The following is a 286,846-nucleotide window of genomic DNA, read 5'->3' as shown; positions in this document are numbered from 1 at the left end:
TGGTGAAGAAAAGCCTAATGTTGCCACAATGGATTGGATTTGAGAATATCTTCAGAAGAAAGGAGCAGAACAACTTTATTCCCACCAGTATCAGTACTGGTGCATACGTTTTTAGCGATTATTCTTGACCATTTTCAGTCATATATTACCATATCAACACAAAGCTTTACATCCAGTAAGAATGAATAAATGAATGAAGCTGTAAACACATTATGTTGTTGTCTGTAATGAACAATGTGTAGGAAGTATGAAACTCAATAAGCAACTCATTTTGTTACGTGTTCTCACATGCTGCACTCACCTCCTTTTCATCAACCCCAAAGGATCCCATTTGATCGATTTCCAAGCTGTAAATATAGCTGAGGGCCATACTTTGAGATGCTCTGAATTCAAATGGATCTTTTAAGCGAACAACCACCCATGGATTCACTTAAAAACCTGACTCACAATAAGCTAGTTAGCATGCAGAGGAAAGAGGCTGGCCCCCATTTCAACGTCTTGAATTGGCTGAGTTTTATTAAAAGGTTTCAACCCACTGAGGGGGTCCTTTTTTAACAACAGGAAAATGATTTAATAAGCCTATTATCAGGTAATAAGTCTTGATTTACCACCACATACACAGTCTACTGAGTTATGTGAATTTTATATGTGTTTTGTATGAATAATACAATACTATCAGGGGATTGTTACTGAAAATGTCAAAAGTAAAATTATGAATGGCACAATTTCTCTGTGGGGATCATTAGACTTCCATTAATATTCTCTTTGAATGCTGCTACATCGTAAGCAAAGATCTGTAGTTTATTAATAACCTCAATAGTAATCCTCTGTGACATTTACAACCCGCGTTATCATTTACAGATAGGGGTGAAGAAAAAAAAATATTGGTTTCTGAGTTGATTCTGCTTTTTCATATTCTTCTTAATAGTTAGAATAGTGCTGTGTTTCTATCTAATACTGTGGTTCATGCTTATTTGTGTACTGAAAGAGCAAGTCATTCCAACTGGGAAAGTTAAAATTGGGAAAAGAAGTGTATTTGTATTTGCTTGATACAACCTGAAAGCGGGGACTGCCTCAGCTTGCAATAATAGTATCATTACCAAGTTAACATCTCTCAAACAGCCTCTTGGCTGTGGGAACATCTTGATGGATGTTGGAAAATGTATGAGAAACACAGAGGTACAAGCAGAGTATTTTCTTAATCTCTTTCTCTTGTATCTAAAAAGAAAATAAAGACTCTCGAGATTCAAAATCTCTTTTACATGAGTGTCCTGGCCAAAATTGGCAGCAGCTCAGGTCAGCAGCACTAAACACTACAATACACACAGTAAACATAAAACAGAACACATAATATGATACACATAGTTATATCATAAAAGGGAACTATAAAACATCAGTTAAAACGACAAAAGCTTAAGATATCAGACAGTTTTATCACCACATTCATCACAGACCAAACACATCTGCTTCTAATATGTTTAAAATTAGCTTTAATTTCTTTAATGAAATCAGCTCCCTCAGATTCAGGTGATTTTCTAATTCACACCGAGCAGAGGGAGCATCATACTTAAGTGCTTTCTTCCCAAATTCAGCACCGCAGAAGTAGTTTGCTGGAACAACTACATTAAGATCCTGTACTTTTTTTGAAGGATAAAGGTCTGTAGATGAGTTGGGAGGAGAGTAAGAATAGTTTTATGAATAAGGAGACGTCAATGTTTGAGTCTGTGAGAGGACAAACAGGTCATTCAACTTTACAGTTTCTGATGCTTGCTTATGGCAAGTTCTTTTGGTTTTGTTAGTTTTTGTCTTGGTTTTCCTTTGCTTGACTTCTTGCAGTGTCTTCTTTTAAGCTCCTGTTTCTTGCTCATTTCTTGTATACTTTTGAAATCCTTACTCTCTTGTGCATTGTACTTATCCCACTTCACTGTCCCCTTGCACACTTGGCACACTTGGCACACTTGGCACACTTGGCATTTGCCATCACCCCCCTCAGTGTATTTATATTCACTGGTTGTTATTGCAGGGCTGCACAGTGGTGTGGTGGTTAGCACTGTCGCCTCACAGCAAGAGGGTTTCTGGTTCTATCCCAACTGGGGCCTTTCTGTTTGCATGTTCTCCCCATGGAGGCATGTGTTCTCTCCGGGTATTCCAGTTTCCTCCCACCACCCAAAAATATGCATGCCAGGTTAATTGGACCCTAGTTGTGAGTGTGTAGCGTGGATGGCTGTTTGTCTCTGTGTGGCCCTGTGATGGACTGGCGACCGGTCCAGAATGCATCTTGCCCAATGACAGCTGAAATAGCATTTGCAACAAAGTACTTGCCATTTACTTTCTTTAGACCCTCATCTTAGCAAAACATTGCCATAAGATACGTTTTCTAGTATAATGGCTCCCTCTTGGATATCAGTCAACTGATCTGCAGAAACATGAAATGCTGTTTAATCGCAAATTTACAATGACAAAACAGCTATAATGAAACCAAAAAAAGGGAGATAATGATCAAACCAGTGCATAGATAAGAGAAATCCGTCAAATTAGTTTGATATGAGCACATCTTCAATGAAAACCATCTGCTGTTGGCAGAATAACATCACTTCACTGCCAAAATTAGCAACAAGTACATTGCATTCTTGCAAGTATGACTGTGTTTGTTAAATCAGCTTTAGATAGATTTTACCCTAACATGTCAACACATGACTTGACACCCTTTTTATGTGAAAATATGAAAATGAAGTAATTCATTATGAACACCAGTGAATATCTTCCTGTGTTTGACAGATAGAAGCATCCAGAGCATAGATGGTATACCTGAAATCCAGTAGTCAGTGTTTGTCCACATGGCAAGGTACTGTGTTACAGTGACAGTCCTCAAAACAATGAGCTGACATTCACCTCCCTTCTGAACCACTAATTGGCTATTAGGCCTAACTGAGTTTGAAGGGCCACAAACACTTTCCTCATATATCACGTCTGACCTCTGATAGGTCGGCTCACCTCCACACTGTCTTGCTGCTTCAGGAATAAGGAGAGTCACTCATACTGGTGAATAATTGGAACCAAAGTGTGGAAAACCTGTCAAATCTTGGGTGTGTTTACCTTTCTCTGTTTTTTTCTGCGGCTGTACTGTATGTTTGATTCATTAGCTGGTTGACAGAAAAAGTACGGGCTGCAGCTTCTTAGATTTGAGGATCGACTGCATTTCCACTGCATTTCAAATCATTTTTAACCACGTGTCTTTAGGTGTCATACAGTTTTTCCCTCCATCCAACGTATTAAACAGTATTCTTATATTCTGACATTAAAATGTTGTTCACTGGCAATGTCAGTTGAAAAGACTTTGCCAGTCTTGACATCTCTAAAACTAAAAGCATGCAGGTCTGTGATGATTTTTGGGTTAGTTGTAGTTGCTGTCAAGTCAGATCTATTTCTAAAGTACTTTAAACAAGCAAGTGCTTCACAGAACGCAAAGGTCACTGATATAGATCAAAGCAAGAGAAAATCAAGTACATGATAGGTGTTGATGGAAGCAGAGTACAGTAGTGTTTTCATGGTTGGATTCATCGAAAGCCTTCATATAAAATGAGAGATCCTGTGCACATGAGCACACAGCGCAGGGTGAGCAGTAGCTAAATCCACAGGTCAGGACATCAGACAGCTCTTTCAAGTCTGTCAGTGCTGGGAAACAGAGTTCGGTCCACACAAGGGACATTACCGAGGCCTGGATGTCACTGCTTCTTAGAAAAAGCAGCTGTATTAATCTGGGGCTCACTCTGCACAACATAAAGCTGCCATTAGTTCTGCTACTATTTCTGCTTCCCTCTGAAGACACCAAAAACCTTTGCAGCCAGGTTTAATTACAAGCTTATTATCTGAGTGGTCCTTTGAGGAGGAAAATAGTGGGCTGGGGACAAACAGATGTTCCATCTAATGACTTACATCACAAATCACTTCACATATCGTAAAATACACTTTCACACAGATAGTTTGATTCCTAAAATTGCTTGACTCTGCCTTAAACTTTGATGATGCCGTTGTGAGAACCCTTTCCTAAAATAATTACCTTACCTGCAGATCAACTTTTTGCCAGTGATGGCAACAGAAGCAAGACAAGGTTAAGCTTTATTTCTGCAAATCTGATTTCATCTCCAACGTTTTAAAAGGATTTGCATGATCAATATTTTACATGTAATTGCTAATGGGTGAGGTGGAGCTGAGACTGCCTCTGAGACCTAATTCTCATTAGGCACCAATTTTATACTTCAAAAACTTCTCACACAGATGGTCAATAATTCATCATTAACAGGAGGGGGTGTTGAGACCTCTGGATTTCATACATTTGTCAAATGCATATCATTTTACAAAAGTGATGACTCGTTCAGTAGTTGAAAGTAAGGCTGAATAAAAGGTCAGAGGTGTGCAGCACAGTTGTGCAGGGAGCTGAGAGAAAATTTTACAGAAATAAAACTGGAAATAAGTGTTTATGCTCTGCTGAGCATCTTACACTGTCTCCTTGTAGTTTAACCAGCCAATACACAGAGCACCACCATGTGCATACGTGACGCTCTGGTGTTATTGGACTTATTGGTTATTGGTTCATGTTTATATGCTGAGACCAATTCCTTCAAAACCCTTTTTGCTCAGTAGAAAAAAATGAATGCTTATGGACATGTGGACCTACTGTATAATTAGATGAGGAAGACATCTCAAGCTTTGCTTTGCAGGAAGCATCAACTACTCTTGTGTACAGTGGTGTGCTGGGGAGGCAGCAGCTTGGCGGGGGTGGCAGGCAGGACCAACAACAAGCACTGGACAGCCTGGAGGCATCAACAGAAGTGAGGATGAGGAGTACACTGAGCTACTTCTTAAGCAACGTGTCCCACCTCCTCTGTGGTGGGTTGAGAACCTCTGACCATCTCCAGACTTCGCTGCAGCGTCACAAGTTGCTGGACCATGTGCTCAAGCTGAAGTTATGTTCAGTGTAAAAAGCTATATTCAATCATATCCAAAAAATGTGTATATTTTAAAAGAAAAGCATTTTTCCAGTAACTGACAAGTGAGCAACACATTTTCAATGTGTGTTTCAGCATTTTGTCCAAAGATAGTTCAGATGGGGAAGTTGGGATCAATCAGCTACTCATCAACTGCAGGGCGACCACAATACCTCCTGAGTTACAGTTGTACTCCTGCATAGAAATTTTATTTTCTACATTTCAAGCCAAACTGTATTGAAAACACCTTCCTTCTTTTAATATTATATAATGTGGCCATAATGCTTGATATGAAAAAGCTACATGAACACTGCCATTACAGCCTCTATCAGAAATCCAGTGGATCCCTGGCTTTTCACATGAAACATCTCTCTACCTGGAAGCAGGCTCTTTTTTGCACTAATTAGCTACACCTGTGGCATCAGCTCCTCGCAGTTTAATCCTGACTGCAGACACACGATTTGGAGTTAAACTTTTAAAGTTTCTATATTTGAGATGCACCGGGAAAAAAACAACTGCTGTAAATTTTAAAAGGCTGAACGAACTCTCCAAACTTATATTGTTGCCGTCAATGGAGACGACTGGACGGTAAGCAAGTTAAAGAGCCTAAGTCGACAGACAACCACAGCGAGTTGAGACGCTCAGTAACAAACCGAAATCTGTCTCGAGCATGTGCAATAAAAACCGGTTTGTGTGTCAGTCACACTTGCTGCTAAAGCTGCAGTTTCTTCAGAGTGTTCAAGTATAACCGAACTATTAACAAACAGAAAAAAACCCTGTGACATCTGGACAGGTTGTGAGAGTTTATGGAATATGGACGTTCGTCAACAGCTTCCTGCACGGTTGTCTGCACTTCTGACTAGAACCTCCCTCCAGAGACACCCCCCGCTTCTCGTCCACTGGTAAGTCCTGCATTTCCCCCCCTCTAAGTTCTGACTTTCTTTCTTTCTTTGTGTTTTTCCCATCCTGCGGAGGCTGCTGGCTGTTTGTTTTTTGCTTGGGTGTCATTTTGGTCTCCCAGCGTTTTGACGCTGCTGCTTATATTTGGTTTGAATCTTGGATGATCCATCAGTGTTGACGCATGTTGCTCACTGATAGTGGCCAGGTGCTTTATAATGTTTATAGATTGTTTAGGTTATGGACACAACTGCCCATCCACGTTTCTTCTAGGTTTTGACTTTTGTTTCGATGGTCCTGGTTTCATTGCAATCTTAGATCTCTGATTAATGCTAATGTTGTGCTTTATTTAGGCATTTAGGATGTTTTCCCCTTATACATTTCCTACTTTTCCACTTATACACGCACACACAGATAGCTGGATTGTCCTGCATATCATAACTTAATCTAAAAAAGAAAGCTGCTGCTGTTTTCTTCGCAGCTGCTACTTAAACCCACACAGATTTCCATATTGGTATGGCCATATGTTTGCTATGTTGCCATTCAGGTCATAAATATTTTGCATGTATATTTTGATACTTTTAAAATCCATGATTATATGCTGCACAGCTCAGGTGTCTATTTCTCCTGCTTGTCAGGGGAACTGCTGGATTTAGATTAGTTCAGTCCAAATAATTTATATTGAGCAATGTGATGATCCTCAGTTGGAGAATCACCACACAGCAGCTGGTGTAGCTGTTATTATCTGCTGTAAGCACCGCAGTTTATATTGGTCTTTTAACTTTTGATAATTTCTAAACTATTTATACAAATGACTATAAAAAAAAAAAAAATTAGTCTGGTCTTGCATATAAGGCCAGAAAACAAAAGTGAAATGATTAATAAATAAGCTGCACCCAAATAAGTGGAAAATGTCCCCAAAAGTCTGTATGCAAGTCCAAAAATGACCCAAAGTTACAATCCCATTTTCCATTCTTCGCTTGACAAGAAATGTCCTGCCTTTGTTGTCATTTGCCTCTTTAAATCTGTGGAGTTTTTGGAGTGTGTTAGAGATCTGTGTATAATGTTCTGCTGTTGGATTTCTCTGCTTTAGTAATTTTACAATGGCTGACTCGGTACTAACAGATGGTTTTGTCAGTCTTCAAAACTATAAAACTCTGTGGCTTTTGATGTGGCATATTCAGGTAGTCCAAAATAGATTCTGTTATTTTCCTGAATCCGGATGTTATGCAGTTTTTATCATTTGTAGATATTTACGAAAACATCTTATTTTGATTTTGCCATTAAGATGAGAAGCCAACTCCTCGTAAGAAATGTACCATCTGTATTCAAATCTCCTGTTCTGTGTTCGCTATCATGCCTACTGGAATACCACTGCCTCAATGTAGTTTATTGACATTTATTCCACACAAAAAGCAGAATTGTACCAAAGTGTAATTGGTAGACCTATTCCGTACATAATGAAGCAGTTCATGCACTTCATGTTCCGTGCTCCCTTCCAGCCTTTATTGAATATTAATTGGTGAGCAGAATGTCATCTCAGTTTACTATTTCCTATCAGTTTCATTTGATTTGTCAGTTCAACCATTTTGAATAATTAAAACCGTACAATGTTGAGGCCATTAAATGTAGACACCCCCCTCCTCTTATTTTCCTAATTTCATCCTTTCACGCTTTCTTCCTCTCCCTAAAAATATTAATAATAGAACAATCAACCTTGAGTGTATAAACTTGGCTGAATAATGTTATCAGAATGTGGCGATATACAGCGTCAGGGCAGGGCAGCGTCAGGTTGGTCTCATATAAGAGGAGAAATGAAGTCTTAAGGAATTTGATTTAAAAAGATACTTCAGATGTATATTAAAAGTTTACATATGTAAATCTTTCATGTTTTCACACTGTGCTGCTGGTGCCCGTCTGGTCTAAACTCAGATGTAGCATAATGCTAAAATCTCTTGCCATGAATACTAAATAAGCATAATAAATGTATTGCTGTACTTAATTCAGAAGGCCAGATATATTTCTGTGAATAATCTGCAGTGCACAGTTTGTACTGTATTTTAAGTAGGTTTCACTACTTTTAAAAGTACTTTAGCCCTTTAAGGAGTTTTTTTTTTCTATTTTCTGTTCATCTTGAGGACACACTTATCTGCTTATTTTACTGTGGGAGTACATGGACTGAAGGCTGAGCACAGTACACTTAATTTCCCATCTGCCCTGCACTTCTTCTGTTTTCTTTGCATTTTCTGTCATGTTTACTGCTTGAAAGGTGCAGAGGAAAGAAGTGAGGTAGTGTCTAATGAACACACCATAATCCCAACTGTTCAGGATAGTAAAGGATCAGCTGCAGAAGAATGTCAAATTTTGACAGGCCTTTGTCTGTGAAAGGCATAAGTGTTTGGCATTTTCTTTATGAGACTTGAACAGAGCTGTGATTGGAGCTTAAGAGTAGTAATTATAGTCACGGTTACTGGAAGAGTAACCATGCACTTGTGTTTGCAAACATCCCCCACATGCCTCAATCATCAGTCATCTTCTTTTGTGGGTAATCAGAGGAGTTTTCACAATGAGATGTCATGTGACCACTCACACAGCAGGAGGAAGTGGATGCCAGATGTCTTCAGTGCAATCCATCCCTTTCCCCTCCAGCATCTCTGCAAATACGCCACCAGCTCCCTGATATTAGTAGCCATGTATTCTACCTGGTTATTTTCACTAGCTGCCCACCAAATATCTGAGTCGGCATCTGCATGTTAATGATGTCCACTTGAGTTATCTTAAACCATTAGCATCCAGACAGCTGCTTTACACAACATTAAATTCTGAATGTTTATGGCATGATCATCAGTTTGCCCGATGTAAAATTCAGAACTTTTAAAAATGATCTCAACCTCTAGCAGAAGGGACATTATACAATCATGTAATCTTGAACTCTACATCATTGAAGAAAATAGGGTGTTGGGAAGGTAGAAAGGGGGGGAAAAATAAATAAATGCACAGTATATCCTCAAGCAAGTACAGTATGTGCATACCCACAGTTTCCATTTATCTCGATATCAGATTATAATAAAAGCCCAAGGTAGCTTTGAATATGAAAAAGGCATCTGAGCAAAAAAATTCTGCATAAGCTGTGTGACTCATATCAGTAAAATTAATCAGCATAAGTCAGTGATTTCCTTCTTTCCCCTGGACCTGCAGGAACTCATTTAGTGATTCAAATTTTGAGCTTCAGCAAAGATAAAAACATCAGCAACATCCAAGGGATGAAGTGGATGAAGAAGGTGGTTATTTCTTCTTTTTTGAGAGCATCCTCTTGGCAAATTGCAAACTTGCGCATCACACAGTTTTATGCTGTTATAAACATAATAATGTGATATTCCAGTGGGACATTTTAATGATTCTTCCTGCCGAGATTTTCAAATTTATAAGAAGTGGGAGTTAAAATTTCATTATGTTAGCTTTTACAGCAATGAATATCCTGCAGCTAAACATATTTAAGAAAGCATTGGCAACAGTTGTTTATGGAGCTGCTAACTCATATTAATAAATCACATATATGAATAGAATTACAATGGATATTTAACATTAGTTATCTTTATATGAATTATTGTCAGTTGAGGGGTGAGACAAACATGTTTTACACAGTTGTTTTTTTTTCTTTTTTGTTTCCTTTTTTCTGAAAGGACAACAAACAAGAGTGAACAAGAATAACACATTAAGATGTGGCTTCAACTTATGGTGAAAGGGGGGGGGGGGTAATGATTTATAATAGATATTTTTATTAGTCATTGTACCCCTGCTTCAACTGAAAACTGTATACAAGCCACTGTTTAGGTTATTCTATAGTGCTTAGTTGCAATATTATTGCACCCAGTCAAATGTTGGGTACCTGTCACACTCATCTTTCAAGAAGCTAATTATGTTTTTCTGAAGGTCAGTATTTTTAGTTTCCTTAGTTCATGTTATTTCAGTCCAGACTCACTAATTAACTAATCTTTGCAGCAATAAACAGCCCAGAGTTTGGATGGGATACTTACTGCATGTGGAAAAGCTTTGTGCTAGATTTTGCTCTAATTTGTTGACGCTGGACTCTATTATTGAATTATCTGACTCCAGCATGACTGCGCAAACAGTTGCAGCTCATTAGTAGAGAAGGAGGCTTGCTGTTGCTGCTGAATAAATCCTTGTAAGTCATTTTAGTGATTTTTTTTTTTTTTTTTTTTTTTTTTTTTGTGTACGTTTCTCTTCCAAATGAGGGGTGGCACATATGAGTTCAGAAAAGATATAACCTCCAGCTGTACTGACCTTAGATTATAAACCAGCTGAATAAGCTACAACTGTTTGAAGACCAAGCTAATTACAGGGCTGACATTTTGCAGGCGCAGCCCTTGTTAGGTAAGATGGCACAAACAGGCTGCTCATTTTTAATGGGTATAGACATCAGGTATTTAATGTATATACTACTGAAAGAGAAGCAAATGATGACTGGACTTGAAATGATCAAATTCACCACTTTATTGCATCAATACATCTATTGAAGCTGGGAGCACGTTTTCCAGCCTTATTCATTACTTGTGAGAAAGAAGCAGCTGCTCAAACAGGAAGTACTGACAGAAGTGATGTGACATAAATTTATTTTACAAATAATGGAAAGGATCCAAAAAACAATGCACAGACGACCTTAATGGAACATTTCTCAGTCTGCTTTGAAATAATCAACAGGAGGTTGACTGGATTCGAAACGGGTTCTTTTTCAAACTGATGTCTTTAAATTGAATAACATTTGGCCTCTGTAGCTGTTGCTTTTTTTACCACTCGACGTCAATCTATAAAAGTATAATGAAGGAATTTATTTAGTCTTAATGGTCAGAAGCTTCTGAGAGAGCAGATCCATTTTTCATAATCAAAGATTCAGTCTTAATTCCTGACATGAACATCATTCTGTGCTGCTAATTAAAGTCTAAATTACCAGTGCCTTTGTCTGTTACCTCAAAGCCATTAGTCAGAAACAACACACCACCCTAATGGAGCTCTCAAGTGTCCAAAATTTTCCTGAAATAGATCTCCATCCACAGGGCACCTTTCTCTGATGCAATCTGTCATAGTAATTCAACCAACTCTTCGAAGAATTAGAATGGATTGAAATTTCAAAGTGACTCGACGGCAGAATTCATAAGATTATTCAAGTGAACATTTGACATTTCTCATTCATTTAGTGAGATTTTTGTTTCCATCATATTTTGCTAAAATGAGAGTATCAACTGGTTACCATCTTTTATTCTTCATGGGTTGTACTTTTCAAGCTCATAAAACAGGTCAACCACACCATTGAGCACTTCCATTGTGGAGCTCCAGCATACTCTGGCTGTAGAATGGTTATTTTAAGAACTAAGTAACACTGTATCAGTGAAATACTCACTTATTTATTATTTTATTAACACTTCTGCATAGTTTACCATTAACATAACAAGGTAACATGTTATGAAACATTAGAACTAGACTGAAGTTTGTAATTAATGCTTTTCATCATTTTTGATAGAGACCTAGTGAGCAACTCCACTGAAACACACCATTTACATGAAAACATACTACATTGTTTATATTATATACAGGTCTTTAAAAATGACCTCTCCCTTTTCGGTTCATTATGTTCACCGTTGTTTAAATGTGCTGGCATAAAATCTCCATTGACTTTTTTTGCTCTTTGCAATTTCTTAACAGATAGTTGGAGGCTACATAGTATAATCTACTTAACACCTCTCAGAAAGTCTGCGTTTTTTTTTTTTTTACAATTGTTGGACATAAATGTCTGAATTCAGCTATCTACTGATTCACATTAACCTGAGTTAATAAACCAAGATTTAGTTTTACATTTTGAAAATAAGTGTTACCCCAGTGTGATGGGGTCACAATAGTGGCATATTTATATTGATAATTCTCATCAGTCCTGGAACACTGAATCTACTTAAAGCTTAGCAAGCACATCCTTGAATTCTGATGTCTTCCAGGTTTGAAAATATAGATAATGATTGATGTTCTAAGGATGTGTCAACATCTGCAACCAGCTGTGTTGTTATTTCTTTATTACTCTGATTCTCTGAAGAACTTTGATAAACTAAGAAACTGGATTTTTTTTTTTTTTTCTCTGAAAGCAAAATTTATCCATTTAGGTGAGATTAAGCAACCAGTGGGAAAGGACATGGCTCAACACAGGAGAGCGAGCGCCTCAGGTCAAGACTCAGCAGTTCACCTGCATCCAAAGAATAAGAAGACAGTAATATACAAACTGTTGACAAAAAAGGCGAGTTGTTTGGGAGACGAATGAAGGAAGTAATCTACATTAAACAGGGACGGTGGTCCACTGAACCACCTGCATAATGTGATTTATTTTCATGTTCCAAAAAGTGTAACGCATTGGGATTCAGTGGTAACGGCAGGGGAGCGAGAGAGTGTATAAACCTGCATGTAATCCCACCACCATCGTGGGAATAACAGACAATCCTAAATAAGATTTGGTGCCTTTCCAGCATGATTTGGATTCTGTCATGCCGCTACTGAGCCTAAAAGTGTAGGAAAAACAGCACCCTGCTACTGTGGGCTCAGGCATGTGAAAAAGGCCTTTCTAATCCTTACTGCAGATTTCAGCTGTGACCATTATAAGGATGGCAAATTACACAGAAAGGGAGTGTGTAAAAGAGCCCATTAGTTCTTATTAAGTGTTTTCTCTGCATTTAACTCAGTCTGACCAACTGACAGCTCGCTGTGGCTACAGCTTGAATGTTTACCCCCATTTGTTTTGTTTTTTTTCTTCGAGAAGGATAATACTTGTGCTTCATTAGTAGAATGCAGAGAAAACTCCTCTGGCAGGTTCATCAATTGAATATTTTATAAGTCAATCTAAGTAATGCCATTCCAATTAAAGACGGACAGAAAGGTGAAAGAATATAAATAATTTGCTCCTTGAGCTGAAAAAATGGCACAACACTACACTACAAACACATTGCACAGAATTCAAGCAAAATGACTTATTAGCATTCATTTTAAGCTCCAAACTGCAAAGATTGAAAGACAGTTGAGGTTAAATTTGTTTTGGGCAATTATCACTGGAACAACAAGTTTATTAAAGTAGGATTAAGTTTAAATATGCTGCATAGAAGTGAGTTTTGCATGTAAATTAAACCATTTTGCTAACCATCTTTTCCAGTGTTAAACCATCTTGTTCCAGTGTTCAATCTAAACCTCTGAACATGTAAAATAGTCTTTTTAAAAACTATTTTAAAGGATGTAAACACCCTCAAATCAAAGCTGAAAGTGTTTACTTAGGCCCTTACTTAGAAAGTAAAAAGTGGTTGTGTCCAAGTGCTTCTTTGTGTACTTTTGCACTCCACAATAGTTGTGGTTTTATGGATTCTGCCACAGACCCTTGTTCGCTAAAAAAGTTAGCTTGATTAGCTTTCTAATTACAATTAAAAACTTTGTTGCTTTGAAATTTTACACCTACATTTATCCTAGAGTGAACTCATTTTTATTTTTTATTGACACTCACCACATCGATTTGAAATTGAGGCTCTCGGGTGGTCTGTTCATTTTTACAATGAAGCTGCCTCATGATAACACTATATAAGGCCAAGGTATTGATTTTTCTCTGTGTACATACTTATTGATGTGATAGTTTCAAATTGTGAACTGATCTGAATGAATGAAAGCCAACAAAATTCGCTCTGATGCAGCACATTTAACTTCATGCCTTTAAACAGAATTTATAAATTTAATTCCCTTTTTTATATGTTTACATAGAGCAGTTGGCATTTTGTTTCAAACATTTTTGTAGGAAAATCACATATATACTTTATAAGTTACTGACACAATCTAATTCTCAGCAACTGATCTTTTTAAACAGATTTTCTCAGTTTTCCATGCTACTATTAAATAAACGTATTCATTATTTTGTAATCCATGTAGTCCATGATGATGTCTGTAAAACCTTTCATGGATCTAAAGTCCAACATTTAAAGGGAGGCATTTTACACCATCTGGACCTGTACCCTTGCTCTGGGTCAGTCTCCAGCTGCTCCTTCACCTGACTGCTGGAGACAGACAGGCTGGAGGAAGAAGGGGTCTCGGTGTGTCTCGATGTTAGTGAGGCTGTGTAAAGATCCATGACTGGGGTGCAGGGTGACATTTTGGAGGTGTGACGGAGACGCTGTAGGTGCAGAAAGGGTGTGAAGTCCTAGTTGGAGACAGATGAGGAGCATGCTGAGTGTTCTGAATTAAACATAAAAACATGATTAGCTCATTGGCTCTGTCCAGTACAATGCCCCTTCACCTGAAAGCCTATGATTTAAAAAAAAAAAAAATTAAGTTATTTTTTTATCCCTGACCATACAAATTTAATGTTGTAGCCTGTTTTTGCATACCTCCTTACCCTCTCATCATCTTTTAAGTGTATATGTACACTCCTCATTAACTCCCTATCTCCCTCCCTGAAGGCTTTCTTTTTTGTGTTCAGCAGCTTTTTCAGGTCATTGGTGAGCCAGGGTTTGTTATTAGGGAAGCACCTCACTGTCCTTTTTTGGAATTATACTCTTCACACATAGGTTAATGTAGTCTGTCACACACTCAGTCATGGTACTGATGTCGTCTTCATGAGGCTCAAACAGGGCATTCCAGTCTGTGGTCTCAAAGCATCTCTTCAGAGTGTCCTGAGACTGATTTCCAGAAATGTTTTTGATCACTGGTTGCTGCTGAACAATGAGTATGTAGTTGGAGTTGAGGAAGGGCAGAGGAGCTGTATACATTTCTCACATTTGCATAAAAGAAATAAAATTTTTGCATTTGTCTCCAGTTTAGCATTTGACAAACTGTTGAAAAGTTCGAAGTGCAACAGGGAGAGAGAGGATTAAAATCTCCAGAGATCGTAATGAATGTTTTAGGGAGTTGTTTTTTTTAACTTGGTAGCAAGTGAGCTGCTGATGTCACAGGCAGTGCTGGAGGGTAAGATATACACCACTACCACTATAACACAGGTGAACGCTCTCAGTAGATTATATTTAAACTCACAGCCAGCAGTGCAATGTCCTGGGCACAAATTCTCCTCTTGAGAGTTGTGTCCAGGATTACACCATCATCTCTTAACAAAAACTATTATTTCTCTACCTTTGCTTTCTGTGCTCTAATCTCTAAAAAAAAAAAATCATGTTTTTCAGGGCAAAAAAAATCAGTGGAAAATCTCATCACGTACAAATACACATGGTCTACTATGGTGTGGTCAATTGTAGAACCACATATAATATCACAAAAATTGTATCAGTGTTATACTAACCTTAATTTGAGATAAGAAATTCAAGTGGGTTTTTGGCCATGTGATATAAATGAGTGCATTTTCAGTGAGACAAGACAAATGATCTTGTCAGCATCAGCAGTGACCACCTGGAAGTCAAGGTAGTCATGTGCTTCAATTCACAAGATGGCCGCCCAGAGCATGTTGGTTTGTTTTGCAGGATGGCAGTCGGGGGTCCACCCGATTTGGAGGGTGGGTAATTAGCTACAGGGGCAGCAGCTGAAAGTCACGGTCTCCCTCAGAGCTGTCATCTGTTGCATGCTGATAACAGTGACATCGGCTCTTCACATGTCATATTCTGCTGCATGCCAGAGGTGGGGTTGGTGTGAGGACATGCAGAGGAAAGGAAACCCAGTGGAAAGACTGGATGTTGAGGGAGACGGTGATGATGAAGAAAAGGGATGAACTTTTTCTTTATTAGTCAAGTGGCCTTCCGTAATCGATGATTGAGTGTTGCTATTGAGGCTATGACACTTGAACATGGCCTGCGATACAATGTGATGAAGGCAATTTTGAGGGAACTGTATTAGATAAACTTTTCTTCTGTTGCCTTTTTCACGTATTCGTGTCTTGCACTGGTTTATGTAAAGGATTAAGAATGCAGCTTCAAAGGCATTTAGTACAGATTCTTTGAAATTCTTGTGTTCCAGTTACTGCTCCCAGAAGTCCTATAACTGAACACGCAGTCAGTCTAACATCTAGTGGACTGTATAATCTTGTGGTTAAATGGGTTATGAACCCAAGTATCAATATTCATCTCATGTTCATCGTTATATTTAATTATACTGCAATCACAAACTTGCCAGAAGCCTTCGTATTTTGGAGCTGTGATACATCCTAACAACACAACACCATATATCTTACAAAATGCTACCCAAGTTATGCAAAAAAGTGCGCTGCCACTTGAGTGCTGTATTGTCTCTATTGCAGACATTTTAGAATTCTGATGCTTGTCCAATCTCACTGCTTAGCTTGATGGCACACTGGATTGATTCCTCCTTTTATCATTGTTGTATACTGAGCATTTTGTAGATCTTATACAGCAAACGCATGAGAAATGGAAAAGTGGTTCTGTCAATCTGTGTGATGATGCCAGAAATGTGAAAAGTAAAAAATGTTTGCATAAAATTGAGGACAGTGGAAAAAAAAAAAAAGCTAATTATAAGATGAGTCTACGTGGGCCCCGACATATAGACTGATGAAGGGGAGTATCGCACCTCTGAATAACATATGACTGCTCAACCTCCTGAACTACGGCTGCTCTCAACTTTAAACAACTTCACTATAAGCAAACAAAAGTTGTTTTCTTTATGGCATCACAGAGATGATGAGGTGTCAAACAAACATGGCTTAGAGTTTAATAACTAAGGTGCTGATGTTCTATAGTTTGCAACTGGTTATTGTAGGAAATGCGGGCTTTGAATTCAAACTTGGTCTTGGTTGGTACCACTGTTTTAAGTGAAGCTTATTCATAATCCTTCAGCATTAAGACCGTAAAGCTCACAGATCTCTTCAGCTTTGAAAAATGCATCTGTGCTTAATATCCAAAGTACTGCTCTTTTCACCCAGTTTATCACCTTTTAATTGCTAGTGTTTGTAATCTTTTCCAAAAATGACAAATTGTTCAATTCGGTGTCTCTTTCATTAGGTACACTCAGGTAGGTTCTTATTTGAAATCCTTTTGAGGCAGACTAGTGATGAATAGCTGAATGAATAAACTGACTTGAGTTTGAATGGCATTTGAGAGGTTAGAGAGCTTCAAGCCTTCATTTCAGTATTACTACTTCTCAGCTCATTCGTCCTCCGTCGCAACAGATGGGCATCTCATAACATCAGCTTGGGATTCGGCTGGTAAGGTGAAGAGGGGCAATATTTCTGCAGGCAACCACAGTAGAGGAGGTCGATCAGATTGGTAAGGTGATATTATAAACAGCTGGCTGGTGGGCTTGGAGTTGGTGATTTCAGTGATGCTGCATGAGGCAGTAATAAGATGGGAATTAGATGCACTTTTAAATTGCCCAGGAGGATGCCCTCAAGGGATGTTCTCATATGATGCTACCCATGGTGCAGAAAATACCAGGTCTGCCACTGACTAAAGCACTCTCCAAGCAAAAACATTACAGCTGACACTTGAATCTGTGTAATGAGCAACTGATCAATTCGGTCAGACTATCACACATTTTGCCCTGGCCTCTCTGGGCTGTGATGTGTGGAATATCAAGTAACCTTTTCTACAGAAAATAGTCTGAGGTTTAAAAAGCTTGATTGAATGGATACATTGGAACATTTCCTGCAACCTATTAGACTTTTTTTAAACTCTAAAGTATCTTATTTGCCTTTGGAGGATGTTGTTATTTCAACTAAGAAAGATGGGGTGGCAGATAAGTTAACAACATTTAACAAATTTCTAAGTCTATAGTAGGCAGGCAGGAATGGCCAAAGGCCAGTTATACTTGCAGGACAGCTTGGAGTTTCTGGATAAGGACAGCTCTGACTGGAGCAGAGCAGCTAGGGATGCCAGCTGTTATTCACCACCTGGCCTCTTCCACAAAGGACTACAGTGTACCACATGCCCCTTTTAGCCTCTCTGTGCCTTAACAAATGTAAGCTAATAATCCAATTATAGCTCTAATTTGTAGATGTTAATTGTTAATGTGAGGAAACATTCAACTTTGCAGGATAAATATAAATTGGCATAGCATGAAATTGACCTACGGCAGGGCAAAGATATAAGAGAGACCACCAGCTAAGAACTTGCATCTCATCTATAGGTTCTCAGGTTTTTATTTTTATTTTTTAAATCATTGCCTGTCAAATTTAACACAGTCCAATTTGTGCAACATAAATTGTTGGCAGATGTTTACCTATGCAGATGTAAATAAACCATCCACAGGCCAAAGACCAATAGAACGTTGTTTATCATGTAATTTTGGTTGCCAGTAAAATAATTCTTGTTCTATGCTACTTCTTTTTTGGTCACATTTCACATTCTGAGCTTTCGATGCTATGGTGTTGGTCTCATCTAATGCATAGACAATACCCACCATTTGTTAGATACCAGATACACATTATGCTTGCTTTTTTTGTTTTATATTATTTGCCGCAGTGGCAGATTATCTTTAACCTCACAACTGACACGTCTGTTTCCATTTGTTTCATAATGCGCTGTAAATCCAGTTCTAAGATAATCAAATTTGTCTCACAAGTCATCTCTGTGTTGCTGGTGTGAACAAACATAGAATTATTGTCATTCAACCATACTACCACCATCTGATCTCTGGCCCACTGAGTCTAAATTCCTACCTCCTCCTTCACCTAGTGTACCGCTTTCAACCAATTTCCTATTATTAAATCACCCTTTTCTGCAAAATATAACAGGGAAGACAGCTGGCACGATTACTCACTGGACATAGTGGCTGCTTGTCAAAATTTAAACAGCCAAATTTGGGTATTTTGGTTTTTGAGAATATTTGGCTTGCGCTCATCTACTCTGCTATGGGATTGCTAGATTAATCTGTTGCTGCAAGTTCTGGCTAGTCTCTCCTCAGTAAGCCTATGAATATTAGAAATGCTATTTTGGGTACAGTGAAGAGTAGAATAAAGTTTAGATGGTTTTTTTTTTCTTGTAAGGAAAAATAGTAACTTGTAAAACCTAAAAGAAAACTTTTTTTCAGCACAGCTCATATGGTTTGATTGGAAGGAGAATGAGGGGTTCACATACTTTCCACTGTGGGATTTATTTCCATATGGTTAACTCTGATAAAGGCAGAAACCATTTGCATTCAGATATGGTGGAATAAAATTTTGCTGTTATACATTTTGATTTATTTTATACTCTTTCAAACTTAATTTTTTGAAAATGTTTGTGGTCTCATGTTGAATTTAGAAACAAAAAGAAAATTCGCATTCTGTAATAATTCTGCATTCATTAAAGTATTAGCTCACTGACTGTGGAAATTAAAAATTTAGCCAAATCCAGTCCTGCAGTGTGTTATATGATGTAACAAATCTTCAGTGTCTTTACAATAATTGTACATTAATTATGATGTGAATTATTATGAGATGCATCATTCACACAGGTTAGCATTCAGTTGGTGACGAATAAAAGTGCATAATTTTGAATTTCAAAGATTTGTACTACTCACAGTGCATACATTTACACAAATTACCATATTGAAAATCATTATTTTCTTTTTTAGTAATGAAACTCGGCCCATTATGCTGGTACCTGTTGAGACTCAACGTGATGTACCTGTGTGGGGAAAGTGGAAGATGGGTTCAAACATGACTCTTAGCAAGGTTGGAGTTGAACCTGTTCTCTGTGGGAGGATTTGTCAACTTGGCTTTGGGTCAAACAATCGCATATATGACAAGTTCATATTCCCTTGAAGAGATATCTTAGCATTCAGGAAAATGAGCAGTGCCAGTTTGAATAGTTGACTTGGAAAGAATTTGAATGGAGCTTGAAAATACTGTTATAGTTAAACAGTCAGTGGGTCTACATGAGATTAACTCGATTATAGCTATAGTTGGGTTATTCACCTTATCTGAGCAAGGGTAATTATCCTTGGATATATGGCAGTGAATGAATCGAATCACTGGCACAAAGCATGTCATATCCTAGTACGATAGGTGGCGCTGTACCCATTTTCACTGTCGCTAATAGAGCCACTTCCGGTTGACGTCTTCACCACCAACAACAACAAAACTAAGGCATTCAAGAAAGATGGCGAATGAAGAGCAGGATGAAGCTACGTCCCTCTACATTTGTGATGAGCTGGTTATGGCACAAACACGATGCACAATGGCGCATTCTCCATCGCGTTGTTTATTTCGTTCCGGCGGTGGTGACAACGACAGTAATATCGTCTCCTCAGACTTCCAGGTGACGATTCAGGTGACGATTCAGTGGGCATTTGGATCAAGTTATCTTGGGTCTTACTTCGATCGCAAGTAACCCGATCCGATTAGATTTCTTGTCAGATTAAGGTGTCTACATGAACTGAATAACTCAATCTTATTGTAATTTAGTCAATCTAATCCGATGGCCCGCATGTATCCGCACTGACTGATTCAGTTAGATAGTGGGATTGTTGCTTCAATAGTTTAATCATGATTCAGTGTGTTCCTGTCTCTTGTGCTGTCATTTCAAGTCTTAGGTTTTCTCCATGGCTCTGACACTTCCACCTCTCTCACAGAGTTTTTTCTCTTAGACTTTAACTTCCTTCCAGGCACAGATCTACCAACACACTATTCAGCACAAATTAGTATTGCTTTTTGTTTTACAATTCTAAATGTGAAAGGGCTCCAAATTTTATAACGCTGATAAAAGACAAACAAACTCACCTGACACTCTGAGCCTTTTTATGATGGTCCCCGTCTGTCTGAGCCCAACTGTGTTTTCTCTGTTGCTTTCTCCTGGTGGCATCATTCTGGAATATTTTCAGTAAAAGTTTACTCCTTTCTTGTGAAGACTTCGCCAGACTGCCTTTGATGTCACAGGGGACAATTTACTTATATTGGGGTTTGGTGTGGTGAAAAATGACCAGATGTTTCCCTTTTGTTTTCTCTTGGTCAGCTGACCTGGCTGCCTGACAGACACATACATCATATAGGGTTTAACAGATTTAGTTTTGCTGATACCACAGAACAGCAGATCTCTTATTTTTTGTTATTTATGATTTTTTTTTCTTGTGGTTGTCCTTCAAGGAAGTCTCTATTTTACAGTTAATAAACACACACACACACACACACAAAAGCAGCCTTATATGCAATATGAGAAGAGACTGCTTAAAACCTGACCGTTTGAGTTAAGTTCATACAAATATTAAAACAGCGGATTATTATTATCATGGTCTTCAAAGACAAAGTTTTGGGTACATGTTGGCACACGGGACATGCTTAATTAAACCAAACTTGTGACATAAGAGCTTGGTTTTGTGTCTGGTCTTTTAAACAAAGCAAACTGTTTGAAAATTGATTAGAATTTGGTTGAAAACTGAGGGAGCTTTGATGATCTCAGTTGAGTGTTCCTAAATGCCCCCATGGAGACAAATCTTTTAAAACTCCATGTTTTTGTGAGGGTAATTTGCTTGGATACTTTGGATGCATTTTATACATTAATGCAAATAAGTTATTTTTATATTTTAAGCGGCGATTCAGTTTTTCACTGCAATTTCCTCCTCCACTGGCTGGTTGTGGGTAGCTGCAAGCTTTAGATCACCCATCAGGAAAGCTTCTGACGCACCAAACTCAGAGCATTCCAACTGCTGTCTGCTGCAGTTAAGACACTAACTCCAAATAAGTAATTCACAGGAGTTATTTTAGGGGAAAAAAAAGCATAAAAGTTTGAACAGAATCCTTTCCTGCACATTGAAAATGTTCAAGTCCCCTTCATTTTGAAATTCAGGAAAAAAATTTTTATGATAATACCAGCATGAAAAGCTTTAAAACACATCTCTTAACCATTCCTTCCTAGCTTTGAGTGATTGATAAATAAAATTTTTCGCTGCTAAACACGGATTTACTGTTCCATTTTCATTAGATGCGTGTACCCTGTCAAATAAAGTAATACAAAAATCAAACCGTTTTTCTAGACGTGAGCATATAGAATTAGTAGTTCATCACACGTTTGATGGCATCTAGGTGCTTGCTTTTTGATGTTACTTTTCAGACTCAGTGGATTCACTGTATACACTGAGGAATATGATGGGCTCACACGTTTATTCAAAGTGTTTACTTTGACATTCTAATAGCTGCTTCTCTTTGTTTCTCAACAGCACATTGTGTAAATACTGCATATCTTAATGTTTTGTTTAGGAGACAGATTAGATTACCTTCAGAGCTTTAATTGGATAAAGAATGTATAACAAAATAAAGTAAATGGAACAAAAATTTTCTGATTTGCACCACTCATTTGTGAAATATTGGAATGTTGTATTTCTGTGTTGTCTGCATTGAATTAATTTTGAATACAAGAGATTTAAAATACACGTATATACATTATATATTTTTTTTTTGTTATAAAAAAAAATTATGGTGCATTCAGAGACAAAGCAAAACCACAATTCACTTTACTCATGCAAACTGAGCTATCAACAATGAGCTGCCTGGTGCCTATCACATAATATAGATGGATATCTCAAAACTTTAAATATGTGTTTAACAAGATTTGGCTAATCTGGCTAACCCCACCAGCAGCGGAGCTAAAAAAAAAAAAAAAAGCCTGACCAGGCGTCTGGGTGACAGCACTCAGTAATTGTTTATCCTACAGAGAACATCCTTACCTCAGAAAGTCATTATAATCCCACATTTCCCATCTATCATTTTCCACACGTTCTGTGTTTTTAATGGTAAAACAGGAAGCTTTTCTATATTTCTTAAAGAAATTATTAAGGTCAGCAATAAATTACTAATATTTTCACTTGAACTTTTTATGTGCTTTTGAATAATTAGTTTGTGTTAAGTTCCTACTTTAAAATTGATCATGCTTGTTGTCCTGGATATTATTGGCATTAAAAGATGTAAAGTGCTATGACGTTTACCTTTGTCCAACCACCTACAGCTAAACTAATAAGCCTGCTAGTTGACTGTGACGGTTAACGCTAGTGCCAAGTGGGCTCTGTTGAATACAGCGACAGCTGTATCCATTCCTGTATCCACATTTTCATAACTTGCCCAGTAGTCTTGCAGTTTTGCTTCCTTTTCTCTGTGCCTGCTCTTTTTCAGTTCTGTATAGAGAGATAACAGATGTTATCATTGAGCTTCAGCATCGCACAGATTGCTACATTAAGTTTGTTCTCCGTTATTTGTTAGATTGCCATCTATCATTCATAAAAAAGTCTATTGATTCTCACCCCAGGTAAAAAAGATAGTTGCGTTCCACTACTATAGGCACTCGGAGCACTCCGGCCTCTAAAAGAGCAGCTCCAACAATTGCGTTAATGCTGAACAGTTTACACATTAGTTGACCCCAGACAAAGAGAGTGCTGCTCACTCTCTTTGTTCAGGTTCAAATTTCATCTATTTAAGTCAATCTCTTCTATTTGCATTTGTATATTCTAATATTCATGTTCTTTTCTTTTCATATGTAACTTAACCGCCCACATAGTTCACTTTACATTTGGCCTGAACACACCATTAGAGTATTAAGATTGGAATTGGCAAGTAATATATTTCCAAAAATTGGACATTTGAAACCGTCTATAAAATACAATCTGTGCGTTTCTACTGCTGTTATCAAAACCAACCACAACACCAAACATGAATTAGCCCACAGCTGCAAAATGGCCCTGAGCAGATGGAATCTGTTGTGACTGAAATTTACTTAAAACTACAGAAACCCTAACTGTTTTGCCTGTTTACAGTTACTTATCTCAGATTTACTCAAGCACAAGCTGGACAGACTGGGTGACTGACAAATGCAGCAGATTTAGGTTATTCACTCAGGTAAAAATTCAACTTGTGTGTGTGTGTGGAATGAAGCGTTGAGTGTTTGAATGTGTGAGTCAGTAGACTGTGAGGCAAGAGGCATCTGTCCTGATGTGAAGTTTCTTTTGTTAGTGAATTTATGGTGTTTTGTGGTGTTTACTATGACTCAGAAAATTCATCTGCAGAACTTGCCTTGCTTTGTTTTAGGTCAAACACATTGCTGAAGGGCATCTTGTTCAGTTACAGCAAGGAAAAAAATAAACCTTTCTATGGAGGAAAGATTAAGCACAAGCAAGATTATGACTGTTATTGTGCAGCACCTTAAAAACATTTCTAAAAATGTCGTCAATAATTAAGATAGTTGATATGATCACATTTTTAAGATGTTGTAACCCTTCACCATTGTTGTTTTTGAATACTCCGTTTGCATACAGTGTTATATTGTGGTCCATTACATGTAATAATTGGCTGATTCCCTGGCTGGTTAGGGATAATCGTTTTTTTATTTTGACCATATTCTGGGGTGAAGTAGTGTGGGGCTTATTATTGTGCTATAATGAAATGCTTTGAAAAAGGATGTGGATAAAAGAAACCACTGGTTGGTATTACTGTTTTTGGTTGGAATTACTCTTAACTTGGACAGTGATATATGCTTTTGATGAGTCAGATTTGAAAATGAAAACAATCAACTCTGACTGAAATTCTAAAGAATTTGTAAATCCAAACTTGTTCTTGAAAGGGTAACCTGCTGATGAAGGACCTATTGTCCTTTTATTTTTATCTTATTTGTTGGATTCAGTTCTTTTTCCACCTTTTGGACTTACTTTACAATATAAGTTCCATATTTTTATTTATTTTTTGTACCAGAAACAACTACACAATTCACAAACTTGCAAGCTTCACAGAATATAGCTTTTATTGGGGTCACCCCTATCCTGTGTGGCAGTCTTAACAAACACCAGATATTGAGATTTAATGAATTCAGGGGGCTGCCAGCTGCTCAGCCCTCCTTAGATAATAAGATTCTGGACCTACCACCCTGCTGTTTAAATAGCCAAGGGCTAGAACGTTGTGGGCAAAGTATATGTGAGGGCCTGGGAATGTTGGTGCGTGTATGATGAAGGATTTGAGGTGGCTTTCATCAAAAAGAGACGGTGTGGTTATTCTCACTGTCGCCTCTGGTCAGTGGAAGCTGTAATTCATTCCACTGTCTAAGTGAAGCAATCACGGCCTGGAGACTTTTCAAGGCTGCTGGGCACCACTTAACATAGAAACAATCCTCACAGGAGGTGCCTGCTGTACTATCTGCTCTACTGCTAGAGTGCACGTGTTGAAAGGTGTCCAAAAGGGCTTTGTCTCAAATAAGGCCACTGAAGGTAACATATTAAGGTTATTTTTTCCCCCGTCCTATTTTTTTTGTTTTAGCCTTTTTTATTGTTTATTGTCAGAAGAGATGATGCTAAGATGTCTGCTCTGATGCACTCATTGTCCATTATGAGTTCGCTTTTCTTTGCCTGACTGTATCTAAGCAACATCAAATGTCATATGAGTGTATCTTCTGCATATTCTGCTGATAGAACTAGTACACGATGACATTATTACAATAGAGGAGGGAAAGGGAAAAATACAGCATACATAATCTCTCTTTGAACAAGTAGTGGAAAGCTTTCATTTGATCATACCTTTATGTCTTGGTGTTAGGATTTCTTTCAGAATTAATCTAGTTATTCATTTAGTGTAGTGTTCGTAAACCACTGGCTGTTTAATTTTGGCTAATGCTGAAGCTTGGACCAGTCGTACTTGCTGAATGTCACAAGTTTATATTAAAAATAAGTGGCAGTAAGTCAGTTCAGTTCCTGTCTTCGGCAGTCCACATGTGGAAGTGTGAGATGAGAAGCAGCCAGCGGAGGATTAACTTTAGCTTATAACATGACCTCCACTCCATCTGCAGATTCTGTCAGTCCTGAAGTTTCTTCACAAAATCCTTTTTTTTTTTTTTTTGAAAGCTCATCCCAGTCAAAGAATTTACTTCAAGTCTTGAAAAAACTTTGAGTGGGTTGTTACAGCAGTAAATCTGCAAACAACAACCATTTTTTTCCCCCCCCAAATCCTATATTCGGACTTTATGTTACTTCAATCTTCCCAGAGCGACACCTTCTAATCTCACACATATTTGGACTGCTGTCTCTCTGCAACGGCCTACCTCCCACAAGATTTGAGAGCAGGATTTCAACTTGAATAGGGCTTTAATAGAGATCCTTTCCTCATTGCTGTCAGACATTTGTAAATACATCTGAGCCTGTCTGTTGACCTCGCTGTGCATGACTCCCTCTGGACCAACACTGGAAATGCTTTGACCAGTAACTACTCAAAAATGGTGACATTGGGCAAGTATTTGCAGAAATATACAATGAAAAATGGTGGTGGTGGTACAGCTGCTGCTGTCAGTGTTGGTGTTTTTTTGGGTCTATTCAGACTGATTTTTCATTTCCTGGAGTCCCAAGGGGGTGATAGCTTACATTTGACAATCAGAATATATTAAAATTAAAAAAGACATTTAAAGATTATATCTAAGTTCTTTATTTTGGGTGCACTGTCAGTCTTCCTGAATGAAGGAAGTAAGTTTATCTTTGTTTTCAGAGTTGTTGGGGTAATATAATCAATATAGCTTCAAGGCTTCCTGAACTGCTTTCCTACATAACTTGTGAGATCATACTAATGGGTTTGTCTGCATTTTAAGTACCTTTTGCTTTTTCTAATAGCTGCATTTAACAGCTCAAGCATGTATTAAAGGATTTACAAAAATGAAATCAGACTCCCAGATAATTAAGGGAAGGTTTTAACCATGCAAATTCTTTCCTCTTCTAAAGGGTTATCTTGACATAACATTTTATGGTTTCCATTGCTTGTGTTTGATTAGATTGTTTTGCCAACCTTCTGAAGATAAAATATTAAACTGATGACAATCAAACAAAAACAAGCAGTGTTTTTTTCGTAGGTCCCAGAAAAGTCTGTTTTGTACTCCAAAGGTTATTGTTGAAAAAACCTTGAGTGCTACAGCAATGATCCTTTTCCATAACTTAAACAACCCAAGGCAGCTTTAAAGGGGAAATCTGGTATTTTTAAACTTAGACCTTATTTCTGGCATGAAATACGTTTGTCTACTCACCGAGAACAGTGTGGCGAAAGTCGGCGTCCTTCGGAAGATATTTAGATAACTCGCGATCGACGTGTATCCATATAACGTAGTGAATAGGGCAAAGACGATGCAATCTCTAAATAAGGCATTATTTGTCTTTATTTCACTAATACTGTAAGACAAATGAATGAATGAACGCGTACTATAGCTCTGTTAGCACATAGCTACTGTTATGTGGCTACTTGCTGCTATAGGAGAGCTAACAGAGGGAATTCTACACACACCTCTACTGAGACTACGTATATGACAATATATTGTACTGTTAGAAGTAGTGTGCCTTGATCTTACAACAGAACCTCTGTTATCGAGTTGACCTAATGCATACCCAATAACAGTCCCACTCATTTTAGATTTGTCTCAACTCAATACCAGTATTTTATTACAGCAGATGGTTACAAGCTACACACTGTGAGTACATAAGAAAGAAAATATTATAGCAAAGGTCACTTTCCGTGCTTGAGTATGCGAGTTTCTAAAGTCACTATCGACTCAAAAACTCACAACCATGTCATTTTGTTTTGAGTTCCCACCATGTAAAGCATGATGGAAGAAATGCTTTGGTTTGCGATTGTTTTGCAACCCTTAAGACTGGCCAGTTTACTCACTGAATTGGGAATTCATCATATTGAAGAATGCTTAAATGCTACACACACTACATGCCACATTCACCCATTCGCACACACTCATACAGCGATGGATGCATCGGTAGGCAATGTGGGGTCAGTGTTTTACCCAAGGACGTGTGGCCCGGAGAAGCCAGAGTCGAACCACGAGGGGGCTGCTCTTCCTCCTGAGCTACAGCTGCCCCAGTACAATGGCAATATTCTGTCGCATATAAAAACCTAAATGTAAGGCTCTTTATTTAGAAACAGTTTTCAGTATTTCATAAAAATCCTGACATACATTGTCTTTCATGACAGCTGCGCTACTTACATTTGTGAAAAAGAGGACTTAGCCAATGACAATCCTCTGATCAAAATCTCATACTTGTTTTAGTCTCATTTTTATTTTTGCTCTGTGGACAAATCGGGTTGACATGTCTCCAAGACATATGTCAATTAAACTTGTATACCTTACTGTCAAATGCTGTGTGAAATGAATCCCAAATCATTTTAACGCTGTAAATCAACATTTCTACTTTGCAAAAATGTATGTATGAATTTAAATTGAGGTATTTTTCTTGAGGTAAAACGCAAGTGGCACAGAAGTTACCCTGAGATGAATATGAATGTGCAATACAGACTTTGTAAGACAGTCATTTACATTTACAGCATGCGCCCTCAGCTCTAAATGCCACAATGCTGTACAGCAGCATTTCTGCAGCTCCCTGTGTGTTTACACAGGATGCATTCAGACACAGTGTTGAGCTGTGGTTAGCACACATTTTAGCTACACCCAGAGCCAAAACACAATCACAGTGGCTAGGTCTGGACAAATAGAAGCCCAAAAACTGTATCGGGTCCATTCAGGGCTATACTGTCTGAATAAACTGGGACATGTTTGTTTAGAAACAGCTTTAGATCATAACGGGAGCAGTGTCCCCCCCCCCAACCATTATTTATAAAGGTTACGTCTACAGTTATTCTCACAAGAGTTGTCGAACGAGCAACCCTGCAGTATTATATTGGCAAAACCAGCATGTTAATCTCTTTGGGTATTAGATGCAATCATTACTGTATTAATGGACTCTATTCTGTTGGATAACTCATTCTCTCAGCTTTTCATTTTGTTTTTAGGATTAACCTCTTTATAAGCCCCTGGAGCTACATGGCTTTTAAACTACCTTATCTGTGGTTGAGCCTGAATAAATTAATTATTGTTCAGAATTTAAATGGTTCCCTTACATTTTATCCTCTTACAGTTAAGACTAGAAGCTATAAGTTTGCAAGGAGCAGTCGTGTATTAATCTACCAGCATTTTAAGGGCAATTTCTTTAAAAGGATGTTGCAGATGTCACTTGGGTAATATTGAGCTGAGATGTGTCATGCTGCAACTTTGGTTGCATACTGTGTGAATTTGTTGGTCAAGGTTGACCAAAACCAACCTTAAATCTTCACATTTATCACAATATAAGGTGGCAAGTTTAGTCAAAAAATGAAAAGCAGAGATGGATAAACCTAATTTAAGGCCTCCCATGCATTTAAAGAAATTAAACATATTCTTTTACTTAATGCTACCAAAAATTATCTTATTAATACAATCTCTTCCTCTGAAGCAACTTCCAAAATGATTGATTATTTAAATCCTAAGTTTCATTAACACACTCAACATTTAGTTGTACTACCATGATACCAAACTTTGATGATTTACAGTTATACTTGTTACCCAAATTGTAACTCAGTCTATCTTCAAATTTACAGTGTTACTTAATTCTCATTGCTCGTCCATATCTGTGATGAGATAAGCACTCACTAATTGGCTGTTTCTGCTTGCCTGGACAAATGCCACAGATCAGCAGCCACTGCTGGCTTTACTGAAAATAATGAGCCAATAAAGATAAGCATCATGGGAAAATTGCAGATTGGAGTCCACTCATATTCCCTGTGACACGCGCTGTGCTCTATTGTGAAGTAGCCAGAGACAATCAATTTTTTCAATGCAGGTTGTCTAAAATGAAAGATATAGCCAGTATTACGAACCTTGTGGTTTATAATGTGTGTGGAGACCTTGACTGCCAAGACCTTGAATGCTGTATGAAAACTCATTGTTGAAAGTGGTCTTTATTCTCTCGACTCTGCGTCAATTCATTTTCAAGGCTGAAAGCCCTCACAGCTAACAGCATGATTACAGATTCTTCGTCACTGCTTTTTCTTATTTTATGTGTGTTAAAACTTCTGTATCTTGCACAAACTTTTACCGTGCAGGCTAATTAGACCAATTAGATGTCTGTTATATTGTAGACATAAATACCAATTAAAAACAGGCCTCGTGCAGTCACATTAATTCTGTCATATGGTGTTGCTTTTGTTTTTTATTGCACTGACATGATTTAACTGAGATTTACTGTATGTAACTCAATATGATGCAGTATCAAACTAGAGAACCTGTCAAGTGTCAACACCATCTGAGGAAAAACAAAACATTTTGTCTAGTGTGTTTGAAATTGAAAAATGCATTTTATCTGAAACCTTAACATTTTAGAGATTATGAAATGTCAAAGCATTGTTTTAAATCACATTTTAGATTATAGATGCCTCGTTACAAGTCGCATCAGCTCATTACCATAATAACAAAGTTCACAGACTCAAACAGATCACTTATTGCGTCGATTCCAAATCATAGTTACTGGAATTGACTGCAATCATTTTGCATTACAATATCCCTTCACTTGGAAAAAAAAAAGCATAATTATTTCGATCAAGCTAAAAAATAGTTAGTAATAGTCATGTCATTTTTTTATGTTTAATGGCACCATTTCTAGGCGCTTAGACTGACGTAATTTCAATAAGGATTTGTTGTCACATTGCCATTAATTTAACTGCCAAACTACACAGCTTGTCTGGAGGAACAATTTAGTAAGATGCTAAATGAAAAAGGAAAGGCAGATGGTCTGCACTCATACCACTTTTTAAATATTATGGTTCAATAAAACAACTCATTCAAAGTGTGTGTCTCGTTTGCCCAGTCCGAAAAACACTGACAATGATGAACAATGTTCATTTATCAATGTGAACTTTGCAAATGAGGAACTCACTCTGAAACACATTTTATCAGTTGCATGTAAGTTTCTATATCAGTGTATGCTGATATCAAGCATTTATTAGATTATCTTGTTGATGCCACCACCTGTGCCTGTCTTGTCTTGCAGTTTACTGCTTGCATACTGAAAGCTGCTAAGTTAAATTCCTTGTCTGGAACAACAAACCTGAGCTGCAATTCTTGCAATTTTCTTGTTTTTTTTTTTTTTTTTACAATTTCATGTTGGATTTGTTGCAAAAAGGTGGCAGTCACAAAAGCTTTAATACCATTAATACAAAAGTGGCATAAAATGGAGATGGGAAAATAAATCCTTAATTATGATTATTTATCACAAATAATTAAGCTACACTTTCATTATCGTGACAGACCTACTTCTGAGTTTCTATTTCTCTGAAGTGCAGTGCAGCGTTCTCTGATATATGAGTAAAACTGTAATGGATTACCCCAAAGAGGCTCCCTGTGTATATCATATATCATAATATCACTACAAAACATGGCATTCTTAAATGATCTGCTATGAATCATTCCCACTTTACTCAGTTAAAGTTTTTTCTTGGCTTTATTTTTGGTGAAATCTGGATTTAACAGACGTTCTGATTTGGGGTCAATTGAAGTGTTCTACAAACCTTCAGATTTTTCAAGTAATGCATTTGCACCCTGTGGTGCACACAGCATGAATGCTATTCTTGTCTTTCAACATTTTCCCTGTGATCATACAGAGTATTACCATTCATAACCTGCCTGAATGCAAAGTGAGTCGAAAGATCTGTTATACAAACCGGTGAGTGCTCGATTTTCAGGCTGCTGCAATTGAGAGCAGATGAAGAAATAGCAGTAACCTCTTTTGTAGAGCAATGCTGTACGTGAGTGAAATTGCCTCCTTTTGAACAAGAGTAGCTCAAGAAGCACAGGAAGAATTGCATATTTGGGTAAAAGTCTAGACTGAGCTCATCAGTACCATACAGAAGTGACCTGAATAATCCCCGTCTGCTACCTTTCAGCCAGGTCTGGGCTCTGTTATACTTCTCTGTTATGCTTCCTTCTTCAATGATACTTTTTAACTTTGGTGCATGTATTTTTACAGTAACTATAGACCTCGATCTTTAACTCTACTGATCTTGATGGTATTGGTTTCAGTGGATATAGAAAGTTCTTCTGTTGAGGCAGAAAACAAGATGACAACATTAAAGCTGAAACACTTCAAAATTTATGCTTCATATATCTGAGTGAATATCACTGATAATATACAGTATCAATAAACTCTGAACTAAGATATTAAATGATAAAGATAACTGTTGAGCTGTGTCTATCATTTCCATAATCAATTAATAACTGCTTAATCCAGAGAATTTCAGAGAAGATGAAAAGACTTAAAAGGGTTCTCATCATAGAACTATTTATTTTCAAATATAATGCAGCAGTTCATACAGTTCACAACTGTGTCGTAACAAGACACCATGTATTCAGTAGGCGTTTGAATATCCTGTCAAGCTGTGCTGCCGAATATGGTGACACCAGTTGCATTGGCAGCTCTTCTTTATGTAAAAGTGAGTCTTATCGAGAATCTTTCATATATACCAACAGTGCAAACATTAATTTAACACAGCACTGTACAGAGAAGCAAGATTATGAATTTAAACAGATATTCAAACAAAAACGATATATAACTTTTTAGTATTTATCTGTGAGAGTCTCCCTCTGTTCTTTGTATGCACATGGATAAAGAAATTGAGGGTTTCAACCGCAAAGTGCTTTTATATTGTTTCTGTAGAGGTTTATAATGACTTTAGTCTTTTATTTAGCATGTTAAATGCATGTATTGACAATATTACACTCAGCTTTAACATTAGGATTACTTATTTTATGATATTGTGATTCTAAAAAGTAGGATGCGTGTATAAGCATTTTGGTATTTTATTTGTTAAAAAAAAAAGTTTGTACAATCTTTTTATGTGTGATTTACTTAGTTGATACTGGCAATACAGAGTGAATAAGAACATGTTCATATCATTAGAACTTAGAAGCCAAACAATAAACTATCTGTATTATAGTTATTTTGTCGCAAGATGATTTGGCACCTGACATTTCTTGGTAAAATGTTGTTATTCTGTTCAGATTTTTTCTAACATATGGTGATATTGGTCATACACTTCTTTTTTTAAAACAATAAGTTACCTGTTTACTGAAGTGTCTTTGGCAATAGCAGATTTGGTATGTCAGCAATTTGGAAAACTTTTCCACAAATTTTAGCCAATTTTTACTCGGTGGGCTGTGCCACTGTGGAGTTCGATTGCTTGAGAGGTTCAAGCGGATTGGGACATCCATACAGAGACGCTTAGATTACACTTAGTTGACTTTTTTCATGTTATCTTCCTCACCTCTTTACAATCCATTCAAACTCTACCTCCATTCATCAACTCCTCTGCTTCTCTTGTTCCTTTCCAGTCTGTTAATGCAGTTCTTATTGAGTAGTCCGGCATTTTTCAGAATGAGAAACAGTTTTATTGCGAAATAGGTTTCCACATACGGGGAATTTGTTGTGGTGCTTTGTTTTCCAGATAATTAAATAAGAATCGTAAGTAAAAATGGAACAATGGAACAAGTATGTACAAGTATTGTGTAGACAGTCCATGGAGGGAGATAGTACACATTAATATAATGTGTAGAGGTTTGTGGGAGGTCAGTGTCAGTGAGGGTGTCTGGAGAGCTGCAAAGGGGAAGAAACTGTTCTTGTGACATGGTTTTCGTCTTGATGGACCGCAGCTCCTGCTAGAAGGAAATGGGTCAAAGAGTCAGCTGCAATCTTGCCTACACTGGTTTGTTTGTTTAAAAAACAAGAAAACAACGAGGTTAAGAAGTTGAAGAAAAAGCTAAAAATTGCAATCAAACTTTTAGTCCAGAGATAAGTCTAGATGGGTGAAATAGATGGATGGATAAAATTATTAGAAAGTATATAACCAGTCCAGTTTTCTGCCACTATATAAAAAGTAAACTGAATCAAACTTATTGGAAATTATGATGGACACTTGCTGCAATTTATTACATTTCAAGCAGCAGATTAATAAAGAAATATATTGCGGATTTCAAACAGAATATGGCTCTCGCTTATGGCTGAATCTTTTAGAAGTATCTCTGTAAACTTCATCCATCCAGTCATTTTCTATACCTGCTTAATCTAATTTAGGGCCGCGGGAGGCCTGGATCCTATCCCAGCTGTCATTGGGCAAGAGGCAGGGTACACCCTGACCAGTTTGCTATTGTACTTTTGTGGTCTGTTTTGCTGCCGTCTAAATTACTACATGTTAGCTCTTCTGTCTTCATGGCCCAATCTGAAGAGCTTAAACTGCTCTAACTACAAAAATGGCATGCTTGGATAAGAGTCCTGCACTAACCCTTCTCCTGCCTCCTACCCTACATGAATATAGAAAAGTTTGATGCATCTTTGGCTACTGCTGTACAATGCATCTGAATTTCTAACATGAACATTGGTTGATGTTAATGGTTGACACACTGCCAGACAGACACTGTTCAGTTTTCTCTTGTTTATTTTCTGACACTGAAAAACAGGGGCTGCAACTAATTAGGTAGGGGAAGCCATGGAATGTTTGGGCAGCGCTATTATATATTAATTTAATGGCGCAATCTGTCGAATTCCTCTGAACATCTGATTGTATGTCAAATTAACCCACTATTACTGTGCAGAGCGAGTATTTTAATGTTGCCTTAGCTGTTCAGATGCACCAAGCTTAAAGTGTTGCATTAATGGTACGAGGTTGAACCTCATTTAATTGCTATTTCAATGTCTTCCAAAAAAACAACTTGGAGCTTGTTTAAACTTGACATCAATGCTTTCAGCTCCCATAAGATTATTGGAAAGCAGTGATTGTCTGAAAGGTGCTGAAGTTGGTAACACTGAAGAAATGTGCTGCTCACTGGGTTCAGCTGACAGTGAAATTATAGAGATACATTTCTTTGCAAAAAATGCACAAACAATGACATTGTGGAACAAAGCATTTCTAAATTCCTATCATCTACCTATTCAGTTTGTCTTATTTGCTTGAGATGTACATCAAACAACAAAAAAGAAGAGTCCATTAATGCATTGTCATGCAAAGTTTATTAGATTGTTTATAAAAATGAAGTGTCAGTATGTCCTGAAGTTGCATTTCAGAAGAACTCATGACATTATTTACAGATGTGAAGTAAAAAGAGAAGCTTTCTGTCCTGCAAAGACTAAACCAAATTAAGAACCAAAGCCACAATGTGTCCTCCGTTGCAATTCTGTCCTTTATAGCTTCCTTTGCCCCCTCTAAACTTGCCACATTTCAAAGCAGATGGGTTATAACCACGTATTGGTCTACTGCTTTTCATTCTTTTCTCTTTTTTTTTAAGCACTTCTTTCCACTCTGGTTGTTTCTACATAGGGGTAATTACCATTCAGCACTCTCCTGAAGGCTCCAGCTGTAAAATTCAATCAGCAACCAAGCTAGATTTAACTCCCAAACTCCCATATGTTGCAGCAGTAAAGCCTTGTCCATTGATTTAGAAGTAACGTCCTTTTTCTTTTTTGGCTGTATTGGAACTGCTCTGGCACTGGCTTTGGAAATAGATGGGCTTTGTAAATGGAGGATTTTGTGTGGCAGATTGTCCTGGCAGATGTATAAGGCTCTGAAACCATATCTTATTGCAGATAGTATTGCAGCTGATTAAATTAATTCGTTATGACGTTAGAATATTTAGTCTTCAGATATTAACAGCTCCACATAACACGAAATACTGATTTTAATGGAGTAATTTTTCTTTGTCGAACATGCATAAAAGGGGTTCATAGTTGAGCATTATAATCATTTCAGACAGTGTTTGAATGGATGTAGGATGCGCTGGTGTAGCAGAATAATGGCAGGATTTGTTTTACCAGCATCACATACAGGAGCTTTAGAACAGTTATAAAGACAATCATCTCATTCTGTAGATGCAAGGCAGAAGAAGAAAATAACTTTAACTTTAAAGGTGCTTTGGAAAAAATTCAGATGATGCAAGTAAATACCAAGACAAGGAAACGATCCATTATTCATCAAAAAACTGGAAAATTGGTCATCGTGCACAACTTTGGACTTTGATCTTCAATGTCCAGACCAGATCTGGTCTGGACATTATATTGGACGTTATATTTTCATACAGTTAAATATAACGAAAGTCTCAGATATAAAGGCAGACTTCTACACATGAAAAATGTTTTTTGAGTTTTTGAAAAAAATATTCCTTTAACGCAGTGTAGTTGAGAGCTATTTGCTTATATAAATGTCTAGAAATACAACTGTTTTGTCACAAGAAATGTCCCAATATATATATATATATATATATATATATATATATATATCCTTGAGATGGACTCCTGACATGGATAGAGCAGCCCTTCCCTTTCTGACTGGCTTTAATGAGGATAACTCCCAGAAGTCATCTGTACTTACAAAGTAAACCTGTACATCACCTCTCCTAATGGCTGTCAAAATATGGACCCTTGTGGAAAAAATCTTTATGGATATTGTGTGCAAAAACACAGTGTCAGAATTCATTACGGTAAACATGATATAATTGCTTCTATTCTTTGACAGGTAAATAGATTGTTTAAACATAGCAGTTTTTTTTCTTTCATTTAGCTTTGAGTCAATTAAAACAGGAAAATAATTAAACCAGGTATACTTTTAGATTTTTAATGATCTCGTACACAAGCTAGTCCTTTTATGACCTGTACAGCTGTATACACATCAGTTAGGAGTAACAAGAGGGACTGTACAGATAATCAAAGCATGTATATGTCAAAGTCATGAGTGAACTTCTTTCAGATGAGTTAATAATTAGTCACAGAACCTGTAAGTGGATATCAACCACCACTGTTAATTGTTGTCAGATCCTAAAGTCTGCTTGTAGATGCCAAGTATTGGTCACTAATTGGTCAAAAGTGTTGTGTTGGCTGCATATGGATAGCTGGAGTCAAGATCCAAGATAGATTCTCTTGTGATTGTGATCTAGTGAATAGATGAGAATCCAGCTGCTTCACAATGAATGGGAAACAGTATCAACTTTGTGACTTCACCAGTAAGTTAACAAAATGTAATGCTGGGAAGAAAATCTATTTTCCCTTACCCTGTGATATCGCCTGTGACTGTACTTCACCTTTGTGCTAACAAAAGGAAATTCCTGTGTATGTATTGTTGATTTGGCAAGAGTGCATATCGGCTCTTTCTTGAGCCTCTCTTATCTTTGCTTCCTGCGAATGTCGATACAGATGAAGAGATTGGTCCACCTCATCTCCACTCATTTTTTTGTAAGCCTCACCATAATATATGTGTCCTGAAAAATTGTGTCAGGAGCTTGCTAAGATTTCTGTTGTGTGTAAATATCTAAAAGTGATTAGCAAGAGCGCTTATGTCCTCAATTCAAGCATATATTATGGCAATAGTGACAGTGCTTCATTCAATACTACTAATTTGATTAGATATCTACAGTTAAAACCCTTGGGAGGGTTACATTAAATTCACTGTACTAACTTGGGCTGAGGTTCCATCAAAGCAGGCTGCTGAACTTTGTTTCCAGTTCATGTCAGAAAAAGACTATTTCTTTCCCCTTTAACTGACAAATCAGAAGCCAATTTCATCATCCTTGTCAACACACACTGGAGGAGAACTTCAGAAAGATTTATGAAGGAATGACTGTGCTTGAATAAAAAACAGAGGACAAACTAACATAGCTGTTTGTGGTATCGTAGGACTCTGTGATTACATCAGTCATCTCCCAGGGTAGAACTCAAATAGAGCAGGCATGGATAAAAGGGAGCAAAGATGCGGGGCTATCAGGCAAGCTCTGAAAATGTGTATCTGGTTATGGATTTCATCTGTCGGTTGTATTTAACATGGACTAACTTTGCACCAATGTCAGTTGTCTCAATTAGGTAGAGGTCTTATTGGTTTGGTTATGGGTTGACAAATGTAGCCACATTAAATGTGTAGATACATGACTGCACTTGGGTCTTTGTCAACTTTCTGATGATATGTGGAATCTAGATCGATTTCACTTCATTTTCACATTGAATCTGTTCCAGCAAAAAACTAAACAAAAAAATAGGCCTATAACAGAAAATTAAGTATTATGTGTATATATACATGCAGTTTGTAAAATGCAGTTAGCAACTCACACTGTACAACACTTTTGCACACATAGCCTGGCTTTGAAGCTGATTGCTGTATAATTCTCCACTCCCAAATCCAAATTAGCCCATGTGCATTAGCATGTAATTTTGGGTTCAGCGGGATGTAGCCTTCACTGAAGACCTCGTAAAAGTCTGAAAGCAATAGCAGTGAGATATTAGTCACCTGCTGGCTGCAACAGGCCTCAAATATTCCTGGACAAAAATCTCACTGTGGTCAAATCTTCAAAGGTGAAGACACGTGCTGTTCATGATCATTTCTTCCGACCCGGTTGTCTAGCAGATTTATGTCTCGCTCAGGGAGCAGAGTGAAACCTCATATTTGTTGTGGAAAGTCAACAAATAAACTGTAACTCTATCTTCTTTGTTCAAGGCCAATGCTGTTTGATAGTCCACCTGAAAAATAACATTCAACCAGGTGTCTTCAAGAAGAGACATTTTTATGATGCATCAGCATAGTCCTGAAAAAGGTTCAGATTATTTATTAGTATTTTGTATGTTTGAAGATTACAGTGAGACTTCAGATCCAAGGCATGCTGCCTAAGGTTGTAAGATAGAATTATACATAAAGTTAATGGAGCATGGTGGGGAGGTAAACAGGAAGTAAATAAGCTTTTTTTTTTTTAATGGCTCAAAAGAAAAACTATGCCCTGTTGTTAGGCAGTTAAATGTTCGGGTTAAATAATGTTGAAGCCAGCAGCAGATATCTTTTGTGCGTAGTCTCTGAAGAGTTATTCAGTGAACAGCTGTGAAAAAGATGACTGTACAAGCTTCTTTTACTGTCTCAAAGGGCAACTAAATATCTAAGATTTCTGCTGGATCTGAATGAGGAGATAATTAACACCAGCCTCTGGTCCTATTCAGGCTCTTATCGTTGGCTTATTTGCTTCCGCTGCAACTTTTTCTGTTTTTCAGACACAATCTAAAGGTTATCCTGTGTCTATTATCCGCCCTGGCTGTATTAAGATGAAGCAGCCTGGACCAATTATTGGCCTGTAATTGGGGATGTTTTTCACAACACATACATGTGTGCATATAAACACACGTAAATATGCTAGTGACAGTCATTCACCCTCATCAGACTGTTATTTATTTGTTTGTTGCTAGAATGTTCTTTAAGCATGTATTGCTACTAATATTATTCAAAATGTGTGATGAATGTTCATACTGGTCACAAACTGTTTGATAAATTAGTTATTTAATGAAAAGATTAACCTAAATTATATTGTCCAAAGACGCATCCTGCTTCATAATACAAGGCCCTCGCAGCCTAAGTTTTCAGAACCAGGATCAGATGTTTACATATGCAACACAAAACCAAGATACTCCAAAATACAATCACAACTAGAATATTGATGAACATGTAAATGCAGCCAATGATCTTTCAAAAACATTTGTTATAGTAGTCTTTAGTTTGGAAGCTACATTCTAATAATATAATCATTACAGCTAATGTCTTTGGAAACCATCAGCAAACAACATTGTTCTGTCTTAATCAGTACCAGATATGTACGGCATTGATTGGCAAGTGACTTTCTTGCACTTTGTTGTTTACCTTGTAGGATTTTTCAAGACATCAAACTCACACCTCTCAGATCACTCAGTGAGACGTTAATGTTCTCTTTTAATCACACTTAGAATCAGGCTGTTAATTTTAACAGGAGTTTGCAACACAATTAAATTACATCATTATGACAACAGTCTATTTGATACAATGACATAAAACTGAGTCATGGGGCATGATGAATGTTTTGCCAGTTATGAGGCATACTTAATGTTTTAAGTCAAACGTGTTCAATAACATAGGAAGAAAGAAGTTCAGCCCTGTCCATACCAGCTACTGTGTACAGTTTGATATTCAGGATTTTGTGAAAAAAAGACACGCAGTTACCACCTTACCATAATCATAAAGTTATTTTGTAGAGACCCTCGGTCTCATCCCTGTCCACTGCCATCTGTACAGCGAGCCATTGTGATTGTCCTTCCATTCATTAAAATATGAAGGCAGGAAACTGTGTGTGGAAATGGACATTTGACAGATTTAATGAGACTGGCTGTGAACTTGGCACTGTTGGGGTCTATGGCTTGATGATTCACTCTTGCTCACTTTAATGGGAAATTACATTCAGCTGGTAGACAAAGGTGCTATTGAGTTTATCACTCCAAGAATCCTTCATAGGAGAATTACATTAAGAGAAAAACTGAATTTACTGTCTTCAGATTGAGGCACAACAAGTTGTTATCACGGTACAGTCGGATTTTTTTTTTTAGAAGGAACGGCAGAAAGTGAGGTTGATATAACTGTATTCCATGAAAGGAAAGGCCTCACAGATTATCCTTGCTTCATTAAACATTAATCAATGTTATTTCATATCGAGTTGTTTTAGTTCATCATCTGAAAACATAGTTGACCAGATGACTAATGTAAAATGGAGCCATGTTAACATAATTTACTGAGCCAGTCTGCAGTATTGCATCTTAATGAAATCTCAATGAAAATATGCTTAATTTAAATATTAGGCTGGCAGTCAATTATTAATTAATTAGTTAGTTCATATTTTGACTGTCCACCTGTATGTGCACATCATTAGTTTGGGGGTAAATTCTGTCCATAGTCACAGCAATTTCCTAAAATATTTGTGATCACTCCTGTGATGGTTTGATCTATTTCTACCTATATTCCAAAATGTCTGGCACAGGAGTAGAGGACAAGTTTCTTGTCATCTTCAAATGCTTTGGTGTTGCTGCTTATGGCAATAATATTAACTACTGTCTTAGCTTTGCTTGGGATTTACATTGAGTTCTGAGGGAAATTTATGGCTCTCAGGATGCAAAATACTTTGCTGTGTTCATCCAGTTTTCTGCTCTGTTATTTTACGTCCCAAAATAAACTCAAACCCCCCTGAACTAAAAGCCTGTCACAAACTCATTCAGTGCAGTAACTCTTCCATACCCTTAACTTCTAAATCGCTTTGGATAAGAAGTCTGCTGAATCAGTACCATATAAATAAACACGCACACAGAAAAGTTTTGTTTTGAAATTAAGTAGTTTTTTCTAATTTTATGCTATTCAAACAGTTCTAACCCAGAGAGAATGAGAGGGAAATGCAGAATATTTCCATTCAAGAATTAGTTGCCTGGTAACAAAATAGCAAATGCAATCGCTTCCATATATGTATCAGTCGGGTGAAATGCTGTTTACAAGATACCAAATAGTTAAATGTAGATTAACACATAGCTTGTCAGAGAAAATTAATTCTTGCTTCAGCTTATTAGAATAATTTGACTGAACAGTAACACTCTTCAGCAATAAACTAAAACAATGAGCTGAAAGACACAGAAACCATCTGCTAAGTGTTGGTGACCTGCCATTAGGTGATAAAAATCATATTTTTATGAGAACTGCTTATTTATAAGCAGTAATCAACACCATTAAGCCACTGTCAGACTGCTGGCTGCAGGATATCTAGATTGTATCCAGGTTGAATTTTGGAAAGTCTGATCTGCACAAAATGACATTAAATCAGGTTTTTGTGAAACGACTCCACATCTGAAAGTGGTTTGTAGATTAGTTATTATATTTTTACAGATGTCTCCATGTGAAATCTTTAGTTCCTCAAACTGTATCTCAAAATGTATTGTGCATTACTTATGACAACAAAATATCAGAACCAGGGTGATGGCAGTGCTCAGAAATAAGACAGCAAGAAGAAGAGTGGCATTGAGAAACGACCAAACCTGTAATGGTCAATCTGCTAAATTTTGCAAATTGAAATGAGGGTCCTGTTGGATAGATTTTAGCACTAAAACTAATTGAATAGGTTTAGATTGGATTGTGATTTTAGTTTTAAATGCACAACTCATAGTGTGAATTACAGGAGATACACCTTTTTACAATATGTACCTATTGTGTTGAAATCTGATTTAGCTTAAGGCCTGACTGAAGGCAGCTACTGCTGTTCCACCTGCAGAACTGTGTAGTTACTCAGGCCAATGTAGTGCACATAGCGACCCATTCAGATAAGATGGTGACATCTGGATATTGATCTGATTTTAACTCTTATGATCAAAGATGTGAACTCTAAGTCTGTCTTAAAGATGATATTTTAAGAAACACAACAGATTTCCTGCATTCTGAAAATAGCTTTGTATTATAGGAAATATTAATAACGATTGTTTATAAAAACGTGTGGTGCTGGATAACAAGTGGAACTGATTTGGGTTCTCAGTTCATTAACAAACAACCCAGATTAACCCTGTGCTTTCAATACTTGAACAGCAGGCAGCACTACAGTGCTTACTCCGAGTTGTCAAGGACAGGACTTGAGTTGACAAACACAAGGAGTCCATACAGATGGCAGGTTTGGGGGTGGAGGAAGATGGAGATGGATTTCAGAGGTAATTAGAGACGACGTTCTCCCAAGACTGCAGTCAGCCTCAAAGTCCCACTCTCCAGGCGAGCTGCGAGTTTCCTAGGAAAAGGTTAAGAGAGGCCCCTGAAACTTGATGCTCTAGATTTTTTTTCTTTTTTTTTTTTGCTTCTGACTGATGGAGATTTGCATAGTTAGAAACTTGCAAATAGAAAAATGAGCTGAGATAAATGGAAAAGTTGATCTTCAGTTTCTGCTGTTCTTTTTCTTATCTGGGAAATTAAAGGATTGTGAATATTTTAATTGGCTTTTAAGAGAACAAGTCTCACTTTGTCTGTCGCACATGTCAATTAGTATCTTTAGCTGTTTGCTTCTTTTTGTTTTTATACATATTATATATTTTTATTTTAAATATATATATATATATATATATATATATATATATATATATATATATATATATATATATATATATATATATATATATATATATATATATATATATATATATATATATAGCTTGCATACTCTACATCAGTGCACAGTAAATGCAAAAGATTTAATAAGGCCCTGCCAATTATCTTTCCTTGTCTACTGAGCCATTTTTGCTCACTGAGGAGAAAAGGCAAGAAAAAGTGTTTGGATGTCTTGTCCATATTAATAACAAGACCCGAGCATGAAGGGATCATCCATGGTCCACGTTAAATGATTAATAAATCCACATATGAAAGAGTAATGAATGCAGAGAGCAGGAAAAAAAAACATTCTCTGCAAGTAATCATTGAGCTTATCAGTGTTTCTGCAACTAACGCCTATTTATTGTAGTTCTGAGATACACAGGCCATGACTAACATATGTACGCTGCTTTGTAAGAGAACATTTGAGTTAAAGCTGGGTTGAATTGGAAATATGTCCTGCATTCTGCCACACAAAATGAGGCTGGTTATGTTGTAATCTTTTGTTATTGCCAACAAAGTCTATGAGTCTGAAACCAACAATTAATCTATAATTATTACATTACATCTTTCAGCGTTGCAAGACTTCCCTTCAAGTTTAAAGATTAGTTTACAACATGATCAATATAATGATGATAGTAATGGTGGTATGTTGAAAATTAAGATAAGACATTGATTTTATGCTGGAAAATGTATAAACTGCAAAAGTAATGAGTAAAAAAGTGTTCATGTCCAAGAAAGAAGGCGGCATGTTAATGATAGTTAGCTGTTAGTTCAGCAGTCTGGTCAGAGTCATGTTTTGTATGTTGGCAGTTAAGTCCTATAATTTTGGGAGTTGCAGTGAAATTTACAGTTCAAGTTAGTGTTCAACCTTTAGGTCATCCCTCTGGCAATATTTCAATATAATTTGAAAAAGAGGATGTCTTTAGGACTGAAACTGCCATACATATGTAAAAAAAACAAAAAAAAAAAACATAAATAGCTCAATAAAGATAACACTAAAATAACACACAAATATTTATGCAATACTTTAGAGCATATAATGTGAGATAAATGTAAGATAATTTGCCATTGTGTTAATTCAACTTTTTGGTTAATACTCCATTTATTTACTTTTCCCTTTCATTTTCTTTTTAAATTATTGATTTAATAATATATTATGTATTCATTCTTTCATCCCTGCATTATTTCTCAATTATTTTTTCTTTGCATTTTTCTCTCTATTCCCTTCCCTAAACTTATTGGGTATTCTTTGTCATTTTACAATTAGATTTTAAACCCTTGTACATTTTCTAAAGGACATATATATGACCCATTTCTTCATTGCATTTCCCCACATATATTGATTTTCATGTTCTCACATTCCTGTTCACATTCTGTTTTTACATAAACTTTTCTGCCTCATCATGTAGATGAAGGGGGCTGCTGTTCAGTGTGTTATTGGCTCAGTTTTTCACCTGATCATCAGGCTGCAAATATCCTATTTATTAATAAAACACCAAAACCCCCAAGTGGCAAATACTCTACTAGCTGTGTGGCAAAGATGGTTTAATTGAACGGACCATGGAAGGATGTGTTGAGTCAGTAAATGATCTGCTTAATGTATAGTTTTTGATTGATTGATTTTTTTTTTTTTTTTTTTTTTTTTTTTTTTTTAATTTTATATATAGAACAAAAAGCCACATTGCATGACTAACTGGATTTAGGGTATTGTTCTGACTGTAAGATGAGCTGACTGATAGCACCAATAGCCTGGTCTCTGTGGCTGTGTTGTGAAAACGAGTCACCCATGACACACTCTAAAACTCCAGCCCCCTCATTTGCATAATGAAGCAGAAATGCATGCAGGAATGTAAAATCTGACGTAAGGAAATATTCAAAAGAAAACATGGAACTTTTATAAGACTTCAAGATTATTTATGAATAATGTAAAGTTCTTTTATTTAAATATCTAGTTATCTAAAGATAACTGCTGCTCTGACAAAAGTAGTTCTCTTAATAAGCCGAAGATTGTTAATTTCCAGCTGTGTTGTCGACATGTTGCTTCTGTTGTTTTGCTATTGTTATAATATAGTCCATTAAAAATTCAGTTAACCATTTTTTTTGGACACACAGAGCTATTTTCTGCCCGTCTGTGGAGTGTTATGCTGTTCTATTTCCCATCGCAGTACGTGTCTTATTACTGTAGCTTAAAATAAAGAAAAATATTAATACAAATTCACCTCAAGCAGTAGCTTTACAGATCAGCAAGCATCTTTGTTTAAAAACTGTTAATCTTGTTTGCAAGAGTGGATTTGAGAATTGATGGTGATTTTCATGTTGTGAAGATCTTTGAGGTTAAATTGTGATTTCTGACATTTGGCCAGATGAATTAAACTGACTTGAGTTGTTTGAGGTATATACTGTATTTTCATGAGTTATCAATAACAGTAAAAATATAAGCTTAATATAATTTTACAAAATACAGAAATGTGCATGTATGTATTGGAACTTAAAGACTTTTTGATACACAGTTGGTTGTCTGGGTATGTACTTTTCTATGTAATAGAACTCAGGAGGGGGCTTTTTAATTGAGGTGCACATTTGCTGCCCAGTGTTTACATCAGCTGTGAGCTGCTGGAGGCCCCTTGTCAGTATTTCTCACATGCATGTATCCGGCATGTTGCAAAAGGTGATGATGATTAGGAAACTGTGGGATGATCTCAATTCTAGGAAACGAGTATCAACTTTATGAGGGATCAAAGTCTTTTTCTCCCTCTTTCATCTCTAAAAAAGAACTTTTCTTCTTTTTTTTTTAAACTCGCTTGTTTGAGGTGGGATATATGCTGAAGCTTAAACTACTACATCATGTTGCCTTCTAACTTTTGAGAATATACATGACTATAGTTAGAAAAATTCAAAACAAATGTGTGGTACCAGTGATGTTTAATGTTGAACACTATATGTCTTGCAAAAACTGTATTAGAATGACATGCTCCATTAAATTACTGAACTACAGAAACAGAAAAGAAGAAAGAATCTCTGGGATAGAAAATTTGCTTTATATATCAATGCAGCTCTACAAATATTTACCATGGCAGACTGAATAATGATGATTCAACAGTATCAGGAGACCACTGCATCCCCGTATTAAATGATACAAAGGCGATAAACCCATTTAGTTCTCAGTCTTTTCTACCAAGTACGGAAAATGATTACATTTAGTCATCTTTGTTTTCAAGTCGAGAAAAGAAATGCCTCTCTGTGTCAGGAGTCACTTTGTTTCCTCTTCTGCTGAATATATTGCCTCATCAATACATATTTTAATCGATTTTTTTTATTTTTTTTGAGAACTGCTGACGGGAAACAACACACAAGCTGCAGACTGGTTGTGCAGATCTCTGTAGTTTCAGCTCACCAACTCGATTTGTTTCTCAGCAGAGCAACATTAATATAAATTGTGCCTCACAGTAGTCCCTCTTTTGTTTTGTGAGGTTTTTTCTTGGGCAGCTTGATGCTCATATTAAATCACTCTTTGGGGTATAGTACAGCCACACAGTCCCCTACCACTAACAGGCAGGTGAAGCTAAGCTCCTGACACCTGCCTTTCAGGCAGGACCCCTTAGATCTGCCACCGGAATTCCAAACAGAACCAGAGGGGCTTTCATGTGCAGACGTTTCAGTTGTCCATTTTCATTTTCCGTAAGAACATTTTGCATTTTCTTGTTCCTTACATTCCTCCCTAAGAGCTTCATGGTCCACCAGTCTGCTCCCTCTCTGCACTGGTTCTGAATTAAGTAGGGACTCTGACACAGCTGTGGAGTTTTGGAGTGGATCAGAGGATTGTGAAAATGACTGCTTAAAGTGACTGCACCAGCCACACAGTGTGGTAATGTGTTTGAAATCAGCATTTTTAGTGTGAAGATACTCAGATGTTATTAGATTTATTTGCGTCTTTGTGCAGAATGTTTGTCAAGTTTTTTGAGATATTTGTATAAAACCCCGCTTTAGATACTTTCCTCTATTCTCATAGGTGGCTTTTTTTTTAGATAGGTCAGTTTTCATTATCACTAGCAATTAATACTAAATGTAAAAGCCTAGAAAATGGGAACAGGGCATATAATTTGTGCACACATGCAAAGATCATGTCAAGATGTTTTTTCATGTTTTAGGTTTTAACTGTAAACTTGTTCTACAAGACTAGAAAGCTTCTATATATGCAATTCTGAGCAAACTGCAAACAAGTGACTATGTAAAGATAAAGTAATGGTGTACTAAACAGAAAATTAAGGCATGTAGTGACTAGACCCTCTTGTTTTAGTATCTGGCTCAGATTCAGATCTGCTTCATGCATATTGGTGTCCCTAATGTTAAAATAGTTTGCCCTCTTCATACTCATGCAAATACCAAGACCATGACCTTCACCGTGAGTTTCCTCCTCCTTCTTAACCACTCTAATTTGGTTAAAAATGCCTCTTACTAAAACAGAGACAAGACTGTAGCTAACATTGGTCTCTTAGAGATGGGAGCCCTACATTATGCAGTAGAGCTAGAACTTGACCTTAGCTTTCGTATCAGTTTTGACTGCTTGTTCTGCTCTGAGATGCTGCTACTCCAGTGACATCCAGTATGTATTCTTGTTGTATCTGCAGTTCATAGTTTATGCATAAAGAATTAGACTCTGAATCACCCCCTCCCAAAAAAAAGTGAATTAAATGAAAGCAGCAGACATATACAGGACATGGAGATATTTCACAAAGCACTGCAGAGCATAGAGTAACATTTGATTCAGCACTATGAGCCCTTACTGCCTTTTTGTTCTCAAACATTAATGATGCTTATGTAGGTGACAATAATTAAAGTCTAATAAGGTGTAAGAGATTGATATTGAATCCCCTACTGCGTCAATGCAAAGTTCCACATCTGGTGGAGAGAGAGAAAGGGAACATGCTAGATGTTTCACACTGAGTGAGCAGTCATGGTGTCAAACACTGTTAAAATGAGGTCTTACATTAGGTTAATTTCAGATGTAAAACTGCTGTGTTGTCTGTCAGATCTGAAGTTTCTTTTTTGTCTTGTATGAATTTCCATCCATCTTCTAATTTGTAAAACACTTGAAGTTGCTCAAAATCTTATCAAACAATGAGTATGGGCTCGCTCCCAAAATATCAGATGCTGCTGCTTTGTTAGCACCTTTTTCTGTCACACTTCAACTTGATAGATATCCCCATGGCATTTTTTCTTTTAATCACGCAGGGCCAAACTGTGATATTTCTTTTAAGTGTTTTTGTGGTATCTAAACCTAATGGAAATGGCATATACGTTTTAAACTGGGAAATAATAATTCATGTAAGTGTAACCCTGATTATATTTATAGCACTCAGAAATATCGGGTTTCTTGAATGCATCGTAGCATCGTCTGATCATTAAAATTTCGGGCTTGTCATGAACATATCACTTGCAGCTCTCGTGAGAGCAAAGGTGTGGGACAGAGAAAAGACCGGGAGAAAAAGAAGGCAGGAGAAACTCCATGCTGCCGTGAAGCACGCTGCTTTCTAATTAGCAGAGGAAAAGAGTTTTCCGTAGGCATTTGGAAAGAGCTGCTGTTAGTGGTGAACCATAAGCCAGTACCTACCTCGAAGGAGTCGGAGTGGGCTGTAAGAGAGCCTTCGTCGGAGTGTCTCTCCAAACTTTTCGAACTATTCTGGTAAGTTAGCTTAGCTCAATTAGCACTATAGTTGCGCTTCAATGCGTTGGAAAAGAAACAACCAGTCAGAATAGTAGATGAATGTTGTTCAATGATGCTTGAGACATGTTTGTATTGAGTATTGTGATGATGTGATGAATGTTTAGCACTTTTCTTCCTTTCCGGCCTGCTGATTCAGTCCGCGGCAAAGTGGCTTTGCACAGTGCATAAACTGCGAGTGATGCAGAGTAATGCCATTCAATGTATGTGTTACAAAATGCTGTGTATTTTTCATGTTGAAGCTTATAATTCATGTTTAAAGCTAGATATGCACATGATAATTCAATTCATTACATGTTTCATTCCATCTGTGAAGAAAAATGGGGATTATTTAATTAATGTATGGCTTAACTAGTTAAAATGCTATTTTATTTGTTTTAAAACAAGGACATAAGAGAAAAAGACATTTAAGAAGTGTGGAAGTCTAACGGTTCTGCATACTTGTGTGCAGACTGGTCTTTTTTTTTTTTAAGGGACAATTCTGTCTGTGCCAATTGAGGAACAGCCCCATCATGGTCCAGGACGCCATTGCTGTTGTGGATGTTTGCCGTATCAGGAGGGCGGTAGGAACAAAAAAACCAAAGGAAGTTCACCTGAGAGCCACCCTTTTAATTATTTTGCTACTTTTCTCCACCTGAGACTCGGGTTGTTTTTTGTTCTTTGGCCCAAGATACACAAGATAAACTGACTAAAATTGACGTCATAAGGAACTGAAGGTTGTCAACCAGTAAATAGTGAAGGGGTACCACAATTTCTTTTCCTTTTCTTAATTTCTTTTTGGGGTATTGAAATATTTCATTGTTTGTTTTACATCCATTTTGGTTGTTTAAATTATTTTTGTGGTATGTTTGAGTTCTCTATTTTACTTTGAAGGTATTCCTACTGAACTGAACAAGATGTTTATATAAAGCTAAATTTCTGTTTCATAAATCTGTGGTCCTGTGTGTTGTGTGGATTGGAGGGGTCATTCATTCTTACAAAGCCTGCTATTGCTAATCTCCTTCCCAAACCTAGTAGATCGGTGAGAGAGAATCTGAGTAACCTTGTGCTGAATCTGAGCTGGAAGATCGTAAGTCTAAGATTTTTGATACAAGCCTAGACTTAAATGAACTGTGTAACTGCTGATGAGAATTTGCTGTTAACAGCAAAGCACAGAAGCAAAACTTCCACTTCATAGGTACAAAAAGCTCAAAGCTTGTCAAGTTGTGGATGGAGATAAAGATGGGTGGACTAGATAATGTTATTGAGGTTCAGTTCTGATGTCTGATCAGACCGCAAATCTAAAAGGATCACTGAATTTAACATTTGGGTTTCTGAAGTGATTTCCAACTCTGACATAATGCAAAGCTATCGCTTATAGCACAAAAAGTGATATTTTTTTCCTAATAAATGGTTTTGCTGGATCACTTGCCTAGTTTAAATTTTTCTTCCTGTGTACTTGTAACGACAGGTATAATCCGATTAGGCACACCAAATTACTCTTCTCTGCCGGAATTTTTATAATGTTAGATTATGTTTTCAGAGAAGAATGGCGAATGGAAATGTTGCGCTATGATCATCCGTCGGTAATTAACTTTTATGTCTTCCAGTAGAGTGGAAATGGCCACAGTTTGAAAACGAAACATAAATTTATTTTTTGGCTATGAACATGATTTACTGCTTATATATTTCACAACAAAGAATACATTTGTCATCTAGTAAAACCAACTGAAGAATGCCACAAAATTCTATGAAAACATTGTATTTTGAACAAAAGCAGAATTGAACAATTTAACAATTTTCTGCGGTTTTCTTTTTCGACATAAATGGTATCCTTAAACATCACTCAGACTACACCGAAGACCAGGAGAGTACAGGACCTCAATAAAGACATCCGTTAAGTGCTGTAGCAGAAAATCAAGCATCCTACTCTGTTTGGGCCAGCTTAAGGAAGCCAAAAACTCTGAATATTTAGATGACACAAATTTCTTAGGTTTGTACCGTGCCACAATACATGCTGTTAGGTTATTCCAAACTGCAAACATAAATATAATTTTCAATTTTATTTATGTTGCACCTTTCACAACACAAGTGTAACCGGAAATGCTTTACAGAACAAAAGCAAAATTTAGAAAAAACGGCCAAAGCAACAATATGAGAATAAAAGTCTAAAGACTATCCATAAAAGCAGGAGAAAAAAAGATTGTTTACAAAAATATGTTTAGGAATTTGCTCCCTTTTTAGATACTTATTTTCAGAGGCTAAAATGTAATTGGATAAATAAACTAAAAAGTTTTGATAGTTAAAATCAGGCGACTAACTCTACCGATCCTGAACAGTCAGTTTTTTAACTTTAACAATTTCCATGGTTTCTTTACGGTAAGTTTTGGGTGTTTGTCCATCTGAGCTGTGAAGAGCCATCCTATAAACATCTCTGCGTTTGGCTGAATCTGAGCAGACAGTATGTTCCTGTACACTGCAGAGTTCATTCAGATGTTTTCGTCTACTGTCACATCATTAACAAACACTCATGCCCTAGTGTCATTCCATCATGCAGCCTCCATCTTATGTACAAATAATGGTGTAGACCTCAGATCAGGAGCCATTCTAAACCTTCTTTAATGTTTTGTTTTTACTTTCTTTCAGTCTTGGCCAGGTTGCATTTACTCTAATCTTTTAAAATTATTCTTTTCCATGACCGTTCTGGCTTCTTAAAATGTGTTTTGGTAAAGTCTAATCTGATCTTTCTATTTCAGTTTCAAGTTATTCCATGGTTTCAAAATGTTATCCCACCCAGTAGTACCAGCTGGATGTCGGAACTCAAAAAGTGCAGGGATCTCAGGTTGTGTGCTGCATATAGTGACCCTCCAAATGTTGGAATGAATGTATGCAACCAGCTGCAAGTGTTGACATGTCTGCCATTGGTGGAATGAATAGCCTTCTTTAAGGTACTTAAGTGTAATTAAACATTTAACTCAAACGGCGTTGTGGTGGTTTGCACCGTCGCCTCACAGCAAGTGATGGTGCTCCGGCTTCCTCCCAACGCCCAAAAACATGCATGTTAGGTTAAGTGCTGACTCTAAATTGTCCCTAGGAGTGAGTGTGAGTGTGGATGGTTGTTGGTCTCGTTTGTCTCTATGTGGCCCTGTGATGGACTGTCGACCTGTCTCATGACTGTCGGCTGTTCACGTATTTGCACCACAATCTGTAACAGATGTACTGACTCTGGGTGTAATAGGGGGGACTGCAAAGCTCTGATAGTCTTTTGTACTCATCCCCAGTGATTTTTAACTGACAGTACAGAAAGTCTTAAACTAGATGCTGATCAGCTGAAAGAGTAAGAGTAAAAAACTCATTTCTGCCACATTATAAACATGCTGATAACATCTGCGTCTAATGTTCAGTTTTTACTTTTCTCAGAAGTAACTTCAGGCTTCTTCATTTCCTTTCTGCCCTTTAAGCGGGTTAGTAACCTTGAGCATTACAGCATCATTATCACCAAACTGCACTCTCATCTCATCAGAATGCAGAAATCTCATTTGCTTGGCACATCTCTGGGAGAAGAATTCAACGGTGCAATATTGTATTGCGGGACTAAATGGATTTCCGAGTGCCTTCACACACTTTACCAGATCTTTGTGTTTTATGTAGACAGCAATGTGCCTACTGTGTATAGGTCTTTGTTATCTATATGTACTTCAATCAGTTTACTGGTAATGAAGTCACCAGTGGTTGAGTAATTTATTGGTATGCTTTTCACTACGTTAATGGTGTTTTGCCTCATTAAGTAACATAGCAGGCAGGTATTTTGTCTTAAAGTTTAGCTGCACAGGTTTCGCTTTGTCTGCAGGTAATAATTTGATCTTTCTTCCTGTACACTTGACATATCAGCTGTCTTTACATATGGTTATGGAGCTCATAATTTGTTTTACAATTCATGTTCATTCTATCTGCACACCAGCTATAACTTACCACAACAATATGCAAGTCCATCGCGCTTCATAATTGTCATTGCTGCAGCATTCATACATTGGAATTTTATTGTAGAGAGTTGATGGGGTAAAAATTCATTACCCTGACACTCTTTTTCTTCATCTGTAAACAGTGCCCTTAACCGGGTTCTCTGTGAGGAGTGCATGTCATTAAATCACGAAGCAGCTCTGCAGAGGTGATTACTTTTATGGGTATGTTGATGAATGATGGTGTCAGGGCAGGTTGATGAGGTCAGGCAAGGATGTGAATGTTAAAATAACCCCAAGTCTTTGAGAAACAACTTATCCTAAACCTTATGTAATTTTACCAGCAAATTTTTAAAAGTATTTTCATTAACAAAAAAATAAATAAAAGTGAAGTTGCCTTTGTCTTGCACACTGAAGACTAAATCTGCAGAAGCCAAATAATGCACTAAAAGTTTTTCTTATGAAAATGAGGAGCAGCACAGGCTTTAGGCTCTGCAGTGGCTTCACCCTTTCTGGACAAATCAATGTTGTGCTTTTAGATAGAAAGCCCCAGTGTCCAATCATCTGCAGTTATTACAGTTTGCTTAGCTGCCTTGGAGATTATAAATGTTACTGTGACTGGAGTTGATTGTGACATCCCCACAGCCTCATTAATCCGATTGCCCCACGACAGCTGTCGTTATCATCTCATGGTATGAGTTTTTAAATCTCCCTTGCTGGTATTACCCAAGGTTACCATTTAAATTTATATCCAGTAAGTCTGAGTTTATGTCACCCTATAGTTGGATTGGTGTAAATTCAAACTTTTAATGAAAAATATTATATAGTGTTTTCTGATCATTTATTACATTTACTTACCTCTCACTACTATATATTTTTATAGTTTTTGCTTTCATTTGATTTTTAGCCACTAATTCAGTTGAGGTAGAGCTCAACTGCAAATGGTACTACTTAAAGGTGATCTTTGTAGGGAAAAAAATGTTTGACTAAACTACAGATGCAAACAGAATTGGAAAAAGTAATACCTATGATGTTTTATTAGAAAACACCTGTGTACTATGCAGCTAAGATATGCAATTCAGATTCTTGGAGGACGGGCAGCATTTCACTGTAAATTGTACTGCAGAAGCAGAGGGAGGCATTTCTGCTGAGGGGCAGGTACTTCACTCCGGCAGGGAAGAAAATGGCCTTGGTGGCGACACTGCTTCTTGTTTTTTTTACAATGCAGTATCATAAGTTGTGATATACTTTAGGATAGGAGTGAGTTTAACTGTACTGCAGAGTTCACTTTAGAGGCACTCAGAATAAAAGAGCAAGTCCCTAGCCTTGGTCATTTTAGCTGATATTCAATCGGTGTGTGCTTAAGGCAGTGAAGGCCAGCAGGAATGTGACTCATGCGCACACATTTGCAGATCTTTCATCTGGAAGCAGATGCATATAAAGACACACATTAAAGTTTAACAAGTGTTTCTCTTTATTTATTTCAGCATAGAATGGTGTGATTAAGTTTTCACTACTTGTTTCACTGTCCAGCATATAAGCAATCCAGTTGTCAATTAGAGGTTGTGAATGGGAAATTAAATGTAAGAATGAGAACCATGGCTAAAGTAACAATATTCCATAGTGGGTGGTTCAAAAGAAAATCTTATAAATTACAGTTTTATTTCAAATGAGTTAATACTCCATGGCGCCATCACGCAGCCGTTAGCACCTATTTTAGGACCCATTTTAAACCAGGTGGTTGACCAGGGCAAAATAAGCAAAAGCCAGGGATCATTATTCATAACTGTTGCATGCATACAAAATGTTTCCTGAAAGTGTTGCGTCCCACCCAGAAGTTGATATTTATAAATACAACCTTAAAAAGTTAACTGTTAAAACTTTTCAGATGCTGAAAATGGAAAGTGAAGCATTTATCAAATCAAGCGCCGCTCAATATTTCATGAGTGCTGTTTTCTAAGACTGGCACCTCAACCTTAGCTGATCAGTGTGTTGTCAGTAAATCTGGACACTGCTTACGTATATGCTTTTGGTCTGTGTGATATCACTGCAGTACAAAGATAGCTAAGTCTGTGCATAAAGACACACTCCCCAAACACACACACTCTGCCTTCCCAAGTCACCAGATCAAGCATATCTTAAGCATGAATGGATTCTGTAAATTAGGAAATCCAGCAACGTCTCCCACACAATCATCACGCTCATATAGTCATTATGAGACTGAATCATATTGCAAGCTTTTTTAACCAAATTTGATTAACTAAATTGATTTCACCCATCCAATCCAAATTTTGAATGGAAGGATAACATTGTCAATTCTACCTGACTGTTTAAATATTTTGGACAAGGTGGGAGTCTTATTTTTGTAAACATAGATAGTGATGGTAACACTCATGTACCATGTTGCTAGATGAATGCTCTGACCCTGCTTGTGAACAACAGAATAGTTGAGTTAACGTAAAGAGTGTTCAGGGACCAAAAAAAAAAAGTTTTTTTTAAGCACTTCATGTCAGTGTCAGAGCAGTTAACTGTGTTCCTCTTTGCTGTTGCCATGATTCACCATAGACGCACAGATCTGGAGGCACATCTCTGTGCTTGATGATGTATCTTGTGGGCATGCAATGGGGGCACATTTTACATGGGCATTTATTTATAGAGGGAACATTTCATGAAGATGTATATAATTTATTTTTTTTTCAGTTCCCACATACTGTACACTTTTAGATGGATCCTATGCACTGAATGTGTGCATAACTAAGGCTCAAGGGGAGTTTGCCTTCTTTCTCTTTATTCTTTTCAAAGATTAAATCTCTAGATATGATACTATAATCAGGGCCAAATAATTATTTTGGGTTACAAAATGGGACTGGACTCTGCACTGTATAGAGCAGTGAATGTTGTCATAATTTGTAATAAGTGGTTCTATCAGAATCACATATAAAATTGTTCAGCTCTATGTAATTCAAATCAGGACAATATGCAGGACAGGTTGTTATAAAATTAAACACTCTTCATTATATCTCTGCACCTGAGTGATCGTGTCACATTGATGATCACAAGACATGTGAAACCTACAGATTTCTCACAGTTTATTTGTGCGTCTGTTGTGACTCAGAAAGGTTCGCTGGTTCTGTTTGGTCTAGAAATGTAATCTGGGAGATGAATATACAGAATAGACACACTGACACAGAATGCTTTCCTCTGTACCTTGTCGAACGTGAGATCAGGTCCTGCGACATGAACATCTTCAGTGTGATATTTGGCTCATGTGTTTAAACAAACTATATTTGGAGTGTGTTATTGTCTTATTATTATGGACTTCCTGAGGCATTGCTATTAAACCGGTGGGTAGAAAATTACAAGATTACATAACCACCTCAACTCAGGGCAGCATATTTCTTTTTTATATGTTGGGTTTTCAGGGTCATGCGCATTTGTCAACCTTAACATCTGCTGCTCAAGGTTGGGTCATAATCATACTGTAAAACGGGCAAAATTAGCTGTATTTCATTTTGAGGTCACATGTCTCTGTCAGTCTTTGACCAATGACACAAATAGTTTATGTTTATAAATATTAATGTTTCAGGAAGTCAAACCACACATTCTGCATACAGATCAGATATAGCTTATTTTATCACAGTTTCGATATTTTTTTTGCTGATTATCTCTGTTTTGTGCATTTGTGAATAGTTTCTTTTTGATTAGTGGTCTGTTAATCAAAACATTTAAAGTTGTATGGATAGCCTCACCCCACAAGTATTCAGGATTGGTTAGGAACTGGTTAACCACTTTCAGTGGTGCTTTGCAGATTCACAACAGAAATGCTTAGCCACATAACAAATTGATTATTTTTATCGTGATATGACTTGTAACACGTAAAAAAATAATCATTATGCTAAATCATGTTGAAATTTTCAAAACTTGATTTATAGCAGAGGGCGACTTAGTGATCACAGGTCAACCACAGGGAATGCCTGGTAACCATCAACACTGCACAGTTATCTTTTCTTCATTGGTCAGTTTTCTACTTGCATGTAATGAATATTTTTAAAAAAAAAAAAAAAAAAAAGCTTTACAAAAACAACATTATTCTGATATAATCCATCCGGTTAGTGGGCAGCAGCATGTGGCTTTCCCTGGGTGCATCTGTTCGGGGTATAGCAAGGTACACTGCTGTCAGACACCACCTGGAGACTGAGACTGATTGACACATTTAATGCTCCATGTTGATTTAATTTGTTCATTGACAGAGAGTAGTACACAATAGTCAGTGGGAACAAAATGCCATGCCCTGAATTGGATTTTCTTTATTTATTCATTTACCCACTAAAGGCAGATTTCCTGGCATCTGATAATTTGAGATTTAAGAGTCTGCAATAACAAGACTGTTTGTAATGTTATTTAGAGGAAATTACTTCCTAGAAAATAGTTTTCACTACCAACAGAAACAATCTACTTGGTCAAATTTAGAGTGTGGAGGTAACAGGCTTATGCCATATAAGCTTTTTCTCGTATACTTAATCACAATGTGAATGGCTCCTCTTAAATAGTTTAATCCAAATTAGACTTGAACCAGAGTTTAGTTGATTGCTAGTGTGCTATGTGCATGCAAAATGTAGCAAACAAGAGCACATTTTAATAGTATAAATGCATTCCCTGCTGATGGGATTTGACCAATGACTTTCTAATTACAGCACAGTATCTTTAAACCACAAGGGCACCTGTTCCTCCAGGGAAATCAAACTATGCTAGATATTTTTGCTCTGATGTAAAGGACAGGATAGCTTCACATCATATTTTACGTTTTTGTCCTTGTCCTATTGTTTGTCCCTTCTCTTTCAGCTTCAGCTCATCCTGCTTACTGAGATCCTTCAATTCCTCTTTGGGTATCCCATGTACTCTGGAACTCAGTGGGCAGAGTGTTGCACTAATACTGCCAGGATTAAGGGTTTTATTACATGTGTGGCTCAATAGATAGAGCATCGATCTGGCATTGCCAAGGTTAGGAGTCTGCTGCTCGATGTGACATCCTGTCGCGATCATCATGCTCGGTAGATGTTTGGATTAAAGTAGCAGCACAAGAAAACATGATTTTAGACACACACTATATAAGTAGTATATATATAAAAGTTTTACTAGGTTGTTATGACAAAAAAAAAAAACTTGGTTTATAGTGGTTGCCTTACATCAGACAATTGTAAACTTGTTATAGTTTGTTTACAGCTACAGTCTGACATTGCCTCCTCTCTAACTGATATGTTAGAAGTTAAGAGTTCACGTTTACCCTTGGCTAACAATTATTGATTTACTTATTTAAAAAACAGCATTGTTTCATGTCAAGATGCCAGACATATCAGTCAACTCAGTGGGGTGGACAGATTCAAAAGTCTGAACTAGGGCAAGCACCGTGGCGAGAGCTCAAGAGTATAAAAGATGGAAGAGAAAGTGCTGAGTTTCATAAGAAAAATAACTTAATCTTATCTTTGGTTATATTTTCCCCTCCATTGCAGTGGCCTATCCAAACCCCTGGGTGGTGATTGAGGATCTAATAACTGGCACAGCTAAAGCTGCAACCAACTACTTTACTAATTAATGCATAGGTTTTGCCAGAAATAAATAACATTTCAGAAAATTTCTCATTGCCAGGCAGTAAATATTTGATTTATAACTAAAATTAGTTTTTGATCATTCAAACAAATACAGAATGCAGATTTGCGTTAAATCACTAATTTTCATCCCAAAGTGACAGACGGAACATATTTCTCTGCAGTCGTCATACTTATTGTATCATTATCATATAACACTCTCAGTAACTGAGGAAACAATTATTAAATCCATTAGAGCGCTCCTTGAGGGTTGTGACATATAGCCATGTGCAAAAAAAACAAAACATCTGGAGCTTTCAAGTGATATTTTAGTGACTGATTTATCTTATGAATATTATCTATTTCTCTCTCTTTTTACAAATCTTATAAACCCACTCGTGATTTAATAATTCAAATAACCTTCTGAAGGATAACAGTAATTTCTTGTAAACAAATATAGCAGATGAACAGGCTTTTAAAATAGATCGTGTAAAAAGATGTAATTAAAAGGATGTAAACTGTATTAGTCAGTAAACTTTTTTTAGACGAGGTCAAATTAGTGTAGAAAAGTGACCTTCCTGTTAGTTTCACCCTGCTGTTTTCAAACCTATGAATGAAAGCAAGAAGCAATTGTTTCAAGCTATTGCATTCGTATAATTGTCAATCATGACAAGTCAATGAAATCTAATACAACTGTTGACATATTTGGAGAGACAAACATTTGGTAAACTGTCAGATGCCTAAAAATTAAATTGATGAATCTGGACAATGCTTTGGACTGCACTAAACATGTTTACTATTAGTGTCCAAGTAGTTTTATGTCGGATTTGTCTGTACAAAGCACGTTATTCCAAAAGTCCTCGGATCAGATGCATAAAACTGTAGTTTCATGTCTGAAACTGTGTGCGCACAAAAGCATTGTTTCCATTGATTTATGAAAGTGTTGCCTATGTATGTATTTATTTATTTTTTTTCATAAATATCAGTCATCTTGAAATTGTGTGCATATTGACCAGACAAACAATGAATGGATGTGGACTCTAGTCATTGGGAAATGCTTTCGTCACAACTAAGATTGACATGAGAATGAAAGCAACAGCAAAATAGAGCGCATTTTCATTGTATATGAAATGGAGCCTGTCATCAGTGTAGTAGATTTAAAGAAATTTGATTTATTTGGTGGTCTCAGTTCTGGATTCATGAGCATTGAACAGCTGCTGAATAGGAAACAAAAGCAATAAAAGCCATTGAGCTCTGTGAGTTCAGAGCAGGAGACCCTGCAGAGGTGAAAAAGAAAGGGACAGAAGTGGTGCATTTCTACTTCACCATTTGTTCTTTATGAAAAATAATTTGTCTGCTGGGGTGAACAATTGTTTCTTACATGCAAGCATCATTTTAGCATCTAGTGTCACGTCTGCAAACTGTGGTTTTGTTTTTTGAAAGGTGTACAACCACTGTACAGGTCAAATTTGTGCAACTTCTTTCTATTTGTTGTCTAACGCACAGACCTGGTCAGTATCTGTCTAATGTGAGGAAGGGAAAGGGAGATGGACATTTTCATTTACTGGTGCTTTACTCTAGACTTCCACTTTCAGTCTCACTTTTAGCAGTAATATTTATTGAATCTTGTTTTGCAGTTAATTTAAAAGAAACAAGTACAGCACTGTTGCTAAACTGCAATTCATTTAGAGAAACTTGTCTCTGGGACTCACAAAATGGCAGTGATAGTTGTAAAACTGCCTGTTAACATGTCAAAAACAATGTGATGGGAGAATGATAGTCATACCGACAGCTGACGCTACATTGATGAAATGAGCATAAACTCCAAATATTGTTTTTCTCGAGTGGAATATGTGAATATTTTATTGTACAGTGAATAGATAAGTTGATACGTAAACAATATTCTCCAATCTGAAACTGTGAGGTAATACAAAGATGTTGGCAACTTATCATTTTCTCAACCTTACGTTGGTATTGAACAATCACGCAGCAAAGGAGACACCCAGAAAAATTCATTTGGAACCGTTAGAAACACAAAGGTAAGGTAATAATAAGAGTCAAATTAGACAGTCCATCAAATTGCTAACACAGGCTCACTCTTAATTTTTCATGAGTCATTTATTTTTTATACATTTTGTTAAAATTGCTATGTTATGTTTGAGTTACAGTAGATTAATCTCAACATACCATATTCTCTTCTTTTTTCTTCTCTTAAAAATAGAGTAGATAATAGTATGTATGTCTGTAAATGATCCAGTTGACAATCTAGTTTGAAAAGTATTTCCTTAAAGATTGGGTACAGCTGTATTTCAGAAATGACTGTTCATACATCTGGAAAATACAGATTAGTCTTTCTAAAAATCTCTTTGTAGATGTACCTTTTCCACCCCAGACAATTGTCTTGTTGCTTTTTTCCCCACACAAATTTCTCTGTCAGTAAAACTATTGATTGAGATTACTCGATTCTTGTGGCTTTTATTGTTCCTTGCACCGCTGTGTCCTTCAGGACATTTTCACTTCACCCTACACAACCACCTCCTAATCAGCTCCACTGTGCTAGAAGATTATCTTCCAGCAGGTTTCACTTGTCATCCTATCATATGCACAATTCACTTCTTGGTTGAAGCTACTAGTGGAACATGGCCCAAAAAATATAACTTGAGGTTTTTTTGTGCTTCACTTTGTATAAAATGTACCATCAGTCTTGGCAAACTGTAATTATAACATTAAATACAAAGGGATTTCCCAAAGAGATTGTTCATGGCAAAAGTCATTAAGTTAAAAGACATCTTAATTAGAATCACTGACATGGTGCAAATTAAAAAGCAGCCAAGGAAAAGTCTTTAAATTAAGATAGACAGATAAATTTATCATCTGAAAGCACTGACCACAAAATTGTTTTCTAAAGTTGTCAATTAATTATCCACATCCATATGCAAAATAAGTTATTTTTCACATTTGGATAAGAAAAATTAAATGAAAGCAATTAGGAATTCAAATATGTTAATTAAGTTAACCAATCAAATTTTTAAAAGTGGTTCAAACACAACTTGAATAGCTCTTAACCCAAATTCCATCCTAATTTAAATATTGTTGTGAGTGAACGTGAAACTTGTTTGGGAATCCTCTCAGCTGCTTTGATTTTAATTCAGGTACTTCTTTTTTCATGTCTATAATTAAATATTTCAGGTGAATTTGACTTTGTAGGCTTTGGGACAGGAAGCTTATTGTTCTTATTCTCTTATTGACTTTTGTCTATTGTATTGACTAATCACGTTTTAGTGGGCTTGTTTGGATACAGGTGGAGAGCATGTGAAGAGCAAAAAAGTGGTGGAAGATATAGGTTCAAGTATAATTCTGGAAAAAAAAAAAAGGCTATCATCTGAATTGTTTTTGTATTTTTTTTTTCTAATTCTATCCACACTTAAAGAATGACCTGTACACAGAACAGGATGTCTTTGTCCAGATATTAGTTACCTGGATATCCTTGAGAAACACTGGGAGCCTACATCATTGGCCGTTGCTCCCACAGGCTACATCATCAGACTATAGCTGATGCGTTCCAAAATTGAGGTTTGGTTGGAGAGCTTTGTTTACAACAAATTCCACCCCTTGCAGTCTGTCAGATAATGTGCTCACACGTCTTCCTCTGCCAAAAAGATCCCACTGGTTCCCTGTGTATAGGAAATGTGGTGTTTTTATGCTTTTTTTTCTGCATCCAGAAAGTGCCACATGTTGCCTGAGGAGCCCTATACCTCATTGATACAATAGCTGTTGGACATTTTGTCTGCTGCCTGTGTTTATTTTCTTGAGTCTAAGTGGTATGAACAGCCTGCTATAAGCTCCCTCATCTAATCCATTGCTGGAGTTATTTATACTGCTGTGTAGTCACTGTGGATCCAATCTCACCAGGAGACTGAGCACCAAAAATAGTTGTCATTGTCAGTCCGACTCTACATGCTGTGTATCAGTACATTTTTCCCCAGCAGGAATGCTTTATTTTTCTCTTTCACATATACTTAGGATTATGAAAAATATCTCATCTTTAACACCATCATAGAGACATATTGGACATAGATTTGACCTCTTAACCCCATCCCATGCTAGAAAGTAATGCAAAGCAAAAACTAAAGAGCCGGTTGGAGCTGGGCAGTGCTGCAGTATAACCAGGTGAGTTTAGACTCGGATTGTGCATCTGGGGGATACAAGTCTCTGTTTGTTTCATTATTCTCCTCCCATGGCACATCCTATTTCCTCAGGGAATTAGCCTGTCGATAAGAACACATCAAACCCGCTGCAGAGGATAGAATCCATTTAACCAGCCTTTTGTTTCCGACATTTTTCAACCACCATCTGGGAAATGTCATGGCAACCTTATCACAAAAGTCACAAGCTGTAGTCTCAACAGATAGAAGATTGTTGAGAGTAATGTGACATGTCAGTTCATATGTGGTCCAATCAAGCTCTTGCCATTTTGCTGATTTTACTCTAACAAGCTACGAGTACTAATGCGGTCAGCAGGGCAGGGATGATGGTTTGTGTTGGCACATTTAGTACCATCATATGCACGCCCTTTTTGTGTTAAACAAATGCAATTTTGCTGGTAGTGGTAGTGATTATGTATAATTAAATTGATTAGTAGTTGTTAATGGTGGTGGTGAAGGTGGTGAGTTGGTAGCTGTAAATTGAGTGATTTAAGGTAATGGTAATTGTTGTATTTCTGGGATAATATGAGCACTGTTTCAGTGTGTGTACTTGTATTGAACTGATAAGCATCAATGTTGATTCCTGTCTTTGGGGAACACGAAATTACTTCTGAGTGCTTGTTTAAAGGAGCCCATGGTGATAATTTAAAGGGGAAAAAAGTTCTGCAGTAAGGATGCATTTAAAAAAAAGGTAGATGTTGTTTGGAGAAAAAGTGTTTGAAGAACTAAAAGTTGTGTAAATGTATTGATGGTGTGTGGCCACCTGAAGCTGAAGCTTTACAGACCGCTGTGTTAGAAAAGATTCATTTCTTGGGGCTTGTAATGCTCAGTTGGGTCACCTGCTGATTTACTTTCTTTTGATAAATGCAGCAATTTTGATGAAAGGAGTCATGTCTGACCTCCCCTGAAGTTGAACTCTGAATAGATATTTTAAGCTACAGTGCACCAGTGCTTAAAAGTTATCTTTCATTTCATGTAACTATTCAAGACCCTGAATTTGCGCCACTTACTGTTCTTTTCTTAAGCTACAAATGACAAAGTCTTTCCTTATGAGTTAATACCAATTTAAAAAATGTTGCTACATAGGCAAATAGCTTGTCCCAACTTGCTCCATCAACACCAACAAACACACAACATGCTGCATTTCTGTATAAGGATAAGTGACCAGCATTAAAAGTTCTGTTGCCTGTTTCTTGTTTTATTTCAGCTTGTTTTATAATTATTTTATTTTTGCATTTTATTTGCACATATTTCAGTCGAGCTAATTTTTCCAGTATTGGAAAATGCCAATTGGTGTAGAAAAACTTGGTTTGAGGAAAGAAAATCAGCGATGCAAATTCATGTGCATCTTCAAACAAGCCAGTCGTGAGGCTTCAGTTGTTATTGATCACATGAATTTAGGGGAACGATGCAAATTTCAAGTTTCACTCTTAAATACACTCTTCTGAGCTTAGGTTCATACGTCCCATCATGAATTAGTAGTGCATTTCTTTTTAGCATGTGTTGCCTTAATGGTATGTGCATTTGTAAAACTGGCACACATTTAACCATCAGAGATTGTTACCAATAATGTGTAGTAGAACAAATGGTCATACTATCCCAATAACGGAAGTGGTGGCTGTAGAGTAAGCAGTAGCACTGGAGGCAGAAAGAATTAAAGTATCCGTATAGCAGTAATAATAAAGGTGCAGTTTATTTTAAAAGGGGGGTAGCAGAGGTATTTGCAGGTACAATGATAGTATGAGTACCAGAGCAGTATTGGAAAGCCATTACAATGCCCACTGGCTAGTGTGGGAACAATTTATATTTTTTCCCATTTAAAGTTTCTGCAGAGCTCCTAAAGCAGTATTAGTTGCAGTGGTGATGGCAGGAGTATTTGTTGTTGGCATTTTGTGCAGTCTGGGATATGTTCAAATGTTTTCTAAATGTTGGGAGATACTGTGCTGTATGCTCGCTTGGCATTTTCCAGGTATGTCAGCGAGTACAAAGCACCACATAGCCATGAGGTGTCTTTATTTGGGATATAGGTATTTCAAACAAGCAGGAACTGAAGCCTCCTAATTTTTAAAGTGACTCCTCCATTCAGGATTTGCACTATACCATGATGCCGCAGACAAGCAATTAGTCCACAAAGGCCAGGCAATTATGGAGATTGAAGCAAGACTTCAAAGAATACATGGCATAAATCCTTAAGGGCACAGTAAGCATCCCTTCACACATCTTCTCTGTCTGGCAGGTTTTTTTTTTTTTTGTCTACATAGAGTGCAGAGAACCCACAGGAATGTTTCAGTCTTAGTCTGTGTTAAGGCCTCTGTCAGATAAAGCTGCAGAATCATGCTACGAGCGCAGAGAGAGACCTGTCAGGGATTTTTGGTGAAAGTCTGCCTCATCTGTGCAGTTGGCATTTGCTTTTCTGCTGTGGTGCTGCTATGAATGCTCAGCCTGTGCCAGGTCTGACCTCCACTGAAGTGGTACTCTGAAAATACATTTGCATCTGAATCAACTAAGTCTGAGCATTTTGTTCAGTGGAAATTAATTCTGCAAAGTTGGCTGGATGACTAAATGATACAGTCGTTGACTGGAAGGTCAAAGACCCGATTATACAGCTACTAACATGCCTGTAACCAAACAAGTTCCATTGTTGTGTAAATGTCAGTAGACAAAAATGTGGTAAGTGAAGGCAACAGGGAGAATCATGGATTTTAGATTACTTGTGACTGTTGCAAAAACATTCAGGAACATCTTGCTTGAGAACAGCAAAGTGCTCAGTGTCTGTTGTGTACTTCAAGCTACATTTTTGTGATCCAGAAGTGCTGCTGGTGATGAGAAGCTGCTGTGCTCAGCGGCTTGCCAATTGCTTGATTACATTGTTGTTGATTGGAGGAAAAACACCATCATTACATCAAATTACATTAATTTGTCAAAACTATAGTTTGATATACTTTAAAGTATGTAAGGTGAATTGTGTAGCATGCTTAAACTTTATATTCGAACAAAACATTTCATCTGAACAACTCCTTTTTGTCAGACCTTTTTTTTTCATGTCAAATGTCTATAAATCAACACATCAGCATTTACAGTCAACATTTATTCAAATGTAGAGATTTAACAGCATGTTAAGACATGTTGGGACAGATGAGGACAGATATATATTTAAAGAAATAAGGAAGGGATTAAAATCGAGAGATCATTTTTGGCCTCAACTGAATGTTTTTGTTCTTTTTTTGTTTCTTTTTCCAGTCTGCACTTACATGAGAGAGAACACCTAGGACCGATGACTAATAATGAGTAGAAAATAATAGAATATTGCACACAATGAATAGATACAATAATGGGTAATCTAAATAAAAAGTCACAAGAAGTAAGAGAACAAAAGAACTGGTTTAAGCAGTGCGGTTTTGTGCTGCCTCTCCTCTCTTCAGTTAGGAGCAGCAATGCTGCGAAGTGGGAAAGTAAATCTGGAAATTTTTATTAAAAACATGTATGCCTCTTACTTGTCATGAATAGTGTAGTATTTTTCTTGGTTTTGGTCTTGAGTTTGAAATTCTAGTACCTTGAGAATCTTGGTACACAGCACCGGTCTATGAAGACTTGGACGGGATGGGTGTAAACCATGTGAGGTGTTGACCTTGCAGTGCTACAGTACCCTAACCCTATAATTGATTTCGTAGATGCAGCCTTAGTTCCAACTGACTCCTATTCACAAAAAATCTCTAATAAAATACTAAGTCAGGGATTTTTTTCCCCACAAGTCTGTGTGGTCGTGTTAGTCTTATTGTTAGCATGATTCTGATTATTGTATTGGTGGATCCTTTGAAAATAATCCATAATTCAAATATTGTGTATCCTCAAAGATGCTTCTGCCCAGTCAGCTTTAAATTATCACTTAAGCTCCATCTTCTTGTCCAAATATGGCCACTTCTGGCTTTGAAATCACCAAGATGGCAACAACTAAATGCCAAACTCAAAACAGAAGTTCATAAATCACTGGTGACATTTCAAGAATTCTGTTTACATGAACCACCTTTGGTCAGATTACCAGTCCAGTCAGAATACAAATGCCTCATGTAAACGCCTCAATCAGATGATCCAATCGATCTCAAGCATGATGAATTTTCAATCCAATTGAGAGGGCTGTTGTAAACCTTTTGATAATCCGACCAAATACACTTAATCTGATAGTTTCCATCTGACCAGAATTAATTTGTTTACATGTTTAGACACTTTTTGTAGGAGGCTCTAGAGGAGTAAAGGATTGTTGAACATCTTGTCTTATACTGTGCTGCTGTGCTTCTTTCCTGAACAATAAATTCAGTCAAGAGAACTCTGTTTCATCCACTGAGTTTCAACTGTGTGAACTGAGCTGTCCATTTGCATTCTCTGCTTGTTTAAAGACAGGAAGAGAAGGCAGTATGTGTATGTTTATTTGGGAATAGAGCTGGGAAAGAAAAAAAAAATCTTGCTCTTGTTATATTTTCTGAAGATGAGCTACCAGGCCAACTTTTGACATGTCAAAACTTTCATCCAGGTTAAAAGTTTGCAGCATGGAAACACTTTCTTTCCAAATCTTTCAGTGTTGATGTAAATGCTGAAGTTTGAATATAATTCAAAGTACTTAAATCATTTGTCCATGTAATCCTGTAATCCTGACTGAACACCACAGTACAACTGAAATTCATGGATGCATTGAAGTTTCAATGAGTTCTTCCATGTCTACATGTCTTTTTTTTTTTTTTTTTTTTTAAATAATCCATGATCTGGTCAATGATTGAGAAACTCGTGGAAAAGGCTCGTCTGGAGATATTGTGACTTTGGCCTTGAGTATCAGGGGCATACTATGTCCACTATGCTCGGTATTTGGTTTGATTATAATATGTATGTATGTATGTATGTGATGAGTTATACATAATACCATACAACATATATACATTATTATGTTTACTGTACATAAAACTTAATATGGCACTAACTAATGTTCTGTAATAAAAAACTGTGGTTGCCGAGGTTACTGTGTTCAGAGGTAACAGTTAAACAGTAACCAATAAAAAGAGACATTTAAGCTAGTGGGGGCAGTGATATTGTGCTATTATTAAATAAAATATGTGAGAAACAAGATTGCTTCTCATTAAGTTGTTGGAAATAACCTGTATGTAAAATCTAAAGGCCACATTTCTAAGTGAATTGAAGATACCTTCAAATTAAATGAAATGTGGTCTTTAGATTAGATTAGATTTAGATAGACTTGAGACTCTCTGACAAAGAAGTTTTTTTTACTTTGACCTTCTTGCTGAAATGTTCACATTCTTAGAACTTTTGAGCCATCTTTACTTAGAATTTCAAGGAAAAGTAATCCACAACTTCCAGCCCACTCTCTTGCTTTTGTTAGTCTCTGTGTGATTATCATCATATGATTGTGAAGTGCTGCTTCCCAGAATGAGAGTATGCAGCCCAAAGTGTTGTATTAGAAATTACTACATTAATTCATATCCCTGAGGGCATATAACTTGTTGTAGAAATGGAGCCAGAATAGAAATCCCATCTGTTACTGTTGGGTTACTTAATGTTGACATTTTGGTGGTCCCATTATTTTGACCTTAGCTTGTGTGTAATTTATCATAAAAAACAAAACACTTGCTGATCAGATAAGCTGTCTGTTTTAACTCTGAACCAGATATATCAAAGTGCTTTTCTAAAATCACCGGAGCACAAAATTACCTGACAGACTCCTATCAAGTTTGTGATTAGGTTTCCAACCTGAATGTGAACCAATATCCAGTCACGATTGTTCCCTCGGCCACCAGAAGGCTTGGTTAATGATTGGTCTCTTTGAAATACAGATGAGTTATGTATGCCACTAATCATCTGCAAAGTTTGCATCAGACTCTCAGCTGATTCAAGGCATATGGAAGCCGATATCATGCTTTGAACTTTAAAAAAAGATCTTTTCATCTTCTGCAGCTACAGAAATAATCTGTAATACTCTGCATGTGTTGACACATTTTAGAGGTAGTTATTTCTCCACATGCCTTCCAAATACACAATGCATTGTTGTCACAGGCTGATATCCTTTTATATTACCCTCGTGCTCATATTAAGTTGACATCTCATCCCAAATTGCCCAGAGAGCCAGAAAAGGAGAGACTTTTCTTCTTCCTCCTTAAACGAATTGGCTTACATCAACCATGGTGTTCTGCTGGACTGGATTTGTCTGCCACCTTGCCTTTGTCAGGACCCAACAGAAACCAGTTGACAGAATGAAAGAAATATGAAAGGAAAGACCCAGAAAGCTCAACTCTGGGTTAGGGTGTTCAGTGACCACAGAAAAGACAGTGAAGACAGAGAAGACGGAGCCAGAGGGCTCAGGATAACAAGCTCTTTACTCCTTTCTCTTCACCTCATCTCTCTTCACTATCCTGCTTACCTGCATGGCAGGCATGTCGTCAGAAGCTTTAAAGCTGGGGCATGAACTCTCTGCGTCTCTCAGATCCCCAGGCTCCCTTGAGAACAGCTAAATGAGCAAAATCCCAAAAACAGAGAAATTACCAAGGCAACCAATCTTCTACTAAAACAAGGCATCACAATTTGTAGGTGGTGATTTTAATTTGTAATTAAACACTGATTACCACATGGGCAACCTTTTAACAAAGCAGGATTTAATTTATTTCGTTGGGAATCCATGTATATTAATTTAGCTGAAAGCTGTAGCATTGTGCGCTGTGTGGAGTGGTAAAGAAGGCTGCATTAATTAGCTTTTCCTTTTGCTTTTTTTATGCCTTCACAGAAAATTAGAGGAAAAACAATAAATGACACCAACTCAAACTGGTTAATTTGAACACTGTAGAGTTGGATGATCAACTCTAGCTTCGTCGTCTGACCGACAGACCTCCCTTATACTTGTTGAAATCTGAATTTAGGTATTCAGTGAGCCTCTTAAGAGGGATGACTTTGGAAGGCAGGAAAGATAATTAAAGCAGAAAAGAGAATGGGATAATGAGGGAAAAGTAGAGAAGTAACCGGAGTGGAGAGGAAAGGGTGCTCTGATCTGGTTCACTGAAGTATAAGAAACATGTCACTATTCTCCAGAGCTCACTTACATTATCAGATATGTCTTTTGCCAAAACTCAGTGATGATGTGTACAGTGATCCAGCAAAATATAGCAACATGCTGGATTATGGATGGCTACAAATTGAAAATATTAACTGTTATATTTCAATCGACTGACTGAAAGCAAACACTTTTCTCTTTAGTGACTAGTCGGCCCGTTAACACTAATACAGGCTGACCTGTACTCAAAATTGAGCACACGTGGGCTCTAACAGTCCATATAGGACGTGTCGGCTTATAAATAGAGACATTTTAACTTAGAGAGTGCCTTAGCATTGAGATTTATTATTTATTATACTCTTTCCCTTGATAATAAAAAGTAACCAACCAGAGGACTTTAAAGCAGGACTTTACAATTCAAACTTGACTCTTGGGTCATAGTGTTTGTCAGAAAGACAAACACTGTTTTTTTTTTTCTTGTTGTTGTTCCACTTTGTGCTACATACTTTGAGACTTCTCTAATATTTTATTCTTCTATTGATATGCGTTCATGACAGAAAGTAAATTTGAGGATGAATGTTGTTTATCTGCCCTGTTTGCCTCGTACTTGTAACTAATATCTGTTATATACATGTGATTTATGAAGCCAATGACACCTGTGTTGTTTTCTAATTCTGGCTGCATGCTAGTATGATCGTATGCTAATAACAGACTTACTTTAATTACTCCTTTACCACTGCTGTATTTTGTTGCTATAAGTAGCATTGCATTTGTTAGGTGATTCACCCTGGTTGATTCATTGTTTTTTTGGGATTCTGTGGGTCTCACGCAAGTCTCATTAGAGCAGGTGGTAATGATCAGCAATCCTGTAAGAAGAGGCAGGATTAAGAAAACAGTACCACGCAGGGCTCTACAACTATTCCAAAATTAAAATAAACGTTGATCATCTTTTTTAAAGAGTGCAAATTTTATTTTTTATTTTTTTAAGTAAATCAGGTTCATCAGTTCAACCAGTCTGTACGATGGCATACACATTTTACATAAACATTTTACGGAATATGTTACGACAACTGTTGTAGCTTCTGATTGGACAGAACACACTTCTGTTTCTACAGATCTGGTGTTAATTTCACTAGCTCTCCTAAACTAATACTTCCAGCTTCCCTTGTGCCACTGCTCACTACTTACTACGCCACAGAGCTCAAGTTGTGTTTTTCACTTCAGGCCCACTATCAATCTCCGTTCTCAAGCTTTACATTTAGTCAGTTGTCATATTTTTCAAAACATCAGTCCCTTGTACCTCAAAATAAGGCCAAATCAATGTATCACAAAAACTAATTGGACTCTGTGTTAGCAGATTGTCTCAGTCGTTATCAAAAGAAAAAGTTTGACATATGCTTTCCTGAAGACTATAAAATAAAGGAGGTGGGATGAGCTGTAATAAAAGAGTAGAAAGTGAACATGAGGTGGGAGTAAAGGACAGTAGCTGTGAGAGGAGGAACTACAGTGAAGACTCAGAGAATTTGGATATCTGCCCTGTAATTGTAATGCTGCCAAATCCCCTCTTTGACCATGGAGCTGCTCAAGCAGATGAGACAAGTGTGGGAGGTTCTGTGATGTTAAGCAGAAGGCAAGGAAGCATCTAGAACTCTGATGAAGAAGCAGGTTATTGTTTTCAGCTGGGTATCATCAGAAATGTTGTTCTGCACAAGATACCTGTCTATTATATTAAGATTATTAAGAAGTATGAAACAGAAATAATGTAAGAACATTCAATTAAAAGTTAAGCCTGCCCATATAATTCTCTAAACAAATGTCTTTTACTAATGAATTGATGTCCACAATACAAGTTCCCGTCTCTCAACTTGTGAAGCCTGATTTGCTCTCTGCATATTCTCAGAAGCCCTGAAGGCTCTCCCGCCAGTAGATCCACTGTCAAAGTGTGTCATGGATGCAAAATTGGTAAATGCCACTGATGGCAGGATGAGCCAACATTTTTGGGTGTTTTCCAGCACAGGACAAACTCTAAAATGTCAGTATCATACAGAATCAATATCATACATAGAAAATACTTTCAAACATTGAATGTTTCCAACAGAGAAATTAAACTAAAATCTTCAGACTGGAGCACTGTGTGCCAGCGGAGCTTTCTGTTGTCCCCTGACAATGACACCAAGTTGTGGCAGATTGTCCATTGTAGCTGGTGCTAAAATCGAGGTACAGTACAATGCCAAAGTCTTGAGACTTCCCTCATTTCTTCATATTTTGATTCCAAAGAGCCAGAGTTTCTCACAATCTTTTAAAACTAATTAATCAAGGCATGCAAAAATGTTGAGCCTATGTTGTGCCTATACGTAACAAATCATTTGGCAAATAACCTATTCTTAATCATATGTTTAGGCTCTTTCTTACTATAAACCTTTTACAAAAACGCATAATTTGTTCTGATGTGATTTTTAATTTTTTTTGTAAAATGAAAATAAAATTAAATTAAAAAATAAAGCAAACATCCAAAGAAGAGCCTTTCAGTTTCCTTCAAGAAGCCTGGAGAACAATTCGTGATGACAACTTGAAGAAATTACAATAAAGTTTTTCTAAGAAGGTTCATGCTGCCTTGATAAGTAAAGGTGGCCATACCAAATCTTGACTTTTAAGCTTATTAGAATTGAACAAACTTTTGTTTGCTTTTGTATACTCTATGTCCATCAATGTTTGCATGTCTGAATTAATCACTGCACCCATTTCCTTTTTCTCTGGCAACATATAAAGAAATGTGGACTGACTGTTGCACAGAACTGGAGCTTGTTAACTTAATCAACTTGCAAGCTAAATTGCCATCTAACTTTTAAGAAGCATTTACTATACAGTCTTTTTTATTACAGTCATTGCTAAGAGCAGCTATAGTGTCACAATCAACATTTCTTTTCGTATGTCCCCAAAATATAATTTACCAAATGCAAATAATCATATTCTCACTTTAGACTCTTCTTTGTGACAGCTCCTTTAAAGTCATAAATGTATCCTCACTGAGTAAAATGCACAATTTACGACCTTTGTAAATCACAGCTTAGTTAATCTTGGTCTTAACCCTCTTCTTCTACTTGTTTGAGGCTTTTTACCTGAAGAATGCAGTTTTCTGTGGAGTCAAATTTGGAAGGTTGCGTGTTGCAGACTGCATGACGGGACAACATGGAAGAGCTGACATTACAAGATTCAGAGTTTGACTGTGCTGTCTTCCAGGAAGATTGTTAAATCTTCATATGGCTAATTGTTGTTTACTTCCCTCTGTTCCAAATGTAATACATTTGATCTTTAAATGATCTACATGGACTTAGTTGATGGTTACCAGCCATCAGATCACTGCTATTCCATTTACCTTTGACCCAGTGCACATTTTTGACACAAACAGCTGCTCTACTGTTCACATGATAACAATTAGCACTTTCACTTTATCTAAAATCTATACAAACTTGATTTTTGTGCTTTAAATGCATTCAAATGTCACCCATCCTCATACACACACACACACACACACACCTACACACGGTGCTCTAAACTCACACAGTCATTCCATGGTGACAGCTACAGCAGAAGTTGTTAAATTCATCCACTGTGCTGCAGATGCTTTCTGTAACATGAACAGCTGTGAGTCTTCCTCTCAGTTTCTCACTACACAGGATGAAATTGTCAAGTATATCGTAGCTCCAGTTTCATCATAAGCATCATAAGTTCCTGAAACTCCCCTCCCAAAACAACTGGTAGGCTGCAGATCTTTGCATATACATCTTTCTGTCATGCTGGTGATGGCATTTCTACAAGTCTCTCTAACAAAGGGACCTGCTGGCTGGCTGTGTCTGACATTCACTCGCTGATATGTGAAGCCTCTGCTGACTCACATGGATGGGTAACAAGCCAGCAGTTGAATCCACAGACAAGTCAACAAATGGCCTTACCTCTGTTTGTTATAAGATCATTTACTGTGTAAAAACCAAAACCTTTCCAAACACCATTTCTCACATTTGTAGGTGTTGTGATGTTCCTCTTAGAACTGCTTTGCTGGCTTCACTACCAGAAAAGACATGAAGGCCAGAACCCGATGACACTGAACACCAGATATCAAAACAGACACTCCTATAATTTTTTATTATAAGCCCTCTTACTGGCAGGGACGGTGCGCTGATATGATGCAGATCTGCTGAGATATTGACTATCACAGTGTTAAAATGTTAACTTAACTGGAACTGGGTCCATCAAGCTTCAATAATTCTTCTTTTAACAAAGTTGTCACCATTTCTATTAACTTCCGTGTAGAGCATTGTGAAGAATGACTCTAAAAGGCTACAGTCCTATAAGACATGGAAAAATATATACACCACCTAAAGTGCCGTCAGTCTTTGCTCACAGACACTGTTTCATGAATGTCACAGTATCATTGCATATTAAAGTATGTCAGACAAATACATTTTTAATTGAATTTGCTTACACAAAATATGGCCTGAGCAGAAGTTTATCAGTCATGTCTCTTCCACTCCATTTAATGACCTTTGTTTTTTTGAGAGGATTTATCACAGATGTGCAGGCATCAGATTGACACTCTTCAGCCACTCCATCTGCCCAAAAAGTGTGATCAGATGTGTAACACACATGTAATTTAACTTTAGATAAGCACATGGTCCCTAAAAGTTAGCTGCAGACAGGCTTTTCATTAGCTGCAGAAACATAAAAGTTTGTTGAAGGAGAATCCAAAAATTGCCTTGAGTAAAAGGACATCCTATATTTTAGTTTCTGGTGTTAATGATGGATGTACTTAAGAGATGGATTATTTTGCTTTCTGCTCATTCATGTTGGGTTGATGATGAAGTGGAACAAAATATTCCTGCTTGTTGCTGAGTTTTGTACAAATTTAATTAAAGTGTACATATTGGAAATCGTTTAAATCTGATTTGTACATTTTATTGGTTTGAAATATTCCTTCATTTAAGGCATTCTTTTGACTTACTTAAATCAATGTGGATTTAAAATTATGACAAGAGTAAAGCAATCTGGAGCTAAATGGCTAATTGATTTGATGGTATAATGAGGAAAAGATGACGTTCTTGTTGCATAGTTAAAAATGAAACTTTTCATTATTTCTCAGATACGTTTGAGGAAAATAAACAAATTTTTAAAAAAAGACTCATTTTCAGGTTGTTTACTCGGCAAAGAATGAAGCTGTTACAGTTGATTAGGTCTCTGAAGAGTTTTGCTCAGTCACTCAGCAGGTCTCTGTCTGAAAGTTTTGTTTGAAGATTAATTTGATAAGTAGCGTTAAAAGTTTACTCATGAACCTTTTGCTTCTCTTTATTACTGGAACTTTTTGCATTAGTCTTACATATTCCACTAAATATTCTATCATTTTTGATTATTTACTCAACCTGATTACATTTATAGTTGGTTTATTGATTCAGTTCAGTCTGGCTCAACTCAGAAAGACACAAACAAGTAAACATATCGTTTGTAGGGATTTTCAATTTCCAAAGACAATATATTGGAGACTGTCAATAATTGCTCAAATTAATGCCAGAAATTAGATAAGCTATTTATCCTGTCCATTTCCTAACATTCCCAGTTAGGACACAAAATAATGTTAAAACAAATTATACAGTGTTGATTTTAAAAAAAAAATGAAAGAAAATGTATAGATAAACATTTCCATCACCAGACTTTTTGAGTTAATTGTCATTTAAATTATGAGTTGAAATTCATCTCCATCTGCCTCTGCACCATTCAAACACCATATGCTGCTATGACTGCCACTACTATTTCAGCTAGAACATAATGCAGCTGCTTTTCAGGGGAGCTGTCACAAATGACATTTTTGTTGAATAAATAATTGCAATTAATGATTTGATTGTCCTGCCCTGTCCATTTATATGCCATTATGATAATAAACTGTGAGCCTCTTAATAATTTAACAACATCGATACACCTTACAACATAACGGTAATGAAAAATAGAATAATAATTTAATTGAATTTAGACTTAGTTATCTAAACTATGCATATAGCAGATAATGTCAAATAATATGTTTATATGAAGGCTTTTTACAGGCTTTGTTTACATTCCGGGCACTTTGACTTTGACTGCATCTCCAATAAAAGTTCAGGGTGCTGCCAAGAAAATTGCCTCTTCATTGTTTTCTTCTTTTTTCATTAGGCTTCAAAACAAAATGGGCCCTTTCTGACGCTATGGCTTTTGGCTTTGGAACTAAATCTGTTTCATGTCAGTAGATGGTAACAACAATGGAACCAAAGTGCTTGAAAAGAAAACAACTTTTTTTTTTTTTTTTAAGCCAATTCGCCTCTCATCTTAAAGGTTTCCTCAGTTCTGTATGGTGGGAGTTTTGGGACATTCAAAATTTGAGAGATGTTAAGGTCATTGTTTGTCCCTGACCCACTCACCCATTCTGTGGGTTGGAAAAGTCATTACCACCTCTGAGCTTTTACCTGCCTGACCAACATATTGACTGTTAAGAGGAGTATTGCACATGTTTCGGACCAGCAAGACAAATAGTTTAAATAAGAAGTAAAAGTAGACATCTATGTAAAACTGGAAAGAAACCCTTACAATGCAGCCTCAACTCTCTTTGCCATGTTGTTTTACAACCATTGACACCATGAATCTTTTGCCCAATTCGAGTTGGTCAGACAGTTAAACAACTTACAGGAGACGATGACCTGAGCAGTGAAAATAGTCTGCAGAGGAGAGAACTGTCAGTGTAACTGCAAAGATGAAGGTCAGAGCCAAGGTGCATGAAGCAGAGCAGATAATGAAGCAGAGGGAACTGATGACAAAAGCTATATTATCCAACAAAAGATCAACAGGTAATACAGTTACATATATATTTTGTTTTACTTTAGAAATGACTTTTATGCTTTAGTGAGGTCACCTCACCTTCTTACTTCTGTTTGATATTTAAAAAGTTTTGTTTGATTCATTCACACAGATCTGACTCCATAATTCAGTCAGTCAAGTATGAGGATTAAAGTGTCCAGGGTACGCCGCTTGTAATTCTTTGCATGTGTGACATTGGACTAATAGTGAATGAAAACTATTGTTACAACCATGTAGAAATTATTGCGATCATCTCAATCGCAATCATAGAATTATGTTATAATTGTCAGGCCTATATTTAAGAATATTAATTAATCACCACATCCCTGATTTATATGGAACCATTGCCAGCCCTTTGCACATTGTGCTGCTGCAAAATAGCAGTAGTGCAAAAACTGGTGGATACACGATGCTTTTCTCCCATCTTTGCCGCCCAATGCAGACACATGACCACAGCAAGTCACTGTGGTTTTTAAAAAGATAGAAAACGCTATATTGCTTTTTTTTTCCCACTAAGTGTTTGAACAATTGACTGATTCTGCCTTTTCTGCATTACAAATATATAAATGCATTGTTCTGTGAATATATCGTCTATTTGCCTGATTTAATAGATTTTTAAAATAAAGAGACAACCATGATTTGTCTAGTTTAAAAGAAAAATGGTTACCGCAGGCACTTGACAGTGTGTGCATCCATTCAGTCTGGTATACAGGGGTTTTATCTAATTCTTAGCACAGGGCAAATGCCTTTTGAGCCTCAGGACACAATGACAAAACTCTGTCATCCTATGAAAATAATCTGGAGTCTTTCTTAATACTAGAAATCAGTGTTTGCATGGATGCAAAGTGTGGATGACAGTTTGAAATATCTGTGTGTATTCGTAGTAGCGTCTCTGCATCTCCCCCCTTATATGCATTTACATACAGTCCAGTACATCAGCTCATGTTTATCAGAGTTTGTGCAGTTATCTGTTAATGAATGAGGTCCCCTATCCTCCTCCATGCTCCATTTTATCTGCAGTCAGATCCAGTTGCAGTAATACATGAGCAGCGAGACATGATCAGCCACTGAGCTCAGAAATGAGCAAGTTAAAGGAAAAGAAGAGAACAAATTTCACGGCCAAGTTGTCATGTAAATTGACGATTGTAATTTACATGGCTCCTCTTTAATTCATAAACCAGAAATTAAATCAGTTCTGCAAGTATCATTCAGTAAGTGCAATTAATGCCATCTCAAACTCATGGATTCAGGTGCAATTATTATCTGTTCTGTTTTCTGAGATGCGAGAAACACGATTATCATCTTTTTGTTAGGGACAGCACACCAGTGGTGGTTGTAGCTTCTTTGTAACTCATTTTGAACTCTTAAATCATGCATATTTCTCATGTCTTATTCATATCTCTGGCATTCTTACTAGCCAGTCTCGCATATGAATAGGTTCTGTATAAAGCAGAGCTATTAATGTCTCTCTGAGTAAAGGCCAGGCTGAATAGCAAGGTGTTATTAATTGAATTTATTGTATCTGAAAGACTAATTTCAAGTGTTTTCTGAGCCCTAAACACAAAGAGAGGTAAAACCTCTAACGATTGAAGTCATCTTTGTGGATTTAATTTTAAAGAGCAGTAGATTGATGTCTAAAATATGCACCGACCTTCCTGATTTGTGTTTATTTATTAGAGCTTTAAATGTACTCAGCTGAATGAATAGTTAATCATTTTCTGGAATATTTGACATCATTCCATGACCAGCACATCTAACAAATCAATAAAACACAATCAGGAATACAGTTTCTATTATGATTTTTACAAACATTGTCATTTCCATTGTGTAACATTTTTAACAGAACACTTCTTTGTCATTACGCAAAAATTACAGTAATTATGTTGCTTTATTTCCACAAATATTATAAGAATTATTTGGGATTTTTCCCAAGTTATGAAGCAACAGTAGTCTTAGTTAGAAATATGTAATGATCCAGGCTTTTGGTGACACAGGGTTACACTAACAGAATAGAGTAAACTGATTCAAAATAAGTAAAGCAGAAACCAAAAGTTAAACCAAAGGGGCAGCCTTTTAAAAAGCTCTGTCTTGGATAACACTGGTCAATTTGGAATGAGATTTGATTCCTTTTTTTGTGGGACTCGTAAACTGAAGAGGGTGAGTTATTAATTGGGGGTAGAAGCTAAAACTTTGCTTGTCCTAAAAGAAACATGTTTGCATGTACAAAAACTCCTCTCTGCTCGTGTGCCGCCTGTTTGGCAAGTGTAAGCAAAGCAGGAAACACAAGCAGTGGCACACTGAAGTAAGAACTGTGATATATCACTATGTATTCACAGAACTGTTGCATGTTTGCAGCTGTATAAGGTATATTGGAACTTTAATGAGAATAAGAGCTCTAAGTATAATCCTGCTCCTTTATTTGCATGACTTTGTACTTGCATTCAGTTTCAACCCTGCTCTTTTAGTATGATATAATGAATTTAGCACTGAGATTAATGTTTGTAAAGGGGACATATTATGAAAAACAGATCACTTCCTTTGTTCTTACACACACCTCTGAAGTCATTGCCTCCTGAAAAACCCTTTAACAACAAACCTGGCACTTTGTTTCAGGCTTGTAGGTCTTAAAGTATCTCATTCAGTGACCTGTGGCATGTTTTTAACAAAGATGTAGGTCTCCAAGTAAGATTATTTAATTACATTAATATATGAAAAATATTTTAGACACAGTAATAAATTGTACACATGCATTTTTACAAGTTATGCAGTGCACATCTCCTGCTTGGCCCATTATTATTGATGAGTAAGCATTGCTTAACGACACCTATGGCTAACTTAGACCACAAGAATGCTAATCAAGTTCTCTCACGGGATCAATAAAATAACTATATCTACACATAGAGAGAGAGCTTGAGTATTATTGGTGTGAGTGGAGGAAAACCTTTATTTCGTATTTGTGTTTAATGAATTAAACTCCATACCAGAAGCCCAGGTTTTGATAAGAGATAACGTACTGAAACAAACCACATAATATAAATGTGAATCACTTGCAGTCGGTTATACACAGCAGCTAGCATGACAGTGTATTCATAGCTAACAAACTGTTCACCAACATCCTGTCGAAACCTTCATGTTGACCTTGATGTTGCTCCTAAAGTCCTTGATTATAGGAGTTCCTTCTTGTTCAGGGTCTGATGTCAGTTTAAAGTGTTATAGCTGTTCTGTACTGTTAAAGAAAGTTGCATTCTGTTCAGTAAACTTTCTTTCTCCTTTGCTCCCCACTCCTAAATCTGGCTGGTTGTAGGGGGGGAGACTGAGTGTCATTTTAATAGGGGTGAGAAGACAGCTGTTGTGCTGTAGCCAAGAGATATTTTGACCCAAGCATGTCCCATACATTTTAATTAGACCTGAGGGAATTGTGCCAAATTGTTAAAAAAAAAAAAGAAGAGGCATGAGATGTCTCATTTAAAAGAAGTCAAAGAAACTCTGAAAGGTCAATCAGAGATGGTAGTTTTCACTAAAAGTAGAGTTATACTACTCGATGTCTGTTTGTGCAGTGTATTTTGGCTCATTCAAAGACACAGAATGTGGGAATTTGGCTAGTGCTGAGACATGCGTGGGGGCAGTCCTCCAATTCTGATAAGGTTTACTGATTGGTTTAAACAATTACTTCTTCCGGAAAAGGAACAAATTCAACAGAGTTCACAATAGGAAAACGAACAATGCTTGCATGCATAAGCCCTTCTTTTGACACAACAGGCTTACCAGTAAGAATGCTTCCTGACTTCAATCCATTATTTTTAACTCTCACTTTCACTCAACTACATTGAAGTTTCTTTCTTCAGTCTGGCTTTTCTATTTTCACCACTACAAACGCAAACCATATAAGCAGTGTCAGATATGTCTGACATGTCCGTCGGCAGTAAGTTACAACAACTAAATGTGCATGTGCAAGCAGTGCTGCTGTAGTTTATAGCTGTAAACTTCAGTAGTACTGCTTGAAAATGTCTCTAGAGCCTTAGACTATTTAAGCTCTTGAGACTGAATAGACAGCTTTCTTTAATTTATGGAATATTACCAAAATCTGGAACATTCTTTCAAATTGATGCTGAAAAAATGTTCATGCATTTATCTCATCAGCATTACTGCAATACCATTTTAGCTGGTTATCCAAAAACATCCCTTTAATCTTTCAACTGATTCAGAACACTGCAGCCAGAGTTCTGACTGGTGCTGACAAGACAGATCACTGTTCAACATAAACAGTTTACCTCCACTGCTCTCCCTGTAAAATTTAGAATACAATTCAAACTACTTCTTATAAAGCCCTTAGTAATGTAACCCTATTGTATAAAGATAATGTAAATTGTTCCTTATCAACCAAAACAAAGTCTTGGTTCATAAAGGGCTGGCCTCCTTGTGGTTCCTAAAATTGTAGGACTGAAATGGGAGGTACAGACACTCTGTCTTAAGACAAAGTCTAAAAAAAATACCTTTTTGAAAAAGCTTTAATTTAGTGTTTTTTGTGCTTCTACTTTTACATCTAGTTATATAATTAATTATTGTTGTTTGCTTATTGATTTTACTATTGGTAACTTTCAGTGTTCTACATTGCTTCTGCTTCTGGTTGTGTCCCCCCCCCTTTTTTTTTCTTTTTCCGGAAAGCACTTTGGGTTCCATGTATGTGTTTGATAAATTGCTATATATATAAAGATGCGTCAAGTTAATTTGCTTTGATGGTTAACAGTGAGCGATGAGAAGCATAGTTATCTACCTCTGTAAGAAACAAAGAGACATTGTTAAATAAATGAAAATGCTATTCCTGTCACTCATTCTTGCACAGCAAACTTTATACATCATCTGCTGTGCAGGAATGGCCATCTGAGTTTTTAGCAACAGGAAGAGCTCACAGGCTGTTTACATAGAAATCCATAGAATAGAAGTCAAGGTAGCAACAGAATCTCATGCCTCAGTACTTTGTAAAGTGTCAAGAGATTCAGTTGGCGCTGCTTCTGTTTACGTTCAAGGCTTAGCAGAATCACTTCATCCAAAGGTTATAAACCTCATATTAATTCAGTGAAGTGATCAGGTTCAGATAAATGCTAGAAAAAAGCAAAAATAACTGCCAACAACATTTTTTCTTAGTCACAACATGCTGGAAGGTTTGCTGACCTGTGATATTGATTCAGCTGGAATAAAACAAGACTTCACTTAAATGATGTACATGATTACTCTGTGAACTAAGTGTAAATATGCTTGAAAGGATTTCATTGCTCTGTTGTAGCAGGTGTACCCATGTGTAGATTCTACTTTAGATGTAAAAGGTTACTGCAATGGTATCAGTAATGAAAAGATTGATACATGGCTATCTTATTAGAGTTACCTTGTTTTATTTGTTCTCATTTGCAGAAGTATTAATAAAATAAAATAACCTTTATTATCCCATGAGTGAGAACATTGCACGTTAAAGAGCTCTGTGATGAAGGAATATACACAAAATATATAAGCAAATGCAAGAAGTTATGTACAAAATGTAAAATGTAAAGTACTGTACTTTATCCAAAGTTCAAGGTTTGTCCTGTCATCTGGTACACTTTTTTTTTAGAATGAAAGGTGTAGTATACGGAAAGATTAGAGAATCTGCTGCAGTGTCAGATAAATTGCATTTCCCTTTCAGTGTGAATTTATTTGTCCAAATACCTGTAATTCATGCAGTAACATGAAGCACTTTATTTTGTAGAAGTCATTCACAGGCAGCCACTTTTTATAATCACATAAATGTATTTTCAGTTATAAAAAGGATTTGATGTGTTGTTAATTGTAGTTTTTAGAGAGAAAATTGGAATCGGCAGGTTAGACATTTTGTAAATAAAACCAGAAATCAGAATCTTTCAAGATTTTTGTGATCACAGCATCTTTGATTTAAACAAGCTGTTGTCGAGAAAGTGACCCATTCTGCACAGGTCAGTTATTCCAAAAAAGATTTGAGAACAGTCCACAATTCATCAAAAGATGATCTACTTTGCATCTCTGTATTCATGCAGTTGCTTGAAGCCCTCCTGACAGCTGGAAGCTACTTTAGTTAAACTTTTGTGAAACGGTTCCAAGTGAAACATTATGGTAATGAAATGATCTTGTGCACAATTCTGAGAATCAGGGCGAAAAGCACGAGTGAATTCAGTCCTAGAGCTACACATCTCAGCCTCTCCAACTGGTATGTAAATTGAAAAAAGGCTTTTAGCTGCAATTGTAGCTTTGTAACTATGAGAAAAATATTTTGAATTACTGAGTGTAAGACAGAAAATGTTTTAAAATCATATAATTAAACTGCTGCAGAGAAAGATTAAAATAAAGTCAATAGTAATAGCTTTATAAACATTGAAGCCAAAAGTTACTGCATATACTGCATAGTTGAAATGTTAGAAACAATATTGTATAAAAGAAACCCTAAAACCTCGAAAGGAAGTTTAACAAAACTCTGAAAACATGTGAAACCCAAACGAAACATTGAGATATTTATACACAACATACTATAAGAAAAGTTAGCAAAATGCAAATGATTAAAAACAGCATTTTGCAAAAAAGCAATCTATTAAAGGTGTTCAATATAAAAACAGTTTAAAACAACTCTGGTTCTATCTTGCATACCCCTCCTCTATTTGTTCTTTCTGTCAAAGCAATAAAGCTATTTGTACAGTGCTGTGTCGTCTGTTCAGCAGCAGCAGTAATAAAATCAGAGAACGATGCATCCATTATTACACTTCCACACATTTCCTCACTAGCTTTCCATATTTTGACACTGTATCTCAATATAACTGTTTGCACAAATGAGGCTTGGCTTTATGTTACAGTTTGTGAACTGAATCTTTTGTGAGTGATGCAGGATTGGTTATTGAAACAGGTTTTTAACAAAAACTCAGCTGATCAAATGTGTCATGTACCTAAAGCAAGGAGAGAGGAAGGCATGTTTAGTCTTAGTGTTGCTGTCATGTTGAAGATATTCATTTGATTACACCAAAACCTACGTTGAATACAGCTGAACAAGTTGTTTCAGCGTACAGATTGTAATTTCTTTTATGTTACTGTCATGGTTAGTTGACTATTGTGTAACCGCTGATTGTAAAATGATACATGGTGCTGTAGAGTTTTCAAGAAATGGTGACTGAGATATGTTTTAATTTTAGCAGATGCTCTCTTTGGTCCACGTTTTTCTCTACAATGAGCAATTAAAGATTCTAGTGCTGAAGGAAAACTGTTAACTGTGAACCTTTATCCCTCTTTAAGGAGACCATATGGAGGAAAACAAAGTGGTGTTGTGCAGGAGTTGCCTTCCTTTTTATATAGTTTGACTGTGTAATGGGGGGTCTTTGCTTGCATTTGGCCTCCCTCTCATTATCTCAGTAAATGGGCTCTCTGTGTGCTAATCAAACGCAGTTCTGCAGTGGGAAAAATGCAAATGAACGACACAAACAGGACCACAAGTTCTCTTAGTTCCCCATGGATACACCAAGCCAGGAAGCATTTCAGTGGCAACAACGGAAGAAGTTCTCATTTTGATTGTAGAGGAGCATTTAATTTTTTAGCTGGTGGAACTTAAGGAGTTACTTCACTTTGCTTTGTAAATTAGAAGCCTGGAACATCCCTGCACATGTTACAAACAAAAGCATGCAATGTTATTCTATTGACAATTTGACTGTCAATGTGAATCTGAGTGTTTGATGTCAAGAATACTTTACTTTTTTACAGTAACTCAAATATTACTCTGTTCAGCATAAAATGTTTTGCATACTGGGAACAGTAATGTAGGTAAATGCTGCACCAAATTACTTCTTATATTTATTAAGTAATCAAGGTGAAAGTAATGGAACAAACATGCGGGGGCCGCACAGTGTGCATATGAAGAGTGGCAATCCATCACAGTAAATATCTTCAGCTTCACACAAGCATCTTGGGGGGTTACACAGACAAAATCCTCTCGGATAGCTCAGCATGTGCGGTTTTACATAGACAGATTTTGACAGATGATGCTCATCAAGCAAACGCATTAGTTAAAGCACAGAAAATATGAGACGGTTGATTGTTAACAATCCATGTAGGTTTTTCTGTGAAAAAAGTTTGCCAAGTCTGGCTTGCATTTTTCATTTGCTCAGAGGCGGAATGATAAAAGAATCATGTTCACTTTGATTCATTTTCTTGCTTATTTCCCCAGTAACAATGGGTCAGAAGACAACGGCCTTATGAAAGGGGTTGCTCTTGGAAACAAACCCACAGATCACTTCCTCTGAGCCTTACTGAGCCTTTTAGCATATTTTCTTACAGGCTTTGCTTTTTCAATTCAGTCTCGCTGCCCTAGCAACAACACCTTTTCTGGATGCAGCAGCAGCCAACTGTGCATCTACACATGATGTGAATAAGCCACTTTTTCTAAAGACTGAAACAGAAACAGTTGTGTTTGTTGTGATTACAGCCTGTCCACCAAAGTGCTACCACCAAAACTAAAAAAATACAGGTTTAAACCTGCTATAATATTCTGATCTTATTATTTAAATGCACTTTTTTTTTAATGCAAGCATATAGTTAAGAATGCTTGTTGTATGTAACCATTTTGAGATGTGTGTGTAATGACGGAAGACATGGCCTTAAGTGACATATACTGTACTGTAACATAAGTAATCATTATGTTATTGGAGTATCATTATCTCTAATGAAAGTAGTTTAAAAAATAAAGTATGAACTGAATCTGATAGTCTTTCTCCATTTAGTCACACAAGTGTTACTTTGATTGGGATGTGTGAAAGAAGAAATGTTTTTATATTTCAAAGCATCCGACAGATAGGTCTGAAAATTTGAACACGAAGCTAACAGGAACCTTTTGCCCCCCAGTCTCACCGTATTCCAGAAATGCAAGGTATCATTTTCTTAGAGAAATGTCTGAGGTAAACGGGGTTGCCGCCACTGCTGGATAACATTCACAAGTTTAAGTATCAAGATCAGACCAATCAATACCCAAGGACAGACTTTTCAAAGGTTATAGGCAGGTGAAATGAGAGCGATTCTGACATTGTGCTGGATCACGCATGAGCACAGAGTACCATGTCTAGTCTGTTACTTGGATCTTTTCAGGCTAAAGATGTTTTGAAATTCTAGTCCCAAACCTCCTGCCAGTTTCTGCAAGGTTTTGTCTTAAACCATTCATACTGTAGATTTAAACAATTATCTTTATGCAGGACATGCCAGCAAAGGCCTTGGAGATGGTTGAATGATAACCTGGCCCTCTCCCTTACCTGGTGAGAATTTGTAGGCTCCACTCAAAAATAAATTACTCCAGACCCCAGACTGCCACCATTTACATGCACTTGGCAACCATTTTGTGAGACAGTGCCACAGATTTTTTTTTTCATCTAGGTGCAACAATTACATCTCTTGTTTGTTCTTGTCTTTTAATAACATTATAATTAAATACACCGAGACAGCAGGTGAGGACGAAGCAAAAAGACACGACATGGAAACACCAGTACTACAAGTTAAGTATCAAGTTATTCTGGCGCTCTGTGATGAAAGCTTATACCCCTCTTTGAACAGCATTTCTGTGGCTTTGGCATTTATTGAAAAGAAAGGTGCCAAACAGCCAGTGTATAAAGTTATCTTACTTTTGAGATATACACATCACAATTGGATTCAGTCACAATTCAGAGGGTTGATGATTATAAATGATTAAAATTATCATCATTGCATCTTTGTACAGTGCTTTTTTTCCCACTTTGGGAGTAATTGATACTTTCAGAACAAGATATTTGCAACAATCTATAATTAATTTACTCACAATATCCTTAATTAACAGACAACAAATAAACAAAGAAATGAATGCTGCAAGCCAACTACATTTGCCAGCATATTTCCCAGAATTGAAAAAGAACCAACAGGAAAGGAAAAGTGTACATGTGGCATCACACTTGTTGTGAATTGATACAAACATCAGAATATTTTGAGTCGCCAAAAAAAAGCTTTTATTTTTCGCTGCTCCTCTTTGGATCACACAAGAAGCTACCTACCAATCATCTGTGATAAAGTGACATGATTCTGAGGCAATGAGGCACGTCTATCCAACATACTTTTCTTTTTTTCAAATGATTTCATGACTTATTATTTAGTTACATTGGAGAGTACAAGGAATGCTGCTACAGGACAATATCTTCAAGATTGCAAATTTCCTGCTCCTCAGACTGAACATGGACAGAAATTATTGGCATTAAAAGTTGGGATCGCTTGCTTGATGGTCCGCTGGTTGTCAGTAACTACAAATGAGTGATTTTTATCCGTTCTTCCATGCTATGTTGTTTCTCAAGATTGTCATGTTTCCAGAATATTATAGTTAATTTTCATGGAAGCCAAAGTGCTTCCAGATGTTAGGGCTTAATTCAGGCAGTGCTGGTTGGATTTTCATTTCTCAGCCATTTTGTGCACACTACAGACTGTGAGGGCACTTCAATTATGCTTTTTCAAATGATCCTTTTTGTGCTCCATCAATATGATCTAATTTGTTAACATATAGAAAATGGATGAATGAAATTTATTAATTGAATTCTTCTTGAATTTTATTCTTCTGGATCTGGATGAATCTAAGATTTGTATATTTGTTGTAGTGTCCACGTATCAGTATTTATATGTACACTGCCTGGTCAAAAAAAGGTCACACACTCTAATATTTCGTTGTTCCACCTTGAACTTTGAATTACGGCACTCATTCGGTGTGGCATTGTTTTGATAAGCTTCTGCAATGTCACAAGATTTATTTCTGTCCAGTGTTGCATTAATTTTTCACCAAGATCTTGTATTGATGATGGGAGAGTCAGACCACTGCGCAAAGACTTCTCCGGCACACTTTTTTTCCGATTAGCCTCAATGATTAGTGGTTTTCTTAGGTCTACACAGCTGTTCAGTCCCAATTCCCTGAGTTCTCTTTGCATTGTGCGTGTTAGGATTTTTTTCCAACCACTCGAAGATGATAGTTCCCCACTATCCTTCCAGTTTTTAATAATGTGTTTGACAGTTCTTAACTCAATTTTACTAGTTTCTGCAATCTCCTTAGATGTTTGCTCTGCTTGATGCATGCCAATAATTTGACCCTTCTGAAACAGACTAACATCTTTTCCACGGCCACGGGATGCGTCTTTCGACATGATTGTTTAAGACTGTGCTTCTCAATCCTGGTCCTCAAGGCACCCCGCCCTGCATGTTTTCCATGTTTCCCTGCTCCAGCACACCTGATTCAAATGAATGGGTTGTCCTAAGCCTTCTTCCGAGCTTAAAGACCTTAACACTGGTTTAAGAAATGAGAAGCTACTCATTGCATCAGTTGGGTTTAAATAACTTGTTGCCAACTGAAAGATAATCGCCCATGCAGTAATAGTCCAATATGAGGGTCTTACCTATTTGCTTTGTAAAATCCAGGTGGTGACTTTTTTTTTGGCCAGGCAGTGTATCTTTATCGTTAATTCCCATGTATGTAGAATATTAATCTGATTAAGCAATTCAGTTAATTCTTTTTTCCCCCGATGTTTCACAAAGAAAAAGTCAGTAGACAGCTATAACTCATAAATCTAATTCTTGTTTTTATTTCTATTTGGTCCTAATATAACTGTGCTCTCTTATTCACCCCAGCCTTTCAATTCAGCTGCATATAATTACAGAGACTTTAAGAGCAGCACCAGATACTTCTCCTCAGTTCTGAGCAGGATTTAAGGACCCTGCAAGAATATATAATGAATACACAGCCTTCTGAATGAATACACCGGTGTCCAATATATTCCCCAAGAAAAACTCTAAAATCCCAAGTGATGGAACCGTAGTTGGTCGCAGGCAATAGAGAAATGCTGCCAGTATCGGCTGGCTCTATATTATTTTGAGATATATAAACCTGCTTGCTCCATTGCATTTGAATTGCCTCCAGCTCACCTGTGCATAGCGTTCTCCTGGAGGGAATAACTGTTTACTTGTGCCATATGTGGTGTGGTTTTTGTTTTATTTCCCTCCACTAGTAGGGGAAAAAACAAAACAAATTTATACTGAGCACCATATGAAGTCGCCTTGTTCTCTTTCTAGTTTAAGGACTAACACTTTTGTTGAGGCATATGTAAAATGCCATGTCACCATGAGCACAATACGTAGCTGGGGGGGCGTGTGCCGCAAAAAACTCAGGTCAGGGTACGCATCCGGCTGTATGTGCCAAAGATTATTGTGGTCAAGTCTAACTCTTCCAGACATAAAAAGCTGACATGCTTCCATAAATAAGCGAGAGCAGAGGTACAACTATCTGTGCAGGTGCATACCAGTGGAGGATTTATAATGCTATATATTACAATATAATACAATCATAAGTAGATTCTAATTCATCCAACAGATGGCAGACCGACAAAACTTTATTTGGATCACTCTTGTATACTCTTGTAAATACAATTGTTATAATAGGTTCCAACTTGTCTTCTGTTGGAGTTGATCATACTGACACTAAACATGAGCTGGTGACGCAGAGCGAATGTCTGCAGCCAGTTCTGACCTGCGGATAAAACACGTCTCTCAAACCCCAGCCTTAAGAGAAGCTTTAAAATAGTGTTTTCTTGAACTTGAATTGGAAGTTTTATGACATTATGTACTCCACCCTGCCTAAAAGGTGTGTTCCATAAAAAATGAAAAAGAAAGGTAATGGTAATAATGAAGTGAAGCAAACAATTCAAGTGCTTGCCCCATTTTGCATAAAGAAATTGCTGACTTGAACTCCTCCTACAGACCTCACTCATAGACATAGTCAGTCGTAGTTATGATTAAAATGCGTACTTGAATTTCTTATTTGTACAGTCTTTGGATGAGCTGTAAAACAATGAGCATGTGAGTTTCTTTGAAGGATTCATAGCGCACCTGTTTTGAATTTTCACTTATGCATAGGTGAAAGATTAACAAATCCATGATGGTAAAACTCAAACTGCAAAAAATCAATGTTCTTTTTTACAAGATACAGTGTGTGGGTGTTCTTTCTGATGTCCTTAAATATCTTAATAAACTCCTAATTTCCAGAAGCTGATCTTTTGTCCAGCACAAAAATATATTGTCTTAATCCAAAATATGTTGTTTGGTTTTGTGAAACTGACACATGATGAATCTAAATGAGCTTAGATATAAGCTGGTATGACACATAAATATTTTATTTTGCTTGAATGTTGTTACATAGTTGATGAAATTTGTTCTTTCTTTTTGTGCCCTGAACTGACATCCACCATGCTGAAGGACACTTTTGCAGTGATTGGTTAAAAAAGTGTAACAGCACTGATCATTTAGTGCCTAAAGACTTTTTTTTTTTCTTGTGGTCTCTAAGCTGCAGTTTGAAACTACTCCTGTCTTTAAGTTGTATCAGATAATCCATCAAGTGTTTCAATTCAACTGCCTGATTTTTATTTATTTATTTTTTAAAACTTATTTTTGAACATTGTTCATAATCAAATATTTTTAATCTTGGTGTAACAGCAGCTGTGAACACGAGATAACAGTCAAGACTGAGGAGAGAAGAATTCTGAGAAAGAAAAATGAGTCATCACGCTGAGGTCCAGGTTATTAGAGATGTTCATAGCTGTCAGCATGATAATAAATCTGACTTTATCAGTTATAGAGTGATATAAATATTCTTTGTCCATCTTTCCAAATATCCAATCTTTCCAATATTAAGTTCAATATTGCCTTTAACAGTAATGGGTGATATAATGTTCATTCTCATTTCATGTATCATGTACAATATTACTTTCAATATCATGTATATTTATTATCCTTAAACCATGTGCAATACTACTTTCAACATCATGGGCTAAATTATCATCATATGCAATATTAATCTCAGTGCCGTGGGCTATTTTAAGTTCTTTGCTCAATGTGCAATACTATTTTCACTATTATTATTATTATTGCTATCTTATACAGTTACATTTAATATGTTTTATCTTTACATTCATTATCCAGTACAATACAGCCTCTCAATACCTCTCAATAGCTGGGCCGATAATACTCTCCATGTAAATTGCCATTATTTTGCTTTACTTTGTACTTAACATATCTTATTTCTACTGGTATTCTTTTAAGCACTATTTATTTGCTACTAATTAGGTACTTATTTTCTTATGTTTTTTTTTTTCCAAATTTAAGCGTAGATAATATCATTTATATTCATTAGGTTGTAATTTGGAAAAACATGGCCACTCGAATCAAAAAGGAAATCTAAATTGGTAGTTTGTGTTCAGTTTCTGTTGCATCTTTAATTCTTAGACCTGCACATCAACATACTGCTCGATAGTCTCAGCATCGGCGGTTCTGTAGTATTATACTGTATTTCATCACGTTTGCATTATTTTTCTGATTAGTTTTCCCAGTTCATATTGAATTATAAATGTTCAAATTTAAATTTTCATTGATACTTTGGGGAACTGAGAAAATAATTTCACCACAGCATGTTTTTGGTGGATGTTAAGTTGCATATTTCTCAGCTGCAGTGTGGTCATGGTGAAGAAAAAATGGCCAGATTTTTCCTTCTTCGGGTAAAGAAGCAAATTTGAACCACAGGATGGTCCTGTGGTTTCTGTGGTTTCTGGTTCAGTGATTCTCCAGAATATCTACAGAAACAGCCACAAACAGCGTTGAATATGTGGCACCTGATCATTCATTTGTCTTTTTAAAGAGCGAGTTGTTGTTAACCGTATCAGCTCAGTCGGTTGATGTTCTGTACAGATAAAGAGGCTAACATCTTGAGTGTTTTTATTTAGACATTTTTATTTTTCTGTTAATTTCAAAAGGTGGTAAAAGATTCAAAGCAATGTTCACATTCTGTAGAACAACCTTTACCTGTGAAATGAAGAACAAGATAGGGAAGTTTGACCAAAGCAGAAATGCTGTCACTACAGCATGGAAATAAGAAGATATAATTAGAAATGAGCAATTACTGCACATATCACAGTCTCCTCCATGTATGACAGTAGACAGTAGACGTAGCAAAGATAGATGGGTATCTTCCACAGTCTGATGTAGGCTTTCAACATTTTTTATTGAATAAACTCTTTTTATTCTTTTAAATTAGTCAATGATTTATTTTAAAGATTAAAGTTTTTTTGCTTAATCTAACAATTATTTTCTCCTTTAGTTTATTAAAACTTAGATTGATTTATCAATAAATAACAACCAAAACTTCCATTAATCTTTCAGTCTCTTTCTCAAGCATTTTCCCAGAAATTTCAAATCCCAACAAAGAGATTGATAAGACTTTCGCATCATTCAATTTTAAGATGTAAATCTTGTCCAACATTAATAGTATAAAGAAGGATTTCATCATTCACTTTGTGTTGGACTTATCACAGAAGACAAAACTCAAGCATTTTTGTGAGATGGAGCACAGCACAATTTGCATTTTATGTTGGTTATCTTGTTTTTATTATCAATAAAGGCAATAATGGTAAATTCAATTCAAATTATTTGCCAACCTTTACACATGTACGAACCAACTGCTTACAACTTACAAAGATGATTGAAAGTGGTAGCATCAACAAAAAAGATGATTTTTGTTTGATATTCGAAATGTTTTGTTTGATTTTGTTGGCAAACTTATTGCTTGAAGGAGCTGAAATAGAGCTGAGTGAGATCAGAAGACATAACTGAGTCACCTGTAACAAGAACTAAATAAAAAAAAAAAGAAGTATTTCAATACACAATGACTGTTATGGACAGTTATTTATCATATCCCCACCAAAAAGGTCAGTGCCGTAGTTGTGCATATGAGTTGGCAAGATGGATTCAGTTAAAACCTTTTGTGACAACCAACAGCACATTCAGCTGCAGGCAGACCCCCAGAGGGAAGATGCAGTCTAGAGCTGCATGTACAAACTCGATGCCAAATTATGACAACGTCAGCATTTTCTTATGTAATTATTATTAGTGTGACATCCATAATCTGGATTTATTTCATCAGTTGTCACTGGCAGAAAGACTGTGAATAGCAGCTGGCAGAGGGAGTTTGTGGGTGGTTCTATAAATCTCTGAATTAAAATGGAGATTATAATTGTTATTCAGTTTTTTAATGCAATCAGTTTTATTGGTCTCGTGGTAATTGAAAATAAGCAGGTAACATGCACTAATGAGATACCCAGCAAAGCATTTGTTGTTTAAGGTAAATGCTAATTGATTTTCCCTTCATTTGGGCCTTAAAATATGTGTAACTTAAGAAAGAACAACATGAAAAACAATGTCCAATAGGGTTTCAGTCCAATTTTTGCATTGGTTCACGTAATTTCTTCACAGTGCCTTTGAGACAACAATGAGACGTTTCCAGGGTTACCATTTTGTCTCCTCCGTGGTACTCTGTGGTAGATTTATAAATTATTGCAAACAGGAATAAAGGTGCAGTTTAATATTTGTTATTATTTGAATCACAGCAAAAAAACTTCTAAAAGTGCCAGTGTTTGAGGTAAATTATTAAGATTTGTATGCTGCTCGTACAAACTTACAAATACAATGAGAGGCTAATGTTAAACCTACTCCTATTCAAGAGGATGATTTGTGACTTTAAATTAGTAAAAAGCATCTACACCTGCTGTAGCATCTCTCAGTAACATATGTATAGACAGGTTTGATCAAAATTAATTTAAAGCCACGGTTAGGCCTATAGAATCAGAGCTGCAGTCTCATAGCATCACTCCATAACCGAGCACAACATGCTGATCATTGTCGTTGATCGTTAGCATCGAGAGGTACCTCAACTGTGCAGTGCATGTGAAGGCGAAAAGGTGGAAGTGAGGCGAGATGAAGTGAAGTAGGACCTGTGTCCTGCAGGCGTAGCAAAAGATGAGAGCTGCCGCTTAATCTACTAGTTCTGGCTGATGAAGAACAGGGATCTTACAGCTATAGTCACTTAGCTCACAGTACTTGTGAAAATCATATTAATAAAAATGAATTAATCAAAAGTCAAATTAGGTCATTTTGTGTTCCAGCAGAATTTTTAAATCTTATCAACAAATAATAAACAACAAAAAAACTGTGAGTCAACATGTGACATTTAAAAATTTAAATGTTACAGCAGCTTAATTTACAAAGTATATAAACAGAGCAAAGGTCATCATAAACAAGAGGATGTAAAAAGCACACCTGTAGGTCAGATTGAATTGTTAAAGTCTGATATTGTACATGTAAAATAATCTGATACATATCTTGTTCTTATGATAAAATCACAACATCTAAAAATGACGGCAAATTTAATAAGATTTCTGTGCTTCTGATTGCATCCTTGTTATGAACGGGACTGGAGAGAGGGATGGGGAGACCATGAAAACAGAGCAGATGAGATGAGGAAGGGTAATGGATGAGAGAAAAGAGGTGTCAGATAAATATGACATAAGAGTTAAGTTCGTCATTGTGTCAACATCCAGTAGCGTTTGACCTCATCAGTGAGAATGTTAGGAGTCAGCTTATGTCAAGACTTAATTCTATAAACTAATTATCTTACCATTTATCTTGGTGTCGATCACTGCGAGATGTACAATCAGAAATGTTGATTTAAGAAATAAGTTGTGAGTCACCTACAGGCCTTGACGACCTGGTTTTGGAGTATTCGACTGTGTGGCTCTGTGTTTAAGTGGAGATGTTGGTTTGCTTTTGTTGTACTGGTTTCACATGCTGCAGTTCTGCTTTTCAATACTTAGTTTGACACTGCTGTCAACAAAATGGATGCCCTGTGAGCTGTTGTATTGGATTAGATCCATCATCATCAACAAGACTATGCACATCAGTTGAAATAAGATACTGTGAAAATGGTGAAACTTCATGGTAATTATGCGCCTACACTGTTCTCAGTTTTCCTTAGCATGCTGTGGCTATGCAAACAACCAATAAACTAAAGTAAACATGAATATTATGAATATTACAGCCCTTAAACATGCAGAATATGGCCCGATATAGTGTGTAAAGCTAAACAAATTAAATCCATCTGACAGAGCAGAAATCATGACTTATTAAAGCATTCTCAGATGGTTTTTCACACTACATGACTGATCTGTGAAAAAGGGTCTCACACCACAAGATTTTAATCTGCATGAAGGCTGGAGCTGCCTGACAGAGATCAGAGAAGTTTCTCTGTGTCACTAACATTAAACTGTACCCAATCCAAGTAGCTCCTAGTGGTTCAAACCGTTTTACTCACCAGCTTTTTGAAGACAATGTTGCAGTGTCTCTCCACAGCTTCTCTTTCAACATAAAAGAGGAGTGGATGTTCTGGCCAATGTTGAATGAAAGTCTGTTCAGTTTCCATAGAAAACTGTAGTTTTTTTCACTCTGTGTCATGATGCTTCCCTGAACTCGTCTCTTGCGCTCTCATCCGCTGCATCTTCTCACCGATGGCTTACTCACACCTTCCACCGTGTCGACTGCTCTAGAGTATCAAACATGGAAGATATTTAGTCTGACTCTGAGACGACTCCACGAGCCTCTTATATCACATCCTTGAAACATTCGCACAAAAAGAATGATGACCGCTGATCGAACAGTCGATTTGCTTTAAATCTGGACATTTTGTCTGCGACATGAAAATCTGTCTTGAAATCTTCTAGGGTGAATGTGGCTTAAGAGAGGGAAGGGAGAGTAAATGCTTCTTTTGAGAAACAACTTTTCAGAGGATAATGAATAACTAAAGACACATGGTGTCTTATCACACCTTGTGTCATTCAGCCGCAGAACCTGTTGTTATCCATAGTTAAAAATCAGTATTTTTTTTATTTCTAACTTGGTGCCACCAGTGACATTGCTGTAGTGGAGTGATTTGCAAGGAGGAGTCTGCATAGAATCAACCATATTCACTGTTATTTCCTTATCTGACTTACTGAGCTCACCTGCTCTGTGCAGCTTAACAATAAATGTAGTTTTTATGCATCACCTAGGTGTACTTTATTCTATATTTAACCGTTTCCATTTCGATGCTTAGATCTGTTTAATTTCTGCATCATAATACCAAACTACTAACAAGTTTGCAAGCTCCTGACTTTTTCTGACTGTTTAAATTCTCAACCAAACCAGAAAGACAGTGCTGGAAAAATAGTTATACCCTGGTAATGATCTGAGAGATAAGTTTATTTTCTTTTAATTTAAGTGGATAAAGTGTTATATTTAACAAAGATATAAACATTTTAATTTAAACTATAACTTGGGACATAATCTATTAATAGTGCTTTTGTCAGGGAATATTTTTTGCTGCAGAAAATTACACATCTTGAGTTCTCAAGGACAGCGCTTTGTAATATCAATGGACTGTATATATATATACATAATGGTGAAGTTCCCTGTGCAATCACATATACGCACATTTTCTTTACTATGTCAACAAATCGGCTGTCAACAGTTATTATGTTGTTGTCCTCAAAGAAATTGGTTTTATTTTTGTGCCTTCATAGAATAAATTTGTAAATAACATAAAAGCTGAAATGAATGTACTATGAACAAAACCTGGGCAAAAATATGCCATCATAAGTGTGCTCAAGAGGGTTTTAGACAACACTTCTGCCTACAGTTCACAAATTGTATGCTTAACTCTGAACAAACATCCAGAAAAACCTACATACCCCAAATGTTTCATTTTTCTTCAGCATTCTGCCTTCATACTGCAGTTATTTATAGTTTTGACTTTTATGATTTATCAAACTTGTACATGCTAAAACCCACTGAATTATTTTTTAGAAAATTGGTTGTCAGTGAAAAATATGAGTTCTTTTCTTCATTAAATTCCTGAAATACAGCCCTTCTGTTACAGCATGCTCTTTGCCAAGTAGCAGTGATATATTCTTGTTGGCTCCCTGCCCAGAATATGAAGATGTTTACATCTATTTCTGCCATTTCATAATAAAGCCACGTTCTTTGTGGCCCTTGATAGCTAGTTTTATAAGAATACATTAATAAGGTTCGGCTTTTTTCTCAACAGGCAACAAGTTTGTGTTGTACCTTAGTGAAAAGAACTGACTTCACCTATTTGCAGGCTTTTATAAAAGCAGAAGGTGATATGTGTTTGTGAAAATAACAATATTGCTTCACCACCTTTTTTCCCCTCAGATTTAATTGCAAAATCTTTGCATGTATACAGTTTAGTGCTGACTTTAGATTATTTTTATACTCAAGGCTCACATTAAGTCACCTCAACTTCAGCAGCAGCAAGCTATTATTTAGGTAATCTAGTGTTCTATCGATAACTCCATGAATTCATTAAGTAATTGGATAAATACTCCTTGATTTATTAAAAAAACAGCAACTATTACAAAGAGAAAAGACAGATAATTTTCTATTTCAGAAAAAGCAACAAATTATCGAACTGCATGTCAAATGAACAAAACCAATTGGTGCATTTAAGATCTATGCTGTCAAATAAAATCTACATTAATTACTAGCCTTTATATACAGCATCATTAAGCAGTAGGAGGAGTTAACATCTGTTTGATTCTCTCCTGATGTCTCTGCTTTCATACACCGTACTTTGATGCAACTGAACTCCTTTTTTCTGTTAATCAGACAGTGAATCAGAAATAGAAGACTGAAATAGATCATTTTAACAAAGCAACGTCATCTTATAAAATCATCTTTAATTTTGCTTGTACTTTCATGCAAAATGACATATCAACATAATAGCGAAAAGGCTGAAGTTGCTCCAGCGAGCAAAGGGAGATGAGGAAAATTCTACACTGCTTGCACTATTGAGGCAGTTCTGCCGATTTAAACATTTTAGCAAGCTGCTTTTTAAAAGATAAAAAAAAACTTGCAGAACATAAAAACTTCACTATACTGCCCAGCCCAAGCCTCATCTAATGTCTGTTCTTTACTTGCATCCATCCTAACAGGCATCCTGGTTTACATTGAAATGCTAACGTGAAATGTTACCTTGTTTGTTCCCTGTAGACTGGATATGTGCCATGCTGTTTCATTAACATTGTGCAATTCTGGTGAGCTAATTCGATGAACATCGTACAGTATATTTGCTTTTCTTTTGTTTGAAATGAGCCCAAACTTTAGACATTTTTTGTTGTTTTCTCTGTCGCGCCATCAAATTAAGCCTGCTGTGCTGCAAACGTAAAGCAATCCTGTGTAGAAGTAATAATTATCTGTTTTGAAACATTGAGACCACTAAGCAGAAAAATATCATGGGGGATTAAATGAAGCATAAAGATTTTTTGGAATGAAGTTGTTCAAGTTACTGGAGGAATTGTTTCTACCTGTCTTATACATTTTATGCATTCAAAAGCATTCAGAACATAAAAATGTATTTCTCTTGGGGAACACGAAGCCTAACACAGGCTGTGTTAATGCAAAAGTAGAGAGAGTAAAGCATCGTACCAGCAATGCAGTACACCTGTCATCACTTCTCCTTCTTTTATGAGAACATGCTAAAAATATACCAATATCAGTTAATTAAGGTGTTTCTGTTAATTACTTGCGAACAGAGTAAATTTGACTGTAATCTTCAGCACCAGTTAAAGTTCTCAAGTTCCTGGATTCATACTGACTTTCTGTCTAAACAGATGACATAAAACAGAATCCTCATTTGTGTTGAAGCCCAATTTTGAGATGTATATACAAGAGAAAAAGTAGGTTAAACACTTGTAATCTGGTGAACCAATTCTTAATTAATTGGAAAAATTCAACTTGAAAGATTGTGCTGAACTAAATAACAAATGATACATTTGTTTGGCGATACATCTCTAGAGATGAGGTGCAGACAGAGGGTGCACTGTAGTAGCTATTAAGATACAGTAGATGTAGCAAAGCCTGAAACTGTGTTCTTTTTCACTTCTGTGGTCTTGCTGTACATAATTGAGGAGTCCCTCTTGGCCTGAAAACCACACGACTACTCCTTCTCTGTGCTCTAAGGCTTCCTCTCTTAACAGCTGGCTCTTTGGCAAAAAGCCGTCAAGCTGGAGAGAAATGTGTGATGTTTCCTCCTGGCAGTGATAAAGCTGCTCTCTAGAATGGTTTACCCCCGGTGCAGGATGCAGCTCACTGTGTTTTGCAACCCAGGAGACGGTCATCACATCTGGTTCAGCACTCGGCAGCGACTGGCGGTGAGAAGTAAATTCCACTAATGACGACCGGCTGGCCCACGGCCTGTTCCACCAGAGTCTGGGGGTAAAGCTGGCATCCTGCTCTAATAGAGGGAGAAATCCAAAGATGGGGAACCTTCATAATTTACAACAGTGAGCACATTTCTGAAAGTGTTCATTCGGAAGGGAATGAGGAAGGCTTGAAATGGAGAATGTTGCTTTACGTTTCACTCTGCTTGCTGTTTTCTCTGAGTTCACGCGCTGTGGCCTGAAAGCCATCGTGTCGAGATGGACAGCCAGTGGTGTAGATGAAGGGTGAAAAATGACCACATTGTATTTAATTAATTAAATTAAAACAACAGGGATTTCAACGGGCCAGTTCATGCTTTATGTTGGGGCTGCTGTTTTGAAGTTAAACCTTAGAGGTTAATGGATTGTTACAGCTTGCAATGGCTAAGAAGGTATTCAGATAATTAATTAAATGTATTTTCTTATGCAAACTGTGACTGATTAAACTTCCATTTGGAACAGAGGGTTGTCAGATTCGCTCGGTACCCATCAGGTTCTGAGAGAAATCTTTAAAGACTTGAAACTATGAAACCCAATCTCATACTCTTGTGATTGGAATGGAATGTATTGGGACTAGCAGAAAAAACCTTGGCAGGAAACAAAAATGCTTGACCTGTGTTACTGTCTGGCTTACCTCTAAACATTCAAAGAAATTAAAGTAAAGTGTGGCTCCCAGGACTTACAAGGTAGACTCAGAGCTTTGGCATCATGGCTTATCATCTCTGTAGGTGCAACAGACATTTGTGTTCAATCTCCTTCCATTCCATTACAGTGGTCCTAAAATATTGTCAAAGTAAATTGATAGCTGTTTGCTACATACACAGTAAATGCTTGATTTGAGCCTTTTTTTCCTACCACTGTCACACTCATCCAAAGTGTTGCTAGGGCTGAGAAATGGGTGTCTGAAGAAGAGTGTATTTGACTGAAGAAGTCAAATGTAGTTTTGACTCTCCTTTGCAAACAGATGAGCTATTTGCCTCAACCAGTCCTTGGCCAAAAAAGAAATCTATAACAAAATAATATTGTTTTGCACAACTTTTTTTGAAGGTATGTCCAGGCTTTCCAAAAAACAGCTACACATAAATATCTCATTTGTACTCTCATATCTGATCCCTGTTGTTTGTGCCACATCTTATCCTCAGAAACTTGACCTCCCTTGAATGAACGCTTCTCACGCGTCAGCACACACAGGACACATGAGGGACTCCCTGCAGCCGTGTTGCATTATGCAGGGCTTTCTTCACTAGACATTTACAGTTGCACACACAAATGACATTTCCTTGTTTTCAAAATTGACAATTTGATACGTTAGTCCTCAACATCTGAATTTGCAGCTGGCTGTTGTTGTTTGTGTTGATGTTTCTGCTCTGTTCACTGTACCATACAATGCTTCGCATGCATTGAATCGCGAGAATCTTAGCTTTCTAACAGTCTAACACATAACTGTTTACACAGCACTTATTTACACAGTTAAGCTGTGTAAAAACAAAACTTCTATACATGGACCAGACTATCTCAGTGTAGTTTGGTCAGATCTCAGTGTGTCCTGAGTGCATTCACATCTGTTCATAGAGCTGTCTATTCGTAGTCAGATCACCAAAGACAGATCTAACTAAGATATCTAATCTTGTGGTATTATCATTGGTGCCAAATCTGTTTTCAGACAGCTGGATTTGCCTACCTTATGACCAAAGGCTGCATTTCTGGAATCTTTATGATTCGGTACCTCCCCAAACAACTCCAAAAGCACGACGTTACTTCTTATTCTCAACTTAAGCAGCTGACATTTTGTACTAAGTTTCACGCCTCTGTGAAGGAAGGTTACAAGACAAAAAGCAACATGGCATGCCCCACGATAGTCGTTTTTGGTTAATTATACCAAATAAAAAAGAGTACGGTTTTCATTATAGCAGCAAGTCAAATTGCACTTGAAATCTATTTAATTGCCCAGCTCTATTTATGTATCTGCCATGTAGTTTCCTTTCTGCTGGCCTCTGAATGAGGAGTTTTCTTTACATAGCTCTGTCGGATTGAAAGATTCTGGAAAATCCATTAGGGACAGGACTAAAGCCTGACTTTTATGTAGGCATGTTGAAAAGAGCCATCTGTGTGTCACATTGAGTTTAAACTTTTAATACACATTCTGGGTACATTCAAGGCTTACATTATTTTGTTAAAAGACATCTGATGTGTCCCTTTTTGCTGATAAAAGGGGGAATGGCTGTAGCCTAGAAATGACAGCATGGTTCCAAGCTTAGCACTGACATATGAAACACTCACTAAATGATGTTCATGCTTTTTCAAAAAAAGAAAAATAATGGATAAAAGACTTAGAAGTATACCTGACATTTTTGAGTAAAAATAAACTTATATAAAAACTTGAACTTAGAAAACGTAACTTCCACCAAAGAGAATCTGACATCAAAGACTTGGACCAAAACATATAAACAAACCAGTTCTTGGTAGCACACCAACATATAGGCCGTGCCCATATGTCAAGCTAATTTCTCACAAACCTCTCTAAAAGTGTCATAAAACTGTAATGATGACGCTCAGAACAGCAATGCAAAGAGAATGGTCGTTTCATGCTTTCTTGAAGCAGACAGACAAGCCCTGTCTCACTGGCAGTTCTTTTGAGGACTGCAGAGTGAAACTCGATCTGTGTTGTGCTGCTGTTCAGAGTCCTAGTGTTTGAAATAGTTTAGACTGCTATCTGGCAACAGTAACTTTTAGGGGTTTAATTTTTGTGTTTTTCTGGGGCCATATCGATAAATAATCAGTGTATCTCAGAGAGCTCCTAACTCTGTGATGCATTTCAGTGAGGAGGTGAGATTCTCCACATGAGTAGATATCACACACTGATTGTTATCCAGTCCAATCTGGTCTCTTAAAAAATGATGTAATTATGAATACTGTTTTTTATGTTAACATCTTTCTTTTGTGCTTTGAAGGAGTTCCTACAACATATTTTAATGTTCAAAATGCTGGTAATTTTAGTATATAATCTAATTTTTTTTCCCCGCCCCACTCTTCTCAATGCACCATGTAATCATGGGAAAAAGACAGCACATCCTCTTTAAATTGTTGAGTTTATTTACAGTTTATTTAAAAAATGATCATCTGCCTACGGCACAGAGAGATTCGGGGTGAAAGGCATAAACCCACAGACACAGAAGGAAGAATCTGAAAAGCCCAAGTCCACGAGCCAGCTGGAGATACAAAGCACTTTGCAGCAGCAGCGGCTGAAGAGGCAAAACAAGAAGAAAGAACGAGCCAGGATGGCTTTCTTTAGAGATCCTTATTAATTAAGTTTGTCAAGACCTTATTTGACAGCAAGAAGTCTGGGAGCCTTAAGGTACCTTCGAGGGAACTTAGGGAGCACCTGAGGAGGACATTTTCTGGAAACAAGAAGCATACACCAGCCACCATTCCAGTTGACATGCCACCAATCCAACCACCAGACTGCCAGATGGACACAAAGCCCGCCATGTGGAGTGAAGTAGAAAGCGCAGTACAGAGGGCAGGATCTTCATCAGCTACAGGGCCCAACGGCATTATATACAGGCTTTATAAGAACACCCCACAACAACTTTGTGGATCTGACCTAGTCCTATGGCCCAACTCCTGCCACTTTGTCCTCATTGTGGAGTTCACAGTCCCCTGGGAAAACTCCATTGATGGAGCAGCTGAGGCAGAGGGACAGGGATGTAAGGTTAAGGTGTGTCTAGTGGAAGTGGCTACAGGGGATTTGTGGTGAGGTCCACCACAAGGCTCCTTAAGGATGTGGACATTAGAGGGCAGGCCCATTGAAAAGTCATCAAAGATCTCACTACCACCGCTGAAAGAAGCAGTCACTGGCTGTGGCTGAAGGGGAAGGATGCTGTATGGGCTGCTAAATGACCTTTTAACACCATGCGACACACACCGTGGTCTGATCAGTCGGCGGTTGGCCTACCTCGGCTGAGGGTGTATTGTGATAAAGGGCCGAAACACCCAGTGAAGCCAGGGTACATAACTGATGTGTTGCATGGGTGAATAACATCATGGTCATTTGAACGCCACCCCATCAAGAGCGTCATTGCCAACTCAAAGTGCTGACCTGGCAGTGATTGTAATAACTAATCCTTCAAGTTAACTCTTTAAATTGTTGAAAGTTTATGTACATTTAAGAAAAAAATATCATCTGGTCCTTAACCGGCAGAATTGGATGAATGAAACTTCAGATAAACAATTGCACAAAATACTTAATATGTTCTTTCTTTTAGCAAATTCAAAATGGAGACGCAGTGTGTGGAAAAAGTAAGTACACCCCATGATTCAACAGCGTTTAGCATCAGTAACTTGAAGTGATAATTATGTCATCAATCTCACATCCTTGTGGAGGAATTTTGACCCACTCTTCTATACAACAATGGTTCAGTTCATTGAGTTTCATTGAGCAGCATTTGTTTATACATAGCTCACTAACACAGCATATCAGTCAGCCTGACGTCTGGACTTTGACTGGACCATTGCAACACTTTTATTGTCCCCTTAATGACCCAGTTTTGGCCAAGCTTTAGTCTTTGGATAGTTGGCTTCACATTTTATTCAAATAATTTGGCATATAGAGGAGTGCATAGTGAACTCGATGACTGAAAGGTGGTGTCCAGGTCCTGTGGCTACAAAACGAGCCCAAATCATCAGCCCTCCACCGCCGTGCTTGACAGTTGGTATGAGGTGTCTGTGCTTCAGTCTCCTCTGTGCAAAGGATATGAAGTCTAATTGTTTGTTCATATCAACTTTACAACTTAAGTCATTCTTGTTCAGTCTTTTTGTAATTATACTTTACAGAACTTTAACATTTAACACGCTAACTGAGGCCTGTTGAGTGAGATGTGGCCCTTTTGTTTTGTACAGTTTCTCTGTGTGATGTACAGTCTGATCTTGGGTTGAACTTGCTGGGATGTCCACTAACGAGCAGCAGCTGTTTCAAATGTTTTCCACTTGTGAATCATTTCTGTCACTGTAGAATGATGGACTCCCAATAGATTGGAAATGGCCTTATAACCTTTCCCAGATTGATGGGCAGCAATAATTGCTTCTCTAAGATCATTGCTGATGTCTTTCCTCGTTGGCATTGTGTTAACACACACCTGAATGCTCCAGACCAGCAAACTGATAAAACTTGCAGATGTGCAGTTAATCATTTGATTAGCGGCACCTGGCTGCTACTTACCCTCTTAATTCCTATGGAAGCACAAAGGGCGGACACGCTGCTTCTGCAGTTTCATCTACTTTTGACTTAGTTTTTGTTATATAAAATAACACAGTGTAATATGCTATGTATTATTGATTATCTGAAGTAGTGTTTACCTAATTTTAGGATGAGGGGCAGATATATTTTCATTCCTAGATATGTAGAACTATATGTACTTTTTTTGCCTTTCTGCTGTGACAGCACCCATGTAAAATGTTTCAGAAAAGGCGTTGAGAAGAAATGATGGCTTTGACTCGGGACATTTTTCTCCTTTTCGCTCCTTGGGTTGACCTTGCGGAGTCCTCCTGCTGCTGCTTTTTTGCAGTACACTGAACAGCAAAAGGACAGACGAGGCGCATGTTAAGCAGAGGTGTTGGCTCCTGTCAAGGTCGACCTGGGTGCTATCAGGACAGGATCACTCGGCTGTGTCTGGATGACAAGACTGTGTCTGCATCACCAGTGCCGCTCAGTATCCACAGGCGTCCTTCGGCCTCGATGGCATGACAGCCAGCTCAGCATGACGAGAGGACGACTAAAGGAATGATTGGTCTGCTGTCAGCATTTTAAACCACATCCTGGGCTGCCGCAATCACCATATGACCAAGATTTTTTAAGCCATCATCCACACTTACATTTGTATGTAAATGAGATAATTAGGATTATTCAGCATCTGAAGTTAGCATTTTTTTATATATATTTTTTTCCCACCTTGTCCTGTCCAGCATTATGGCAGCAGAATTGGAATCTGAATACCTTATATGCCATACAGATTTGAAGTTGGCATTTTTTAGATAACTTTTAATAGATCCTCTCCTAAATCTTTACCAAAGACTAACATGCAGATTCTTGAAGTCTCTGAGGGACTTCAGAACACTGGCAATGGGCAAAAACTCCCATCTGTGACAGAGACAAGGTGCAGATAAGATACATAGGGGACAGTCTCTTTTGTTTTACTCAGCACAAATAATAATTTGTTGCAAAAAGTGCTAAAATTCTTAACTGGTTGGTCAACAGAAAATGATTCACAACAACTGACAAAGTTCAATTGGAAGGTGGGTGGAGGACAACAGCAGGGCAGAAACCATGAAAATACCAATTAGAGGCTTCGTTGCAGCTTCCCCTGTGCTGGCATAGACTAAACAAGTGAGTTTAATTTCCTCCTTTTTAGATGTTTATGTTGGTGTAAATGTAATTTGAAGACATGATGGTGGGCTCTGGGAGCAGGCTGTAGGACTGTGTGTAGGATCTGTGCTTCCTCATTCTGGTCCAGACTGAGATCTTTCAGCAGCTAGTAGGTGTTTTTTTTTTTAAAGTTTTGTTCGGATATTCATAATGATAATCAGACATTCTTCAGAGGATGAATCCCATGATGATATTATAGTTGACTTTGCTGGGGTGTCGCAGTGAGGTTGACATTTCTTTTTTACTAAGATGTCTTTATTTCTTTATACCCAAAAGAAGAACTTTATAACTTCTGTGAATCCTTAACTTTTAATTTAGTAACTGAAACTAATAATAGTCTCACCAGCCTCCACTTGGTGTTTTGCAGTTAATTATGATGAGTGTCAGTTTAGGGAACCAACATGTGACTGAGGGCCACACTGGAAAAACATTATTATAATAATAATAATTAAACAACCCACACAAACTCTTCTTTTCTACAATTATTCAGCCAATACTTGTTTTGTCAGTGTTGAACATTCACAACTGTTCACAATGTTTGTGAAGATTGACCTTTGGGGCAGAATCTTGTTAAAACTATTCAAGCTCAACATTTACTTCTCTTAGATGAGCCTAATCCCTGGATGGTTCACCAGTCTATCACAAGTCAAACAAAGACAACCACAAACGCTCCACTGTTAACCTAACACTCATGCCTCTGGACTGTGGAGAGAAACATTAATGAGAAAATACTCATGGGCACAGAGAGCATGCAGACAATCTCAGAGCAGAAGCCTTCTGGATTATATTTAAACAATTTTACAAAAGTAGCACATTAAAACAAGCTTTTCAAACACAGGTTCACCCACTAAATTTAGCCAATTCTTTCCCATTCCCACAGAAGTGTGTTCACCATCAGTCCTCTGAGAGCTGCAGTGTATTCAAAACCTGAGCAAAAACTGTCAAGTCTCTGGGTTCAAACCTGTAACTATGACAACTATGACATGACAGCGTATCCTGAAGAATGTGTTGGACAACAATTTCTGATGAACACAACAGTTTGAGACAAACATTTGACTAGACCACACACAGCAGGAGGGAGAGTGAGTGGCCGGACGTCTTGCAGAAGGGTTAAATAGTTTGATGTTGTCTCATTCTGTCTGTGTAGTGTTGCTGTCTGTGTCAGAGCCTCCATGTGAGATGTTAAAGTTCATAAATATTTGTTTATTTAAAGAAAAAGTGAGTTATTACCACACTTGCTTCCCCAACTGCACTGACTGTTGTGGTCCCGCTAATGTCAGTCAGAGCAGAAGCTGATTTAAAAAAAAAAGAAAAACTGACTGACACGGGGCTGAATGCATATTGAACTCCTTCATGTTACCATGTGAGGTTTTTTTTTGACCAGCGGTTTCTGTCTAACTTGTTGGCTGCATTGTATCAACCCCTATAGTGGGCCCCTCAGCTGTATATTACTGTAGATTAGCTCAATTAACTGATTAGCTCAATTAACTGAAACCATCATAACTTGGCTTATTTTTTTGTCTGATAAAATTAATTGAAAAGAAAAGTCAAATTGATCAATTTTGAAAATAATCACACCACCAGAAAAAACAACATAGTCATCCTGTTGCTTAGCCGGCGTGCATGTTTGTTGGCGTAGTTAAAATTATTTGCATTTTGCTTACTGGAACATTGTGACCGGACCACTTTTCTGTTAGCCTCTTTCCCCGAGAGAAATCCCTTTTCTGACTGCTCCCATTCACCACCACATACAAGTACGCTGATTATTCTGGAGCGACAGAGAGGGCGCGTGAATGCTGAGCTGCCACAAGTCGCTGCACCACCCGTGGCCTCAATCAGTCATTTGGCACCTTCCTATGGCTGGAGCAGAGAGGTTGTACTGTCGGCAGGTTTTACTAGCATGATTAAGGAGCTAGTGGCTTGATTACGCTCCTTGCCTTATGAATGGAGTGATGGAGGGAGGCAGAGAGAGGTGCTAAATTCTCCTGATGGAGGTGAGACATGAATGTGTGGTGGGGAGGAGTCTGAGGTCCTCCCATGTGACCGTGAGAAGATAAAGGACTGACAATAGATAATTAAGGGACTGCCAGAACCCCTTTTCTATTCACATGGCTGTTTTATTAAAGGGATTCAACATGGAAGAATATTAATATAAACTACCAGCCTGTGTGAGTCAGAGAGGAATTTAAATGGGAAGCACTGTGGGGAGGAATGCATTAGGGAGTGTTTATCAGGAGAGCATGGTTATCATGAGAATGGGCTCCACACTTCTGCACTAAAGCTCTGTTGATCTCTGGCGATTAATCACATTCATGTCATCAGGTTTAAAGGTTTCCATGTTAACACATTTTAACTGCAGATTTAGCATGTTTTTAAGATGGTTCAAATCTCATCAGTAAGAATTCTCCCTGAGCTAATGAGTTTTGTAGCTTGTTTATCTTCCTTAGAAGCCACTACTTAAAATGCTCAGTGTTATAGTAGTTAAAGAAAAGTAAGATAACTGGCTAATTACTCAGTTATGAAAATAATTGTCTGATAAAGAAATATCTAAATGACTTTTTAATGGGGGGGAATGAGAAAAGTTCTCCTGCTTCTGACGTTCTCCGTGGGAGATTTTTGTCTTGAATTTGACCATTTTTGTTGTCTTTTATTTGAGCAGACTGACCGTCTGGAATGCTTTAAGTGACCACTGTTGAAACATCGTCTCAATGGGCTGATTTTTCTCACGTTTAGCTATTGACAAAAGAAACAGAAAAATTTGTGAACGAGAACAGGTCATTTGGGAATTTGGTTGTATCAAGAAATTAATGTACACTTACTCTTTGCTGGTTTTATAAAAAAAAATTTAACTTTGGAGAATCTAGGCCCATCTGAGTATGTACATGGAGAGTGATTCAACCCCTAATTAAATGATATGGTTTTAAAAAACACAGTTTCATACGACTTCAGTTGGATAAACATGTTTACATGCATCTTTAAAGTCTGGTCATGATAATTCTTTCTATTGTCCTTATTGTGTCTCTTTGAACTTATTGTTTTACATGTTCCATTCAGTTTATTCATAGTGCTGAATAACAACAAATATCAGTCTCAAGGCACCTTTTCTGAAGAAAGCATAAACCAAATACAGATGATTTGCGAAGTGGTTGAACAACAAAATTATTTAAAAGGAAAACAAGGAAAGTATTAGTATCGTGTCTCGACTGTCGGATAAAATAGAATATTATCAATTTAAGAAAAACCTGAAAATAACCCATAAAAGAAAGTAAACAAGAACAAAGAAGGTACACAGAAATGTGTGCTATACGTGCTATATGTGGACCTCTACAATTGTTGGCTAATTTGAGGGAAAGTGATGTCAGGTGAGTGCAGGCGCTGTTTTATTTACAGATAGAAAAAGAGAGAGCATGCTGCCTCTTTTCCCTGATTAGCCTTCCATCTACCTTTTATATTATCTGCTAATTCAGTACATACCACTTATCAGGCTATAGGAAAGTTGGAAAGAAGAACTACAAGACTTTACCTTCTGAGAGCTGGCTTATTGGCAATTGTCTGAGTCTACAAACTCTGAACAACAAACAATGGCCAGGCTGCAAGGACAAACAAGTGCAGGTCCATAGAAGACATTAGTGCTCATCTACAAGTTAAAGATCCAACATCCAGTTGCAAAATAATATGTCCAACTGAAATCCAATCTTATTTATTTTTTTGTTAAAATTATATGCCATGTTTACAAAGGAAACTTTTCATTTCAGTATATCTTTGATTTAATCTCAACACAACGAGCACAAAACTTGTTCTGCCAAAGTACAATTTAGGAAGAAAATTAAGAATGGAGACCCATCGAGTCAAAACGCTGCCTTTAATTCAAGAGAAATGTTGTGGAAAAACCTGAAAGGAGCATTCCTGAAGAAACCGACCAATATCCTCTTTTTGTTTATTCAACCACAACAGACCACCTTTTACCAGATTAAACCACATTTGACCCCCACAAACCTTTGTTATAAAGAACAAATATTAGCCGGATGTATTTAATACAGGTTAAGCTGTAGATGTTAAAAACATACCAAACCTGATGCTTTTTTATCCATTTGAAAAAAAAATAAATAAATGTGTCAAACTGACCAGAATATTGAAGCCCTCTCTGATCTTCTGAAGCATAAATCTGATCAAACATCTGTAAACATCTGTAAACATGGCTACAGTTCAACGTCATGTCGCATTATCTTCACCACCATAGAAGCAAAAAAGCATATGCAACTAACTGTGCAAGGAACACTTGGCCTAAACATTCTCATAAAACATTTAGAAAATGGAATTTTATATATCTGGGTTTTCACTGTTGTACAGAGCAAAGTAGCATTGTGATGTTAATTTTAATGTACAATCAATCAAATAATGTGGAAAATATCCAGAGAGAATAGAGGGTAATTAGAGCTCCGATTAGTGCCAGCAGAGTAATCAGACTGAGGGGCAAGCCATTCATGGCGTACATACTGTTCATAAATTATACAGTAAATACACAAAGCAGATGAGGCACTGTCCTGTTATTGTGGAAGTTGTGTTTGAAACATTATCTGATGTTCAGGTGGAAGTACCTCTCCATATGGATTTTAGAGATAAGTGTGTAGCCTTGTGCAATTTGGAGGATACTTTCATCCAAAACACCCGGCAGGACCTGCAGCTATTATAAAGATGAGTGAGCCCAACGTAACCTCTGCCTGAAAATGTTACCTGTGGAGAAATACAAACATGCTGGATATTGATCTTTTATGTATACAACACTCGGATCTCTTGGAAGAAAATATTCCACTGATGAGTCACTAAAGTGTTTATCTTTACAGATTATTCTAATGAGGGAAAAAGGTAAATAAAAGTAGCTTTAAAGCAGTATGCATTTGCCAGTTTCCCTTTTTGTCACTCAGATCATTTTCATTTTACGTTAACCTTATCTAATCTAGTTTCTTAAAGCTGGAGTAAAGTGCTGCACTGGTACCACCAAGACCACATTCTCCTGTTTTAGCCTCACAACACTCCCTCTCCATGTCATTTAGAATAGAGTTTAAAATCCTTATCCCTTTCAAAGTTCTTAATAGCCGGCTCCATCTTATCTGAAAGACCTGATTATTCCCCATCAACCCATAGGAATGCTTTGCTCTCAGGGTACAGGTCTGCTTGTCCTCAGTTTTGAGGTCCAGAAAAGGAAGGAGATCTAGCAGCTTTCAGACTCTTTTCTTGTGGATTCAGCTCTCTGCGAACAAAACACCGACAGCCTCTCTGCTTTTAAAATTAAACTAAGATGCATCTTTTTGAAAAGAGCTGCACCTGATGGAATTCTTATTCTATTTTTGCTTTTACTCCTATTTTCAAACTGCTTTTATACATTTGGTTTGGTTTTGTGAAGTTTTTATTTTGCTGTGTAACAGCCTAAAATGTAATTTTGTATTAATTAATGTAAGTGAGACTTTTTTAATGACATCTCTTTGCACACCTGTCCTCTGCTGTGGAAATGGCATTTCCAAAAAATGGAAGATATAATTTGAGCACAAGTTGAACTGCCTATTAGACCTATAGTTTATTCACTTAAAAATGGACAGAAACACTGCAATGACAGGGATCATATTCAAGAGTTCATTGTGCAAATCTTTTGCTATTGTTACTGTATTTTGTTGGATGAGGAAAAGAAGTTGAAAGTAGATAAAAACACATGCAGTGTATAAGATCTGCCTCGTGAAACTAAAATGCTGCTGATCTGAGGAACCATGTCGGCAGTTTCCAGCCTCACCGTGCCTCTGTTACTTCAAAGAATAAAACCAGCTCAACAAAACTTTTCCATCCAGTATCTTTGAGTAAATCATAAGTTGACTCATGTCAGTCACACTTTCCAAAGTCAGTATCCATGAAAGAGGCATTGGTTTACATAAAACCCAGACGCTACATGATACGTCCAACCTTACAGACATTAATTCAGTCTGCTTCTTATTCTGTCACAGACCTTTGAAGCTGTGCATTTCATTCTTTGCCACATAAGAAAGAAAATGCATCCTTTACTTTAGGATGAATAAACTCAAAGGGACATCGGAGTCCTGACCTTGTTTTTGCTGCATCTTATGCAGAATTATAATTGGCAACTCGGCTGTGAAAGGATACTTGCTCACCAGCAACTGCGGAAGGTCTTTTAAATAAAGAGACACAACACTTTTGTCATTATATAGTTTTTATTGTTGGGTAAAATGACAAGCGTGTTTTCTCTATATAAATAACAATCACATGAGGAAACGAACAAGACGTGGCTATATGGAGGTGAGAGCGGTAATCACAATGTGCTCGGGTACAGGATGAAGAACATGAGAGCCGTTTGTTTTCATTCTTAAAAAGGAGTGTGCCGAGTCTTTGTTTGGAAAATGAACAGTCTGCATGAATCTGTACATTGATGAGCAAACTAATGTACTCACAGTCAGCATCTATGTACAGGACAGAGGGCATCATCAGCAGTACAGTTGGATTTAAAAGGTGGGACAAAAACTAAATTAAACCAAAATATACCAAGAAACATGGAATGATTTAATATAATCTGTACACGGTAAAAGTTCATATTAAATTTAAGATACAGTTGCCCGTTGTGATTCAGTTAAAGAGAGTGAGGGTGAAAATGCAGAGAAATGTGTCCAGCAGGAAACGGTTTCAGTGTCATGCCAGCTACGAATCTACTGCAGGAGCATTTAGAAAGAGCCGCTTCTCACATTGAAAGCTCATCCCCTCTACACAACACACCACAACTACATCGCTCATCATTAAGGAACACGCTGCCAAACAGAGCAAAACAAGTTTACCACACTGATCTAACCTCTAAGATCTTTTCTTTTGGTCCAGACATACTGAAGCCTTGACAGAATTTCCTTCGCACATCCTATTGCTAAGAAATACTCCACCATGTGTATAAAGCTCGAACAATTTACTAACATTACCACTAACTTTCATTTGTCTGCTTTGGACTATAAAGGAAAAAGTGGACTATAGCATTCAAAACTGGTTATAATTTTGGATCAAAGGTAACAGAGCGCACAACCATAACTAACCACTTGGTCTCCACTTCAAACAGGATGGGATCACAGCAAGGGCCCATTTTAATTAGACTGAATCAGCTGTGATGGACAGAAAGACGAGAGTGGCTGATTCGTGATGAATGAAGGGGTCAAAGAAAGAAGTGTAGTCTGCAGCCACATTGGGAATAATTACACTAATTCCTCTGATGGAGGGAATTTTCCTTCAAGGCACAGGAAAAACTCAGGGATAGGTGAACATAAGTTGCAAGACTCAATCTGGACATAGACAATATATACAGTGTACTATATATGTTTGTTTTTGCCAATTTGCTTCCATGGTTTTTGTTAGATTATCTACAGCATTCCCACACACCGAAGAGAACCGAGAATGAACGCACACGTTGATGGGTTCAAACCAATTCACCTGAACAATGTTACAAGCAAGCAACTCTGTTTACATAAAGGCAAACAAACGAGTGGAATTAAAGAAGGAAAAAAAGTGTTTTAAGACAGTGTTATCAATTATTCCTTTATATTTTTGTTATGTATTTTGGATGAAAGTCTCTCATCCAATGGACTGACAAATCATTTTGGTTTCTGAATCTGTGGTTTTCACTATCGCGCTCACTAAATTAAACGATCTGCAACAGAATTCAGTGCAACAGTACCTTTGAAGGATAACAAGGCTCACTGGGTCTTGATGTCATGACCTAAGAGTCCCCAACCCACACCACCACGTTGCCTTTGAAGACGTCGGTGATCTCACAGTTGAGCTTGTCGAGTCGTCCATCCAGGATAAAGAGGGACTCTCTGGATGGTGTCATGAGGTACTGTCCAAAAAGTCCGCTGCTCACCATGACCCTGTTCTTGTTGCTCCATGGCCAGTCGAATGACTTGGTGGCCTCTTTCAAGCTTTTGATCATCTTGACTTTGCCGCTGCTCAGCTCCACAAACAAAGCATCCGTTTGACGACCTGAGCTGCCAAACACGTTGTACTGGTGGACCTCCGTGAAGGAGCGCTGGAAGGCCAGATCAGACAGGTGCAAGTTGGTGTGGATGTCAAAGGGCTCCTGGATCTTTCCCCGCCTAGAAATAGTCTGGATTCTCATCAGGCCATCGCCATCATCCACTGTGACAAGGTAGTGGCCATCTGGAGACACATAGGGAGTGCCAGTGACATCTCGGTTTTGGCCTATCACGCTGTCTGTTACGCTGTCCAGGATGAGCTGGGGCTGCGTGGCACCGGTGGAGTCTGGCCTGCAGTTAACAAAGAAGTAACCGCCAAGATGGGTGTAGGCTACAGACTTTGGGATGCAGTTGTACTCCCACAAACTGATGTTTTTAACATAAGAAGTCGTCTCCAGGTTGATTTTATGGAGGACAGGCTCATTTCGATGAAGGATGAGACCAAACCTGTGAGAAATAAAAAAAAAAAAAAAAAAAAAACAAGGATTCAAACAATCACACATTTGTCTTGAAAATGCAAATACACACACATATTTATTTATTTATATATATATAAATAAAAGTTAAGAAAACTGATTTTATTGAAAGGGCTTAACTGCTTCACAGGTTCGACCAGCATATCCAGGTTATTAGAGAACGCATTTAAATGCAGATTCTGATGTGACTCGTTAATACTTTTTTTGCACTAATTAGGTTTAACTAGGGAAGCAAGTATGATGCAATCTTTTTAAAAAAACGTACAAAAGAAATATGAAGTGATTCAATTACTTTGTAATTCAGTATAGGGAGTACTCGTCTTAACCAGGTCATGGTAATCCTAAGAGCTTAAATAAGGGCACCTGGACTTTCTTGGATCTTGAAGATCTTTCCTCTCTCATCTAGAAGGCCTCTTTAGTTCTAAACTAGCTGACTGGGAGTATCAGCTTATAAGTAGTATAGGTGCCATACACACTGGCCACCAGAGTTATGTGTGAGATGTTAACCAGTATGAAAGAGCATGTTTTGGTCAAAGAATTCCAGGTGTGACTGGTTGTGAAACCGCCTGGGGTAGGAGAGTGGTTTGTTGTGTGTGGCCCAAGTCAGATGCAATTTGCAAAGCTGTTGCCATTCTCCAAATTGGGCTAAAAAACTTTTAGAAGAGGTTTTTACATTTTCACATTCAACATTGTTAATTTCTCATTCACATCTACTAAATGCAAATAGAAAATGGGGGAGGAGACTGTGCTACTTGCAGGTTAGATTGGCACAAATCAACAGCAGAAGCTGATGGAAAAACCTTTTGATTAGGGTGATCTTTGACATTTTTTTTAGTGCTAGCATTTGTAGTTTAAGTGAAATAGCTCAAAAGCTATTAATGAAATTTGGAGGATCTGCAGGTCCTCCCAAAAGGACATCTTGCTGATGTGCAAAATTATTTGTTTTTAGGCCAGCACTATCACTGGGTAACATTTAAAGTTTTCTAAGAGTATGGTTAATATTCATTAACCAATATTCATTAACCATTTTAATCATGAAATCTCCCCTTGAAAGACCCCATGAATGTTTGAGGAACAAGCGAAAAGGCTTTAAAGGAGCACACTGCACAAATAATGACACTGTCTAATTGAAATGGAACATTCAAATGGATCTTTACTAGGTGATTATGAAAATTGTTGGACAATCATTTCAAAGAAATGTTCTAGCGTAAAATGTTGCTTCAAAGTTCATTTAAAAGGACAAAACTTACATTTACACACTAGCATCACCCACACTTTCATCTGTAATAGAATTATTGTAGTGGTAAATATGGACTAAGATCAGTGAAAATACTACTCATTACGAAAAGAGTCTCTAAGTGGCACATTTCGCTGTAACAGCTAGAATATGCAGAGACGTCAGGCCCCAATTACATGTGAACACCAGTTGATCGATGCTGACAGCCACTTCAGTCTTGTCGTTCATCATCTTTTATGCCATTTGAACACTAGCTGTCTCAACCTGTGAACAGAAAATGTCTGTCTGAAAGCCAGAGAGCCCATCATCATCACTGTGATAGGAACCATTGACCCTGAGATTGTTCTGTCCACTGGGTCCAGACAGAAGGCTGCACCGGGGTTCATAAAGGTAAACTCTTTTCTTATTGTTTGTGCACAAATAGATAAGAAAATTGTGAAAAATTTTAGCATCTTAATTAGTTGGTCTTAACTAATTTCTTGTCCTTTTACGCATTCCAGCTGTTGAGGACTGAATGGCTTTCCTGATGTTCATTATTAGCTCATTATCTGTTAGTATTTTTGAGGATTCTGGTTCTTTTTTTTTTTTTTTTTTTTTTAAGCTATACTGGCATTTCTTTGGGAGAGTAAATCCAACAGACAAAATCAAGAAAAACTTGGCCTTGAACCATGGTGTTGTAGCACATAAAGCATTTTTTATGTTATTTTTCTATATTAAGACTTGATTATTCACTGCAACAAGTGACACTGTTTCTGCAAGGAAATAACTACAACAAAAAACACTGTTATTTTGACCCATAGGCTCCACCCTGTGACTAACACCCACAAGACCAAAAAGATTCTCCGCCTATATCCCGGCACCGGACGCAGTAGGACACCTGAGATGCTGTGTCCATGCCCTGAAGGTTAGAGCTGTACTGGAAGCACAAAGAGAAGCTACACACTCCTAAGCAGGTGGTGAGTTAGAAAATAACATGTTGTAACTACCATGTGCTTTCTCATTCAAAGAATGTGAAGGTAGGTAACGCAGTGTTGCATGTTGGGATAGCAGCACCGTATTGTGAAGAACTGAGGTTATTGTTGGGCGGTGGAGTGAGCACTTGGATCTCCTCAATCCAGCCAGCATGTCTACCATTGAGGAGGCAAACTTGGCCATCACCTTGGCATAAGTCATCAGGGTAGTTAAAAAGCTTCCTGGCGGAAGATGAGATTCAATCAGAGATGTTAAAGGCTCTGGACAGGGTGGGGCTGTCTTGGCTGACACGCCTCTTCAATGTTGCATGGAGGTCTGGTACAATACCTATGGAGTAGCAGACCAGGCTGGTGGTTCCCATTTTTTAAAATGGAATCAGAAAGAGCCGCTTCTCACTTGTCATAGATCCTGTTTGTGATTTTCACGGACAGGAACTCGAGGCATTGTCTTAGAGATGAGGGCGTCTGGTTTGGGAACTTTAGGGTTGCATTTCTGCTTTGACACGGCCGGGATTAAAAGTCAGCTCTTCTAAATCTGTGGCCATTTTTCTCAGTTGGAAAAAGTAGAATGTACTCTACAGGTTGGAGATAGGGGAGTTTGGCATCTTGTTCACAAGTGGTTGTGAGTTGGACAGATGGATTGGGGCTTCATCAGCAACAATGAGGGTCCATTTTTTCCATCTCTAGTCCATCTTTGTTCTAACCCTTACCGATGGTCGCGAGATTTGCGTAGTGACCAAAAGAATGAGGTTGCAGGTACAAGCATCTAAAATGGGTTTCCTTTTGGGTTCAGCCTTACAGATAGGGTTAGGAGCTCAGTCAGCTGGAGGGAACTCAGAGTAGAGACACTGCTCCTTTGCATCGAAAGGAGTCAGTTGAGGTGGTTAGGATGTCTCCTGGTCGTCTCCCTGCAGAGGTTTTCTAGGCATATCCAACTGGGAGGAGGCCCCAGGGCAGACCCAGGAAACGATGGAGAGATTATATATCCCTTCTGGCCTGGGAACGCCTTTGGATCCCCAAGGGGGAGCTGTGGAGAGGGATGGCTGGATTTCTCTCCTGAACATGTTGCCTCTGCGGCCTTACCTCAGATAAGCGGAAAACAATGGATGGATGGATGTTGCAGTTGGTAGTTATGTTTAGTAGAGAGTAACTGAGACGTGATATAGTCTTACTGCGTAGGTCCATAAAAACACATTACTGTAAGCAGGACACCAAGATGATGTCTTTACAATTCTTTCAAGATTATCTAAAACTCCTTTGGGGAAAATTCTGAATTACTTCAACCCGGTAACATCAATTTGTCATTGTAGAAATGAGACGTGTTAATGACTGACTGGATACAGATTTGTAAATTAAGAGCAGGAATATTGTAGGTCTGATACCTCTGTCAAACTTAACTCATTTCATGCTACTTGGAAAACCTCCCTTTTTAGATTAAATTTATTTTAAAGTTACAAATGAGCTCAAGGAAAGAGAAGTGAGGATTTGCTTGAAATTCATTTAAAAATGCATTGTGTGGTTTAAAACTGAAAAAGCATTTTCCTCTTCTACCAAGGAGAGCTGATGATTTACAGTTCGTCATTACAGCTCTGCCTGTCAAACGGTGCTGAAATTGCTTTGCTCTGGATCGTATTCAATATTGTGGCTTGTATGACAGATCAATGGCTAATATACATGCTGTGATATATTGGTAACATGCCTGGAAGCAAAAGGTCAATGGTGCATTTATCCTGCAATGAAAGATGAATTTACTGCAACAAGATTTTTTCATGTCTGATAAATGAAAAAGGAGCCATTGTTTGGCCTTACTTTGATGTGAACACAGCTGGGTTGCTTCATTGGCACACCCAGATTCCTCTCTGCCAGCTGACAGCTGTTAGCCATTTGTACCAATGGTTACTACATTATAATTTTTTTCCTGTCCTGCTCAACAGGGTTAAGCTGAAACTACTTACATGTTGTGTTCATGTCTTTTTTTTTTTTCCTAAAGTCATATTCTGAACACTTTGCCACTTCAGATATGTTCGTTCTGCAGGTTACTTAAAGATCCTGAGAGCATAACAATGCATGCTGCACAGTGAAATATGTCTATAACAGCATTTCTCTAGCACAAAACTCAAATCAACATCTCAGTGGACTTGTTTTGCCAAGAGGCATTCTTCGCATTGTAAATTCGTGAAAAAGTGGTTTGGGCAGCCTGGGCTGCAGGATACTGTGAGTACAAACAGGAAAAAAACAGCTTTTTTTTGCTGACATGCAGAGCTGCTTGACTGTAAGTCAATGCTTTTAATGAATGGCAGCCTCCTGTTCCTGTTCACTTTATTTGTTGCTAAGGGGAATCCCCAGTCCTTTAACAATCCCCGGAAGTTGCAAAATATATGTTTGCTGTTCACACTCACTGCTCATTTAATTGACTAATCGATGTTGCGTCCCTGCCAGTAAATTAATAGGAGTGTGGGTACAAAATATGAATCAAATTGGAGCCACAAGGCAGAATTTCAATTAAATTTTCCCAATATTTGCTATTAAAACGGCTACACTTTACTCTTAATGTGCTGAATTGTATTAATTTCTATATGCACTGTTCAAGTTGGATGCGATCTTGGTTGTCTTTTTTTAATGGGACAAACGATCGAACATAGTCTTGGGGAACATGTTCAATTATTTTGTTTGATAGACCAAAAAAACATGCTTAAAGCCCTAATAATTGTATACTGATTTTCAAGGATCTGTACTTTTTCAATAATTTTATACTTCAATTACAAACCCTCAGACTTATTACACAAAGTGCTGTGGTTAACGCCTTGTATTGCAGAAGTAAAGACTTGCTTTGTTATCCATTATGTTTGAAGTAGGTAAGTACCCAAACATTCTTATTTTCATTGTAAAAACAGCAAGCAAAATGTTTTTGCTCTTTTACTACTCCTCTACCTGAGACCATTAACACCCTAAAATCCCACAGACCTTCTCCTTGCTCCTGGCCTTTCCAAGACATTAGCAGAGCATTTGGGACCAGTTTCTCTTTATGTTGGTGGCAAACTAAAACCATAAAGAGCAGGTTAGGTGGTGTTACATGAGCAGAAAAATGCCTGGTCATATTCAGAGAATACTTAAATATGACTGAGGAGGCAAGCTGTCTTTCTGATTTCTATGCCAAAGGGAAAATGTAGCAGAACAAACTCCTGCACAATGTTAAATATATATTTTTGGAGGCAAACATAACTTTTTTTTCCCTCTGAAGACTCAACACCTTAACGTGATGGAGGACTTTGAGAACCCCCATGACAGGAAAGAATGGTCTCTCTGATCTGAACTCGAGTCATGGATTGACCATAACAAACACCATGTTTGGCATAAGATGGTTCATAAGTGTACTTGATACCAGGCCACCTGAGGTTGATGATTGATTTTGTTGTCATATCATCAGACATTAGGCTGTATGTCCTAGACACTCCGATGAAGAGATGGGCAGAGCTGTCAGTTGATAAACACCAGGGGGTAAGTCTTGTTAGTTAACAGGGAAGCCTGCTGGACAAACAGAGCATCAAGGGGAAAATGGGAACGTCTGACATTGAAGAGACGTGTCATCCACGCTGTCGCACGGAGGTCTGAAACAATACTTGTGGACTGGAAATCCTGCCTACCATTGAAAGTTTACTCAAGGGTGTTGGAAAGTTGTGTCTGACACAGTTTGGCCAAGTGATTTGTTGATTTGGAGAAGGCTTATGGCAGTGTCCCCTGAGGTTTTCTGTTGGGGCAGCAAGGGGGTATTTAAAGTTTGCGGGATATTGGGTCCCTGTATAATCAAAACAAGAGCCTTTGCATCCTTGGCGTGAAGTCAAGCTTGTACTTTGTGTTAATGGATGGGATTTAGAGGCATAGTTGGGCAGAGTATTGGCTCTGGTTTGGAAGTCTCAGGGTTGCAGATGATGTGGTTCTTTTGGCCTCTTCAAGTCATAACCGTAAATGCGCACTGGAGTGGTAAGTGGCCAGGGTGCGAGTTACTCCCTCCAAGTTACAATGATTACAAGTTACATTAAATTACAAGTTACAATGATTGTGTTCCAGTGTAACCATGCCAGTCCTTGGTACTGGCAGGTTCAGTTCTCTCTCTGATGATACCCTGCGTTGTGTTTTTAGAAATTGAGACTGGTTTGGTTTCGCCTGTACCGGCCGTTTATTCTCTCCTGTATAACACACGAGAATGCTGGTCAGGCATGGTTAACTCACACATGCTCGGACGCATCCGTCCCAATACTGACGTATACACAATGAACAAAATACACATTTACCTGTATAACACACGAGAATGCTGGTCAGGCACGGTTAACTCACACATGCTGCAAAGGAATGGTTCTATGGTTCTAAACAGAGTACTCCCTCTGTGTAGGAGATGGGTTTCTTCAGCATCTTATTCACAAGTGATGATGAATTGGGATTTTGTCGGCAGTAGCCAAAAGGCAAAGCTTTTGATCTGGGAATTCACCTATGGTCATGATATTTGCGTTGTGCCCGAAAGAATGAGATCGCAGACACGAGCGGCTGCGCTCAGTCTTAGAGAAAGGGTGAGGAACTTGGTGTGTTACTACTCTACTGCAGTGAAAAGGAGTCAGCTGAGCTGGTTCAGGCATCTAATTAGGAAGACACATGATCACCTTTCTTTGGAGGTAATAGCAACATTCTCTAGCTCCCCCAGTTGGAACAGGAGAGAAGGATGTCTGGGTTGTCCCTGTGACAGGACCTCCAATAAATGGAAGAAAATTGATTGATACTGAACTTGTCTGCATTAGTCAAATGATTGTGTTCAGCATTAGCATACTGGTTGTTTAGCAATATATACTACTCAACATCAGCTGGTTTAAAACTGAGATACAGCCTGTCAGGAGGTTGGTTGAAAAAATATTCACAGATATGAAAAAAGATTTAATTTAACAGCTGAACTTTTTGGCTTATTTTATTACAATGATGTAAAATTATGGGATTAACTTGTATTTGAGAAACAAATACCTGTACAAATTTTAACATGCAAATGATTTTGCAGGAAACATGTCCCCAGCACGAGGGCTTTCACTGGAAATGAAGGATTTTAAAACGCCATTGAAGAGTGTAATCCGACTGAGTTCGGCTAAGGATGTTGGTTGCTCCCACTCAGCTGTGTCTAAAATTTGGAGTAAGTACAAAAAATGGTAAGGTTGTTAATATGTCAGTCAATTTAGTGAGCGAACAGTGTACAACTGGCTGACAGAAATGGGATTTACATTTAGAAAAGCATCACTAACACCTACACATAAGCAGTCAGGGACTATGGATGACAGTTGCTCAGTGATGAATCGCCAATGTGCATTGGACAAGCAGCTGATGCTAGATTTTTTTGTGTGGTGCAGGTCCAATGAGACAGAAAGATGAATGCCTGAGGACATTACAAGGATCCATCTTGCAAAACTGATCTTTTGACTATTATACAAGAAAGTGATGTCCTCAAAGGATTCAAGCCGTCATAAAAATCAGAGAAGCTGCAACAAAGTACTCTTTTTTTATTTTCTTTTTTTTGTTAGTCATTCCATATTTTTTTCAGATATGTAAAAAAAAAAAAGTTATTAAAAATTATTATGTGTATTCAACATAGCCAGAATCTTCAGCTGTTTAATGTCATAGCTTTTCATTTCTACAAGGCCGTTCTCTAACTCGCTCTCACAAACAGCAAATCAAATGCTGTAAAAAAGATAATTTTGCCAAAAGACGTTTTGTTGGATGTACCTGATGTGGTTTATGAGGAGGCTGGAGGCGGGGATGAAGAAGTCGTCCACCCTGTCGAAGCGCCTGCCGACTGGTTGTGTGTGGACGGTGTGATGGGAGACTCTTCCACTGGCCTGATTGATCACCTGGTGAACAGCAACACAGAAGCAGGTGGGTGTTTAACACTTTCATTACTCCCGGTTTCTTTCCTGGTTTCATTTAAGACTTTTAAGCCATTTATTTAATCCAAAAGGGAGTGATAGTTGTAGAACTGACATGTTATTTTTCATTTTACTGATAAAACTCCTCCTCTTCCTGCTGTGATATTACAGCTTCACAGTGGGAGGTGATGATGTGCGCTGTAGTACTTGGTGTCTAAATAATACTTGTGCATGCATACAGACATCTGGCTGTGTGTGGGCAGGGTTGCTGTGATTGTGCCACAGTGCACAAAACAAATTGCCACAGATTGAGCCCTGCATTATGAATTTCTGTGCTGGCAATGCAATGATGAGCAGGTTTTTTCTGTAAAGCCACTGAACAGCCTTCAGCATCCAGATGACTCTTAGAGAAAATAAATAACTGTTACATATTTGTTTGTTTTCTCTGTGGTGTTTTGTATTAACATGGAGCTTAGCTTTTGCCATTTTTCATGAGAATTCATGGTTCATCTGTGTTGGTTTAAGTATGATTTGCTGGAGATCTCAGCAACATTAGCAGCTAAAACAGATTTTTTTTAATCATGATGGGACTTTAAACCCAATTTGTCACAGTTCCAATACTTTACCATTGGACTTGTGAGTATTGATTTGAGTAAGCAAGAAAAAAAAAGAAATTTGATCGTTCCACAGAGGCTGAGTTATTAATTTACCTTAAGTCACAGTGGGAAGAATTCACATTTAATAAGTTATTAATTTCCAAGTTGTCCACTGTCGCAGATATGAAAAAATTATCTTTCAAATTACATAAAGCCTCAGAAGTTGTTGGATTTTGGAGATATTTCCACACGAGAAGATATGTTCATCCATCAGCTCCTTTTTATTTATAGTAATTTAACTTAAAACAGTCTTCAATCAGAAATGTTAGTAGTTTACAGGTATGAGCTTCTTCAATGGGAATATTTAATTTTCTGGGTCATAGATCAAATTACTTTAAATTTTGTACTGTTGGTGGATGCAGTTTGTTGCCTTGTAAAGTGGGGAATCATGATTGGGATTTTCACGTTACTCTGATGCCTCCTAAATAAGGAAATAGTTGTCGTTTCAACCAAAAATGAAACAGTTACACAAACAGTATTTCAATATCTAATTTCTACCTTGAGGACTTTGACAAAGATTAAACTGTTCAGAGGAATACACAACTCAGAAGACTCTGAAGTACCTGCAGAGTCGGGAAGTTCTTCTCCACGTCTCCCCAGCTGAGCAGCCACACCTGGTCATGTGATTTGTCATAGTGCAGCTTCACAGGATAAGGGTCAGTGCTGACAGTCTGGAAGGGGACACACAACATAACCATAGTCGGCTTTAAAGACAGCAGGCCGGCAGAATAATCATTTAAAGGATTCTAGATTTAGCTTTTCATGTGCAGTGCTTTCAAAAAAGGCTCCCTGCACACTAATGTGTTGGGAGGGTGATGGGAGCAGGTGTATTTTTCTTTTTTTTCCAAGGTATAAGGTGCATTTAATGTTGAGTTGCCTTTCAAATCAAGTGTTGACAGACACGATTGCTTTACCACACTGAAGTAATTGCTTTCCGCTTTTATAGGTTACTTGACACATGGCGACAATATTTCGAGTCAGAACAACAGATGAGTCACATGTGACAGTGAAGCGCTCCTCATGCATTATGTCCACCTGAGTGCAGACAGCTCAAAGGGAATGTGGAAAGCACAGGGGGGAGGGATGCGACAGTAAGATGAAGCAATCAGGTTTTTCAAGAGAATCATTGCGACCCTGAATTCCCTCAACCCTTTTTGACGGCAGCTTATTTTCTACAGTATTCGTTTTGCAGTGGAGTCCTAATAGTATTGTTTACCTTGACAGAATATATACTGCTCTCACTCAGAAGGTAAACTGCTCAGAGAGTTTTTGCAAATAAAATGAGAGTATTTCTTGAATCCTAAATAATCTCTGAACACGTTGTCATCAGAGAAAACAGGTGTTCAAGTGCTTTTTCTCCTGACTAACAGCTTCTTTCTGGCTGAGGAAGATTATCAAGATCCTTAACCAATATGCTCGGGTAACTTGAGCTGCGACAGCGGATCTCTCAGAGATGAAGCAGCTACTTCAGATTGTTATCTGTGTGCTCTTTGCAATCAATTTGTCACAGCATGCAAAATACAACTAGCTCATTAAAAACTGCTCACTGAAAATGTAATTATTACAAATTAAAAAAAATGCAACCTGCCTGTTAATGCTTTATGCACATCAGTCATGTTAAAAATTCAATGAGAAAATGGAACGCTGGAAAACCGAAAACCAGAACTCAAGTCTTCCAAATCGAGGCGAGTGACAGGTTCAGGTGGTTAATTAACGACTGGTAATATGACGCAATGAAGCTAAACCTCCAGGCAACTGAATAATGAGCTTGTGACAGACTCTGGGACACCAGCCTGTTTACTGGCAGGTCCCCGAGATGCTCATGAGCTGTAAACAGCCATCACATTGTCAGGAACATCTGCAGGGATCTGAGTAACCCTGGATTATCTTGACACACCCAAAACCCACAGACATGATAATTTAACTCGACACTGCTCTCCATAACTGCTGAATGTTGTCATCTAGGAGCCGTGCCACTTCCTGAGCACGCTTCATAAAAATAACATCCCCTCAGGAAAATAAACGGTGTTGTAGGGATTGGTTCTTTCAGGATATGTGAGAAAAACAGCAAGATTTGCCGAGTTACAATATCTGTGATGGGTTGCCAGGTGACAGTGTCCATGAAAAGTCGGGGTTACTTGGTCACCACATCAGTGGGAAGGTTAAGTGCAGGTCTTGACAGTGGCAGTTCGTATAAAATGGGTCAGGTCAGGGATTAGCAGTCAACAAAAGGTGAGACATAGCTTTTTCAGTGTAGCAGAGCAGAGTTGATGCAGTCCAGGTTTAGAAGAAGAAGTAAGAAAACCCAGACAAACACCAGTCATTTCTTAGATTTGGTCTTATCAAACCTGAATCCTCCCTTCACTCCAAGTAATGTTTTTCTAAAGTTGAGTATTTACTTTTATATCATTCACATCAAGGCTGTCGTGTGTTGTTTTTAAAGCACCAACAGGAAGGGCTGTGATGCAGATCCCGATCGTAGTTGTCAGTTATTAAATATATATTTTATGCCAGGGTAAAGTGACAATGCAGTCAGCCTGCCAGTTTATGTCAATAGGAGTCACAGTCATTTAGCAGGGTTTAAGATGGGCTTTATTGACATTACTTACCTAAAGATCAACTTTTTCTTGTATAGTTCTGGTTAATGCTCAACCTCAATAATTAATCAGTATACATCTATCCAATTTACTAACATTGATATGTGACAGACCTGACATAAAAGCAGGGGGAAACAAAATGTTAAAAAGGACAGGAACCCAGATGTAGTTGCTTGGAGTGATGTATAATTAAGAAATGTCGAGGTAAGTAAGTTTCTTGATCAAGGTTGATGTGTCAAACACATTCTTAGTAGAACAGTTGGATGTTGTGATAAAAATGTGTCCTTCATTCAACAAAATCAATCACAGAAAATAGCCATATGGCACAATGATATATCGAAGGCTCTTGTGAAATGTTGTCTTCAATCAATGCAGAGAAAGAATCCTTGAAATCTAACGCCACAGACAGTATTTTTACTTTTCCAAAGGCACAAATAAGGATTATTTGTTATTTCTTTTCTTTGTGTCACACCTTTCATTGTTGCTCCCAAAACTGACATGAACCTGGTTTTTCAAATTTAGCCAGAAAATTACCTGGACAGCCTTCTGAGACTGGACGTCAACTATGAGCACTCGATCTAAGGTTGGCTGTGTCACATAAATAAACTTGTCCTTGATGTTGACCGCTGATGACCACACACACCTCTGGACAGTCTCTCCTGGTGAGGTGGGGCACACCTCCTCCTGTAAAAACAGAAGCACACACACACTCGAGTTAATTGTTTTTCATATTACAGGAAAATACATCTAATTAAAAAACAATTACCTTCACCTAGTCGTTTTTCTGTGTTGTTTACTACTTCAGTCTTATCACCCATGCTGACGTGAGTTGTGTTATCTTGGCAACTAAGATAAATGAGCTTTGCAGGTTCCCACAAAATCTCTGTAATCACTCCCATTTCTTCACACGTAATCCACAAAACAAAGCCTGCAGCCAATCTGCGGCTGCTTAGCCCCCAGTCTTGGCAGCTCCAGCCTTCACCAGCCTTCTGTCTCTGGAGCTTTCCACTCCTTCACCCCCTCTCAGTCCTCTAAAGTCTAGGCTGTGCCCAGTCGTCTGATCCAAACTCAGTGGGACGAATTATGGTGCTGCTGGCCTAGAAAGGATGAATGAAGGGCTCCAACATTGGGGGATAGAACCACAGAGCCAGTCCATGACAGGTACTACAGGCCAGCTTCTCTTAGTTCATTTTGCAATATATGGACTTCACACAACTTTACATCGAGGAGGAGGGTGAGCAACGGAAAAACGGACAGAAATGATCTAATATCCACTGCAGGACTCAAGTCATGACCCCTCTGTAGTTTCCTCAGGATAGCAAGATTTCCAAATCTATGAACTACAATGTCCCACAGTGACCAGGTGTAGCACCATCTGTCAGTGTTTTTCATCCAAAGCAGGTTAGAGAAGTCAGTTTTAAAAGTCAAATCTCTGCACTTGCTGAAGTAATTGTTGAGTCATTGGTGTTGAACCCTGTATCATCTCTGCAGACCCACACTGTGGTCATTTGGTGCTGTGGGCTGTATATATATCTTTACTTATTGCGCCCTTAAGAGGTGAGAAATCGAACATCTGATGCCCAGCTGAGGGTGTGAATGGAGGCGGCTGTAATCCTCCCAATGGTGTGTGTCAGTATGCGTGGGCGCATTTCATGTATGCGATTTAAGTTGTAACTGACAGCTTCTAAAGAATGTTTTCCCTTTATTATGTAAATATACCACACTCTCCTGATACTAAACATCATATATTTTTCACGGATTTTCTAAAATCCTGCAAATGACATACAGCCCTGGATTCATGCACGAAACAATAGTGATTCATCTGTAAAATAATAAATAAAAGAGATTATATATGAAGGATATCTACTCACATCAGTAAGTGCAAACAATGACATATAAAGAGCTACTTTGAGAAATATGAGAGTTGCGATATTCCACAGTTAAACTGCTGGATGATTTGTTGCAGTGGTACATTTGTGACTCAACATCAGCCGTCTGTGGGGAGAAAAACTGTCAAAAATACTGAAGCAGCAACATGGAGTGTGCGAAACCGAAACTTCCCAACAAAGTAGCAGCACTGTTATGTCTACTCAAAGTTTCAATCCTAACTGCTACTTGCTGGTTTCAGTGCAGTTGCTCCAAATGGTAGCCAACTCAGCAGGAAATAAAGCTTTTTAGTATCACGTTTGACACGTATTCACCAAATGCAGAGGCAGCTTGTTAATATTGTCTGCCTGTATTGTTCAGATGCATGGCTGAATTTGAACAGATTTTAGCCTTGCATCCTAAAGTTAATTCCTGCTGAACCAGCATGCTGCTCATGACAGTTTACTGTAAACAATGTTCAGTTGGATTATCCAAAACTAAGAAGATCCTTCTGCTGACAGAAGAGAAAATGAAGAGAAAGTGCAAATGAGCCGTTGATTGAGCTCAACAAAGTAGTACTCGACACAGAGCCGTGGCAGCGAGGACAACACGCCAATAAACCTCTCAGGAATGTCCTTTTTGTTGAAGGAGACAAAATACTTCCCCAACTGACTTTCCAACGACTGAACATCATGTTTCCCACTAACTGTGTATATCACAGCTGAGCACTATGTGGTGGGATAGGATAATGAATGGGCTGTGCGATTACCATAAACAAATCAATCAATGCCCTTCTTTGATGGAGAAAACGTGAGAGCCATGCTGGGAGCGGCCTCACGCTCACACCACAATCCACTGAGACGGTGCGGAAGCTGGCATTGCAGCACTCGCAGTGATTGATATCCTAATACAAACACCTCTCAGAGGACTCACTTGGCTGATTGTTGTGCATTCATGGCTTCACTTCATGTATAACAGCCATCCAATCAGCACAGGGCTGCTGGATGAAAGGCAGAGCAGAGGAAAACATCTATCCAAGAACATATGTAAATCTAACAGGTATCTATTAGTTTGAAGCTCTGAATGTTTTTCTGCTGAAGAGCTCAGGTGATAAACTGTGAATGAGGGGGAGGATGGGGGTAAAGAGTCCGCAGAGAGGTGAAACCCACTATGATTGCAAGTAGTCTGTCAATAAATTAAATTAAACTGGCTGGCTCAACACTGTAAATGGCTCCTGTGGCCATTGGATGTTATTTTCTGAAGAAAGCAATAATGACCAAGATAATGTGCAACCATAAGTATCTGCATTAAAACTACACTTATAAATATTGATTAAGCAACAGAAAAAGAAGCCGAGAATAGCATAGAATGTACCTGACTGAGTCTGAAGCTCACCATGCTCGTTATACTATATATCTATAGGTCGGTGTCACTTCCTCAGTGAAAAAAGCTGTAACTGTAGATTGCTTCAACCAAACAAACGGGACACAAAGTAAGAAACTAACTGAACACAGTGTTTAATTTAGCGGCTTCTGAAGCCATGCTGCTATGATCATTTTGTTCATGTTTTATATAATTTATTCCTCAGATTGCCTGCAAATCTTACCGTATTTTCCGCACTAGTAGGCGCACCTAAAAGTCTTAAATTTTCACAAAAAAACAGCTGTGCGACATATAATCCGGTGCGCTTTATGTGTGCACCGGATTCCAAAATCTGTCGCGGACACCGCCATTTTGAATTTACCGCGGGGAGCGCCGAGCATTCATCGGGGGATTAAGCCACCTCCACATCACTCACCGCTCTCTCTTCACTTTTGCCGCACCTTTTTGCTCTCATACATTGGAAAACAATGGCAACTGGCCACTTCCGTTGTTTGCTTTGCGTTCGGTGTGAATCCAGGGTCAGGCGGATCCCAGCCATTCACTCTGAATGGGGCGAAGATTGTATGGAGCTCGTACTTCGTGATTGAATTAATAATCATTAATGCTTTTGCCTATGTCCCAGTGAGTGCCTGTTCTTCAGTCTGAGATGGGTGATGCAGACCGATGTGCAGTTTATAAGTTTAAAAACGACCGACGATGTTGTCCTTGACCGTCTGACCATTTCCCGCTGACACAGGGACATAATACATACACTACGTGTGCTGGCAGCGATAAACCAATCAGAGAACATTACGTAATACGTACGCCTTATAATCAGGTGAGCCTTATAGTGCGCAACATACGGTAATTACTATTAATTTATTTTATTGAAATTAAAATAACGTTTTCCTGTATGCACTACAACAATTTCCCGTAATTTTCCTCTCCTGTTTTGTGAAAGTCTATTGTTAACTTATTTTCCTCTTTGGAGTTTCAGTGAAAAACTTGCCAAAATATCTGCGCTCGGTCTATTAATGTAAAAAGCAGGAGAGAAAGAAAACAACATTGTGTTCCCTTTTGGATGAGTCACTGAAAGAGTAAGACAATAACATTGCTATTTATCATGCAAGTGCTTGAGGAAATATGCAACAGATTTATGTTCATCATGTCTGAGCTCCGATTTCTACACTGATGGAAAGTTGGTCTGGAGCCCCATCAGAGGGAAGCTGAACATACCGAGCTGTATGTAAGAAAGGACCTCAGCTAAAAATTAAAGACCGTTCCACATTAATAGTTGTTGAATTAACAGCTGTTACAGTGTTGCTTTAGAGCAAGAAAAATTTGTTCACTGTAGTTCACAGAAAAATCTCTCTTACTTCCAAATATAGAGCTTTTGATTCACCTGCCTCATTCTCATTATCTGGATGAGTCTGGCAGGAACAAATAATCAGTTTTTAGGACTCCTGGACAAGCATGAGTTTTGGCAATTTTTGAGGGAAAACATATATAGATATAAACAAGTTACTGCACTTTTAACATTAAAAGAGCTATTTACTCTATACACTCACACGTCACGCATGTGAATGACAAGCACATCACAGGTTAAACACTGTGGGCATCACTGCAAGATGCCAACAAACACAAAGATGTGGTTGAGTGACATGTTTTTAAATCAGCATTAATGGAAGCCTATGTTGCAGAGGTACTACACCACAGTCTGTTGTTGGTGTTCTGAGTTTTGTGTCATCGAGGAAGCCTAAAGCTCTTTGCAGGTTTTAACTTACAAAGAGGTTAAAAACCAAAATTCCAGCTGATTTTATTCCCCAACCACTCACCTGCAGACCCAGCAGCTTCTCACTGGGCTTAATGTGTCGCTGTATCTCACATGCCACAGGCTGAATGACTTTAATCCCATCTTCGTAGAACACATAGAACATGTTTCCAATGCCGAGACCTGCAGGAGAGCCACAACGACAATGTCACATACCTGAAAAAGACTGCATGGTTTGAACATTTAGAACAGAAAGAAGCCAGCAACACTGTTATCTACTATTAAAGCAACAAATAATTTAATCCTTCTCATCACGTGTCAGTAACTCTATTACACAAATTCAGATTACTCAGGTTAAGGAATGTTAGAGTGGAGCAGAAGCCCTGACTCACCTTCTTCCCGCCATAAAATGTTTGCCACTGTGAGGAAGAAAAAGAGGAGAGAATAGTTGAAAATAAATGCAAGAATCAATAGGGTCGTTCTATGAGAACTAAGACCCAAACAGCTTCTCCTGCTGAGGCAAAAAGGAAAGCAGACCACATGAAAGTTTTATGGTAAGTGTCTTTCTGACACCTACAGCAACAAACTATCGATCGGGCTCTCTGCTTGGAAATAATTTGATACCAAACACTGGAAAATAGAGTGGAGTCAACAACAACTACTGTGAAACGGTTTAGAAATTTTGATGCTGAAAAAAACTATGCAGACAAAATAAGGAAAGTAATATTAAATAAAACCAAAGAGATCACGTAAACATTCATCAAAATGAGCTTCATGGTTATGCTGCTTCAGACACCCATGAATAGTCCACAGGTTTCAGCCTCAGATTATTATCATAAGTCATTAGGAGGGATTAATGGGCTCCTTCTTCAGTAGCAAAACCTGTTTTGGCTCCTATAACAGGTAATTTCTCATTAAATTCACTTAGAGGTGACTAATGGCATGAAATGTGGGATGAAAGCCACATAACACCCTGAGTGCTTTAATGGGTGACGTAAAACACAGAGTGACAGTTGGCTTTCAAAGCTGCCTCTGGATGCCATTATACAGCTAAATAGCTGATGTGGTGAGAAGAGAATGTAGAACCATTATGTAGTTACTTTCCATGCAAATATGAGCGCAAACCCTGCTACTCAATTTTATTCTCCAAAGCAGCACCAGCACCACTATCCTCACATGAACCCGGTAACTGTGACCTTCACTCATTGTTCATCTGTCCCCCCAGTCTTCTCTCAGCCTCCATTTTCAGTCTACAAACCAATCTCCAGCGCAATTCACATCCGATTCTAATCTTGCCTCTATTGCAATGCTCAATTCCACAGCCTCCTGCTTGAGTGGACAGATGCAGAGAAAGAAAAAAGAGGAAAGACAAAGGCAGCCAGACACCACTGTGCTGTTAGTCAGCCTTAATCTTTCAAAAGTGCTTTGTCAAGTGTTTTCTGTGCAGTCTTGCATACCCTTTACCTCATTAAAAGTTCCACAAAAGGAGCAGGTCTATTGATGGAGGAATGAGCGAAGGGAAGGGAAGGACAAAACAAAAAGAAAATAATACAATTTATTTGAGATCTGCCAAAAATGTAAAAAGGAGAGAAGGAGTTGAGATGAGATCTTAGCTGCTCCAGTCTCTTCCAATAGCCCACAGTATTGATGCTATTCATCACTTGGCAGAAAGACTTGCTGTTCTGCGCATACAAGAGACCCATACATCAACTTCATCATCCATACAACAAAACAAGCTGGCTGCCACTGTAGGCGGTGAGTTCACTCTTTCTGGCCGTAATAACTGTTTCCACTGGGCTCCAAGCATCAGGGACGCCGCTCTCACCAGCCAGTCTGGACTTTGCAGTTCCTACCCATCAGCAAGGTTACACAAATTCAATTTGTTTACGAGTGGATGCTGCGATGACAGCCAACCAAACAGCCCGTGGTGTTCGCTATGGTGGCGTGGCAGAAAACAGCAAATGCATAATATGGGGAAAGTAATTGGGACATAGCAGACGTGAAAGCAAAATGTTACTCAGGATGACTGCCTTGGGTTTTGCTGCTTTTTCATGAGATAATCACAGATGTTTCTTGGATAAACTGACCCCTAAGTTATGCTTTAATTGTAAGTACTACACAAATACTTTTGACAGACTGCAAGATGAAAACCCGCTGACTTCTGCCACCTGATGAAATGAAGCAGTGATGCATCTCTTTCAATATGAAAGTCTTCTGAGACCATGTACACAACATATATGTCTGAGCAATGCCAAAACGATTGTAGATTAACCTTCCGACACCCACTTCTATCCAGGCCTAGATCCTCCAAATTCCTTAATTTGGGCTTTAACCAGAGCTTGTAAACCTGAATGTCAACCAGAGTGAGCATGAATGGCTCCAGCACTGCTCTCTGAATGTTTCCTTTTCAGTGTTTACGTACTGATCTATTATAAATACTGACAACTAGCAAAAGTTTTATTCTTTTGAAAAGTATCTAACGATCATTCTACAGTATGTTTAAGCAGTAGTTAGAATTCTGCATTTCTGTGGGTTTTTTTCCAACTCAATCACAACTAAAAGGGCATATCACAGACAGAATATCTATGTACTAATATTAAAAAAATTGCATTAAACTATTAGAACTGCAGTTGGGTTGTTTGCTCGGTCAAATTAAAATAATCTTAGTTCTCCTTAACATAAGATCATACGTAGTATGATGGATGGGACCCATGGATGGGACCCATGTGATAAAAGCACAGCTGTTGTTAACATTGATTCATCTAGATTTTATATGATGATGCTGTGCCAACGGGCGAGAGGCAGGGTACACCCTGGATGGGTCACCAGTCCATCACAGGGCCACACAGAGACGAATGACAGCCATGCACTGTAGCACTTACTCCTAGAATCACCAACTAACCTAACATGCATGCTTTTGAATTGGCTGGAGGAGGCTAGGGTACCCGTGTCGAACTCGTGAGCGCCACACAGAAAGGCTCCAGCCAAGTTTCGGACCAGGAACCCTCTTGCTGTGGGGCGACGGTGCTCACCACCACATCGCCTTGCAGCCTCCTTGTTGTTTTGTGTGTTAATGTGAATAAACGTCTGTGCAATACTGGCCTGGAAATGCTGGGTTGGCAGCAAAACCGCTGTCTGGGGAGTGTTTTCCACTTTAGATAGTAAAATACTTCATTTACAGTTTAAATATGGCTTCAGCCACAACATCACTCATTCTTACTTGAGATGTTTGTTTTCCACAAAAGGCTCAGTAAAAGCCTGGAACAGGTGTCAACTTTAGCTTTTAGTCAGGAGTAAACCCAGCACTGTGTTTGGGACTAATGTTCACATGATGAGAACAATGCTTTATAAAGAGAAGTGAATGTTGGAAACTAGAAATTGAAATCACTATAATGTATGTATGACTTTCAGGGAGTGTCTTGACCGATTCCACTCACTCAGTCCACTTGAATTTTAATTATTTTAATAAATTTAACAGGTATTTTCTATTGCTTTTGTCAGCTCTGTGCTACATAAATTTGCACTTAACCCATAAGACCCCAGACCCATTTTTCCAAATAGGAAAAATGTTATGGAATATAAAACAGACCAAATGGACCAGATAGATCACATTTCTGAAAAAAAAGTAGCACCAACAAGTGTCAAAAAGCTATAATGTAACATTAACCATTCTTGGTTAATCTATTTTAGTTTCAATCACCTGTATCACTATGGGTCCTCATGGGTTAAAAACTGAAGGCTAACTCCAGCAGCTCATTGTAGAACTATTCAAAGTCAGGTGGAGTCAGGACAGTTAAATCCTAAAAATTAAAAGTATGGCTGCACTTGAATTCGAGGTGGGAGCCTGTGAAGGACTCAGGTCTGTTTAATCTCCCCAGGAAGAAAAACTATTCATAAGAATTAATCCTTGGAGCAAAATCCCTGACATAGTTGAATGAATACAAGTTACTGAGAGAGGCTGAAACATCCAAAGCAATGTGTCTGAGCTAGACAGTTCAGTTTTATATACAAAACTGTAACAATATATTATTTGTCTTCTGTAATGATTTTGTTTTTGGAATGATGATGATGATTATTATTAGTCCTATGATGTTAAGTTCTCTACAGAATCCTCACGAACACTTATAAGCCGACACATCTTGATGCAGGCTTAAAAGGTATTTGAACTTCACCCCAGATTTGCTTCATATAGCCTTCAGCATGAAACTCAAGTTGACAGGCAGTCGACTGCTGACTCTGTGGATGGCGTCACTGGCTGGTTAGAGCCCCTCACTGCTGACAGCGTGTCCAACACTGGGTGAAAGTCTGCCGTGATGAGGAAGGACACCACTGATGGAAACATGGGCACTGTTTTAGCACAAATAGATCTGTTTTATTGAGAGGATACAGAGCAGACAGGTGTTGAGAAGCTTGATTTTGTACAGACTGTCGGACTAACATGTTTATGTGGAATGATATGTTTAGAGGTTTTTTTTGTGTCAAGTAAAGATTTTTACAGTTTACAGCTTTTTGTCTAACTGAATGCGAAATCATGCATTGCTGAGTTTTACTGCAGCTACAGTCAATTAAAAATGATTTAATTGATGTCGTGTGAACCGATTAATTATTCCAACAGTAATCAGAAAAGACTATAACGACTACAAAAACTGATGCTGTTGAATGCCGGTCTGCTGGAGTCAGACGTGTTTTTGAGCCATCATGTAGCAGCAGTCTGTGATATTATTCACTTTTGATCGCAAGTGACTATGTCTGACACAAAGACTGTATATAATAGGAGAAACTAATCAACTACTTCACAAGCATATGGCACAACACAGAAGAGCCAGCTCCTCGAGTCAAGACTCAGCAGGCCATCTACGTCTCAAGGAGCAGGGACACTCTTTGGAGGACAGTACTGCTCATGTTCTGAACATAGAAGACAGATGGTTTGAGAGAGGAGTAGTCCATTACAGCCATCTATGTTAAATTGGAATAATTGTCATTGAACAAATGTGGCGGCCTCAGGTATCAACTAGCCAGCATTTCAAACGCAGCCTTGTCCCTGCTCCTCAGGTGGTTTCACAACCATTCACAACATGTTTGGTCTGGGAGGTAAAGCTCTTTCAGCTACTTAAACACCCTATGAATGGGAGGTGAAACCAAGAACCACAAAAAAATAGTCCACCTGCCCTCTTTTAGGATAATTTGCACTGAGAATAGGCCCCATAACAAAGGAAAGGATGTGTAACTGCTCTAAATTACAATATTACAATTGATAAGCGTGAGCTGATATCTTGTTACAATGCTGTTACCAAAAAAAAAATATATATATTTATATTTTTAATTGAGTTATTACAGGGTTATGTGGGTGGTCTTTCAACAAATTAGGTTACTAATATACATTTTATTATTGATACAATGGAATATAAGAATCCCGAATGATTTGCAAAGCTTCAGCCTCTTAACATCTCCTACTGCAGAAATAATGTGTCAACATGAGACCTAAATGTCAGTTAGATACTCTTCTTCATCTTCAGCCAGACTTTTCCAGAAAAGTAATTTAAATAGATGGCATGGACAGATTGAAAAGACTAAATAACCCTGGTTAATTACTGCAAAGTGCAATCTGTGTGACACTGTACATTATGCACAAATAAGAAGAATAGCTCAAAATGCCCTCACTGAACAGCTATAACAATGAAAAACTCTCCAAAAAAACTTGATCTATATTTGAAATTGGTGAAATTATGTTCTGAGAGCCTCTGTGTTGCTCATTTTCTTGTTTACTTCAGATTTAACACTTCTTCTTCCTGCAAGAGTACTTAAAGGTCAAACATTAATTAAGGAACCTGTACAGTGAGCAATGAAGTAAGGAGCTAAAAAAAGAAAATGTTGAGAGGGGAAAAGAAAAAACAAAACAACTTTACATAAAATCTAAAATACATTCTGACTATACTATAAGTAACTATATAAGACTTAGAAAACCAGGCAACAATAAGCCTGTCATAAAGAGCAAATATGTATAAGCTTAGAACAGCGACTTCAAGAAATGTTGGCCAAGCAACAAAACTGTTGTTGCCATGGCCTCTTGTGTATTTTTCTTCTTACTTTAATGAGAACCAATAACTACATCTCCACCAAATCCATCACCACTGTAACTCACTCCACCCTGACCAACTGCTTCACTGAAATAAAATCATGGATGCACTCAAACTCAACTGGGACAAATCAGACCACCTCATAATCCCAAATCCCTCATCAAAACCGCCCATAACTTCAGTCTCACCATTGACAACACCACTTTGTCTCCCTCCACTCACATACGCAACCTCGGAGTCTTCTTTGACAACAACCTAACCTTTGAACACCACGCCAAACATATCACAAGGACTGCCTTCTTTCACCTAAAAATATTGCCCGTCTCCGCCAATCACTCCCCTTCTCTGCCGTTGAATCCATGCCTTCATCACATCAAGACTTGATGACTGTAACAGCATTCTTTACGGTTCATCATCCAAAGTTCTCAAACTCCAGTTTATACAAAACTCTGCTGCTCGCCTGCTCACCCACACTCATGACCACATCACCCCAGTCCTCCAGAAGCTCCACTGGCTCCCTGTCCCTCAACGCATCCATATCAAAGTCCTCCTCCTCACCCACAAAGCCCTCCACAACCAGGCCCCCTGCTACCTCACCAACCTGCTCCACCACCACACTCCTTCCCGCAGCCTCCGCTCCTCTGATGCCAACCTCCTGTCTCCACCACTCAGAACCAAGCACCGGACTTGTGGTGACAGAGCCTTCTCCATAGCTGCTCCCACCCTCTGGAACTCTCTCCCTAAACACATCTGTGACTGTACAGATCTCACCACATTCAAATCACATCTCAAAACCCATCTTTTTAGATCTGCTTTTAATGTGTGATTAATGCCCTGTGTCACATACTTAAGTATTCTGATTTTATGTTTTTAGTCTTATACTTATAAAGTGTCTGAGTTTTTTAAAAAGCACTATACAAGTAAAATTTATTATTATTATTATTATTACAAATAAAATGTCTCATTGTCATGAACAAATACTCAAACTCTCTCAATAAAACAACTGAATAGGTGATGCTGCTGTAACCTCCTGAACTACAGACTTCCTCCGATAAATATTATCAACAACTTAATTTCACAGAGCATTTTTGTGGTCCAAAAGGTAACCTCAGCTGAAAGAGGCAAAGGAAGCAGCGACAGCCACTATGTTGAAGCATTCAAGTCCCTGCTATGAGTTATGAAATGCTGCATAATGTAGAGGAATAAAGTGGAGACTAAAGCAACAATGGCTCGCTTTGAGCCTCGCACATCCTCTGACAATACAGAAATAATTGGCGCATTGTGAGGGGCAGATATTTATGCCAGTTTAGCAGCTGTCAGAGATGGATGGTGCTCTGCCTGCTAGTGACAGCCTCCGTTAAAGAGATCTCAGAATAGTGACTGCTCAGGTTTTCCCAAACAACGAGGTACTTGGATGAATTTAAGAGAAAACCATTTCAGAGTTGTTGCTGTAGGGAGAAGATTTTGACCTTCAAGCTCCTCTGCGTTGAATTAGTTTCGAGAAGATCACTCGAGTCTTGCTCATCAAATCATGTATGTCTCTTCATCTCCTGCTGAATAACTTATTCAGACCTTTGACAGCTTGCATGGTTCGTTATTCAGCGCTCTAACTTGCTGAAGTCTTTGGATGTGAAGCCTCAGGCAGGTCATTAACAACGATTTCACAGAAAAGGAAGTTAGATTTCTAAAACATCTCTAAGTATAATCATCAAGTGTCATTTGAATTGGTGTCTGTTTCAAATCAACACCATTAGATCAGGACCAGACTGCTGCCACAGCATGCCCACCAGCATCTCATCGTCTGTGGGATCAAACTATCGAGCCTCTAGTTGAAAGCGTCCTTGATTCTGCTACTTTAAGGCAAAAGCCACTCCTGCTAATAATGTGCATATCTCATTTGTGAGCCTACACACTGTTAGGTCACTACTTGTGAACAGTAAGTAGTCTAGCAAGAGCAAGTAAAACAGAAGGACTGAAACTTTGCAATAGATAGATGGATAGATCTTTATTCATTCCTCAGGGAGGCTCCCTCTGGGAAATTAATGTAAAGGTTTTTAATACATATCATATGTGTAATGTTTATTAATTTTATGGAATTTGCATCTAACTTTTGTGGTTGTCTGTCCCTTAAATAATTCAATCTATTTTTTTTTTCTCTTTTTTTCAAGTTTCAAAATGGAAGTCACATCCAGCATCAACATCCTGGTGTCAGGAGAACGCCTGCGGTCCATAGCAACACCTTCAGCTATAATTATTTTCTGGCAACAGTTGACTCTGGTCAACAAGGAGATGTCGGAGGTGACAGCAATGCATAAACATTATGTTGATGTTGGATGCCTGAACATATGCAGAAGTTTAGCTATGAAAGTGTTAGGACTCGGCTGAATTTATACATTTTTGATTGACATACAAATAAGAAAAAGGTTTGATGCAAGCCACAAGCTAAAGGGTGGGTAGCTGCTTCCTTTTGTGAAGTAAGTGCAGCAATAAGCGCTGCCATTTATAAACCGTGTTACTGTTCAGATATGTACAACATGTGACCTTTAAGGATTTCTCAAACTTCTTGTCCTAAAAGCTAAAACTACAAATCAAGTCTTGAGCCAAAAACAACAATTACTTAGAAAATTACTTTAGTTCAGGTCTTATTTTGGATGAATTATTGAGAGAAATATTTTTTACCTGAAATTTTATACCAGAATTTTACTGAAGAGTATCGGGATAAGTGTGATAAAGCTCAGATATCCCATCAAATAACATCTCTTGATTGTTCTCAAAACCTCCTGAAAACAGGACGTCAAACCAGGCACTGCTCTACAGTTAAGTGAAAACCGAGCAAATGACTTAAGAGCTTCTTTGGCCACAACGTGATGTGCACCATATGGCGCTAATCTGTATTCACACTCTCGATGTACTAGAGTGTGTGAGTTTAAATGAAAATTCTGACTTGGTGATTTATGACTTAAGTGGGGAACACAGATGTTCAAAGCTATGTTTGATTAAACCTTTGCAGTCTTGTTTGCTGAAAAGCCAGCAGAGATGTAAGTGTGCTTACGTTTGCTTCTTTTTCTTGATGAATTTCATGTATGACTTTTGTAACTACATGTAAAAGTGCAGACTTGGAATTCAAAACAATCACTCAATTAAGTGTCCCATGAGCTGCTTAAACAAACACGAAGCATTTAGTACATCCACCAGATGCTCATCAGGAAGCCTGTGATGGTCCTGAGTACCGAAGAGGACTGAAACTGCCATAATCCAACAGAAACACAAAAATATACAAAAGCTAAATAAATTAGTTTATATGATAAATGCTACTAAAATAAATGGAAAAAAATATATTTTGTGTGAATCCATGCCTTCATCACATCAAGACTTGATGACTGTAACAGCATTCTTTACGGTTCATCATCCAAAGTTCTCAAACTCCAGTTTATACAAAACTCTGCTGCTCGCCTGCTCACCCACACTCATGACCACATCACCCCAGTCCTCCAGAAGCTCCACTGGCTCCCTGTCCCTCAACGCATCTATATAGGTGAAATATGTGTGAAATATATCATTTTTCGGCTTTAATTCTGAACTGCATTCATTCATTACGCTCATGTTAATGTTGCTATTTATTTTGCCACTTTTTAATTGAATCAATTTTGTTCATGGGAATATATTCAATTTCTTTTTTTGTCAACTTGTCCCTCCTGTATCTATTTCAGTATCATTTGCCTTTACATCGTACTGATCTATTTTTTTCCCTCTGAACGATGGATTTCTTTATTTTATTTGGATTTCACAGTATCTTTTTTAATTCAATGTTTGGAATTGATTTAATTTATAGATCTTTTAACTTCTCTCTTATTTTGAATTTGAATTTTCTCCTCCTATTCATTTCCATGTTTTCTTTGTCTCTGTGTTTACAATCCTGTCTGCATTTCTTCTTCATTAAGCAGGGGGTCTTTTAGATTATTTCATAACGGTATGTTCCCTCTGTGTTTTGTCAGTAACAAGCTGAGCTGCACTTACTTACAACTTCTCTTCGCTACGAACTTAATCTTCATTTTTCAAAAAAGTCCCCTACATTAGATGCAGCCACATCTTGAATAAACTGTGGTTAATTTCTGTGGAGAGAGTTACCAGAAAAGTGATGCAAGAGTCCGCAAACTTTTCCCCCTTCAAGTCTTTTTGCCCAACAAAACTGTAGCTCTTTGACTGCACCCCCTACCAAAATAAAAATCTTCCTGGCCGACCAGCAGTTACAATTTAAAGCAAAAATAGTCAACGCCCCAAAATATTTTGGAAACCAGTCACGAAATACTGGGCTCTTCTACAGCAGACCTCTGTGTCTTGGGTCTATTGAGCCCTGTTACATTAGTCGTCCCTTATTTATGGGCACACATCAGATCAGGAGTGATGCACTTTGAGATATGCTGTCACAAATTAGATTTCTTTATGACCTCACATCATATTTTTTCTTTCTTTTAAAAACCTTTTAAACTAACATTAATTACAATGAGTTTCTTTCTGTGTGAGACGACCCCTTTCTGCTCCAGACAGCAGTTCAGTGAGCGCTGGGGAGGCAGCATGACAACTAATATCAATGTGAATGACAGAGAAAAGAAATCATGGCATTGAATGTAGAACAATCAGTGAAAATTGGAATTTAGGCAAAAAGTTGATGGAAATGTACAAAAGAAAATCTGGAAGGGTTTTAACTTTCTTACAGCCTTGGAATAATTCAAAATAATTTTATTCAAAGACGTTATACATTAACACTGAATATTTAGCTCTTGTAGAAATCCCCATTCAGTCTTCAAATAATGGGATATGAATTTTGGTCCATTTTGGCATGATTGGGTCAGAACAGAGCTGACCCAATCATGCCATCATCACAATGCACCTCATCTCAAAGTCTCCCAGGTCACTGCCTCATATATTCAAACTTCAGATAGGTATAATTAAAATGGGATGATCATTATTTCGCATGTTAGTGGTTTTATTGTTGTGGCTCCGTTGTTTATCTTCCATTTATCCACCTGTCCATCAGGTGTTATTCTGTCCTGAAGCAACAAGAGGGGCAGACATCCAGGCCTCCTCACCTTCAACAACTCCCTCAAACTCTCACTCCATTGTAGATTATTTAAGTATTTGTTACGTAGTTATTTTCAATATATGTCCCCACAGGGGAAAGATGTAGAACTTTTGATCATTGAATCAGATGTCTCAAATATAAAAACTGTTCAAACCACCAGGCACAAGTAAAATGATCCTGTATAAATGCTATAAAATCCCACATCATCTAATCCCAAATGTTTCACAGTGTTGACTGTGTGAGTCCTCAGAATTACCACTATGTGACTACAAAGCACATGAACTTTGAATTTTGCATATCGTATATATAGACTTTGTAGTAAGCTCAACAACGAGGCTTGAGGTCTGAGAAGAAATGAACATACATAGTTGATTTTGTTGTCTGATCATGACATGAAAATAAAAAAAAAAGATCAAAAATCTGCTGTTACTGAAGGAGTTACTATACACTTAATAGAATAAGACAAATGCAGTTATGGTTTGGAGTCTATGTCTATTTCCTGATCAAAAATACAAATTTTTAAAAGATTTTTTGACACCTGTTTCAAATACCAGACAGCAAGTCAAACTATGAAAGTAAAAAAAACAAAAAACTTTTGGTCCTTTTGATGAACACAGACTAGGATTCAGAAGTTGTAGGTGCTTGTCGTGGCTAAACTGCAGTGTGTACTCTACTCTCCTCACCATTTCACAGTCCCTGCAAGGACAGCCAGTGAGTTCACACTGACTGCTCTGACTCTGCTTGTGAAAAGGCCGACAGATGAGAGTTAGTGCCAGGTTTCACACGCTAGTGAGACAGGCAGGGTGATGATGAAGATAAAGGTCAATGAGGCACCATCAGCCAGTGACGCTCTGATGGAAGTGGGACAGTTAAGACAAAGTTAAAGATAAGACAAAATGATGAGGGTGAACTCTAGTCAACTCGTCTGTTAAAGTTGGCTGATTGAAATTATGGAAATTATGAAAATAGCAGCGGAATATTTTGCCTAAGGTGGAGAACTCCGAAGAGGGACAACTCAAACCTTCCACTGATATTAAAAACCGACAGACCTGGACCAGAATGTCTGGTCAGATCACCTTAACCAAGAACACAAGAAGGAAAAGAAATTTCTATTTGGTATTCTGATAACGTTTTGCACTGCCTGCCACTATCAGACGTTCTGTGGAAATAAGGAAAAATACTAGAATTATGATGTATTAATACTTTCATTCAATTTTTACTTTGTTTAGAAAATTGAAGAAGAAATTAAACAAAGTATGTTTAGTTTGTTGTTTTAGAGATGGCATCAGTGAAAGGAGAATGGGCTTGCTTTGCATTGTTTGTAGATTATTTAAAGTACCATGATAAAAAAAAAGAAGAAACAGTTAACATCGTCTTTAGCTTTATTATTGCTCTTCATGCTTGTAAATGACCTAAACTCTGACTACATTAGATCTGCACAGGAATTAAGAAGCTTGGTAGACGCTGCTTTAATAATGCACACTGTCCCTCAGTCATGGCTGTACAGATGTACCTATTTAAATGAAACGTTTTGTTTGAAACTAGTGAGTGATTGCCAGCATCTCCACAGCATGTGAGCACAGAGAGTGTAAACTGCAGACGGACTTCGCTGCAAGTCACGCACACCCAACAACCTCAGCTAAATGAACAGCTCTGCACACTCCAAACATCCACTCCAAGCTCCTCAGTTTGCACAAGCATGCCAATAAGCATGCACGCCGATATTTTTCTAATAACGGTGGCTTGTTAAACACTTTGATATCCTGTAAGACAATGGTTCAGGTAAAAGCAGCTGCAGCATACACTGACACTTTTTGTGTGGCTGTGTACACAAACATGAGCTGCTTAGACTCTCACAGTCGCTCTGTCTTGACCTTAAACATGAAGGTATTGACAACCACTGGCAGCTTTCCTTGAAAATATCACTCAACAGGAATATCTGTCCATCTGCCGGGGCTTATCAAATACCAAGATAATGCTAAGGTAAACAGAGGGTCAACTCTTAAATCCGCAGCTCTCTCACAGACTTAATGAGTTTTAGTGTTTGTTTTTCTCAAATGAACAGCTGTGCAACCATTAACAAGGACAGAGTTATGCAAGTCAGATTTTCTGTTTTACACTCATAAAATGATTTACATTCCTCTGAAATACACTGTCTGGTCTAAAAGAAATTTACCATCAAACTTATTCACCTGAGCAAATAGCTAGAAGCTTTCTGTTGGAAAAATACACCTTGATAACTTGTTGCCAACTGAAACATATACTTTAACTCCAACTGATGCAGGGAGAAGTTTTTCATTCCTTAAACAATCAGAAGACACATTCTGTGGTCGTGAAAACATATTATTTTGTTTTAAAAGGGTCAAATTATTAGTTGGCATTGAAAGAAAAAACACTAAACCACTAAGGAGGGACAGTGATGAACTATTATCTTCAAGAAAGAAATATGGCCAGAAGGAGAAAATCTTGAATGGCCGTGATAGGTGATTACTTAACAGCTTTAAATTAAATTAAAGAAGATTAACAGCAGAACTCAAGGTAATAAAAATGTTTTCTTTAGAAGAACAATTAGCAGTGTGGCTAATTTAAAAAAGGGCTTACATTTTTTAGAAAACAAATATTAAACTCTGGAGCAGTAGAAAAAAAAGGTCATGTTGTCTGTTGAGTCCAGACTGACCCTGTCCCAGAGAGATGGGTGAATCAGAGTGACTGGAGTGCTGTGCCCGTAACGCACAGTGGGGGCAGCGTCATGACCAGAGGTCGCTCCAGTTGGTCTTGTCTCGGTTCAGTAACATTAGTTGCCCAAAAAATAAGGTCAACTGATGGCCAAAAAAGACTAGAAGCACTAGAATGAACAAGGTTCAAGTGTGAACAAATGCTTCTGGGAGCAGACAACATCGTTTTCACACATGGACTCGTCACCAGAGTCCAAAGCTTAACCCCTCTGAGAAAGTTTGGGATGAGTTAGAGAGGATTTTACACAGCAGACTGTGAAGATCTTAAAAGACTCTGCACAGAAAGAAATGTTCACCGAAACTATGCCACTAAGTGTTCGCTGTAATCAAAGATAAAGGTCATCCAATGAAATATGGTGTGGCTTTGTTAGGTTAGTTAATCAGTCATTACCCTGGCAGTACTGAAGAATTCCTTTTAGCCATTTCAGCTGAGATCAATAAAGTTTGTGACATTTACATATTCTGCTGGAACACCTTTGAACTCAGAATGGACACATCTGTTTCATAGTAAGTCTACTTTGTTAACTGTGAAGTACTTTGCAACATATCCATGTGAAGAACCCTGTAGGAATATCTCAGCCTTGACGTGGTCTTTTGAAGCCATTAAACTAATTACACTTGTAAAGCTTAACTATCTGATAGTCCTCTCTCAGTCTCTTTGTTATTCCCGCCCTATTGTGTTTTCTGTATGAAGAAGACAGCGCTGTTCCCACACAGTGAATACACGATACATGTTTGGATATAATTGTACTGACCTATATAGCTGTGGCTGGTGGAATTAGAAGATAGTTATTGTAGAGCTAAAGTCCTGATGTTCTATAGTCTACATAACAATTGTAGGGCAAGTAAAACTCACTGGAAATATCCTGAAATAACCTTAAAGTACCTTAGAGTCACATCAGAGCTGACACCAATTAGCAACATTTTCAGTGGTAAAAGAGACCTGAATGTCATCCATTTGATATGTGCAACATTTCAAAGTGACATAAGACAGGTAACAGATCTCCAAAGTGAAGAACTCCCCTGTGATCAAAATTAGGCATATAGAAGCCAAGAATAATTCACAAAACAGGATTAAGATGGGCTGATAAAGAACAGTGGTGGAAACATTAAATTATTAAATCTTTCATGAGCTTTAAAAGGAAAAAGTCATTCATAAATTACACATATATATATGTGTGTGTGTATATGTTGGAAATCAAGTGACCTGCTCTCTAAATAAATTGAATTAGTAACTGAACAACCCAGTCATTACTAATGATTGCTAATATCTACATCATCAAGAAATGTATTTAATTCGACCAAAGTGACATCGGCGACAAGTTCAAAGAAGATTCTATTAAAATACACATTTTAATGTTTCCCTTCTAGACTTAAAAATGAGCAGAGGAGTGAGGTTTAGCAGTTTAGATCTGCAGGCATTCGAACTGACACCCCTCATTAGCCTCAGGCTCAATGAGGACCCCAATTCAGGGAAAATAGATTCCACTTGTTCTCTTAACAACTTTCTGAATGGTGAGGGGGATTGCACAGGAAACCTAGAATGGGTCAAATATGCAGTCTGTCAGATATTCAGGGGAGACAACAAAATTTGTACCAATGTCTGTTTATTCTCATTTTGTAACAGCTTTGCAACAATATCTGCTCTTCTACTGACACCTCTTTGAACTCCTGCCCTTAGGGTATGGCTCCCTCTTACAAAAAACGGTTAGCTATATCTTCCTCTGAGCAACGTTTTGGCCTGAGGTAGATCTTCAAAATCTTCAAAGCTCTGGGCTTACTTCTGACCTTGCCAGGCGTGATCCTCTGATGTGTGGCAGGTGGGACGGTGGAAGCGTCCTTCAGCAGGGATTACATTTAAATGCTTTTGGTCTGGTAGATGTTTGGGACAGTGGACAAGTGGATGTGTGACCTGATTGCAAAGATGGAGCGTGCTACCATTTGGGGACACTAATTACCCACAGGATAAATACAACACACTAACAACTGCTTGTAGGCGCCGAAGACAGATTCTGACATTTCTGAGAAGGTCAAAGTTAATTACTGTGTGCGATTCTTCTCATGGGGAGAGGAGAAGGAAAGATTGTTTGTCAAGAAAGCTTCAAAATATGAATAAAGTCACTTGTGTCACAAACCTGATGTTACAAAGTTAGATACTGACAGATGATTACTCCCAAATACAGCCTTATATCTGAATACAGGTTTTAAGAGTCATTAATGTGGAGCTTTAAATAGAAGGAAGTTTGTGTTAGTGTAAATATCTTTGGCTAGTGAAGTGTTTTTAAGTAATCATTCCTGGTTTGAGTTTTCACCTATCCAAGCACTGAGACATTAATTAATGGAGGAAAAATTGGTCTCAGAGTGCACATCAGGGCACAAGAACAACTGCTCCTGCTCACAGTTTTAGAAGATAGAAAGCATCACCAGGGCAGACACCATCATCAGGATATAAACTATTAAGAACTGACTGGATAAAATATTAAGAGCTCCCATTAGTATGTCTCCATTTTCTCTTGAATAAAAAGAAGAATTCACCATCATGACTTATACATACAGGTTTTGCGCGCAGAGTCCTCCACAAAGAGTGAAGAGATGTCCTCGTCAACGCCAGCCTCATTCTTGGCGATGCAGGTGTAGGCGCCGGTGTCTTCAAAGTGCACGTTGCTGATGTGCACCTCACTTCCATTAGCTGTGAGGAACAACAGAGAGAAAAGACCGAAAAAATGTTTGTGCCCTCCACAAAGAGATAAAAGGTGAATCCTATCCTACCATCCTCTGCTTCCATTATGTAACAGCTCTCTAACATGTTGGCAGGAAAGTTGGAAGGTTTGTTTCAGGGAAATTTCAGGAAGATTGGAGTTTGACGTAAGAATGTGGCATGTATTGTGCTTCTGAAAGCTGAGACGCATTACATTTACTCTTTACAGAGAAGCATTCATCTTCAACACTTCCTGTATGAAATAGAAAAATCTCCAAGTGTGTCTAGACAAAACTAAATGACTCAATTTATCAACAATGTGAATATTTGATGACCTAAGTTTGCTAATATCTCGATTTCAAGCCAGCATCTTTGAATAGGAAATCAGTTCCATCAACGACTTTATTCTCCCAATTTTTCAATTCAGCTAATAAACTACAAGGGCAGCAGTGCAGGTAAGGAGAAACATATCTGTGTGAAGGCAGCCAGACAAACGTAATTTAGTTTGTTGGGTTTGGTTTTACACTAAATTTAGTTATTTTTAGCAAAAACAAAATCAGGAGGAGTGTTGCGATTGCATATCATATGTTAACATTTACTGCTGCTGTATTTTCTTAATTTATTCATTTTCCAACCCATCTTCTGACAGTAACAAGCGTATTTCTTATCCCACTTGCTGGATTAGGGTTTTCTGACTGTATTTTCTATGCCCTGCTCTTTCCCGTTTTATGGATATACACGGATCGCGAGTGATCTGAATATCTTCCGAAGGATGCCGACTTTCGCCAAACTGTTCTCGGTGAGTAGATAAACGTATTTCATGCCAGAAATAAGGTTAGGTTTAAAAATACCAGAGTTCCCCTTTAAGCACATTAAGTGATGGGCACCATGAGGTCATCCACCCTTGTTTATTCTCTGGCCATCTTTGTTCATGTTACCCACTACTGATTTTTATTCAAGTACAATCACATCAACAGCTGTAACGCTGTAAATAGCAGCAACATCTTGACTGGTCTTTACCTTGCAGGGTGAGCTGTTTGGACAGCTTTGTTTTAATGTCCATCCCATTCTTGAGCCAGGACAGCTGTGGACTGGGGATTCCCTCAGCATGGCAGCGCAGGCTGGCGGTGACACCCGGCTCCCTGGCTTGGCTTTCTGGGTAAACTCTAATAACGGGAGGAACTAGAAGAAGAGAGAGAAAAAAAAAGGTAAAATGTAGAAAGGCAAAACTGCAGCTCCGCCCCTTACTGTTGACATCATTTGAGAAGTTAGTTAACTTTATGAAAGTTTTAGATAAGAGGCCGAGTCCTGAACTTATGGTTCAGCATCAACATACACTATCAATAGAACTTTAGAATAGATAGCTTTAGATAAGGTTAATGTGTTCAAAGAAGCCAAACACATAAAAAAGATAAATAAGGTGGAGAACCTCTGTTCTGAAGCTATTGATTTAGTTTGGTAGCCATCGATTTGCTGCTACCTTTTGTCAGGAAGGACAGAGGATACAAGCAAAATGTGTGAGGAAAGAAAAAGCACAAAGTCTTGCTCTCTTCAACAAACTGTTCCAAACCGGTACAAATTCATGCACAGCGTAGGACTGTAGTTTCAACAGTTCACCCAACCCTGAAGCAAAAACAAATAAAATAACTCTCCTACACATTGTACTTCCAAGAATCCTAAATGAACATAAATCAATAATCCACACAAATAGATAAATAATATGCATTTATGCATTGGCTGAAAATATGCCCCGAGGTTTGTTCTACACCCTCGGGCTAACTTGTTAGATTTTGCTCTAGAAAACATGAGAAATATCAAAAGAATTCATTTGAATAATCTTTCAAGAATTGCCTTCTCTGAGCACCACTATAAAAAAGAGCACGATACGTTTCACCACAACATCAAACACAAGGATGACAACCAGGTTTAAGTAGAGACATCAAATCTTTTTATCCAGCTATCTCATTCTGAGCCTCAGTGCCACAAATGGTGTCCTCTTTTTCCCCTCTTTTCTGAAACTGACTTCAGAGGCGTCATCAGAGGATGGAAGTTTTGGCAGAAGCAGAGAGGGCAGACGTGATGTTGGGACCACTTCCTGCAGGCACACGGTCAGAGGAAGTCTTTACTCAGCCAGGTGAGTGAAAGGACTCAGGATTGCTGCCACGACCATCTGGTAATCACAGCACACCGGGGCTTTGCATCTCACGTCATCCTAACTGCCAACACACTTGCCACAGTGGACCACAAGGGTTCTTAACTCAGTTTATTTACCAATCACAGCCACACAGACTCTGCTGTTACGCTGAATCCTCTCAGCAGTAACAATGCTGCCTGAATTGAACCCATGGAGACAAATATTCAGTTCTGTCTTTTGAGTGTAGATTATTATTCCCATCTAATATACCAACAGCCAAATGGTCAGGGTGCAACTGCTCATCCGAGCATGAGATACGATCACGCTTTTCTACTTTTGCTTCACAAATTTATGTTAAAATCACTGTGACTGCTGTGCTTGTGGAAATTGCTCCTTTAAAAACATACTGTTCCAAACAGAGGTTTAAAACTGCAGCTGTTTCAACAACTAGGGAGCAGAAAGCAGCACTGAAAGCACTCAACCTTTTTTTGTTGTGCAGAGCCAAGCTCCTAAATAGAAATGAGAAAGCAGTAAACTTTATCAATCACCAAAAGAGATGATGGATACTGTTAAAGGAGGATGACAACACTTTGCCAAGAGCAAGAGATCACTACAAGATATAAAATGCAAAACTCTGATGCCATGTCACAGAACTTGTCTCTTAAAACTACATAGAAAACATAAATATAGGTATCTAAGGATTCGCCTGCAAAAAAAAAAAAACTCGATGTGTATCAGAACATGTAATTACTAAGAAATATGACTGGCTGGAACCGCCTACATTGTTAGCTTGGAACTTTAAATCAATAATAATAAATCTGTCGTCATGGACTGCTTCAAAATGTCATTGTTCTTTGTAAGGTCTATGCGATCCTGAAACAATTCCTCACATTGACTGGTTTTAGGTGTAATTTCTGGTAAATGTGGCCGACTGTAAAGAATAACTTGTCATGAACATTATTACTTACTGACCCTGGTTAAACTATTGCCCCAATGCTGCTGTAACTTTTAAATAAGAGCAGCAGGTGAGATCACTGTCAGCTCCAAACTGAACCATGAAATAATGTTTTATGATTGAGTCATTTCATTATTGATGGTGAAAATATACCAAGGAAGTTTAATAAAATCCTATAAACTGCTAAGTGCACTTTTGCCCTCTGGCTGCGCACTCATCCAGTGAATCCTGTCCATACCTACAACCTTGAGGGCAAGTAAGTGATGTATGTATTGCTCCTTAATCTGAATTATCATTCTATAAAAGAAAAAAAATAAATCTTGTCCATCAACCATTTGGATATCAGACTGATTCATTCCAGGCAAGTTGAATATCATTTCCTCCACTGATTTCTATCATTTAAAATACTTATAAGCACACTTCTATGAAGGTTCTGCACAAAATCCATTTAAAAACAACCGTTTGCTGGTATAAGCCTTCCAGTGTGCAGATTTCCTCGAGGATTTTTATTCAATTAACAAAGCTAATGTATAGGCAGAACAATAAACTAATTCATTACATTAATACCCTGTAAGAAACAATGAAAATCACAGCTTTTTGTAGTCTCGCAGAAGATAAACTGCATTGTTGCTCTCATCAACATGTACTTGTTAGACAAGAGGCTAAATCAGAAGGCCTTTACTCTCATTATATTATTATAAAATCAACTCACGAAATTTGGAGTGCTATTTTAACAATGAGACACAAGCTATTCAACAAAAAAAAAAACATCCTCCTTCATGCATCCATCAAAATTAAATAACAATAGTTAGTTGTTGTAGTGCGAAGCTGCGTTCAGAAATGACATGTTAAGAATAAAGCCCATTGACGAATAAGATAAGATACTTTCATACTGTATATTTCACTCTGCTCACGGTGTGCATGCTTGAGGGGGAAAACAGCTGTGATTGAAATCCTGTTTTAAGTGATCTGTAACATTTCCCAAGTCAAACAGATGGTATCCTGGAAGAGTACAGTCAGTGATGAGGGCTCAAGGCTGTATATAAAAATATACTCTGCATAAATGGTCAAAAGAAAAGGCAGAATTTATGGATTATGGAAGCAGTTATTTCAAAGTTTCTTTGTCTTGAATGTGAATTCTATTTCGGATAAAAACAGAATTAAGATACATGACATGTAAATATAATCATGAGGTAGATAATTATCAGTTATGAATAATTTAAATGGTAATGATGCTGTAAATTCATCAGGAATGAGCATCAGCCATTTTTGGTATTGTGTGATTAAAAACAAGAAATTAGTCAAATTAATTAAATACAATCCCATTTTTTTTATAATGAAGAGAAGATTCCTCTTAGACTGGATGGCAGAATGTGTTGTGTGTAGAGGTGTGAAAAGAGGATTTGAGGGCAATTTCAAACAAGACGCACATCTCTGAAAATTCCCCGAAGCAACAGAAACATGTGTACAGTCGCCAGCAAAATTTCACAAACCTCATTGCATTGTGAACCCACTGCAGAGGGGGTTGAATAATCTTTCTGGTGATTGTAAAGTGCTTGGGTCATTGAGTTTCCTTTGAGCACACCGTTAATAAAACCCCTCTCAGTCAATCTCTCAAAGTTGTGTTCATTTGAGTGTTACAAAAAGAATAAATGCACAGCAGGCTGAGTGAAATTCAGGTTTGTGTGGGAAAGAAACTTCCATTGAGGAAAAGCCCAACAGCGGAGTATCGTACTAAATCCACTGAATGGATATGAACATGTATTTGCTTAACGCTTGGTGACGTGTACAGGCCCTAAACTTAAAAATAAATTGAAAAAAGATGCGGTTGTACATTCAAGAAAGTAATTAACCCGTTTTTCCTGGCAGCATACTGCAGAGCACGTGATAATAGTAGAAGAAAATAGAACAAAGTTATCTTTCAATCAATCAAAAACCCAGAGTTTTCTTTATCTTTATTGTGGAAATAAGTAGGGATGCAGCCTGAGGTTCTGCGTTGAAGTTAGGAATTTCTGCTGTAAAACATCAGGTAAAACACCTTTAACTCCTCATTTAAGTCTCTGATAATTAATAGATTATAAAGACGTAGGCCGCTTTGTGTGTATTTGTATCATATATGTAGTGTATCCATTCTACATTTCTACTTCACTTTAACAAATTACATTTTTTTGTTTTATACGTTTTAGACGTGCTGAATACATTATTTTTCTGTTTTGGTGTTAAAACAGAATTGCAAATAGTTGTAAAATATAAACGTATTCGTGACTACAAAGGAATCAAACATTCCACTTTTAAATATGTCATTTTTAACCTTCAAAGTCTATATGGAAGCAGTGGCTCAGGTGGTCTGTTGATGTTTTGATGTGGATGGTCTGCTGCTAAGTCCAATACTGTATATAGAACATTTCTTCTGATGCTATTGAGACAGACAGAAAATGGATACCCACAAGATTGAGCCGACATCTCAAACAGCATTTTGGGTAAATTGCTTGTGTGATTTTGGGAAGGTGTAACTGATTGGTGCTTTCTGCTGAAGGCCTCTGAACTATGACCCGATCATAGCTGGTAACAAGAGTCAGATTGTGTGCAGGTGTAATTACAGAGTAGGTAAAAGCAGTGCTGTGAGTGGGTGTACAGCACAGGAGAAAAGAAGATACAGGTGAGTCTTCTGTGAACCTCTTGAACCTACATTAGTTCAACCAAACATCTATGGTGCCTAATAAAACTTTAAAAGAGCAGCCTAGTTTATTTACACAGGTTTCCATGGAGGTAAATTTAAAAAAAAGAAAGATGGAACATGGTCAAACTTTCTGGTTCAAGACTTAATGAGCAGGAATTGGGACTGAGTTTTCAGAATGTTCATTTTACAGGCAACTTCATCCAAAATCAAAGGACAGTCATTGTCTGTGGGATTTCTTGGAGTAAGTGCCGATAATAGGCCTTCAGTTAACATGTAGTTGTAACTGGCTGCATTTCAGTCACTATTTCAGAAATGTGCAGTAACAATCAAAGGTGTGTCCAAACTATGAATGAGAACCGTTTTCTTAGAAAACCGTTGGATTAAATGCAGTGTATGAGAGCACAGAGAGCAAAAAAAGATTATGAGAAGTCCTGATGGTAGGCTGAATGTAATAGCTTTGTATTATATAAAGGCATCATTATAACGCTAGATATTAATAAAAATACTAATTTGACTTTGAAGAAGAAAACACCTTGAACAAACAAATAGTTAAGTTTCGGTTCGAGTTTGGGGATCACAATGTCAGAACACTTGATATTCCACTTTTGTCTTCAGTTAGTGTTAAAAAAAGCTTATCCTTTTCAGAAAAGAGACTGATGTTAAATAGATTTTATACTACTGATCTAACACGAGGAGCAACCCGGATGCTACCTGTGAAATTATAGGCACATATAGAACGATAATATTCTGTAAACGGTATGGTCCACTGCATCCAGGCCTCAAAAAAAAATATCTGATGACTTGCTACTGCTTTACATTGTGCAGAGGAAGAATAGAAGTATGTGGACTCATCAAATTCTACTAAGAGTTAAAATGATCTATCACCCTGTAACAAGAGGTCTTTTGAATAAATTTGATCTTTTCTTTCTTTCTGAAAGAAGCCTTTTATAAAGTTGCCCTCTTTTTCATTTCCTGGATTACTATGACCCAGAAGACTGAGAATAAACGCCACCAATCAAGTAGATAACATAGCTTTTGTCCATTTTCAGCCTTGGCGATGTCATCTTTCTGTGCCGTAGGTGACAGAACGGGATTCTAGTGTTTGCTCCTGTTGCTGTCATCACTGCTGTGATGCCCACTTGAACAGGAATAAATTTTACAAACATCTTTTAACAGCTGGAGTTATAGTTGTTTGTGTGGAAGTCCCTTATCCAGTGGGCTCTGTCAGAACGAGGGGACATTGCGTTACTGCTTACAGATTTTCCTGCCAAATATCCCTGTTGAATTACCCATCTATTATTAGTTATCCCCACTGTGATAATGTGACTGCTGTCATTTACAGGGCAATGCTGACACTCAGGGGAGACAGGAGGGATGGAGGACAGAAACCCGTGTAGGAGGAGCAAAGTTCTATCAAATGGTAAATGGTAAATGGACTTGTATAGCGCTTTTCTAGTCTAACTGACCACTCAAAGCGCTTCACTACATGCCGCATTCACCCCACACATTCACCCCACACACATTCATACAGCACGTCTTAAGATTCTTAACTACGTGATCATTCACACACACATTCATACCCCCAGTGATACACTGGGAGGCAACGTGGGGTTCAGTGTCTTGCCCAAGGACGCTTCGACATGTATCCTGGGGAAGCCAGAGTCGAACCACCGACCTTCCAATTGGTTCCGACTGCTCTTCCTCCTGAGCTACAGTGTTCCTGTAAATCCCACTGGCTACCCGAACAACTCAATAAAGGTCATTCGTTAGTCAAAGGACCATTATTTGAAAAAAAGCTCATGTCAGTGAATTCCCTTTGAAACTGAATGAGGGAGAGAAAGTCCATTCTGGGCTGCTGTACATGTCTATTAATGCTACTGGAGTTCCTAGTGGTCTCTGATAGGTCGATAAAGTGTCCTGAATTATTTAATTCTCCCAAAGTCGGAATTAAAGATCTGAAATCTAGAAGCCAGTTTAATCAATTACAAAAAAGAAAGGTGCAAACTCAAATGGTGAATAGAGGCATTAAAGAAAAATTAAAGTTATACGTAATGCATGTAATTGAGCCTAAAACAAATTTAGCTGATATTATCAGGAGAACTGGGATAATTGTTCGTTTAGGATACGCACGGTTCGCTACAAAGAGAAATTATTTAGAAAGCAAGTGTTTTTTTATGAGCTACACTAATGGGGCAAAGTATTAAAACTAAAATAAATATAACTGCTGAACATACAGTATAATACATGCTCACAGGTCATTTACTGGTTCGGAGACTAATGTGTTTCCCCATGTTTTCTGTCACAACACATAATGTGAAATAAATGTCAAAAGATACAGAAACGTCAAACGAAACAACTGAGAACACGAGCTTCACTGATGCAGAGACAAATGAGCAGCTATGTGGTATCAAGGTGTTTGTATCATCTACAGGAGGTAGCTGCCAATCACAAGGATATTGGAAGGTGATTGCTCATTTAGGCTGATAATGTGACGATGTGATGCATTATACAATTAGGAATTGGAATCTATGAAGAAGTGAAAGAGTGAAAAACATATACATTTTTTCAGAAGATACAACAAATTTATATTTTTTCTTTTCTTTTTATCTGTATATAAAGTAGGGAAAAGGTCAAAGGGTCAAACCCAAGTCCAACATAATAAACATGAAAATGCGTTTTGGAGAAAATACAGGACAATAATTAAAAAGGTCCAACTGCCAAACTCAAGCCGCACCTTATTTATGTTTCCTATCAGCGTCCTTTTCAATCTAACAAGTAGACTGATTTACATTAAAATGCTAACATGAAACGTTCCCTTGGTGTATTTGTTCCGCTCAGTGAACTCGATATGTGACCCGGCTGCTTTCTGCTGAGATGCTGTAGCACTGACGTTTTGCTAACGTGGGAAGCTAAAAACCCAAACTTTTTCATATTTTTCTCCAAGCTTGCAACAAACACGTGTAGAAATTAAACGACACGTCGGAGCAAATAATCATTTCATCGACTATTTTTGAAATCGAGTTACTTGAGGAATCGTTCCAGCCCTGCATGATGTAATATTTCTAAAGCTACAGGAGTTTAGTTCTGATTAGACCAATTAAAGGACGCCGAGGATGTGGAGCGGCATTAAACTATGGAGCTGCTGACCAGAACTCATCTCCCTCCTATCATCAGATGTGAGAAGAGGATGTAAAAAAATAAATAAATACACTAGATCTAAATCACATTCTTCTGGAAATGGAAACCATTACTACAAACAAAATCCAAATGCACACCTCCTACTATGTCAGGGCTCTGCAATTAAATAGTGAAATGTGATTTTACCTGATGTGGTGGAGCAGGCTGTGGATTATTCTAATAAGTGTGACTGGAGATCAGTTACATGGAGAGTCACGAAGTGATCAAAAAGTTGACCTTCTCTTAATTTTCAACAGCAAGTAACACAAGCAAAGTAAAGCTGCAAAACAACTGTAAAATTCATTTTGGGAGCTTTCAACACCATCCCACCCAGCGATCATGAGAAGTAAGATCGTTGAAGCCTGAAACACACACACATGTATCCTACCACAAGCTGGTCCTGTAAACATCTAATTCAAAGGCTTAAGAATTCATTAGGAAACCATCCATTAATCCAAATAGAGTAGTGCAACAGTTAGAGAAATAAACAATGCTGCATGATAGTTCAACGGGAATCAGATGATCCTGCTTCCAGCGATCTGATCTGTCCCGATCAATTCAGTCCCTTAAGCCTTTTGCACATTTTCCAGACATGTTTCAGAAGGACTGCATGTGAGAACAGAAGTCTGGAAAATGAGCAGGTGTGCTCATGTGTGAATACAGTGGCAGATCCTCTGAAGCATTTAAAACAAAGTGTTCGTTGTAACAGTTGCTGCTTCACGCCCATGTGCTATTGTGAAAGCATCTAAATTTATAAGGTATTGATACCTACAGAACAACAGTCATATGGGAATATAATCCACCATTCTGGAGTGTAGCAAAACTGAACGATTACCAGAGCGATCTTTTTGTTTCTCTCCTGTGCTCTCTTCAGAGTTTTACATGTTGTAAAAACAACTCCAGCTGAAGATTTTCCAGTTATGAAGTGTGTGAGCTGCTAATGATTGTTTCTACTGAAAGCCTGACACAGAAAAGAAAACTGATGTCTTCAAGCAAAATAGTGGATTCTGTACACTAGCCATTATTTTTGCTTAGACAGCAATAAAATGCAGTACCAGTTCCTCATGAAACCTCAACAGGACAAAATAAACGTGTACTTTTGCATCAGTTACTGTGCAGGTGCTGATATTCAGTTCCTGTGTGGAATCAAAAGTTGTCTTTGCTTAGACAGTCGTGAAAATGGAAAAAGGAAGCCAGGCGCTGTTTTTTTCCACTGAAAACTTGATTCAGACAAGATGTGAGAGAAGTTGCATTCTGATGTGTTTCTGAGTGTGTCAGGAGAGCCACTGCCAGGAGAATGTGACACAGCAGGGCTGACAGCTCCATCATAAAGATCCCAAGCCAGTCGTCAATCACTCGGCAAGAATCCCGTCAGCCATGGCACTCTAGAAGAAGAGCATTTGTGCACACAAACACCATAGAAGGAGACCACTTCACCCATCACGTGACTGAGATTGCCATCTAGTCCAGGAAGACTTGTCTCTGTGCTTCAATCGTATCAAACTTGGTAAGAAAAACTAAACATGCCAGTCATAACCATCTGTTTGTGAGAACTTACCAAGTACTGTGAATGATACAAACTCAAAAGAACACACGAGCCAGAGCACATCTACAGTATTCAAGGCAACGCCTCATACACCTCTGTGAAATACTGATGACAATCACTCACATTCACACACACCGTGATGAAAGCTTTTCCCCTCAGTTGTGATTACTCTCCTATGGAGATGTGGGAGTAATCCAGCCTGGATCTCGTGTCTGACACATATTTCATATAGCTTGTGGAAAAAGTATTTTTCAAGTGTAAAACAAAAGTAAAAAAGAATAAAACAGCTGGAGGGGTTATAAGGAAGGTCTCAGACAGATATTATAAAGCATAATGGGACCTCAGGGAATACGGTTAGACGTCTAAACATCATTTAATGTTTTCTGTTTGATTTATCATTTATAACAAAAAAAATCTACATAATAAAATTGAAATGAGAGAAATGAGGTCCACAGAGACTATGTTGCAGAAAACAATATAAATACACTTTTTTGAAAGTGTGTTTTCCTTCTTATTCAAAGGCCTTAATGAGAGCTTATGATATATGGAATTGTTCTTTAATTACTATGACTAAAGCATGGTGCAAGTTATTGAAATCAAATGCAACACTTTATTGCTAATTGTATAGTAATTTGTATCAAGTGTTATTAATACAGGAAAGAAACAAAAAGAATCAAACAAGACCAGATTAACATTACCAAACTGTGGTAAGAATGGTTTATCTGTAGGTTTGAAATCTCGCCAGATTGTCCAACATAATATTATAGGCAGCTCATGCACAGCCAATAGCATGATGCACCCCACACATATACAGGGGTCAAGCAGCTTGTGCCTCCCAAACAACTGCCTTCAGTGTTTGTTGTTACCAGTGTTCTTTCAACACTTTTCTACAACCCAACCAGGAACTCCAAATCCACAGCTCTGCACACTTTAACTAAGCTGATCTCCAGCACCTACAGACAGCTAAGATTCAGACTCTTTCTCTTCACTAATCTCAGTGACCTGTTTAAACCCTCTGGTACTACAGAAAGAAAACTACAGCACAGCAGCATGAGCTCGAGCGCTTTGTATCCACAAAATCAGTGAATATAGTAAAAGACACAGTCTGGCTTTAATAAGGGATTTTGGTGACAGAGCTGGGGCAGTGATAAGCTCTGATTAGTATGGCTCCACCTCTGCTTTTGCCCTTCCCCCAATAGAAATACGCCATTTCATGTCAGGATGATCGCTTTTATGACCAAGGATACACACTAAAGGGCCCTACGTTTGATGGCCCCAAAAAGCTCACCTCAAGCTCATACCCACCCTGCTACAGCTAAAACTTTAGACTACATAACTTAAAGACGGTAGCTCTGAGAAGCAGATTATCCTTGGACACAATAAACGAAACGACTGTACTTCAGCACTGTGCATTTCGACTGCTTTGATTGTAGGTGTCCCAAATAACTTCAAACAAACTATAAATACTTTTTATTTCAATTAATGTTTCCAATGTAGATGCAGCATTCCAGGATAAAAGAAGAAATGGTTGCTGTATTGTGTGTTTAAACTTTCATTAATCTACCCCAAACAGAGACTTGGTTTCTGCTGAAGTGACTTTAAGGGTGGACAAACTTTGCAGCCACAGCGAACAAACGAGATGTAACTTTATTGATTCCCATGGGTAGAGTGGGGACACTACAATAAAGGGAAAAAGAGCAGCTGCAACAGACTCGCAATTACAAATATTCACAATAAAATGAAGATCCTGGTGATAACAGCGCACACCGAGGATGGCATCACAGCTAACTTTGTTAAGATCACAAAGAAAATAAAAGGACGCTGGCCGTCAGTGATAGCTGGTCAAAACTACAAAAAATGTGGTGGAAAATCAATCTACAAAAGATATTTAATCAAAAAGCTCCTGTAAATTTAAACAGCTTCCTCAGAGTGGAACTCAAACTGTACAACAATAATCAATAACATTATGACCACCTGTCAGCAGCAGGTTCTTTAAGTTAATGTGGAGTTTTTGGAGACCAAGTCAGCAACTCCGCCTAGTTTCTTTTCTTTCTCAAACGTTTGTTTGTGTATTAGGGTGCATTATTCTGCACAAACAGCCAAGGTACATTATGTGATGCACCTAATGCAAAAGAAAATATGATTCATCAGACTAGGCCACTCTCTTTAATTGCTCCATGATCAAAATGGGCAACCTGACCTTAATTTATTTCAGTATTTTTTCAAAGAAGATATCAAATCAGACTGTGCTGATTATACTGATGTATTCTGATACCGTCTTCCCGGTAAAGCTGCAGCAGTGTCTGAGTTTGTGTACAGCACAGGCCAACAGCACAGCTGCAGACTCCCTCACAAATTCTCCTAATTACCAATTCCATCAACATTTTTTTTCTCCAAAAGCAACTAGCATTGCATGTAGCAATGTGCTGGACAAACTGTGGCTAAATTCAATTAACGAGTGTCACCAGCACAGCTCAGAGAGCACAAGCACTCACTTTTTCTCCTTCACCTCCGTCTGCCCCACAGAACGGGTGCCAGACTGTGATCTCCAACTGTGACCTAACATTTTCAGGGTCATTTTACATGAAAGTAAAACCAAAATCATAACAAAGATCTTGTCAACTGATTTTTCTTCTTTAAAACCAGGCAATACATTTGTAAAATCAGCTACTGCTTGTAGTGGTAATGGGTGTATTTCAGTCGCTGTCTGATCGCAGAAGTGGAATCATGAACGGCTTTATTAGGAACCAAATTATATTGAAATACAATAAATGAGAGCAGTTATGGGAGGAGACCTGTTGACAGCATGTACAATGCAAACACTCTTCGTTCTATTTTTGAAGAAATACTGATTAAATGCTGTGCGCTGCCATTCAGTTGGAAAATACCAAGGTATCATTGTTGGACCATATCGCTCAGCTGTAGCCCTGACCACAGTAGCATCCAACTGAAGCCACGGCTGTAGAGATGCTATGACCCAGCCATCATGAAAGGCCCTCGTCAAAGTCGATCACATCTTCACACATTCCCATTTTTTTTCCTTTTTCCAACACATCAACTGTTCACTCGCTGGCTAATATCCCATCCACTGCCAAATGCCAATGTAACGAGATAATCAATGCTTCTCCCTTCACCTGTCAGAGGTCATAAAGTTACGCCTGATTGGTGTATATCTTGTCATTCCTTTGTGGCTTCATATCGATGGACAGACTTCAGAATCCATTTTCCAGGATTACCCTATTTCAGCTGTTTCCTAATTGAGTTGCAGAAAATCTTAGCATGGCAGGGTAATATTGGGTCCTTAGAGACTTCACTCTAAGAATTTTAAAATCAGTCTTCAGTAAAAAGGTCATGAAAAAGTTACAATATTAATTACAATTTAAAGTCATCAGTCTCACAAGATTCACACTGTTTCTATATACACGGGTATAAGGTTTGTATATCAGAGCAATTAACCCCAGAATAAACTTTTAGAAGAATGATAATGAACCAACTGTCTGTCAAATGTAATGAAGATTTCGAGGTTTCTCCACCGTGATTTACTTACGTCCAGCTCATTAGAACCAAGATGGAAAGAGAGAAATGTGTCTCATTTACTCAAGCTCCACCACTTCACCTTTGCCCGTACATACTGCATCTACTTCAGCATTCACATGGTTTGTCCACCATCTGGACTTTCCCCAAACCAATTAGTGAGAGCCGTGTGAAAGTTGTCAGCTTTTAACTGACATCTGTGTTAAATTGAGGCGTGGTCACAGTTTTTCTCTACAAAAAGGCTGAGTGTGATGTTTAGAATAAATAACTTTGGAGCAATGCTAGGACAGACTATGGGGCACTGTGTGGAATGAGTGCTGTAGTTCCTGTTCTGTTTTGTTAATGTTAGAAAAGAAAAGGGAAGAGGTGAACTGATAGAGTATTGACATCTCCATTTTCAATTTCAAGAAACACGGAGAAATAGATGTTTGTTGGCTGACTGTGTTTGTTACAGTCAAAGTTAAACAAAAAAAAGGACAATGACCAGAATTCTTCCAGAGGCAGCAGTAGATCTACATTTTGATCTTTTGATCATTTACCGAGGTTAAAGTAGCAAAATGCATATATATAAATAAACCTCTAAAAGCTGATGTGTTTGGCCATTTAAAGGCTGAAGAAAGAGCACTGACATACATTTACCTGACACAGGTTTATCCGTTTACGAAAACATTCACGTAACGAATACACAGCCAGTATTATCTAAAAATGCAGACTCTTATCTTGAATTTGGGGGGTATTCATATCCAAAATAATCAAATAGTTTATGTTTTACAACTCTTTTATACAGTATGCTGAACCCTGTTTTTTCATGTGCTCCAATGTAATGGGATTCAATGGACAAAGAAGGTGAAACACATTTGCACTTGCAATAGCAGAGTCAGTCAACTGTATTTCACTGACAACAAAACTGGAGGCAGAAATTCCCACAAACAATCAGCTGAAGACAGCTGCAGTCAAGTCTGTCAAAACATCCCAAAGAAGAAACTCATTCTTTGTTGATGTCCAGCCGTTTCAGACAGTCACTGCCTGCTAAGAATTCTCAAAAAACACAAAATTAACATTTATAATTATGCTTTCTGAGCCCTTGAAAAAGAAGGCATTATCCATTTAATCCATCTGTTATAAAAAATATTCATTAAATACCAGTAAATTAAATATGTTATGTAGCCAAGCATATATATAGCCGGCACATGAGGCAACAAAAAACAAACAAACAAAAAAAAAAAATATATATATATATATATATATATATATATATATAGCGGACACACATAGTCTAATGTGATAAGATATAAGGATTTACCCGAAAGTTCTGAATAAGCCTTTAACCTTGTTTGTGGGCACCACCTTCAATCGAAAGAAAAATAAAAAAAAAAGGTTAAATTAATAATAAATTATTAATGAAAATAAATCATTAATGAATAATTAATAAATTCCAGACTCATATAGTTGCTACTCGTGAATTCTCATTTTGTTGGACTCACACATACGTAAAGAACACATACACAAAAACCGATTGATTTTATAGATGTATGTATATATGAACCATTTATTAAAATGACAAGACCAAAGACATGAACCTTAAGACAACAGGAGAAATGCTTTGAATATGGATGATTATATAAGAAACACTGAATTGAAAAGAACTAAGGGGAGGGGATGGATGGATACCGGAATCATTCAAATAGTCCAGGTTTGTTACTATTTGAATTTAAAGGCTAACAGCTTGGGTTAATTTTAACAGTGAATTCTCTCGACACCCACCGCATACCGCCTGAAATGTAAGAACAGGGCAGATGTTACTGTTAGGTCAGCTCCGAACCACAGGTAATCACCAGCGGGTCCAACTGGGTCTCTCTCGGTTCGGCCTTGGTTGTGGTTGACTTTCGGGGACTGGGCCGGTCGCTCTCCTGCGCTGGAGGGCCTCTGGTGGCTTCTGGTTGCTCGGAAGACAAACGGGTGGTGTGTCGGAATTCACCGCAAATAATGACAAAATTGTCCAAGGGTCGAGTTGGTTTTGGTTGCAGACCAGCTCTGATGAGGTGCACTTAAATTCACAAAAGATTGACAAAAAGGTTGACAAGCTTAACGCTGGCTCCTTTTGGTGATCAAAAATAGGTGAGGATGCTGCAGCAGTAGAGTTTAAAACGCTCTATAGAAAGGACACAGGATGACAGACGAACAAAAACGCAAAATGTCTCTTTCTACTACATTCTTCTCTTTTTGTCTTTGTTCGGACCTTCTTCTTCCATCTCATCTTCCTCTCCATTTTCAAAGACTCTCCGCCAGACTCTCATTCCATCAATCTTAAAACTCTTTGTTCTTCATCTTCTGAACTCCTGAACTCTTTTCCGGACTGCTGAACTGACTTTTCCTCGCGGTTTCAGGAGCTTCATTCGTGGAGGCGGGGCATGACATAGGCTTACGCTACACTTTCAGCCAATGGTTTGCCTGAAACTGTTGTGACGTCTACCTGGGCGTGTTTTGTAAGGCGACCCATTCTGGCTTACAAGCCTGCAACGGGGGTGCAACAAAGGAACTTGTTTCTTAATTTCTCCATCTCATAAACATTTGTTCAGAGGATTCTAAAAACACCATAACTTGTTAAGATATAAAGGTTAAAGATATAGCATAAACTTATGATATGAAGACATCAAAAACAAAATAACATAACATCATGATTATGAGTCTCAACATTCAGATGGATATCTGTAAAGTTATGACGTATGAATAACGAACCAAACGATGTTATCTCCCTGTGTTAAACATTGAATACAATAAGAAACAGCAGGAAAACATTGGTTAACAGTTGCATTATTTCATATAAATGTCACATGTCATATGCAAGTTGTTGACTTTTTGGGTTTAACTATTCAGTACTACAGACCACTCGGGGTCAATGTGGCTCCATAAGCTGATTAGTCATTTTCCAAAATAATTACTTATTTTGTATCCTTCCACGTACGATCAAAAAAGTATTAAAATGCAGCTTGTGATATCACTGAGAATATGAAAGAACTTGTACAAAGATATAAGGCACATTTCATACAGTTTCACGATTCAGCTAAAAGTGATTCTGGGTGAGATCCTTTTGAGAGGTCCATGCAGCGACTGTCTCTGGCTTGAGTCAGAGTCAGGGCAAACTGTCACCATTGTTTACTTTGACCCAGATAGGGTCGGAAGGGTCCTGTTCTGGTTTTCCCCAATACTCTCCTGAGAGGTTCCGTTGTTTCTTCAGCTTAGTTAGCACTAGGCTATTAATGCATTCATCTAAATTTATGGTACAGGTCTGTGGACAGAGGGGCTGAGAAACTCTTTCATGCTTTCATGCTTTCATGCTTTCATAGGCCAAAGGTTGGTGTAAATTTCTCTTCTTTGATGTAGAAATCCCCCATCTGGTATTTCCACACTGACCATTCCCACAAAAGAATGTTGCAGTCATTTAAAGCCTTAAGTTTGTATTAAATTCCACACTTGACTTCGCTACAGTTATGAAAAATAGCCAAAATGTGTTGGTGGCCAAATATATCCAAAATTAACTGTATTATGATCTTTTATCTGTATGTGGAGAAATGGTTGGCAAACAATTTCTGCTTTACAGATATTGGTCACAAACTCAGCAACTATGGAGCAACATTTTAATTTGGATTTTTGTTTTAACCCGAGACTCTGGTTAATTTGTTTCACAGAACCATTTGAGAAGTCCTCCTCAGAAACAACATAGCAGGGAGAAGCATCTGTCTGTCAAAGTCAACCAATCAAATGAGCTAAACAGGAGAAGCCATTGTTGATTGTTGTAGCATCTAAAACTCACCAGTAGCTTCCAACATAAATAGGAAGCTGATCAGTGCACATTTTTATGGTGCAGCCACTAACTGATACCCTGGAGCCTTACAAGATGGAGGATCATGACCTTGCAAAATACATTGTTCATCATTCAGTATTCACTCTCCTTCTAGCTCTGTTGTTTATATGTACCAGCTCCCAAATGAAACAACTGCATCTTCAGCTGTTAAATGTCCCACAGAGGAGTCTCTAGCAGCATCCATCTGCTACTTGGTGGTGCGCAAGTAGTGTAAACTAAGAAACTTGCAGTTTGGCTCTACAAAACTAAGATGAGCTGCAGATTCAGCTGATATTCCTCTATAGATTCCACACTATGAGCACTTTCAGGATGCTGTGCTGTTTAGCAGCTGCTCTAAGAGAGTCAGGTGTGTGACCAAAACTTTATAATGTTTCTTATAGTCATATTACCACATAGCACATTTCACAGTAATAGAAGTTCTATAACAGTAACTAGTACCTTACAGCCATTATTGACAACATTATTTCAACAAAAAAGTGATAAGTGTGTGTATGAGGCTCCTACCATTCACTTGAAGAATGTGGGTCTGAAACAGTTTCTCATATCCATCAGCATGACAGGTGTAGTTGCCCATGTGAGTTGTGGTCACCTTGGTGATGTACAATGAGCCATCATCCCCAAAATCCTACCAGATATACAGGAAAAAGAAACTTTGGTCACTAAGAGAAACAATTCAATATGAGGAAAAAGCAGATCTGTTTAATGACATTAAGAGCTGCAAATGAAAAGTTTAAAATGGAAAACGCAACAAGCCTGTGGAGTGCAGATGGAAATCTTTTAGGAAGGAAATGAAAACGAAGTCACCAGAAAAGGCACACTGTGGATTAGTTTCCCATCAAGCTAAAACAAAAAAACAACTGAGAAAACTTACTGGCAAAAGCTGCCGTTAGGAATAATCGATTTCCGATTTAGTCACTTTTCCAATCAAACGAAAGCGATGGACTTGGACTGAATGTACAATTGATTAGTGTGGAAATTACACTGTTTCCCACCTTCTAAAAAACTAACTGAAACAGCGCTGCAGACACAGGCTAAACTCTTGCTGCACATTTGAAATGTCAATGCCCCTGAAAAAAGCAAGGGGAATATTACTATCCTTTGGTCACAACGGCCGTCGCACAAATACACGAAACATTTCCCATGTGGCCTATTTAAAACCTTTCCATGATCATGGAGATAACTAAAACATGATGAATTCATGCCGTGTTGTGATCATTAAGCCAGTGAACACACAGAAAAATAGACAAAGGAGGAGAGCAAACAGAAGAATAAATTTTTCATGCTGCATTACAGACAGAAGCCCCCAAAGCTAATGAGCCTATTGATGGTGTGTTTCGCCTGGCAACGAATGAACAGCTGCCACCTTGTTAAGACGACGCTGCAATAAAAAGTCATTAACACAAGACATTGTATGCAGGTTTTGTATCATGTAGAGCCTTGGATTAATTCTATATTCTTTAATCCCAATTTTTATACACATACATACATATGTATTTCTATATGTAGTGTATTATATGTTTACATAATAATATATATGTTTATGCATATCTATGAATGTGCATATGAATGCGTTAGGAAGTCAAGTTAAGACTACTGACAGGTGAAGTTAAAACCTTAATTATCTCATTACGAGTACGATGGAACCTGGCATCGTAGGTGGAATATATCCATAGCAGGTGAATTTTATGTACATCAAGTTGCTGTGGTCAAAGGAACTAAAACTGTAGAACCAGTGACAGGGTCATGTGCGGCCAAGGCTGATTGATGAAGGTGGGGAACAGATACTGTTGTCCTGTCCAAGAGAAGAACTACTGCAGCTAGAATTGCTAAAAGTTAATAGGTTCCAACAAAAAGGTGTCAGAAGACACTACGCATCGCAGTTTGTTGTGATTTGGGCTGCAAAGCTGCAGACCCATCAGAGTGCCAATGCTGCCCCATGTCCGTCACCAAATGCGTCAATGGACACCTGAGTATTTGATGAATTACGTTTTTATATTGTGTCTAATATATTGTGTGGAAGGCTGGGTCCATGTTAGCAGCTTGCTTGGGGAAAAGATGGTATCAGGATGCACTATAGGAACAAGCCATTTTCTGAACCTGAAACCTTAGTCCTGCCATTCATGCAGAGGTTTGTTTGAAACATAATAACTACCTAAACAAGGCAAACATGACACCTACGAAATACATCCCATCATGAAAACTGTGTCCCTGATGACAGGAGCCTCTTTAAACAGAATGATGCATTCTGCCACATTAGGATGACACGTGTCATTTATTGTTTTAATCCAAAGTTGGCTCTGGTAATTTGAGGGAAGAGAGTCATGCAAAGCATTCTATCTCAAACTGAATAGAATAAAGTAAGTATAAACAGAGTAAATCTTTGGAGACCACTTAGCAACAAAATCACTGTCTGTGCTAACAATGCTTTGTGATGCACAGCAGCTTTTCACATGTGAGCATGCTTAAGCATTCAGCCTTCATCAGAGGTTTCAACAGCCCCACCTTGATGAAGGCCAAATGCCAAAACATGTTCATTCCTAACTGATGCCATGCATTAAAAATCATTCACATATCTTTAAGAAGCGTGAACTTTTGCTCTACCTTTGAGTCTGTCTGTGTGCTTCTCATTTCTCATGATTGAAGACAACATGCTTTCGTGAAATTTAAAAATGTATCTGCTGATAATTCCTTTTTTTTTTTCTTCACTAAATAAACTCTGATCACAGCTTTTCAAGCTTTCAACGCAGCATTCAGCTTACCCTTAAAGGTCGTTAGAGAAGCTGGGAACATCAGGCCTCGTGTTTACAAGCAGGCAGTGTGTTTATCAGTTGGTCCCAGTCAGCTCCGATCTAACTTACTAGCTCTGAATGAGTGAAGCATCAGAGCTTCACAATATGAGGGGAAATCAATGGTACGTTTTGGCCCCTTGGGCTGAGACCATATTGTGTCACTTTCTTAAATGAAAAATGAATGTGGGGGAGAAATGAAACTCAGAGGAGTGGAACGAGTGGCTGCGGAGGTTGTCGACATGATTCCTCCTGCTCACCTCACGACTCTCACCTCAACTATCAGCAGCACCCAGCTCTCTGCAGACAGAGCAGGCAAGTGCAGGACTTCTCAGAAGGAAGGTAGACAAGGGCAAGTAGAGGTGGATTTACAAATAGGCCACAGCCCTCAAGAAACTATAATTAATAAAGCTGCCAGTGCTGGGTCACCTCTGAAAGGACATTGAAGGTCCACCTCGAGGGATGCCAAACCTCCACCGGCATTTCAGAAAATGGCAAGAAGAATGGCAAGAACTCTCAAGAAGTTTCCAGCCCACCAACATGAAACTTTGGAAAACAATGAAAAATTCCCTCCATTGTGAACAAAAGTCTGTCAAAGAGAGATTTATGCCAAAAAAAAAAAAGCTAGAGATGTTGTTTAACTAAAAACAGGCTGCTCTTTGACATTAAAGGTTCAGTTCACTTATTTATTAAGTAGTATTGCTGTTCCTCTAGTTGCTTCTAAGTATACAAGCTTGAATTTTATTTGACTATGTTTACAAGACTTCTGCCACTGTAATTTCTGTCAATGACCTGTGAATAGTATCTAATTTGTTTTGCTAACAGCACTGAAAACCCTTCCTTCATCTCAGTTGTGTATTTTAACTCTTGTGTATTTGGGCAATAATAATTTGTGTGGGTGAGTAATCCATGTACACACAAAGCAACATTTGTTCACCAACATTTATGAGATGTTTGCAGTTTATTTTCTCAGATTTTTGTTTATACTCGGTATTATGATGTAAGTTTGTTCATGTGTAAGCTCCATGTTTTGGTACGGAGGGACAGCTAAAGAAAGCCTGTTAATATTTCTGAAAGAGAAAATCTCTCCACAGCAAGGATAGCATCAAGATGCTCAGATCAGCAAAAGCAAGGTTAGATTTAGACTATGACCATGTAGGAAATCATATGGACAACTCACTGCACTCCCTAAGTTTTTGACATGAACAAGAACTGATGTCAATCATGTATTTATTCTGTCTCAAGCTGAACAGGTGGAGTCGTCTTCTCTCTTTCTTCAGAAAAGTTTTTTTTTACTCAGTATTGTAAGAAGAAAAAAAATGAAAAACAAATCAAAACACAATGATTACAACCTGTTATTTGAACATGAAGTTATGACTTGGATTGTGCCATCATGTATCTAGTGCAGTCACTTTGCTAGCTTTGTGGGCTTTTTGTGAACAAAGTGAATGGAGTGATGCAATGTCAGCTTGTTGAAGCAAACAAAAAAAGAAAAAAGACACCCTACCTGTGATGGGATCTGTTGAGGTAAAAACAGAAGTCAGACAGTTAGATGTTTACAGCAGTCACAATATTTAGGCCTCTAAGAGTCTTAAAGCATCAGCTACCACTAGCTAAGGTACCATTTTTTTCTTGATTGAAAAATACTGAAAATACACTGCTTGGCTATTTATTGTTCAAGTATTAATAGAAAGTCTTTGGGATTATTGGTTGGACAAAGGGTGGTCTCAACATGGTCAACCCGGCAATCAGAACAACCCAGTCTTGACTTGTTTTTCAGTCCACTTGTAGCCTGACTCTAGAAATGCTTGAGTTGGACAAAATAAATCATTTCTATGACATTAACTGATGGATATTTCATTGCATTCAGGTGATGAATATAATCATCAGAAGATTAGATAATTATTTAAAATCAATGCTATTCAAGGCCTGATTATAGTTTGTACAGCATTCATGTAGAGAACATGATTGTGGTTCCAGGCTCTCAGAGCACATGATTAATACAACAAAAACAAATTAATTTTGATAGAAACTGAAAATACAATAAAGAGAAAAAAAGGCCTCGTACTACAATACATTTTATTTGCAATATGGCGCTGCACAGCTTGAATCAATCATCCACCTGCAAATGCACGAGGGAAATACAAATTATGGTTCAGACTAATCAAAACTGAATGTAGATATCATATATAGTCACAAACATTTACATCTACACATGGTATGTTTTCATGTTGCAGAAATCCTGGGAGATAAAACACCCAAGGACAAGATAAGAAAAAAAAAAAGAGGATAACAGATTCAACTCAGATTTGACCAAATCCTCTTTTATCTCCTCCTGATCAAATAGCAGTTTGCCTTCAAAACATATTTTTCTATTTTCAATAATCCCCATTTTTTAAATGCATCTTAAAATGTTGTTGCCAAAGCAAGTACATATAAGTGTCAAACTAGGATGCATTACCCTTTCTTAAACTTCAGCATTTTTCTCCTAATACACTTCATGTTCACCAATTCATTTTCAATCTTTTTTAAAATTTCAAAGAAAAATCACATGCACCATCTGAGCCACAGCTGTTGTCACCGTACCAAGATGCAAACATGAACGTATGCAGACACACAAGCCTTTACAGTGCACAACTGCGTCTTTGGTGTGACCACTCAGGGAGCAACGAAATACTGACAGCATCGGATGATGATGCAATAGCCAGCAACTGTCAGCTTCACAGAATTACAGTAAGCTGCTTTGTCAAAATGTAGAGAAGCTCTATTGAACTCCAGGATGCCAGCTCACCAGTGGGATTAAAATGCGATTCACTAGATCTGGACAAATATTTCTAAAATAACCATGTTCTAAACTGGGAAAGCATCTGAAATTAGAGTGCAAACCTCCCATGCGTACTCACAGAAATATGACTAATTAAGGCTGGTAGTGGATGCTCAAAAATATTAACAGCCAGAAATGATACAGAAATAGCCTGCAAGGCAATTTCAAACGGGTTTGTTGGTGCCAGGTGCAGACGAAATCCATTGTCCTCTTGGAAAGAACAACAATGATTGACTACAAGTCTGAAAGCCAAAAATAAATCTGGATTAAGCAGTTTGTAGTCCACTGGTAGCTCAGCTTGGTGCTGTGTGGTTTGCACAGCAGAACCACAGGAGACTGTGAATCACTTGCTTGTGGTATACAGTTAGCACACCTGCTACACAGGTAATCTGTCCAGTATCAGAGGCTGCTGAAAATGTATGCTTCAAGTGCCAACAACAATAAAAACAAATCTAAATGTTCCATACCCTGAGGGACAAAGTACATCAAGTCCTCTCAGTCAGAAGAGAAAGATTAAACCCCGCTGTAGTTTCATTCAGTCTCACTTCAAGAAGCTGTCCTGGCCTTAACATATACCATAGAGACGCACAGAGTGTAAAATATATGTGTCAAGATTTAATAGAAGCGATGAAAAGACCCTGGGGGTACCAAAGTAGTTCAGGTTTGATTAAAATGCAAACTCACTTGAATTACCTTTGATGATGTGTAACTCAAAGGCTACAGGTCTGACATAAAGTTTTGACACTTTCTCTTGGACTACGATGATTATAAACCACAAAAGGCCAGGCTTTGATTTCAGTGTCAACACTGCCTGCTCTTCTCTTAACTCTCTGAATAATGCAAAAAATTATGACTCTGATGCAAAATCCCAGCAATGTCCAACCATTTTAAAGAATCATACTGAAAGTCATTTTTAATTCTTCAGACTCAGTTTTTCACATTATATTTTTAAACTTGATTTAAAACTGATGCTTTATTCCTTTCATCGGTTTTCACACAATTTTTCGCAATGAAAAAGCAGAATATTTTTTTTAAACATAAAGACATATTCATCAGTCATCTTCAGGTGCCTCCAGTGATGCTCTGAATAGTTCAGTGTGCCTAATAGTGCCTTTTAGTGAGGGTTGGCCTCTGTGTGCAGCACACCGCTTCATTCTCCTTTAGGGCACAGTGGTCAGTGATGGCTGTTCCTCTGTAAGGTGTTCCCATCTCATCAGAGGAACTCTGACTTGTTGTTACCTGCCTGACCAGAGCCCTTTATCTCTTAACAAGGCAGGTATATCTAAGAACTCTGTGGGCAGTTAAATGCTTTTTAGATTAAGAAAGACCACATTGCGTTTGGGCACTTTAAATGATTCAGAATTATTTTATCTTTTGTTGTTTCATACCTCAGATCTGTGCTTTCATACAATTTTATCTTGCAGACCTACACACAGTTTTTTCAACCTCTAACACACACACCAAATGGTAAGGTTTATACCGTTTTAATTAGGTCAACTGAATTCAGTTAGGCACAAGTGGACTCCGCTTAATGTGTCATTCCATGATGGTGGAATGACCTACCGAGCACTACCAGAACAAGGGCGTCCCTGTCTATCTTCAAGAAACTCTTGAAGACCCAGCTCTTCAGAAAGCATGTCCTACCCTAGCACTTGCTCTGTACATCCCCACCCCCTCCACTGCACTTTCTCTTGCGGTACTTCCCTCTATGCCGGCACTTGATTTCTACACTGTCACCCCTGTAACCTCTGACAGTCTTACAAGTGGGTTTCCTTCTATGTAGTTTGTTGTTAGCTTTGATGTTAGCTGCATTGCTATATCCTCATTTGTAAGTCGCTTTGGATAAGAGCATCTGCCAAATGCATAAACATAAATTGTAGGAAAAAGCGTCAAAACAAATTCCAGCATGTAAATTGAATATATCCATCTATCAATTTTCTAGTTAACCCAATTCAAGGTCGTAAGGGGAGGCAGAAGCCTATCCCAGCTGCCATTTGGCGAGAACCATGTTGGACAGGTCAGCAGTCCATCGGGAGGCAAACAACCATGCGCACTCGCACTCACTCCTAGGGTCAATTTCGATTCATCAAATAACATGACATGCATGTTTTTGGATGGTAGTATGCATGAGGAGAACATGCAAACTCCAAAGAGAAACGTGAAAGGCCCCTGCTGAAATTCAAACCAGCAAGGGCCTTCTTAAGACACAGACACAGACTACCCGTGGTCAGGACAATGCACTCTGCTAATGTGTCTTCAGGCAAAATCAAGAGATGAAAAAAAAACTAGTAGTTCTGAATATGCCACAACAACAAGAAAGTAAAACAATTGCATGGGAAAATCAAAGCATCAAAGCCTCGTTGACCTCACTCAAAATCCACCAAAAGATGTCCAGCGCACTTTCAAGACACAACACAAATAGAAATTTCTCTTGTGGACATATTATATAATAGAAAATGACTGAATAAGCCGTTACTGTCACATGCACAGCGCTGGCACTGCTCTTTATGGGAGTAACACATCACCAACAACCAGAACCAGCGCGCTAGTTTAGAGCCAGTTGATGGTGCCAAGGATGACTGGTGACAGCTGGGTGCCTCTTACTCATTTTAAGGGTCATCAACATTTAATGTTACATTAGTGGCTTCACTGGGTTGCCTTTATCTACTGCGACAGTGTTGACTTAATTATGCACGGCAGTAACACACTCATCTTGGTCAGTCCTGACACACAGAGAGGAAAAGAGTAAAGCAAAGAAGGGCTGCCTCTGTACCTCATCATGTAAGTGTCCTTGCTTCTTTTGATGTGGATGAAAGTGACACACAGTGCTGTCTGGGGCCATGCATATAGACTAACACACAGAAACACACACCAAGTTACGAAAAGGGTTCAGCCCTGGAGGAAGGACCTACTTTTATATCCCCCTTCATCTTCTTTCTCTGCCTGAAATGCCTGTCCCTCCCAGCATTTTCTAAACACAGCCACCATGAACACAAACTGACAACCTGGATTACCGTCAGGCCTACAAAACAAAGCCAGAGACATCAGTGAAATGAATATGCTGACAATGAGACACTGCCCCAAAAAATTGGATATATGCTAATAAATACAGAATGAAATTATCAGAAATTTCTATGTGGTAAAAATGTGACAACTCTGAAACTGTAAATGTGTGACACTTCATGGCCTGAAACTGGACCTGATGGCTGTATATCTTTGAGCTTTACATATATATGCATATATTCATATCAAATCAATACAATAGAGACAAAAATGACAGCCGGTTCTTACATTGATGTCTTCCAGGTTCAAGGAGTTCAGATATTGATGGTTTCTCTTCCACAGTATAGGAGGCCTCTGCTCCCCTGTGATGGCACAGGTCAACACAGCTGTCTCACCGACTGTTACTGTTGTGATGCTCACTTTTTGGTCATCTGGGAGGTTGAGCTGGTACACATCTGGTGAGAAGAAAGAAGTCAGTGTTAGACTGCCCTGTGGAAAATTGCTAAATCCATATGCTTTTGACAAATGAAAATGGTGAGTAACAGTGGCAACAGTTCAACTCCCTTGATGATTTTCATGCAAAGTTATTTGAACTCTTACAAAGTAGGAACCTGCCGTCACAACTACTATTACATCTGAAATCGAATGACCCTATCTTAGGCGAAGAAGCTCATAATTCAGAAGGATAAAACTACTGAAGTGCTTTAAAGTTTAAGATTTCATGCACTTTCAAAGAATTTTATTTCTTGAAAGCTCGAAAAAACAGTATAAGTGATAAATGTCTAGATTAGCTGCAGTTGTGCCACAGAGGTGGAGTTTTTTACCCCCTCATAAAAGCAGCACAATTACTGAAATTTCGTAACTAATTAAAAAAAATAATAATTAAAAATAATGCTCTGTAAATATTTGATACCATGTCACTGAGGATTCAGAGTCCACCACTATGTTCTTCTTTGTTGGCTAAAAGAAGAAACCCAACACATTCGGGAGGAAAGATCACTGCTCTTCTGCTGACTGCAGAAATCTCATCCGAAGCGTGCGGCTCTGTAACTTGAAGCTGGAGTATTTTTAACATGCTCCCTGTTCTGTTCTAGACTGTAAAACACACCACACACTCTGTGCTGTTGTGAAAGCCCAGAACTACATCATCTCTGATGAAAGAAACATGGAAAGAAAGGGACAGAAACAAAAGACGTTGGCAGAGAGGTGCAACGATCCTCAACCTCCAAGAGTAACCTCAGAATTCCTGCGAAACCCTGAAGTTTTGAAACCTTTTATTTAAAGAAGATATGTCCTCAAAAAGTAAAGCTTTAGCAAAAACCGAGAGCAATTACTGCAACAAAGCCAGCCAAGGTGGGCTGGGGAGAGGTCAGCACAGCTATGGTTGGTTAACGCCTTTTGTGTGTCCAGTGTTTTGAGGAGACCGTGAGTACAATGTACACTCATCCATTCTTTGTTATTATGTAATGCAGTCTGTGAGAGAATGCTTTTTAATCTTTCTCTTGGGTAATGAGCAATGGAGCAAAAGGAAACAGAGACTCAATTTGTTCTGCTCCTAAGGGCATGAAATACAAAATCTAATGAAAGAGAAGGTCCAACAGGCAGAGCTCACTTGCCACAGCCAAGAGAGTAACTATGAGAGCACCTTTAATTACAGCATGACTCCAGTGGCCCTCACACCAATGGCTTTTGAACGCTTTTTTTTTTACCTTCTCACTCGTTTGCTGTGTTTTGTCCACTTGTCTCAAACCTGTGAGATCAGTTGAGAACCATGAGAAAACACATGCTTCATTCCAGGCTCCAGGTAAACTCCGACCATTATACTATTAGTGGAAAGTTAACGCAGCCATGTGTCCATTAATAAGCTTGTAGTAACGCAATGCTCAAAACCTGCCTTGGAAATGTTTTTTATTAACTTCAAACAATACAATTAAAGAAGTCATCAAGTGTTTCCCCTATCAGAAAACATGATGGAAACAAAATGCTAAGAACACAAGTCACTGCATACTGTACACCAGTAGTGTTCACCTCAAAAATGACCTGAGTTGAGCCAACCACTCTGACAAAGTTGACAAAAATTGAACATTATGAGCTCCATGAAGCTGGTGCATATTGGCAGGCAGTTGCATCAAATTGCATTATATAAATCCTGGCACTGTCTGCTGCATATACAGTATATTTCACCATAAAGAATTTGTGAATAATGCATGTTACCTTGAAATTTGCTCCCATATTAAACTTGCTTTATGCAATCTCATTATTACCAAATCATCTTGTACATAAAAATAAAATGAAAACCCAGCTTCAGTCAGTCTTTCATTTCTTTAAATAAAATCTATTTGATCAATCAATGATAAAGTGTCCAATGGTGTAGGTTTATTTCTCTCATCATGAACATAACCAACCACTTTCTCTGATCTAGAACTATCCAGCAATACCCAGTTTAATGAAACAACTGGAACGTCTCCCCAGTGGATGTCGAAATATGACAGAAGTCATTTCATGGAACGTAATTGATCAATTAAGAGCTGTTTGTATGTAATAAAGACATGACAACAGCAGTCAGTGGGAGTGATATGAAAGTTTTCATGGATGGAAATAAACAGCAATCACTGAGGGGAAATTAAACGTATTAGAGAGCAAAAACTCCTCCCTTTTACCCACCACCATGAAATGTTTATTTTCCATCCAGTGTGGTTACAGAGAGGCATCTTTTCATCTTGTTCCAAAGAGCTTTAGCCACAAAATGGTTATTTCAGGACCGAGAGAAGAGTTGTTGTCTCAGAGAGCCAACCTACAGCAGAGAATGGCCCAAACTTTGGACCCTGCAGAATCACCCAATTTGTCAAAGATCAAACCCTGTTTGACATTTGTTAACCAGCACATTGAAACTTCCCAACTGAAGCTCAAATTGTGCCAAAATGACAAATGGCAAAACCCAAATGAACTAAACAGCATGAGATGTTTTCATTCTAAAACATCACAGACTCAATGGGATGGCAAACAGTTATCTATTTCTGTTCTGCTGCCTGCACTACATATTTAAAAAGATATTAATTTTCATGTTCAGCTTTGTTTTCTCCTTAAAAGAGTGTTGATTTGACATATTTGGAATTTGTTGGATCTGGTTTGTTGATTTTGGAGTTAAATATTTAAAAAACTGTCACAACCTTCAATAACATTCAGATTTAATGTAGTTGCTGCAGACTGTAAAGGTGTTCAAAATGAAAACCATTGGTAATAGTAACAAGCTTAGAAGAAAACACTGTGCTGTGTGCATAATTGATTTAAATATAAAAGAGGAATAACAAAAAAGTCAGGCTGTGAGAAATCATACTCAAGTTCCTGCAAAACATTAAGGCAAGAAGAAATACTTGAGGACAACATCAAAGCAAGAAGTCTAAAATATAATTAAAAAGCTCTGATGGAGACAGGGAAGAATTAAGGAAAGTGGACCCTCCATCAGTCACGCGTGGCTAATCCATGATCTTCCTCCCCTCACATTGATAATATAGCCAGCAGATCAACACACCATGCAGCCACTTGACGCTCTTCGAGGTGCTGAGGTGGTGGTGGGTAGATATGCTGACAAAAATCTCCCTCAATAATGTCCTCCCTAACCATTCAATTACAGCTCCCTTGTATCTTAATCCTTGTGGAATACGCTGGAAGCAACAAACTCCATTTGCCGTTGATCCCCAGGGGATAGAAATGTGTGAAGTTATACTGAGAATTTAAAGAAGGAAGTGGTTAGACTGTCAGCTCCATCGTAGCTTTAGCAGCTGGGTGGAGGAGGGAAGGTGGGGAAGAACGAAACGAGGGCTAGTATCCAACCTGAATGAAAAACTCCTCAGAGATTTGAGTCTGAGCAGGTTCAGTCCAGCACCTCTGTGAGAGATTTATCAACAGAAGAAATGGCTTTGGCTCCTCTTTTTTGGACTGATTTGAGACCCGAGGTACTAAGCCCTCTGGGAAGGATCAACCTTTACCGTCCAACCTGTAATTAGTCATTAACGGGGAGGTGCAGGCTTTTGATTTACTCTGTACAGCTCCCAGAATGGGATGTTAGTCAGTGACATGGTGAAAGGTAAATCACCTCTTGCACTGGAGGCAACAAGCTTGTCAGGGAAAACAGGCTGGACATGGAGGATGCTGCAAAGGGGCCGGCTGTATGAAGACAAATTGCATCGAGGTTGCTCAGCCGACCCTCTTACTCCACCCTCCATCACGCTCTGTCGTCTTTCTCAAACACATTCTCACTCGACTTGTCCCTCTTCACCAATTCTGTCATTCCTCTCTTCCAAACTCCTCCTCTCTCAATGATATTCAGTTTTACTAAACCTGAACGGTACAGAACACCCCCCCCCCCCCCCCAAAAAAAAAAAAAAAAACTTTTTATTTTGAAGAAAAGATAAAAGCATTTCTTCCAACAAACAAAACACACATCCATGCGAAAAATGTCTGATCTTAGATGGTTGACTTGATTTAAACAAACTCTCTCCCGAAGCGAAGCGAAGAGAGTGGAGTCTTTGTTTCTGATACTGCAGATGAGTGACTCCGTGGGACTTGGATGCTTGACAAAGACAAAACACACATTACCTTTTGTTTTCCCAAAGAAAATACAAATTCTTGGTGTTTTTCTTGAGCTGCTGTTGCTGGTTTCTCAAGTAAGCAAAACAGATCCCTGAAACATAACTTTTTGGAATAACTTTGAGGATAAGCCCGCATTAAAACAGTGGGATCTACAGTAGGATTCTGATACCCTACCATGGAGCTCCTCTCAGCTCTGTTTGCAAACACCACTGAGCTGCTACAGATTGTAGCATGAGTGAGGAAACTGAGAAGAGAGTACAAATGACATAAAGCTAAATGGAACTATAATTGTTACTTGTGTTCAGAATACAAAAAGGTTTGACAGAAATTACAGCAACAGTTTGTCGATCACATAGGACAAGAACAGCCATTATCCCAGCACATGCAGGTTATTCATAGGAGTGTTTTCTAAATACCCTCTGAAACCTCATGTGAAATACCAACAATATTTCTCTTGACTTGATATTTGTAAAGAGATTTGTAACATTTTAAAACCTTAATTAGTGAAAAGTGAAAATCTTAATTAGAGTACAGCCTATGTTATGTGGTTTATTTACCAATGCATCATCTGTTGGAGAGGTTTGATATTTTTTACCCGCCCAAGCAAACTTCAAGGCTGAGATAATGTGTATGTAACTTTTGGGAAGCATTAACTATAGCAAACTGGGGCTGAATGCAGTCAATATTGTTTTACGTTGGTCAGCTCGGAATTGGCTCCACTTTGTGACTACATTAACGGTTAACATGTATACGTTTATTACTGGTCTAGTTAAAATGAAAAGCACAAAATGTCATATTTAAACAAGTTTAAAAGGAGGAAATTGTAGAAAACAAAACCCAATCTAGAATCTAATCATTTTTGTATTTCTTTTGATTAAATTCGGCCTTATAATGAATTTATGTCTCATGCTATTCAAGTCTCAAGACCATTTGTTTTTTTCAATCTTTTGAGTGCTTTTCATGTGTATAGTGTGTAATTTCTACAGTAAAATAAGAAAACAAGAACTGGAAAACAGGACAACAGACCCTGGTTATCTCAACATGACATACTTTACTTTTTTAGATTATTGTAGCTTTGATGGCTTAACTTTAAACATCACTGTACGAGACAGTCCAATACCATATCTGTTCCAAGTTAATTATTCAACGTAAATATATTCATGTTTGTTTATAAGGAAAACCCTGTGGCTCATGTTTAGGTCAAAGTACTACATCATTTTTTAGAAGGTGAAAGCATCTTTGATGTTAAATCTGAGCATTTCAAATTTCCACTTCAATAAGATTCATTTCCAACCACAAACAGGTCTCCAGTGAGGAGTTTCACAATATATATATATATATATATATAATTAAATATAGATATATGTATATATAGCTTATGTAGTCTCAGAGGTCTTGCAAATGGATTTGGGCTGAATTATTGACAAAAAAAAAAAAAGCTTATGATCCTTACCCTTTCTGCTCTCACAATCATACTCTCCTCCCATACACATTACAACTGTCAAGATGGCTGTAAGGCATTAATGAGTGGCCTTGGTGAGTGTATTTCCTCTGGCTGATCAGCCTCAAGTCTGTTTCCAATGCAGCTGTGGGGAGAGATCCTGAGGGACAGCCAGCATTAGTATGCAACAGAGTTTTAGAGGATGCCTAATTGGACTTATTTTATCACAGCTACCTTGTGGGAAACAACTAATGAAAAAAATTGTCCATCTTTCTGCAATAAGTAAATCACAGAGCACTTAAGGCGATGCATAAGTGAGGGTATGATTTAATGGCTCCATTGTATTTCGTCAACATAATCCAACATGGTTTAAGACCACATTAGATATAGTCCTTTATTTTTATGTGGGCTCAATATTGAGATACGTCTGTTTCTTCAAAACAATAAGAAGTATCAGAAACCTGTCTGTGTGTTTATGTGTTGGAAGAAAAGTGTATTTAGCACATAAATCAATCAACTTCACCTTTAAAATGGTGAATTCTTCAAACATTGAAAAAGAGTACTATCCAGTTCCCTGTGCCTAATACTGTAGTGCTTATACATCTGCACTGCAGCAGCTGAATATCTGCAGGGCTGCAAATGGTGAATGCCAACACCTTTAAATGGATGACAAGAGAAGTGACATGTTGAGAGAAGCAAATGAGCACAGCTATGCCTTAACCCTGAAGTGCTAAACAATCCTGACAGACAAGGATGCACATTGAACTTCTCCCAGTCAGTGGGCCCTAAAAAAATATTCTGTGAAGCTTCAACTCTTCGGGAAATTGAAGCTGACCTGTCAGTGGCACGTGATCAATACTGTATTCCTTTATTGAATCCAAAGCTTTATAAACAGGTCAACTGTAGACATAACTAGCAGGCCTGTAGTCTCAGGAATTCAATGGACAAACATTTCATTACATAGCTCAGTGAGAAGTTTCCACCACCACCGACTCTGATTGTTTACACTGAAACTCTGGGTTTAAATGAATCATAACCGGGGAAATTAATCATATTCTATAACACAGAATCAAAGACTGATTTGTGTAATCTGAAGGGTGAACCAATTTTAAGCATTTCTTTGGATTGCTGGAAAGGCTACTGGTTATGACTGCCATTTATCTGAAAGTATTCCTCTATTGCACCATTTTTCAGCTCTGATAGTTATTGATTTCTTTGCTCTGGCTCCCCATCAGGTTCTGAATCCAGTTTAACATTCCTGTTGTTACTCTTGGAGCCTCAGCTTATATATTTGAAAGACATATTGAATACCCACAACTATAGTAGGACTCTGAGGTTCTTTGATCAGGGGATTTTAGTTGTTCCTGATCTCAGCTCATAACAAAAAGAGAGTGTGCTTTTGAGATCGTTGCCCCTAAACTTCTGAACTCTCCCCGACTGGACTTAACATCTGTTAACACTGTGGACGGCTTTAAAAAAAAAAAACAGGTCAAGAGCCATTTTTCTTTAGATGGGCTTTGTTTGTGTCTCAGTTATATTGATTGTGTGCAAGTGTGTTTATGTGCATATAGTTGAATTGTGTTTTATCATTTTTATTTTTTATTTTCATCATTGTGAAGCACTTTGTGACATCTTTTCTTTTAAAAAGAATAGTTGGTGCTTATAAAAAAATTGAATAATTGATACATTTTTCAGATTCAGCCATAGTTTTGACAGTTTTTTTCAGGAAGAAGAGGCACAATTTCTTCTTAATAGTGACCAGTCAAATTATTTTATCTTTGATTTCCTGATTTTTGTTTATACCGAAGTATCCATGATCCCCAACCTGTGACACACATTAAAGCTATCGAGTACATACAACCATTAACTGGAAAACTAAATTCTTAAATTTTATTCCGTTTATTCAGGCTTTGTGGAACAAAACGAGTTTCTATTGCCAGGGCCAAAAGTACTGGAAAACAATTTTCAAATTTCTCTTTTCAATCATTGTTAGAGCAGGCAGCACTTTGGCTCTTTAAACTACATTGAATGCTACAACAAACAGGCAGAAAAGTACCTTAACCTTCAATTTTGTTCCATATTTTTACTTTAATTCCATACTTGGGTTATTTCAGAGGTATGTCTTTTATCCTGACTGTATATCTTGTTACTGAGACACTGCATAGTTTCCAGTGGCAAACGGAGCAAATCATCCCCATTAATCGATTGAGCCTTCACAATGAGTCACAATCGGGACAGATTTCTTCTCTTTGAAAGCATTTTTCCTTTTTCTGAATACAGAACTGATTTGACACCATAACTGTAATTTATTTTCATCTTTGCTGCTGAGATTGTTCCAGAACCACTGTGACATGTAAACATGCATTTCAACTCTGGCTGTTTCTCTTTCAAAATATTCTATCTGGTTCTTCTTCAGCGAGGCTCTCTAACCAAACACGGTTGTGCCTTGAACATGGAGGTCAGCTCAGCTGTGTCTCATCTACACAACACGCTCAACATTTCCTTTATGCATATGACCCAGGAGATCTGCTATGTTCCAACATGAACTGTGGTCACAAAAACATCAGGTCACTAGATTTGTTCTGCAGCTTTTACCTTGAACATGTTAGTTTTATGTTGTTCTTTACTGTTGTTCTTCTTTTCTCTCCATTTTTTTTGTTGTGCACACAAATATACCTTTACCTTCACTTAATCTAAACCAATCTAAAGACCTTACACCTCATGAACTAAATCACCAGTCTGCTTGAAAATCAGTACAATCAACTGCCGTATTTTTCGGGCTATAAAGCGCACCGGGTTATAAGCCGCAATATGATTGATTGCTAACGGGTCTATTTTCATACAAAGCGCACCGGGTTACAAGGCGCATTACATGAAACAAAACTCAAATAAGTCAAACTTTATTCAACTCACTTGATAGTGTTGAGTTTGAAATCCGCTTCGTTAGCATGTCTCTTAACAGGAGCCATTTTTGGGGCAGCGGGTATAGAAAAAGAATGAATGAATGAATGCACACACCTTAATGTTGAAGCACAGATTGCACTACTCAGCGAGGCTCGTGACTACGGTGGCTGTAATGCTCAGTCCATCAAGCAGTGCAGCTTCGTAGCTTACCAAGACCGTCCTAAAACATTTTGACAGATTTTTGAGCGCCGTGTACCATATAAAATCAGTTCTAGGTCAGAAAGCGCAGCCAGAATTAATTCAATGGTGCACCGCATTTTAAGACGCACTGTCAATTTTTGAGAAAATTAAAGGATTTTAAGTGTGTCTTATGGTCCGAAAAATACGATAATTTATATATGCCCTGGAGGAACATCGTGTTTTTCCAAAGCAACAAAAAGTGTGATATTTCAGTAGTCCTTTCAGTAGTTAGTTAAAAAGGCCTGTTTCGATGACACTTTTGATGTTCTTAAAACCAGTTAAAAGGAAACTAGCTCAAGATATTCAGAAAACGATATAATGCTTTCGAACACATTTTGCAGCAGAGTCGGTGAAAAGCACCACTCACTGTATTTGAGGATCACTGATCAAAAAAAGTGATGTGACTTCTTATAAATCTCTTTTTGGACACACAAAAAGACACATATTAGAAGATGTACCATGAATTATGAAACCATTTTAACACCACTTTTAACTGCCCGTGAATGAAACACTCAGCGGGGGTTTTGACAAGTAAAAGCCTGAGTATCCATTAATTGTTGCTATGCCAAGGGTGCTGCATAACAGCATACTTGACTTAATGGAAGCAGCCTCCTCCGGAGGAGGCCTGGCTGATGTCTAATTATAATCTTCCTGCTGAAGTAAAGAGTGTAAGAACTAATTTTCAAGCCTAGCAAACTTTCTGTAAATGTAGGTATTACACTAGACTTGCTACCATGAATGATTAGAGCCTTGAAGGAAAGTGAGCGGGTATGGGAAGTGGGATCAATTACCACACAATCAATTAAAAGGACAACACAAATGGAAATTAAGAGAGGGAAAGTAGAAAAACTTCAAGTTTGTTCAAAACAATTACTTGCCAACAGTTTGTTGTCAACATCTATCCCCTATGCTGGACAATCGCTGATAAAACGCAGAACAAATTTTAATTCCATTGGAAACAAAAATGTCAATCATCACTGACAGCTTAGGCAAACTGTGTAAGGGCAAATGCCAAATTACAATATGACGGATAACATGATAGTGCACATTGGCTTCTGAGCAGTCCCTCGGGATTCCAACTGGCACTCCAAAGCATCCAGTCTCAGCAGAAATAAAAGAGTTGTGTGTCCTGGCTTTGTGTTCTATCAGGAAGTGTCAGGGCTCAAATCAATATCTTGGCACCCAGGAATGGTGAGATATGTGTCGCCATTGTGCTGCACAAATAGAAGGACAGCTCCACTTGATAGAAAAGTACAATTAAGGTCATTACTGCTAGATCATGTTTACTGAATAAATGCTAAATGTAACATCCAGTGTTCAAGAAACAATTTGGAGACATGCGATAGATAGATAGAGAGATAGATAGATAGATAGATAGATAGATAGATAGATAGATAGATAGATGGATAGATAGATAGATAGATAGATAGATAGATAGATAGACAGAGCGATAGGTAGAGCGATAGATAGAGCGATAGATAGACAGACAGACAGACCCAGAATGCATTTTGCAGGTGTCCTCAAACTCAAAACACTTAAACTGGGATGCACAGACAAAGTACCCATCGGTTAACATCAAAGGATGAAGCTTTTAAAATCCCTCCTCCACAGTGCAACAAATCTTGGCTAATGTTAAGGTGCCTTTTAGATGTTTTTCGTTCATTCAGCACCTGGATCTGTGACAGAAACTAAATATACTCCCTAGTAAATTCTAAATCAGGAATCAAGAGTCTCTTCTTTTCATATTCCCGTTGAGATATTTCTGAGGGCGCACTACAAGCAAACATTTTCCTACATTTATTTGGCAGTGATTACAGAAGTTGATTGGCTCGCTGCAGATGACAGACGTCCCCCTGAGCACTGACTGCACCAAAGTGGTTTCAACTATCCAAAAGACAGCAACACATGCCTTTTGAAGAAATACCTTTCCATAAAATGGACCATTTATTTATGCAGTTTTCAGTCCTTGCAGATAATATTCTGACATTAAGCTTGTTTACGGGTATAACTCTTTCTTCTGTTACGGGCTGTTATACACACAGATATACATCTATACACCTATACACACAGGTCAGAATGTAATGTACGTAGTGCATTGGAAACAAGCTCTAAGCTGATTTCTAGATACACAATAAATGTCTCTGACAGTGTTATTGTGGAATGAGTTAAAATAACCTCAGATGCAATACAAGAATAACCAGACAGCCAGGAGAAACCTTTACTTCTTAAAATATAATAACTATAGAGCAGTTTTGCAAAGTAACAGCATGAAGTTCAACTCCTAACCAAAGGTCTTACTGGTGTTTGGTGATAACCACAAATTGCTGCACACTATATTACAGTTCATCGCAAAACATCTGTATATAGTTGTGTGAAGTAGATCAAAGGTCAATGCAAGATTTCTTTATACGTCTCCCGCTATGAGAGTGGTGATGCTTCTCTGTCGATACCACATTTAGCTGATATTACTGACTGACAGTCAATGCTCCAATGTGTTCTGTGATTAAATGCTGGTTGGAGAATGACACTTCGTGATAGATGGCACCTTATCTGTTTACCCATGATGCACTGAGCCATCATCAAATTATTCAGCAATGCCACAGTGGCAGACATCATTCATATCTGTAACATCATCTCATTAAAAGACATCACTTCAGCCAGACAGTTACCTTACAGCCGGCGGAGTCAAACTGATTCTGAACCCCAATCCAGTCTGTGGTAAAGACGGATGAATAATGTATGAACATTAAAGCCTTATCTTCTGTCATGGCAAACAATGTCACCATGCTTTGAATATTCCAGAAAGATGTGCAAAGCGTCCCCTTTTGGCAGCGCGGGCAGGTGCTATTTTCATGGGAAGACATTCTGCTTTAACGGCTGTTTGTATCCAAGCAGCAACAAAAATCTGGACACATCAACATATTAACTTTATGATGGTGCGCAGTTTATGACAGCATTTGTTTGCATAGAGATTATGTCTGCAATGAACTGTAAAACTATATACCTTAGTCATGCATTTTTTTTGCCTCAGACACTGTAATGATGGTCTATAAAGGCAGAAGCCAAATCTAGAATCAACAGAACACATAGTCAAAATACCTTCAGTTCTATAGATCATTTTTATTGAACAGGATTAGTATTGCATTCTTTCAGCAGCTCAGCACCAGCACACTTGTGTAAAAAATAAAAGCAGCAGCAGCTCTAACAGTGTGTTACATTATATGGCTATTTTATACCTGTGTATGGAGGAACACTTGCAGTGATAAAATAAATTAACCAAGCTCACTGAACCTGATTGACTTATGTTTTTCAGTAAGCCAAATAACATAATAAAAAGTAACGCTTTTCCAATTAGCTTTAACTTCCTGCTGTTAATCTTACAGACATTAGATGTTAACAGGTCTTGCAGCAAGGTGCCATGCACAGCAGTATTATCTCATGGAAATACCAACTGAAAAGGCTTCAATTTCATCTTGTTGAGTAGTTGCCTTGCTGCACTACATGCTGAAACCAGAAAAGGAATCATTTCAAGCTTACATATCTCTTTGGATTCACACCAATTTCAATGGCTCCCTATTATATGAAAGAGCTTCTACTGTTGCAAAATCATCTTGGGTCTGCAGCTCCATGAATATTTTAGATGATTTCTAATAGAATCTAATTTAATTATCATTATTTTTTTTATCAGTTTCTGATATTTGTGATATCACAGGAGACAGGGTTATAAGACCTCAAGTTACGTGTTTGATGAAAGTCTACAGCGGTGCAGACTAACCAGCCTCTCATACTGACAGCTACAGGACTTGTCTTGACATGTTTTTGTAAGAGTTTGATTTTACTCCACTCTGTTGATCCGACAGGTTTAACATGGCTCATAAAGGATGGTGATAGACAAATGTTTCAATCCAATCAGATGCCAAGTATTTCTTGATGTTGTTGCCCTTTTTCCAAATAGCTTCCAACCAGGACTTCCCAGATGGGTCTGTACAACAAACCATCTGGCACATCAGGATCCCTACCTATCTTTCTTTAGACCATACTGGTGGTAATAAAAGGCAATGATTTCTCTCATGTTAGTTCAGACATAGTTAGATGGACTCAAGCTCAAAACTCTGTGTTCCTGAACGCACAAAAGGACCTACAATCAAAGAACATAAGCATTAAGTGGTCAAACTCACATAATAATGAATACATTGAAAACTACTACCTGAGAGCTACAATGACCTCAAAGTATCTTTTTTAATCACTCATTATTGGGTGAAGAGAGGTGGCATGGCCTTGAGCATTCGTATTGCGAGTATAAAAATTCTGATATTGTTGACTTCAATTCAAACACAACATATGCTGGCTTTTAAGTGCAAAATGAAAGTGGTTTTCAGTTCCGTGTAAAATAACACGGATATTTACTGGACCTGGCTCTGATCAGTATTGATGAGATCAACACGCACATACTAATTTTCAACAGGATCACTGCGCTTGGGGGCAAGAGAGTGGATACAGCTCAGTTTTTCTGTTCAGAAACACAGTTTTCAGTGTTTCACATAAAGGCTCTGAAACTGAGCAAGAAGTTGACATACGAGACTGATCGATTTTACAATCTCCCAGTTAGCTTGCAGCTCAGTCTCAGTCCCCCGTGGTGTTGGGAATGCTTATCAGACACTCTGGTACAAAACAGCCGGCAGGATACAGCGTAATGCCATCTCCCTAGGTTGTCGTAGCTCGCAGGCTTGTCCCCTGAGAGGCAGTGGTAGTGACTGGGCGTAACTCTGGGTCCTTGCCTGTTCAGCTCTCAGTGCACAGAGAGTAAAAACACTACTGGTGTTGGGAAAAGACTCAGACGGCTTGTTTTAGAGAGTGTATCCTTGTTTAAGAATAGCTAAACAACTTTTTTTGTGTGTATAAACAATACAAGATTGGTACTGAGCACATTGATTGCTTCTGCAAATGTTAATCTGTAAATGCAACTAATTCCCAGTAAAGCGTTATAATGAGATTGTTTAGCTAATGATTTATTCATATAGGTGGACAATTATCTATTGTTACTGAGTAACAGCATTAAGTGGCACCTCAGGATAAAGAATGAATAAGAAGCCAAAGAGAAGAGTAAGGCAGGATTAAAGAAACTGCCACAGAAGGGGTGATTTACTCTCATTAAATATCCCATTTCCTTGTGAGTAGTGGAGCTAGGAGCTTGAAAAAGATCTGATAAGCGAAAAAGGAAGTAGTTGGAGTTACAACAACTCAACTCTTCAAGGAAGCTGCGCTATCCTCAGATTGGCTGGGGCCCTTTTCCTTTCATGACTTGCCAGAAGGGGTTTGCTCCCACACATTCTCGTCTAACATAGAGAATGGCAGTCAAGACTCTCACAATGCCATTTGCGCTCGTGAATTTTTTCTCCCTGAAAAAAATGTTTCAAATACAAAGGGCTGATGGGATGAAGGTTGATTATAAATTCTCTCCCACTGCTAAATGTGTCAAGCCAACCAAATGTCAGAGGATATTCTGTCAAAGGATATTGAGCCGACTGAAAATGTCAGACAGGGAGGAAGCATGAATGAGAGCATGGGGAGGAAACAAAAGGAGGAAACTGGTGCACATGTGTTTATGTGCCTCAGATATAGCAGAGCACTTGTCATCATCATGTTGCCTAATGATGGTGGATTTGATTTGAACTACTGTTGCGACCTGTTTCCTTTTGAGCTAATTCCACTTTGAACTCCTCTATCCAACTCTTTCAACAGATTTCAACAAAGATTTGGAGACCTACAACACATCGTTGGCAGCAATCTGCAGGTCTCAGTGGGTAAACTTTGGCAAAATATCAAGCATCACTCCAAGCTGTAACTTTGTAATGCAATAGAAAATCAGACACAGACTCAAAGCATAAGAGTCGAGAAGAAAAAGTTCAAGTAAAACCAATATTAAAGTAAAACAAATCAAATCTGATTTTTTTTTAATCTGTTATGAGTTTTATACATTTTAGACCTCATAAAAGGTCTAATAAAAATCTAAATGAATGAAAATTAAAAATGTTGCAACTCCTCCCAAATTCTTGATATTTCTGTTGCCGGCTCATCAGTCCAGATATATTGTACACTGGGCCACATTTGTCACTATGTTTCAGCAGCAGGATGACATGAACAATCAACTCCAACATGTGCAACAGGAGTGAGAAATTTGAGTATGTTACATTCAGTCTGTGGTTTTTCATCTAAAATGGACAAGGCAGGTATCGACATCTCATGGGTTCAGGCTTTTTTTTCTTTGGACTTTTTCTGTTTTGCTAAGAAAAGTCTGAACTCACCAAAAGCCGTGTAAAACTCCTCTTTTGTCAGATGCTCATCGTCGTCAACATCGTTATACTTCAGCAGGTCAAACAATGTGCACTCAGAGATATCCTTGGATAGACCTTCGTGCTTGATGACCTTAAAAGAGAAGAAGTTCTGTTAAAGAAAATGGACCGTGCCATTTGTGCTCATTCATTTCCCCAGTGTTGTCTCCCAGGAAGCACACTGTATAGAATATCTGTGTAATAGTAAAGCAGAGGCAGCAGATATGACAGGAAGTTATTCCCCCTATTTATTCATAACAGCATATTACCGTGTATTTAACAGCTCTATTCCACTGAATGATAACTGTACAAGGTTTTCTGTTTACACACAGTAAAATTTGATACTTTCATCCGTTTGATTTATATAAAATTCCCACATTTAGAAATAATTAACTAAGAATACCACAAATATCTATGCACCAACATGATTAGAGCACAGTCTGAAACCAATGTGAGGGTACTCAGGTCATTTTTAGTATCTCAAACCAGAATTTCTTCACCTCACTTTTATCCATCTTATCCAAACATAAGAATCCTCATCAATCCACCAACACAACTGTCATTGCTAATAAATGTAATTATCTGGTGTTAACTGGTAACTGACGTGGGCAGCTGTTCATCTACTTGTGACAAAGTAAGGTTTTTACTACTGTCTATAAAAAAAACAAATCAACTTTTACAGATAATACATAGGTGTATACTTTTAAGATGTAAAGGAGTGATGCAGTAAATTATCTGCAAACTCCTAACAGTGGACACTAAACAGACCAAGAAAATTTACTGACAATATATTTCATTTGATTTTCAACCAAGTAATTAATTATCTTTATTTATGATTAACAACAGCATAAATAAAGTTAGAAACGTGCATTTTAGGTATTCACACAGTATTGTTTTACACGTAAAACAGCGAGTTAAACACAACAGGTGGGCGCATAGAAAATTATTCCCAGGGAAGATGATGACCGTCATCTGCAGGCGGAAGAAAACAAACTAAGAGGTCTGATGAAGAAATGTCATGCAAACCCGTCCCTATGCGTAACTTCTCACTCGTAAAAAGCAGCAGTGTGTAGATGACCAAAGTGGACCAAGTGTGAATCACAGTGCATGTTTGAATGAACTTATGACTGAGGTTACTTGCCCTAATTGAGCAGGGCAGCGTTTGAAATCAATATTGATCCACAGAGTCATGGGTTCTGTGGCAGTTTGCTGCTTTATTGTTGCCACTGCACATAAGAAGTGTTTTGTAAATACACTCCCTTAAGATGTGACCAGGAATCGAAGTTTTAAAAGGTTACAATATTACACCTGTGTTAGCAATATTATCGCACTAATGATAGCATTCCAGCAGTGGATGGTGAAAAAGAAGACACCATTTGCCATTTTTCTGATAAAACATGATCCTACTTAACGCCACATGTATGGCCCTGCCAGTAAAACATCCATCATCATCAGATCAGCTGTCGAAATGCTGATCACAAAAGACAGCTTTATACATCATGTCTTGTCTACTAGATCAGGGTACTTCCCTTCCCCGATGACCTGCAGAAGATTTAAGCAGGCGGGAGTGGGTGTCATCTGTAATAGGACATCCTTAACGTGTTCCAAACAGTGCAAGACAAAAACAAATGTGCTGGGCACAATAATGCGGCTGTTTGAGCATCTTATATCTTCAATTATTGGGTATCCACTTTCTTAAATTTAACTTTATATTTTAAGTTAATCTGAAAAACAACTGATCACTTTTAATGCTACATATATTTTGCAGGCAGTAAATGACTGACTCAGAAATACTTATCACTATAGTTCTTTTTGCCTTCAATAGTTCGCCCTAGTAGTTAACAGATTTCTCTGTGATGGAGTGTAGGCTTTCATTTCTGTGTTTCATTAGATTTCTCCGGCCGCTTCTTTGTAGAGATATACTATATGACTACAGATGTGTATAGTGGCTTTCAGCACGTCATGTACACCAAATTATCTGAACACAACCACTGATGTGATAACTAGATGTAACGTTGACTGAGAACGCCCCCTCTGCCCGTTCCAAATCCCCCCCAATTCATAACGCCAATGGCACACGAGCAGCTTAATCAGCCAGAAAACCCCTTTCACAAGCCGCACATATAAATAAATATATTTTCATAGCTGCATGTCATTTGAAGTTTCTCAGAACCTACTCTGGTACAGACATTATATAGTATAGCTATTATAAATGCAGAGCATTGGCCTACTTTCAAAGGTTGTTGACATGGTCATATCTGCACACAGTTGTCTAATGTGGTTCACTGTGTTCATCCCTGTCTGTGTGATATAAAGCTACAACGTTGTCACTCTGCCCCTCTGTCTCACAGCAACTGGTCCAAACAGTGACAGTGCGTTAGCAGCCAGGCTAAACGCAGTCAGCGGAGACACAGCTACTACCACTAACAGCCCAAATTTCTGAGAGAATTACTGTAGCAGTCATTATCAGGCAATCACACATTCAAGGAGAGTTGAGTGATTTCTTCTCTCTGATTTGTGTGTTGGTTAGAAAACAATGCTGTGGCACAGACACACTGTCAAATAGGATGTAAATAAATTCACTCTTTGGTGTTGATCATTTTCAAACAACATTTTTGTGCCCTAAACTTTACACACAATTACACCACCTATCAGAAAGTGTTTGAAAGGTTTGTAGTCTCTTCCCTATCCAACACCATTTATTTACCATACACAAAATAAGCTGAACTAAATTAGAAAAGAGGGTATCTGTCAAATGGCCTCACACTTCTCTATGCAGCTTGTCTGTGTATTCCTGAAACTCTCCACTACAGAACAGCAGAGGGTCTCCAGAAGCAACATCTTTACAGTTATAGTAATTCAAGCCCACACAATACCCAAAGAGTGACCAGAGGTCATCTGCTCTTAAACTTAGTTGATTATTTCAATTAAAAAATGAAATAATTTGCAAAAAACAACAGATTGCACCTCTGTAAAAGATAGAAAAATAATATTTTCACCCAAACTTTGACCCTGACATTTGTGTTTCGTATTAATCTGTTCGCATGGGTCTTTTCACAGACAAGAAAGTTAAGTCACACGTTTCTTTTCAATATATCAACTTACCCTTTTTATAGTATGCGCATTTAAACCCTTTATGTTGTACTTTCAGACACAGCAGTCAGCGTAGACAGGCCCAGGGGAGGCAGCGGGGAGAAAGTTTTTAACCTTCTTACATCTTTTCAGGTAAAAAGGTAAAAATTCAGTCACAGTCTCTGCTCAAATGATAAGAAACGGACAATGAAAGAAAGAAAAAGAACTTTTGATTTGCCATTTTAAAAGGGCACAAAGACTGAAAGGGCAGGAACGATGATTCCCTGAGCCTCTTCATGTGCACACTCTGGCGTGTCAAGTAAGTCAGGATGAGGGATTTTCTGCTTTAGGGCACAAGGTTGACAGCCACAGTTTTACATTCTTAACTGCTGAAAAGTGTGATTTCCATATGCAGTTTTCTATGAGGGTTTGGTCACACCAACATTTAACTGGCATTACTCCATTTCCTTCTTTTATATCCAAGTTTTACCAACTGGGCACAACTCTCAAAATCCAATCTGACTGGATGAGAGTATTATTGTAATGAGTTTGATTTATTTAAATTTTGTCATTTGGAGAAAAAGTAAACATTAGTAATATATCTGGACTTACAATCAGAGAAAACAATTAATACACCTACATAAAAACCCAATCCATATTCATTTCTAGAAACTCTCATTTTGAGAAACTGTCAACCCACAACTGCATTTGTTTATTAAGTGTTTTATCAAACTGATAAAGCTTTCTCACTCAGATATTTATCACGTGATGTTGATAAGAGGTAAACAGTTTGCTGATACTCAAAAGATTTATTTTGTATTTCTAAACTCCACACACAGTTTCAGTAATGTTAGGACAGCAGTTTGACAGAGTGATTAAGTATTTATATCAGGTGGTAAAAGACAAGTCAAACTAAGATACTATGATTACAGTTAGCCACATGTACTCCAAAAAAGGACTGTAGTTTAAGTGCCTTGAGATGAGATTCGTTATGATGAGGCGCTATATAAATAAACTGAATTTATTTATATGGAAAGCGGAAAAAAAACAACAATAAAGGGCCTCTTGCCTTCCACTATTTCACTGTCTGATTGTTCCTTAAATTCCCCTTCTTGTGCCGCCGGTTCCTGTGTGACATCTTCCAAAACTCCTTTATGGGTAAAGGATTTATAAAGAAGACTAGAAAGACTCAAAGCAGCCATCAAAGAATATTTGAAAATAACTTCTCCGTGTGGGTATTGATAATTATAACTGGCTTGTGTTATTCACACCTCAGAAAGGAAAGGTGGTGTGATACAGTTTGGCCTAAAAAGAATAAATGGAATCACCCCGAGGTTTGAAAATCTGTCCAACATAATATTCAGTAGGTTAAAAGGGCTTATTCAAATTCACACTCGGGGCATATTGATGATATTATTCAATAAAACTCACAACAGAAGGATTTGTTTACTGTGCATTTTTCTCACTAAGCATCAACTTCTCTGAGACATGCTGGCATGCAAAACCATTTAATGTAAAAACATGTTAAAATATGGAAAAAATATGAAATTATGGACAGAGAAAATCTGACTTTTCAAGATGGTATTTATATGCCTTGATTTCAAAATACTACAGTAGATTCAAATCAATGGAACGGGTTCAGTGCTGACTGTGCTGACCTTGTGCAGATGGAATCTGCTACTGGATCAGCAGGAAGATAACATAAAGCCATTCCACACATGCAGTGGAGGGCTTGAAATGTTCTCACAATGTTTCAGAGGAGTGGCATGAGAAAACGGAAATATCCACAGCATTCACTCCAGACTCCAGCGGAGATTTTCCATCCGAACCCAAGTAAAATCTTCAAAAGATCGGATCGGTCTATCAATCGGATGTGCAAACAAGCAGAGAATCTTCAGGGAAAATTTGCTGCCAGTGAGTGAATGTGAGCTACTGTAAGCTGATTTTTTTATTTAAAGTTGGTACTCCATGTGGTATTAATGCTGACATAAAGGTGTTTCCTCTGCTATTTTCAGCATGTTGTAAAGAAAACTGTGATTTCTGTGTGCTCTAAACAGACGTTCCCAAGGAAGCCCTTCTTCGCATTTCCAGCTAAGCCTAACCTCGTCCTCAGCAGAAAGTCTAACCGTGTTGGCATGTGTAAACAGTAATAGCCGAAAATGCACACAAAAAAGCTGTTTACACAGTTTCCTTAACATCTCTAGTGAAAAGAAAAGTGTAACTGGTATCCTGGTTCAGGAAAACCACTGCAGGTTGCTTAGCCCCCTTCAATAATTCAAATATGTTGTTTATTATGTCAGCAATCAGGATGTTGGAGGTTTTGTCAGAATAACACCCCCTTCCTCACAGCACCTACAAAAAACTCATCTGCCTGAATACAGCAGGTCAAAGGCTGTGGCCTTCCATGAGAGCGTGGCACTTTTGACTCGCATTGCTTTTGAACAGCTTTACCTTGAGCAGCACACCAGTGCTACAAGAGGGAAGGGGAAGAGTCTGACCCAATAGAAAGCAGCTAGTTTAACAGCTTTGGCACACAGATGTTCATTCATTAGTAGTGTCATTTTAATTACATATCCAAGTGAAAATGACTGCATCTGTTCCTAAATATAGTTCTTAAAATAGCACCTGAAATCAGGTGAGTTAGAGTGAAGACTTTAACCTTTGTGCTCATAACTGATGTAAAACTACGCTCTTACCTGGGAGAGCTCGCTGGCATCTATTTGACCATTATTATCTGCATCAAAGCGTCTAAACATCACATCAACCAGTTGCTTCTTGGCAGCAATGTTGTCCATGTGACCCCCTTGGATCGCTGATCCCATGTATCGTCTGTCATGCAAATCCAAGATCTTAGTTTTCAGCCGACGGTAGTCACTCAACCGGCAGTCATCATCTGAAGAAAAAAGAAAAGGGCACAATGATAAAAAGTTCTGAAAGGAGTATGAAGAGAGTATGTCTTTACTTTGACTGTGTTACTAAAAATGTAATTTGGATGTTGGGAAATCTAGAAAAAAAGGATGTTTCCTAAATACCTACAAGATCCCAGGTCCTTAAAAACAAAATTATTAAATACTAAGCAAAAGCCAATTCTGAGCATGTCTATGGTTGTCTACATAACAATAAACAAATGCAGAAGATTCTATTCAAGAGGAGCCATGAACAGCAACAGCCACACAGCATTCAAACACTGCACAAATCCATCACACAGATGTCAAGAGCGAACCCTCAGAGGGTTGCCATATCAAAGAAGTCAACTACATAAAAAGGTTCAGCGGAGTAGAGTGGAGCAGCAGCCAAATAGAATATAATGACTGGAACTTGAGGTTTACACATGTCAAATCAACATCTCATTGTTGCATCTGGAAGTGTTTTCCCTCTAATGACAGTTATATTAGCGAATGTCAACCAGCTCACAAAGGAAACTTTGTTGCTCACCGAGATGCTTTTCAAATCTCTGGGGAGGACGACAACATATCTGCCACATTCTGCGATGTGATCATCAGCGAGGATTTAAATCTGTTACATGGAGTCTTGTACGAGACAAATGAACTTTGTAGGGGATGATCAAGCGTGAATGATTTAGTGAGCCTGCTAACGAGACACCCCCCCCCCCCAGCAGAACTAGGTGCTCACTGAGGGCTGTTAACTAGTTAAGCGGAATCAGAGCGACACCAGAAACCAATGACATGTCATTATCAAATGTGTAAGATCTCATTTTTGTCATAAATTTCTTCCAGCATTCCCTTAGCGAAACAACTTGAGCAATCAGTGAACGTTTAAATGAGATGCTTGATGGAATCCCAACACCAAGCATCATGTGTGAGTGAGATGCTAGAAAAAGTTCTCCATACACTCTTACCAAGAAATCAATGGGCTTTCTCAGTTCTGCGTGACCTTGTAAAATCCCCAGGGTGTTTGAAACTTTACTCTTGACATTTATATATTATTCAGTATTGTGACTGAGAAAGGTGTGAGATGAAACAGCTGATTCTCTCTGCCTTAATGTCTAAAACTACCAGCAATTATAGAAATGGAATTAAAGAAAAGAAGACAATTAATAACAAATACAACTGATTACACAAGGTAAATCTCAGATCCTTTCAGCTAAAAATGAGCAATAAATCAAGGGGGGGGGGGGGGGGTTATAGAATAATATAGAGGAGAAGAAAAACTGTGTATGCAGATAATTGCATACCAGCGTCATTAAAATCTGCCACCTTACTGTGTTACAATAACAAGGGAAGGTGTATAAGGTCTGCATCTGTCTCAGTTCATAGAGTACAAAGGGTCAGGTAAATTATCCAATATGTTGTACGACCTTCACAGTCACTGGCTCACAACATAAATGCATGACCGGGAGGTTTTTGGACCAACATAGGAGGAGTCAAACTAAACTACAATTATCAAAATATTATGCAGAAGCTTATATTTTGGATACTTTATGTTATCCTAAACAGAAATATCTTGCAGGGCTTTACTTTCCAATCACTTTGAGCAGCAAACACCTTGAGCTTCAATTGCCAGGTGTAGAAAATTAAATAGCAAGAAGCTCTGGAACAATGCATCAGTTTGTTTTAGCAGGTAAAGCTGTGAGTGAGACACACACTGAGGTGTTGACAGATGTTACAGCTGCACACTCAGTCTGAGTCAGAAGGCTCCTGCAACAATCAGGCTGCAAACAACACCAGTGGAGGCACGTAAGATCTTTTGTAACAGCCTCACCAGGGAATGAACCAACAAGATGATCTGGAGATATACAAAGTTTGCTTTTGGTTGTTAAAACAGTCAGAGTTGCTGGTGAATTCCTGGGAAGTGAAGTAGCCGGTGTAGAAGTTGCCCAGAAAACTGGATCAGCATTTGAAGCACAGATTGCAGTTGCTGCGCATCACGAAACAGCATCTGTTTTGACAAGCATCAGAGCCAGGGAAGCTGCTTTGGTCACAAATGGCAAAATGAATAAAAGATAAATGGCTGCTGGCGCCCTGGGGATATGAAGGTCAGTTACGTCAAAGGACCATGTATTGGTATAATTCACAGCTGCGTGCGTTAAAGCAGACTGCAAGAAAGCTGGAGAGACAGTGGCGTTCCTCTAATTTAGAAGAGTCTCAGTTAGTCTGGAAAGATAGTTTAATAACGTATAAGAAAGCCCTTCGTAAAGCTAGAACTGCTTATTATTCATCATTGATAGAAGAAAGTAAGAATAAGCCCAGGTTTTTTTTCAGCACTGTTGCCAGGCTGACAAAGAGTCCGAGCTCTGTTGAGCCATGTATTCCTTTAACTCTCAGCAGTGATGATTTCATCAGATTCTTTATCAATAAAATTGTTTCTATCAGAGAGAAGATTAATGGAATCCTTCCTAATATTATCACTGATGTATCATCAAGTAGAGCAGCTTTATAAGTATCTTTAGAACCTAATTTGTATTTAGACGGCTTCTGCCCAGTTGATCTCTCTGAGCTAACAACAGCAATAGTCTCTTCTAAACCATCAACTTGTATTTTAGACCCAATCCCAACCAGACTGTTCAAGGAGGTTTTCCCCTTAATTGACATTTCCATATTGGATTTGATAAATCGGTCTTTGTTGACAGGATATGTACCTCAGACTTTTAAGGTTGCTGTAATTAAGCCTTTACTTAAAAAACCTACTCTTGATTCAGAAGTGCTGGCTAATTATCGACCTATATCCAATCTCCCTTTTTTGTCTAAAGTTCTTGAAAAAATAGTTGCAGTTCAAATTTGTGATCATTTACATAGAAATAATCTGTTTGAAGAGTTTCAGTCAGGATTCAGAGTGCATCATAGCACAGAAACAGCACTGGTGAAAGTTACCAATGATCTCCTCTTAGCCTCTGATAGCGGACTTGTTTCTGTGCTTGTCCTGTTGGATCTCAGTGCTGCATTTGATACGATCGATCCCAGCATTCTGTGACAGAGATTTGAACATATTATTGGGATTAAAGAATCTGCATTAGGCTGGTTTAAATCATATTTATCTGATAGATTCCACTTTGTTCTTGTAAATGAAGAATCTTCCTCACACATTGGAGTAAGTAATGGAGTTCCTCGGGGTTCTGTGCTTGGACCAATTCTTTTTACTTTGTACATGCTTCCATTAGGTAACATTATTAGACAGCATGGCATAAATTTCTATTGTTATGCTGATGATACTCAGCTGTACTTATCTATGAAATCAGATGAAACCAATAGGTTGGTCAGACTACAAGCCTGTCTTAAAGACATAAAGACCTGGATGACTCAGAACTGTCTGCTTTTGAATTCAGACAAAACTGAAGTTGTTCTCATTCTAAAGCGCTTCAGGGAGAAATTCTCTAGTTATATAGTTACTCTAGATGGTATTTCCTTGGCTTCTAGTTCTACAGTGAGGGACCTTGGAGTTATTTTTGACCAGAATTTATCATTTGATGCACATATAAAACTGGTTTCTAGGACTGCCTTCTTTCACCTTCGAAATATTGCTAAAATCAGGAACATCCTGACTCAGGGTGATGCAGAGAAACTAGTTCATGCATTTGTTACTTCAAGATTGGACTACTGTAATTCCTTATTATTGGGCTGTCCCACATATTCTCTGCAAAGCCTCCAGCTGATCCAAAATGCTGCAGCCAGAGTTCTGATGAGAACTAACAAGAGAGATCTTGTTTCTCCAGTTTATAAAGCTCTTAATGACCAAGCGTCATCATATGTTAAAGATCTCATTGTAAGATATTATCCTAACAGAGCACTTTGCTTCCAAACTGCAGGTTTACTTGTTGTTCCCAGAGTTTTTAAAAGTAGAATGGGAGGCAGAGCCTTCAGTTATCAGGCCCCTCTCTTGTGGAATAAGCTGCCAGTAAATGTCAGGGAAGCAGACACCCTTTCCACGTTTAAGATTAGGCTTAAAACTTTCCTTTTTGATAAAGCTTATAGTTAGGGATGGCTCAGGGAATCCTGAAACATCCCATAGCTAAGCTGCTATAGGTTTAGACTGCTGGGAGACCTCATCTGTCACACCTTTCCTCACTTTGCTCTCTGTTTCCCCCTGTTTAATTTCTCAAATTATATTATGTACATGTTATTGTGGTAATTAACTTGTGTTTCCCTGTTCCATCCTTTGAATGGTGTTATGGTGTTTTCCCCCCTCTTTTCCCTCTTGTCTGTCTTCGCAAACCCCAGCTGGTCGAGGCGGATGGCCACCCTTCCTGAGTCTGGTTCTGCCAGAGGTTTCTTCCTGTTAAAAGGGAGTCGTTCCTTTCCACAGTCGCCACAGGCACGCTCAGGATGGGAGATTGGACTGAAGACATGTTTCGGTGCAATCTGTTGGTTTCCTTAGCTAGGATATTATTTTTTCAATTGGCTCTATATGAATTAATTGGATTATGATTACAATGAATTGATTTCCAATTGGCTTGAATTGGACTATATTATTCAAGTGCCTTGAGATGACAATTGTTGTAATTTGGCGCTATATAAATAAAATTTAATTTAATTGAATTGGCACAGTCATGCATACAGACACACATGTGCCAACACAAAATACTGTCCACACTCTACAGCCCAACCCAAGTTTAAAATCTTGTGACTTTTCAGTAAGTATCTGCTTATATAACCTCTGAAATGGGCATATAAGGGTTGTACAAAAACTTTATACATCAAAGAGTTAATCTAGAAAAGCTGTCTACACAGTGTGCCCAGCAGAATGCAATCTGACTCTGCTGTTGACAATCCTCTCAGCACCGCCTGCCACAAACGTAGCAGTGTTCACATCACAGCTGAGCAGACAGTTTTGAGGAGTCGTGCGGTGGCTTCACAGTAAGTAACTCACTAGTTTTTAAAATAAACTTATAGAATCCAAAAACATGTCACTCTTATTTTCCACATTTCAGAAATACTGCGACTAAATCTTTAATAACAATGTTTTTATTTATTTAGTCAAGGAAAAAGTCTAAAAGATTAAATGGTTATTTCTGTTCTGCTTCAGTAAACTGCTGCAGAGAAAAAAACAAAACAATACAACAATGAAGTTGAGCTTCTAAAGTGAGCTGTAGACTCTTAGCTTACCAAGACATTTTGTGATTGAGGGCTTTAACTTAGCCAGCTAACATGGCATGTTACACAAAACTGTTTGAATTCAGTGGAAAATGTTTTCAGGCAATAGTTGGCAGGTGATGGGATGAGCCACCTGTCCGTCACAGTCTGCTGTGGACTGACTTCAACCAATCAGATCAACAGACTGGAGCCAGATGGTAAAGCCAAACACGCCCGGACAAGAGTTACAACATTATTTCCACTGTGAGAAGCCTTTGGTGTCATACTTTGCAACTATAACAACAAATATGCTGGTCTGTTACAAGTAAAGCCAAGAGCATGAACACTAACCTCTTTAGGAACTGACACTGTTAATGATTGCTCAACTTCAAATTCGTGCATGGCATTCAATAAAGGAAATAACTGAAGTACTGTGGCTAAAAGTGCTTAATGAAAACCTGGCAAGATGATCTCACCTCTGATGAGGAACTAACAAATGTCACGAGGCTCCAGATGTCTCATAAGTTAATATAAAAAGGACCATAACATTAAATCTTTCTAATGTGTCTGCACAACGCCACAGCTGGCTGAGCTGCAGAGGAACACAGCCACTGGCGTATTTGAGGCTGGCTCAATCAGAGAAAATGTGGCCAAACAAAAACATGCCAATCATTTCAGAACTGTGCATCTGCACCAACTGGACAACACACCAGCACTGCTGGAGATTCACCAGAGCCAAGGCAGCCATGTCCAACTACTACTTGTTATGATCATCAAAGTTGACGTGTCCACCTGTGAAACAAATCTCATCAGCATCACAAACTGCTGTCAACATCATACTATCAACACGAGTCAATTTCATTGAAAAAACAACATGACTTGGGGTACAAATGGACTTCAGGGACAATTCAGCTTTTCCTAATTAAATTATAAATTAAAATCTATTGGGTTAAAAAAAAAAAAAAAAACTGTTGTCTTTATGTCTTTGTCTGTATGACAAGCAGGTTCTCATCACATATGAACCAGCCACAACTGAAGTTACTTAAACTCGAGTGAAAACCATGAACCTTCCCTGAGGCCAGTTTCTGAGCGCTAGAAACACAGAAAGTAGAAAAGATGTGGGTCCTTGTTTGGCTTGTAAACACATGGATAATACAGATTTTACTGAACACAATAACACTGTAACTGCCAAGAAATCAACCAACTATCCCAACAAAAGTTGTGAAGAAGTAGCAAATACAGAAGTGAACAATGCAGCATGATATAAAATGGGTTAAAGATTTAAAAAGAAAAACTTCTCTTTCATTCAGACAGCACTGAAATGAAAGTGTGCATGTGGACCACCTGTAGGTGATCATTGTGGTCAAGTGCGAAGCCAGTATAAATACAAGTAAATTACAGTGTTGTGTAACTTGCACATCGCTCAGTGTTGAGGAAAATATGAAAAATATAGACAAAATGAAACGTTCTCCGTTTACTTTCCCGTGTTAGAAAAATCAAACAAGAACACTTGTTTACTTTGAGTGTGTTTGTGTCTTCTGTGTGATTTCGCCCGATACGTCTTCAGGCACATAGATTTAGCACAAATTGTGTAAAAGAGTGATTTTCCTTAAGTGTAGGAAAATATCTTACATGCACTGCTTTTACACACATTCATCACCACAAAAAGTATGACAAGCCTTTCTAAAAGAGCCTCTAGACGTAGTTATCACCTTAATAACAATGGCTACTGTTGCAATGGGTATTGCCCCTGCTAAGAGTTTGTTGTTTTTCTTTTTTTTAACGCTCCTGCTCAATTACTCAGTATTAGCCAAATGCTTTATTTCCCCCTGTGCTACACAATTTGCTCCAACAGCTAACTTCAGTATATACATGATAACACATCTTTCATTGCAAAATCACATTTCAAGCTGAATAAACAATGTTAAGAGAAAAGTGAGAGTATTGCAACAGTATGTCAACTGACTCCCGCAGGAATGCTGCACAATAACAGTACTCGTGTCAGTATTATTCATGGACGAAACAAATGACATTTTCCAGAGCCAGAAGCTTCCGTAGGAAGCAGCTGATGGACTGCAACTTAAGTGGTTGGGAGGTGTCAGTCTATTAAAGTTTTGTATCTGCTTCCAGGAGTTTCTACATGCATCGCTATAGACTTCATTTGATTTACGTTCCTGTTTGGCTTTAACAGATGAAACACAAATGCTTCTGGTCACTCTGCTCCATAGGGGGTTGACCATATTCCACCTAGAAAATACAATGTGTCTTATTAATTGCCTTGAAATGTTCATATGACGTGTGGGTCCTTGCCTCACTGGAAATATATGTCAGAGAGATTAGCTTCATCGATTTGGGGCCAAATGATTTATGTTAAGAGAAAAATTGTCTCCAAGTTTAACACAGATGCAGGAGCTTGCTGTTATGTGACTGTTAAGCTTTATTATTCAAATCTACGACTTTTACAGCTACAGCTATTGTCAAGCTCTCACTCCTAATGGTATACCGTTTTAATTACTGTAATACTTTAGCTTTTCAGCCATTTCTGGATCCGTGAATCATCCGCACCAGGGTGTTGCTTAAAGCTTTATTTTTCTTAAAGTGTTCTATATAAAACATTCCTCTTTTTTTTGGAAAGTTAACTTTTAGAAATGCATGTTGACATGTAAGACTTTGTTTGTTTAACAGCTAGATTCCTGGATATATGCTGGTTTGTAGTTAAAGACGTTTTCTCCTCAAAACTTCTGCTAACCAGCCACCACAGACATAACGCACCTTAATCTACAGCTGAACCGTAAGCAGCACGTTTCATTATGAGTAAAACTAATGCATGGATTTGATGGTGAAGAATGTCCAGAATAACAAAGAAATCTCTGCTGCGAGGACTTTGATTTTTCCTTTTTAAACCATTCATCATGAGTGCAACAAAGGAGTGCAATGCCTAATCAGCTGAGTACTCTTGAATGCCACTGAAGAGTACTCTCTTCTTGGTGGTGCCACGACTGCTGCAAGAAGCACTGCATTATGGTGTTTCATTGACCTTGAAAGACTCTAAGCCCAAACATTGGGTATTTTTGAGGGCACAGTTTCACACAGAGTTGGGATTTGCAATTAAAGCGAAAAAAGCCAGTTAAGTCCCGGTCGTAGTTGGATTGTGAAGGTGTCTGTCTACTAAGGGGCAATGTGCAAAAATCATGTGCATGTAAAAAAAATAATACATTCAAAATAGATGTCTAAAAATGTCTGCAAAGGATGAAAAAACTGTTACATGCCAGTTTTTTTTTCCCAAAGGACAGTTTCAGATGTTTTTTCTTCTAAAATAAAAAGGTGCTACATAAACAACAGGATGACACGCTGGGGCAACACCATCTCAGGACATAACAGGAACCAAAAAACACACCAGTCGCCAACAAATGTCATCAATTTCAAATCCAATGTATTCTACAAATTCAAGTTATCCACAATTCGGCAGGTAATGTGTTCTTTCCTCCAATCTCTGTTGACAGAGCCAGCAGAAAGCACAGAGAATGACATGAGTCACCTCGGCAACACTGCCCACACCAATGGCAGGACATTAAAGGGGTTTGACTGCAAGTACACTTTTAGTGACTAGAAACGTACCTCCCAAACGTAATTTTAGGACGTGTGTTTAGAAAAACAAGAACACATATAATGAATACCATAATTAGACATCAACTAGTACATCAAAGTATTTTCTGAAATGAGTTTGTAGGACGTGTGGATGGGTTTTCTATAACAGCTAATTTTACTACAGAATATGAGACAATGTGCTTGTGGTTTTGTGCGGTTTCAATCATGTTAAACAAAATGGAACAATACAAATTAGTTCTGAAATATTAAATGTAAAAGTACATTTTATTTGTGCTTTATATGGTTTAAATCTATGGAGGTGACTGTTTCTAGTTGTAAACATTTTGTGTTATCTCTAAACATTCAATACATCACTTTCTTTTGTTGTTTTTGTTCTTTATAACATTAACTAATGACTCACGACTAATTACTGCTTTAACTTTTCATGCTGCAAAATAACTTTGAATTTTGGAATTAATAAAGAATTACCAAGTTCAATTCAGAACGCATGTTTATTCCTCATCGTCATCATTTAGAATACATGAAAACACATTTTTTCAGAACCTTTCTCACAAGAGGTAGGACAATACCCAGCATTCAAAGCAAAGCATAATGATGTTCTCCTGGGAACAGTAGCCATCCACAGGGAGATGAATGCACGCCTGATAGAGCATGAAGGCTAAAAGCATTGTTTGTTGTAAAATCATTGTTGTTTAAAAACTTATTTTTTTCCCACAAATGCCAGTAATGACATGGAGATATCAACAATATGTCAGGGTAGATCTTTTATAGACGACAGCCTCTGCTTTCAACACACCTCAGAAAAGCCCCACTGAGCACAAATAACACAGTAAGTGATTCGCACTGTGTCAAAATATACAAAAGCATCAGTTTTTAAATCAGCAATTACTGTACATTATAGCAACAGTGAATTTTCTGTTCTTAAGAATCAAATATGATGTTTTTTTGTCCAAGTCCGTCATAATACGAAGCTGAAAAAACACTCTTGATACCAAAAATAAAATAAAACTTTCCACTTTGAGTCCACTGAGACCGTAAAAGTGAGTGAAGCCCCCATGGCCCACTGCCACAACCTACCTCTTTAAAAGCACCACTGTTTTATTTATATAGAGAAATAGTTAGCTCAGCAGAACGGTTGAAGTCAACTCAGCTGAAGCTGCCCCATCTCTGCCCGACTGCATCTGCCCCCCTTCCATCGCCTCCAGCTTTTCCATCTTCGTCTCCAGGGTTCTGGCCATTAATCCCAGTTCACAATACATCAAGAAAGCACAGCATGACAACTGGCTTACCCAAATCAGAGGTCACTGATTGCAATCTTTAAGAGCAACTAGAGGTGTCACTGCAGTAACACCTGACTGCATCTGAAATGGATATCTAAGCAGTGAAGCAGCAACCGCTGCAGTGTCGCTCTTGTCCAGGATGATGTGAATGTAAAACACTCACAACAGACCTCAGACACAGACAGAAGGCCTCAGCTAATATCCCAGAGTTCAAAATAAAACTTGGAAAAAAATGGAAAACAACTTCACCAACAACAGTGGCTGAATATTCTCCACTGACGTTGAACCGACTGTGTCTGAGCAAGAATGAGAAAACAGAACTGAATATAAATCAAATGGTCGAAAAAAATCCACTTGAAATCATGAATGTGAAGTTTGTAAACACTGTTAATTATTAACTGAGACGACTCTTGAGGAAGAGAACAGAATGGCTTCATGTTTTCTGATCTGCCACCTCCAACTGTTGAGATTTTAGAAAAGTTTTGTAGTACGAGTTTAAAGAAAAACTCGGAGAAGATGAGAACTGTGTAACAAACACCATCATTTGTGATGCGTCTGTGGGTACCTAATTTTGTGTCATAGGATCTGGAAACTCTCTGGGACAGATTCACTCCCCACATTCAGTCTCTGTCACTGCCGTTTCCTCCCTGAATGAGGCTGTAATTCTCTCCCTCCCATCTTTCATCAGGACCAGTGCTCTTCCTTGTGTCTTGATCTTTGATATATTACTCCACACTCCTCCGCTTGTACCTTGAATGGAATCATTACGATCCAGGACACTCTAAACTTTATTTCATCCACACAAAATATCCAATCTCTAGGTTAAATAATCATCGCAACTGGCACCTTTCTAGTTTACTGGCCTTTTTGTTCAAAAACAGTGAATTGTGGAACATACGACTCATCCTTACTTCATACGACACATCCTTACTGCCATTACAGGTTAAATTTTTCCAATATATGCATAAGTGAGGCACAACTTCTTTGTTTTAGCTCTTTCGTCATCGTTAGAGAAAATGGTCACTTCTTTTTCAATGATGCTGTTTTTTTTATATAATTTTGCACCACACATTGCTCAATCATACCCCCAAAATATGATAGATGTAGACTGAGACAGAAGTCAGACAGAAGAAAGAAAAGGAGAGGAATAGATGACAAGAATAGGAAGACTTTGTTCTGCTCTAAAATCCCATCCCTGTAGAGCTGATTACATGGAGCTTACTGCGTCAGTGGCTCGTTGATGACATGATAGAGGACAGTGACCCAGGGGCCGAACACACCTGGCTCAAAGCATCGAATCAACACTGCTGCAGGTCCATATTTTGTCTACAGCAGGTAGATTGGGGAATATCGTGTTTACATCTGGGTCATACTTTGACTGCAGGTTGTACAGCAGGAATAGAAACATTTCTCAGAAATGGAGTTGGTGCATAAATAATGTCACTGGATGATTTAAAGACTTCATAATGTTAGACTCAAGTCCAGTGGGAAAAGCAGGGAAAATGAGAAGAGCCCAAGATTATGAATCAAAGTGTCCGTGCTTCCACCATAAATGGAATCTTGCTCAACTAGATTGTCTGGGTAATGTTTGTAGTTGAATCCAATCAGACGCTTTCAGTCGCAGCTGGTTAGCTACAACCTGGAGTCAGAAAAGCTTTGGGATGCTGTGCACCTCTGTGATAGGCCTCTCACAACACTACCCCCTTACGGACACCACTTCCGTATTTAAATGAGGGGGAAAATAACATTTTCTCCCAGAAAGTGAGGGTTTCTTCTTTTTTCAGTCTCAGTTATCAAGAACAGCTTTTGACAGTAAATATAGACCAACCTAACTTGACTATGTTTTATTAGTATGTATTTAAACAAACCTGGAGAATATTTTCTCAACACTCACTACTATATCATTAATACGATGAAGTACAACTTCTCTGAAAATCTGCCATGATGGCTCAGAGGATTTGTGGATATGTAGAATAATAGTGAGCTGAGCAGTTGATGGTGAGAATCTAATAGCATTTATATTTTACCCAGCAAGAGTTTGTGCTCTCAGAAAGTGTTTTTTTAATGTCAAATCAGAGTTTATCTTCATTTCTAAGTTTGTTTTACTCTTCAGGTTAGCCACTAAAAATAAAATCATTGTACTACATGAATAAACTTCAGGCTGCAAGAGGTCTGTATCAGACATGTACAGGAGTCTATTCAGCTTTTGATAGTAGCCAATATTTTATTACAGATTTTAATGGACACAAGCACACACCTGCCTTCACCTACTCAGAGTAAAAAGCAGGTCATTACACAGACTGTCAGTAACACTCTCATTATCACAGTGCCTCTATAGTCCTGCTTTCATCCCACAGTGGGGTCAGCATCAGGTCAAGGGACTGTGCTGTCATCTATCTAGCCATTCGATTCATGGCTGGAAACCATAACGAGTTGAATTCCTATAGATCAGCTGCCCCACATACAGCCTACTCTGCAGCCCTTATTGATCGAGTCATAAAACATTCAGGATTACACACGATAGGTTGGAAACAAGTATGTTTTGTCCAAACATTGACCTGCCACAATTTCAACACCGACACAAATCTCAGAGTTTTATAACATCCCCAAATGTTGCCTGGTTACATTCCAGCACCACATCCAAAATCTATTCTTTCATGTACAAGACATTTATACCACTTCTTTCACACATCTTCATTAATATTTGTTTTACTCTTTGTTGCGCTGACCATCAGCTGGGAGGAGCAAATGAAACCAGGTCAGTTGGGTCGTGTTTCATATGTCCAAAATACACGTTTTTCTTCCTGATAGTTTGCCAGGAATACGTTCTGATTGATGGTGAAAACCGCAGCACTGATGGTGAGCTCAATCACTTCTGTATGTGACAGACTCTCATTTAAAACCGAGTGTCCTGTGAGGAAAAAAGTTCTCTCCCTAAAATCAAAGTGATGAACATTGAATGGAACACTGGTGTCAAGGAAAATGTCCTCTTTAACTATGCTTTAATAATTAAATAAGCCACTTAAGCCACCATTAAAACAATAGAGCATAATTTCAAATCTCAAGCATAAAAAAAATAACACTTTGTTGTGAATGTCTTTAATAACTTCCTAAAAACATGGCCTTAAACCTGAATTATCCAGCAATGCATCTCCAACAAACCCTTTTCTGTCCTTGAACAGTCATCTTGCACAGATGAAAGTTGTCCATCAGAAGATTCTGCATATCTGGCACATCAGTGGGTCCAATAAGTAGCTCTAAACATAGGATGAAGTCAATGCATTGATATAAAAAAAACGCCCACGACACTGTCAACCCTCTTCAACCCACACTGTGCTCTTCTCTCTATCTTTGACTTGCTCACAACCACATTGCTCAAAGCAGTGTTGGCAGCTATTGTTCACTTTTATTTAACTTTTTTTTTTTAAAGCTTCATATACAGGATGAAAAAAGAAGATGGAAACAAAAGAAGAATGAAATGCATAGAGCAATGAAATAAAAACTTTTCAGGATAATGGCTTGGACAGGAGAGGGGCTTTTAGGTAATACTTTAAAGAATCTTGTGCAGACTGCAAACATGGTTTGAAGACTATTTACTGAAAGTTCATCCCCAATCTACAGCATTTTAAAAGGTTTATGTAAACGTGATCAAATTTCAGGATGGAAATAAATGTGCTCTACAGAAGCTAAAATCAAATCTACTATACTTTAAGTCCTCTTATTCAAAAAGTAATGCTCACACAAAACACTTGATAAAAGCTTTAGTTCAAGCTGGAACTCTTCAAACACAACAATGCAGAAAAGTCTTCCTGCAACACAACAGGTGAAAACTGCTTATATCTGATTGTGTAAACTTTAAATGAATAAATAAACTGTAGTTAGAAAATGCAGAACATTAACAAAATTAGTCTGCACTGTCAGCTCCTTTTTCCATCCTACAGGGCGAAAGACATCAAACATGTTTAATTGGCTAATTTGTCACATGATTGTTTGGGTTCTTTGGCCCAGTCCTCTGAACACGCCTTTGATGGAATAATTGGCCATTTTAGGCACATAATGAACATGCAAATTAATACAGGTTGCTTGGAGTCTGAGCAAGCTATAAATACGTCTATCAATCAACCACACCAGCTGCAGGGATTTTGGGTCTGTTTACATGGGACTGGACTGTTGAAAAATGATATTAAACTATTAATAATTTAGCTTATAAACAGATATGCTGCTGTAGGTGTAGCGCAGAGGTACACTGCATCAATAAAATGACTGCACTTATTATTCAACATTCTTCTTGGGCTTTTTTTCTTTCAAAATGAACATGTTCATGTCTTAATATCAGATAAACTTTTTATGTAATATTGATGATTTGACTGCACGTGTGTTCGTATATTTCTCCGTAATAATAAATGTAGCGAATGGTTCAGTGGGTTAAAGAGAGAAGGGAAACTCTCCACCAACACAGAGTTTGTTTGTTCTTTTTTTCTTTTATGTTGAACTTCTTGTCAAAAATCACAGTTTTTGTTTATGTCACAATTTGAACCCACACAAACATGCATCTTAGGGTTAGCCATCTTTAACCATCACTGGACTGTCTATTTAAAGAGTGTCTGTAATTTTGAGTTAAATGACCCCCTCTGGAAATGGATAATACACTAGATAAAATGATTCACTTACACTCAATATGTTTTTCCTTGGATTATGACATTCCTCAGAGATGTGCTGGTAATTAAGTCATATAAACAGAGTTAATACACCTTATAGCAAATTATAGTAGAATAAAGGTGCAATACTGATACAGCACTAAGCATAATTTGCTAATTGTCCTCATAAATATTGTATCTCAAGCTTTAGGTGTCTAGACTGTGTGACCACACACGGGGGTGGGGGGTGGCACAGACAAATCATCCATAAATTTCCACTGCATGAATAAGTAGTCTTCTTAAGGGAAAATTAAAAAGGTGTGTTCTTCATCAAATAAAGTACCCTCCCACGTCTTTACTAATAAATTAATGGAGAGAGATTAAAGAATTGGGACATATTTAACCAGAAAAAAAGGAAAAACCTGGGCCATATGGTCTACATTCATCCCCTGCCAGCCCCATCTCCTACTTTTATGGGGAGTGAACCATTAGTAATGGAATAGTTTAACTTTATTCGCTGATGTACACGATTAATCTCAACAATTATATGCAACACAAGGCTGTTTAAATGCCTTTGTGACCAAAAAACACAAAACATCACAACAGAAAACTACGGTCTGATAAACCAAAACAAGGACACATGAGGGCCTTGTAGCTGTCTGGAACATCCAGAGCATTTCTTTCTCTCCTGGAAATAATGATTATAAAGGTCGAATTCAGGTATAACCATTAGGTTTTCTTTTTAAAGAAAAACAAAACATCAGCTATGATAAGATGCTGAAAATACAGCTGTGAGCTCCAGAAACTCAAACTAAAGCTGAAATATAACAGTTGCCTTGATCTTCACATTATTACTGGCAGACATTATATGTATATATAAATAGATGCATATAATAATTACAATGTAAGCCTACAGTTTACTATAACATAATCAACATAATGATGACGTAGGCAAAGCAGAATATGAAGTATATGAAGCTTGCAAGCTCTCACGCATCAGAAAGTCCATGAACCAAACAGTTAAGCAATAAGATCACAATCTCTAGCTGGAAACACAAGGTAACCAAACACCTTAAGCACAGCTTGGCTCATCACAGAAACTGCTTAAAATAACAGGTCAAAACAAAGAAAATAAAAAAAGAGGAATTTAAGTCCGACTGATAGTTGGATAGAAGCTGTCCAGTTCACAACAGTTTAACAAGGTTGTTCCTCCAGCAAGGCAAAAGGTGGAAGTAAGTGATCATTGCCGTTTTTCTATTCGTTTACATGACTGGACAAAACTATCAAGCTGAGTGGAAAACTGGATCATTGAAAAAAGGAAGAACCGATGAAATGTTGGTGTAGATCAGGGTTACTTCTGGTGAAACTGACATATACAGCACTGGCCTTTGAGGATGATACATTTAAATAAAAACCAACTTCCCTGCCCCAAACCTTTTGTTCCTTTGAGAGTGAACAGCTCAGTTAGCAGTGATGTTAACATGTTGACGATGACATAAATAAAAATAGTCCCACCCAAGGCCAAAAATGAGACATATTGTGTGACGAGGGGTGATGAGATAAGAAAAGAAACAAGAGAGATATTTAATGTACTGAGATCAGTCGTTTGTGTTACAAAGTAATTTACTTTGGTTTAACCATGTCATTCAGTGACTTTAGTGGAACAGAAAATTAACCTCTTTATATATGGAAAATTGGTTTTTGTTAACTAGCTAACATTAATCACACATAAATCCTTTCAAAATAATTTCATATGAATATTTGGAAAGGAGTTTTATGACAATGTAATTTAAAGTCCTCACTTTTGTAAAAATGGGCATTTTTAATCCATGAAAAAGTGAGATTGAAAAAGATTGTTTGTCAGCTGCTAGATTTGAAACGTGAGATAGTTATTTCATAACCCGCACAAAGTTACAGAAAATCTAATGAATTTTCTCCCTGTACTGCCAACTAAATTGGAGGTATTGAATTCACTTTTTTTACGAGCTGAAATCTGACAGTGAAGTGGCTCTGATAGGGGGTATTTCACTTTATTTGATTTGAATGTCTCATTTCAGCGCTACACCAATGACACACAAATCTGATACAGCCTTACTCATCTTCTTTCAAGATATTTTAACCATAATATGTTTGGCTAGCCACCTAGAGCTACTCATTTCTAATCTGCATGCAAATGCCAGGGAACTTGGAGTCATCTTTTATTCAGAAGTTAAATTTGACATCTCGGTGGAGAAAAACTGTTTTTCCCAATTGACAAATGTTATCCAATGATCCATTCATCAAAAGAAAAAAGTTCCGTTTGTCCGTTTGTTTCCCTGAAGTTTTTATTCACACTTAAAACCAACCATCAAGCTTCCAATGAAACCCAGGGCTGCCATGAGCTTCCCTATAACCTAATAACCAAAGCTAATTGAACTCATAAATGTTTGGGATCCATGTTGTGTCTCTAATAAGATTCAGGGCTCATTTTAAAATTACCACTGCAGCTACTCATCCCTGCTGAACATCATGAAGACTAATTGCTCCAGGTCCTGGCTTTTGGAAAATATAAATTCCAAAATATATAAATATAAAACTCCATTAACTTCTGACCCTGATTTTCTTCATTTTCAAACATTACTTTTACATTTAAACTAAATAATTTGTACTATTTACTTGAAGAATCAAGTGATGTTGCGCAGTGATCAACATACAAAGACAAAGCAAATGCATCCAAATGCTCAATCCAACTGTGGAGAAAAGTGCCTTTGTTCCTAAGACAACAAGCTCAGAGATGGCATGTGTGTTCACGTGGGGAATTTTGATTCATTACATCCTATTTTTTTATGTGTATTAATGTTGGTTATGCTTTTTCCCGTCTCCAATGCATCCTGACAAGTGCCTCAAAAGTGTGTTTCTTCCAACCAAGACCCAGCGTGATGACACTATTGTGCCATGATTTCCCTTAACAATTCAATTTTCAACAAATGAGCCTGTGGTAGTCCCTGCAGCTATGTCATAACTGCGTTGTTTTTCTACTGCATTTTTCTTCATGCAGCTTTAATAAGGGGGGAAATGCTGCTCTGTATTCAGTGACATCACTATCATTAGCTGGCAATCGTGTCAGAGCAAGCAAATACCACATATTTGTTCAACATAATTCCCCACAGTAGACTTAAAAAGACATGTTCTGGTTAACAAAGTTTTCCTATTACTAAAACGTTGCAAAACATTGCTTTGCTCACTTGAAAGGCACGAATTATTGGGAAGTGTCGACTCCTAAAGATGACAGATGTTTCCAGCGTCTCAAACATTTTGCAAATGAGCCCGGAAGGCACCATCTATTCCTGGACCAAAAAGTTAGAATAATGCCATGAACGTGGTCTTTTACAATTTTAGACCTGCTTATAGTCAACTTCCTTCTCAAGAAAGCAAGATTACACATCCCAAATGTTCCACGTAGAAGACTGAAAGAGCTCAACCTGATTACTTTTAGGGTGAGGTGTATATGCTGCGACAAAACCAACAGAATGAGCAGCTGGGAAGCTACGAGGAGAAGTTGGCAGAGAAGCTACTTGGTCTGTTTTGCTCTTGTTGTGAAGATGGCAGACCTGTTATATTCTGTTTGTGGTTGCAAACCATTGCAACCACAAACCATTTTTCACAGTCATGACAGGTTTTTTTCTTCATGAACATAGATGAGTTTGAAAGGCATTAATATCTTCCTACTATTAAAAATGGTACAATGGCAACTGGTGCTGAACTACAAGAAATGGATTTTCAAGGCAGAAGATATGTTGCTCTCTTAGCATTAGAATCTTTTAACTAATGACTTGTTTGCCCTTATCTTGTCTTTGGCTGGACTGTGATAAGTTTTGTCTCAAACATCTATTTTCTGAGTTAAGCGTGTCCTTTTAAAGTGTCCGTTTACACGCACCAAAGATCATCACATAGTCTCTGAACTACTTCAGGTTTGTGTGTGGCTGCTCTAAATTACCAAAAACCTAATCTGACCCTGCGTCAGCTGATCTGATACACAGCAGATGAGCACATAATCTGGATAGATTGAACTGGAACAATAATCTCCTCAACCCACGTTGCACTAGATGCCACAGCTTTGAGATGGTATGTCCAATGTTCAGAATGATGCATCAAAAACTACTTTAAGGTAATTTTTTCCAACATCTCCACAGCGAAAGATTATAAAACCAGTTGCATCATGCCCTATTTTTGCCACTATTCATTTCAGTATTTATCACATGAAATATTTTGTGTTTGTAAGATGTTACAAATTAAAACTCAGTCATTTCAGAGTGCAACCTTTAAAGAGCTCCTATCATGCTCATTACCCATCTCAAAGCAGATGTGATTGCTTCAGTTTGACTGTCTATCTGTGCCATGATCACTCAATTAGACACTGATCTGGTGATTAACTTCTGAGGTCAATACAGATCAATTTTATTCAGCTTTGTTGGATTTATGTAATTTCAGACTGCTCTTGTTTAGTTCAGCTTGCACACTCATAAAATTGGACAGAGAGCAAATGTATAATTTTTTATTTTTTTTTTATAAGTGAATGTCCGTGTGAGGCTGAAACACTCAAAAACCTCCCCAAAATAAATACAATCAAAATTACAGTCTCAAAATCAATACAAACAAATTAAAAGCAGAACAACAGAAACTGAGCGTCCAAGACCTAACAAGCATCAGAAATTCGATTATTCATCTAAAATCTTTTAGACATTAAAGTTTTTTTTGTCTCTTTTTTATCCAGGCAGAGAGTCATTTAATAAATATAAATTAGGATTTCATAATTTGTCTCCACCATGTCTGATGGAGTACTGCGGTTGAGATGTATGATGCATTAGTAGGTGCAGGACATTGATTTATTTAGTTGAATAATAGTCAACTTCAGAATTACAAATACATTTTTTTAATAGCCTATAAGTCAGTTTTCTTGTACTTCACTTTAAAAAAAATAAAAGGTATATATTTCAGGGATATTGAGGTCAATATTTTTCAGGTTTCTGATACGTGATGTTTTTCTGGGGGGTCGACTAGAAAAGGCTTGAATTGTTTTACATTCAAAAAGACATTTTCTCCACACTGAGCTACAGTGCAGTCTCTTTGGTCACCTTCTGTCAGAAACACTCGACTGATGCTCCTTTCTCTTTAAGGGTCCCTGCACCCACAGAGTGGTTTCATCTTTTTTTCTGGCAGAGAAGCACTTGCAGGAAACTGGATACAATAGACCGGCCCTACACCTTTGCTCTGCATTATCTATTTGTCAGTTTACCACCATGAACACCAAACGGATCACACTTGCTCTCGTATTGTCAATAGATGAGCTTATCACAACTCAACCTGACAGCCGCAGTGCAGGGAGAGGTCAGTGTACAAAACAATATGTTTAAGAAATCTGTACAATTAATATAGTCTATATAGCGCCGAGGCTACCATTAGAAGGATCTTGGTTCCAGGCCTGTTTTGAGTTAAGGGAGTATCTTAAGGAGGATTTTCAGAAGCTTCAGGGAGACTATTATTCCTGGAGAACTTCTATGTAATGTATCCTCACCTGCAGGGCAGACTAAAGGCCATTTTCATTTTAACAGACTGTTTAAGCTTCAACGCCAACACATTATTATCATCAAGGCTATTACCAGTTTCATTATCTAGAGTGTTGGACACTTGATATGGAAGTACAGCATTTTACAATCTTTAGTCGGCGTGCTGAAAACTGACTCTATAAGCTCATTTCTGCATTGATAATTGACATTAAGGGTCTTAACAAAACAGCCGAATATGACACCATCAGAGTAAGGCAGGCTCAAGCAAACAGCTTTGTTTTAAGGCAGGCTTCAAAATAAACTCCTTCCTTGGGCCACTGGAACAATTTGGATGAATTTAGAGTCCATCACACTTCATGTTAATAAACTGAACAGCTTATTACTATTTGGTGCTTTCTACTCTAAAATATCCAATTTAAGGATGGGGGATGAGATAAACTGTATCAATATAATCAACTTATTTGAGTTTAAAGCTTTAGTGGGGAATTATAAGTTCTAACTGTCTCTAAACGTATGCAAAAGGTGCTAACTGGAGGCAATTGATAACCAATAATGCCCAGTGCATTTTCATGGATACTTTTAAACATCCATGCAGATCAGTTTGTCTGCACAAATGAGTTATAAGACATTAAAGGGAAAAAAGGACAATTTTCAAGCCCAATATGTTCTCTTTAGTTGAGAAAGCACATTGCGACAAACTAACCTCAGAATTAACAGGCACAATACCCTGCAGCTAACAATACCTTGGACGTCCTTGCAAACTTAATGATTCACAGGTCTGGATTTTAATGAGGAGCTTGTTCTTTGGCACTGCTGTCGATGACAGCGCCAGATCTTGTTCAGAGGTCGCAGCATTAATGGCGCCACATAGTCATTAAAAGAAAGCAAGAACACACAGGAGGTTCTGAAACTCCTCAATGTACACAGGCTGCGCTCAGTGGAGTGACTCTCTGGTGGGAAAGAGGCAGAAACATCGTTAAGATAGAAGATCTCTGGAGGACGGAAGCCATGATGCTTCATGAGCATGTTTTTCCTGGCAGAGCCCAGGGGACTCATCAGCGGGGAGTTTGTTCTACTGAGATTGCCAGGGAAGCAGCTAAAAACAAAAGCACTGCACTTCAAGTTCTGCTTTTATAGACAAAATAGTTAGATGTAATACATAAAAATGTGATAAACTGTTTGACAACCTAAAATGTAACTGTACCCTCTATGTTTTGCAGAGAAAAAAAATAGATTCATCAAAGTTAAGATAGTTAAGATAACAACATTTAACTGATAATATCAGAGAGGTTGGAAATCTGTAACAAGAGCATAGTAATTTTGTTTGGAAAATTAAAGTACTATTTTGTTTTTGGATTCAAACTTAAAGTTCAGGTTTATAAATCTACATGAACATTGATCCTTCAATGTCCAAATGGCTAAAACAAAAACCATGTGAACCTCTCCTCTGCTTTCACATTCTAAATAAAAATGCACAGGATGGACTCGAGCTCTTGTTTTCTCTCTTTGTGGATGTTAAGAACTGTCTCCATCAATGTCAAATGCCTGTCAATTTCTCCATCACAGTGAATTAGTAAAAAGAAAATGATTCGTCTTCTACGGAGGGTTAATCCTCCTTCACCTTTCTGTCCATCAAATCATATTACTGAACTTGCCATTCCCTATACTCGCTGCATCCCTTATGTCTTTGCACATGTTGATCCGTGTTTTCCATCAACTGAAGTAGCAGGGAAATTATCTTGGGCTTCAAATATTTAATCAAAGAAATACTGGTTCACTTTGATAAGACATCACGGCCATTTCATTGATTTTAATGTCAGCTACTGCATGGAGTATGTACTGTAGCATGTACTCCTCGTCCCCAAAAATACAGGGCCAGCAGTAGGGAACATGTAGCCAGACATCCATAAAACAAAACAGTTACAGGTCGATTTGTCATCATTCATAGGAAATGTGTCACAGGGTTGAAAAAAAAATTATATGCAGCTGTATTGTGGGTTAAACAGGTTCATTAATAACAGCAGTGCTCCAAACAAAGGATATTAATGGTTGCTAGGTAGCAAAGACATTTACCCTCTATATTGACCATTTTCTTTCTTTTCCTACATCTGGCTATTAAATTTTCCACCCCTTTGTGTTGTGTAGCTCAAATCAATAAAATTCAATTCAGAAGGAAATTAGAATTACATTTCTAACCACGAGGAGCATTCTTGTTAGACAACATGGCCACGCACCTGGTGGGTGCAGATTTAATGCACCATTATCTCACTGGTAAAGAGAAAGCAGTACAACTTCAGCTAAATAAATTAAGTTTGTCTAGAACCAGAGCTTAATCCATCCCATCCTTGACACGACTGCATTCAAACTTGCTGCTCTGTTTACCTTTGCTGTTTGGAAATAAGTCAACTCGTGCAATCCTGCTAACAGACAAAGCAATTGAACCAACAATTCCTTCTAAATGCTTTTTATTAGATTCATTTGTATTAGCATTTGACTTGAAACATAGCTGAAATACCACTAATGAATTTTAATACCACCTAATAACATTTTTCTCAATATAATTTGATTTATTTTGTCATTTTTAGAATCACTATACATATATATTACTACACCACTGGCACCATGAATTTGTATTAGAATACTCTCTTTCAGACCGTGTGAGACTGTTCTGTTCAATACAGAGTAGTAACTGTGCATGCCTAACCTTTTAGTCATCTGTATGAACTATATGTTTGACCCTATTTGCTCATTCAGTATAATGCCAAGGTCCATGGAAACTGCTGGAAATGATCTGATGTGCCAAGTGAGCTTACACCCATGACAAAATACTTCTTTGACATCTGTTGTTTCTTATTTGATGACGATGTTTTCCCCTAAAACATTCAAACCAGCATTTTGTGAAACTACATGAAGTCAACCATTTTGCTTCATACAGGTATGATGTAACGTAATGACACAAATTCATCTCCACGTGGAACTTTGATCCATTTTACAGCATGATGCAAAAATAAAGGTAAAGATGTAATGCAACAATACCAAAAGTTGTACATAAAACAACAAAAGCTCTGGCAGGGTACATTTATTCTGAGCAGACTTACTAATGTATGAGCTCCCAGATAACTGAATGTTTGCACTGAAACTACTTGCTTGATTTGCCGCAACCTTAACCCTAATTGTCTTTGCTCGCAGCAATTTCTTCCTGCAAAAATTACTTGCCTTCATGCGCACATTGCCTTCTGCAGATTGGACAGGCTTTTGTGCACCACTTAATTTTCAATCAAAAGATGATCCTGGTTAAGTTTCCGTGCTGTGCAAGAGAAAAATGGGGGTCAGATCCTCTCCCTAGTACTAATGAGAAGCTTCAGTCAACACATGGCTGTCATTTTTTATCCTGTCCGCCACACAGAAAAGAGGCTCTGTGAAGGTCTGACTGATGAGGCCTGCCCATTTCCAACTTGGACCCATCCAGCCTGGAGCAGGACCAGTAGTTATTCAACTTCTTGGCATACTGACGTCAGTGAAAGCTATTATTATTAATGGCTTTAAGTTTGAGCTTTCTCAGGGGAGCAACTGTCTATCAAATGAATATAAGGCAGAATTACTTCAGTGATGAAGAGCTCTCATCCTCTCTGAAAATATTTAATCTCATAAAGATGTCACTATGACAATGAATATAGTAAAAAAACATAACTTTTTTCAATAGATGAAGAAATAGCTCTGCTAAATGGTACATTTTCTACTATGGTACTCCATTCTGCTGCAAGTATCTTAATTGCAGAAATTTGACTCTCTAGCATTATCATGCAATACCCAAGAGAAACCTCTTGATGTAAATCCACTATAGAATTAGAAATAGACATGTGTCTAAGTTGTTTTTAATCAATAATAGCTCTACAGGGTGGTGTTTTATTTCCTTTTAATCTTTTAAATTAGAAACAGGATTGAGAACTAGAGGAATTTAGATGTACCAAACTTATCTAAAAGAAAATGACTTGCATCTTAAGGAATAAAAAACATCACTACTGGCTGCCAGATTATGTGATTAGCCAATAAACGATAGAATGACGCCATTGGTGATCAGCTGATCACCATTTAATTTGTTTCTGTGAGAAAGCAACGTATGGACAAAACATCCATTTGGCTTTTGACAGTTCATCTAAAAACAGCCAATGGTCAGAGAACACAACCAGTTTACAACTGGTTTAATATACTGGACCATATGCAGCCATTATCAAAGATTGCAACAATCCCAAGGAGCACACAAACATAATAAGTCAATGGTTAGGGTTGATTAATCTTTGGAATTTGTGGAAAATGCCTGCACAGCCTCCAACGTCTCTACTCGCGACCACAGAGGCATTTGCTTTATATGGAGGCTTCATACATACGCTCAAGTTTGGCTTGTTACATTTACAAACATCCCAGCTTTTGGCGCATGAAAATGCTTTGCTACCAATCGTGGCAAAACATGTTAACAACACAGATGTGCATTTCTCAACTTTTCTCCCACTAGTACGCATTTCTCAAACTATATCCAGACACACACCACTTACATAAACTTAAGAAGCGCTATTAATGAATAAACGGCAGGACAAACACTCCGATAAACATGAAATCTGGTCAACAAACCTACATTTTGCTACAGTGAAGAAGCAGCCTCTACGTCTAAGGTGCTGTGGTCGTCAAGAATTTCTCTTTAGATAAAGAATCAAACTACTGAATGTGTGTGAAAGATTTCTCAAGTGATGTCAAGCTGCTCAAACAAATGTGCATATGCCTTCACTGTGTATCTTTTCATCTAGTAGCTAGTTTATTCCCTTTTCCAACTATATAATTTTTCCAGATAAATGCTTCGCTTCTTCCTTTAACCCCAAATAATTTGAATATAAATTTAAGTTTAAATTGACATTCTGTGCCTGTAAATGATTTACATTAAAACGAAAATCCCCCAGAGACCATGTCATTCTTAAATTCAGAACGCATTTTTCAGGCATTTTTCATGCATTTCAATGAAGATAACTGACGCCCTGCTGAAAGCTCTTTTCTAATCATGTCAAAGATTGATCCCTACCGAAAGCATTGGGGTCCTGTTGGCTGATTATTCTACTAACAGCTCAATTTGGCCTCTAGTCTGAATAATAACCTTTGATTAACATAAGAAGTATGTCTATAGTGACAGATATCAATAAACAATGGGTCCATAGAAAAATCTGTGTAAAATGCTTTATTCAGTGACCAGCTGGTAAAAGGCACCACAAATTAACAGTGAAATCTGCCCAAATGCTTTGTTTTGAGTGTTGGCACTAATTTAATCTGTGACATATAGACTACTCTATGGCCGTTTGAGCAGGTCTGAGAGGCTGTACGAAGGCAGAACAGTATTTTTTATCTAAATGCAAGCATTGTATGTGTTGTATAATTGTATTGCATTGTATACAGATATAATCCCTTTCAGTCATATCTTATGACTCATGAGAAGTGAGTGTTGGTATTTTCTCTACAGAGACTCTGGATTCTAACTGCAATTTTCTGGTTCATTTGCTCAGACAGTGTATAACCTCATGCTAATGAATGGGTGAGACAACAAAAAGGAATAAAATTAAATCATTGTCTCCTTCCTACTTTCTTCTGTGTTTCTATGTGTACTTTTCTGCTACACATGTACAAAGCCTCACACAGGAAAACAGATTTCAGAAAATCTGGCATCGCAGCACCTTCCTTCTGGATTGTGTGGAAGTGTTTGCATGTTTGTTAATTCTTTAGAAAATGCGTGTTAAACTGTAAACAAACACATTTAATTTCTGTGATTTGAAGCTTTGCTCTGTTACTGACTGAAGCCTCTTACTTTCACATTGTTCATCTCTGCTGAAACATCTCACTTTCATTCAAGCCAGGGTGCAGCAGCTCAGTCTGGATGTTTTGTTTGGAAACAGCAACTCAAAATGAAGGCTTAGTCTGCCTCTAAAGTGCAAATATAATCTTTGACGTTTACCGTGTTCACCATAACAGTTTGGGATTACCATACTGACATTTGGTTATTGCTCATACTAGAGCTGATGGGAATATCAATGAGAAATGTTGAGCTCATGGCGCAGTAGAAGGAAAATAAATCATCGACCAACTAAGCCAAACCCCATCCTTCAAAGCACATAAATGTGGCCAATTTCATGTCAATTCATCTAATGGTTTTTGAAATAATTGCTGGATTCATTGACCAAATGAAGACATTGTCATCCTTGGAGTCAGCAACCATCAGGGGCAAAGTGTTGGGGGGGGTAAGAAAAATAATAATTTCACCGGCTCTTTAGGCAAATGGCCTTACTTTCTCTGTAATTAAATGAGAGCTGCTGTTAAAAGCTGATACCAAAGTAATGTAGAACCACATAGCAACAAATGAGAAGAGATTCATTATTATGCTGTGATAATGAGCATACATCTCCATTTTGCTATATGAATTGAACCCATTACCTGAAGGACAAATAATCAAGTCTAACATTTGACATGCCATTGAGAACAAATTCTATTTTACCCACTAATAAAGGCCTAAAACTTAATTACATCTAGCTTTGGAATGTAAGGTCTATTACATTTGCTCAATTATTAATTTCTTCCGTCTGCGTTAGTACTTTTTTAGTTGCAAAAAAGAAAAAAATTACTGTATAGTACCTATGAAGAAATATTTTTGTTGCTCTATGTAAAACCTTCAAAATTGAAAAAATATTTAGATTATTTACAATTTGATTGATTTCTAACCATTTCAAAGTGATGAGAATAAAATGAAGCTTATAGAAGAGTTGCTAATTGCTTCAACAGGCTGCTGTGTCCTCTCCCCACAGCCAATGAAATAAATTGATTACATATCAGTCACAGTGAAAAGAAAACCTGTCTGGGCTGAGCAAAGGGATACAATGAGGAAAAAAAGACGGACTGTGTTTCTTTCATTTGTTCTTTTGGCTCCTGTTGATCTGATATCGACTGCCTGACATTGGTCAAACATCCCACTCTGCATGGTGAATAGATGCTCACTGGATGCGGAGGAGGTGGAAGGACTGGACAGGGTGCATGAAAGAGGCTGATTACGGCTGTCAATCACCAGGATATCATTGATCTCAATCCCTTTTTCTGGGATTGGGATGACACAGAGGCTTTGAATGTCAACACTAACTTACCTGAAATGTTTTCTACAATCTTTATGTATGCCAACTCATGCAGCTGCCTTTTTAAGGTTGTTTTTAGTGGCACTCGTGTCAGGCCTTGAATTTCAGGACCAGGCTTGTGGGTATTGTGCATATAATTCACTGAATGCCACAGATGTAGTGCTCTTTTGTAAGCAGTTTCCACACATTTTGAAAGCAATATAATTTACTAATATTCAGCTAACATAAGCAGTGGTGCGCAATGCAGGAAGAATGTACAGAAAGACCTTTGTTCTTGAGAGTATGAGTGGTGCACCTGCTCTTACCAGCTGTACAAGGCTATGAGCTGACGCTGCTATTGCAGCATATCTCTGCAACGTATTTACAGAAAGGTTTGACTGATAATGAACTTTAAGTCATATATGCCATTAAGTTTGGGTGCCCACAAGTGAAGTCCTGTAGCAAGAAGATTGTATTTGGGTTCTCTGTGATTTATAGAAGAGCATATTTCTCCCAAACTGGAACCATAGACAGAGAACACAGTTTTTTGGGGGGTTTTTTTGCACTGTGACCAAGAGAGAGACCATTGAGTTGTGATGATGATACAAAGGCTTCAAGGTTCAAGTGAGGTCAGATAAGATAGACAAGTTGTCTTCTGTTGCTGTGGAAACAGATGATACAGAGTGCTGCTGCTGCGTCATCAACAAGCTCAGTTTGGTGAAGGAGCTCTTCTTAGCTCTTCTTAGCTAGCAAGACAGGCTCAGTGGCTCTTTGATAAGTGGCTGACTAAAAAGTATTTTAAAATACTTGTGTTATAGCAGATAAATACACAATGTATTTTTACACAATTAAGATGACTATTGAGCAAACTTAAACAACAGAAGTCAAGCTGACAGAGCAGCAAATCGTGAATAAGACATTTTTTCAAAGTATGCTGCTTGATGTGTTCAATAAATAACTAAGTGTGCTATCCCACGGGAATGAGAGAAAAGAGAACAAACAATTGAAAGACTAACAGCACATGTAAACACGTTTAGAAAATGAAAACATTAAGAAACAAAAAGAAATTGCGTCAGTCAGACCAAAACCTTTAAAATGCATGTAAAGATGTTAGTGTCCCTTGAATTGTACAAAAGTCAAAATCACTCCTGCTTGTATACACTAAACTAGATTCAAGTGTGCCTCAGAACAGCACACGTTCCAAAGATCCATCTTATTCATCTTTTTAATCAAAACAGTAAAGTTTAAGTGCATATTAAAGTAGCCGAATTCCCAGTAAATCTGCTCTCACATATTTTTCTGTTTCTTCTCTCAGACTGTTAAACACATCAGAAATTGTGACTGAAAAGCAACTCATTAAGACTGTGTGAACGTGCAGCTGCCCAAGGCATGTCCAGACTGCTGCAGTGGTCTTATAAAAACCAGATTTTATAAAAAAAAAGAGCATCATCATTCAAGTGACTTAAAGGCAACACCTGTGCAGTGAATTTGTCTACATTTACAAGCAAGATTATCTCCGACAGAGGAAACTGAACCTTTTCTGTCATAAACAGCATCATGCTGTTGAACATATCTCGGTAAATAACTCAAAACCCCTCCCATGCCTGAATACTGGGAGAAGACGGTGGTTTAAATAAATGGTCAACATCTAACCTTAAAAACTGAACTAACACACCCAAATAATGTAGTTAGGAAACAAATCACTCCTGCATGTATACTCTAAACTAGACTTAAGTGTGCCTCAGAGCAGCACACATGCTCCAAAGATCCATCTTATTCATCTTTTTTATCAAAACAGTAAAGTTTAAGTGCATATTAAAGTAGCTGAATTCCCAATAAATCTGCTCTCACATATTTTTCTGACTGTGTGAACATGCAGCTGCCCAAGGCATGTCCAGACTGCTGCAGTGGTCTTATAAAAACTCAATTTTATGAAAAAAAAAACGCATCATTATTCAAGTGACTTAAAGGCAACACCTGTGCAGTGAATTTGTCTACATTTACAAGCAAGATTATCTCCGACAGAGGAAACTAAACCTTTACTGTCATAAACAGCGTCATGCTGTTGAACATATCTCAGTCAATAACTCAAAACTCCTCCCATGCATGAATATTGGGAGAAGATTGTGGTTTAAATAAATGGTCAAAATCGAACCTTAAAAACTGAACTATGCACGCATCTGTACTGAGGCAGAGCAATAGCAAATTACATTACTGTTTATAGTTCAACAAGCATGGAAAAAGTATTATTACTAGCAGTTGAGGTCACAACCATATTGGATTGGTTTAAAAGTCTCTTCAAAGAACACACCTAGAACCCCAGAAAGTTTTGTTATCTGTACCAATAGTGTATAGATCTGAGAACCTTTACTTGTCTCTTAAAACTCTACATTCAAAAGTTAACAAATATGCAGAGAAACATTGCTAAATCAATGCAGAGGTTGAGTCTTGTAAATAGTATGCATATGCGACCTGTGAGTATTCTGAAACTATTCCCTTCGGCCTGAATGGAACAAAAGTGCAGAGCGTAAGGAGCTCCTGCTGCTCTGATGTGTTGCGTTACAGAAGGGAGATGAGCCTTGTTTCAAGGGACCGAGAATAATTGCTGTGTTTATACAAGCAATGGTAGAGAGCAGTCAACCTTCTCCAGGGAAATATGAACACTACAGCCACCTGCTCCTGCCGCTAAATTAAGCAGTGCATTTCAAAAAGAGCTATATGACTGGTTTCAAATTGTGTCCTTTGAACTTTATGTTGAATCATCTATGGTGTGCCAAAAAAACGGCTGCATTTGACATGTTATGTTATGTTCCACATTGTATTTTTCTGTAAGGCACATCATATCTGAGACCTGATGTATGAGCTTGTATTTTCACATCAACAATCCGTATGTCAATGATTTTGTTGACAATGCCAGAGATCGCCTCCAATTATGATGCTGCCTTCATATTTTTCGCTGTATAACACTTCCAACATAGATTAAATATAATTATTTTCAACACATCCATCACTGGAGAAAGGTCCGATGAGCTCTTACCTTTGTAGAAGCATTCCTCGCTGTGCATTATGGTGATCCTGTGTCCTTGGAGACAGGAGGCCCGGTGGAGCTCACAATGGTTCTGGTACAGCTTCCCATCTGAACCACACACGGGCTTATAGTGCGGTTTACAGTGATCCAAGCACCTACACTCCCCTTGGTCAGTATCATGGTTGACCACACAATGGCGTCCCAAGCCACAGTACTTGTGTTCACAGGGCCCAGGGTAGCCATTGCGTCCCATGAAACCTGCAGAACACACAATGGAGGAAAAAAGGAAAATAATGTTTCTTTATCATTCTGCAAAACAGATAAAACACCTGTATTTATGCTTCCATTTCAGGCTGAATCTAATTTATGCCTTTTACAGTCCCCTTGGCCTTCAGGGAATACCCATCAATAATTGAGGATGTGTAAATTATGCAAGGCAAATCAAGACTGTTTTATCTAATATCTGCATCTACAAAAGGTATGACTACAGGATGTCATATACATATTTTAATAAAGTTACATTAACTGGCAGAAACAAATATCTTCAGTCTATGTGGGCTTGTATGACCTCTGAAATATTTACTATACTGCTTGATTTACTAATTTCAATTAACGGTGAGTCCTGTCAAAATAATATTAATTGAGGAACACATACCAAAAAAGACCAGAAAAGAAGAGAAAGAAACAGCACATAACATATGTTTTTTCAAGCCTTTTCATGAAAAATTTCAGATAGGTATTTATTATTTGTTAATTTGCCCATTTCTAACTATCCATGGAGCATCAGAAAATGTAAATAAAACCGCTGGTGTCCTACACTAAATGTCTTAATTTATGTTTTCCAAAAATATTGGAATTTTTGCTTTAAAAATGAGTGATACAATATAAACAGTTCAAGTACAGTTTATTTAGTTTATCTCAGTATAGTTCTAATCTTCGCTGGACCATCTGCTCAGATCGTGAACACTATGATTATATAAAGTATTTTCAGTATGTAACATAAATCAAGACTTTAAGATGTTCTTTTATACTCCCTTTTATGCTTTGGAAATAACTAAAAAAGTTAGAAAAAGCTTCAGGTGTTAACCTTTTGTTGAACTCATATATAAATGACAACGTGTAAGGAGTTCACAGCTTTTTTTCTGTGACTTTTTTCAAAAGCTTAAAACACAAAAAGGATCAGAACCACAGAGGTGACACTGGTAATGTGACTCACAGTTCACATGTTCATTTAAAGCCACAATCCAGAGTGTGAACATTACACAATGAATGACGGGAGAAGGAACAATTTGTGTTTTGCAGCAATAACACATCTTCAAACAAAGAGACTCTTTAAACAGCAAGGACTTAAACCTTGAGGAGTATTTATTCAATTCTGTGGTTAAAAAGAAGAGGGTCATGAAAAGAAGATGAGCCGAGTCAAACACTGCAGCGTGTATGGTAATACAACAGTAAGTGAAACTTCAGAATTGATCAAGATATTCACTGAGGATGGGATTGTGTTGTGCTCTTCCTTTTCAACCCATAACTAAAAGTCTTGGCAGGATACCGACGGGTCCATACAGTAAACTGTGAACCACATCAAATACATCTGTTTTCTAACAGCATCTAGCACACTGAAGATTGCTCTTTGGAATAGTCCTCAAGGGGTAGAAGGATATGTTGAACACAGAAAAGAAAAATTAATAATCAGAGTGAATGCCTCTCAAGGCTGCACTGTTACATTCTAAACACAGGGGAAGGCTGGCAATGACCACATGGAAAATTATTACAGCTTTGTTGGGCAATCATTCCATCCGCAAATAGGTCATGGAATGTACAGCCATTCAAAAACTGCCAAAGTACTATACTTAAAAGCAGGATCTGCTCATACCGGCCAGTACGTCTGTCCAAGGACAAAAACAGGAGGTTGAATAAACCAAGCAGCCCAACGTGCCAGCTCAATGGGCTTATACTACACACTTCTGCACTGTATCAAAATGAAAATCCTTCAGAATTAAATTAAAAAGAAACTCTACTGTTCTTAACATTGTGTAGACTGTGATAGATGTACATTCATATCATAGCATGAGCTATTGCCATTTTAATTACCACTTAGACAAATGGTAAATCCGGTTGAAGGCTTAAAAACAGGATGATTTTAATAAACAGATCAGATAAAAGTGTAAAACCCGACATTTATCATCTTTGGTAGGCACGTTGCAAGCATGCTTTTTTTCTCCCTTCCTGGAACCCTGCCTGGATGTATTGGGTATCTGCTTCATTTATTGCCATTTTGAAATGCCTGGTTATTAATTGAAACCTGTTTTTCATTTGATGAAACGGAGCCTTTAAAACTGTTGTTTACAACATTCTCGGCCCTCTCCGAAGCTCATGTAACAAAGTATGTACACATATTTAAGACGTATCTTACCATTCCTTTTGTTGCAAAATGACAAGCAGGACATTTTATTGGATATAATGAGTTAAGATGATCACATGCATATCTTTACATACAGGCCACCCTCCTGTGCTGATGAATGGAAGCACGAACAGCAAAATCACACCAAGCAGCTGCATGAAACAGTGTCAGGAATTGTTTTTTAATGAACACCTTATAAATAAAATAACCCACCGTGTGCATATTAAGTGAGCAACATTTGTTTTATCTCTATAAAAGAATAATGAAGGGAAGAAACGCACACGTGCCGGTTTGACAATGCGTCTGTGTGCAGATGAGGGTTTCATGCATTTAGTCCGATCTGCTGTGGCTTAATTTTATCTCCTTATACCAGAAAATATGTTTCACCACGAGCCAAACTGTCTTTTTGTACAAAATTTAGTTCAACCACGATGACAGCCTTACTGGGGAGGTGCAAATATATATATCCTTTTTCTTCTATTTCTGTTTTGTTTGTTTTAGTTGCCAAATGTACTTAAAGAGAACCTATTATAGAAAAAAAAGAATCCCATTTCTGTGCTTGAAAGAATATATTTGAGCATGTGAAGTGACAACCAACTCAGTTAGGGTTCCCTATCTAGAAACGAAGCTGAAGCTACTTTACAAAGTTATCCAGCCCATTTTCTCACCATCGCTGTCCAACATCAGAAGATGTACCTCAGAACCAGGAAGTTGAAGCTCTTTTATTCTTGCTTTGATGTCAACATCAAATCTCTTTTAGCTATAAAGTTCACTTCACATGAGAAATAAACAAGCTAATGTTGCTCTACCAACACTTTGCTGTTAGTTTTAAAGCCCGACAAGGATATCTGGCTGCTCATTTAAATTTAGAAGTTACAAATTCCAATTTCCCATTTATAATTGAAAACACCACAAGAAGAGCACTGATAACGGCCGCTGAAAAAACAAACCTTGGTGAAATATTGGTCATATAAGCAACAGTTCTTAATGCTGGCAGCTAAAAACTTAAAACACTGAGGAATAGAGCGACAGTAGATCCAACATGTGACAGAGGAATTGCAACACGTGTTCTCAGTGGCCAGCGGACGTTACGTTCTGCTGTGCTTGTTTTAACAATCGATTCAACTCATGACACTTCACAACAAGATTATGCCTTAAAGAGGGATCAGTAGCCCATCAGTTGTTCAAGTAGTTGAGAATAAAATAGCCAGTCCAGTATTTTTCTGTCAGTTTGATCTGAGCTCAGGCTTTCTCATACAATCACAACTTGCTCCAAGAGTTTTTAAGTACTCAAAATATCTCAAAAGAGGCTAACTCTGAGGAATAGAGAGGCAGAGTGGAGCTGGATGGGAGTCATTCCAACCACTAAAAAGATCAACTTGAAGAGCGACGTCAACATTTGGAAAACAAATTAGTTGCTGTGGTGTCTCTCTGTGATTTGACCAAAGCATAACACAGACATTTCATTAACACCTGAGGAAATTGTGGCAGCTTGTGAAAAAAACATAATATACCACTTAATATTATTATTTTTCTAAATAATAAAATAGCAGTTCCAATCTGTATTTGTGACAAGTGGTGTGACAATTTGACTGCTATTTATAATGCTTATAATATATAACTATCTCACTAATACATTGTATAGAGTTTAATGCATTCATATTATTGTTTTTGCCAACATTGAGACTTAGCACTTTATGATAGATGTAACTTTCACTGATCGAGTTACAATGCTTCAATCATTTCACCAATAAATATCAAATTGTCTCCAAAACATACAACCCAGTGCGAATTAGTTACACATGATCAAAATTCATACATCCCAGAGCTGCCCTGCAATTACTGCCCAACTAAGCTGTAAAACTGTTATGAAAACTATCAAATTACTGTGAGACTGACACACACACACTGCCTGCAATCTGTTTCACCACTGACCAATAAATATTGACAACAGAGTGATGCTTCACTGCATTAATTAAATCTGTGATGTATTCAGCTTCGAGCAGAATGGTTCCCTGGTCTATGAATTCTAATGAAAAGCAAAATGGACACCAAGTGTTCACGATCAGCCAAAGCAGATTGCAATAATGCGCCAAAGAAATTACTCTACTGTTGAGATCGGATGTATTACTCATCATCTAGTCAGCATCAGTGTCCGTTTTAATTTGTGTATACTGTTGTTGACTGATATGTAGTAAGTGCTAATCGAGCTGATGCCTGCCTTGGATTATATTGCAAAATATTTCACATCTCTTTCAAACAGTAACAAAAAGTGAATAAAAATAAGTAATACAGTATCAAACTACTTACTTTTGGACAGTCAGTTGCCATGGAATCCTCAATGTAGTTTCAAGCCAAAAACCTCAGTTGCAGAGATGTTTTTAAAAAAAACATCAATACACTCTGAACTCTTTAAAGGACTTGAGATAAAAGAAATATATACAGTATAAGATTAATATCTGAGTTTAGCTTTAGCTTCTGGACATTTGGGTAAACAAACTCAATTAAAGTGGCTCATTCGCATCCCTAACATCTCTTCACACACGGCTCTGCTTTATCCTCTAGCAATCACTAAGGATTTAGATGGGATACAAATGTGAACACTGTGACCCGATTGGAGTCAGTCAATTTGCTAGTTTATCAATTCCCCGTGGTGCACTGGCATAATGATTATTCAATGAATTTGTGTCGCGCAGTCAGGCTTCCTCTGCCACCAGCAGGGTCAGTGAAGGGCGCAGTCATTTGTTGTCAGTATTCACATCCAACTGTCTGCTCAGCTGACATCAGAGACAGATGACAAACTGCGCACAGCCTCTCATTTATTGATGATCTATTATTTTCTTTAAAGCACGGACAGATGCATGATGCAGCATGCTCAATGTGACCCTCTGTACCCGACTGGAGCGGCACACTTTTTCAGTAAATTTATCCAAATCATATTAAAATTTTCGTGTCGATCTGTATCTAGAGAAGTGCTATATGAATGCATTTTACTAACTTTTTACTTACACTGCCCGTAAGTAAATGGGAACTCTTTGCTCGTCTCCTCAGAAATCTGGATCCGCTGAGGACGTGGTGGAGCTGAACGCACAAAGCTTCCCGTGACTAGATCCAAGATCATCCAGTGAATACAGGTTTTACATAACCAATCAAATACCTTGAAATTTAGATTTCTATCATGTGACTTGTAAGATACCTAAAAATGTAAATGTTAGTCATGTGTATGTGACTAAATACCTCCCTCCATTATTGTTGTATTAAACACTAAAGAGAATGAGACTTTGAAGACTTCTGTCTTACAACCTCGCAGTTGTGTGCTGAATAAAACTGCTCCTGAACAGTCATTATCTGAAGAGGCAGAGGGGACTTTTAATTTCTGTGGTTCTGTAACCACTCCTTTCAAGTCATCTTCAGAGAGACATATTGTTTTCAAATAGATTCTTTATCTGGGAGCCACTGAGGTTGAGGCTACACATAGAGAAAAGAAACAGTCTTACTGCTCAGGATCTCGGTCAGGTATCAATAAAATCCAAGGAGAAGACACCTCATACATAATGATCCTGTTGTTGACAACAAACCAGAAGATATCTAAAACTATGCCTTCACCAAGGCTGAGCAAAAAAGTTTCTCCCGATTCAGTCCAGACAGGGATCATCATCTCAAGTTAATCACCTAAGTTAGCACCGTCACCTCACAGCAAGAGGGTTCCAGGTTCGATCCCTGCCTGGGGCCTTTCTGTGTGGAGTTTGCATGTTCTCCCCGTGTATGCGTGGGTTCTCTCCGGGTTCTCCGGCTTCCTCCCACCGTCCAAAAACATGCATGTCAGGTTAATTGGTGACTCCAAATTGTCCTTAGGAGTGAGTGTGAGAGTGCATGGTTGTTTGTCTCGTTTATCTATATGTGGCCCTGTGATGGACTGGCGACCTGTCCAGGGTGTACCCCGCCTTTCGCCCGATGACTGCTGGGATAGGCTCCAGCCCACCCGCTACCCATTTAACGGATTGACGGTATAGAAAATGGATGGACTTTTTTTAGCAATCCTTCTTAGAAAAAAAGTAAACTAGGGCTGCAAGCAGCACTGACCAGGCCCTTGCACCCCTGTGCACGTCGGGGTAGGCGTTGGACTCCGTCCGATGTGCACCGCACAGCACAACTGTCCGTCAAGTGTAGAGCAGGATGTGAAAATCCCAGTCAGGAGTAGTACCGCCGGACGTAAAAAGAGACGTTTATGGACACCAGCAGGTGGCGCTATAAGCATGTGTAAGTTTGGTCATATGTATGCGTTCTGGGTGGAGCCCAAGTGCAGCCTATGAAGTTTGGTGAAGATCAGACAATGTATGGAGAAGTTATAAGTGACTTATTCTGCCACCAGTAGGTGGCGCTATACGTATGTGTAAATTTGGTCATATGTATGCGTTCTGGGTGGAGCCCAAGTGTAGCCTATGAAGTTTGGTGAAGATTGGACAATGTATGGAGAAGTTATAAGTGACTTATTTGGCCACCAGCAGGTGGCGCAATAAGCATGTGTAAATTTGGTCATATGTATGCGTTCTGGGTGGAGCCCAAGTGCAACACATGAAGTTTTGGGTAGATTGGATAATGTATGTGGGAGTTACAAGCTTTTTTGTTTTTCATGGCGAGCAATAGCCAGTCATCGAACTTTGAGGTTTCGCCACGGCCACACCCATAACTTTTAGTCACCAATGGCTTAAGAGTAACATGGCCAAGTTTGAAGCCTGTAGCATTAAATGTGTAGGAGGAGTTCGATCAAATGCAAGGTGTGGAAACGGGCAAAAAACGGCCAAAACGCATGTTCCACTCAAAATGGCTGACTTCCTGTGGACCTGGCACAATGGTGTGCATAGGCGTTTTTGTGCATCTGGGCATGACGAAGGCGTGTATTGAGTTTCGTCAGGGTATGGCAAAATGACCCCATTCGTTTGGCATAATTGCAATGTTGTAGGTGGCGCTAGAGAGCCATTTTGCACCGCCAATGTTCACGAATGCCAAATTGCACCCTTTCACCCCACGACTGGCGTCCCTGCAAAAATTGACATGGTTTGGAGTAAGTTTCGCAAACAATAATAATAACGCCTTCAGGAATAATAGGGCCTTCGCAGTTCACTGATTGGGCCCTAATAACCCAATAACCTCTAATAATATGTCTATCACCATTAGGCCAGCAGTTAAGACTCTTGATGAAGGTATTCATTCAGTCCCCTATTAAACTTTGCACCAGTACAGACCAAACCTGAAAACTTGAAAACAAGAGGCTGCATGATGGTAGGAATATCTCAAACCCACACTCGTACTTTGAAAAAGAAATATGGCATCAAACCAGAAGGAAACGGACTACTTGGGACTGTGGCCACAGCGGTGCCAAGATTGACACCAATACAACATAATTAAATACCAAAATGAAAATGTGCCCTGTGTAGGTAAAACATTAACCTTTAGTCAGAGCGTGCAGGCAACATCAAGGTCGGTCCCAAGAGATGTGACTCCAGTGTGCATGATTTGAAGGGCACCATCCCTTGATGCATACATAATGAGGTGAACACTGCAAAGATTATGATGTCCAAGTATGTCTGTCACCCTTTTACAGACAGATTGAAGAGTCACTGCAACAACAAGCTTTAGAAAAAGTAAAACAAACAGTATAATGAAAACTGGCCTCAACAAATGTGGGGCAAACAACCTGCTTTCATTGTAAGGAAATTCCAGCTGCCCTCCGACATCTCTGGTGCTGATACTGAATCTAAATGCCCACATCCACTTAAAGGGGAACTCCGGTATTTTTAAACCTAGACCTTATTTCTGGCATGAAATACGTTCATCCACTCACCGAAAGCAGTTTGGTGAAAGTAGAGTAGATAAACGTATTTCATGCCAGAAATAAGGTCTAGGTTTAAAAATACCGGAGTTCCCCTTTAAGATTAAAATCCTGATGTTTTAAAAACATTAACATTGCTCTGGCACTGGTTGCCCTGATGTTGTCCCATTACAACAGGTCTGACTCCTTAGGGAAAGTGCTGAGAGTAGTAAACAACACTCAGAGGCTCCAAGCTCAAGTTAAACCGGCTTGCAAATAAGTGAAAAGAGATAAATATGCGAATAAACAACAACAAAAAAATACAAGGTACATAAATAAATGTCATTTTCACTCACAAGCTTAAGAAAAACCAAGCAGTTCCTGCAAAGAAGTGCAGATAGTGCATCTACAGTAGCAGTGACAGTTAAATGTATTTTTAGCCAACCTGTTGTCATGCAAGGAACAGGTTTAATGTATTCATGGTTAAAGGTCTGACATCATTCATTCTGCAATCACCCCCCTCTCACAACAGCTGAATTAAACTGAGACCATTAGCAGCATCTAAAGAACAGCAAGCTCCTAAATGTCATCAATTTGTTGACAATGAATTATTTCTGACATATTTACAGAGAAAGAGATGTAATGGCCCAAAGCTCAATTTATTGGCAGCTACTTTGAATTGTGCATCTTCCAGAGTAAATATTGTAGATTTGCCATTTGCCAACAATTTTAGTCATTGAGAAAACCATTAGAATGTAAATTTAGCAATGATTTAGAATTTTGCTTGAAATACATTTTGCAAGGGTTGAGTAACCTCTTTAAAAGGTTTCTCTGAAAATTTGTGCTAAATCTTGAATAACACTTTAAATTAAATAAATGACATTTGTTATTACACTTAAGTACACACATAGTGCAAAAAATATTCACACCCAACAAAATAATTCAACACCATAGATGAGCACAGGCCTACAAACGTACTACTTGACCTTAAATTGATGTTTAGATCTGAATGCAACTCATGTCCCACTGCAACATAGATTATTTAGATCATCAGCTGTCCAGAAATACTATAGACAAGGTGCCGAGTAGCTCAGCTGGTTAAGCTGGCACCACATATACAGTGGGTGTTCATTCTCAATGCAGCCCAGGTTCAAGCCCTGGCCTCTTAACCTAAAGGCTTTTGCAATTCTGCAGTCATATTGCAACAATTTGTTGCTCCTCAGCTCAATTCAAACCCAGTATAGCCTGTATGAGGAGTACAAGCCAAACTATTACGAAGTATGTCTGAGAAAGCACAATTCCACACTCTAAATTAAGCAGGCTCGATATCAACTGTTGCAAACAACCAATTCAACAGCTGAAAGATTAGTGAGCACCAGGGGAGTTGCTATGAAGGTATGAGGACAATTTATTTTAACATGTAGGCTACGAACAATTTCTGGTTGCTATGTTTTGTTTCCAGTTGAGGGAAGTAAAAAAAACTAAACAAAAAAAAAACAATTGCCTTCCATTACAGCAGCTGCCAATTACCCTAAAGCAGTCAGTAGAAAGTGTTGGGGTTCGTTTTGTTCCGTCTACTATTCAGATCCCTGTAAGCTGCTGTGCTGGCTCTAGTTAATTCTGACATTTATTAACAGACAGTGGTTGAGCAGGTTTGCATGTGCTTGTAGTCTGATCATTACCTTCATACACAGCTACGATGTCTTTATTCTTATTTTTCGCAGGAAAGCACGAGGTTGCTACGTTTTTTTTACTGGTTTTTGGAAAGGAACAAAAGTGGCGAAAGGGCCTCAAAAAAGTCAAATCACTAAATCTAGGTGGAAATGGTGGAACTCCACAAGTATTCCACCTGCTTGTGATTGCATTTAGGAATAATGTACATGTCGTTATCAGACAAGCGGCTGTTCCTGGATGACTCCCACTGAGTGTGGGAGTACTCCATTACTACAGACTGCTTGAACGGCTGGAAAACACAGAAAATGTCCAAAATGGGGGATCAGCTGTAATAAGGTCATCTTTTTACAGACTTTTAAAAAGAAAAGACAGTTAAATTGATTGCTGCAACTGGAATTGAGGCTCAGAAACGTGAATTTTATGTCCAGGATATTAGATTTGACAAACCAAGACATGCTACATAGCATACCTGCACTTTCTGCAAATAACATTTAAACAGAATTGGACTATATGTTGAATATGTTAAGATGAAGTTTATTACTCACAATTTGATTGATGGCTTAATCACACTCCTAACCCACTATTGAAATACTGATCCCTGTACTTATGACATGCATATAAATATTAAGAAACCAAAAAATATGGTAAAATATTAATGCTGGCAGTCACCAAGTTGAAACAAAGAGCCTTCAACTTAGACGATATTCACCATTTCCGAGGTCAAGTGGTAGCATCCATGTTGAATGTTTTGCTATTCAGGAGGTGCGTCAGGAAAGGAGAGTGACGTAGGTGCATACCATCAACTAATTCAGTTTGTGAGTGTAGTGGCGGGAGGAGTCAATGAAACCAGTTTGTGTAAGAGGAAGAAAGAGGGACAGGGGCCTAAAACAAAGTGCTGCAAGCAGCTCTATAGATGGAAAACCTGCTCATTCCTACCAGTATAGAAAATCTCCTCTGAGAATGTAAGCAGCCACAAACAAGACAATTGTACAACCTAACTCCATATATACAAGTGAAAATGTGTATAATTATCACAAGAGAGAGAGATTTATTTCCCAAATTCTCTTTAAAATGTGTGGTCTAATGGTACTCAGAAAGAGCATCATATGTAGATATGTCGAGTCAATGACTAATTTCTGTCTGTCACCTCTGTTTAAACCCGCTTCAAGGCCTGTACCCATCAGCACAGTTTCAGAAGTGCTGTGTTTTTACCTACAGAAATGTCCTATTTCACCCCACCATACAGTAATTTTGCACCGTGACGACACTTTTACTTCTGGTGGCATAAACAACTCCTGAACATTTTATGAGATTCTATTTGAGGCACAAGCTTTTTCAGCCCTTTGAAGTAGAGCAACGTATTTTGAAACATTGATGACTTTCCTTCCACCTCAATGCGTCCAGTCCACTAAAATGCAGAGAAACAGTGTTTTTTAAAACATGTGAAGTCATTTCTAACGTTTCCATTTTTAGTCAGTCACCACATGACAGCAGATCAACACATAATTCTAACGGTTGTATGGTTCAACTGCACAGTTTAAACTTGAATGCCCTCGTTTTTTCTGCTTATAATTAATTTAGTATAACTTTATCTTAACAAAGGATAAAACCCTGGCTTATATATATATAAAAGAGAAGTATCAATCTTTAAAACATGTCAAGTACACTTGATAGGATATAGGAAGCAGACACAGGACTGGGAGGGTTGTTTACTATTGAACATCCATTTTTTAGCTCTCTGCAGACACCACTGAGTGTCGTTCACGTTTTCTGATATCTAACAGAACATCCAGATCAGGTCGCATCCAATTTATTCATGAATGCTGTCTAATACATTTATCACAAATTACTCTGCAAAGTACAAAGGATGTGCTGTAAATACAAGTCAACATTTTATGAATAAAACTGCACAGGGAATATCCTTTAGCTTGTCAGTTTCTTAGAAAGATTAATCACCACAGAGCAGCTGTACTCTACAGCGTTTAAAGTCTGAATAAAGCAAATGCACAGATTTGCATGGAAACGGGTTATACGTGTTAGAGGGCAGTTGCTTAAATCACGAAAAAAGACTGCGTCATTGATACGTGGAGTAAAACTGTCAAACTGCTTTTCATCCATTTTCTGCTAAAAAATTTAGGGGTGTGTCTTAAAAAATATATTTTTATCATGTGTGGATTTATTTTATGTTTATGCATTCAGCAGATGCTTTCATCCAAAGTGACTTACAAATGAGGATATAACATTAAAGCTAACATCAAAGCTAACAATAAGCTACATAGAAGGAAACCACTAGTCAGACTCTGTCAGAGGTGACAGTGTAGAGATAGAGTGCACACATAGAGGGAAGTACAGAAAGAGAAAGTACAGTGTAAATGCTAGGGTAGGAGGAGGTGCTCTCTGAAGATAAACAGGGATGCCCCTGTTCTTGTTGCACTTTGTACGTCATTCCACCATCGTGGAATGATGCATGAAAAGAATCTGGACTGTCTTGAGGGTGATGTAGGTACTGCTAGATGACAACCCTTCGGTGACCGGAGTGACCGAGTTGTGACATAAGCCTTTACAAGAGCATTTAAGTAGATGGGAGTCGTTCCATTTAGTACTTTGTAGGCTAACATCAGTGTCTTGAATTTGATGCGGGCGGCTAAGGGTAGCCAGTGGAGCTCAATGAACAGAGGGGTGATGTGTGCCCTTTTCAGCTGCTCAGTTTTCCTGGAGTGTCCAGATTCACTGCCAACACAAGCCTAACTCTTCCTCTCGTAGTTTTACAAGCTTTTACCAGACGTAGCTGGTATTATGAAATCCACACATACACAGCTGCAACTGGTTACGCTGCACCAATCTACTGATGTGTGTCAGCTGAATCCTCCATGAGCATTTCACAATTTAACAATGTTGGCAACTTAGTCCAAAGCTGGAACATTAACAAAATATTCAACATCTGCAGTATATGTTCAGGATATCACATCTAAGCAGTTTGCTTCAGTTTAAAATGTTTGTCACATGTGGTTCATCTGAGATCTGTCAATCAGGGCATTGTATGGACACGCCCCCAGCGTTGCTCACCTTATTGTGATTAAGACACCCCATTTTATTTCCATGATTATTTCAACCATTCACGTTTGACTGTGAGACGACAAACTTGGAGCATAAATCTATTTCTGCTTTACAGCTGTAAATCGCAGCTAATTAACCAAGCTGCTCAGCATTTATTTCAATTCAATTTAGCTATATCGCGCCAAATCACAACAAATGTCATCTAAAGGTACTTCAATGACAGAGTCCAATTCACTAATCAAATCCAATGAAGTCAATTCAAAATTAGTCCAATTCATACATACCAAAGCCAATTCAAATAACAATTTCCTAACAGATTGCACCAAAACTTAATTATCTATATGGAGAAAGAGACTCTTTTAAAGTTCAAATATGGTGAAAAATGTTGGTTTGCATAAATGATCCGATGGATCAAAAATATTTGCACAATAAAAGTAGATTAAAAAATTTCTGGAACCGTTATAAAGTTTTAAATTTTTTCTTTATACGAACGCCAAAAGGGGCATCATGCAACATACACTCCGTAGTGGATTTAAATGCTTTGTACGAGCAAGTAAATTAACAAAATACATGAAATTCCAGCAGGAAGATTAAAAGAAAAGCAGTAGTGTGTAACAGCACGTGTGTGCTGGTCCCTGGATGGAAGCACATGTCAGAATGTTGATCAGAGCACCTGGCAGCCACTTGGCAACTTTCCGTTTCATTTCATTTGCTCTCCTAATGACTGAACGAGGGCTCGGCTCCTCTTTCATTCTGTCCAGATCAGGACACAGCTCCAAGAGCATTTCCACCAACAACCCCATTTATCAGAAATTGCCGACTAATTGTGACCCCCCCCCCCCCCCCCCAACCTCCTCCACGCTACAACTTCACCTTAAAGTGGGAGAGCTGGTAGGCAAAAATCAAAACCTCTCTTTCTACCACTAAAATGTTGGTTTTGCTTTTTCTGCTTTGAAAATGGGTTTGAGAGCTCTAGTTTTCATTAATTTAACCAAATATTTTACCCCTAAAACCAAATGATTTTGAGATTATCTTTAGGTGTAATAATCCTGGCAATGGAGGATGTGGAGGTACATCACACCATGTCTGTAACGGTTTAACGGTACTTCCGTTTAAGACCATTGTTACCTGGTTTTAATTTTGTTTTGTTTGGCTAATAACAGCTAAATCTACTGGAGAAGAGATGAGAATAGGAAAAATAGGAGAAAGCATTATGTATCTAAATTAACTAAAACTGAATGCAAGATCTGATAATTAACGAGCCACTATTGTATCGAAATCTGACCCCTTCCCAACTCTGATCATCTTTTTATTAAAGTTAACAAACTATAATATTTCCAAACGCATTCAGTGACATGTAACTTTATGGACTTACATGTGTTGTGGATTCTTTTATTTTTTCATTATTCTTTTCACTATTTTGATGATGATGATGTTTTAATATTGGAAGTCTGTTTACTTACTTTGACACATGTTAACATTTGGTGTTATCAAGATTATAAATGGATTGAGATACAAACCCTATCCTGAGGTCAGAATACAGTTTCTGTTTATACAAAAAGCTGAATGCATTTTGTCACTATCGTAAGAACTCAACTCATACATTTTCATGGGTCAATAACATATTTGGACTCGTTTTCACTTATCTTGTGGAATACCATTTAGGTACATTTAATGAAAATCAATGCAATTATCCAGCTTGTTGTTAGACTGAATAAATTCAAGGTTATGCTGAAAGATTAACAAAAAAGAAAAATCTGTATTTAAGATCAGATTTAGTGTCATGCATACACACGAAATTTGTCCTCTGCTTTTAACCCATCCAGGTTGCATGCATGCACAGGGTCACACACTCATAGAGACAGATGCCATACACTGGAGCGGTGGGCAGCCATTCACAGCGCCCGGGGAGCATGGGGATACGGTGCTTTGCTTATGGGCACCTCGGCTGTGACAAGGAATAGACTGTCAGTCCTGCCAACTGCCAGTTTCACCAATCTTTCTGAGCAGTTATTGGACGACCCACTCTAACCACTGAGCCACAGCCGTATAATATATGGAATATATGGTAAAAAAAAAAAAAATTGGATAGATCTGTTCATAATTACTTTAATGCTCAGACGAATAATGAGCAAACTCTTTGTATAGTGAAGACACTATCTGACTGAAAAAGATATATTTGCAAAGGGAAACTCATTCAAAGGACAAACCAATTTAACATCCTCCAACTTGACTTTATATCAACAGAGTGATTCTATTTAAAGCAATGGATCCTTTTCCAGAAGAGGAGTTTGTACGGCTGCCTGTTTCTTTCTTTAACTCTGCACCATTTAAATACAATACGGACGCTTACAAAAGAGAAACATAAATCAGCACAAAAAAAAAAAATTGGACATGGATTTAATGGTGAAAACAACAAAGCAAAGGCTGCTGCCATCTGACAACTACAAAAACAGGCCGTTTTTCCTTTTTTTCTTCTTCTTTTAATAATGAAAAAGACCATTTTTAGCTTGTAGTGTTTTTCCAAAACTGCAGCCATGCGCTGAACCCCCAGCTGAGAATAAGAGCCAACAACCAAAATAGGGTCCACTGTCACCATCTTTCTCAACATGCAAACTATGAAGGGCACAATACAGAAAGTTCTGAACGATATGTGGAATAGGCGTGCGTTACAAACAATAAGGACCTGAGCTGTATTCTTTTTACTGTATAAAGATTTCTGCCAACCTTGAGGGAAAGGTTGGAAAAACACTTCAAATAAATATTTACAATGCACTGATCCATAGAAACACACAAAAACTCAATCAAACAGAGAGATTTCATGTTCAGACACTGATGCAATCCTGCCATTCAGATGAAAGGTACATGGAAGATAATCTTGGCTGAAAGTAGGAACTGACCTTCAGGATAATGTTCTTTACCATCATTACTGTGTTGACCTTCAGATGGAATAGATCCACTTCTATTGCCAAGCCTTCATCATTATCCACTGCAAGTAGTGCGGGTTCATGCAGATCACTGAGAATTATTGATGGATCTCAATTACATTTGTCTCACTCCATTTAATTCCACACATTCAGGATATGGTTTGCCAAAAATTATGCATATCAACATCTAGGGAGTCATTTATACACTGAAGATGAGTGTTGATCATAATATTGTTGATCTTGCTAAGTGTGCAGTACATTACACTTCCATTGGCAGTCTTAATGATTACCATGACAACCAATCAATCACCTTTTTTTTAACCTTGCCATATTATTTTCAGATAAGCACTTAAATTTTCTTGACTTGCATACAGCAAACACATGATGTAATAGTATAAGTCAAAGTGACTCATAAATGCTATTCCCTGTGCATAAACACTACTGCAAAGCTAATAGCCAGATAATTATAAAATTATTTAGTTGCTAAACTACACCACTACTACTGCCAGATTAGGTTTTATCTATTAATCTTGAAACTTTAAAAAGTGTTGAACTCGATGAGTGTAAAAATAAAATGAATCAAACCCACAACATTATTCTGGTGTTAAATTTCAGAGCAGAGTTTTGAGACTACTCGTCCTCAGACTTAATATGTATAGACTTCAGAGAGCTAGTCAGCCAAAATGTTGTTAAAATTAAAATTGTTAACCCAGAGTTAGGAGCAGAAGAGCTTGTAAATCCATCTGCCATTTAAAGAGATAATATCTGAATAAAAAGTTCTCACAAGTAGTAGTTAATTAGATGTTTGTGTCTACGAAGACGACATCAGAGTCTAATTAGACCCGACTTGCATCTAAAACACCAGGTGAGTGTGATTAAAAACTAAGCAGGATGGAGAACCACAATGGGATATATTGAACTATTCAAAGATTAAGCTAATTTAGTAGCTCTGGGTAAAATTAGTCATTGTTTCTAAAAACCCAGTTAATTACTCCATCATACATCATTAGTAACTGCTTTTATTTAAAATTTCCCAAAACTATAGACCTTAGTCAAATTAAAATTAAATATTAATAGAGCAATTTTTTTCAACAACTTATTTTGGGCCTTTTGGATTACTTTCAATAATTCAGCGGCGAATGGAAATCAGGACACCAATATGCGTTTACTGCATGATTATTATCATTAATGTGAATTTGTCAGTTGACAGACTTAAAAAAACATTTTAAAAAAAAAAAGAGTATATGATGCAATAAAGATTAAGTGAGCTGTATGAGGACTTTCTAAGCTCGTCTACCTGCTGAAGACTTGCCTGCTCCACGTCCGCCCCAATGATCTGCGAGGCAACACAAACAGTGCACAGGAATGCCCCGTGGACCAATTTTCTGCACTGTCTGAGCTCAAAGTAATCATCAAGGTAAATGTTAATCTTTTAATGTCTGACATATACATAACAGTCAGCTTTTCAAGTGTTATGTAAACCAAAAACAGCTTAAGATTCAGTCCTTTATGACATTTACAAAAAATAAATCCTTGTTTAACAGTTGGTCTATCATATGGATGTTGTACAATGTTTATATCCCAGCATCATATTCATTTTTAAGAACTAGAAGCTTCTACAGTAAACATCTTAATGGTGGTGCAGTTTAGACTTTGTCATTTTTGTTTGTTCTTTGAAGTTGATGAATTCATCCAACAATGTGGGAAACTTCACATTTCTTTTCTAATTCTCACACTGGCGAAAAGAATGCAGCCTCCCCTCAGTAAGACCTTTACATTGGTGCTAGTGATGTGTCAGTCGCGAATGAGCCGGTTCAAAGACCCGGCTCTTTGAAGTAAACGATGGGAGCCAGCTCACGTCCATCCACAAGCCTTTTTTTTTTTTTTTCACTTTCGGAAAAGTAGGAGAAAAAGTAGTATTTGGATGCATTTTGACAGTTATGTCAATAGCTGTCCTATTTTAATTTCTGTGCTTAAGTTTTTATAGGCGTTTTCTATCTGCTTTGTGTAGCAGAGTGGTTCTTCAAGCAAGTTAGAGAGTTACAATGTATTTTACAACTGTAAATGCAATTGGCTACAGCTATTTATTGAAATTTAAGTGATATATGTGTTCAAATACAGATCACAAGTCAAAACAGCGCTAAATTTGTACAGCATTTCACTCTGAAACTAGCACAGCAAAATTATTCTGTATGACTTTAGCCGCATCAGCAAATCAAATGGAGAAACAAATCACTTATCTGGTGTAGTACTATGTAACACATAATCCTTATTTTACAGTTTCCAAATACTGCAGAGAGAAACCTAAACAATTAAATACTGAAATTAAATGGTTTCACCGACATCAAACACTACCGAACGCTCTGCTGGTCCCTCTCCTTAAATAAGAAATCCTTTATGAGGACATCAAATGAACCACCAAGTTGTCAACATCAAAAACATCTCACAATTAAAATCAATGCTCTCAGTGTAATCATCCAAGCTGAGACACACATTGACTAGTCAGATTTTAAAGCTTAATGAGCATCTCAAGATCTAGCACACAAGTGTTTTCTGTCAAAGCAAGTTAAAAGTTATTCAAATGCTCCACTTCAGTCCCAAATCTTCAACTTGTTGCCATAATGGCATATAAATCATGGTTTATGGTCTGATATCTGAGGCAAAAAAAATAAACAGTGCTCTGTGCTACTAAAGTCAGTTGATGATGGATTTATGAAGAAAAAAGTGAAAAACAGACCACCAAATATGACAATTTATGGGCGAGTCCTCATTGCTGCCAGGTAACACCACTAAAAGACACCCCATAATCGAAGGATTTGAACACTAATGGATAGAAAAAGGAATTTAAAAACACACAAAGACATGGCTTAATGCTTTTTGAAGTGAAGTGTGACCGTGAAAGGTATAGCCCGATTTCCCCCAGAGAAGGTCACAGTTGTTTTGTATAGTGTACAGTCACAACTGTCGTCTTAAGGCTTAGTGGGTCAAGGAGCATAAGTGCCCTTCAAAGCTAGACAGGCAGTCCTCCCGGGATTCCAGAAGTAAATCCTATAGGCTTTTTTTATTTTAAACCCAGCAACTCATATAAGTCTGAAGGTTGTGCTTATAGGCTGATGATGCACTCAACGCCTTCCTTCCCTGCCCATAAAAAACTGTGCTCCGTTAGTTACAATTAATTGATTAGGGCTTACATTAGGAAAGACATTATAAATTGGCAAAAATGCAAAGTGAGATGGAACAACAAGGAGTCTTTCAATAATTCTGTCTGAGAAAAGTGCAGCGCAACATACCGCTCCCTCGCTATAGCTGCAACGAGTTATTAAAGTGTAACCCAGTCCCAGGGGGTGGTGTGTAATTTTAGAATTAATATACAATTTAGAGTTTGGTGTTTGCAGCTTTTGAATTATTCAAATGTACTTCTGGTATGGGCTTGGATCTGGTGGGGTAAGCCAGTTGCCATGCATACAAATTAATACATAATGTCAGTATCTGAGAGAAAAGGAGATGACATAAATTAGGGGGACATAAACACTTAAAGTGGGCAAGAAAACAAGGTGTTCGCTCTTGTGCTGAGATCAAACCTCAAAGACCGTAACATACTAATGAGAATAGACCAGAATGTCAAACTGTTAGCTAAGACTGTTCACAGTCCGTCTGTGGGGAAGTCTTCATTTGGTGGCCCACTTTATGTGTCTGGACCGCACAAGGTTACCCACTAAAAATACACAGGTCAAGAATTACCATCCAGGTATGAGCCTTGATTAATCAGCCGGCTTTCTGTAGGGTGAAGTCTGATGGGAGCTGGTGAAGCCCCACGTGTTCTATTGCAGAATAACTAAATAAATCTGTATCTATGAAGGTTGACACAGGTTTAACGAGTATCTTTCCGCTGTCAGAGTGCACGGACAAAGTTAACAAAGCCTTGTTAATTCCTGGCTGATTAGCCAGGTTGATTATGTGCCTTAAAGTTGCAGTCTTTAGGTCAAGGTGTGAACATTGTCCACTCGTCTAAGCTTTCAGGGAAGTTTTTTTACATAAAAACAAAATCACTTGAGCTCTGTTCCTCAGTCATATCACTCATCACAACTGGATCTACTTAATACAACTACATGTTCTTCTGTACCACTGTAAATGTGCAGTCTATGTAAGGAAATCATCAATTAGCCATCACATACTATAGTTTTTTACAAGCAGTAAATCTTAATTCTATTCTGTTGCAGAGTTTGTAGTCATTCATGACTGCACTGAGATGCATCACAGAGTTTATAAATATCCACACGCAAAAACATAATAACCCCTTTTGACTCAATTAACAAATTAAAAATCCAACTTCAACTAAATAATGTCCAATAAATATCAATTTATGTTCTTGCAAAACTTCATCGCCATGCACTGACTGAGCCTCACCAAGCCCCAAAAAAGCATTAAATGCCATCTGCTTTATCACTTGAATATGCAATCACCTTCAGTGCTATAAAAAGCCACCATTATAAATCAGCCTAATGTAGTCATACTGAGCAACAGAAAACACATAGCCGGACATTTTCATACAATTAACATCATTATAACTGGCTATCAAGAAAGAGAAAAAAAAAAAACACTAGTTCCGAGACAGGAGCTGCACAATTTTTTATACAATGTTCAATGCACTGACAATCTGATGTTTTCTGTATTTCTCAGGACAATAAGTTGCAGCGTTAATCTTGTTCTTATAAGAACTAACTACTCTTTTACTTTGAACTACCATACACTAAATAATCTTAAAGTGTTCAATCTACAGCCTACTAAACCAAACAAACACCTTCTTTTTCAACTATTATACCTCAGAGACTGCAGAGAACCCACAATTTTAAGAACACCACCAAGGAAGAAAGTAGAAAGAACACAGCACTTCAGGGATAATTAGTATGACATGTAACTGGAGATTCATGCAAAACTTACACTGAAAAGTTCAGTGTTCAAGAATAAAAACAATGCCGACAAACTTCTGATCAAAAAGCCAAATATAAAAAAGATGGAGGAGAATATTTTTTCACCTCTTTGATTTTAGGATGAACTAAATAAAAAGGTTTAATTTGGCATCTGGCAATGAACAGATGTGACCCAACAAAACTGATCAACACATTTCCAAAGCTGGAGATAAAAATGCTATTTCAAGCATTTCACAACACTTCATATTTGTACGGATTTAAACAAAAGATTTTTTAAAAGAAATAAATGCCATTTGAGCTTCAGCCTGATGTGGATTTCATTTTTGAGAAGCATCACGAATCCAATTATTAGACTAGATGACTGTTATAACTTGATGTGCACAAAACATACTTGATTTGACAAGCAGACGCCTGTTTAGCAATAATGTTGGCATTTCGCTGGCTTTTATTTGCATATGATACCACAACAAGTGAACCCTTTAAAGAGCTTCGCTCTTGTGAATATATGTGAATATATGTGAGCTATGTGAATATATATAGAATATACAAGCAGAATGGTAAAAATTATATTTAAAACGTCCATCCAGGTTTTTCACGTAGTTAAAAAAATCAATGGAGCTAGTTTAGAAAATTTCATCTCACCATCAGCCTGAGGTCTTGTTACGGAGTGCATAACAAGCTTAGTTAGTGCGACACACTCGCATTAGAGCAACCAGGAAAATGACTGGCATTTGTTGGTCTTTAGCTCCTCTGTGCTGACATTAAGTTGCTCTCCATCAGAAATTTTTTTTATGATTTCTCTTCCCTGCTAAATATAGAAGAGTAATGTCAACCCATCTATTTTTAAAAAAGTTCATATTGTTAAGGGTTGGAGTTCACGTTATGTGAATGACTGAGCACCAACACGTCAACAGTCTATCACAGGGCGAGGACTACAACAGTCTCAGACAAGCGAACACATTACAGTACACATGGCTGAATGCATTACACGCACAAGACAGAATTCAGACTTCCATGATCTACCATATGATCTTCATTAAGAATGTTTAGGCCATTACTACCATCCATTTATCCACCATAGCTGCTCTATTCTGCACCAGGAATACTTTGAACCCTTGTATAGGTATATTCTAAATCACTTAACTCTCTCAAGTTGCTTTTTGTGTCTTCTTTCATTTGGTATTTCTAGTTTTCAATTCAAAATGCAGATGGTGACACAGTTTGAAAAACTGAAGTTTTAAGGCTAAATTGGCCAGAGATGCACAATAATAGTAGGTCTCCAATGTAGGCTACATGCTGATATTTGAATTATTTATGATTTCTGTACAGTTCTCTTGCCTTCTCGTTATCTGGGTTTGAAATGAGTTTGCTGAACACTGGCCAAAGTGAGACCTCCCCTCATGGCTTACAGAACATGGCGCATTAAAGTGAATCACAGGAGACAGCTGGGGCCGCCCTTTATGGTAATGCACTCTCTACAATTACTGCTTCGACCTTCCCATGTGAAGAAAAATGGGGAGATGTCCATTTAGCGCCCCTTTCAAACACTTAGAGGCAGACATGTTGGGCAGCAGGACCACCTTTTGCTTGGCATTGACTCTTGTTCAGAGGAGACGGAGAAGACATTAGAAAGGTGACAGGTTGACAAATGAGACACATCTGTCAACCAGCAAGATGCATTCATTTATTCACAAAGTCCAGGATCACACAAACAGAAAAAACTGGTTAGAGATAATGATGCCAACAACAGCTGCAACTAACGGCTATCTGCCATATAAATTCTGCTATTTTCCAATCATTTCTAAATGTATACCAAGAGGTCACTGTTTGAAACTTTAGTACTCACACTTAGTTACTCTCCCACACTCTGTGACTGTGACCAGTTGCAAGACAAAAACAGTAAAGCACAGAGATAAAGCCTAATTTACCCATTGTTTCACAGCTGTTATACTCTTGAAAATAAATAAGCACATCTGCATTTTTAGACAATCAAAAGACTGTGGTACAGAGTTGCGACCCCTACATAACCAGATTTTATGTGGAAGTCCATACCTCCTGTCAGAGCCTGAATCTAAGGGCAGCACAAACATCTATAGTAAGACCGGGGAGGAGGAAAAAGACAGTGATCTGGTTCGACAACTATGTTTTTATGGTCATTACACCCACAAGCTGTCATGTGCTTGTGTCTACACACACTCTGCCTGAATGTTGCAGCCCTAATAGGTTCCCAAAACAGCAAAATAAGAAGAAACCTGAAAAATACAAGTGAAAGGAAGAGTGTTTCTACAGAAAAATGCATCACCACACACTTTCAGTGCATCCTACTCTTTGGTCTTCTTTTTCAGCTATTCCAGGTGAAATACTGAAGCATTCTCAAGCCTGGTGGGAGATATAAAAGCTCTTCAGTCTACCCCAGGGTCTCCTGCTAGTTGCATATAACCAAAGGACCACAATTAATAATTTATATACGGTGTCCCGACTACACTGTAAGGAGTTAAGCTTTTTCTTTCTTAGTTTACTGGACCTTTACAGTAGAAATGTTTTTGTAAGAGGAGACTTGAACCACTACTACTTCTTTATTGAAAGACAAATATAGATATCTGTACTCCTTCAAATTTTCACTTGTATATTACTCTTTCACTTTTCATTCACCTACTATATCATAAACAGCTTAACTCAATTTACAAAAGTCAGGCTGCAAATAAGACACAAAACACACTGGAACAATAACTATATAATATTGCTTATGCTTGGAGTTCGGTGTTTATTTAATGCACAGCTTAAAACTTCAATCTACAGTCCCATGAAATAAAACTTGCTGGCAAAAACTGGAAACAGTGGGTATTTGCTTCATCTGTCAAATCTTTATTAAAAAACACGAAAAGCATGTTTTGATGCTGAGGTGTTGACCTTGGTTGCTTCAAGGTCCAAAAGCTGTACAAGCCAACTTATGACTCATACATGTCACAATAAAACATGGAGCTCTAGTATCAAACTACTACAGAGCTCTACGTGGTATAATTGAATATTAGAAAAGACCACTACAGAGAATGGACCTGAATGCAATTACTTGACAGTGTTAACATGATTATCAAATTTGATTATTTTGTTCTGAGTAATAAGCTGGTTGAACAACCACAGAGCCCAGTATATATTTCTTAGAATGGAGAAAGGTTTACTGTTTGCAACTAAGAATAAAAATAAACCTTTAAAATGGATGGTTTCAAAGTTTGAGGTGGGCCTCCCAAGAGTGACCCCAAAGAGCTTCGACAGATGCAAGTCTACTGATATGAGGAGCTTAAATGCGATGTGGTGGAAGAGCTCAGATGAATTATTTCTAGGGATATATGTTCTTCACAAAGTCAGAGACTAATAAATACCTTAAGACTAGGAATGGGCATCAAAAGCCGGTGCTAAACCGGTACCAGTTCTAGGCTGGTTGGTAAGGAAGTACCAATAAAATGGAGGACAAATGGTGCCACTGTCAGTATTCATGTAATGTACATTCTGTAAGGTCGTCCTCTAATAATGACAAAGCTGCTGGTGTCAGACTTTTTTATATTTTGCTCTCCAGCCATGGCCTAACTCATTAAGTTTGGGCCAGTTCTCGTTTAGTGTTTAGTTATAAATACAACTTCACACCACATAAGTGTAAGGACCGCTACAGAAAAACAGTGCTGTACTGATTTACCACTGTAAATATATTACAATCCTGTTATTGATTAAAAAAAATACAAACATCTGCAGTTATCCAAAGACACAAATGGCTCTCACATTTATGTTCATAAATAATCCACCAGGTGACATGAATCAGTCACTTGTAACAGCTTTAACAGTGGAAGTAGAATTCAGATAATGAATTCCAACTCATTCACTGACAGACAAAGGAATACCATGAGAATGTTGCATAGATGTACCAAATTTATTCTGAAACATCTGCAGCCCTTTACACAAATAGATGACAACCACAGATAACTAATTTTGTGATACAAATTCTTACTCGCAGGGAAAGCACAATGTCGCTCTTTTTTATACTTCATGCTGGTCAACTGATCCCAGGATCCTTGTTTAGTTATGCAATTATGCTTCAGTTATAACTAAAGCATGTTTTTACAGCAATAATGGCTGAAGATGAAGCTAAGGGTTATAGGATTTACTAACAGCAGTTCAAAAGAAGATACCAGTTTATATGAACGTACAATATAAAGTGTGAAACGTAGTGATCTGCACTACAGAGTGTACAATGAATACAAAACAAAAAACTTAAGACATTAAACTAACAGGAAGCTACTCTCAGTGCAAAGAAACAATGTCGTCTTAAATGGATGAATAGAGTCACTGAATCTGATGAAAAGGTTGCATTCGTTTCCTACCAGCAAATGTTTCCTCCTTCATTTAAGAGATTCACTCCTCTCATGTTGCTCGTGTCAAGGCAAAAAGAAATGAAATGGGTCCTGCATCTGAGGGCTGGCTAATAAGTGTTGAAAATATGTGGATAGTATGGTATGCTTCAGTGGTAATGTTCTCAAGGTTTCTGCCTTAATGTAATATCATAAATACATAACAAACGACAGAAAAGGCAGTCATAAATGTTGCTCTGGTTAGAACTGTCTCATTCTAACTATTGAATATTTTCACATATGCTTCAAATTAGAGGGAATAGCCTTGAAAAGAGTATTGACAAGTATTTGTGTCGATAAGCAGCATCAATATCAATAATCAATCAAGTAGGACATCCACTAGTGGCCTGGATTACCAACTACCTCACAGGCCGCCCACACTATGTGAGGCTACAGAACGTTGTGTCAGAAACTATTGTGAGCAGCACAGGGGCACCACAGGGGATGGTCCTGTCTCTGTTCCTATACACCTCTACACCTCAGGCTTCAGCTTCTGCTCACAGTCCTGTCACCTGCACTCTGCCATCGTGGACCGTATCCGCAGAGGCCAGGAGGCTGAGTATAGGAGTGTGGTGGACAGGTTTGTGGAGTGTTGTGGGCTAAACCACCTGCAACTCAAGGTCACAAAGACGAAGGAGTTGGTGGTGGACTTTGGGAAAAAGAGGACCCGACCGAACCCCATCTCCATCAATGGAATAGAGGTGGACTGGACTAAAAACACAGTTGCCATATTCAAGAAAGGTCAGAGCCGCCTGTATTTTCTCAGGGGACTCAGATCTTTCAACGTCTGCAGAACCATGCTGCAGATGTTCTATCACTTGGTGGAGTCCAGCGTGATCTTCTACGCTGTAGTGTGTTGGGGTAGCAGGCTGAGGCCAGCTGACGCTAACAGACTCAATAAGCTCATCAGGTAGGCTGGTTCTGTCTTGGGAGTAGAACTGGAGTCGAGAGTGTAGGTGTCAAGACAGGAGGATTCTGAGGAAACTGCTCAGTGTCATAGACAACATCTCTTACCCCCTGCATGCCACACTTGAGTCCTACCAGAGCACCTTCAGCCATGGACTGAGACCACAGAGGAGCACCACAGGAGGTCTTTTCTACCTGTGGCCATCAAACTGTATAACTCCTCCCCTTTCTGCAGGAAGGAAATCTGACTGAGAATAATAAGACCAATATTATGTTCAGTATTGCCTTTAACAGTAATGAGTGACGTAATGTTCATTCTCATGTGCACTTTTAGGTCACGTCATTTCATTTCATTATCATGTGCAATAGTATATTTATTATTCTTAAACCATATGCAATACTACTTTCAACATCATGTGCTAATTTTTTTGCAATATTAATCTCATCATCATGTGCAATATTAATCTCAGTACCATGGGCTATGTTAAGTTCAACGTAAGTGCAATATATTTCTCTATTATGTCATGTTTTTATACAATGTGCAATATTTTCACTGTCATGTGCAATACTATTTTCACTTGCTATCTTTACATTCATACAATAGCAGTGCCAATATTACTCTCCATGTAATTTGCCATTATTTTTTCTTTACTTTTTACTTATCATATCTTACTTCTACTGGTATTCTATTAAGCACTTTTTATATACAAACTACTTATTATGTACTTATTTTCATACTTCATTTATTTGATGCTATATTGTTGTTATCTGTATATTGTTATTGTAATTTTAGAGCTATCTGGAACAATAATTTCCTTCGGGATTAATAAAGTTTTAGCTCATCTTATATTAAAATCCTGACAGACCATTTATGCATGTAATGTGATCAGGATATGTCAAAGGGCAACATATGGTTATCTTTGATGATTTTTAATACTTCTATGGAATCACACAACATAATCGTGAGCTTAAAGGCATCCAGGAATTTAGCAAAACAAAGCACAACAATGGAGTGAGTGTGATGTCACTTTAGCGGAGTGAAGGCTTATAGTCTCAGACTTTGAAAAGCACTGCTTTGATGCTCAAAAGGTTTCTACAGAAAATGTGTTTAACCCACGCTGGGGCCTCAAAAACTCTAAGATATGAACATGGTGGTTGCACACTGCATGTCAATAGGCAGAAAGTGAAAGTGAAGTCAAAACTCACCCTTTATTCTCAAGCTCTCAGGGATCCCATCCTAAAACAAAGAAAAAAAGAAGAAGAGATTAAAGTTAAAATAAAGAAGATCACACTATAACTAACATGACAGAAAGCAGTTTCCATTTAGATGAACCCATTAATTCCTCGACCCTTGATTCAAACATTTTATTCTATTGACCTTTCAATAGAAAGGACTATTATAAGGAATACTATTCAAGTAGCTGCTTTCCACAAACCATGAATCTGAAAGATAGAGGCATAAATATTCGATTTCTCTACAGTGCAATCTCCATAGCTTATCATTGTAGGTTTTGTACAGAAAAATTCAGGCCATCTTTCTACAAGTTGAAGCAGGGTGTTATTATGGAAAAGATGCATTATGCAACAGGTCTACAGTCAATAATGAACAGCAGTCCCTGACTGCCAGCAGAGAGCAGATTAACCACTTCATGGATTTTCACTTAAAATCTGCATGAAGTTTATGACATTTGCTCAAATTAATAGTAAATGTAAAACATTTAAGGCTTTTGACACATTTATGGATGATAATATCTGAGCATATCACTAGTCTTATACTAGTTTTGACTGAAGCAATAATGCAGTTCACTTGCTTCTTGTTAAGTATACACTGTATCTTTGATGATATCACATTTTCATTAAGACTCCACAGAGCCCAGACATTATGCAGACCTCCCGTTCAAATGAAATCCTTATCACTGTCAAGAACGCCCACGAGAGCAATAATTCTGCATTTACAAGTTTTCAATTCAATGTGGAAACTTCCGTTGTGAACCAAGCGGCTGTTAAATGTGTTGGTTAGCGTTTTAAGTAAGCACTGCAGCTGAAAACAAATCACAATTACACCCTCCATCAGTTAGATTTCAAACACAACTTATATCTATTAAGATGCAACTGGATGAAAATGATGTTTTAAGATGTTTACATTTAGCTGAACACTGCAGGGCTGTACGACAGATTATTTTCAATACAGGTTAATCTCTTGATTATTGTAATCAAATAATCATGCTTATTTCATCCAAACAGGATCCTAAATACCCCCAAACAAATGAGTATGGGAATATAAAAGGGACCACTGGGATAGGCTCCAGCCCCCCCGCAACCCGACAGACGGATTAAGCGGGTATAGAAAATTATTCTAACATTTGAAAACCCAGGACTTCAAATATATTTTTTGCTTGATGACCTAAAACTAAACTATGCTTGGTGGAATCTGGAGAGTCATCAAGGTTCAGAGACCACAGATGACCGATGAGTGACAACACACCATTTAACCCTCAGGTGAAGTCAGAGGACATCTAAAGCCTGTTGGATTCCTGCTCTGGGAGTTAATTATCTTCATAAAACATTAATGGGAATCAACCCATTGCTTGTTAAAGCATCTCAAACTGACCACCGCCTTTCTAAAACTCAACACAATACAACTAAAGTAAACTATATGATCCGGTAGGAAAGCTTTCTATGCTCATCGTCTCTCTGCCGTCTAACAAAACATTGCTGACCACAAATCCAAAAGTCACAAATCACAGAAAACACCTGTGGCTCCCTGGCATTCATAGTATGCCCCCACCACCACTCTAGAGAAGATGACATTTAGAATTGCACTACAGGTAGGAAAGATATCAAATGAGGTTAATTTGCATATGGCTGACAGTGGTCACACTTCATTTGTTTGAGAAGAGTGATTTCCCCAGGGCCAGTGGCATGTCTGTCTCTTATGCCCCGAGACTCTGAGGACGGTGAAGCACCCAGCTGTACAACTAGTGCTTCATCTGCCCCTGTCACAGCTAGCTGGCTGACCGCCCACAACTTTCTCAGTCTGTCTCTTCTCAACTCCCCTGGCACCACCCTCCTCCTTGTTCTCTCAGTCTTCTGCTTCAGATCTCACAAACCTTACTTCTTCACGCCACCAACTTTTAAGAGCACCTTAACCTCTGTCATAAAACTGAAATTGCAACACACCTGTGTGACAACTGAGCCGTGTACAGTATCTACGACTGTGCCCTATCAGCAGGACTGAATCTGTTGATGAGTCAAAAGTTCAGGATGGAAAAAAATGCCCTTATTTACTTCAATGTGACTCATTCTTAGAGCGCTGAACAACAAAGGGAATGATCATGCCTCCACCATATAAGAAGGAAAAAAAAAAAAAACAGCCTCTTTGTCCTCTATATGCTGTCCCACCAAAACAAATTCTCTACCACAGTGAAGTTAGTAACACCATCTTCTTTACCTGTAAAAAACTACCAGCACTATTTCAGGTCATTACCCTTTTCTTTTTGTTTCTCACTGGTAATTTATGAAAATACATAGCCTTTAAACGAAAAATACAACTAACGTTGTGCCGACGCTGTGTCTTTGGAGTTGTTTTAAGTAGTCCGGGTTAAGCTTTGTTGTAGTCAATTATATGACTAGATGGGAAGGCAAGCTGTCACACTGAAAAACACATATCATTAAGAAAAACATCCAAAAGTAAACAAGCCAAAGAGCAGCAAAAATAACCACATAGCAGAGAGACTTTGAAAAATACACTTCAACCCGTGGACATCAGCATCTTATTACAGCAGACTGACTCTGTACAGCATCTGTTTTTTAGCTCATTTGGCAGATTTAGAGGAGCTGGTTACAGTGCCTCTGTCTCAAGCTGGCTGCAACTAAAAAGTGGACAGCTTATCAACATTAATGACAAGGGTTGGGACTAAAACTGACCAGCTAAGAGGGAAGAGAGTGGAAGCAATGCTGACAGTGACATTAAGGCTACAAATTGCACATTGCAAAAATCAAGCTGTCTCCTGCTACTCATTCTTGCTGTTTCTCCCATTCCCGGTCTCTTTATCTCAATCTAATTTGCTCGCCGCCCCACTTTGTCTCTCTCTCTGCCTCTATGCTTATCCCCTGTTAATCTAGATTTGCCATGTGGCCAAGCCAGAGCTGGACAGATATGGCTTTGCACAGTTGTCCTTGCCACCATTTTGTTTGTCCTGACATAACAGCTTGATGTCAAAGCGACAAACTCTCAGAAATTGCATTTGGCCCTCATTTCAAACAAGCAATACTTTAGTACAAATTACACACACTAGTATTAACCTAGTATTAACCTATTTTATTCAGGGTTCCATTTTCAAGTCATAAAAACAAAAAAACACTTGCAGCGATATGCCTAAAATCAATTATGATTAGCAGAGAGGATCGGTGTCCTACACCCGACTACATGCAGAGAATTTCACTGTGACTTTCTGAAACAACACCATGGGAGTAAAGGGTCAAACATGTGACCAACTGTTTATGGCCGAACGAGTCCTGGTGATTGAAATCTTACTGGAGAGGCTTATGAGGTTATGTCCGATCCCATTACGCCCATCACACACTGTCCTCCAAACCACAGGAATGGATTTACCACTAATGCTGCAAGTTAGGAACAAAGCATGCTTTCCTGAATGTGAATTAGAGGATATTAGGGCAGTATTCACAAAGAGCTTTTTAAGTAACAATCATGTTGCTGATAAGTCATTCAATGCAGCTTTAATCAGAATATGGTGTGAACAAGATATTCAATATTCAATATCAACCTTACTTGTAAAACCTATAAAATAAAAACAGCCATATTGACAAGCATATAACATAAGCCCCCCTGCAATCTAGCCAACAGTGGAGACATTGGGCAACAAAAAGGGAGTGACCATTATTTGGAAAAGGGCTGACAATGTGACATTTTTCATCAGAGGGATTTACATTCCTGCAGGTTTGTTCGACAGGCAGATAGATAAGCAAAGTTTACCTCTGTCCTCTCAAGACAAATCATAACGGTATGCAGATGCTGTAATGACATTCCTCTGCAATGTAATCACAGTGGCAAGCACATTCATTTCATTCCACTGGAAAAGCAAATGCATCATTTTTGTAGCTCCTCGTCACATTCCCACAACATGTAGACGTACATTAATTATCTAAGTCACTCTGGTTCCACATCAGGACAACAAAGACAGACAACGTCAAAATGAATTATTTTCCATCTGAATTTACCATCACACTACATACCAGTCGCTTTCAAAATGATGTGTTGCTTTAGTTAAAACTACTTTAAAAAAGGTATGTTTGCTTTCGATAGATGACAGGGCACTTCAACCGAAAACATCCATCAAAAGACGCCATCAATAACCTTAAAAAGTTTTACCTGCGTTGCTGAATATAAGGAGAGGTGGTAATGCAAATCAGTTCTGAAGTGCTGAAAATGACTGCTCACAAGTAAACTAAACTACTTCTGCTTCTAGAGAATAAAGCTCCCCAACACATGAGGATATGAAAGAACCATGTCCAATTTAAGACACCACAAAGCCTCGTTCAATAACGACCAGTCACTTAATTAATGAGCCTGCTGCTCACTTTCTGTGCAGCAACTCAACTATTCGGCTCAAATTGGCTCCGTTTTGGTCATAAATCCACATTTCTTAGGTTTAGTTTATAGCTACATGTAATTCATCGCATCCACATAACCCACTGGTAAACCTGCTGAAGTGAAATAAAATCTCCTAACCAAGCCCTGATGTATCTTTAACAAACCGAACGGTTTCCTTCTTATAAAATCACAGGTACAGGTGCTGGCAAGCAAATAAAGAAGTGGAAAAGAGGGAAAAGCACCACTTATCAGACCTCAGACCGCACAAGACTTAAAATGCATTAAAGTAAAAAAAAAGAAAAGAAAATTAAGCTGTGAAAATCAATATATGTCATGATATAAGGAAAACAAACTGAACTCCAAACAATCATTTGATAGGTTCTAGTTTCTTTATTTATTTTTTTCTTATTTTATCGTTTAATCCAGCTCCACTTATTTATTTTTTAAATTTTTTTATCTGTGTCCCAAACTTCAAACCAAGATCTGTAACCTTTAGAGTAATGCTCCATCCCTGAAATCCTCATCCAAACAGTGTTTACACAGGAAAATCACATTACATCCTCCACAGACTTCAAAGGACACTCTTTACAAGATGAAACTGTGAAACTCTAGGAAACCTTTCTCTTCCTTACTTTGAATCAACCCAGGATATGTGGGTCCAGAGGAACATATAAGCCACATACTATACAATTGAGATTAGCTTCACAAAAACATAATGGGATACTTTAGGACTGAAATCCAACACCATCCAGTCAGAGGTGGATGGAGAAATCACTCCATCCACATAAAGCATCACAATCTGACAGAACTGTCATTTATTATTGGCATCGTATTATAGGGCTCTAGAGCACTACAGTTTAAATCTGTTTACCTCCTTTACACTTTATCTTCAGGACAGCTTTTGGTAAAAGGAAGCAGAATTCTGTGCAGCTGAAATGTGCAGTCTACATGTTTGTAAAGCATATATCTGAATAAATCTTGATTTAAAGGTCAAAATGTACATGACCATTGTCTCAATTGAACATTTTTTTTATCGCTCCAGCTCCTCACTTAACTCTGATACAGTCTAATGACGTTCCCACCATCTGTTCCCTTCGACTGCCTCTTTTTTTACCTTCCTCTCACCCAAGCCATCCTTTAGCATCACTGTCTTCGCCTTTCATTCTATTCAGACTTTCCCTGAGGTCAACTGAAACAAACGTGAAATGCAATATTTAGTCTGCTGATGTCAGAACGGCTTAAATCAAAAGCAAACATGGCAGAATTTTTATTTCATTATTGTCACAGATTATTTTTTTTGGAGACTGGAGAGAAAGAAGTGTTTACTTATGAACAGAACTGCAATAAGTGGCTTCTGGGAAAGGTGTTCAGAAGGACCACAATTTAATCTGAAAACCTGTTCTTAACTCCCCATCTGCAAAAACAGTTAATTTATTTCTTAGCCTGACTAATTGATTTGTGTATGCTACTGAGGTATTTTAGAACCAAATCAAGAGTATGTTGCAAATTTGATGGACGCACAAAAAAAAAAATTATTTGTTCTTTGAAATACAGCAAGAGAGATTAATAAAAGCAGCAGCTTGTGCCTGTGGGGTCTGCCCCGTATCACAAAGTCAATAAGTATCCAATTACATCTTTTACTTAAAATGTTCAGCAGAATGCCATGGCAGGATCTTCACTTCAGAACACATCATCATCTTTGCTCAGCTGTGCATAACATTAATCTGATGCCTTTGAAATGACAGTCCCATGCCACAGAGGGAGGGATAATGATTCATCAAGTATTTTTCCAGTGGGCAGAAACACAACCACCACAGGAGAATCGTGTGATGTAGCATGCAAGCCTCACTGTAATTAGCTTCATACTTGGCAAAAGCAAATAGTCTTCTTGTTATGGACAGCAAATGAAAAAGGAAGGCAATCAATACCTTGTGTCGGAATCTCACGACTGGTCGATAGGGTGGTGACCCGAAGCCCTCCTTGTTGGGTCCCCCGTTGGTGCCCAGCACAGCGAGGCCCAACAGAGAAACTGCAAACGACCACCATCTGGCTGTCTTCATTGGTGTTTTCCTGTCAAAAACCAAACAAGAACAGTGAGTGCTCTTCTACAACAGTCTTAAGGTTCAATACCGGTTGGCCAAGATGATAAATCAAGTGTGCTGTAATTAGTGTGGACAATGAGAACCGCAAAACTGTTACTGGTTCAAACTAAAGCTATCAATAAGTGCCCCACACTCGGCGAAGAGATTAGATCTCCTTTTGAATCAATTATGGGGAAATAGACGTCATGAGCAAATCAAGATAAGGAAGACAAAGAGCCAATATATTAAGGCAATTAAATTGAGGGCTAGGGATTAATTAAGCTGAGTGTCTAAGTCAAGTAACTGTGATGTCATGGAGAGATAAGATTTTCAACATCTCCTTTATAGCCTTACAGAAATGCAGCCCCTGATCAGCCATAACATTATGACTACTGACAGGTAAAGTGAGCAACACGTCTCATTTTGATCCAATGCGATGTTCTGCTGGGAAAACATGCATCATGGGACTCATATGGATTTCACGTTGACACCTACCTAAACATTTCTGCAGACCACTCACCCCCCACAGTCATACAGTATGGAAACACCACACCCTTAATGAGCAACTTTCCGTAGAGAGACAGCAGTGAGCCTTGCAAAAAACAGCAGGGTTAAAAAGCATGTCAAAGATCCTGAGGCATTTCCTTGACCTCTAAACTCTCCAAATACTAATCTGATGGGATCTGATAGCATCTATGGGAAGCAAGTCCAATATACAAAGACCCTCCCCACAACCCACAGTGCCAAAAGGACACTCCAGGACACCTTCAGGTGTTCTTTCACCATGACTGGTGAGAGCTATTTTAGCAGGTTGAGGACAGCAAACTCTATAATAGGCAGGTGGTCATAATGTTATGGCATAATGTTATCGGTGTATATAACATATATAATATGTAGAATACCCACTTTTCACCTCTACTGAAACACTTTCAATTATTAATTTTAGTATGCTGTGTGAGAACAAATCTGACCTTTGCATGACATGAATTAAACAAAACAAGAGTTTAAGGGGGAAAGAACATGCCCGGTGAAAATGTCTGTCACACAAACAGCGATGTTTAAGCAAGTATACGTGGCACAGCATACATCAGTGTTCTCATATTGTCTAACACACACAAACATGGAAAAACATTAACATAAGTTGAATCAGCAATGCATTTATTATTATTATTTTTTTTTTTTCAAATCAGCATTTATGGCCCGAGTATTTTTTGCTGACTACAAAAATCTACGTCAGGGGAAGTGTATGAATTCGACTTGATTTGTAGATTTTCACAGGCAAACACTGAACTGTACTTTCTAAGCCATCTCAAACCACAAGTGCCTGCTCGTCATCCTCCAATGGAGGGAGAGGACTGACAGCAGGATGGGGACCCTGCTTTCTTGCTCTTCTGGAGTGACACTGAGTCAGACAACAATAGCACTGCTGTGGCAGCCTTGTGAGCCACATGCTATTCACTGCAGGTCAGAAGGTTGCAACAGCAGAGCACCGTGTCACTGTGATGTTCCAGACAAACAATGAACATTCAAACTTTATTTTTCTGACTCAATGTGACTTGTATTGGCTTCAGATTTCCACTGCTTTTAAGCCATTTTCTTTTATTTCAAAATAATTGATATCTTTGGCATGTAAAGAATTTGGTCAAATACATGTTGTATCTTAAAGGAGCCCATCAAAAGCTGAGCTGTGTGCATGTGTCTTCTTATCAAACCCTTCTTATCAAACAATCTCAAAGCTCAAAAGACACTGGAATTTAAAAATGTATGCTTTTTAATTGTATCAAGCTCTGAACAAACACAAATAATACTCTCTTAAGCCATGATACCAGCCCCTTAAGTTCCTCAAATTGCATACACAAACATTTGTCATCTTTAATACAATAAACCAGCTTAACAAAAGAGATATCTACAAATAAATTATAGGCAACATACTAACAATTCTGTTTGTTAAAGCTTTGGTTTTTGGTTTCCTTCAGGAAAAAGCTCATCCTTTGAAAAAGAAAAGTATTCTTATGCCAGCCTCTTACTCCCATTTCCCTCGATGGAATACAGAAGAAATCTGTAATGTGCCTTAATAATCCTGTGGGCAGCGAGTTTTTGTTCCAAAGAATAAATCTAGAAAGATCTTTTTTTAAATTTTTTTTTAAAAAAAGGCTAAACTATTGTTTAAGGGCTGCTAATGATCAACAGCTTTACCAACCACCTACAGACAAGTAGGTGCAAGGAGGAACTCTGTTGGCAGATACCGCTGCACTTCTCTGCCTGCACAATGTTTTACCCACACTACGTGGATTACCATATCTGCCAGCACAATCAGTCAACTTCTGTATAGCATCCCTGTGTTAAATGGGTTATTAATGGACCAACTTCTGCAGGATGCTGTGTTTGAGACAGAGACTAATGCGGTTTTAAGTTTGGCTGCGGCATGCAGCACAAATTTAAGTCATCGTGATCTCACACAACTGCAACATAAGAAAGTAATTTTCCAGTTATTTTCTTGATAACTGAATCACAAATAATCTTACTTAGTGCTCTGGAAAGCTTCTAAACTGTTGACTATGCAAATAAGAGATTAATTTCTAAAACGTCTCTGAAGCTGTCCTCATCAGCTGGCATCTGAACTGTTCCCCACTGCACCAAAAGTTGTGAGTTTCACTGCTCATTGATTGGTTAATTTCATGTCATTTGGCCCACTCCATTCATCTGTTGTTCCATCTGGCCATGCAAATCGCTCGGCTGCTCACTGAGGGCCAATTCGGGTTCACTTGGGTTGCTTGCCCAAAACCAAACCTATGGACAGAAGGAACAGAGTAGGACTGCCAAAAGGGGAATTGTATTTTCAAGATAATTAATCCATGCCGGGTTGCAATAAGAAAAGCTAGAGTGGATCATTTCCTTACTACAGCTTTAAAGAACCCATACATAAATAAATGAATAAATAACTTTAATAAAGTCTAAGTTGTAAGTCAACTAAACATATAGATGAAACTAACAATACAACAACATAGAGCTTCATCTAATGCATCATTGAGGACTCATAAAAAATAATGTTTGAGTCTTAAAAGGAAGAAATGCCGGGCTGTGTTAACAAGAACTTCACCGCCTCCCATTTTGTTTGATTCTTGAACATTACTAAAAATCAACCCGCATACAACTATATGAATAACAGCAATGTTTGCCGTTTAAAAGGTACTGGTCATACAATCACAAACACATTTTATTTCAGTCAGATCAAATTAATATTTTGAATGTTTCTTCCTACAACACACTGTAGATTTTAAATAGATCTAGACCAAAAAAATATTTCAGCTAATAATACAAAAAAAAACAAACATAACCTGAATGGTAGAAAAACAACAAAAAAAATATTTTACAGACAAACAGACAGAGGGTTGAAAGGACTCAAGGTTTAAAGATCACCTGTAAAACACTTGGAGGCAGTTTGGTGACATGGGGAAGCATGACTTGCAACGGCACAAGCTCACCGGTATTTATTGATAATATGACAGCAGACAGAAGCACCCTGATGAATTCTGAAGTTCACAGGGACAAACTGTCTGCTCACATTCTGTCAAAAATATCAACATTGACTGGATGACGCTTCTCTGATCAGATGGACCCAAATGACAGAAAATACACTATAAAGGCAACTCAGGGGTTTTAGGGAAAGAAGTAAAATATTCTGTACTGGTTTAATCTTTAAAAATATCCGTGTTAGTGTGGACAGGATCTCAGTCACCTGATCAAATGTCTGAAGGCAATGTCATAGAGCATGAACTGTTATCTTCTTGCATTAGCAGGAGAGATCATTTTCTCCTTTGCTCCAGTTTTAGCCTCTCCTCATTGGCTCCCTGTTAATTTATGAATAATATATAAAGCTCTTAATGATCAAGCTCCATTGTACCTCAAAGGCCTCATACTTCAGTATTTTCATAACTGAGCACTTTGCTCTCAGACTGCAGGCTTACTAGTGGTTCCTGAGCTTCTAAAAGGAGATTGTGAGGCTGAGACTTTATCAGGTCCCTCTCTAGTGGTACTGGTATGGGATTGGTAAGCAAACACCCTGTCAACATTTAAGATTAGATTTAAAACTCTCCATTTTAATAAGGTATATGTTACAAATGGCTCATTTGACCCTGAACCATTTCTTATTATGCTGCTCGAGGCCTTGAGAGTTTTTTTTTTCTTTCGCAGCAGGTACCTCTGGCCTGGTGTTATGATGCTTGTTGACACCCCCCTTCTTTTCCCTGTCCCTGTCCCTGTTGAGGCAGATAGCCAACATTCCCGTGTCTGATTCTGCTGGAGGTTTCTTTCTGTTAAAAGGGATTTTCTTCTCCACCTTTGCCTTTTGCATGCTCAGGAAAGGAGATGAAATTGAGAAGAAGATTAGATGCAATCCATTGGTGTCCTTAGCCATGCACATTTTTAATAATTGGCATTATATTAATCGAAGTAAATTGGATATTAACTAATTCTAATATATTTTATCTTACTAGATTGAATTGGACTGTATCTTTAAAGTGCCTTGAGAGGATTGTGAAATGGTGCTATATAAATAAAACTGAATCAGCAAGTACAGAGCAAGTTTTTGTAAATACTGCAAGTCTTGAGTATTATTTGATTTGAAGGCACAGGAGACACAAACAGCCCAGAAGTTTTCCCTGTGGCCACCACAGGACGCCTTCATAACTTTGACTTGTGGTTTTAAATCCCTAGAGAACACCTAAGCTTTGGAATTGACTTTCAAATGAGGACTACCTATTTCCCACTATGTACACAATGAATCACGTCTTGACAAGCTCACAGCTGCCCTCCCCCACCTCCACATCCATTTCATTCAGCTGATTTTTTAGCATTCAGTGCACTGGGCAAGCTTACAACAGTAACATCCACTCAGCCTCTCCAGTTTAATATGCATGTGTATGACTGAATGACACATTGACTGTGCAACACGGGAAAATAGCTGCGTTTGAATTATCACACTGTAATTACAGAGAAAGGAAAAATGATAATAATAATCAAGCATGTTTTGTCAGACAAACTCTGAAAGATATGAATACTTAATTTAAGTGATTATATATTCCTACTTTAAAACAAGCCATATGTTCTGCCTAAATTATGCAAGATTTCTAACCAAAAGAGCTTTACTCAGAACCTCTCCCAGTATGCCCAGTATAAGTCAGCTTAGACTAATTCTCAGTTATTGTTATTAAGTCTTCACTTCACAGCTTTCTAATTGCAGTCAGTTTGTCTCAAATATAATGAAACAAAGTCCTTGACAAATGAGAAATCCAGAGTATGGTTGGTGGCCAGCTGGGACCCTTCTTGAGTTATTATTTGTCAGAGTTTCTTGGTAGAAAGTGCAAAATGAGCCACAGTACAATTTGTGTGGTAGAAACAACACCAATAATGCTTAGTTTCAACAATCAGAGCAACATGCAGCATAAGACTTAAATATTTAAACTACAAGAACAATAATGAAGCCTCTAGCAGACTGAAATATTTCAGTAACCAACAAAGCCAACGCCTCAACGGATGACATATCTTTTAAGTGTATCCCAGTTTATGAAATAGAGAAAGTAATACTGCTTCCACATGAACTAATATGTTATTCTTATGATGTCACAAAAGAAAGAGAAACTGACAAGAAAGGCAATAAGTTTTCTTCACAAATAATTACCAAAACCATTCATTGCTGCATAGACAATTCTCGCCAAACCAAGACGCTTTCTTCAAAATGCACTTTTGTAAACTGTGTTTGAAAGCTGTCAAGGGTTGAAATGACAACTGAAGCGTCATTCATCATTTTCCTATGGCAGCATCTTCTCTCCATTTTGGCAGGTGTATCCTATTTTTCTCCTTTCCATTCCAGATTCCAAGGAAAAATAACCACTTTTTCATACACTTGTTTATCCACTTTGCTGAGCAGGCATGCAGGTTTATTTTCAGCAATAATCCTGATACATAGTCAGCAAGTCATGCAAATTACAAGTAGGGAGAAGTCAAATAAAACCGAGCCGAGCTGCTTACTAAAGCATTGGAAGGGAGCATGTCTTTCACTCGTCAGAATTCCACAAAGTCTTTGTTGACCTTACCTTACTAGAATATAATTTTACAATAAAAATCAAGTGATCTCTTGTCAGTATACTTTGTTAGAGAGAGAAAAAAATCATGTCTGTTTAAAGACAACATCAGCTTCATCTTAGAATAAAGCTGCAGACCCATTAGCCTAAATTACAATTCTATGCTAATTTCCTTGCAGTTTGTTGGAGGCTCAAATACAAACAAGATGGGTTCAACTTTAAGTATGCATAGAAATTATGAAAGGTGATATGAAGACATTACACTACATTACATTCAATTAGCAGATGCTTTAAGTCAAAGTGACTTACATGTGAAGGAACACGTTGGGGGGCAATGTGGGGTTCAGTATATTTGCCCAAGGATACTTCAGCATGTGTACTGAAACAGTTGTGATGGAGCCAGTGACCTTTTGATAGAAGGATAAGCACTCTACCCCCTGAGCTACAGCAAACTCCACAGACTGCATTGTTTTTATCTTCCAAGACAACAAGGGTGAAGCTGACCTAACGCTTCTTTAACTTTTGTTTCTTAAAGACTTGGTTATAACAAACTGCCCGAGGCAGCAACAGCCAAGAAACTCCTGAATTCTGCAACATGCAATTAGTTTTTTTATTGTTTGGCAACTTTGAGGAGGGCATAGATGGACATAAAAGTTTCAGTTAACCATCTGAGCGTGCTGTCTCACAGCATGAAGGTGAAAGTATCTGAACTATAATGCACACTTTAGGGTCAATCTATTTTTAGCAGTCATGAATATAATCCTCATATTTATCCACACGAAACCCAAATAGTATGACCAGTGTGATTTGATTGACAGTGAGTGAGCCTCAGTGAGTGGAATTAGTATGAAAATTATGGCATGTTGCGACTGAAAAGAACAGTTTTATCCTTTTCTTTCATAAACAGAGCTCTAGTGTATCCTAACCTACAGAAAATATAAGAAAAACTGAATCTCCTTCCCTTAGCATTTGAAGAATTCAATAAGCTCTAACAATGACAGCCCCTTTCATATATGTAGGAATCTACATAAGGAAAAATAACCATATGACCGGTCCCTGTCATTTGCCAGCACTGCTTTTCTGGTAGAAGCCTTTAAGTCAAGGCAGTACACAATGCCACTCAGTCCCAACGACAAACAGGCTTTGATAATTCTAAAGATTTGTCATTGGACTAGTAGGTTGCATGTACTTAGCTCTAAATTTTAACAATTTTAACACGACTCCTATTTTTTTTTCTTCCTGTTTGGTTAGTTCTAGGCAATAAAGCTACATTGTTAGACTTTTTTGTTAGCCTTAAAGGGTTTTTCCTGGCAGACGTCCGTGAGAGGAGGCTTCTCCCATGTGCCTACGTCTGAGTCTCTTCCGGCATGTGAAAGAAGTACAGCACATTACAGCAGCCAGAGACAGGCCCATGCTGTTAGCATTAGTCATGTTATTTTAATCAGCTTTAATGTAGATAAGCTCAGGTTGCAGTAAAGTAGTTACTGAAAGGGAGAGAGAAATCTCTGCTGCCACAGTGAAATGTTACCAGCACAGACACTGCAAACCCACTTCAAAGAAGCCACAGTGATATGAAGGTGCAATGGCGGTTCTTGCAGTTCCCTACACATCACTTAAACCATAATTATGCATTTCAACAAAGACAGCAACAATATTTCAGAGTCAAAATAACTAAATATAGTAATCTCAGCTGAGATAGCCTATATTCTAGTATCTATAACATTATGGCTGTCTCGTTGCCACCCAAAAATGCTTATGTGTGTCAAAGGATAGATGCAAATGGTATAGATCAAGTCTCTGCTGATATTCATTTTTGCCCAAAAAAGCTAATTAAATTTACTTCTGGAGAATTAGAAGGAAATTAGGAGGACTTGTTCTGTATAAACACAAAATCTGTTCTATTCTCGCCTTGTTTTGTATATCGGTTTGTCTTGGTACTTAAGGCATATTGGTCTGGAGGAAGTATCACCTTAATTTTTACCCCACTGTCAAGTCAACAAATGCCAAACATACATTCAATTGAACTCAATTCAATTCAGTTTTATTCACATAGCTCCAAATAATAACAAATGCCATCTCAAAGCACTTTAAAGAGACAACAATCTTCATGACATTGGACACTTGGTTCAATTAAAGATAAGTTATATGGGGGAGGGGGAACTGACCAAGAGAATATGTTTTTAAGTACTTTTTTCTTTTGTGGCGATTTTAAACAAAAAAACATACCAAAATATTTGATTGGTACAAAAGGCAACCTAGGAGAAAAACTTCTGGTTTATTAATACATATCTAATAAACACCTTTGGATTATCTTAAAGCACAAAGTCGGACATTTACAACTTCGGCTAATCAGACCAACAGCTAGGAAGATGGCGGCAGCAGGGACGCGTTTACATACTACGTGCTCACGCACGCATAAAAGTTGCTAGACGTTTTTGTTTTTTTTTGTTTTTTTTCACTCTTTGCTTCATTTAATTTCATTCATATAATGGGCTATCCCAAACAACCTGAATTCACCAGCATGACTTTTATAACAATTTGGACTTAATATTATTACCAACCCAAAGGAACATCAGAAAATGCGGACTTCCCGGGTATGTTGACCCTGACGATGAACCATTATCAATTTGAAGAGGCACCATTTTACAACCATATTCCACCCCTAATAAAGTTGTTGTATGCGTGAAAATGAATACATAAACCAATACGAAGGCAAGAGCACTGTTTCAAAATATGTTAGGACAAGTCATTCTGACTTAAAACAGCAGGTGTATTTAATTACGGAAATCCAACGTGGCGCCGCTTTGAGTTCAACATATATATGTTCCATCAGCTCGGTGCTGTCCCCTGCTGAGTGGAAGCAGGTGAAAGAATATTTCAAATTGAAAAATGTCAACCTATTCCATAGTCATAGTCGATGGAGTTAACTGAAATATAAAATACTAGGCCTATATTAATATTGACGCAACATTATCATGTACAATCGTGCCTGATTAATAAACTTAAAAAGATCAATTAACCTGCTAATAGCGGCATGAAATAAACAGTTCTATTTCAAATAATCACTTTAAAATGTTCAGCACTGCCAAAAGTGAACTTTCAAGAGAAATATTTAGTTTTGAAAACACATTACTGTTGGCTCATGTTACAGTTTAATATTTTGCTCTCAGTTGTTATGTCTCTTCATGGGGTAGATTTTTAAAAGACACTGTTAGCCTTAAACCAGATGTACAGACTTTCCAACCATTACTGATGTTTTAAAGCTCCTGTGGGTGGCCCCCAAAGGTAAACATAACTATCTTCACAAGGATATTTTCCAGTCAAAATCAAGCCCACCTGTGCAGCAGAGAAATGGGATTGCTGCACAGGCATGTGGGCCTGTTTCATCTCTTAGAGATGAGGCACTTGCTCCCAGTTTGCTCTGTAAACCAATGATTCCCTACAGAGACTTGCTTGAAATTATTCAAATTGTCAGGGAGGTCATTGGAGGGGAACTTCAGTCAGGAGATAAACTGCTCTGCTTTTGTTGCCCCCCACCCCTATCCACCATATGCTTCAGCTGACACATCCCTGACCCCCTGTGGGTAGATCTATTTAAGCATGCTCAGCTGTGTTTCTATGTACAGATCAATTTAGCTGGAGTACTACAGTTTATCTTGCTGAGGAATCTGGAGAACACTGGATCATCTGCTGAGTGTTTGCTACCCTGCTTTAGCATGTCTTATTTGGCAGGGTTATCATGGCACTTCTCATAGAGCCTACACTCTAACTCATACAACTCTAACATCACTGTATACTGATAAATATAATTTAAGTTCAAAGCACAACCAAAACCACATGAAACACTCTTTCCCTGAGGATAGGGCCTCTGTCTGGTCCTTGTGCTTCCTTTATAAAATGTTTAAAAAAAATTGCTGAGCCAATCTGCCACACAGAGCCCTTTCTTACAACACAGCAAGAGAGGGATGATTTTGAACGTCACACATCCTTAAATATGTATATCATACAGCTGTCATGTAATACTTTGCATGGTGTATACATGGATTATTTCCCTAAATTCCTCAGAGACCATGACAGCTTTGTTATTATTTTGGTGCATCAAAGAAATGTTATCTGCCTCTGTGGTCCAGACATTTATGATGTGCGTGACAATGAGTTGAGGTTTCAGAATGATATGCAACAATGTGATGCATATAGCACGGAACAAAGGATTTTTTTGCTTGGAGTTTCTTGTGACCCTAGAGGAGGAAAACTCTCTAACAACTCAAACAGACCATATTGCATTTCTTTCTGCGAGACTTGCAGCCGGTGAGTCAGTTAGTAAATGGTAAAGTGGGTTCATATAAACTGGCAGAACTTGCCTCGAGGTTAGAAGAGTTGGCTGATGAATGGAAGGTTGTGTGGTTATATCCTCAGACTGGCAAAAAGAAATAGAATGTTTGGAGTAAAAATCTTCCATCCTGCAGAAAATATTGCCTCGATTCCCTTCAGGCCAGAGCGCTCAAACCCAAATAACAACTGTGAAACTACAAACTGGTCAGCAGCATAAACAATAGATTGAGTATTACTGCTACTCTTTCAGAAATAACCAGTAGTGACCTACAGAATGCTTTATTAGGAGAAGGTTGAGATTTGTGCTTTTTTAATAACATATTTAATTTCACAAGGCTCATATTTCTAAACACAGACCATATAAATGTGTTCTATAAACTGGGAAGGAACATTATATAGGCTCCAAATCATAAATTAAAACTAAGATCCAGTAGATATTGATTGTAAAGCCTCAGGATCAGACTTCTCAACTTTTCAGCTCAAATTTCCTCATTTGTGATTAACACAGTGCCTGGAAAAGTGAGTATACTTTTAACATGTGCCCTGTATTACAAATGGGGACATGTAGTAATACTCAGCCACATTTAGTCCATCCAAAACTGGCTAATGGTATTTTTACTGTACATTAATACATTCACCACGGGCTGCATGGTGGTGTGGTGACTTGCACCATCACCTCACAGCAAGAGGGTTCCTGGTTTGAGTCCCAACTGGGGACTTTCTGTGTGGAGTTTACTTGTTCTATCCCGGTACTCCAGCTTCCTCCCACTGCCCCAAAACATGCATGTCAGGTTAAATGGTGACTCTAAATTGACCCTAGGACTGAATGTGAGTGTGGATGGTTGTTTGTCTTGTTTAACTATGTGTGGCCCAGTGATGGACTGGTGACCTGCCTCTTGCCCAATGACAGCTGGGATTGGATCCAGTCTCCCACAGCAACCTTGAGTTTGAGTAAGTGGGTATAGAATATGGATGGTTGGACATTAGCCACAAAAGAGCTGCAGTGAAGGCAGCAGGTGTTAGAGGCAGAAAAAGGTATGCCTGGCCTGTACCATCCAAGAAAAGTGATCCCCTGATGGGATTCATTTTACACAGTACACTTGTGTGTACCAGTGTATGTCCTTTGTTCAGTGCCAGATTATTGGATGTTGTCAGTTGTTGTTGTAGCTGTAGTCTGTCCTCTCGTGGTTTCCTAGTCAGTCTGTTTGTCAGTAAGTTTGTCCTTCGTTTGCACCTTTAGCTGAGCTTTCAATAAAGCCTTTGTTCATCTTCTTGCCTCCAAAGTCCTGCATTTGGGTCCTGTCTCTCCATGAATTTCATCAATGCTGTTTCAGAAATGATAATTATTCTTAGCATATCAGACGATATTTGATATAGCTGAAAGCCCCTGTAAAAAAATGTTTTTTAATCGCATTGTCACTCCAGAATATGCAACAGCTATGTATTTCCAAAGCGCAAAACATAACATTTTCACTGTAAAAACACAAAAATGGAAATATAGTTACAGTTTTAGATTATATCGTCTGAACACTGCCCTGTACAAAGTAAAACATTATCATCGCATAAAGTTTGCACCTTCATTGTGGCATGTGGACAAACATAACTATCACAATTTTTCTAGTGAGATCATGATGACTATTTTAACTTTAGATACAGAAAAATGGTTGTCCTATAATTAATTAATTTAGTTTTTGATTGATTTCGCTTTGTGTCACCTGACTTTTTTGGTGGAGAAATGATAAGCTCAAAAGCATCAGTGATTCCTAGATAGCAGCATTCAATTTGGCGACTGGGTTTGGTTTGGCTTCTTTTCAGTTTTAGCCCTTGTAGACTGCAGTAAAACACAAGCACTGTGCTGATCTGCCCGCTCTATTCTGGCAACAACTTTGGAGCAACATAATCATTGTTGTAGAAATTTAGCACTGTGCTGTCAGAGATTACTTGTCTATTAAATTTTCTGGCTCACGCCGTTACATTTTTCTTCTTTGACGTTGTGTTGATGAAGATTCTGTGCTTATGTGCTGTTTCATCTACTCAGACATAGAGACTGCCGCCACTCATGATAACTGCCCAGTTTCTCAGTTTATTGCAAGCTGTTGCAGCAGCTGGAAACATAAAATGCCCTACATCCTGTACAGCAGAGAAATTTCCCTTGAAGAAAAGTATTATAAACCTGGTGCTTAGAGTTGCAAATGTTAGATCTGTCTTGAATTGGATATTATGAATCACATTTTTGTGATATCAATAGACAGCACAGAGTAAAGTGATTCCCCCTTTCAGCAGTAGCACATTAATCTAGAGAAACTGTTAGAAAGTGAGTAATTCTTTCTCTCTCTTTTCTGAACAAGTGTCGTTTAGTTGCTTGCAGTTGGATGTTAACTACAGAAAATGGTCATTCTCCCAAAACTGAACTTTCAGAAGTTTCAAATAAACATTTGGAGTGTATCGTGCTAAAGGTCATGACTGGCAAAAACGTAATATAAAGGGCGCTGCATGATGTAAACAGCATTCATTCAGATGTAAAAAAAAAAACTTTTTTTTTTTTTTGCAGGGAGTTACCAATGTTTTCATGTCGAAATGACAGCTGGGAAACTTTGATTAATAAATTCACAGAAAAAATTATGAAGCAAAACATTGTCCCTCTGCACACATAATTTGCACTTTCTAATTGTTTCTACAGAAGCTCAGGAAACAGATACACAGCTGTGCTGCTCAAACCTTCAGTCCCCTTAATCCTTATTCTCTTGTGCTGCTAAGGCCCTATAACGGTTTGATCAAACAGTCTTAGTGAGCACATCTTTATTTCTAAAAGTCAGAGCATAACTTCAATATTGGATTGAAACAGAAGACAATTTTTTATTGATTTCCAATACTGACATGACACCTCATCTGTGCTGCCTCTTCTCAGAAGAATGTGGCACCATGAGTCTTGTCATGTATCCAGAATTAGGTGGTTAGATTCCACCCCTTACAAAACCATCATTGTGTAATCACCAGCCATTCATCTAAAATGACATGGTGACAGATGTTTTGGTGAGAGGATGTACGGCATCTTTTTGCAATGTGAGCACTTCCTTTGCAGCTTCCCAGCTGTGCTGGCAGCTGTATCAGGCTAACATGGCTTCTGCTTTGTGTGCAGCCTCTAATTTTCCGTATTGAGAGGACACATTTGCATTCAGTATATTAAGCTCATATCTCACAGACAAGCTTATATGTGACATTTAGTTACGCTGTGGTCTCAAACTACTTTTGTCTAAAGAGAAAAAAATGTGGGTCAGAGACACCTGAGGAGTAATAATCTTTTTGAGCTTCTTGGCTTTGCGGGAAAAATGTTTTTATGACAGATTAACTGACCCAACCTCACCTTTAGGACACATTTTTCAAAGCAGCATGCTGTTCACATGGGTAAAATGCTAACAAATCTCATTAACTGTACCCTGGTTTATACTATTCACAGCACAATAATAAGCAGAAACGGCCATAATATGAAAAGAGGGTTGAAAAGGATTCCTACAAAAAAAGTATGGCCCTATTTCTGTTCAGTCTCTCAGGGGAATTGTCTTTGCTTAAATTGAATCCAAATACTTGAGCTGATTCTAGATAAAGACGAGGCTCAAACCAAGCATTGCTTTAATCGTCATTCAGAATCAGGTCCAAATATAAGGCAGTTGAGCCCCCATAATCACCATGATATATCAAATATAACCAGATATGCTCATAGACAAATTCATTAAGCTAACTAATGCACCAATTTGCGTAGATTTAACATAGGTTTTATAGTCTTTTAGCAATTTGTAGGCATTAATATCATCATGTAAGTATTGTTATGAGGAAGAGAATTTCTTTGCTTTGAAGTATATTTGTTTACATTGATTGACAAATGAAGGCTTTTGTGTGAGCAGAAATCTTGTCACATCATACAGTGTTCTACAATATGTATGATAGTGACACCCATCTTTTATTATTATGCTTAATTTTAACAGAATATCCACATTTTGATATTTAAAGAAAATTCAAATCTGAAACAGAAAATTGATATGTTTCCAACTGAACACTTGTACATACCTTACATTTTTCTCTGGCTTATGCAGCCAACAGAAAATGACTTCACCTTTTAAGGTACTGTTCTGTGTTAAGAACGCACACCTTGAGTTCCACTTCATTATCATATTTATAGTATCTTTTTATGACAATCACAGCCTTCTGTGGGCCCTCAAGTGGTGCCAAATAAATGACCGGGATTTAAAGTTTCCATTCAAGAACATCCCAGAATTTGTTGGCGAACCGAGGAAACACCATCACTGAAAATGTATAGATATTCACAGGCTGGTGCTATTTGTCAGCATGGTTCAACCCATTGTTTACTGATCTGCAAATTTCACATACAACATACAAATATCTTACTTTTATCTATTATGGACATGAAACTCATTTAAATTTCTGAGCACATTCTTAACTTCTTTTGTTCCGTGAAAGTGATTATTTTAGTAAATTAAGTTCAAGAAGGTGGGTCACTTGAAAAATTGACAGTTGTACAGTAATAAAACATCACACTTCAGGTATATTTCATGTGTTGTTGGTGTCATTGAAAGCACAGATAATTAAATCACTTCCACCAGTTTACTATGCTCTAGTGTTAAACTGGATATATATATATGTATATATATGCGTGTCAGCAGTGGTATAGTTCAAGAAACTATAAAACTGAAAAACTCTAAAAAATAACAAAAGATAAATATAAGTGTGACACATTGAGTGTTTTTGCTGTTGCCTCATTACCCACCAAGGTACGCTTAACTCCAATTTGCTCGGACTGGGCTGCTCAGTGAGTAGAAGATAAAAACTGTGCTTGTTCAGGGCAGCTCTCAGGTGTGACTGTGTGTTATGAAGCATGCTGCTGATTTCATGCTCGCTGAGCCTCACCTAAAAAAGTTTACTTCTAGGCTCTGACATTATTTACCTGATAAGACAAATGATCAAACAAAATAAATTAGCAAACTATGTTCACCTGTTGCGTGCTTTGCTGCTGGAAATTTCAGATAGTTTGACTTGTGAATACAACGAGGCTAAATGTGAAAGCATCTGTCACTTCTGCAGCAGTTATGGTGCCAAAAACAGCTGGAAGTTACAACTGGCAATTAAAACTGACAAATGTGATCTTCCCAGCAGCCTTAGTGCAACTTTACTTTAGAGTGTTGCAAAAGTTCAAAAGGCAACATTAGCAAAACTAAATTTATTTTCCTCAACAAAAATTGCATTCACTGATGAAGCTCAGGTCATGTAAATAAAAGTTATATGCTCTGTTGTATTGCAGCTTTCTATAAAGTTAATCGGTTGATAATTATTTACTTAATCATTCCCAATCATCTTTGCATCTTTTTAGCTCATATGTTTTAAACAGCAGACAATGTACCAGGATGTATTCACCAGACACCTCACATCAGTTTGTGAATTCAAGTTTTGAAGCCTCAAAGCTATCTTGGCTCTTTAAAGTTATCTGTGAACAAGAGATCAGATTGAGAACAGCAGAAACTAGGAACTGCCCATAAGGCAGTGTCTGAGTCAAAACTTAGCCATGGACTGATGTATGCCCATCTTTATTGTCAGTTTAATTCTAAAGGGGACAGTAATTCACTTAATGGCTGCCATTCTCTATTAAACAAAATGAACAATTTGTAAACAAGACCATAAGCTTATTAGGAAATTGCTTACTAAGATAAAAGTAAAGAGATCTTCCAATAGACCTCTATAGAAACTGATATTTGCAGCCACAATAATCACTCTCTGTTGGCCATTTAAGACTGCAGGTTTATGGAAAGTCTACATCTACAACATTTTGTAAACAGGGGGCTACCTTTATCCTTTGCAGACTGACTGATGAACATTGTGAAACTTTAATCTGTCCAGATGTCGGTATTGATGAGTGAAACATCTAACAGGTAAGTGAACAATGGATGTTGACCAGAAATCAAATTTAAACAAAAGGGGATGCTGCTGTACAGTTTAAAAGCCAGCTGCTGCTAACATAGTCATAACAGCAGCTACAGTAGAAGGTGTTACCTTGAGTCTGTTTTATGTCCAAACTGTTATGATGCCTCAAGTGACCATCAAGGAATTGATGATGATTTAATCAATTGCACCACAGAAGGAACATCATTCAAAATCAATTAACTCTCAGTCCCCAAAATTTACAAGCTTCTGAGTTCACCACCATTCTTAGTTCAAAGATGCTTCAAAGCAGCAACCTGCTGTCTGAAGCCCTCCTTCTGAACCCTGGAGGATAGCAATGCTCTGATATCCCTGACTCATTAGACAGGATCACCGTTCCAAACGCCAAGCGGATTGCAGCAGTGCACCCCACCAGATGACAGATAAAGCAGGAGATAGACCCTTGTGTAAATTTGCTGGCTGCATGTTGTGATGACATAATTCATTATTCCCCATCCAGTTTGTGAGGCTGTTATGTATTTCATTCAGATATAATCCAAACACATAAAATGTGATAACACAGAGCTTTGAACTCAGACTGGTGTATTGTGTGTCTCCACTAAATCCTCCGAGCACAACAGTTACACTTTGAAGGAAGATCACAAATCCTTCCAGGGACTGTGTTTTCTGTGTTGTCTTGTGTGTGTGGATGTGATTACATAATTCCTATATAGCGTTGTGTCTGTTCTATATTTGTGCCTGCTTAGCTGCCAATCATCCATTTTCATATCCAAACCTCTAATTAGCTTTTGATATATTCAGCCTGTCACAATTAGGGTCACACACGCAGATCGTATTTTGCATGTTCTGAATATTTAGCAAACGTGGGAATTTGTGAGCCAGTAGGCACGGGAATGGAGGATGAGAAAAAGTTATATTTTTCTGCCCTGATAGCGGCTGCAGAGCCTCAAAGCTAAATCACTTTCAAAAGTTAATCTTCTATAAATCCTGGCAGGCTGTCCAAATCTAGGCAGAGAAACTCCTGAAATCAGATGTGGAATTTCAATGATCCTCACACACAGACAGCAGGTGCTTCACTGGGATTCAAACAAGCCAGGGACTTCCCTTTTAAAAAAAAAACAGTATTTCATCTTCATCTATAATACACTGAATATAAGGTTTTCAACAGGACCTATTGGAGTCACAATAATGTAAACTCTGACACAGCTGCATTATAAAAGGTAGACAGACATAATAAAGTAATGAGGGTAACCAGAGTTCAGTTCTGGTCAATCACTGGAGCGGTTATGAGCTTCTGATGTGTTTCTTACTTAGCAGCCTGCTTTGTTCTCAGCAGGACAGCAGACGCTTTGTGTTGTGGACTGAGAGCTTTCAGTGATCACTGAGACTGATTCAGGGATCCTGCACGCATCCAAACATTACTTTGAAAGCAGGAAACAGGATGTGTCACTTTGTTGTCCAGACAAAGATAGAAAAACAAAACATAGAGAAAATACATTTAACTAAATACACCAATGTCCCTGCCACACATTATCTTCCAAAAATCATTGGATGTGAATGATCAAAGGATTTTAACCAAATTAGTGGATTACTTTTGACGTGGTTACTTGCATCAAAATTCTGGCTGCCTGGCAATATCGAAAAGCAGGTTATCTTTCTCAACTTCTGGATTTGGTTGCAAATTTATCACACAGACATGAGAGATGTACTAATCTTCTCGGCTTGAAGTGAAAAGCACAGAGGAGTATCTTTTTTAAAAAAGGAGATGATTCTGTCCCACAATTCCCTGCATCCACACTTGATTATATTCATACAGTCATACTAACTGCAATTTGTGTGGATAAATATGAGGAGGGTGAGTGTGAGCAGCAAATGGCCATTTATGCCTTTTTCTTTCTTCTCTTAATTATGTACCTTGATAATAAAGTATTATCTTAAATCATATCTTATCCTAATGTGATCTATCTGCGTAACAATGTGATATTATAACATTGGATGAAGCATCTAAAACACATCACAGCTAAATGTGGCCAGTGTTGTTTTTTCTTAAGTCCTTCTGAATTTCCCCTACCATTTCTCTGTATAACCTTGGACATTTTCTAACAAGGTCAAGGAGAACAGCTTAAGAACTTATCTGGACAACTGGACTTTACCCTTTGTTTGACCGTTCGTACACATTGTTAGGCTATACTATTCGACTGTACTCTTTGTTTGAGATGTTCCACATTAACCACTAGTGTGGAAATCATGCAAATGTGCTGCATGATTATGTCATTACAGAAAGAGAAAAGTCTGGACTACAAATGAGGCATTTCATGCTATTTCGGAGCAGTTTTTGTCCGTGGGGGACAATTTCCCTTTGATGTTGACTGTGGGCTTTGTAACTTTGTATACCTTTCACAAGCCAAAAAAGCTCTACAAACACATTTAAAAACTCCTCAAAAGAACAAAAAGAAATCTTAAAAAGCAACAGTTTTATTGATTTTAATTTTTGATTTCAAATCCCTACGGAAATTACTGTTGAAGCTGATTTACACTAGCAGGAAAACTGTTTCTTCCAGGCTTTGTTTGCATTTGTAAAGAGGTTCATGATCTTTTCTGAGTATACTGTGCATATTTGATTCACCCAGACAGTTCTCTAAGAAATACCAGATAGCACACTGCATGTGACCAGTTCCAAGCTGCTGGTTGTACTGCATACATTTTTCTTAACTAATTCATCCTCAGAGCATTGCACACTATTTATCACAGAGCAGAAAAAAAACACCCAGTGAGAAAATTAAGTGATATATCTTTTGTCATGGAGGGGAATTTTGTCTAGTTTGGCATGACATCTGGGAGTTATAAACAGCCCCATGAGCACTATGAGCCCCTGCTGTACCTTCAAAATTCATCCAACTATTACATTATTAACAATTAACAGCAGTACAGAGATGCACAACAAAATATAACCAGCAATAGTTTTATGCAGCACCTCTTCATCCGGAGATCCAATAACTTCTATGTGACAATGGTTTGACAGGGACTTGGACATTATATGGTCCACATTACAATCATTTACGATCGCAGGAGTCTCTCGCTCTTGAGGCAGAGGCAAGAAAGACCTTGACTTTTCTTTCATGGCCATTTAATTTATTGAGCACTTCCTGACATGATAGTACTTCCTGACATTTGGAATGTCAGGAAGTACAGGCTGTCGCTACAAAGCTGCGGACAGAATCCTGGCAGAGGCGTGCGGCTCTCACATTGTTAACAATCATTACATAATCAGACTGATGTGATCGACTGTGCTCAAAACAATGCCGTCATACTTGGCCACAGCGGCGCTGAGCAATGATCTGTGGCCGATGATGCCATTAAAATGCAATGCTTGGCCAGACCACCCTGACACAAAACTTTACATGTGCTCAAAACAAACTGCAGCATTATTATATCATAAAAGGACTCGTTTTTATTGGACAAGTGACAACCAGCTCAAAATGGAGAAGCAAGGCATACTTTATTGGTTTTATTGGTTTTATTTTATTGCTTCATTTATTTTAGTGAGAAGAAAATATAACTTGAACTGATAATTATGAGCAATTTTAGGTCATTTACTGTCACCTGAAGTCATCCCCCAGCAGTGCTGCTGGTGCTCTGCAGGAGAAGTAACATAAAGATTGAGATTTAATTTCTCCCAGGGGGACCTTTAACTGCTGCGAAGTAAGATATACAGGAATATTGTCTGTAAACTATCCGTCAAATTTTACAAAACAAAGAGAATATGCACATTTTTGACTATTTGTACCTCTAACAGTGGATGCAGCTGTTTGCAGCTGCCTTGGGTTTTTGAGGGATGACGGTTTTTTGATCCTTGGCCAGTTTAGTTTCTGTCTTAAAATGAAGCAGTGGTGTTGCAGCACAAAATTTCGCTAATATCACTCTATGGCACAATCTTTTATAGAAGAACTTATAGATAGGGATGTTTGTTTGAAATTACTTCACTCATTTGACAGCTTATTGAAGCGCAGTTGGAAATAACAAGTCAGTTGATGGAAAATTGGAAACTAATCTTGAATTTTCACCAATAAAAATCTGACAAACAGTAACATTCTGCTTTGGATGCTGTCATTGGGGTACTTTGTTGCTCGGATTTCTGTGTTACTTGTTTTCAAGCTCAGTTTTGGTTTCCAGTTTTGTTTCATGATTTGTATTTTGTTCTGCTCCTGTTGGCTTGGTCTTGATGCCTTCTTTTTGTGGTTCCCATATTCTGGTTTAATTATTTTTCAACGCTTCCTCATTTATCTTTAAGAAATTTACCCTCGTGTTTTCTGTTAAGCTTACTTCATTTCATACAAGGGCTACAGTTGCTGATTCCAGCACCTGCATCTTGTTTGTTATGCTCTCCCTTAGTGAGTCTTGTCTTGTGTTCAACCTGTTTTGTTTCTGTCTACTTTATTTTGCGTTTTTGGAAATCATTTTGAAATAAACTCTTTGTTTGCCTCATCTGCCTGTCTACTGCGCTTCACCTGTCAGATACTTTTATTCTAAATCAAATAAATTTCATGGTTACACATAACTGCCTTGATTAATTTGTACTTAGGGAAAAATAACTGGTGTGAACACTTACTCCACAACCTCTTTAGTTGCAAGTAAAGTAAGTTATCTGCCTTGCACAAAGTGGTTGGCTACCAGACTGTCATACAAATGTCATCTAAACTTCAATTTGTCTCAGACAGAACTGCTTTGACAAAGAAAAAAGCTTTTTTTCTTTCTATTAGCATAAGTTACACATGGTGTATGGTTCTGTTCAGGGACCTCCCTGCCCTACCATGTGCATACATGGAAAGCACAAGACAGAAAAAGCAGTAGCAAAACCCCGAGGAACAGAATGGAGCAGGCATCAGTGACAGGCATGACCCTGATTAAGTCAGATACATTATGAAAAGAAAGAGCAGAGTTAAAAAGAAGCTAGAGGAGGAAGCAGCAGAGGTAGGCAGCTTAGGGCAGCTGAAAAAGCCCACCTTGGCTCTAATATGCCAGTCGAATGCATAAAATAAAATCAGCTGAGCCATCAGGCGATCCTCTGACAGAGTATGGGACCATCACTATGCTTAATCACAGTCAGTTAGTGAGAGCCAAATGATAAATAGGAGTCATGCTGATGTTGATTATTCAACTAATTACATACTAGGATTGTAACATTAGAATTACTTTAAACAACTAAGTCAAATTCTGGATCAAAACTATATGACCTCTTATGTTGATTTTTGTAAAAGGTATGAAATGTTTATGTGAGAAAAATGTACTCTGCACTGAGCCCAGTGTATTTTTCACCTTATTTGTTCTTCAATAGTGTTTCCTACACACAGTGTCACCATCAGATTGTGGTCCTGACTGCAGTGGTTCTGTTAGGCAGGTTAAACTGCAGGCAGTAGTTGTTTCATATGATATGAATGATACGATTTGCTTTCTTGTTAGCTAAGACTCAATGTTATGCTCTGTTTTAATATTGGTTGGTATAATTCAGCAGTCTGTGCTGTAAATCATGTCAGTATGTAGTTTTAAAAAATCTGTTCCATGTGGCCCTTGCTGACTTAAATTACCTACCCCTTTCAGGGTCCCTGCATGACCTGGAGCCCAAACATATTTTACAATGCCCCAGATCACATCTTCCATCAGTGTACTCCACATGATTAGAGACTTTGAGTCTTTTGGCCCTCACCCTTAAGGTGTGCTCTACTTCCATTATGTTCAGAGCATCTGCCAAAGAGCCGCCTCAGTATTTCACACAGTCACAAATTCAACAGTAGCCACGAAGGTCTTGTCGGCAGCAATGTATGAAATGGGTTGTGACAGTAAAAATTTAACAATCCACTTGGAGTTCAATCAAGACATGGAGTGGAGGAGGTCATGCTTCAGAAATCCAGTGCTGTTTGAAACATCAGGAGACAGTGCCTTGTACTGTTAGCTTCATATTGATCCTTGTAGCAAAGAAAAAGAAATATGATCCAGTGGAATATTCCCAGTTTCATTTTGTATGAATGACCGCAGACATTCATACAGCAAGTTGCTGGAAAAAAGCATTTTTTCTGGTTCTATTTGCATCTTTTTAAGCTACATTGAAGTCTTATGAAAAAGAATTGCTTTGTGCAGAACAGAGGGGAAAAAAAATGTTTTTCACATCATCAGACAAACCGCTGCGTGCCAAGAGAAAAGAATGTTAGTCTCCTAAACATGGCAGCAGAATAACAGAATAACCTCAAAGTGTGTGGGTCTACTGCACAATAAAGAGTCTTCATATTGAAGAGAGGAACAACAAAGACAGACAAAGAGATACAGATGGGAGATGGCAGCAAAGCTTAGCTAAGAGTGGAAAAATGGAGATAGAAAAAGGGGAAAGTGATGTTACAAGTGTCAGTGTCGAGGTGGCTTGAAGTATTAAGTGATTAAACAAAAAAACAAACAACAGGAGAATGCTTGGAATATATGCTTGGAATATTTTGAATTCAGATTGTGAAGAGAATAATTGGTATTATTTTACCAGTGCTTTGCAAACAACAGATTCTTTTTTATGCATAAATGTGATATACTATGCAAACATAGTGTTGCTTGTCTCAGCTAGTCTTTTATCTGTAGGGGTTTATGAAAACCCCTACAGGTGAGTTTAAGAGGTAAATAACCAACAATTGCTACTGTGACCATTATATATGCGTTTTTATCATAACAAAATTGCTCCAGTGGAATCACTTTGGCTGTAATGGACAACAGTCGTGAGTTAATATTCACTCATCAGCCATAACACTAAAACCTCCTTGAGAGAGTTTGAAGTCCTGGTCAACACTTTGTGCTCTGTTGTGTTCCTTGGGCTGTTGAGAGCTGAACAGTTTTTAGAATGTGGCAAGGAAAGTGCAGCAGGGGGTAGCCACTGATATCTACTGAATTAAAAGGGTGTGCTTACTGGCATGTTTCTAAGTAGACAGTAGAACATTGCCCTGTATGATGTTGATCAAAGATACTCAGCTCACCCGTCAGTGGTTTTAATGTTATGGCTGACCAGTTTAACTTGCTGCCGCAGTTAAATAAGGGAGCTTTTCTAAACAAGCACAGAAAGTTGACTCTAAATGAATAATAAGTTGATACAGCTAAAGGGGTAGTTAGATGCCTAAGGGTTGGTGCTTTTTATTCTTGCCTCAAGTGTAATGTGAAGACTGAAATTTCTGTATAAAAGATACTGAGCTGGTAATGACGGAGGAAACACCTGGCTGTTTTCAAAGTTCAACAATACATCTGCAAACACTTTAAATCTCAGTAACCAGTACTGGAACTGCACAGTGTGTGCTGGAGCTATTTTTTAACCAACTACACCTTGGTCCGCAGTGTCTTGTTGTCATCATTTGGTTGCCAGGCCAACAGTATAGATGTTGTTCTGAGTGAACAAACAAATTGATTTGTCGCCTAAAGTTGCAAATAACATTATCAGATAAGATGAAATGTGTATACATAGATGAGCTTTATAGATGTTGGTTTCCTCTGGCCTCATTTAAAAAAAAACACAGAACTCTTTCACATATTTCTGAAAAAAAATCTCCAGTGTTTTAGCTTTGTTTTAACAACGTTTGGAAGTAAAATAAAAGTGATTTGAATTGAATTAGTAAAACTTCTGGAAAATAAATTAACAGAAAAGTTTTCAACTGAACTACTTCCTACAGGTGTCTTGGTCTGTGGGTTTTTGGTGTGTGTGGGTTTGTTATTTGTTCTTTGGATTATTGATTATGCTCTGTTATTATCTCCTTGCGAGGTTAGTCTTGGTTTTATTGTGAAGACTGCTTTTGTTTTACTCCTCTTCTGTGCCTTATCTCCATGTTCTTTACTCTGGTTAACTTTACTGCCTGTAATATTTTGTGTAGCTTGTCTTTCTCGATTATACCTGTTAGTTTTACTCTTGAACTGTCACACCTGCTCTTAATGTGCAAATCAGTATATGTTCTCTCTGGATTGCTTCATTTATTGCCAGACCATCCAGTGTGTTTTTTCCTTCGGTTGTGCCAGTCATGTCTGGTTTCTTCTTCATTGTGTTTAGATTTTGCTTTGTCATTCATTACCTTGGTGTTCCTGCCTTGCAGCAGTTTGTGTTTAGCTCAGTCTATTAGCTCATAAATGTTGACTGCCTCTGAGAGTCATCTGCATTTGGGTCCCCACCTCATGACAACAAAAGAATTAAATGTAATTTATGCTCATATTTATGTGGAGGCGCACATTTCCGAGACATATATCACAGCCTGAGCTAAAGGAAAGAAAGAAAACATGACACTAGCTGTGTCAGTGTCCCCTTTAGATATCAAAATTAGCTTTAAAAAAGTTTATGATGGTAAATTCAGAAGATTTAACAACGCTGCAGTCTTTTCCAGCTAAGGAGAACTTTTAAGTGTATAAACCAAACATTAACAACAACTATACGGCTACAATAGGCATGTCATCATGTTCATATTTAGTTCAATATAAATATATGACAGATATGCTGGGCTTTTGGTGAGTTGAAAGGGAGCAGCTGAGTTAAGAAATTCCATCCCCATGTCTTTGCATTTTTCACATGTGCTATAGATAGTACAGTAGCCATCGGAGGGCAGTGCAGAATTTGAGAGAATGGAAAAACCTCTTGGACCTGATTTGGTATTGAGCAATAAGATACACCGTTTAGAGTTGCATCTGATAAATATACAGAAAAAACTATGATGTCAGGACACCTGAGACCGCTGCTAAGGCTCTAAACAAGCCATTTTCACTGGTAGAATAATTTACCACCCCAACATACTTTATATAGCTTTACTGCCATACTGTATCATCCATAACTGCCGCACCTCTCCCATTAGCAGCTGCCATTATAGGGTGCTCTCACCCTCACAAAAGTGCTTTTCCACTCAAATATTTGAAAATATTTCATCAGTTTCCCAGTTTTTCTTTCTTCCTCCTGGTGAAAAATATTATAGACTCAGAATTCTTTGCTTCCCCCATGGTGTTCAAACAGAAGTCATTGTACTAAACAGCAGAGCAGCTCCATTAACTCTATATCTGCTCAGCTGCCAGCACCTATCCCTACCTGTTTTTAAATGGCTTTATTGGGTAAAAAAGACATAGTGGAATGATCTTTTTTTTCAAATCTTGATGTATTTGATAGAAGTGTGTTCCCACTGATATTACTCTGAACACAGCCTTGTTGTTATCCTTGTACGTTTGAACTTAACAAGTATCAAGAAAAATGCCTGCACAGAGTCATTATGAAACTGAGCATTGTCTTCTCTCACTCTCCACATCCCTCTTCAAGTGGATATTTATTGAGATGTGCATGTTTAATGAATATCTATACCAAACTTTGTGTAATATTTATGATATATAACTTATAAAAATGATGCATTATTTCCTCTTTTCAAGTTGAGAATCAATTAGTGAGCGCAGCCGTGAAAACTAGATCCATATATCCATCTAAGGCACCAGAGGAAACAGATTCTATCTGGTGGTTTCAAAGAGCTTTAACAGATAAAGTGAATGCGTTGCTGGAATAAGGGGATTGAAGCTGGATTGTAGAGGCCTAAAGATGGCTGAACATTCAAACTGCATGGTTTCTGTAGCCTTCACATATTCTCTACAAGGATTTTAATTATTGTTGCATCTACTCAAGGAATGTGTTGAGATTTTTGTTGTGTTGAGGCTACTGTATGAATTACTGGTATCTGTAATGGTATATGTGGATGAATAGAGTTGTCACCAAGAAAATCAGGGCTCAGCCTTTCTGACAAATAACTCAACATAACAAAAGTAATGACTTCGAATAAAGATTAAAATTGAATCATTGCATTCTTGTGATAATTAGTGGAGGTGAAAAAGGCAGATTATCCTGCCAGAAGTAAATCTTATTCCATTTTGTTGCATAAATTTGTAATTTAGAAAAAATAAATCTGTCAAGACAGAAACAACAATAGCATTTTACTCTTAATACCTACCGTTTTAGTGAGATGAAGAGTAAACTGACTTGAACATAATGTAAAACCTCCCGACTATAATAGAAATGCGTGTTCACTGTTTTCTAATTAAACAATAATTGTTAGAATTTGCTATTCAGTTGTATTTATCGTCTCTATTGGGTCCTATTTCTCTTGAAATAACAAGAAGGATACAACAAGAACCTCATGTAAGAGGTCTAAGCTGTGAATCTAAATCGTATCGATAGCAGAACTTAATCTGGTTTATGGTGGCTTTAACTCCATCTGCTGCACCATTGCGCTTATAAAAGAAAATATAAAGGAAACATGACCCCGAATTTATTTCGCAAACCACCAGACAACACACTAATTGTCCATTCTCGGCGCAAGAGCCCGTTATATGTCGCTAAATGAGTCAGGCACAAAGCTGAGGATGAAAAACAAAAGTATAATCCCCTGCTGCTAACGGTGTCACTCAAGGATTAGCGTGCCAAGGAAAAAAAGAAAAATAATAACATACTGAGTACCTCGTGGATAAATTGAAAGCTCTGGGCAGCGTGGTGTGCCTCCCAACATTTCATAAACATAGTAATAATTACTGGGTGTTTGCGATTCAGTGGGAGCGCCCTGACAGAAAAACAGCAACTCAAATATCAACTTCAGATACCCTGATATCAGCTGATTCGAGCCTCTCGGACTTGGCCCCGGGTAATATGAAATGGTAAAAGCCCGAGGCGACCGATCGGGAGATACAGCTTTGTCTGAGTCGAGGAGAGTGACCCGTTAAATTATTGGAAAAGACTCAGCGCCTAACCGATGATGAGGGTTAAACCGGGTGTTTGATAGCGAGTCAGATAGAGATGGGGACTTTTAATGGAGGGCGCTCTGGTCGGATGGGGGGTTTAGCAATTAGTCCACATCAAAGAAAACACACAAACACACGCCTGGACGATTTCTTTCTTACCTGTGTGTCCAGACGTAAATCATCCAAGGGGATAATCCAAACAGGGGCAGATCTGAGCGGATTGAAGAAACACTTCTAAACAAAGTATAATTAATGAAAATCTCGAGCTCCGCTCCGGCCAATTCCACCGCTGGTGTGGTGTAATTTCCGATGTGGACAGAGAGGGACGTCCAAGGGAGAAGTTTGAGCCTAAACGAAGCCAAATATGAGGTTTTTAATCCTTTCCAAAAATAACGTGAATGTACAGCAGAACCGATATAAAGGGAAGAGAAGACAAGAAGAGGTTGTAGAGTTCAGCACCACGGCAGAGTGGACAGCTCCGACGGCGCAACGATCTCACCTCGGCTGCACTCGGGTCTCGTGTGCGCTACTGAGGTAGCAGCCACCAGCCCCAACCTCACCCACCGGCTCAGTCCCGTCCAGATTTGCATACAATCACAAAAGGGGGAGGGAGCGTAGCAATGCGTGAGCCAATCACAAATACCCCGTAGTAGCCAGTGTACGTAACAAAGCGAGGACGGGCTGGCAGACGGAATATGTAGCGACTCAGTCTATCCGTTCCAAGAAAAACTGTCCTTGACTGAGACGGGAGGAAAAGGGAAGCGGCAGAGTGAGATAGGTTTTCATATGGCTGCCCTGCTCACTCATACACACATACATATTGTAAAAACACACGAACACGTACTCGCGTGTACTCCAGAGAATAAAACGATGCTGTTTCCTTAATTTATTACGCTCTACATCAGGACTCACGTGAACTTTGCAACCTCCTCGGGAACTACTGCAACGATTTTACTGGCAACATGCATATGATTGGTCATTTATAGCTTTTAAAAGGAGTTGTGAATTATGAAAGGAAAGGAAAGTCAGTCTCAAATTCAATTAAAAACTTCAGTACCTTCTTCAATCCAATCTTGTATGATATATTATATCTAATCAAGCCTTTTCTATCACTAAATTCCCCAAATCATTAATATCACAACTGTAAGTCCTGCATCATTGGCAAGACGTTTGACATACAACATGTGTACCAGTACATACTCAAAATACACTGCAAAGATGGCCGCTCAAATTCAAGTACAGATTCCAAACATAGAACCGTGCTTGTAAAGCAAGAAAACTGGACAGCAGCAAATGAGGTCTACTTGATACGATGTCTGAGAAGAGGTCATTCCTCTCCACAGTTATCACACCGTTATCACAACGTTTTGAAAAAAGAAACATTTCAAGCAGTTTTCTTTTGTTTAAACCAAAAAAAAAAACACTGTAAAAACAATTATAAGCCCTCATCGTTATTTCTTCGCAAATACTAGTTTTCTACATAAATCTGTTTAAGTCAGAGGTATTTAAAAGTCTGAGATTGTAAGCCTTCCCTTATGTAACGATTATTGCAAAAATAAGAAGCCACACATCACAACAGCTTTTTATGAAG

The 286,846-nt window shown here is 38.0% G+C and overlaps 1 protein-coding gene across 1 annotated transcript; it reads right to left on the bottom strand.

The window, feature by feature from the left end:
• Positions 1–110,746: 110,746 nt before the first annotated feature.
• Positions 110,747–285,877, bottom strand: fstl5 (follistatin-like 5). The gene is made up of 16 exons (XM_072395234.1): positions 285,415–285,877; positions 257,975–258,116; positions 251,639–251,669; positions 224,334–224,582; positions 193,758–193,954; positions 187,963–188,083; positions 172,768–172,934; positions 164,371–164,491; positions 146,996–147,157; positions 145,832–145,966; positions 129,775–129,801; positions 129,447–129,565; positions 124,918–125,067; positions 122,350–122,457; positions 120,991–121,115; positions 110,747–112,996 (listed from the first exon to the last, which is right to left on the bottom strand). Exons 1-16 carry the CDS (start codon positions 285,435–285,437, stop codon positions 112,294–112,296), a joined length of 2,580 nt encoding a protein of 859 aa, XP_072251335.1. The 5' UTR covers positions 285,438–285,877; the 3' UTR covers positions 110,747–112,293.
• Positions 285,878–286,846: the final 969 nt, after the last annotated feature.

Source organism: Leuresthes tenuis, unplaced genomic scaffold (genome assembly GCF_036924035.1).
Source record: "Leuresthes tenuis unplaced genomic scaffold, fLeuTen1.0.hap1 SCAF_11, whole genome shotgun sequence".
In the NCBI taxonomy this organism is placed as follows: domain Eukaryota; kingdom Metazoa; phylum Chordata; class Actinopteri; order Atheriniformes; family Atherinopsidae; genus Leuresthes; species Leuresthes tenuis.
This window is presented reverse-complemented; position numbering and strand designations above follow the sequence as displayed.

Coding starts and splice junctions, on each gene's coding strand:
- fstl5 (XM_072395234.1), bottom strand. CDS start 285,437: ATGATTTACGTCTGGACACACAG. Junction 164,492..172,767: donor TGAACCTGGAAGACATCAAT/GTAAGAACCGGC, acceptor TATATCTGGTAG/GATTTTGGGGATGATGGCTC. Junction 125,068..129,446: donor AGAAGCTGCTGGGTCTGCAG/GTGAGTGGTTGG, acceptor CTGTTTTTACAG/GAGGAGGTGTGCCCCACCTC.